A 288,358-nucleotide genomic window follows, 5' to 3' on the forward strand; every position below is an offset into this window, starting at 1 on the left:
TAAAAAATATTCTTTAAAATAATAATAATAGAACAAAATATGTATGCATTTGCACATTACAAACTACCACTGAAAGAGGAGGCTTTTGGTTGATGTTAATATAATGCCATTCAGTTGAGTCATGGGAACAAATGTCTCACTAGTTATCTTCTTATGAAACAGAAATTATTTGATTTATCTCTGTACAAGGATTTTCCATTTTGCCTGCTCATAAACTTTCAAACGTTTTCTCTTCAACCAAGATAGTAAAAAAAATACGTTAGATTTTCAGCCAGTTTTTACCTATCAGGATATGTGCTTTTATATAATGTGAATATCTTTCAACACTTGTTGGATGATGGTTGCTGCTCAGGTAGCTCCCTCTTGTTCATGTCCTCAGCTCCTCCAGTTTTCCTCTTTCCCTCACCCCTGCTTCACTGTAAAACTCCCACAAAACTATCAATAAGATAAGTAATTTCTGGGATATAGAATATTTCTCAAAACTTTACTCTCTAATTATACCTGGCTAATTGGACACCTGTATTGAGTACTGTTATGGTCTGAAAGTTTGTGCCTCCTCACCAAATTCATACGATGAAGGCTTAACCCCCAATGTGATGGTATTGGAGGTAGGTGCCTTGGAAGGTATTTAGGTTTAGATCATGAGAATGAGACCCTTATAGTGGGATTACTCCCCTTATTAGGAGAGAGAGAGAGACAGAGACAGACAGACAGAAAGAGAGAGAGAGATCTCCAGGTGTGTGCACTGAGAAAAGGCCATGTGAGGATGTATCAAAAAGATGGCCATCTGCATACCAAGAAGAGACCCCTCAACAAGCACCAAACTTTCTGTTGCCTTGATCGTAAACTTTCCAGCCTCACAAACTGTGAGAAATACTCAATTTGTAAACCATTTAGTGTCTGGTATGTTGTTATAGCAGCCTGAGCTAACTAAGTATAATCCATAGTATTAATCTATTAGAGAGAAAATATTCTGTAGACCAGCATTTCCCCAATTGTGTGAGACAGATCTGGGAAATAGTAATATGTGTAAAAACAGAAAGCATAGAGAGTTCTTGTAGAAATACATGTGTTAATAACTTTTTTCTTGTTTGGAAGATTCACATACACATAAACTTTTAAGCCTCAGAGATACATTTTGGTAAAGAGAATCTGTTTTGCTTTGAATAACCTGGTGATTCAATGATGTATTTGAACAGGTAACATTTTGTTAAGGGTCATCTATTTATTAGTCAAAGAGCATTATCATGTAATGCTGTATATAACACAAAATAAAACTTCTGCTATGAACAGCATTTTAAAATTCCATTTATTCATTGATGTCAAATACACTTGAACAATATTTAGATAAATTAAATTTATAAGATGAAGAGATATTTCATTATTCTTAGCACTGTTTAGGTGAGAGCTGCATGTTGACCATCAAGATAGAAACTAGGTATTATATTACATAACCTATCTTACTGTCTTGAGGAATCTCCTTTATTCTTGAAAAATTTTATAAATACATTATTAAGAAAAATTATATTTAAAATAAAATAATCAAACTCACAATACTAATTCCTTTCTTTTCTTTTCTTTTTTCTTTCTCTTTTTGACGGAGTCTTGCTCTGTCACCAGGCTGGAGTGCAGTGGCCTGATCTCGGCTCACTGCAACCTCTGTCTCCTGGGTTCAAGAGATTCCCCCTGCCTCAGCCTCTGAGTAGCTGGGACTACAGGCATGCGCCATCATGCCCGGCTAATTTTTTTTTTTGTATTTATTATTATTATTATTATTATTATCATCTTTTTTTGGATTTTAACTTAATGTAGACACGGGGTTTCACCATGTTGGCCAGGATGATCTTGATCTCCTGGCCTGGTGATCCATCCGCCTCAGCCTCCCAAAATGAAGGGATTACAGGCGTAAGCCACCGTGCCCAGCCTTACTTCATGAATTTTAATGGCTTATTAGATTATAGAATCAAGGACCTGTTGCAGCATATTTTTCTTGAATATGTGACTTGCATATTTGAAAATGAGCAATATTTCGAGTTTAGGCTAATACTAGGATTCTTCATTGGAATACGGATAAAAGAAAGGTTAATCAGATTGGATTTACACATCCTTTAATAAGGATAGGGATGAGTACTGGCCTGTAAGTCTCCAAATCAGAGGTCCTGAGAGAATGAATTTGCTGATAGACAAAGCAGAGAATCCCAAGTGTTAAGATAATTGAATTTTAGATTTTAATAATTCATAGCAGAAATCTCAGAAACTGTGGGTAAATCAAATTGGTTATACTCTTGAATACTCATAATTATATAATGGGGATCTTATCATCAGGAGTGAGTTTTACAAGAAAAAGCGTATTAGGTCTTAAGATGCTGATTAATCAATTAGGAATTGTGAACAAAAAATATACAGCATTCCAGTTATCTTTATTATCAAAGAAAACCTAAAAAAAAATTATAGTAGCAAGAAATAGCAGGAGTAGATTTGCCTAATTATTTATGCCCTGGGTTACTCTGAGGACAGACTTGCTATGTAAAATATCCACCACAGTGTCTTCCCATAATACATTATAGTATTTTCCCTTTTAATAGAGCTGGGGCCAGGGAACAATGTTTCCATTCATTCCGGCTGTGAAGGCTGGAAACCTATGCGATCTGAAGTGTAGGCAAGAGATGACTGCCTGTGAACATGGAATTGCATGCTGGTGATGCGGTAGATAACACAAGGTTTAAACACAAACATATATTTTGATAAATACTTTGTAAGGAGTTTCAATTAGTTTGGCAAAATATGTTGCACATCTCAGAAAATAATTTATCAAAATATACGTTTCAACAAAAGTTTCTGTTAAAATTACATGAAACATCAAATTATAAAATTTTTCAGCAAATTACCGGCTAAGAGCCTTAGGTTTTAGAATAAGTGTTTAGTAATTTTGGAGAGGCCTTTTTGTATAGTAGATTAGAAAAACTATCAGGCAACTATATTATTTTTTAAATTATGAAGCAGGAATGATAGTACTCATTATGAGATGTCAAAGTATGAGCCATGGTTTAGTTTGGACTTAAAAGATAATGAAGTATTGCCACGGACAGTTGTACATTATCTGTTCTATTATGTAACATTTGAATTGAAAATCATTAAACATTATAAATAAAAACATAAATGCAATGCATTGCCTAGAATTATATTACTTAATGATATCATGTGATTTAGCTGTGAGATAAAAATGAAAAGAAACAAATATACTGTAAATTTTTTATGTGTACACCTACAGTGTTCTTAGATGCAGTCTTGATTTGAGTTGTAGTATAGTTTTTGTAAATTATTAACATATTTATTTTATTATTAAGGATTTGTTAACAGAAGATGAAGTGGGAAAATTGAGTGAAATTATATTTGTTAAGTGTGTCTCAGCTCATTCTTTTCTAGGCTAAGTAGCATGATTGCCAATTATTTTTACGTTTGTTATATTCAGAGCTAAATCATGAAATAAATGTTTCATTTTCATTTTTTCAGCAAACTTGATAAATTTTATGTGTTTTTTAAAATTTTCTTTATTTTTATTTTTTGTGGGTACAGAGTTGGTGTATTTATTATGGGGTACTTGAGATGTTTTGATACAGGCATGTAGTGTGAAATAAACATATCATGGACAATGGGGTATCCATCTCCTCAAACATTTAACCTTTGAGTTATAAACAATCCAATTACACTCTATTTTTAAATGTACAATTATTATTGACTATAGTCACCCTATTGTGCTATCAAGTAGTTGATCTTATTCATTATTTCTGTTTTTTGTACCCATTAACCATCTCCAACTCCTCCCCAGCCCACAACCCTTCTGTGCTTCTAAAAACTGTCCTTCTACTCTCTATATCCGTGAGTTTGTTTTGATTATTAGATTCTACAAATGAGAGAGAACCTGTGATATTTGTCTTCCTGTGGCTGGCTTATTTCACTTGACATGATGATCTCCAGTTCTATCCATGTTTCTCTAATGACTGCATTTCATTCCTTTTTATGGCTGAATAGCACTACATAGTGAATATGTACCACATTTTCTCTACACATTCATCTGTTGATGGACATGTAAGTTTCTTCCAAATCTTAGCTATTGTGAACAGTGCGGCAACTAACATAGGAGTGCAGATATCTCTTTGATATAATGATTTCCTTTCTTTGAGGTATATACCTAGCATTGTGATGTTGGATCATGTGGTAGCTCAATTTTTAGTTTTTTGAGGAACCTGCAAACTGTTCTCCATAGTGATTGTACTGATTTACATTCCCACTAACAGTATGTAAGGGTTCCTTTTTTCCACATCCTTGATTGCATTTGTTACTGCCTGTATTTTGGATAGAAGCCATTTTAACTGGAGTGGGATGATAATAATCTCATTATAGTTTTGATTTACATTGCCCAATAATATTGAGTATGTTTTTATATGTCTGCCATTTTTATGTATTCTTTTGAAAAAATGTCGATTAAAATCATTTGCCCATATTTTGACTGGATTATTAGATTTTTTTCCTATAGAATTATTTGAGCTCCTTACATATTCTGGTTATTATTCCCTTGCCAGATGAGGAGTTTGCAGATAAATTCTCCCATTCTGTGGTTTGTCTTTTTACTGAATTGATTGTATTGTTTTCTGTGCAGAAGCTTTTTAACTTAATGTGGTCCCATCTATCCATTTTTGTTTTGGGTCCCTGTATTTGTAGAGATCTTTGCCCAGAACAATGTAATGCAGATTGTCCTCAAAGTTTTTTTGAAGTAATTTTATAGTTTGAGGTTTTTGATTTAAGTCTTTAATTCAATTTGATTTGATCTTTCTATATATAGAGAGATGGGGATCTAGTTTTATTCTTCTGCGTATGGATATCCTGTTTTCCTAGCATAATTTATATAAGAGACTGTCCTTTCCACAGTATATGTTCTTGGCAATTTTTTCAAAAATGGATTTACTGTCAGTGTGTGAATGTGTTTCTTGGTTCTCTATTCTGTTCTGTCCCATTGGTCTATGTGTTGTCTATTCTATTCTGTTCCATTGGTCTATGTGTCTTTTTTTTTTTTTTTATCCCAGTACCATGCTGTTTTGTTTACTAGCTCTGTAGTACAATTTGAAGTCAGGTAATGTGATCCCTCCAGTTTTGTTCTTATTGCTCAGAATAGCTTTGGCTATTCTGGGTCTTTTTTAGTGCTATATAAATTTTAGGATTGTTTTTTCCGTTTCTGTAAAGAATGTTGGTATTTTAACAGGGATTGTATGGAATCTGTAGATTGCTTTGGGTATGTATGGACATTTCACAATATTGATAATTCCAATACATTAAAATGAAATATCTTTTAATTTTTTGGTGTCCTTTTCAAATTTTTTGATCAATGATTCATAGTTTTTATTATAGAGATCTTTTCTTTGGTTATTTTCTAGGAATTTAATTTTATATATGGCTGTTGTAAATTGGATTTTTTTTTATTTCTTGTTTGCCTTGTTTACTGTTGGAATACAGAAATACTACTGATTTTTATATGCTGATTTTATATCCTGAAACTTTACTAAATTTGTTTATCAATGCTCATAGTTTCATTCACAGTATCTTTAGATTTGTCCAAATATCATGCTATCTGCAAACAAGGATAAATTGACTACTTTCATTCCAATTTAGTTGTCTTTTATATCTTTCTCTTGTGTGATTGCTCTAGCTAGGACTTCCAGTACTATGTTGAATGATAGTGGTGACAGTGGGCATCCTTGTCATGTTCCAGATCTTAGATAAAATGCTTTCGCTTTTTTCCCTATTCAGTATGATATTATCTGTGGGTCAAATGTCTTTTCAGCATCAATTGAAATGATCAAATGGTTATCATTTTTCATTCTGTTGATATGATGTATCACATTGATTGATTTGCATATGTGGAACCATCCTTGCATCCCAGGGATAAATTCCGCTTGGTCATGGTGGAGTGATCTTTTTTAATGTACTGTTCAATTCAGATTGCTAGTATTTCAATGAGAATTTTTACATCAGTATTCATCAGATATATTAGCCTATAGTTTTCTGTTTTGTATGTATCTTTGTCTGGTTTGCGTATCATGGTTATACTGACCTGGTAGAATGACTATTTCCTCTCCCCTATTTTTCAGAATAGATTGAGTAGGATTGGTACTAATTTTTCTTTGAATGTTTGGTAGAATTCAGCCATGAATCCATTGGGCCCTGGAGTGTTGTTGTCGTTGTAGTTTTTGCCTGAAGATTTTTTTATTACAAATTCAATCTTGTTAATTGTTATTTAATTTTGTTAGGTTGTATGTTTCCAGGAATTTGCTCATTTCTTCTAGATTGGTTTTTGGTTTGAGGTTCCCATGATGCTTGCAAATACTCTTATAACCCATTATTTTAGGCTAATATCAACTGAGTTCTGTTTATATAGACAAACAAGAAAAAAAAAAACTAGTAAAAAATCATCACCTTAACTTTATACCTGCCCCACCTCCCACTTTTAATATTTTTGTTGTTTCTTTTTATATCTTATCGTATTATCTATGTCTTGAAAAGTTGTAGTTATTTTTTGATTGGATCATCAATTAGAGTTTCTACTTAGAGTAAGAATAGTTTAAACACCACAGTTACAGTGTTATAAGATTCTGTATTTTTCTGTGTACTTACTATCACCAGTGAATTTTGAACCTTCAGGTGATTACTTTTTGCTGATTAATGACCATTTCTTTTTAATTGAAGTATTCGAAATACTCTCTTTTGCATTTCTTGTAGGACAGACCTGGTGTTAATGAATTCCCTCAGCTTTTGTTTGTCTGTGAATTTCTTTATTTCTTCTTCATGTTTGAAGGATATTTTCACCAGATATACTATTCTATGATAAAAGTATTTGCCTTTAACACTTTAAATATGTCATGCCACTCTCTACTGATCTGTAAGATTTGCATGGAAAAGTCTGCTGCCAGAGTCATTGGAGCTCTAATGTACTTTATTTATTTATTTATTTATTTATTTATTTATTTATTTATTTATTTATTTTTGGTCTTGCTGATTTTAGAATCCCTTCTTTATCCTTCACCTTTCGGAGTTTGATTATTAAATGCCTTGAAGTAGTGTTCTTCCAGTTAAATCTGCTTGGTATTCTATTACCTTCTATTTGACTATTGATATCTTTCTCTAAGTTTCTGAAATTTTCTGTTATTATGCCTTTGAAAAAACTTTCTACCCTTAACTCTTTCTCCACCTCCCTTTAAGGCCAATAACTCCTAATTTGTTTGTTTGTTTGTCTTTGAGGCCATCTTCTAGATGTTGTAGGTGTTCTTACCTCTTTTTCTTCTTTTTTCTTTTGTCTCCTTCAACTATGTATTTTCTAATATCCTGTCTTCAGGCTCCCCAATTCTTTTTTCCACTTAATCAATTCTGCTATTAAAGGACTTTTACGGATTCTTCAGTATGCCAATTACATTTTTTAGCTCCAATATTTCTGCTTAATTCTTTTTAATTTCTTCAATCTCTTTGTCAAATTTATCTGATGGAATTCTGAATTCATTTTCTGTGTTATCTTGAATTTCTTTGAGTTTCCTCAACACAGCTCTTTTGAATTCTCTGTCTTAAAGGTCACATATCTCTGTTTCTCCAGGATTGGTCCCTGATCTGTTACCTAGTTTATTTGGTGTAGTCATGTTTTCCTGAATGGTGTTGATGCTAGTAGATGTTCTTCAGTGTCTGGGCATTGAAGAATTAGGTATTTATTGTAGTCTTGACTGTAGAACTTATTTTGCAGCCATCTTTCTTGGGAAGAGTTTCTAGATATGTGAAAAGGCTTGGGTGCTATGATCTAAGCTATATCTCCTTTATGGTGCATGCCAAGGGCAGTAATGTAGTTCTTGCGGACTTACAGAGATACTGCTTTGATGGTCTTGGACAAGTTCTGGGAAAATTATCTGTATTTCCAGGCAGAGATTCTTGTTCTCTTCCCTTACTTTCTACTAAATGAACGGAGTTTCTCTCTCTGTTCTGACCCACCTAAAGCTGGGGGTGGAGTGGCATACACATCCTTGTGGCCACCACCACTTTGGGTGCACTGGGTCAGACCTGAAGCCAGCACAGCACTTGATCTCACCCAAGGCCTGTTATAACCACTACCTGGCTACTGCCTATGTTTGCTCAAGGCCCTGGGGCTCTATAATTAGTCAGTGCCAAAGAAAAGTCAGATCTTTGTTATTCCTGTCAGGGTGCCAGGTCCCCTAGGCCCCAGAGGGGTCCAGAGTTGCTGCCTATCAGTCAAGGACTACAGATAAAAACCTTAGAAGTCTACCCGGTGTTCTGTTGTACTGCTGGAGGGCTGGCACTCTAACCACAACATGCAATCCTTCCCAGTCTTTCCTTTTCTTTCTAAAGGCAGAAGAGCCTTACCCCTTAGCCACTGCCACCCCAGGCCAAAAGGAATACTGCCAAACTATAGGTGATGCTCCCTTAAGGCCAAAGGTCTCTTAAGTCAGCTTCTGTTGAATGCTGCCTGTCCTGGCACTCATCTTTCAGGGCAGTGAGCTTCCCTCTGGCCCAGCACCAGTCAAGGTATGCCATCCAAGAGTCAAGTACTGGAATTAAGAACACCAAGAGCCTGCTGTAAACCCCTGTGGCTGTGATGGTACCTAAGGTTCAAGACCAAGTCCCCTTTACTTTTCCTCTGCTTTTCTCAAATAGAAGGGGTTTTGCTCATTACTACTGCAGTTGGTAATGTGCTGAGTCTCCCCTGAAGCCAGCAAGTCTCAGAAGCTCACCCAAGGCACTCAACATAATACCTTGATATTGCTGCTGGTTATTCAAAGCCCAAAGAATCTTCAGTTAGCAAATGATGAATGCTGTCAGAAACAGGTTTTTTTCTTTAAAGCAATGAGTTCTCCTCTTGCCCATGGTTTGTCTAAAAACGTCATCTGGCTGCTAAGGTCTGCAAGGCAGGGGCTTCAAACTCTGACCAGTGCCCTATCTTCCCATGGTTGAGCTGGTATCCAAGGTGCAAGACAAAGTCCTTCTCAATCTTCTCTCTCGTCTCCTCAAGTAGAAGGAAAAGGTCTCCTTTGCAGGCATGAGCTGTTCAATCTGGGGTTAGGAAATGTGGGGATGCCAACCCTTCCTTAGCTGCCCTGGCTGGTGTCTCAGTATGCCATGTGTCCTCACAATGCACTGTCTCTTGGCCTAGTTCAGCACCAAGACTCGCCTACAAGTTGCAGACCTTACGGTCTAGACTGCCTTTTGTGCTTACTTAGAGACAAATATCTGCCTTTCATGTTTACTTAGAGACAAAGAGCACTGTAGCCCTCAGGGCTACTTGAGTGGAACTCAAGTTCCACTCGCTGTGATCCAAAATTCCACTCTGGGTAGGCCTAGTTTAAATGCTCCTTCTGTGGGTGAGCATCAGCCATCAGTCTGTTTTTCCTTTCTGATCTAACAGAAAAGAACTGAGTTTAGGGCCTGACAATTTCTGTGTTCTCTCCCTTACAGCATTCAGAGATGACCGCCACAGCACTTTGCTGCTGCTGGGGGTGGGGGAGGAATAACATCTCATTTCATGACTGTGTTTTCTTTCTCTTCAATGCCTCTTTCAGTGATATGAAGTTAAAACCGGGTACTATGAGTCCTTACCAGATTATAGGTTATTATATAGGTTTTTTCTTCTCTGTAGATAGTGGTTATTTTGATGTCCTTTGTTGGGGGACAATCCATGAAGACTTCCATTCTGCCATCTTGTTCCAACTCTCTGAACTGTTCATTAAAACTTTCTAATGTGTCATTTGAGGTCTAAGACTACTTAAACATGAAGAAAGACAACCTGGATTGTTGCACCTGGAACCAGAATCTTATAGCATCTACGATCTTTACATGAGGTGCATTTCTCAGTATAAAATTTAAAAGAAAACAGGTTTTTGAGAATCATCCTAAGCCATGTGTGTAATTTAAACCTGCTCTTTTTGGAAAATATCTGTACCTTTAGATAATTAGAGGTGGTTATAGGTTGTATCTTTCTTCTATTGTATTCCTGTTAGGTAGTTTGTAACAGAGCAAGTTTCATCGTTCATGTAGAAATTATTTCACATAAGCAACCTTTTTTATTTTTCATTTTTAACAAGCAGGCAGAGTCTTTCCTGTAACTTTAGTGAATTGTATCCCTGCTTACACAAAAGATGTTTGAAGTAAATGAAATTTCATAATAAGAAGATAAGCCAATTTCTCAGTCATGTTGGGAAACAGAATAGGAAGACATAAAGTGATATTCTTAATCTCCAGTCACTTTCTTAGGTTCAAATCCAGCTATAGTCCCCTGATGCACCTTGACCATGGGTGCATCATCAAATTGCAAAAATTTTCTCCCATTCTGTAGGTTGCCTGTTGACTCTGAAGATAGTTTCTTTTGCTGTGCAGAAGCTCTTTAGTTTAATTAGATCCCATTTGTCAATTTTGGCTCTTGTTGCCATTGCTTTGGTGTTTTAGTCATGAAGTCTTTGCCCATGCCTATGTTCTCAATGGTATTACCTAGGTTTTCTTCTAGGGTTTTTATGGTTTTATGTTGTATGTTTAAGTCTTTAATCCATCTTGAGTTAATTTTTGTATAAGGTGCAAGGAAGTGGTCCAGTTTCAGTTGCAGTTTTCTGCATATGGCCAGCCACTTTTCCCAACACCATTTATTAAATAGGGAATCCTTTCCCCAGTTCTTGTTTTTGTCAGGTTTGTCAAAGATCAGATGGTTGTAGATGTGTGGTGTTATTTCTGAGGTTTCTGTTTTGCTCCATTGGTCTATATATCTGTTTTGGTACCACTACTATGCTGTTTTGGTTACTGTAGCCTTGTAATATAGTTTGAAGTCAGGTAGGGTGATGCCTACAGCTTTGTTCTTTTTGCTTCAGATTGTCTTGGCAATATGTGCTCTTTTTTGGATCCATATGAAATTAAAAGTAGTTTTTTCTAATTCTGTGAAAAAAGTCAATGGTAGGTTGATGGGGAAAGTATTGAATCTATAAATCACTTTGGGCAGTATGGTCATTTTCACGATATTAATTCTTCCTATCCATGAGCATGGAATATTTTTCCATTTGTTTGTGTCCTCGCTTATTTCCTTGAGCAGTGGTTTGTAGTTCTCCTTGAAGAGGTCCTTCACATTTCTTGTAGGTTGTATTCCTAGGTATATTATTCTCTGTGTAGCAATTGTGAGTGGGAGTTCATTCATGATTGGGATCTCTGTTTTGTCTATTATTGGTGTATAGGAATGCTGGTGATTTTTGCACATTGATTTTGTATCCTGAAACTTTGCTGAAGTTGCTTATCATCTTAAGGAGATTTTGGGCTGAGACGATGGGGTTTTCTCAATATACAATCATGACATCTGCAAACAGAGAGAATTTGACTTCTTCTCTTCTTATTTGAATACACTTTATTTTTTTCTCTTGCCTGGTTGCCCTGGCCAGAACTTCCAATACTATGTCTAATAGGAGTGGTGAGAGAGGACATCCTTGTCTGTTTTGGTTTTCAAAGGGAATGCTTCCAGCTTTTGCCATATCAGTATGATATTGGCTGTGGGTTTGTCATAAATAGCTCTTATTATTTCCAGGTACGTTCCATCACTACCTAGCTGATTGAGAGATTTTAGCATGAAGGGGTGTTGAATTTTATTGAAGGCCTTTTCTGCATCTATTGAGATAATATGTGGTTTTGTCATTGGTTCTGTTTATGTGATAAATTATGTTTATGGATTTGCATATGCTGAACCAGTCTTGCATCCCACGTATAAAACCGATTTGATCATGGTGTATAAGCTTTTGGATGTGCTGCTGGATTTGGTTTGCCTGTATTTTATTGAGGATTTTCGCATCTATGTTCATCAGGGATATTGGTCTGAAATTTTCTTTTTTTGTTGTGTCTCTGCCAGGTTTGAGTATCACGATGATGCTGGCCTTACAAAATGAGATAGGGAGGAGTCCCTCTTTTTCTATTGTTGGGATAGTTTCAGAAGTAATAGTGTCAGCTCCTTTTTGTACCTCTGGTAGAATTTGGGTGTGAATCCTCTTGGTTCTGGGCTTTTTTTGGTTTGTAGGCTATTAATTACTGCCTCAATTTCAGAACTTGTTATTGTTCTATTCAGGGATTCGACTTCTTCCTCGTTTAGTCTTGGAGGGTGTTTGTGTCCAGGAATTTATTGATTTGTTCTAGATGTTCTAGTTTATTTGTGTAGAGGTGTTTATAGTATTCTCTGGTGGTAGTTTGTATTTCTGTGGAATCAATTGTGACATCCCCTTTATCATTTTATATTTCATCTATTTTATTCTTTTCTATTTTCTTTATTAGTCTCGCTAGCAGTTTATCTATTTTGTTAATGTTTTCAAAAAAACACCTCCTGGATTCATTGATTTTTGAAGGGGCTTTGTGTCTCTATCTCTTTCAGTTCTGCTCTGATCTTATTTATTTCTTGTCTTCTGCTAGCTTTTGAATTTGCTCTTGCTTCTCTAGTTCTTTTAATTGTGATGTTAAGGTGAAGCTTTTAGATCTTTCCCTCTTTATCCTGTGGGTATTTAGTGGCATAAATTTTTCTGTACACACTGCTTTAGCTGTGTCCCAGAGATTCTGGTATGTTGTATCTTTGTTCTCATTGGTTTAAAAAAACTCCTTTATTTCTGCCTTAATTTTGTTATTTACCAGTAGTCATTTAGGAGCAGGTTGTTCAGTTTCCATGTAGTTGTGTGGTTTTGAGTGAGTTTTTTAAACCTGAGTTCTAATTTGATTGTACTGTGGTCTGAGAAACTGTTTGTTATGATTTTGTCCAGAGCTGAGTTCAAATCCTGAATATGCTTGTTAATTTTCTGTCTCATTGATCTAATATTGACAGTGGGGTATTAACGTCTTCCATTATTATTGTGTGGGAGTCTAAGTCTATTTGCAGTCCTTTAAGAACTTGCTTTATGAATCTGGGTGCTACAGTATTGAGTGCATTTATATTTAGGATAGTTAGCTCTTCTTGTTGCATTGATCCCTTTACCATTATGTAATGCCCTTGTCTTTTTTTATCTTTGTTAGTTTAAAGTCTGTTTTATCAGAGACTAGGATTGCAACCCCTGCTTTTTTTGTGTGCTTTGCATTTGCTTGGTAAATATTTCTCCATCCCTTTATTTCGAGCCTATGTATGTCTTTGCACATGACATGGGTCTCCTGAATACAGCACACCAATGGGTCTTGACTCTTTATCCAATTTGCTAGTCTGTGTCTTTTAATTGGGGCATTTAACCCATTTACATTTAAGGTTAATATCATTATGTGTGAATTTGATCCTGTCCTTATGATGCTAGCTAGTTATTTTGTGCATTAGTTGATGCAGTTTCTTGATAGTGTCGATGGTCTTTACAATTTGGTATGTTTTTGCAGTGGATGATACTGATTTTTCCTTTCCATATTTAGTGCTTCCTTCGGGAGCTCTTGTAAGGCATGCCTGGTGGTGACAAAATCTCTCAGCATTTGCTTTTCTATAAAGAATTTTATTTCTCCTTCACTTATGAAGCTTAGTTTGGCTGGATATGAGATTCTGGGTTGAAAGTTCTTTTCTTTAAGAAGGTTGAATATTGACCCCTCACTCACTTCTGGTTTGTAGGGTTTCTGCAGAAACATCCACTTTTAGTCTGATGGGCTTTCCTTTGTGAGTAACCTGACCTTTCTCTCCGGCTGCCCTTAACATTTTTTCTTTCATTTAAACCTTGGTGAATATGATGATTATGTGTCTTGAGGTTGCTCTTATCAAGGAGTATCTTTGTGGTGTTCTCTGTATTACCTGAATTTGAATGTTGGCCTGTCTTGCTAAGCTGGGATGTTCTCCTGGATAATATCCTGAAGAGTGTTTTCCAACTCGCTTCTATTCTCCCTTTCACTTTCAGGTACACCAATTAAATGTAGGTTTGATCTTTTCGCATAGTCCCATATTTCTTAGAGGCTTTGTTCATTCCTTTTCAATCTAATCTTGTCTTCATGCTTTATTTTATTAAGTCGATCTTCAATCTCTGATATCCTTTCTTTCACTTGATCAATTTGGCTATTGATACTTGTGTATGCTTCACAAAGTTCTTGTGCTGTGTTTTTCAGCTCCATCACATCATTTATGTTCCTCTCTAAACTGGTTATTCTAGATGGCAATTCCTCTAACCATTTTTCAGCATTCTTAGCTTCCTTGTGTTGGGTTAGAACATGCTTCATTAGCTTGGAGGAGTTTGTTATTACCCACCTTTTGAAGCCTACTCTGTCAATTTGTCAAACTCATTCTCTGTCCAGTTTTGTTCCCTTGCTGGCGAGGAGTTGTGATCCTTTGGAGGAGAAGAGGCATTCTGGTTTTTGGAGTTTTAGGCCTTTTTGAGCTTTTTTTGGTCATCTTTGTGGATTTATCTACCTTTGGTCTTTGATGCTGGTGACTTTTGAGTGGGGTTTTTGTGTGGACATCCTTTTGTTGATGTTGATGCTATTGCTTTCTATTTGTTAGTTTTCCTTCTAACAGTCAGGCCCCTTCTGCTGCATGTCTGCAGGAGTTTGCCAGAGATCCACTCCAGATCCTGTTTGTCTGGGTATCACCAGTGGAGGCTGCAGAACAGTAATGATTGCTGCCTGTCTCTTCCTCTGGAAGCTTCATCCCAGGAGGGAAGCTGCCAGATGCCAGCTGGATCTTTCCTGTATGAGAAGTCTGTCAATTCCTGCTGGGAGTTGTCCGCCCAATCAGGAGGCACACGGGTCAGTGACCCACTTGAGGAGGCAGACTCTCCATTAGCAGAGCTCGAGTGCTGTGTTGGGAGATCTGCTGCTCACTTCAGAGCTGGCAGGCAGAAATGTTTAAGTCTGCTGAAGCTGCACCCACAGCCACCCCTTCCCCCAGGTGCTCTGTCCCAGGGAGATGAGTTTTATCTGTAAGCCACTGACTGGGGCTGCTGCCTTTCTTTCAGACATTCCCTACCCTGAGAGGAGGAATCTAGAGAGGCTGTTTGGCTACAGCAGCTGGCTGGCAAGATGGCCGAATAGGAAGAGCTCTGGTCTGCAGCTCCCAGTAAGATCAATGCAGAAGGGTTGGGTGATTTTTGCATTTCCAACTGAGGTACCCAGCTCATCTTATTGTGACTGGCTAGGCAGTGGGTGCAGCCCAGGCAAGGCGAACTGAAGCAGGGTAGGGTGTCATCTCATCCCAGAAGCATAAAGCGTCAGGGAACTCCCTCTCCTAGCCAAGGGAAGCTCTGACGGACTGTGCCATGAGGATTATGCATTCTGTCTCAGATACTACTCTTTTCCCACAATCTTTGCAACTTGCAGATGAGGAGATTCTCTTGGGTGCCTACACCACCAGGGCTCTGGGTTTCAAGCACAAAACTGGGCAGCCATTTGGCAGACACTGATATAGCTGCAGGAATTTGTTTGTTTGTTTGTTTGTTGTTTTATCCATACTCCAGTGGCACCTGGAGCGCCAGTGAGACAGAATCATTCACTCCCCTGGAAAGGGGCTGAAGTCAGGGAGCCAAGTGGTCTAGCTCAATGGATCTCACCCCTATGTAGCCCAGCAAGCTAAGATCCACTGGCTTGAAATTCTTGCTGCTAGCACAGTAGTGTGAAGTCTACCTGGGACGCTGGAGCTTGGTGGAGGGAGGGGCATCCACCATTCCTTGGCTTGGGGCGGTTTTCCCCTCACAGTGTAAACAAAGCTGCAGGAAGTTCAGACTGGGTTGAACCCACTGCAGTGCAGCAAAAATAAATTTTTTACAATTAAAAAACACTGGTAGTAAGTGTAATTTTGGAAGAAATATGACTATCTAATATGTAATAATAAAACAGGAGAAGGAATAGAGGTTGAGGATGATTACTTGGTAGTCACAATAATTTTTGTTACTATTTTATTATTATTATTAAAATAATAAAATACAGTGTAGCTGTTTAATACTACAAAAAATTTCCAAAAACTATACTGATTTCAAAGGAAAATTGCCCACGGAATTACAGATGAATTAGAAGGATTCAATGGAGAGAAAACTGTTCATGGTAGAGAGTAACTATTAGATAACTTTTCCTGAGAATACAAAACAAATAGCACTGTGAGTATATAAGGGGTGTTGTGTTAGCCGTGGAAGGGAAGAAAGTATTGTTCTTTATCTGATAACGTGTCAGGAAACAGGCAATAATACATATTATTTTAGGAGCATTTTTAGATATAGGGTTGGGAAATTGGCCAGTTTAATGCCATGCAGTCACTGTTTAACTTAGGATGACATGATAATGTCATCACTTGAAATCATAGAAGATTCATATTGGGAAAATATGTTAAAATTTAGAATAATTTTTGTAGAAATGGAACATGTAGCTAACTCTGAGTGAGTATAGGAATTCGTAGCTAGCTTCAGTGTTTTGGCTTAAGATTTTTAAAAATATTAAATGTGTTACAGAGAGAAGCCAAAAAATACGTTATATATAATCTTGCTGACACTATTCAGCAGACTGATAAAGTGCAACTACAGATTACCTTTTATGTGTAGGAAATGCACACAATAGGTGAGAAAATTATGCTATTTTTAAAACAAGGAAATCTTACAGCCAAAGTTGACACCTTTACATAATGAGTGGAAATTTTATGCACAATCATTTGGAGCTAATCGAGCCCATGAAGTCACATAGTCACATGAGATATGCTATGTCACAGTTTCAGTGCCTGGCAGACAGTTATGGAAACACACGGATAGTGAATTTATGTTGACAGTAGCACTTGGGAATTAAGTACTGAAATTCTACCACTTCATAATTGGATTTTGGCACCTCCTCTTAATCTCCTCTGGATAAAACATAGCACTACTAGCAAGTGGCATACTACAGTGTTACTTGGAGCTTTGTTAAGTAGCAAATTGCTGCTGACACTACTGGTATTTTTAGTACTTAGGGAAATGCACAATAAAATTGAGATTAAAACAAATAGAGTTAACCTAAAATGTGGCAAAAAGAAAAAAATGTCATTCTAGTAGGAAACTATTAATAACTAGACTTTGCTATTTTGTAGTAAATAATCTATTATGTTGAAAGCTATTTAATAATGGATTTTATATTGGAACTTTGTTGTTTTTATTGCTTCTGTAGTTTCAAATGAAACGTGACTAATGATAACTTTAGTTCTTTCAAATATTAGTAAAACAACCAAGAAGTACATATTAGTAACATATTTTAGAAATACCTTGCAAAAAGTCAAGATGTTAAAAAAAGATCAGGCTGCTTGCAGCTATGTCTTTCTAGTCATGGTCAGAACTACTTAAGGCTATAGAGCAAAAAGGAGCTAGCCTGTCTCTGTTTATTCATGATGCTTAAGGCTATTTGTTAAGCATAGAAGAGTGGCTCCAAACCTTTATTTTAGGTGGATGTTAGATGGGTTCACTAAGGATTATGGCCCTGAAGTCAAGTGTTGAGTGGCAGTACATACAGGGTGATAAAGAATTTAAACTCAGAGGGTATGATTATTTATTATTATTTGTAACATATTTAAACCATCTTGCCTCATGATTTTGTGTCACTGATATACTCAACATTAAATTCTTAATGAGTTTTAGATGATGTTCTTTTGCTGAGTTATGATATTTACAATTTATTTTATAATATGTTGACATACAACAGGATTTGGGGGACAAATTTTAAAGTTCTACATAAAGTCCTTAACTTCATTTTTAATAGGATGCTTTACCCTAAATTTTAGTCAACCATTTATAATAACAGATGCTCAGAGATTCCCTAAGTGGCATTTATCAGCAACTCTTCTTCCAAAATATTCTTATAGCTATGAAGAGAGGAAAGATGGCAGGTGTCATGGAAAGACACATCAACTGTGCTGTTGGTTCTTAGTTTATTGAATGTCTTGAAATTAAAAAAGGTACAGCTGCTAGGTCATAACATCTATAAGGAAATTAAACAAATTTACGAGAGAAAAGCAAACAACCCCATTGAAAAGTGGATAAAGGACACGAACAAACACTTTTCAAAACAAAACATACATGTGGGCAACAAGCACATGAAAAGAAAAGCTGAACATCATTGACCATTACAGAAATGCAAGTCAGAACCACAATGAGATACCATCTCATACCAGTCAGAATGGATATTACTAAAAATTAAAAAAAAAAACAGATGCTGGAGAGGGAAACAAAAATGGAGCTGGAGGCCATTATCCTTAGCCAACTAACACAGGAACAGAAAAACACATAGCACATGTTCTCACTTATAAGTGGGAGCTAAATGATGAGAACTCATTAACAGAAAGAAGGAAACAACAGACACTGGGGTCGACCTCAGGGTGGAGAGTGGGATGAGGGAGAGGAGCAGAAAATATAACTATTGGGTACTGAGCTTCCTTAATACCTGGTTGATAAAATAATCTGTGCAACAATCCCACATGACACTAGTTTACCTATACAAGAAACCTTCACATGTACCTAAAATAAAACCTAAAATAAAAAAAAGAAAAAGAAAATAGCTATTGCCGTACCTGTAAATAGATGACTAAAAGTGAAACTCTTCTTTGTGATAACCCACAATGGAAAAGGAGCAAAGTATTATCCATATTTTGGCAAGTTTCAGAATCAATTCTCCATCAAATATCCTCCACTCCAACCCAACACAATAAACAACAGAAGGAAAAAGACTTTGAAATGTAAAACTGGGACTCTTTCAGAGGTTCTTTATACATCTGGAGAGAAAGGAAAACATTTACAGAAGTCAGTTATAGTTAATTTATTTTACAATAGGACGTCTTCATAAAAGTATGTATTTTTATTTAAATATATGGTAACTAAATACATGAGAATCTAAAAAAAATTTAAATGAACTTTTAAATAGATTATGTATATAATGTACAGCAAGACAGAAACAAATATTTATAGTCCAAGAGAATGAATGTTGCTGAATTTCAGCTTGTTTTGGTAGTTCATCACATTATTGCAAAAATAGCAGCAATTATGTTAATAGCCCTCTTCATAACAACTGTAGTTGATAAATGACATCAATTTCATGGTGTCCAGACAAGAATTTAAATTTCTTTTTTGGGGCTCCATAATTCAGACCACAGTGAAATTCTGAAATTTTTGCCTATCTTCATATTGTTTTCTGACTCTTCCTGGGCATCTAGCTAGCTGTATCTGTGAAATATTGTGGAAAGCACTTTGTTCATGGCTTTTTATAATTGTTCAGTTCTCAGTTGAATTATCTTCTCCTCAGGGATGTCTTCCTATAATCACATGTCCAAAAATATCCCAGTTATTCTTTCTATATCTCTATAAGGATGAAGAGAAGTCCATCTATAAATTTTATGTTTATTCTCCTATAAATTACTTATTTTGCTCACTGAAGAATCCATTGATTTTTAAAATGTCTTTAAAGTCTGCATATTATGTATTTGCTATCGACCTGTTTATAAAAGTTGTTTTTTACATTTATATATTTTGGTTTTGTTTCTTTGTTTTTTTCGTATTAGGCAATGTGCTGAAGTCCTAAGCTTTGAGGGAGGCACATCTCATACATGAGCATGAAAACTCATATATCACACTTATGAACCACAAAAGTACCTCATTTTTTAATTGTCTATTCATGTCAATGAGTTTATCTTTTGAAATTGATTTGATTATCAGGATCTATGAATGAAACTACCGATTTTTTTTGTTTCACTTGCCCCATCAAAATGCATTTTATCCACAATAGCAACAATCTCCTTTGAAAAAATAAGCAAATACCACCTAGTAGCGCTCTCATTCTCTTAGACTAAACTCCAACTCCACAGCATTTACTACAGAGCACTGTGTGATATGGCCCCCACCAACTTGTTGACAATATACTTTATTGCAATCAAGACACATGAACCTACTTTCTGATTATAAAAAATAGTAAGTTCATTTTTATGTTGGGAGATTTCCAATTGCACATTCCTTTGTCTAAAATTATTTTCTTCTACATATTTACATGACAAGCTGCCTCTCATAATTTAGTTTTAGCTGAAATAATTATATCTTCTTTTACGTCCTACCTGAAATCCTTTCCAAAGTAAAATGTGCCCCGTTTTGGGGAATGCTCTCTGTCAAAATCCTCTTTGTGTTTCACCATTACACAATCATATTTACCTGAATTCACCATTGCCTATTTAGAAGGTGCACCTTGCTCTCCTTATTCCCTATTATATTCCCAGTAAAGAGAATATTGTATTAGAGGTCTCATTAAATATTTGGTGAATGCTGTTTCTTTCTTCTTGGATAACATGAATAAAAACACTAACTTTATTCTTAAATACAGATTTATGTAAGCTCACTTTATTTCACTAGAAATAATGTCAAGAAGGAGTAAAGTGTCATCATCATTCATGGAAGACCCAGGAGTGACAAGCTAAAAATTTAATGTTTTGTGTGTAATTTTCAAAACAGCCCTATGATAAAGGCATTGCTATTTCATTTTAACAAAATTGGGTACATGATGCTGTGAGAAATTAAGTAAGTCTAAATTCAGAAATTGCCTCAAGCTCTATTTGAAAAATTGATGTTTGTTACACAATTCTAATTCTGTCTATGAAAAAGTCTGCATCATGCTTATTTTTAGTATTCTGTAACATATATAGCAAAATAAAGATTATAATAGTCATTGTTCATATATAATTTTGTGACAGCAGAAAGCAGTATAATCAAATGTAAGAATATCAGTTCATAAGGGATATTTGTGTTTATCAGTTTTAGAAGTAATATGATCTGCTTAGTCACAAGGTCATTATTAGAAAGTTAAATATTTTAAAGTGAAATCGTTGGTTGGCTAGAGCTACACAAAGCATGCTAATGACCTCTACTTATTTGAGAAGTTCAGTGACATAATACATAATACCCATTTATATTCTGCTAAAACCTTCTAGTTATTTAGTTGTACGAATACTGACATACTCTTAGTGGAGTAAAATTTTATAGTAAAAACAGCCACCACAATTAGTTTTCCAAAAAACTAGTTTACAAAAACTATTATATTTTATATAATGATCATGTTGATGATTTAACTTACAAGAACAATGCAAGAGTCTCACATATTTTTCAAACTCAAAAAGTACAAAAATGCACCTGTGAATAACAAGTGATGAATCAAAGACAAGTGGGGAAATAAAACAAACACACAAGAACAACAGCAAAGGGAAAAATAATTTGTTGTGGTTTTTGGGCTGATTTATTGGATACATTTCTGAAGTACCATAAAATTATTGGACATATATAAAGTGTATTGTGGGTGATCAGATTTAAATGTATCTGCTGATGTATTAGTTGAGTAATGCATTGTGCTTCAGAGATGTTTCTCCTAATTCTCTGTGGCATAGAGTCTGCTATTCCATTTATTGGAATAGAAAACTGACTTCTTGCAGCAAAAGACTTTAGTTGAGAAACGTAATTGCTTCAGTATCAGTCAATAACATTTAATCTTACTAGGTTCCTTGAATTTCTAGGTTTGCTCCTTCATTTTTGGATACTAGTCAGAACATCTTCCTGGAAGATTTTGTCCTGGAAGATTTTGTCCTGAAAGATAATTGTCATATCTCTTTTAAGAGCTCTCCTTTAGACTTTCTTCTGAAGAAAATTTCACGTTCTCTGTGCCAATGGGTTATTTTTTTTCTTTTTATCAGAACTTCCCCATTGTATGTTACACCTTATGTGGATATTTTTCTCTCCCTAAATTTTTGCAAAGCTCTAATTCAGACAGAAGTTCAATTCTGAAATGTGCATGTCTGGAGATAACTTCTAATATTAACTGTAGAATTATGTACAATGAATGACTCTAATTCATTTAGTCACTCCATAAAAAATGATCGAGCATCTAATGTATGGCAAACACAGTGTGAAGGACTATGAATTCGAAAGTCACTTTTATTTGGGCCTGACTATCTTGGAGCTTCAGCTGGGAGGGGAAAGAAACTCTTGCAAGATAGTGTTTTATGTACTATGAGAGAAGTGTTTGGCATGTTCTGTTTAAATAACTCAAAGAGGACAACAAAATGTAAACAATGACTAAAAATTTAATTAACTTTATTTTTTCCTGGCTGATTACCAAATTATAAAGAAATACATCATAGCTAAACCAATTAATTTATAATTTCAATATATTTGAAATGTCCTACAATGGTTTGTTATTCAGTAAAAGCTCATTAAATATTTCTTCAAGTAAAGTATAATTATAAAGAAGATGACACTCATTTATTGATGCTGTAAATGTGAATGTTAGTTAATACAGCTAATTATGACTGAAGGTGAGTTATTGCTGCACCATCTGTTCTTAGCACCTCACCTCTCACTTACTGGAGTCTCAGAACTCAGAACAAAATTTGGGAAATTCTGACCCAGGAGATTTTTTCCGGAATTTCCCTCAGACAAAATAATATAACACAATAAAACACACTATAACAAGCCTATTTAGTTTTTTGCTCTTTTTTTTTTAATTAGGAGTCAAAGTTGACAATTATATGATATTTCCATGTCTTATATGTAGGCAAAACAGATTAAGTTATTGATTAATAATCTGTAAGGTCTGGTTTTCTTTTAGCTCACCAATCTGATAGTTCAATCTGAGATCTGATTTTAGCTACTGCCTCCTTTTGAAATGGTCAATTTTATTCTTTTAGGATCGGACTCAAACTGGGTATATGTATTAGGAACCCACAGAATGCTTCAGTGTTTTTTTTGTTCCTGTCTGGGAGAAGAGGGAGAAGAGAATAAGTAGTTGTGTTTGTTAGCATGTGGGTATAGTAAAAATAGCTTCCTTAAACTGGGAAGTAGAGAGGAATGGTGAGAGACCTCAGAAAGAGAGAATTGAGTCCAGGATAAAAGATTTGAAATGCTAGCTTTCCTGAGACTTTGAATTTAATTTGTGGCTACTGTACCTGATGGTAAACACAGCCATATGGTAGAGGGTGACTGAAGAGAATGACCTGGGTTTGGACTGGGAAGCAGGAAGGCTGTTTTAGAAATAATCTTTATATATCTGCTACATTACCAAGAAGAAAATGGTAGATTATATTTACGAGAACATGTCTGTAGGTATTAAAGAAAAAAACAGCTTCAAAGCATCTGAATATCAAGTTATGTAAAGGGAGGCATTACTATTCTATTATATAATCGATCTCAGTGAAGAAACACTTATTTTTAACAAACTGTATTCTTCAATAATGGGAATATATTAATTACAGTGTTTCAACATCTGCAGATCTCATATTTGAATATTTTGAAAGTACACATTCTTTATTAGCTAGGTGATTTATTTGGTTGCCTTAGTAAACAACAAACAACAGTGCCTTAATTAAGAGAAAACCCTCATTTTCTCAATTATACAAAAGTTTAAGCTAACAGGTGGCCCGCAGGATAGGGCACCTGAACTACCAGAGGTCACACAGGTACACAGTTTCCTTTTACCTTCTTCCTTCATCATCTTCATCTGCAAGGCCAAGGCTGGTCCATTAGCACCCCTTCTCATACTAGTGATCAGGATGGGGAGGAGAAAAAAGCTTCCCCTGAAGGATGTAATTGAAAAATTTTACATATCATTTTTCCCTCATATCTCATTGAGTAGCGCTAAATTACACATTAAGTCTTTCCTGCAAGAGGGGCTGTTTTTGCTAGCTAGGTAGCACTAAACACAGCATAATTTGTTCTTACCTTACTAAGTGAAAGGAAGAAAAATGAATATTGAGATAAAACTACACATCTCTATGCTACTTCCATGAAATTAGAAAAAAAAATGAGGCCTATGATATTATTTGGTATATTTTACCTCGTTAAACAAGACACAAAAATACATACTACTCTTCTAAGGAATGCAGTTTTAAAATTACTAAAAATTCCTTGTTTAAAAAAATCTGATGTTTGTCAATGAATTTATTACTAAAGAATTATTAAACATATTATAATATTCCCATACTGCTATTAAAGTTATTTGTAGTTCAATTTTAAATATAATAAAAATAAATGGCAAAAATGTAGTTAGCTTGCCAAAAAGCATTTAAGATTCTGAGACAGAATGATACCTAGGATACCGATATGTAATCTCTTTATTTTTAGGTTATTTCAGAACACAAAACTCCCAACTATCTATGTAGCAAGTTATATGCATGAACTTATAAGGATTCAGACATTTTAAAAATATTATTTTTATAAAACTGACACAAATCTAAAGAAAACCTAGTAACATACACTAAAAAATTAAAAGTAGCATGTTTATATCTTTTCTTTTATCTTTTACACAGGAAGATATACAAATGTCACTTCCTTTTCACATTCAATAGAAAAGTGGCTAAAGGTAGTAAAAAATGTACCACCAAAGCATGAGAAAAACATACAATAAAAACAACTGTATTATTAGAAATAAATTATTATAATATGATTATATATAAAAAAATTCTGGAATTTCTTATTGATCAGTTATGCTCCTAACCTGTACTTGATAGAGTAAATATAATTGCTTTGTATTAGAAATATTTTTCAGTCTATCAGCTAACACACTTGAAACATAAGCATTTTTCTCTGACATGTATATTTTAAAAACTGTTGTGGTACTTTTCTTATACATACAGCTTAACATACACACATATATGCCACATGTATGGTTTGTATTATATAAAACATAATAAAATTAAATATATTACTTAACTGAAATTTCAATAGTATATCTGTAAATTATTTCATTCTTGCTTTCCAGATATATGGAGCACAGTTCTTTCTTATCAGAGCGATTGAAACGGAAGAAATGAGGACAAATAAATTTTTGATTGATGTTGCTTTAAATTCAGGTTCTCCAACATAAATATTAATTGGCCTTGTTTAATTATTTCCAGACTGTTCTAGTTATCTTTAATATTATCCATGGGACTAATATGTCCAGATGATTTACCGTCCTAATCTCACTACCTCTTTCATTAGTTCCAGCATTAGTTCCTCTTACTTCACAATCAGAAAATAAAATAAAAATGGATAAATTTATCTGTACATTCATCCACATTTTACTCCAACTATAACAGATATTATTTCTCATGTGTTAAAAAGTTAATGTTGTTGATTAATCTTATTTCCCTTGCATTTTCAAAATTCCGTCTCAAATATCTGCATGACATCAGCATTAAAAAAAGATTCTTCAAAGCTTCAAAACAAAGTTAAGAATTTTGTTTTTAAGAAAGCATGCTCAGTTTTGCCTTTTATTACTTGCTGTCTTAACTTGTCCTAATTTTGCAAATTGTCCTAATATGTACCAATGAATAAAGAAACATGTTCTAATAACATATTCTCAAAGTTCACAGTTAAAAATTTAAAATAATAACTATTGCCAGTCATAGAAGAGCCAATTATTTCAAATGCACACCCACAAGACAACTTTAAACATGTGTTTTCTCCACTTCAACTCACTTTTGCTCTTGAACACACTTTCTTTTGCCCCGTATAAAAATAGAACCATTCTCCAATGCTCTCTAGTACATTGCATTACTTTTTAAAAACACATTAATACTTACACCTTTCTTTATTTTCTGCCTTTCCATCCACAATCAAATGTAAGTACCATGAGAAAAAGAACTTGATGCATTTATTCCCTCAGCACACTCATCTCAAAAAGTTTGTTTTGCATGTAACTGCTTGATATTTATTTGCCAAATAAATGAATAAAAATAAATGAAGTTTATTCTTTTCCTCTGGTGAGGTAAATGATAGAGTTAAGTAATATTAAAATGAAAAAGGTTCTCAGCAATCATTTAGTCATATTGCCAATGCCATACAAGTAAATGCGTGATCAGGGAAATCAAGGCAATTGCTAATATTTAAGTTTTAGTGGATTTCAATGATAAACAGTTTAATAATTTTAGTATATTTTCTGAATGACCTTGAAGTTAAATTCTCAGTTCCTTCTAATTGAATGTGATTATCTCCAATTCTATATATAAATCACATTTCCAATCCTGAATATACATGTTAATAGTAAGAATATATTTGTGTAATATGTAAGGATCCTGACTATCATCAAGATTTTATTTCAATTTGATCTAGCTGTTGATTATCTCTTCCAGTTCATATTTGCTTCATCTATTTGTATTTATATTTCTATTTTTGTAAACTATTGAGTAAATTTCTATTACATTATCCAATCCATAAACAAGGAAATGGGAAGTAATTTGTATGTTTTATCTCAGTAAAAGTCTGGAATATAGGAGTTACATTTTTTATTTCACTGAATTTCAATCAGCTTGGATGTAGCAACTGTTGATTGACCTGAATAAAGTGTACCTCTCAACAAGTTGATTTAAGTCTACTTTGCTGCTACAAAAGATTCTAAAATATGTGCTATTTTAGACAACCATCTGGTCCCCTAAATTCAAAACTTTACTTGACTGCAGTCTTAGGAAACAAACTTTTTGTTTCTAATTAAATCATGTTTTACTCTGTTGTACATAAAACTTGAAATGTGGCAAGTATTTTTTGGTTTCAACTTATGTGAATAATTTTTTGTCATGAATCTTGCCTGAGGTAAGCACACAGAACAGTTAGTAGGAAATCAATCATAATGAATAACGGGGCTTAGATTTCTCAAAGTGTTACAAAAAGTAGGAAGGAAGGAAGGAAGGAAGGAAGGAAGGAAGGAAAAGGAAGGAAGGAAGGAAGGATTTATTGTAGTGTATTGTAACCATTTTTTTATTAGTCAGTGGCAAATTTTCTACTAAAATGTGAAAAATGACTAATTCAAGATTTCTGTAAATTACTAATGCTGTCATACCACCTTTTTGGGCCTCTAATCTCATGAAGTTTCTTTCAATGAAGTTTAGTGAAAATACTGATATTTTTGTTATTCTTTCAATGACAAGGACAATTCTTTTCAGCATTGAAGAGATAACTAGAGGCTGCTGAACAATCATGGCTCTGCAATATGAGACATACCATATTATGTTTCCAATGGTGTTGTTCGGTGGTGACTTCTATTAATGCTTTCAGTAAAACACTTGGAATGTTCTTTGAAGGGTTTATGTATTACAGAAGTATTTATAAAGTGCATATTGTGGCATGCCATGTATCAGAAGTTAGAGGTATAGAGTTAAATAAGATTGACGTAGTATTTGTTCTCAGGAAAGAGTCTATTTGATGAAAGAGCAGTTTCTGACTCAACTCTTAAATTTAGTGTATTATTCCATTTTCACACTGCTATAAAGAACTGCCCAAGACTGAGTAATTGATAAATGCAAAAGGTTTAATTGACTCACAGTTCCACATGGCTAGGGATGCCTCAGGAAACTTACAATCATGGTGGAAGTCAAAGGGGAAGCAAGGAGTTTCTTCACATGGTGGCAGGAGAGAGAAGAGTGAAGGGGGAAGAGACCTTTATAAAACCATCAGCTGTCATGAGATCTCACTGACTATCACAAGAACATTATGGGGAAAACCACCTCTTTGATCCAATCACCTTCCTCCCTTGAGATGTGGAGATTATAACTCAAGATGAGATTTGGGTGGGGACACAAAGCCTAAGTTGTCATTCTGCCCCTGGCCCCTCCCAAATCACATGCCACTTTCACTTGTGCCAATCACCAACTTTTGGCCAATCAAATGTAGCCAACTGTTTGAAACCTGTTCAAATAAGGAAAACATCAAACTGTAACCAATCTACCTGTTTCTGTACCTCATTTCCATTTTCTATATGTTACTTTTCTTCTTTTGTCCATAAATCTTCCACCACGTGGCTGTGCTGGAGTATTTGAGCCTACTCTGGCTTGGAAGACTGCTTGATTCATGAATAATTCTTTGCTCAATTAAACTCCTTTAAATTTAATTTGGCTGATGTTTTTGTTTTATCAAGGTGGTGTCTTCAACAGCATTCTGTCAGTAATGGACAGTTCCAGCAGTTAGAAAATCAATAAGGACATGGTTGAACTGAATGGCACCATCAATCAAATATCTCTAATTGACATATATACAATACTTTATACAACAGTGTCAGAACACACATTCTTCTCAATCTCACATGGAATATTCACCAAGACGGATCACATTTGGGACCATAAAATGCAACATAACAAATTTAAAAGAACAGAAATCACACAAAATATTATCTCAGACATAATGAAAATAAACAAACATCAATAACAGAGAGATAGCTTAAAAAATTCCAAATACTTAGAAATTAAACAAAATACTTCTAAGCAACACATGGATCAAAATAAGTCTCAAGAGAAATGTTAAAATATTTTGAACTAAATGAAATTAAATGTATAACTTAAAATTTGTGGGATGCAGTTATCTTTGGAATCTAGAAAAATAAAAGCAAATTAAGCACAAAGTTAGGAGAAGAATAGGAATAAAACTCAGAGCAAAATCTAATGAAATTAAAAACAGTAAACTAATAAAATGTCAACAAAATCAACAGCTCAAAATATCAATAAACTAGAGAATAAGCTAGTTACGCTACATACTAGAGGAGTAGTATTCTAAACAGAGGGAACCGTGTTAAGGTAGTATACTAAAAAGGATGACCAATTTTTAAATAAAAGTAAAGAAGTTACTGTGTTTAGAAGTTTAGTGTGGATAATGAAAGTGTAGATCAGGAGCCAAGTCATGTACTGCCTTGTAGGAAATGGTAAGGAGTTAGCATTCTGTAAGTGAATTCAAAAGAACTTTGAAAATTTTAAGTGATCACATCACTTGCTTTACATATTTTTACAATCTTTCTGACTATACGGTTAAAAATGATTAAAGACGGACATGTTTAGGAGCAAAAGAGAAGTAATTTGACTTTTGAGAAGGTTGGTTGAAAATGACAGGGACGTATATGTTGGGGTGGTAGTCAAGGTGAAAAACAAGCTAATGTCTTAGAGATAAAATATTATGGAGAATACATTTCTACGAGCATACTGCTTAATTCTAAACTCTTAATTTAAAGAGGAACCATCAAATTATACTTCAAAAAGAATTACAAAATTATATTTCAACCAATAATGTGTTAATAACGGTTATCAGTATTATTTATCATTATTTATGTCTCTAATTTTACCTTCAAAATTTAATGGCTCTATCTTCCACAGCAAGCAGTTAAAGTTGAACTTATTTAATTTGAGTGAAATCCTCCTATAGCCATCATGCCCATCTTTTAGGTATTTGTTCACATACCCCATGATTTCCGTGGTCAACTTCTGTAATAATGTGCAGTGTCCTAAATTTATATCCTACAGATGCTCCCATGAGAGCTTGGAAAATTTAAATTATCTGAGCTTAATTCATCATCTGTAAAACTGTAACAAAGAAGTTATATCTTCCCTATTTATAATGTGGTTTTAAGATATTGAAAGTAGTTTCTAATAGTAAGAGAAAAAAATGATAGAAAGTAATTATTTATAAAATAATTTTAGAATAAGACCTTAGTTTTTAAATAATAACTTTATTGATGTATAATCATCTACCATACAAGTCACTCATTTAAAATTTACAGTTTAATGGTTTTTAATATGTTCAGATTTGTACAATACTTTTACCTCAATTAACTTTAAAATATTTTCACTATGCCTCCCAAAAAAAAAAAAAAAAAACCATTGCCATTAGCAGTCAATCTCCTTCCATTTCCCTCAGCATCATCAGTCCTAGGAAATAATTAATCTGCTTTATGCTTCTACTGATTTGCCTATTCTTTATAGATAGATAGATACATAGATAGATAGACAGATAGATGATAGACTCTTGTAATATGTAGTCTTTTGTGACTAAATTATTTCACATAAAATAATGTTTTTAAAATTTATACATATATGTAGCATGTATCAGTGCTTAATTTTTTATAGAGTCAAATCATATTTTATTATATAAATATATCACATTTTATTTATTCATCAATTGATGAATATTCAGTTTGATGACATTTTGGGCTTATATGAATAATGCTGCTATAAACATTTTGTGCACACGTTTTTGTGTGGATTTTTGTTTTCAATTTTCTTGTGTATATACTAGAGTGGAAATTGTTGGGTTGTATGATAACTCCATGTATAAACTTTGGGGAACTGACAATTGTTTTCCAAAGCAGTTGCAAAATTTTACATATCTGCTGGAAGTATATGAGGGTTTTGATTTCTCTGCATCCCCCTCAACACTTGGTATTATTTGATTTTCAATTCTAGTAGGTGTGAGTTGGTATCTTGTTGTGGTTTTTGATTTGCATTTCTCTGGTGGCAATTGCTTACCACCAAACTTGAATTGTTTTAGAGTATCCTGATCTCTTTAACTTAACTCAGAGTGAACTTACCCAAGTTTTATCTGTTCCAAATAAAATCATTTTCCTTAGGAAAAGCTTTATAGTGCTGTGTTTACATGACATGGCTGAGGTCCCAGCCATGGGAGACCTTTTCTCTCTGTCTGAGAAAGAGAGTCCCAGAAATAATGATTATTCATTCTTGGGAGAGAACTTCTGCAACACAGAGCTGGGGTAGATGAGAAATGCTGGTGGTCTGCCCCTCTGGTGAGATACTGTAGCCCTTGACAGGAAAGTTGGGGAAAAGGAACACTATCTCCTTGCTTTTATACACCCAGTGTAAAGCTTTGGCCATGCTGACTTAGGGAGGTAATAAAGGAAGCTGGTCATATCTCAAGTATTATGGACTACTGCTGTTCTTATGGAGATTTAAATTTTCTAGTTTCTTTTTACCTTGTATCGCTTCAGGACAATTTTCAGAGACTTTACATGTTTTCTTTGTTTTTCTACTTTTTACGAGTTTTGGTTGTTTAAATGGAAAGCATATGCACAACGAAACAAACTTGAACAGCTACTCCAGAAGTCACCTTCCAAATTTGGATTTCTTTCCTCCACAAAAGAATAAATGATTAAGATGCTTAAAAATACTTAAGCAGCTAAATTCTATCTCAGATGTATCTGTTAACTGTATGTGATTTTATGTTTTATTTTTAAATAACATTTTATAAACTGTAAGAAATATTTTAAAAGTTTATAAATGTTGTATGGATTAATAATTTATGAAAAAAACCACAAAAACTTAGTAGCCACTTCCTAGGATAAACATAGAAACATATATTTGTTTTGGATTTGAAAATTTCAATGGCCTGGACATATACAATTTTCATAAAGTGGAAGTATGTAGAAAGCGTTTTCCTTCATTTTATTGTGTCAGGTTTAAATAGACTTTTAAAGAATAACAGAAACTATGGTTGAAAATATAAATATCTACTTTCATGTTCAGCACTAACAGACACAGTTTGAAAGTTATGACTCCTGTATTATATCAAAAAATTAGAAAAAAATCAATGTCTTGAACATGTCAGAAAAAATGAGATCACAGGGCAAATTGCTAGCCTTGAAATGTAGAGAGATAGGTATATGCAAAAAGATGTGGCAATTGATATCTGTTTATTTGCAGCAAAAACTTCTGGAACAATAAGCTAATAGGAACTCTGTTGGTTTGTTCTTTTTTTCTCTTTGTATTTAAGTTTTAAACCTCTTTTCTTCTATATTCAAGCTCATGATTATTTTCATAATTTTTTCAGTCTACGGAGGAGCTCATCAAAGACATTCTTGATTTCTGTATTTTTTTTGTAATTTCTAGCATTTCCTTTGACTTTTTTTCTGAACACGTCCATCTCCCTTCTCATACTACACATCTGTTCTTACATGTTGTTAACATTTTTCATTAGAGCCCTTAATATATTAGCTGTAGTTATTTTTAATTACTTGTCTCATAAATTCAAAGTCAATGTCATATGTGAATCTGGTTCTTTTTTTTTTCCATTTTAATTTGTAGATATTTTCTTTTTTATTTATTTATTTATTTATTTTTATTATTATACTTTAAGTTTTAGGGTACATGTGCACATTGTGCAGGTTAGTTACATATGTATACATGTGCCATGCTGGTGCGCTGCACCCACTAACTCGTCATCTAGCATTAGGTATATCTCCCAATGCTATCCCTCCCCCACTCCCCCCCACCCCACAACAGTCCCCAGAGTGTGATATTCCCCTTCCTGTGTCCATGTGATCTCATTGTTCAATTCCCACCTATGAGTGAGAATATGCGGTGTTTGATTTTTTGTTCTTGCGATAGTTTACTGAGAATGATGATTTCCAATTTCATCCATGTCCCTACAAAGGACATGAACTCATCATTTTTTATGGCTGCATAGTATTCCATGGTGTATATGTGCCATATTTTCTTAATCCAATCTATCATTGTTGGACATTTGGGTTGGTTCCCAGTCTTTGCTATTGTGATAATGCCGCAATAAACATATGTGTGCATGTGTCTTTATAGCAGCATGATTTATAGTCCTTTGGGTATATACCCAGTAATGGGATGGCTGGGTCAAATGGTATTTCTAGTTCTAGATCCCTGAGGAATCGCCACACTGACTTCCACAATGGTTGAACTAGTTTACAGTCCCACCAACAGTGTAAAAGTGTTCCTATTTCTCCACACCCTCTCCAGCACCTGTTGTTTCCTGACTTTTTAATGACTGCCATTCTAACTGGTGTGAGATGGTATCTCATTGTGGTTTTGATTTGCATTTCTCTGATGGCCAGTGATGGTGAGCATTTTTTCATGTGTTTTTTGTCTGCATAAATGTCTTCTTTTGAGAAGTGTCTGTTCATGTCCTTCACCCACTTTTTGATGGGGTTGTTTGTTTTTTTCTTGTAAATTTGTTTGAGTTCATTGTAGATTCTGGATATTAGCCCTTTGTCAGATGAGTAGGTTGTGAAAATTTTCTCCCATTTTGTAGGTTGCCTGTTCACTCTGATGGTAGTTTCTTTTGCTGTGCAGAAGCTCTTTAGTTTAATTAGATCCCATTTGTCAATTTTGTCTTTTGTTGCCATTGCTTTTGGTGTTTTAGACATGAAGTCCTGGCCCATGCCTATGTCCTGAATGGTAATGCCTAGGTTTTCTTCTAGGGTTTTTATGGTTTTAGGTCTAACGTTTAAGTCTTTAATCCATCTTGAATTGATTTCTGTATAAGGTGTAAGGAAGCGATTGGTTCTGATGCGTCCTATGCATCTTCAGACTGTACTTGGCTTTTAGAATGACTAGTAATTTTACTGTTGAAAGCTGTTCATTTTGTATCAGGTAACAAGAACTGAGAAAATAAGCTTTTTTGTAAGGATCGATGTTACTGTGGCTAGGAGTTGACCTGTTTTCTGTAGCCATAGATGCCAGCAATTTCAACTATATGTATTTGTCTATCTTGTTGTCTTTGGGATTCACTAAGTACTTCCCTTAAGGGAGAGTATTTTTCCTGAAGCTCTTTTCTCTGTAATCCACTGTTATTGTATTGGAGGCATCATAATTAATGGTAAAGGGATGACTAAAGGGAAGCATTCTATAATCTTATGACTAGATCCATCATTTAATGGCCTATTATTTGAGGCACAGTCCTCTACAGTGTTTCTTAGCTCATTTTACCCTTTTATGTAAAACAGAAAGGTTAAAAGGGGCTGCAGTCAGAGCAATGTTTCTCCTTCATGTCAGATCAGACTTTGTTAAAATCTTTTTCCTTAGAAAGTAGGCCTTTCTTAGGAAGAACACAATGAGCATATTTCACAATGGTTGATGTTTCTCTTTTTCTTCCAGTACAGTGAGGATATCTTTCCTGATTCTTCACTTAGTGGAGTTTCTCATGATAACATTCACTAAAGAGTTGTGGGCATCCTAAGGGGGCAAGTTTCTCACTCTCACATTAGTTCACACTCAGCCTCCAGTAATTCTTTAAAATGTCATTTAAAGGTTTCTACCAGTTCTTGGATTAGCGAGATCTATTTCAGATATGCAGATCTTGGCTAGGACTAAAGAATTTCTCTCTCTCCAAATACTAGGATGGTAGATTGCTCTGCAACCTTACTTATGTGATGGGTTCAAAAAATGTAAATAATTTTCTATTTGCTCAGCTTTAAAATAATTAAGTGAAGTAACAACTTCAGAAGCTCTTTACATGTTGGTGTTGAAATTGAAATTCTTAATAATCACTTTAGATATAGTTGTGTAAGCATCCAAATAAAAGATAAGGATTATCAGAGTGCATAAGTGAAAATAATTCTGTTCTTTATTTAAAAGCTCATTTTAAATGTAAATACTCAGACAGATTAAAAGTAGAAGAACAATAAAAAATATACCATGCTAACAGTAATCAAAGAAAGCTAGAATAGCTATATAAATTTCGGAACAGAGTTCAAATGAAGTTAATCAAGAATAAAGAGCATGATGTTAACGGGGTCAGTTGTCCAAGAAAGCATAATGATTCAAGGCATCTCTGCTTTTAAAACAGTACTTCAAAATATATATGTTTAAAAAAATCCCGATAGAGTTTAATGGAAAAATATAGAAATCCCTGTGATAGTTGGTGACTTCCCTACCTTTTGTCAATAATTGATATAAAAAAGGGCAGAACATTTATAATTATACAGAAGACACAAATAGCACTTTAAGTCAACATGATATAATTGACATTTATAGACATTCAATCCAAAGCAGCAGAATATACATTTTTTTCAAGCTCACATTGAACAATTACAAAGGTATAACAACTGAGATATTGAACACATCTTAAGAAATTTAAAAGAATAAAAATAATATAATGTATTTTTTAAAACAGAAGTTTATTAGAAAGGAACCAAGAAGAGGTAGTTGGAAAAGTCCCCAACATTAAGAAATAAACACATTTCTAAATAATTCAAGGGTTAAAAAGAAGTCTTAAGAGAAATACATACACACATACACATATAAATGAAGAACAAAATCAAATGTATTAAAATTAGTTGGATGCTATGAAAGCAGTACTGAAATGAAAATTATTAAATGCATATATTAGGAAGAAGCATCTAAAATTAATAATCAAAGCTTCTATTTCGGGATTCTAGGACCCAAATATGTTGGTAAACTATTATATCCTCTAGCCTAGCTTGGAAGAAAGAGCAGTTTGAAGCAGCCAGAAAGTACTTTATAGCTTTATCTGCTACATTTAAACCTCAGACAGATGCAGAGATGAAGGCGAAAGACAAAAATCTCTGTCTTCAAATATATTACTAAGTAGGTGAGGGTTAGTATGCTATTATCTTCATGCCACATTCAGCCTTTAAAATATTTTTGTTGTTATTGTTGTTGTTATTTGTTCGTTTGTTATTTTAGCCCTATTTCAAACTTTTAAAACCCGGTAAGTCACAAATCCTGTCACATACATTTGTTTCAGTGAATTTCACATTAAACTGTTATTTGTTGCTAGTTTCTATACAATGGTTTAAAATGAAGCTGCCCGCCTGTGCTCTGAGATGGGGAGCAGCAATTGAATGATTATCCACAGGAGGGTTATCGTGAAAAAGCAGCAGCAATCACTGAAAAAGTGCTCCCAACTTTATAAAAATAACTATAACTGTTAAAGGTCATCTTTTGTAATAAAGCTTTACAAATATATTACAAGTTCATTATTTACAATATAAATTATCTCCCTTAAAGATCTCTGTTAAGGGTTTCAAAATAGGTCAAGCCATTTTTCCTAACACAAACTGTACAAAAAATTAATAATTATGCTCATTTACACACTTAGCCTATGATTTGAAAGTCAAGTTATTTTATTTTTATTGAATACGACAGTTTTTTGAACTTAAAGTTAATTGTTAAATAGTGTAGAATAATAACATATGTCTGATTTAGAATTTGTATATAAAACTTAAGAAATGTTTGAAATAGAAGAGCAACATTTTTCATAGAGGTAAGATTTGAAATAAGAAAGTTCCAACTTTGAAAGTATTATCAAGTTATACTGCTGGGACTGAAGATACAAATATTTTAATGTTTAGAATGACAATAGGATTAAAGTGGTATCAAACTTCAAAAATAATCAGGAAGTTTAAATATGTTAATTTTGGAAGAAAATGAGTAAGATGGTAATTGTTGCTCATATAAATGTCTAGCACGACTGCTTTTGGGGGTTAATCCTTTAAAAAGCCCTATGTGAAACAAACAATTTCAGAAAATGAATAAGATAAGAAATAATTTATTATTCAGTCTAGCTTGTCAAATACAATCTAAAAATAAATAAAATACTTACGAAAATAAGCTAAGTACCACAAAAAATTATCAAATTGAAATTATCAAATTGAAACAAAATTATAACGGAAATATTAGCAATTTACAACAGTGCTGGCAAACATTAAGAAACAATCAGTATATATACATTATACCTATTAAGCTTTAGATAATATTTTATGTTACATAGATGTTGATTAACATGATGAAACAATAACCAGATAATCCTTAATTGGGAAAAAAATTATAGAGGGGCTGTGGGTAAGAGCTTTGGCACATTTGTGTTGATGATACTTACAAGTTTTTGTTGCATCTCTTTATTTCCAATTCTGATTTGTAATTTTTTACATGGACATGCTATTTATAGGTACACAAAATAGAAATCTCCTGATTTTTTGTCACTGAAATTTATCATTAAATACATTTAATTCAGTAATAACTTATAAAAGCTAGATCTATATCTTGAAACTTTTGAGGAAAATATGGCAATGGATTGTTAACAGGTGTGTTACCAAGATCTTGCACATTATGCAAAAGGCCATAGACATTAATATTGTATATTTTTAGTAAATGATTAGTGATAGTATATTTAGTAATTTTCCCTGTGCATAAGAAATAATTTCTGATTATTTTCAAATAATTAAATTATATATTTTACTTATTAACAGCCAAGTTGTCTAAAAGAAGGTAAGTTTCAGGAATGTGTAAAAAATTAGTTTTGTCAAGGAGCTACCTCCATTATAGAGGATAAGACTTTGCATTATTTTATTGGAATATTTAAGGACAAGAATAATTGTTAAGTATTTAAAAATTGACTCCCAGACACCAGATATTTGGAACACACAGACACTAACATTTTACTGTTAACTAAGTTCTTTTGGAGAACTTTAGTTCTGATTTATGCTTATGTTATTTTTGTCTTTTTGGCAAGACAGATTTTAAACACTCTTAATAAAGAAATCTCACTGCCAGAAACAGCGTTCTAAGTAGATTACATGTTCTGACTTCCTTGCTTTCTTTGGTTCCAGATAATGTTCCAAGCTCAGTTCTTTGACATCTCTATTTACTCTCATAAGCTACAAAAATATCTCTCTGTTGAAGTCTTCCGTGTTTAAGTTAGGAATACATAGTTTCTTTTATGTGTAACCAATAAACTGGACTCATATAGAAATTGGTACCAGTAGGGAATTATAGATAAAAAAATATACTAACAAACATTACCTGGTCTTTTAGGAACTGAATGTGATGAAAGTACTAAGGGAAAATACAGAAAATAATCAGGAATGAGACCCGGGCAACCCAAGTCATTCCATGTCAAAATAGCTAATTAAATAATTGGCTGTTGTCATCTTAAATGAAATCACATTGAAAGCAAGGCTTTCAAGGACTCATCCAGCATTGCCATAAATGTTATGTAATGCAAGGATTGTGAATTGAAGTGTTCACATCAAATTTTGATAGGCAGTCTGAAAAAAGAGAATCACAAGACTGAATCTATAAATTGTCTAGTTCAAAGCAGAAACTGAGAAGCTGGACTTCCTGTGAACATGCTAAAAGCTTTTCTTTTGAGCTGCAGGGCTGTGGTAGCCAAAAGCAAATGCAAGGTCTGATCTTTCAGAATGCCAATTTATAATCTCAGTAGACTTTAGAGTTTCACTAAGCACAAGATAAGGAATTTCTTAAGAAACTTTCAGACCCTGAGAATTCAAAAAATTTTATATGAGAGAATTGTAAGGACATTGACTATTCCAAACCACAGTCCCCTGTGAGTCTCACTTGTCTTCTAAACCTGATTTATTCTCTTGCTAAAAGATGTTCTAATTTTCTAAAATGAGAAAAATACCGTCCAGAAAGAATAAAAGCAAATTATCCTTATGGCACACGTTTCCTATTCTTTGACTTTGTCTTTTTTTCCCCTAGAAATATAATTAAAGTTATATTTCAGCATGCGCTGTGTTCATTTACAAAGTCAAACCTAAGATATATGACACATAATTAAATACTTTTAATTAATATCAGCCAAAATTTGGATAATACATGGTAGAAATCAATTCTTAGAAAAAGCCAAATACACAAAAATATAGTTTTAGTTGCAGCTATGAAGATAAATATATGGGTACACTGATATTTATTGAATTGAATGTAGTAGTTTATACAGCTGACACTGTTCCTATAATTTCCCCAGATGGGCACTAAAGTGATGCAAACTAAGTGATTTTTAGATTATATATATTCCTGAAATAATGTATAGATAAGTATGAAATCTTACCTCCTAACTCTGCAAATATGTTATCTCAAATTATTCTAGAAGCTATATCCTTCATCAAGGCTTGAGAAAAATACTGACTTTGAGTCAACCTACATCTTTGAAAAGTATTTAATGTATGTTTTCTGAAGACTAGGGTTGCTTGAGTGAGATGTAATAGTTGAAATGGTCACTAGTTTTTTTTTTGTTTGTTTTTGTTTTGGTAAGGGCAAGATCTCATAACACATACACTCAAGTATTAGAGTTAGCAATATCGAGGCAAAGTAGGAATAATTAGCAGAATAGGCAGCAAATCTAGCATGGCTACCGGAAAAGTCTAACATCAAAATATGTTTTGAATCAACTAATTTATCATAAGATGTCCAAGACCTGAAAAGATGAGCAGCTGACAAATGTCCATCTTAATTTCTATAAATGAAAAATTCTAGTTCCAATGAATACAGTCACTATTATAAAGTCACTAACTTTTAAGAGCTCTGTCATAAATCTCCCCATGCTGAACAACTTGAATGAAGAAGAGTTGTTGAAATAACACCACAGTTACATTCAGTGAATATTTTCTCCAAGTCTCCCTGACAGTGGCCAGTGGATATTAAATAAGGTAATCATAGTAGAAAAGTAAATACCCAATATTTAAATGACTGGACAGTAAAAACTGACAGAAAGTAATTTTTGACAACCCATAAAACAATTTTGGTTTATTACTCAGAATGGAAGCTTATGGATAGTCACTAATTTTAACCAATATGCACCTTTCAATAGACTCAATATGGTCTAGATCTAAACAAATTATCTATGGTGGCTCCCAGATCCACAGGGTTAAAAATATGATGGCAAATTTAGCAAGCCAGGATCATTGGAACTTCTTTCCTACCAGAAGAAAGCAAGCCCATGATCCTGAGGGCTGCAAAACCATTACAGTTTTGAAAAATGCTTCAGTGTCATAATGAGTTATAACACCTCCCTGAATAGATTTTATAATTTGACTATAGGTGTATCTTGGGGATGGAAGATAAATTATTATAAAAAGTTTGATATAATGGCAACTCTTAATTGCAGCTGCTGTTCCAGATCTTTATTGAAATTCTTCAGCATATACAAATCCTATATTTAGAGTGCAGTTATGATGTGTCAAAGGTTTATTTTCTCTGTGATAGCAATTCTCAAAGAATGGTCTGTGGGACCATGATGGTCCCCAGAAGCTACCTGAGGGTCTGTGAGGACAAAACTACAGTAACATAATATTAATAGATTATTTGTCTTTTTTATTTTGATGACACTTACACTAATGGTGTCTAAAAATTAGTGGGTGAGGCCAGGCACTGTGGCTCATGCCTGTAATTCTAGCACTTTGGGAGGCCGAGGTGAGCGAATCATCTGAGGTCAGGAGTTGGAGATCAGTCTGGCCAACATGGCGAAACCCTGTCTCTACTAAAAATACAAAAATTAGCCAGGCATGGTGGTGGGCGCCCATAATTCCAGCTACTCGGGAGGGCTGAGGCTGGAGAATCACTTGAACACAGCAGGCAGAGGTGACAGTGAGCCAAGATCATGCCATTGAACTCCAGCCTGGGTGACCAGAGCAAAACTCCATCTCAAATAAATAAATAAATAAATAAAATAAAATAGTGGATGAAACTGTTGGCACATTAGCATGCATCAATATGGTGGCCCTTAAGTTGGGAATACTAGCATGGTATTTGAAGCTGGATATAAATGGATCAATGCTTTTTGGGTTCTAAAGAATATGATGTTTAACCCTGGGTGATTTTTTTTCCAAACAAGTTGTCCCTGAAGCAAACAGGTAAGAAATATAATTCTCAAACTCTGCAGAAGGAAGATAATATGACACACATAATTGATCTAACAGTTTATCTTAATATAGAATTGCAGAAGTTTGCCACATACCCACTGTCTTCAGAAACCTTTAGCGAAACAGAGATGGCTGGGAGAAATTGAAAATCCACCAAGAGCTGAGGCAGCTTTTGCACCGCTTCTGACTTGGAGAACTATTTTTGGTGACTTTCCAACATTTCTGAAACATCAAGTAATGCAAGGGAGCACAGGAATTAATATTGAATTAATCATTCATTTCTGACATAATATTTTTAATTTAAATTAGTATTTGAAGTTTATTATTAGGAAAACATTTACATTTAGGTGGATTCCTTCTGCCTTCTTGAGTTAAAAATTTGATTCTAACTGCCATTAAATGTTGAATCCTTCTCCATCCTGAATCAGAAAACAGGCCAAGTTCAAGACATTTTTACAGACTTTCCAACTGATAGTAAAGTATAAATGTTTTCTAAGTAATATTGTTGGCAGCAATGCAAGTCTTATGGATATTCATTAGCATTTAAATTTTTTATTGCTATTATATCAGAATACTTATTGTTAGATAATAAAATGAATTAATTTATTATTGTTAACTATTTTGAGCATTTAGGAAACTAAAAATTTGTTTTCCTTCTCCATTCTAGGTTTTATAATGTAATATAATTAATACTTTGTAGAATACTTAACATAAATGTGTTTGGAAATCATTATATCATGTGATTTATGATTTAATAACTGCAAGTGATTCATCATTTTCTCTACTAAAAATGAGAATTATTTTCCCATAAACATGTTTGATAAACATTAAATTTAACCTCTTTTATACAAAATGTATATTTCCTGAAGAAAAGGCTTTTCTATTTTTTCATTATAACTTCACTGATATCTGATCTTATCCTTATTTTTTTTCCTTCTTCTTGCTTTAGGTTTATTTCGCTTTCCTTTTGCTAGGTTCCTGAAGTAGGACTTTAGAGTATTGATTTGAGACTTCAAATTTTCCAATATATGCATAGAGTGCTAAAACTTATTTCTTTAAGCATTTACTTAGTGTGTCTCCCAAATTCAGATAGGTGTATTTTTACTTTTATTTACAGCAGTCTATTTTTTCCCTGTGATGTATTTGTCTAGTTTTGGCTTCATACTAATAATGTCCTCATAGAAAGAACTGAGCACATATGTGGTAGAGTTATTCATTATTTTTTGCTCCATTTATACGACCATTGCATTATAAAATAAACATCTTTTTCTTTATTTGACAGAATGACAGAAACAGCAGTTCTCATCAATATTTTAACTGTCTCCCTATATTTTCAAACATCCATTCATCTAATTTGTGCTATGAACATAGCCAATGCAATGTAAACAGGAGTGAAGTTCTTAGGCATTACAAGGTCCTACACAACCCCTTGGCTCTATGTTCCTCTGTTGTGATGCCCGAAAAGACTTTGTGCTCCAGTTGGTACAGTCCCAAGTTAGTGGAACCTCAGTTAGGGTGGGTTTCTGATGAATTTTGTGGAGCAGATCCCTCTGGCATCCCACATTGCACATATGCATTTATTTATTTTATTCATTGCTTGTGGGTTTTCTGTTTTTTCTGTCTTCTCAAGTAGAATATATGCTCTTTAAAAGTATAAGCCTTTTTTTGTATATCTCAGCAAACATTAACCACCTAGTAATAAAGGTTTGTAGATATTTGTAGTATGTAAAAAATTAGATATTTGATTTGAATTTAAGCATCTTAAAAATTTTAAAAAGTATTAAAATTCAAATTATATGCCAAATTTTATCATATGAATACTACCAAAACTGTTCCTTATATAAGCAGGATAACATACTAACTTGTGGCTTTGAAATAAAATGTGTTTTCCATCATATCCTATCTTTCAAATTCTTACTAATTCTTCCTTACAGCGTTGTGCTTTATGATTTAAATATATATTAATATTCACTTACAAAAATCATATAATAATTATATAACTTACCCACGCATGCAGCCAACTCCTTTAAGCACCAGACAAATGTTAGGCACATCCAGTCAGGGCATGGCTTTATTGTAGTTTGTCTATAGTGTTAAGTAAACATATTAAGTATCAAATCCACAATGATGCATACTACATGTTATAGAAATAAATCTATTTGATTAGTATTTTAATACTATAATATTAACAATATATCCTATGAAAATAAATAATGATTCATAAAAATTTGGTGTAAGGTGATTTAGAATGAGGTTTTCTGCACATTGCATCCCTTTACTTCATTGTCTGCTACTCTTATACCACATTATTGAAACTTTCCATTTGATATCAGACACATCTGCACAAGCTCTATTTACAAGGGTGGCTACTGGCTTTCTTCTAGACAACAATGACTTGTTCATGAAATAGAAACTTAGTCTAAACTGGATCAAGCATTGCTTTTCCTAATATTTATATATTCTGAAACTGCAATATGTTCACCCTTTTTCTTTTTTTTTTTAAGTTGGATTGACAAAGAATTGAATTAGTTTGTGGCTCTCGAACCTACCCCAATGCACAGCCTATGGAGAAAAACCATGCATGTTGGCAAAGAATCAAATTACAAGGCCAAGATATGACATAAAGAGTCAGCTCCTCTTGCTCCTCTTTTTGTGACCTGATGAATACTTTACTGCTTAAACATGTATTGGGTTTTTGTCTGTTCCAATTAGAATTCCTGGAAAAAAGTAGTTCAATAGTAGTGAATTATGAAAGAGAAAAGGTGAGAAAAACATCCCAAATGTCTAAGAATAAGAGATTGAGTGAGCATATTTTTTATGTAAAACTAAGAATAAGTTATCATGTCTATGGAAATGTCATATTTAATGTTATGAATAAGTATTTACAAAGCATTGTTAAAATTCCATGCACACACACACACGCATATTTATAACTAGATTTAAGCATACATGTACATTTGTAATCAGTTTTATGATTGGCTCACAGGTGGGCCGCACCAATGATAGCTGACACTTAGTATCATTTAAACTTATGGTCATATAACTATTCTCTATTCTTCCCAGAATTAAAAATGTAAAACGTCTATTTACCTTGGGCCTTTCGTGAAATACTGTAACATCAATGCCAAAGGATGCAGTACATAACTTAAATACTGTTTATTGGTTCTTCCTTATAGCTCTTCACAATAGCGATTGGGAGAATAAAAGAATGATGGGATCACTTTTGCTGATCCCTGGACTATTAAGCCTTTCTTAACTGACTCATCAATTCATTCAAATAAATATGTATTCAACACTGCATATCCATCAGATGCTCTTCTAGGCTACAGCAGCAAACAAGACAGAAAATGTCCCTGTGGATATTCCTTAGGATGTAGATAGGAAACACACACACACACACATATACACACAAACATACACATTCACACATATAAAAATAAGGTGACTCTATGGTCTTTTATAAAGGTTGAAAATATGCTAGGGAACTATGAATGCAAATACCACTATTTTTACAGAATAATTAGCAATATTATTTCTGAGGGTTTGTCATAAACATAGTGACCTGAATAAAGTGAAAGAGACTGGCAGATGGGCATATGGAGGGTTGGGGGAGCACTCAAGGCAACGTCAAGGGCAAGTGCACGTCCCCTGAGGCAAGATCAAACATGGAGTGCTCAAAGAACAGGAGGACAAAAATTGTGGCTGTATCCCAGTGAAAAATAATAAATTTCCAGACACAGTTGCTCTATCCTGTAGTTACAACAATTTGGGAGGCTGAGGCGGGAGGATCAGTTGAGCTCAGGACTTCAAAACTAGCTTGGGCAACATGGCAAAACCCCATATCTACCAAAAATACAAAAATTAGATGGACGTGGAGGTGCGCACCTGTGGTTCCAGCTACTCAGGAGTATAAGGTGGGAGGATCGCTTGAATGTGGGAAGCAGAAGTTGTTGTGAGCCAAGATCACGCCACTACACTCCATTCTGGCTGACAGAGAGAGACCCCATCAAAAAACAAACAAACAAACAAAAAACCAAACAAACAAAAAAACAAGTAAATAAGTATATAGATAATAAATAAATATAAAAATAATGAATGGCAAAGAGATCAGAGAGTTTCCAAGGGTCTGGATCTTAGAAGTCCTTGTAAGCCATGCTAAGAACTTACATTAATTTATATTTGTTTTTGATTTTAGATAATAATGTATATTTACTTTGTTTTAGAAAAGAAAGACAAAGGTGCAAATTTTACAACTTAAAAAGTAAGAGGAGAGACTTTAGGGACAATTTGCCTTCTGAGTACATTATATTTACCTGAAAAAATATGCAATCCCTAACAAATTAAACTGTCATGCATAAAAAAACTCTTGAACTGTAATTGTCCTATTTCCAGTCAGCAAGTATGAAATAATTAGTATAACTTAATTATCCAAGATTGTCCCTCAAATTATCCTTATACTTTAATTTCTATGAGTATTATATGTTATAAATTATTGGCCTCTTAGTACCTTCAAAAGATTACTGAAGTTTATTTACCAAAATAAATTTACTTCATCAAAATTATTGTAGTAATAACCCAAAAGAAATAAATTTCTTATTATAAATTTTAAATTGTTGTTTTCTTTTAAATGTTTCTCTCCAAGCCTGGTGTCTATGCATATGTATACACAGATTTTATTAATTATAATTATAAAATCCAATTTATATTTTTTCACTTAACATTTATTTGTATCCCTCATTTTCATAATCATGCTGATTATATCTAATCTAAACTGAAATCTACAACTACATTATAGAGCAACTGCCTATTAATCAACTCAATAATGCAACTTACATTTCCAAACTCAACACAGGACATCTTACAGTGATTTATAATTTATGTTTCTTATGCAGGAAAATTAATTCATGATTAATTTATTCTTATGAAACAATCTTTTACTCTGGTAGTCTTGCTTCACAATACTTCATTATAGATTTTAACTTGGAACTAGTTGACGTTTTCTAAGATTTTCACTCTGATCATGTAATAAATTTGACATAAATGAAAATATATATTTTCTTACCAGTTTAAATTTCAAAATTCAAATGTGGTATTATATACAACTTCATTGGTTAGAAATTTTTAATCTTCTCTACAGGCAGTAGCAATACATATTCAAACTGTCTCAAATGCTGTGCTATATTTTTACATTTGCTAGTTCTCTTATGATTGCAGAATAAATATACTTTCATTTCAGTTTGTTATTTTAAAGCTATGTCTTGTGGGTAAGAAAGAAAGTAATAATTTCTTGTCACAAGAAAGCTATAATTATGTGCATTTATATTTAACCTTTGTAGATATTACTCATTAGCATCTAGTAGCACTCGCATAGTTTACATTTTGATACACAACTTTTGTATAATGCCTGTAATGACTATGGTAATCTTTGACTTCAGACTGTTTTTTTCTTTGAAAATATTTCATCAATGTCAGAGTGCAAACGTCTAACAACAAGGCATTGGGTGACATCTATAATGTTTTCTACTATTATAAAAATTCAATCATGTGAATACCACTTTTAGAAAACATCTACTTTTTTATAAGTGTGAAAGATGAGAGTGAAAGGCCTAATCCATAAAAGCAAATGCTAAACAGGAAGATTGTAGAATAGCACTGACTCAAAGGAAATCAAATTGACAAAATAATCAGGGGTGGAAGGATAGGTTAGGGAGACCTAGCTACCCTGTTATATCTTAAAGTAACACAAAATTAAAGTTCTCATTAATGGGCTTTACTGTCTTGACATCAGAAGCAAGTAGAACACATCATCAAGAGGAAATCGGCATTTCTTTCTAAGTAGCTGTTCCTTTCCTTTCATCACTTGTCATCACCTTTATATAGATCATATATTATTAACAATAACACTGTGGAGGTTTTAAAAGACTGAAAGAAATTTCACTGCCTGACATGTTTCTCAATAGATCATAGGCACAAGAGTGTGTTGGATTCAGGCATTCACAAACACTTTTATCCCTTTACAAAATTGTTTTTAGATTTTGTTCTGACTTTCCAAGTGCTTTTAATGGAATAAATAATAAATAGAAAATGTTGGAATTTAATAAAAGCGATCGAAATTTATTTTTTGCCAATGAATGGATATTTTGTTGTATGTTAATGGCTGCAGACATGTCCTTTTTATCTTTTTGAAGGGTAAAGTAGATGATCTGTTGTTTTATTCTAAACTTAAATTCTGTCATCTGATTTATTTCTAGTTACTCCAATTCCTTTGCATTTTTAATAAAAGTAAAATGAGGAAAAATAGAGCATTTTCATATTTTGTTTTAGATTACTACTGAATATCATAATACACATGTATATTAAATATATATTTTTATATAAACATGTATGCCCACTTGGTGTTCATATTATAATCAATGATTGCCTTTATTATTTATAGTGAAATTCCTATTTTCTGATAAACATAGACTGATTTTGTTTTCCATCAGCCCAGTTGAGCATTATTTTATCATTTTATGTGATTTAAAGTGAACTTACTTAAATATGACTGTGATCCACAGTTCCACTAGAGTGTACTATAAAGATCTGGTTGAAGCGGCCAGCCTTAATAGATACATCTTGGCAGAGAAGATTCTTAGAGAAGAATGGATTTTCCATCTTTCTGCAACTAATCAGTCCCTTGCCAAAAGCAGATCTTACTTTTATTATCTAATGGTAAACTGGAAACTGCTAGCCTAATATATATCACCCAATTTTTAAATTTCTCCTGCATGCATTTACCTTAAAGGAGCATATAAACTTAGACTTTTAAAATTAATCCTGCTTTCTTCTAATTTGTTCACTCTTTTTCTTTGTTCCAAAGGTATTATAACACAATTAATGTAAAAAATACATCATTAACATTTATCCAATAAGGTTAGGTACTTTCTAATGAAATTCTCCACTTAGTTTTCAAGAAAGTTTTAAATAAGAAAAAAGTCAAATTAGTTATTCCTACTTAAAAATATATGAGGGATTTCAATACCCATTAAGTATAAGCCCTTAAGAAATATAAAACTATAAATAGTTGAAAATGCATTTTGCTATGATTAATAGTTTAAGTCAATGGCGATTCAACAGATTTGCAGAGTAAGTGATGTTGAGTGCAATTTCTTTTTCTTAACATTTAATTTTGAATATGAGATCTCTGTTCCAAGTTATTTACTGAAGCTAATTTTGAATAAACAACCTTGTTGATCTATAGATAATCCTTCTCAAATAGTGTCATATTGCCACTATTTCCCATTAGGCAACAAGCACAAGGTTAAAACAAAAACAAAACAAAAAGAAACAAAAAAAAACAGGTAAAGTAGCTTGAAAAGACCTATGACTATGATTATTGGTAACAAGAAACTTATATCAAAAGATTTGAAAATCACAAACTCAAATCAAAACAAAACAAAAAATACCAACACCACCAACAACAAAATTTCTTACCTGACCACCCTTTCCACTCAAAGTAAATAAAGTCAAATGACAGTACTAAAAAACTATATGACTATTTGGGTATAAAAATTAATCTTACCCTTACCTTTCATGGTAGAGAATAGGACACAAAAACTCTGCTGATCCCAGGAACATATTCCCCAATGCCCATTTGGGATGTTGCTACATTAGAATTACTGAGGGATAATTTCCCAGTAAAAGAAAAGTTCCAAAGATAAAGTCCCTTCATAAAGTGGGATCTGATCACAGTAAGAAACATTCTGTAGTCTTAAATATGTAAGAGACAACACATCAAACCTGAAGAACCACATTCAGAACACAGAAAAAGAAGAAACTTTCTCCACTGTTGTATTGTGTCAGCATAATTCTAATGTCAAAACCTTACTAAGACATTATAAGGAAATAAGGAAATAAATTATAGACCTAGATTTGTCATGAACAAAAGCACACACCCATAGCTAAAATACAGGCAAATAAATCCATCAACATTTTTTAAAGTTAAAACATTATAGCCATGTAGGTTTCTCTGAATACTGAAAAGTTAATTAACATTTTAAAACCTAGCGGTATAATTCTGCAAAGTAACATAAAATAAGAAACATAAGATCATTTTAGCTGACAGAAATACCTTTTGACAATATTTGGAATTTATTCATGGTGCAAACTCTCAGCAAATTTGTAGTGTAAGATTTCTCTCAACTTGATATTAGGCACCTATGTGATCATGGGTCAGGCAAAAGTTTCTTGGAGAAAACACAAAAATCATAAGAATAAAAGAAAAAGTATACATAAATTAACATTGTCTTTTATTGAGCCGATTTCGATTTTATTAAAGTCTAATTTATCATGTAATGGTTATTTGTTTCTGTTCTTGTGTTAAAAAATTGTCTTCCCAGACTTCAGTCATGAATGTTTTCCTATGCTGTCCACCCTAAGGATATTATTGTTTTCCTTTTTTAGGTTTAAGTCTACTACCCATCTGATATGGTTAGGCTTTGTGTTGCTGTCCAAATCTTATCTTGAATTGTAATTCTCATAATCCTCGTAATCTCCACGTATCAAGGGAGTGACCACGTGGAGGTAAGTAAATCATGGGGGGGCAGTTTCACCTATACTGTTCTTGTGATCATGAGTGAATCTCATGAGATCTGACGGTTTTGTAAGGGACTCTTCCTTCTTTGCTCAGCATTTCTCTTTCCTGGCACCTTGTGAAGAATGTGCCTTGCATCCCCTTAGCCTTCTGCAATGACTGTAAGTTTCCTGAGGCTGCCCCAGCCATGCTGAACTGTGAGTCAATTAACCTTTTCCCTTTATAAATTACCCAGTCTCTGGCAGTTCTATATAGCAGCGTGAAAATGGACGAATACACAATCTGAAATTAGTTTTTAATTTGAGGTGTGGTAAGGGTTGTTTCATTTTTTTCTCCTGTTTATTCCAAATTAAATGTGTATCTACATTGAACTGTTTTGATAATTTGGTTGAAAATAAGATAACTACATATGTGTATACCCGTTTCTATCAGCTTTCCCATTTTAACAGAAAATCTACTGTAATTCTGAAATTAAACCTGCATTTAAATTAAAATCAATAGACAGATGTGGTGAGGATTACCATATTAACAATATTGAGTCTTTTAATACACATGATATTACTTTATTTATGTAAGTATTTAAAAGTTTCTTTTGATAATGCATTGAAGCACTTAGTGTAGATATCATACACATATTCTAAAAATAATATGTGAAATAATGTGCACCATATTTTTAGAAAGTTTATCTGTAAGCATTTTATGTTTTGGATGCTATTGTAAATAGAATTTTAAAACTCATTGACAATTGTTCATCACTGGAATTGAAATGTATTGTCAGGTGTTGTATACTAACATTGTATTCTGAGACCATGATAACTTATCTTAATCTATGAGTTGCCTTGTAGAATTTTTATGATTTATTACATTAATCATCATGCCATCGAATTAAAGACATGTTTTCATTTCTGAGCTTTATTCTATTTCATTTTTTTGGCTGTATTACAATGGCTAGTATCTCAAGTTCTATGCTGATTGTAAGTAGAATATATGAGGATATTCACCTTGTTCACAGTCTTACGGGGAAAAGGTTCAATATTTTGACATTAACTAAGAGGGTAGTTACTGATTTTTTTAAGTTTCTCTGAGAGAAAGAAATAGAGAGCTGTTTACAGCATTCCTAGGTAATGTAGTTAAAATAAACAAAAACTATTTTGTAACAAAATAATTAAAATTTAGTAAAATATAATTAGCCTTCACAAGAGAAAAGTTATGTCTGTTTAAAACAACAACTTTAGAATGTTCACTGTTTCACAAAATCCAACTTTGTAACATTAAATATTAACATTTTATAAAAAATTAGGTATTTGTACTAACTTGGGGTGAGTCCAGTCCTCACTGTCTCACAGAGACCATCTTAGACATGAATGTGCCTTTTTCCCTGGATAAAATTAGTAAATTTAAAATAAAATTTAAATGTTCCGTAAATGAATTGAAAAATCTTGGAAAGTAAGTCATAAGTAATTGATTTAATACATCTTTTGAAGGTAAGGATTGATTAATTTATGGAAAAGTAGAGAATTTGTTTTCCAGTATTAAAATTTAAATATTATGCTAATTATCCAGAATAAGCAACAATGAGATGACATAAATAATTAGAACTAGAAATTTTAGAATGGAAGATAGTTCATGCATTAAATTTTTTTATTCAAAAGTATAATTTAGGCTGGGCATGGTGGCTCACACCTGTAATCCTGACATTTTGTGAGGCCAAGACAGGAGAATTGCCTGAGCCCAAAGGTTCAAGACCAGCCTGGACAATATGGCAAGACCCTGTCTCTACAAAAAATAAATATATAAATAAACTAGCCAAACATGGTGGCACACACTGGTAGTTCTAGCTACTTGGGATGCTGAGGCAGGAAGATCACTTAAGGTAAAGGTAGAGGCTGCAGTGAGCCATATTCATGCCCCTACACTTCAGCCCAGATGACAGACTGAGATCTTATCTCAAAAAAAAAAAAAAAAGGATGATTTGGAGCTGTGCCAGAGACATATTGTCCCTCTATAGTAACATATTTTGCTAATATATATGGGATAAATGGCAATGTGCAAGTCATATAAGCATACTGAGATTATAAGTTTTGTTTGTTTTTCTCTATTACATTTAGTTAAAGCTTTAATTAATGTGATTGTGCCACCTATGATTGTTGTACATATTCTTATCCACAAACAGAAGTGGTTATAGCCCTAGTTCTGGACTTGAGATTGTATTTGACTTTGATAAGCTAAGCAATTGTATCAATGCTGTTTAGGATAATTAGATGGTTCCCTAAACAAATATCTAGTTGCACATGCATCTTTCCATTTTCCCTCATAGTAACATTCCTGGATTTGATTACATATTTTCCCTCAAAACAGCCTTCTTCTGTCCTGAAAATCTTGAAATATGTAGATTTTCTACAGTAACAATAAGTAAGTATAAATCAAAGAAAAATAAAGGCAGATCTCTAGATTTCTGGATTTCAGGATTCAGTTCACTGTTATTTAGAATTAGTGTAGTTGAAGCAAGGGATCATAATGTGGTGTCCCAATTAAGACTTTGTTGGTAACATAGTACAGGTTTAATACGCTTAATAATAGAACATATCTGTTAAATTTGCAACTTTCCTGTTAAATTTGCAAACACAAAAATACTAAAGTTAAATCCAACAGCTATTATTCAGTTCTCTATATTTTCTATGGTCAAATACTTATTTCTACAACTGTGTTCTTTTCGAGCCCAGAATTTTTTTCAACTTTTAATTACTTTTAATAATAATACACAAATATAGCCATATTTGATATTGATTAAAATTTTAGTTTTAGTTTGCTGTTCATTTATTGGGAGGGAGACTACATTTAAAAACATATAATATTACAAACTATAAAAATAAAGATAATATAAACATAATTTTACTACTTAGGAAGAAAACAGCAAATATAAAATATTTTGTAGCTTATTTCTGCAACATATTATAGATAATATGCAGCATTAATGTTTGGTTCTAAAAGTCAAGTAGTTCATGTATGTTTGATTATGAATATTTTACCATTTTTATTTACTGTTTTGATATTTTAACTGAGATGTTTTCTTTATTTTCCCCCTCTGTCACTACTCCAGAATAGTGAAATAAATACCACTGGGGTATCAAGAACAGTTTTGAGTGCCTCACATAAATAACAACGTAATTCTAGTTGTCAAAGGTGCTTTGATTAATGTACTGAACAAAATCAGTTAGGCTCCACACTCTGGAGTTTTAGATGCTTTTAAGCTGGTGCACAGTATGTCATAACTCTTATTCTTACGATTCTAAGGCTTAAGTGGAAGCTTTATGTATCTCTTGGTAATTCTGTGCAGAGCCAAGTGACAAAACAGATGCAACTGACCTTCTTGCCTAACTCTCCATCTTACATTTAAAAGAAAATTAACAGACATAAAGATGTTAGTATTATCTATGTCTGCAAGATAACAACTCACAAAAATTTGCATAAGTATAAAGTGTGTCTATGAACAATGATTATCAAATAAAGAAAATTATCCATAAAAAGAATGTTAATCAAAAGCTATTAAAATTATTTTAAATTAAGGAACCATCATGTTGAAAAAAAATTCTGACTATTTAAAAGAAGAATATTAACTGAGCGCTGATTTTAGTGCTGGACAACACAATGAAATCCCTGTATTTTTTTATTGCATCATTTCATTTTACCATACAAAAGTGATGCAAGAGACATGCAGATAACAAAGTCTTAAAATTATTTTGGGAAATTATCTTAACAGTATTCAACTTCTTTCAAATATTGATTGATAACGAAGGAGAAAACTAGAATACCTGCATGCAGTGATAATTCTTTTTAATACACCATCTTAAAGGAAAGTTAAGCTGTTGACATTTCCCAAAAATGACAAACAGCAATTACAAAATAGTTTATAGTTACTTGTTTACTGACTTTCTAAATCATTTTCCTACATAGAACCCAATGAGAATGTTCATGGCCATAAAATGTTTTCTTTTTTGAATTTTCTTGAAAACTTAGTTAAAAGATTTTTCACTTGGTTTTTCCTCAGTCTATAATTGTAGGCACATTGAGAGGATTTGTAAACATAAGGAATGCAGAGTTAAGTCTTCAATCAAGGAATTTCTTATGTAACAATAATAAAAATAGTATATCTAGAAATGATTTAGCACCACTATATTTTTGTTATTGATATAATCATATCAACTATATGCTTATAATAGTTAATTTCTTATTTATTTATTTATTTATTTATTTTGAGACAGAGTCTCGCTCTTATCATCCAGGCTGGAGTGTAGTGGAGCGATCTTGGCTCACTGCAACCTCTGCCTCCCCACTTCAAGTGATTCTCCTGCCTCAGCCTCCCGAATAGCTGGGATTACAGGCACCCACCACCATGCCTGACTAATTTTTTGTATTTTTGGTAGAGATGGGGTTTCACCATGTTGGCCAGACTCGTCTCAAACTCTTGACCTTAAATGATTCTCCCACTTCGGCCTCCCAATGTGGTGCTTAGATTACATGCGTGAGCCATCACGCCCAGCCAATAGTTAATTTTTAATATGTAAAATAATGATTCATTTTTAACACAAATGTAGATAAAAGTAAATTTTATTTTATTTTATTTTATTTTTTTGAGACGGAGTCTCGCTCTGTCGCCCAGGCTGGAGTGCAGTGGCGCGATCTCGGCTCACTGCAAGCTCCGCCTCCCGGGTTCACGCCATTCTCCTGCCTCAGCCTCCCGAGTAGCTGGGACTACAGGCGCCCGCTACCACGCCCGGCTAACTTTTTGTATTTTTTTTTTAGTAGAGACGGGGTTTCACCGTGTTAGCCAGGATGGTCTCGATCTCCTGACCTCGTGATCCGCCCGCCTCGGCCTCCCAAAGTGCTGGGATTACAGGCGTGAGCCACCGCGCCCGGCCAAAAGTAAATTTTAAATAATAGATATAGAGTGAACTTAAATGTTCAGAAAAGGCTACAGGATAAAATGAAGCCAAGTTGGATTTCATTAGGGGATAAAATTTCTCCTTTTGGAGACAATATATGCAAAGATAAGATAAGACTACTCAGTTGATAGGAACAACATTCATTCTGGTGAGTACCGTGTGATAGGAAGAAATAGTGTTGCAAAAACCGAATTTGGAGCATAAGAGCCAGCATAAAGAGAATGGATCTTATTCTTTAAAAAGCCTTTAGAAAAACTCGTAAAATACGCACACACACACACACACACACACACACACACACACACAAAAGATACGCTGCAGTCATTGACACAGACTCCTTATTTTTATTAAAAGTAATGTCCAGCCCGGGCACGGTGGCTCATGCCTGTAATCCCAGCAGTTTGGGAGGCCGAGGCTGGCAGATCACTTGAGGTCAGGAGTTTGAGACCAGCCTGGTCAACATGGTGAAACCCTGTCTCTACTAAAAATACAAAAATTAGCTGGGTGTCATGGCACATGCCTGCAATCCCAGCTACTCGGGAGGCTGAGACAGGACAATCGCTTGAACCCAGGAGGCGGAAGTTTCAGTGAACCAAGATTGTGCTGCTGCACTCCAGCCTGGGCGACAATGCAAGACTCTGTCCAAAAAAAAACAAAACAGAAAAGAAGAGAAGAGAAGAGAAGAAAAAGAAAGAAAGAGAAAAAGAAAAAAAAGTAATGTTCAGAAACACATAGCTGAAAAATTAAATAAAACATTCTTACTAACTAAATTCAGCCAAAGAAAAATGCAAAAATCTTCTAAACAGAAATGCCAATATTCAGGATATATGTAAAGCTACACATATACACACATACAAACCTTCTTTGAGGAAGAGACATAAAAATAACCAAAGAAGAAAGATAATCAGCAAATTAAATACACGGGCAAATTTATACTTCCAAAACAGCATGTGACAGTGCAGCCAGAAATGCATTTCTACATAAGCATATTTAAAGCATTCAGTAAAATGGTTTATGACTCATTACACAGTATAGTACTAAACATGTTATAAACAAGCAAACAGAAAATGTAGAAATGAAAAAAGTAGGCATGAATTTTAAGTAGAGAAACTAATTTTAAGTAAACTAAAATTAATATGTTAACACATATTAATTATATTAAATTAAAGATTTTAAATATATTAAGTAATCACAAATTACATAGAATACAGTACATAAAATGGAGATAGAGAAAGCACACAAAAGAGGTTAATGGAAGTAAGATAAAATGGAAAACTTCAACCAGGTCTAGTAGGAGTTCCTGAAAGAGGAATAGCAGATGAGCACAGTTAGCAGAGACAGTAGTCAAGAAAACAGGGAGCCGGGCACATTGGCTCATGCCTGTAATCCCAGCACTTTCGGAGGCCGATGCAGGCGGGTCATGAGGTCGGGAGTTCAAGACCAGCCTGGCCAACATAGTGAAACCCTGTGTCTACTAAAAATACAAAAAAATTAGTCAGGACGTGGTGGCGGGCACCTGTAATCCCAGCCACTTAATCGCTTGAACCTGGGAGGCGGAGGTGCAGTGAGTCAAGATTGCACCACCCTACTCCACACTCCAGCCCAGAAGACAGTGCGAGACTCCGTCTAAACAAAAAAAAAGAAAAAATAAAAGAAAGAAAGAAAAAAATAGGGAGGGAGAAATTCTTTCACATGCTTTGGCAATCTAACATTTAATATTTCTGCACTATTGGTTGCCTTGGTTACATAATTGGCAGCTCAATGGGATAGAGCTACCTAGATTAAGGAAGTCTTCAACATAAGTATAGGGTGAAAGATTATTTTTAATGAAAACTTCACCTTTAAATTTTAAATGTTTAGCTTTCAATTTTCTCTAAATATTAATTTTAAATGTTATTCTCCTGTGCTTAGGAACCAATCTGATAGTGACTCTTTGAGAAGAACCTGTCCTGGGTTTTTTGTTTCTTTTCTTAAATTAATTGTTTTTTATTTTTTGTGGTTATATAGTAGGCATATATATATTTATGGGACATGTGATATTTTGATACAGGCATATACTGAATAAGAACCACATTAGGGTAAATGGTTAATCACCTGAAGCATTTATCATTTATTTGCATTCTAAACATTTCAATTATTCTCTTTTAGTTATTTTTAACTTTACAATAACTTATTATCAACTGCAATTACTCTGTTGTGCTATCAATAAATAGATCTTATTTATTCTATTTAACTATAATTTCGTACTCATTAACCATCCTCACTTCTGCCCAGCCTGCACTACACTCCCCAGCCTCTGGTAACTATCATTGTATTATCTGTCTTTATGAGTTAAATTATTTTAACTTTTAGCTCTCTCAAATAAGTGAAAATATAGGAAGCTTGTCTGTATGTGCCTGGCTTATTTCACTTAATTTAAGGCCCTTCAGTTCCTTCCACGTTGTTGCAAATGACAGGATCTCATTATTTTTATGACTGAATAAGTACTCCATTACATATATGTGCCGTATTTTCTTTATTCGTTCATCAGTTGATGGAAACTTAAGTTGATTCCAAATCTTGGTTATTGTAAACAGTGCTGCAATAAACATGGGAGTGCTGATACCTCTTCGATATACTGATTTTATTCCTTTGGGGTAAATATCTACCAGTGAGGTTGTTGGATCATATGTTCGTTATTTTTTTTAGTTTTCTAAGGAACTTTCATACAGTTCTTCATAGTGGCTGTACTAATTTACATTTCCACCAATGGTGTACACAGGTTCCCTTTTCTCCACATTCTTGCCAGCATTTGTTATTGCCTGTCTTTTGGATGAAAGCCATTTTAAATGGGGTGAGATGATACATCATTATTGTTTTGATTTGCATTTTCCTGATGATCAATAATATTGAACACTTTTTCATATTTGGTGGTCTTTTTTATGTCTTCTATTGAGAAATGTCTATTCAGATACTTTGCCCGTTTTTTAATCAGATCATCAGATGTTTCTCCTATAGAATTGTTTGACCTCCTTATGTATTCTGGTTATTAATTCTTTGTCAGATGGATTTTGAGTTGTCTCTTCATCTTGTTGATTGTTTTCTTTCCTGTGCAGAAGCTTTTGAACTTGACATGATCTCAAATGTTCATTTTTGCTTTGATTGCCTCTGCTTCTGAGGTAATAAGAAATATTTTGCTCAAACCAATATCCTAGAGAGTTTCCCTACTTTTCCACTTCAGTAGTTTCACAGTTTGAGGTCTGACAGTTAAAACTTTAATCCTTTTTTGTTTCATTTTTATATGTGGTGAGAGACAGGCACCTAGTTTTATTCTTCTGCATATGAATATTCAGTTTTCCCGGTACCATTTATTGAAGAGACTTGCTTTCCTTAATGTATGTTCTTGACACCTTTGACAAAAATAAGTTCACTCTAGATGTATGGATTCACTTCTAGATTCTCTACTCAGTGTCATTGTTCTATTTGTTTTTATGCCAGTATCACACTGTTTTGAATACTATGGCTATGTCATAAAATTTGAAGTCAGGTTATGTGATTTCTCCAGTTTTACACTTTATCGCTCAGAATGGTTTTAGCTATTCTGAATCTTTTGTGGTTCTGTATAAATTTTAGGATTTCTTTCACTACTGCTGTGAAGAATGTCATTGGCATTTTGATAGGAATTTCACCGAGTCTGTAGATTGCTTAAGGTAATATGGACATTTTAACAATATTAATTTTTCCAATCTATGATCATTGAATATATTTCCTTTTTTCTGTCCTTTTCATTTTCTTGCATCAATATTTTATAGTTTTCATGATAGATATCTTTTAATTCTTTGGTAAAGTTTATTCCTAGACATTTTATTTTCTTGGTAGCTATTGTGAATATAATTACTTTCTTGATTTATTTTGTAGATTGCTCACTTTTTCAAAACAGCTATTTTGAATTCTCTGCCAAAAGGTTCACATGTCTCTGTCACTCCAGGATTGGTCCTCTGGTGCCTTATTTAGTCTGTTTGGTAAGGCCATGGTTTCCAGGATAATCTTAATGCTTGTGGATGTTTGTCTATGTCTGGGCATTGAAGAGTTAGGTATATATTGTAGACCTCACAGTCTAGGCTCCTTTGAACCCATCCTTCCTGGGAAGGCTTTCCAAATATTCAAAGAGAATTCAGTGTAGTGATATAACTCTTTGATCACTTGAGCCATATTTGCATAACGGGTCACCCCAAATCCAGTAACATGTTAGTCTTGCAGAGTGATAGATGTACCATCAACATGGCCTTCGGTAATATCAAAGATATTTATCTGGATTACCAGACAGAGACTCTTCTCTTCCCTTACTTTTCCCCAAACAAATGAAGATTCTCTGTCCCTGCTGAACTGCCTGGAACTGTGGGAGAGTTGATATAAGCAATCCTATGGTCATAACCACTGCGACTGCAATAAGTTAGAGCCAAAGCCAACACAGCACTGGGTCTCACCCAAGACATGGCAACCACTTTCTGGCTACTGCTTATGTTCACTCAAGGCTCAAGTGTTCTTCCATGAGCAGATGGCTAATTCAGCCAAGCCTTATGTCCTCCCTTTCAGTACAGTGAGCTTCTACTTGGGCCAGGGTATGTCCAGAAATGGCATCCAGGAGCCAGCGCCTGAAATTAGGAGCCTTTAGTATTCTCTTGGTGCTCTATTCTATTGCAGCTGAGCTGGTGCCCGAGCCACAAGACAAAGTCATCCTCACTCTTTTCTATCCTTTACTCAAGCAGGAGGAGTCTCTCCCCATTGCCACTACTGCCTCAGACCCACAGCAAGTACTGCCTGGCTACCATTGATGTTCATTTAAGGGCCAAGCCATTTTCAGTCAGTTTGTTGTAGATGCTGCCACACCTGGATATCTCCCTTAAGTGTAGTGGGTTCCCCACTTGCCCACAGCTAAGTCTAGAGATGCTGTCCAGGAGCCACAAATTGGTGGTGATCTCAGGAGCACACTTTGTTCTCCAACTCACTGTGGCTGAGCTGGTTCTCAAGCTGCAAGACAAAGTCCCCTTACTCTTCCCTTTCTTTTTCTCGGGCAGAAAGCATCTCTCCTTGTGTCCACCACAGTTTGTAATATTCTGGATAACACCTAAAGCCAGCATCACACTGGATTGGATCCAAGGGTCATGGCTACTAATACCTGGCTACTATTGGTATTCAAGGCTCAAGGGTTATTTAGGCAGCAGGTGATGTATCCTGCCAGACCTGGGTCCTTCTCTTCAAGGCAGCAAGTTCTCTTCTGGCCCAGGGTAGGTTTACGAATGTCAGCCAGGAGCTAGGGGTGGAAGGAGTCTCAGGACCCTACCTAGTGCCTTATTCTACTGTGGCTGAGCTGGTTTCCAAGTTGCAAAATAAAGCCCTTTTTATTCTCTCCTTTTCTCTACTCAAGAGAAAGTGAAAGAGAAAGGAAGAAGTCTTTCCCAGAACTGTGAGCTGTACTACCCTAGGGTTCAGGGAGGGGTGATGCAGGCACTCCTTTGGTCGCTCCAGCTGGTGTCTCACTATGTTGTGTGTAACCCAAGTCCACCGGTTCCAAGCACAGCACAGCACAAGGATTTGTCAAGGAATTGTAGTACTTTTGGCTTAGACTGACTTTCAAATTTAAGACCCCAGTGCACTTTAGCTCATGGTCATGTGGCCAGCTGGAACTTGGGTTTTGACCACTAGAATGGATGGTTCCCCTGGGGCTAGGGCTGGTATAAATGCTCCCTCCATGGGTGCCAGATAAATTCTGCCCTATGATGCTTTCTGCTGTGACAAGCAGCACTGATTTCCTATGCAAAGTTCCACAATAACTGCAATCTCCCTCCCTCAAGCACACAGATTCTCTCTCTGCACCTCTGCTGGGGCATGGGAAGTGGTGGTGAAGGCAATTCAAGCTTGTCTTGTCTATCCCCTTCAGTGTCTCTTTCCTTGATATGATGTTAAATCCAGGTACTGTGAGTGCTTCCCTGATTTTTGGTTGTTGTGGAGATGTTTTCTTATGTGGATAGTTACTCATTTTGGTGTTCTTGCAGGGAGAATGATTACTGGAAGATTCTATTTGGCCATCTTGTTCTGCTTTCCCCCATTCTGTTTTATAAATACACAATTACCTTAATGTCATTCTGTCCTAATGGGAAATAACAATAGACATCTGGTAAGACACCATAAATTATTGTAATTTAAATAAATAGCAAAGCACAGAGGTTAAATTTGCCAAAATTGTGAGACGAAGATACTTCTTAGATTATTTAGCTCCTCTAAAATCAGCTTGCTGGTATATTCAACATATTTCATTTTAACAGAATTTCTGAAACTTAGATACATAGATAAGTAAAAATATAAATATATAAAAAATCATTTCATTGAAATATAATAGCCTTGAAAAGGGGTTCCACACTTTCTTTATCAAGACTTGATGTGGCTTGTTTTATAATTTCAGTAAGTGTCAGGTGAAGTATCAAGGGATTACAGATATGAGGGGCTGAAACCAGTCAATGTCTTATTTTGGGGACTGGCTTTGTCCAGGCCTCAGAAAATATGGATGGCTGGGTCATGTTGTACTCAACTCTACTTGTTCATTAATTTAACAGCTGGATATGATTGTATTGTTTTGTTGCATTTCAAGTATACACACACACACACACACACACACACACACACACCCATACACAAAGAGATAATAAAAATAAACAAATGAAATAAATTGTGTTTAGTGATAAATGTTATGAATAAAATCACATAGGGTTACACAGTGAATGGTAGGGTGATTTTCGATATATTAAGTTCTATGTTCATGGAAAATCTTTCTAACAAAGGGATAAGAAAAAAATGAATAGAAAGTAAAAAAAAAAGGGGGAGCATAATGTCACACATATCTGGACTTTATTTCCCAGCATACCTTGTAGTTAGTGAAGTTATCTACCTAAATATTGGCCAATGGAATATGAGCAGTAGTGCTGTACACAGTTATCAGGATGAGCACTTCTGGGAAAATACGTCTTTCATATGCTCTTTTTCTGTCTTTTAGCTGAACAGAGAAGTTCTGATTACCTATTGGCCACTGGAATCATGGAAGGGGGAAGAATCATGTGCTTCTGAATGTGTAGATCTCTTTCATCTAATGGAATTGCACCACACCTAAAGCAAGAAACAAACTTTTTGTTACTCTCAGCAACTGATATTTTGGAGTTATTTTATATACCATTTTGCCACGTCAGATAAATACAGATATTAGTGTGTGAACATAGGAAAGTTACTTTATTGTATGTCTCAGTTTTCCCATTTGGAAAGTAGGTGAATGATAGTATATTTCCACAAGATTGTTATGAGGCCTAAATGAATTAATGCCTGTAAAACATATAGATTAGTGTCTGCTACTAAATACATATTACATAACTTTTACTATTTTTGTAGTTTTATTAGAGAAGAGAATTTCTGGATGAGAATGCAGGAAAGACAGAAAGTTTAAGCCTCTATCAAACTTGCTGTGGAATGATGGGTATAATAAGGGAAATAAAGCAAATGAGAGGAGATGAGTTTAATTGTTAAGATTGAAGCCAGGTCTAGGGGAGTCTCATTGACTTAAAATAATTTAAATTTAGTGACAGATTTGAGTATGAACACTTATAGTTTAAAATTACCCATTTCACTTTGGGTGGAGAATGGACTCTTTGGAGGCAAGATTGGGAGCAATAAATCTGATTATGAGATTATTGCAACAATGCAGAAGAAGACAGGAGTGCCTTACCAAATACTTAACACATGTTTTATTTTTCAAATGTTTTGATTAACACAAATTTTATTTGTGATATGTATTATATACTCTATTCTTACAATAAAGTTAGAGATAAGAAAATGTTATTACAAATAATAAGAGAAAATATATTTATATTTATGACAAAGTGAATCATCATGAAGATCCTCATCCTTGTCATCTTCATGTTAAGTAGACTGAGGAGGAGGAGGAAGAAGAGGAGTTGGTATTGTTTTCTCAGAGGTGGCAGAGGAGGAAGAGATGGAGGAGCTGAAAGAGGAGGCAGGAATATGAGGTGTAACGTCACAGAAATACATTGTAATACTCGTCTGACATGTTTGTCTTTATTTTTCCAGAAATATTTCTATATGAACCAATCCTTCTTCTATTGTGTACTTTAGCTTTAGTGCCCATATGATAGAAGGGTCCATGTTATAAAATAAGTCAAAAGCAGTCTTGAATAATCAAAACTCTTCTGTCAGATTGTCTAATGTCCATTTGTTTTCTGGCACTGCCTCTTCCATGTATTCTTCCTCATCATCTGGCACTGTTCTAAAATTCTGTTAGCTCTTGAACTTCTTCAAAATCCATAGTTGAAACACTTCATGACTTCCCACCTTTTTTTCCATACCCACAATTTCATCCATGATTTCCTTGATTGGTTCTCTTGTGAATTCTGTGAAGTCATGCACAATATTTCGACACAATTTTCCCCAGCAGGAATTTATTGATTCGAGCTTGGTGGCTTTAATGGATATTTTTATAACAATGATGGCATTTTCAATGGTGTAATTTGTCCAAACTTTGAGTTTTCATGATGTCCTCTCTTTCAGAGTTCTCTTTATAGCATTGACAATCCTTTCCTTAGAGTCACCTGTGTAAGGAGGTTTTTTTTTTTTTTTTTTTTTTTTTTTTTTGAGACAGAGTTTCACTCTTGTTGCCCAGGCTGCTGCTGTGCAATGGCACGATCTCGGCTCACTGCGACCTCCACCTCCTGGGTTCAAGCAATTCTCCTGCCTCAGCCTCCTGAGCAGCTGGGATTATAGGTATGCGCCACCACGCCTGGCTAATTTTGTATTTTTAGTAGAGACAGGGTTTCTCCATTTTGGTCAGGCTGGTCTCAAACTCCTGACCTCAGGTGATCCGCCTCCTCAGCCTCCCAAAGTGATGGGATTACAGGCGTGAGCCACTGTGCCTGGCCCACATGTGTAATGAGCTTTAAAGGTCTTTATGACCACCTGATCTAGAGCTCTAATTACAGACATTGTGTATGGAAGCAAGTAGACCACATTGACACTTGTGTTGAACTCATGTCATTCTGGGTGACCAGGAGCATTATCCAATATCAAAAGAAATTTAAAAGGTGGTTTATTACTGGCAAGAGGCTCCCTGACTTCAGGGACAAAGCATCAACACAATTAATCCAGAAGAAGTGTTCTCATTGTCCAGGCCTTCTTGTTCTACAGTGAGAAGTCTGGCAGCTAGATCTCTCTCTTTCAAGGCTTGAGGGCTGACTACGTTATGGATAAGGGTGGTACTGATCATAAATCCTACTGCATTTGCACAAAACAGTAAAGTTAACCTTTACATTTTTGCCTTAAATTCTGATGCTTACTTTCAATACCAGTAAATGTTTTTTTGTGGTACTTTTTTTTTTTCCAGAATAGATGACTTTCTTCTGCATTACAAACTTGTCCAGGCAGATATCCTTTCTCTTCAGTGATTTTCTTAATGGTTTCTGTTGCTTTTGGGTCAGCAAAAGCTGCTTATCCTGTTTTCCTGACTTTTATAAAAGCTAAACTTCTTCCTAAAATTATCAAACTGTCTTTTGATGGTGTTAAATTCTCCAGCTTTAGATCCTTGACCTTATTTTTTTGCCTTAAGTTATCATATAATGACTTTGTTTCTTTTCAAAACATATTATAGTCCACAGGTATGCCTTTCTTACAACAATTCCTTACCTGCCTAAAAGCTGAATTTTCAATACCAGACAAAAATGTATTGCATAAAAAAGTACAAGGTTTTGTGCTCGTACTTGCTGTAATGAAGACGTCACAAACTTATTTATTTATTTATTTATTTATTCATTTATTGCAATGGTCCTTACACTGGATTCATTTATCTTAAAATGGTGAACAGCTATAGATGCAGAATTCAATCAATGGTGCATATCAAGCAATTCAACTTTCTCTTGCAGTGTCATTACTTTACTTTTCTCTGCTTCTTCAGAGCACTTACAGCATCACTAGTGGCACTTTCTATGAATCCAATGATTTTAGTCAAAGTTCATGGTATTGCACTAAACACATTGATAAATACATGATACTCATGAGATATTACTTTTTACTACAGCACACAATTTACAGGAGAGACAAATTTTATGTTAAGGGATTAATGTCACACAAGTTTAAACAGATACAACATTTATTACCAATTATTACAGTAGGACAGTATGTACTTCAGTTAATTTTATGCAATTATGATTTCATACTGCATTTTTAAATTTGTTAACATTTCTCTCCACTTCAAAAGGCAATACGTGTCATCTGTGTTTGTAAGTTTTGATGAATTTTAACTTTTTATAGTAGATTTGTGTAAATGATCAAATAGATACATATGACTAGTATCTATGTACATTTTATGCATTCATGACATACTTAACTTTCACATTCCTTTTCAATATTTCTAGGCCACACAGTTTACCTGTGAGATTTTTCAAATTGTTGCAAATACCCAAAAATTCTCCAATAAATTTATTTTAAAAAATCATATATAAGTGTACCTACACAATTTAAACTCACACTTTTCAAGGTCAACTGTAGTTGCCACTGCTCTAGGCTTCATTTTTTCCATCCCTTCTACATTTAACGAGAAAGGCTGGTAAATAATATTAGTCACATAAAAAACATCAACATTTCACAATTTGAAATTGTTGCCAGAGAAAAAAACAACAAAGAACCTGACAGGCAATATTTAACACTTCTTAGATCATATACTTTTGTTACTGAAAATTGACAATCATCTTTGTGGCAAAACTTAGCTAGAGGATCAATCCTGCTTCATTCATTTTTATATAATTTTGATTCCAGTTATTTTATTTTGAAATTATTTACTGATTCAGTGACACTTGGAATTGTTAACCACTGCTAGAAAAATGGCACAAGAAAAAAGTAAAAACAATTTAAAGTTGTATGATTTATCTTATTAATTCCCTGATTCTGTGTCATAATAAGCAGCTCAGATTGATGTCACTTGTGAGAAGACAATAAAAGATTGAGAAGTGGATAAATGGAGAGAGAGAACCAAGCATGTAAGTACACAGGGACAAAAGAAAAGAATACATACGCATCACTGCACAATGCTTACTACGCTAGAACTTAATGTAAGATAAAGGAATTAACTGGAGACACAGCTAAACAGGTTGACAAGCAACAGTTCTAGTAGACCATCTACAATCTTTCTATACATCTGTACACATAAAGATGTCCATCGTACAAAAACTTTAGGTTTGATTTTAGTAGTATGTAACACTTACTAAATACATAGATTTCAGTATATATGTGGATTATGTACTACAAATAAAGAATTCATAATGTTAAAATGTATGAAAAGTAAATGCTTCCAAAACTAGATATATCTCTAATTACATTCAGTTGTAATTATTTACCAATAAATATTGTATCAGAACCATTGCCCATTAACTACATTCCATAAATATAAAACTTTACTCGTTGATTACTCAGCAACTACCTACTCCATACCTGTTACATGGCAGTCCTTCTTTTTATATTGAAGATACTATACTACATAAGGCAGGTATTTTATAGTCATGTATCACTTACAGTCCAATAAAAAATATTAAAAATATTGACATTTTGTAATATATGGGGTACATATGTTGGCATAAAATATTATGTGCCCATAAACTAAATGAGTTGAATAAGCATATACTTTTCCTTTCCCTGAGAATTCTTTAAAGAACAATGATTTTAACTTTCTTCTGAGAAAAATTAAATTTTCTCTTTTTCTATCCTCAATGCCTATATTCACTTTTTCTCTGGCACTAACCTAAAGCCAAGTGCAGGTTCTTTGCTTCACTGACATTTAAGCTCCCATCTTAGATTATATACCTAGAAGACTTAAATAATTTTTTATTTTTAAAAATTGTCAAAACATGAGATTTAATGTATTTAAATATACTAATACAATAACATAAAAATACAATACAATAATATAAATATAATATAAAAATAATATAAATATAATATAAAAAAGGAACTGTATTTTTGCACATACTTTATGGCCTCTATCAGCCAACAAATATTAATTACATAACTATTATGTGCCAGGCACTGCTTTTATATGCAGGTATAACAACATATTTATCAGCTAAAAGAAGGAATATTATTCTAGGAATAAAGAAAGTATAGAAGGTCTGCTCAAATTAAAGCAGAAGAGAAATAAGACCCATAATAGTCAAGCCACAAATATCAGACACATTTAGTAGATGAATGCCCAACAATAAAATTATAGAATTTTTAATCTCAAAGTATGTTCACTGTAGATACTGGCAAAAATTGACCAAATAATTACAAAACTGAGCAGTAAATAATGTGCTCACAGCTGAAATGGGTTGCCGAGGGAAAATCTAAGATCATGCCAGTACAGCCTATGATTAACCAACATTTCCCAGAGACGTTTATGCATAAGATTAAAAAGAGTCTGTAAAATATTATTTTCTTTAAAGTTAATAATCAAAATTTGATTAAATGATATTTAGAAATGTAAGCACCATTAAGAATTGTACATTACTGTTTTTTAAGTTGAGGGAAGTTCCATACTTTTTAAAAAATTCTCACCCAATGGTGGTAAGCAGAGTGCTTGCTTTATTACATAAATTGATGTATTTTTCTCTCTATGCAGTCCATATTCCTGTGCATACTTTTCCCCTCTGAGAAGAACTTTATACAGCACTTTATACAATATAACATAGGGAAGAAATTGAGAAGTACTCATGAATTTTCAGAATCATTATTTTGGATTGCTAGAACTGTCACAAGAGAATGCCTTTCTAGAGAATGTGGAGGTCTTCCATAGAACTTAGCATATGAGTAATTGGGAAGGCGTTAGTATATTAAAACATTTTAGGTATATAACCAATTCTCAAAGTTACTAAAATTTTTTCATTACATCTAGATATTAAAATTAACTGAAAATATTTGAAAGAAAATGAAATATTTAACAAACTAGAAATATCCAAAAGTTTATATTTTGATTGATATTACATTATACTTAATACAGTATGTCTTTAGAATAATCATAAGGGTAATTTTCCAGTAAACATCCAAGGACATTTCCATATACATGGCTGACTTAGCAGTATGATTTATTTCCCTTGTTTCCACATCTATATTAAACTTTGCCTTCTAGTATTTAAGAACACTGCATAGTTTCCTATACTGGGTTCATTCCGTATGATCTTTGTGATCTTGGGGAAGCTACATAAACTCCTTCATGAAATAAAAGTAATCATTATACTAACCTCATCAAGTTTTAATGGGAATTTTTAAGTCATGTGGATAAAAGCATTTACCACTTTACAGCTCTGCTTGACTCATAGTAAAGTCTTAATTTTTATTTATTTATTATATATTATTATTTTTAATTTATTTCATTTTATTATTATTATTTTTTGAGACAGAGTCTAGCTCTGTCGCCAGGCTGGAGTGCAATGGTGCAGTCTTGGCTCACTGCAACCTCTGCCTCCTGGGTTCAAGCAATTCTCCTGCCTCAGCCTCCCGAGTAGCTGGGACTACAGGCACCTGCCACCGCACCTGGCTAATTATTTTTGTATTTTTAGTAGAGACAGGGTTTCACCAACCTGGCCAGGCTGGTCTTGAACTCCTGACCTCGTGATCCACCCGCCTCGGCCTCCCATAGTGCTGGGATTACAGGCGTGAGCCACCGCGCCCGGCCAGGTCTTAATTTTTATAGATGTATTGGTTAAAAATAAACCTATTCACTTTCTCTCAGACAAAACAGTAGCTTAAGCATTTAAGATAAATTAGACCAATAGTTTTCAATTAAATACGTGAATTTGATACACATAGATAATTTTATTTTAATGTAGACAAACTGGGCCTGCCTCGGACAAACTGTTTTTAATTGCAGCCCCAAAGTTAACGACTATTAACCTAGATAATTTCTTGACCCTCAGGCTTATCTTTAATGTCCATGATCATGGAAATAGAAATGGAGAGACAATAACTATAGTCAAATACATGGTTTTTTTTCCTGAATCTCCTTCTTTATTCTTTCTTCTTAGAAATTACTTTCTAAAGTAATATTTTTACATGTAAATTGAGCAATTACAAATATGCATGTATTTTCCTGATATCTACAGTTAGTGTGCTATAGTGAAAAGATTGACTTTAAATAGACTGATCTAATTCCAGCTTCACCAGGTATTAACAATATTCTATCTTCTTCTTGGACTTCAGGATTCTCAAGATTAAAATTTGAAAATCTATGGATTTGAAGAATTGTATTCAATGACAAATGTAACATACCATGTTTAGAACCATTCTTGTCTATAGTAGCAGTTTAAAGGCACTAGTAGTAGCATTTCCCCTTCTCATTTTATCTTTAAATCCAAGCCTATCTCTTCTGTATATAATTGGTAAATGCTTTCTTGAGTTTGAAGTTATGAAGACCTCACAGGGTTATTGTAGCAAATTAAACAATATATAAAAATGTTATTTTTAAAAGCAGTAAACCATTTTAAAAACAAAGGTTGCTACTGTAACCTTTCTGCGATTCAGTCCTATATATATATTTGCATTTGGAAAAATAAGATTCCATAAACAATTACAAAGCACCAGTCACATTTAAAACTAAATTTATATCTATATCTATATCTATATCTGCAAAATGCAATAGTCTCTATCTTCCCTTACCTTCTTGACTGATATTTTTAGGATCCCAGTAGTAAATATTTTTTTCTGAGTCTTTCAACAAAAGAAACAGATGAGATTCAATATCTCATCACTTTCAAAAAGTACTGGATAGATAAGCATGCGTTAGTTTCTTTAACATGTATTACATACTTCTTATTTTTAAACTAGCGTTCTAAATAAAAATAAGTTTGTACAACCTATTAGGCTTATTTCTCCAAGGGCATAAAAAATTAGAGTTATAATTTGTAATAGTCCCTCATGGAAAGTTGCTGAGAGTGGTATCCAACAGGCAATGTACTGTAGTTAATGAAAGGTCTATGCTAATTTTGTTTCCAATTCAGCTTATTCTTTACAGAAGAAAAATAAAATAATATATAAAATACAGATGTCTTCACATAGTCCCAGCTCTTTTAAAAACCAACAAAGCATCAATCTAAAAACTAAAAAAAGAAAAAAATGATTACAATTCTGTGGACATAATGGGGAGCTTATAATGTTTGTATTTAAAAATGAATATAATAAGAGTAAAATTATTCTGTCTTTCATGGGAAATGAATAGGTGACTATTTACAAGAAATATTTGTACATTTGGGGAATAATTTATCTTCTGAAAATAAAGGCAATAAAAGAAAAGAATGACAAAGCATTAGATTTACTCCATGGCACATTCTAATTATTTAGTTAATAGTAGTACCTGAAAAGAAACATATGATCATCCAAAAAATCCAAATAGAGATACTTTTCTGGTTACTGAAGAAAATTTTATTGATTAGATTTTAAATACACTTTATATTAACTGCATGATATAATGATGTATAATTATATAAGGCATTTCAAAAAATAAAAAGACTTTATCATAGGTGATTACAATAAAGACAAGGAAAGAATCTTCATCAGTCGTTTATTTATCAATTTCAAATTCTTTGGTATTTTGACAGGATATATTAACCAGACAACTTCTGTTTAGGAGGAAAATCAAGGGCAATGAATGAGGTAAGGACCATTCTTTGACATACTTTCTCTAGCCTTGGTTCCTACTGTACTATTTTTTGGCTTGTCTTTAATTCTATTTGAGATCTTGAAATATTTTCTCCACAACGAAGATATTTATCATATCATCTCCACCTTCCATGTGAATAACTGAATTTTCTTTATTGTCCCCTCCCTCATTGGCTGTTAGCTACCAGATAGAGATCTGAACTTTCTATTTAATTTTACATATGGTCCATTTGCCATTGCTAAGACCCTGTCTATCCATATATGAGTAACTTTTACATTTCTACTGTCTTCACCATCTGTTCATCCATTCCTTTAATCATTCACTGTCTTAGTTTGAGCTATTATAGCAAAGTATCACAGAATGGACAGTTAATAAACAACAACAAATAAATATCTTTCACAGTTCCGAAAGCTAGAAGTCCAAAATGCTAAGACCAGTGTGGCTGGGTCATGGCCTTCTTCCTGTTTGCAGACTGCCAGCTATTCATTGTGTCCTCATATATATTTTCTATTTTCTTGCAAAAAGAGAGCAAGCTGGATCTCTTGCCTCTTCTTGCAAGACTAATCCCGTTCATGAGTTTTCCACACTCATGACCTAATTATCTCCTAAAGGCTCTACCTCCTAATACCACATATTGGGGGTTAAAATTTCAACATATGAATTTGTATGGGACACAACATTTAGTTCATAATATTCACCCAATAAATATTAATTTAATTCTTAAATGTTGTATGCAGATCAACGGAGTCTATCTCAATTTCTCTCCGTCATGGATAGAAAAATCTTTCTCTTCTCTACAGATATTTTAAAATATTTCACGTGTTAAGGTTCTTTTCCATGAGTCTAGTACCAAGCTGTTTTGGTTACTGTAGAGTTGTAGTATAGTTTGAAGTCAGGTAGCATGATGCCTCCAGCTTTGTTCTTTTTGCTTAGGATTGTCTTGGTTCTTTTTTGGTTCCAAATGAAGTTTAAAGTAGTTTTTTTTTTCTAATTCTTTGAAGAAAGTCAACGGTATCTTGATGGGAATAGTATTGAATCTATAAATCACTTTGGGCAGTATGATATTTTTCACGATACTGATTCTTCCTATCCATGAGCATGGAATGCTTTTCCATTTGTTTGTGTCCTCCCTTATTTCCTTGAGCAATGGTTTGTAGTTCTCTTTGAAGAGGTTCTTCACATCCCTTGTAAGTTGTATTCCCAGGTATTTTGTTTTCTGCGCAGCAATTGTGAATGGGGATTCACTCATGATTTGGCTCTCTGTTTTTCTATTATTGGTGTATAGGAATGCTTGTGATTTTTACACATTGATTTTGTATCCTGAGACTTTGCTGAATTTGCTTATCAGCTTAAGGAGTTTTTCGTCTGATATGATGGGGATTTCTAAATATACAATCATATCATCTACAAACAGAGATAATTTGACTTATTCTCTACCTATGTGAATACACTTTATTTCTTTCTCTTGCCTGATTGCCCTGGCCAGAACTTCCAATACTGTGTTGAATAGGAGTGGAGAGAGAGGGTATCCTTGTCTTCTGCCAGTTTTCCAAGGGAATGCTTCCAGCTTTTGCCATTTCAGTATGATACTGGCTGTGAGTTTGTCATAAATAACTCTTATTTTGAGATACGTTCCATCAATACCTGGTTTATTGATAGTTTTTTAGCATGAAGCGGTGTTAAATTTTATTGAAGGCCTTTTCTGCATCTATTGAGATAATCATGTTTTTTTTTGTCATCAGTTCTGTTTATGTGATGGATTACATTTATTATTTTGCGTATGTTGAACCAGCCTTCTATCCCAGGAATGTAGCCGTCTTGACTGTGGTGGATAAGCTTTTTAATGTGCTGCTGGATTCAGTTTGCCAATATTTTATTGAAGATTTTTGCATTGATGTTCATCACGGACATGGGACTAAAACTTTCTTTTTTTGTTGTGTCTCTGCCAGGTTTTGGTATCAGGATGATGCTGGCTTCAGAAAATGAGATAGGAAGAAGTCCTTAGGGACCAATGGAACAGAACAGAACACTCAGAAAAATAACACCACACATCTACAACCATCTGATCCTTGACAAACCTGACAAAAACAAGCAATGGGGAAATAATTCCCTATTTAATAAATGGTGTTGGGAAAACTGGCTAGCCATATGCAGAAAACTGAAACTGGGACACTTCCTTAACACCTTATATGAAAATTAACTCAAGATGCATTAAAGACTTACATGTATGACATAAAACCATAAAAACCTTACAAGAAAACCTAGGCAATATCATTCAGGACATAGGCATGGGCAAAGATTTCATGACTAAAACACCAAAAGCAATTGCAGCAAAAGCCAAAATTGACAAAGGGGATGTAATTAAACTAAACAGCTTCTACACGGCAAAAGAAACTATCATCAGCGTGAACAGGCAACATACAGAATGGGAGAAAATTTTTGAAATCTATCAATCTGACAAAGGGCTCATATGCAGAATCTACTGTGAACTTAAATTTACAAGAAAAAAGCAAACAACCCCATCAAAAACTGGGCAAAGGATATCTACAGACACTTCTCAAAGAAGACATTTATGCAGCCAACAAACATAAAAAAAAGCTCATCATCATTGGTCATTAGAGAAATGCAAATCAAAACCACAATCAGATACCATCTCACGCCAGTTAGAATGGTGATCATTAAAAAGTCAGGAAACAACAGATGCTGGAGAGGATGTGGAGAAATAGGAATGCTTTTATACTGTTGGTGGGAGTGTAAATTAGTTCAACCATTGTGGAAGACAGTGTGGAGATTCATCAAGGATCTAGAATCAGAAATACCATTTGACCCAGCAATCCCAATACTGGATATATACCCAAAGGAGTATAAATCATTCTACTATAAAGACACATGCATACAAACGTTTACTGCAACACTGTTCACAATACCAAAGACTTGGAACAAACCCAAATGCTCATCAATGATAGACTGGATAAAGAAAATGTGGCACATATACACCATGGAATATTATGCAGCCATAAAAAAGGAGGAGTTCATGTTCTTTGCGGGAACATGGATGAAGCTGGAAACCATCATTCTCAGAAAACTAACACAGAAACAGAACAGCAAACACCACATGTTCTCACTCATACACGGGACTTGAACAATGAGAACACATGGACACTGGGAGTGGAACATCACACATCAAGGCCTCTTGAGGGGTTGGAAGCAAGGAGAGGGAGAACATTAGGCCAAATACCTAATGCATGCTAGGCTTAAAACCTAGATAATGGGTTGATGGCTGCAGCAAACTACGATGGCACATGTATACCTACATAAAAAACCTGCACGTTCTGTACATGTATCCCAGAACTTAAAGTATAATAATAAAAAAAAAGTTTCACGTGTAAAGGTTCTTGTGATTAATACTGCTTTTATTTTAATTTTCTATTGTCACTTAATATTTTTCCACTGTAAGCTGATTTTTTTACTATATGCTGAAAATTACACTATGCAAATACATGATAACATATTCTGAAATATGATCAAGAGAGTATTAAAATAGCATTTAAATAGTATCCTAGGACAACTCAGACAGATATTGAAAGAAAATGTACCTGTATTAGAAAGAGCATCTTTCTGAATGGTGGGGCAATAATGAGGATAAGTGGAAGTTTATTCCTGATGCTGATATTGAGTAAAGACTAAAATAATAAAAATAAGGAATTTATACTCAATTCACAGAATTTCTAATTGTTATATGCACTGGTAATGTTAGTGTATCTTTGCTTACAACAAGTTAATAAAAATGTATTGAAAATATAAAAGAAAATCCTATGAAATTAAAGAAATATGAAATAATCAGATATTTAGGAGGCTAGAAATAAAAATAATTCTGGATTTAGACACATAGACAGTAATAGATTGCTTCTTTAGGTTTCTGATTACCTAGCTCCATATTTTCTGTGTCAATACATAGATGATTTGAATTTCTGGGAGTAAAACCCTGGCTCAGTTTGTTCTGGGTTGTTTGCAGTTTGCATTTTTAGTCATAACACATTTTGAGCAAAGGGAGTTATTTCAAGCATTTGGAAGGGCTAAATGATTTGTATCCACACATTGTGGTATTGTTTGAGAAATACTTAATTTTGGGATTTAAAAATTAAGAGTTCTGAGGTTAACTACGCAATCCTATTCAATTTAAATATGCTAATACTGTTTGAAAACAATTAAATCACTTGCCCACAGCCACACAAGTGTTTAAAAAAAAGGCAGAAATAGATTTTACATTTTGGAAATTTTAATTTTTATTGGCTTTTCTCTCTCCTCCCCCAACTCTCTTCCTCCTCCTTCTGCTCCTCCTCCTCCTCTTCCTCCTTTTTTCTCCTCCTCTTCCTCTTCGTCATCTAGATTTAATTATTTCAACTTTCACTTCTGACTAATACAGAGTCCTGAAATATTAGAATTGCTAAAGATATTTCTTTCCCCAACTGCTAGATAGAGGTAGAATGTAAATGTGGATGTGCAGGGAGTTATTTGAAAGAAAGACATGATATAGAACCTATATACCTTGTTCGGGAAAACTCATAAGCTTGATGATAGAAGCACCTCATCTTAGGAAATGGGGGCAGCCTAATGAAATTGAGCTTTGGAATCAAATAAAGCTGCCTAAAATGAAATGTCTGCCATCTAGTTCATCAAGTTGTTTAAACTGTGTGAGACTCAAAAAATCATTTTAAAAATGATTCATCTTCTATTTATTGGACAGATTATTGGGAACAATGCATGCAAAGCATTTTGCATATTATTTGGAGTATAGACAAATAAAAATAATTCTAGCAATGTTACAATAATTATTATTTTCTATTGTTAAAACAACATTTGCATTAGCTTATCTTCTTATATACAGAATTAGCAGCTACTACTTTTATGTGCATTTCTGATTAATGAAACAGTAATACAAGAATGGAATGGTGATTTAGCTGGCACTTATAGTAAAGGTTATGCTTATATCTGGTACCTTTTAGGTTCATATAGGTAAATTTTGTTGTTCCATGTATATATAACGCAACTCTTAAACACGTATAGCATATGTGCAGATATGCACATACATATATAACCATCTCATACATTATGCATAGATCATATTAATGACAAATTCAGCCTTTAGAAATGCACTCTTTCCTAAGTATTAGAAAATTCTAATATAATAGCAAACCATAGGCGAGTATCAGACTGATGAAATAAACTGTCTACAGGGAACATTCAAAGCTGAGACTGCTGCTGAAAAACCTAGACCAAAAGTCTTTTAGAGGTCCAATTCTTCATTAATGTATTGTTTTTCTGATTCATATCACATCCTGTTTATGAGATAGCTGTTATAACATGAGCTAAATTTTCTGTGTCAATACACAGAGGATTTGAATTTCTGGGAGTAAAACCCTGGCTCAGTTTGTTCTGGGTTTCTGAAGTTCACATTTTTAGTCATAATACATTTTGAGCAAAGGGAGTGATTTCAAGTATTTGGAAAGGCAAAATGATTTGTATCCACACATGTCATATCTTCATGTTAGAAGGACAGAAACAAAATGTTACACGAAGCAATACCAGCAGGTTTGTTTTCTTCTCATTGGTCTGAACTGTGTTATGCCTACATTTATCTACAGGGGAGCTTGGGAAATCCAGTGTAGTATACATAGGAAAGCAGACAAAATTTTAAAAGGACAATGAGTTAATGTACAAAATGAGCCACAGCAGCAAATCAATATTAAAATTTATTATAATTGAATAAACTAGTGTTGAAATTTATTAAAATTAAAATAATACTAAAATATTAATTTATATTGAAATAATTGGAAGCTTCTAATGTCATACTTGTTTTAGATTGTAAACACTTAGAAGTGAAAGACAAACACGTTTCCCTTGATGAATTTTATTTGGACTTATACGTATATTAAATTCTCTTTGAAGATAAAAAATTAAAAAGACACTTCTCAAAAAAAGACACTTATGTGGCCAACAAACACATGAAAAAAAGCTCATCATCAATGGTCATTAGAGAAATGCAAATCAATACTACAATGAGATACTATCTCACACTAGTTAGAATGACGATCATTAAAAAGTCAGGAAACAGTTGCTGGAGAGGATGGTGGAGAAATAGGGATGCTTTTACACTGTTGGTGGGAGTGTAATTTAGTTAAACCATTGTGGAAGACAGTGTGGCGATTTCCCAAGGATCTAGAACCAGAAATGCCATTTGAACCAGCAATCCCATTACTGGGTATATACCCAAAGTTTGTAAATCATTCTACTATAAAGACACATGCACACGTGTGTTTATTGCAGAACTATTCACAATAGCAAAGACTTGGAACCAACCCAAATGCCCAACAATGATAGACTGGATAATGAAAATGTGGCACATATACACCATGGAATACTATGCAACCATAAAAAAGGATGAGTTCATGTCCTTTCCAGGGACATGGATGAAGCTGGAAACCTTCATTCTCAACAAACTAACACAGGAACAGGAAACCAAACTGCAAGTTCACACTCATAAGTGGAAGTGAACAATGAGAACACATGGACACAGAGAAGGGAACATCACACACTGGGGCCTGTCAGGGGCTAGGGGGCTAGCAGAGGGCTAGCATTAGGAGAAATACCTAATGTAGATGACGAGTAGGTGGGTGCAGCAAACCACCAAGGCACATGTATACAGACATAACAAACCAACATGTTGGGTACATGTATCCCTGAAATTAAAGTATAATTTCAGAAAAAGTTAATAGATTGATTGTATTCCATTACATTTTGAAGAAGGTACACATTCTTAACAGATAATAAAAATGACAGCTTTTTCTCTGTATTATTATTATTATGTTTTAATTTATACGTGCTTAAGGAAAAAAGACAAATTAATGTAGCAGAATTTGAGCAAAGAATGGTTCATGAACTAGGCATCAATCAGAACCAGAAAAGGGTCAACAAACTCTATTCAACAGTGGGAACAGAGATGTTTCATAAACCCAACACAAAAGCAAAATAAATAAATCACCTGATTGGCTACGCTAGGAATCTGCGTTACTTGGTCATGGTGGGATGAGGCATTTGCCTTAATGGGCATTGCATGATGAATTGGCTGCCTATAATTGACTGAAGCTCACCTGCTTGTGACTAGGTGAAACTCAGTTGTTGGTTATACTCCTAAGTTAGGTGTCAGTTTGTTTACATACTCAGTTATCTTTTATTTCACTGTATAGGGATTTATGTACGAAGGCAGCCTCAGGCCAAATTTAAGTTAATTTGACAATTTGTTCCTTTTGGTCAGTCTTTCAGTTTTGAGAGATTGACCAAAAATTTGGGCATTGATGCCAGTCTCTGTCATCATCATAATGGGCTTGCTTGGTCTCAGTGTGGAATTCACAGTTCATGATGTTAGGTCAATATGACCACTTTACAGTATCTTGCTCTAACGACAGAGAGACCATGTGACACACTGTGGATGGCTGCACGCAAACATCTATGACATTTGAGAGAATATAGCACAATAGTGAGACTACTGTAATGACTTTCGGCAGGATAATACCAAGAGACTAAAATGTGCTTCTTAATAGGAGCCTATATGAACAAAATTAATTAAAATAATATAGATACAAAATGAGCCAGAAGACAAATCTAGTTATGATCAAATAGTTTGTTTGTAATTTCTTGCAACTGAGTCTCCAGCATATCAGACATATTTATCAAACTGCAGCAAGAAGTGTAGGCTATCACATACACCCACCAAAAGGTAGTCCAAAGCAATCTTCTTATCTAAAACAACGTTAGCAAAAGAATTTAAAGAAGCGTTCTGGATAGCTATAGCCTTTGCAGTAGAATCAGCTATACAGTTGCTAATGTTTGAGACAGTTCTGTAATAATAACTTCATTTGCATTTATGCTGATCCAGAGAAACAACATTCTACCAAAAGGTGGTCATTTAGAGGACTTTATTCTTGCTGGCAAATTCCTCTTTATTCCACAGTGCAAAATAGGAGGTAAATTTCAATGTTCAGTTCCAACTGGTAGTTGAGTGACAGTGGTACCCTTAGAATCCATAATCTACATTTGCCCCTTATTTTTCACTTAAGAAGACATGAAGTTGCCCATACATGTGGTTAATTGTTAAATCCACCACAAATAAAAATATACCCTCGGAGCCAAGATGGCCGAATAGGAACAGCTCCGGTCTACAGCTCCCAGCGTGAGCGACGCAGAAGACGGGTGATTTCTGCATTTCCATCTGAGGTACCGGGTTCATCTCACTAGGGAGTGCCAGACAGTGGGCGCAGGCCAGTGTGTGTGCGCACCGTGCGCGAGCCGAAGCAGGGCGAGGCATTGCCTCACCTGGGAAGCGCAAGGGGTCAGGGAGTTCCCTTTCCGAGTCAAAGAAAGGGGTGACGGACGCACCTGGAAAATCGGGTCACTCCCACCCGAATATTGCGCTTTTCAGACCGGCTTAAGAAACGGCGCACCACGAGACTATATCCCACACCTGGCTCAGAGGGTCCTACGCCCACGGAATCTCGCTGATTGCTAGCACAGCAGTCTGAGATCAAACTGCAAGGCGGCAACGAGGCTGGGGGAGGGGTGCCCACCATTGCCCAGGCTTGCTTAGGTAAACAAAGCAGCAGGGAAGCTCCAACTGGGTGGAGCCCACCACAGCTCAAGGAGGCCTGCCTGCCTCTGTAGGCTCCACCTCTGGGGGCAGGGCACAGACAAACAAAAAGACAGCAGTAACCTCTACAGACTTAAGTGTCCCTGTCTGACAGCTTTGAAGAGAGCAGTGGTTCTCCCAGCACGCAGCTGGAGATCTGAGAACGGGCAGACTGCCTCCTCAAGTGGGTCCCTGACACCTGACCCCCGAGCAGCCTAACTGGGAGGCACCCCCCAGCAGGGGCACACTGACACCTCACATAGCAGGGTATTCCAACAGACCTGCAGCTGAGGGTCCTGTCTGTTAGAAGGAAAACTAACAACCAGAAAGGACATCTACACCGAAAACCCATCTGTACATCACCATCATCAAAGACCAAAAGTAGATAAAACCACAAAGATGGGGAAAAAACAGAACAGAAAAACTGGAAACTCTAAAACGCAGAGCGCCTCTCCTCCTCCAAAGGAACGCAGTTCCTCACCAGCAACAGAACAAAGCTGGATGGAGAATGATTTTGACGAGCTGAGAGAAGAAGGCTTCAGACGATCAAATTACTCTGAGCTACGGGAGGACATTCAAACCAAAGGCAAAGAAGTTGAAAACTTTGAAAAAAATTTAGAAGAATGTATAACTAGAATAACCAATACAGAGAAGTGCTTAAAGGAGCTGATGGAGCTGAAAACCAAGGCTCGAGAACTACGTGAAGAATGCAGAAGCCTCAGGAGCCGATGCGATCAACTGGAAGAAAGGGTATCAGCAATGGAAGATGAAATGAATGAAATGAAGCGAGAAGGGAAGTTTAGAGAAAAAAGAATAAAAAGAAATGAGCAAAGCCTCCAAGAAATATGGGACTATGTGAAAAGACCAAATCTACGTCTGATTGGTGTACCTGAAAGTGATGTGGAGAATGGAACCAAGTTGGAAAACACTCTGCAGGATATTATCCAGGAGAACTTCCCCAATCTAGCAAGGCAGGCCAACATTCAGATTCAGGAAATACAGAGAACGCCACAAAGATACTCCTCGAGAAGAGCAACTCCAAGACACATAATTGTCAGATTCACCAAAGTTGAAATGAAGGAAAAAATGTTAAGGGCAGCCAGAGAGAAAGGTCGGGTTACCCTCAAAGGAAAGCCCATCAGACTAACAGCGGATCTCTCGGCAGAAACCCTACAAGCCAGAAGAGAGTGGGGGCCAATATTCAACATTCTTAAAGAAAAGAATTTTCAACCCAGAATTTCATATCCAGCCAAGCTAAGCTTCATAAGTGAAGGAGAAATAAAATACTTTATAGACAAGCAAATGCTGAGAGATTTTGTCACCACCAGGCCTGCCCTAACAGAGCTCCTGAAGGAAGCGCTAAACATGGAAAGGAACAACCGGTACCAGCCGCTGCAAAATCATGCCAAAATGTAAAGACCATCGAGACTAGGAAGAAACTGCATCAACTAATGAGCAAAATCACCAGCTACCATCATAATGACAGGATCAAATTCACACATAACAATATTAACTTTAAATATAAATGGACTAAATTCTGCAATTAAAAGACACGGACTGGCAAGTTGGATAAAGAGTCAAGACCCATCAGTGTGCTGTATTCAGGAAACCCATCTCACGTGCAGAGACACACATAGGCTCAAAATAAAAGGATGGAGGAAGATCTACCAAGCCAATGGAAAACAAAAAAAGGCAGGAGTTGCAATCCTAGTCTCTGATAAAACAGACTTTAAACCAACAAAGATCAAAAGAGACAAAGAAGGTCATTACATAATGGTAAAGGGATCAATTCAACAAGAGGAGCTAACTATCCTCAATATTTATGCACCCAATACAGGAGCACCCAGATTCATAAAGCAAGTCCTGAGTGACCTACAAAGAGACTTAGACTCCCACACATTAATAATGGGAGACTTTAACACCCCACTGTCAACATTAGACAGATCAACGAGACAGAAAGTCAACAAGGATACCCAGGAATTGAACTCAGCTCTGCACCAAGCAGACCTAATAGACATCTACAGAACTCTCCACCCCAAATCAACAGAATATACATTTTTTTCAGCACCACACCACACCTATTCCAAAATTGACCACATAGTTGGAAGTAAAGCTCTCCTCAGCAAATGTAAAAGAACAGAAATTATAACAAACTATCTCTCAGACCACAGTGCAATCAAACTAGAACTCAGGATTGAGAATCTCACTCAAAGCCACTCAACTACATGGAAACTGAACAACCTGCTCCTGAATGACTACTGGGTACATAACGAAATGAAGGCAGAAATAAAGATGTTCTTTGAAACCAACGAGAACAAAGACACCACATACCAGAATCTCTGGGACGCATTCAAAGCAGTGTGTAGAGGGAAATTTATAGCACTAAATGCCTACAAGAGAAAGCAGGAAAGATCCAAAATTGACACCCTAACATCACAATTAAAAGAACTAGAAAAGCAAGAGCAAACACATTCAAAAGCTAGCAGAAGGCAAGAAATAACTAAAATCAGAGCAGAACTGAAGGAAATAGAGACACAAAAAACCCTTCAAAAAATCAATGAATCCAGGAGCTGGTTTTTTGAAAGGATCAACAAAATTGATAGACCGCTAGCAAGACTAATAAAGAAAAAAAGAGAGAAGAATCAAATGGACACAATAAAAAATGATAAAGGGGATATCACCACTGATCCCACAGAAATACAAACTACCATCAGAGAATACTACAAACACCTCTACGCAAATAAACTAGAAAATCTAGAAGAAATGGATACATTCCTCGACACATACACTCTCCCAAGACTAAACCAGGAAGAAGTTGAATCTCTGAATAGACCAATAACAGGCTCTGAAATTGTGGCAATAATCAATAGTTTACCAACCAAAAAGAGTCCAGGACCAGATGGATTCACAGCCGAATTCTACCAGAGGTACAAGGAGGAACTGGTACCATTCCTTCTGAAACTATTCCAATCAATAGAAAAAGAGGGAATCCTCCCTAACTCATTTTATGAGGCCAGCATCATTCTGATACCAAAGCCGGGCAGAGACACAACCAAAAAAGAGAATTTTAGACCAATATCCTTGATGAACATTGATGCAAAAATCCTCAATAAAATACTGGCAAACCGAATCCAGCAGCACATCAAAAAGCTTATCCACCATGATCAAGTGGGCTTCATCCCTGGGATGCAAGGCTGGTTCAATATACGCAAATCAATAAATGTAATCCAGCATATAAACAGAGCCAAAGACAAAAACCACATGATTATCTCAATAGATGCAGAAAAAGCCTTTGACAAAATTCAACAACCCTTCATGCTAAAAACTCTCAATAAATTAGGTATTGATGGGACGTATTTCAAAATAATAAGAGCTATCTATGACAAACCCACAGCCAATATCATTCTGAATGGGCAAAAACTGGAAACATTCCCTTTGAAAACTGGCACAAGACAGGGATGCCCTCTCTCACCACTCCTATTCAACATAGTGTTGGAAGTTCTGGCCAGGGCAATCAGGCAGGAGAAGGAAATAAAGGGTATTCAATTAGGAAAAGAGGAAGTCAAATTGTCCCTGTTTGCAGATGACATGATTGTTTATCTAGAAAACCCCAACGTCTCAGCCCAAAATCTCCTTAAGCTGATAAGCAACTTCAGCAAAGTCTCAGGATACAAAATCAATGTACAAAAATCACAAGCATTCTTATACACCAACAACAGACAAACAGAGAGCCAAATCATGAGTGAACTCCCATTCACAATTGCTTCAAAGAGAATAAAATACCTAGGAATCCAACTTACAAGGGATGTGAAGGACCTCTTCAAGGAGAACTACAAACCACTGCTCAAGGAAATAAAAGAGGACACAAACAAATGGAAGAACATTCCATGCTCATGGGTAGGAAGAATCAATATCGTGAAAAAGGCCATACTGCCCAAGGTAATTTACAGATTCAATGCCATCCCCATCAAGCTACCAATGACTTTCTTCACAGAATTGGAAAAAACTACTTTAAAGTTCATATGGAACCAAAAAAGAGCCCACATCGCCAAGTCAATCCTAAGCCAAAAGAACAAAGCTGGAGGCATCACACTACCTGACTTCAAACTATACTACAAGGCTACAGTAACCAAAACAGCATGGTACTGGTACCACAACAGAGATATAGATCAATGGAACAGAACAGAGCCCTCAGAAATAATGCCACATATCTACAACTATCTGATCTTTGACAAACCTGAGAAAAACAAGCAATGGGGAAAGGATTCCCTATTTAATAAATGGTGCTGGGAAAACTGGCTAGCCATATGTAGAAAGCTGAAACTGGATCCCTTCCTTACACCTTATACAAAAATCAATTCAAGATGGATTAAAGATTTAAACGTTAGACCTAAAACCATAAAAACCCTAGAAGAAAACCTAGGCATTACCATTCAGGACATAGGCGTGGGCAAGGACTTCATGTCCAAAACACCAAAAGCAATGGCAACAAAAGCCAAAATTGACAAATGGGATCTAATTAAACTAAAGAGCTTCTGCACAGCAAAAGAAACTACCATCAGAGTGAACAGGCAACCTACAACATGGGAGAAAATTTTCGCAACCTACTCATCTGACAAAGGGCTAATATCCAGAATCTACAATGAACTCAAACAAATTTACAAGAAAAAAACAAACAACCCCATCAAAAAGTGGGCGAAGGACATGAACAGACATTTCTCAAAAGAAGACATTTATGCAGCCAAAAAACACATGAAGAAATGCTCATCATCACTGGCCATCAGAGAAATGCAAATCAAAACCACTATGAGATATCATCTCACACCAGTTAGAATGGCAATCATTAAAAGTCAGGAAACAACAGGTGCTGGAGAGGATGTGGAGAAATAGGAACACTTTTACACTGTTGGTGGGACTGTAAACTACTTCAACCATTGTGGAAGTCAGTGTGGTGATTCCTCAGGGATCTAGAACTAGAAATACCATTTGACCCAGCCATCCCATTACTGGGTATATACCCAAAGGACTATAAATCATGCTGCTATAAAGACACATGCACACGTATGTTTATTGTGGCACTATTCACAATAGCAAAGACTTGGAACCAACCCAAATGTCCAACAATGATAGACTGGATTAAGAAAATGTGGCACATATACACCATGGAATACTATGCAGCCATAAAAAATGATGAGTTCATGTCCTTTGTAGGGACATGGATGAAATTGGAAACCATCATTCTCAGTAAACTATCGCAAGAACAAAAAACCAAACACCGCATATTCTCACTCATAGGTGGGAACTGAACAATGAGATCACTTGGACACAGGAAGGGTAATATCACACTCTGGGGACTGTGGTGGGGTCGGGGGAGGGGGGAGGGATAGCATTGGGAGATATACCTAATGCTAGATGACACGTTAGTGGGTGCAGCGCACCAGCATGGCACATGTATACATATGTAACTAACCTGCACAATGTGCACATGTACCCTAAAACTTAGAGTATAATAAAAAAAAATATATATATATACCCTCTAGGTGCACAACAGACAGTCCCCTGTGGGATGCCTTTTGCATTAGGGGATCATCAGTAGGGAAGCACTGGTAATTTTTTTATTTTTTTACCAAGCCTCCACTATTAAATCATGGTGTAGTTGAAGTCTATGAACAATTTAAGGATTAGGGTTATTAATTCGTCTACAGGCTGTTTAATTATCTTTCTTTTGGTTTCTTATTCAATTTTTAACATAATTTAACTGAAAAACACTCACTACAGATTTTGTCAACTGTTCAATTTAAACAAGAAATCTGAATATGTTAATCTAAAAACCTAACTCTATAGAAAGTACTAGATGTTCAATTTGAACAAATATTAGGTTGGTGCAAAAGAAATTGCAGTTTTTGCAATTAAAATAATGGCAAAAATCGCAATTACTTTTGCGCCAACCTATAATTACACTGGAAGTGAAATAAATCTGTTAAACGATGAACTAGTGGATCTCTAAGATTATGTAGACATTTAGGTTTAACATGACATATCTAATATTTAATTAAGGTTCCTGAGCATGCTATTACTTATGAAATATTAAGTATTTCATTATGTTGCGACAAATAAAAAAATAAAGAAAAGAGGAAAAAGGGAAAAGGTTTCATGGTGACAGAGGAAACCTGTGATCTTGGAAAATCATTCTATCTCTAGAACGCCATCTGCTTGTGTGGAAAAAACAACCCTGGTCAACTGTATCTTGAGGCCTCAGTGGTTGCTCAGCCCCAAAAGTTTGGAGGGGCCCCCTTGAGTTGAGAAATGTGGATCTAATTCTCAACGCCCTGAAGTTTTTATATGTGTAGAACACCTTTTGGTTAGAACTTATTGTCTGTTACGGCTTTGGTAAAATAGGAAACAGTAAAGCAACTAAATAAAAATGGCTTTACAACAAACCTTTGACAGAGGAAAGACAATAAATAGTTTCTAGCATAATAGTAATATTGAATTAAAGCTATACTATGAAAACTGTATGAAATAATGTATTAGTGGCTGTCTTTCTTTGTTGAACTTTTTCCAAAAAGGTGATATATATGATATATATGAAAGGTGATATATATGATATATATGAAAAGGTGATATATAAATTCAAAATGCAGAACACATTTTATTTGGCAGTGATAGCATTTACTTTGAGGAATACAAAGGATTATTGATAAATGAGAGCTATAAATAAAAACTGTCAAAAATCTCAGATATAGTTTTGGATATGATATCCAGGAATTAAGTCATGATGATATATATTCAGGTGGATAGTAACATCAGCATTATAAAAATATATCTGAAATATATAAGTAGTAGTAATTTAAATATTAACCCAGTAAATTAAGAAATGAATGCTGAATAATTTTATTACTTATTATTTATTATTTATTCATATTTAATACAATAAATTTTTATATGTTGTAGTACAATGGATCATAAATGGTGAAGTAAAGTGGACAAAATATGTGTTTTTCTTTGCCAGCATTTATCATAACACAGGTTTGAGAGTAATAATCATTGAGAGAAATAAGCTTGAGCTGTTGAATATTGACTAATAAATTCAGGAATGATGAATAAGATCTAGAAAGGTTTAAAGTACAATGTTATAAAGGCTTTAGAACAACTTTTAAAAAACATATTTCAATGTGTAAAGAAGGTATCTCAGCCATCAGCTAAGTAAGAATATTGGGCTAGTCTGTCAAATTGAATCACTTCCCTTCATTTTCTAAAAACCCAACATGTAAATGATGCTTATTTCTGCTTATTAACCCATGGCCCATGTTAATTATGCAGGCTTTACAAATACTCCTTATTTGTAAGTTGGTTCATTTGATTATTTCATAAGTGACTAGAGAGGGAGATAATGAAAAGGTGATGTGAAGTCAAACACAGTTTCCACCTTAAGAAGTCACCTCCATTAAAGAGCCTTGTTCATCCCAGCAGGTTTATCTCAGAATGCTATTAATTCAATCTTTCTTCAAAATATGGAAGCTATGATTTTCTGTCTTTTAAAGTCAGAAAGTGAGAGAAAAACAGATTAAGCAGCTATTACTAATATTAAATGCTTTTTTCAAATGTGTTTTTCATTAATCTTTTACTAGTATTGTCTCAAAACATTAAATTAACTTTTAATTTTACTTTATTAATGAGCAGAAACTGTTTGATGCTGAGAATAACTATTAAAAGCTTTATATCATATATCATATACTAAGGGATTACTGAAACTTGTGCCTCTGCTTTCAAAGAGAATATTCTTCAATTGCAATACCTCTTAAAAATTTTTATTTTGTAAAATTAAATTATAAGAAACAAACCAAACAAGTCCTAAAGTTTTATTAAAATAGATACATTAAATAATATATAGAAGATTGGGTGGTCAGTTTTCTGCATCTGATTATGCATATTCAGATGCAGAATGTGTTGGAAGTTATGTTTTCAAAAACAAATTTTTATCACTATCAAAAGTAGATGTTTACTCTAGAAAATATAGAAAATACAAAGAAAAAAGAAGCAAAACTCTATATATAATGGGATATTTATTTCTTAATTGTTAATTCTATAAAAATGAAATATTACATAATGTTGTGTATCTAGCTTTTCTCTTTCAGTAGTACTTGATGGAGTTCCTTAAGCATTATATGGTGTAGTTCTAAATTATTATTTTAAATATTTAAAACACAATAATTCTTTTTATTCTTTATTGATTGGTGGTCATCTTGATTCTAGTTTATGGTTACTATGAAAAATATTTCAAGAACAATAATTGTTTTTTTGCTTATATTTTGTTATTTTATTTGCCAGGGATCAAGTCTCAGAAGAACTGCTCAAATTAAAAATGTATAATTGTTTCATTCCCATAGAAGCTGCTCTTCTATTTTTATTGATTACATTATCCATATTTAATTCTTTTATTCAAGTTTCCTAAATTTTTTATATTTGATCATATTTTCATTTAATTATTTCCGTTCTCTCTTTCAAAGATATTAATAATGTGCATACTAAGGTCCCTTTGCTGGTTTATCATTCTTTCCAATTATATGTAAAATTCAGTTCATTTCAACTTAATTAGGTTTGCGTTTTTGGCTCTGCTCTACAAGCTCTTGTTATGTTTTTAGAAGTGTTTATTCTTTTTTTATGCTCTGCATTAGGTTTTATATTTCTAATGGCTTATTTTTTTCTAAATATATTTTAAAATTCTTCAATATCATTTTGTTATTTTTGTTATTGCTTCTCTAGATTTTTACTGTCTCATTTGTTCACTTATATAAATATAATTCCTTCACTTTAAAAAAATTAACAATAATATGTAATTTTTATATCCTTTGTGGCAACCCCTTGGAAGTAAGTGACCTCTTTGACATATACTCATGATTTTCTCATTCTTTTCTTACATATTTAGTATATTATTAGCTTGTTTTCTTTTTCATGGTTATTTATCCTCATATTCTTTTTGCTTTTTCTGGAATTTTCAGAAGTTTTATTTAGGAAGTGGCAAGGAATATATTCCTGAAAAATGTCAGTTATCATCATGGCTCATGATTATCTTTGTGAGACAAATTCTGTTTAGCATATTTCTTCTGGAAGAAATAAGAAAGATATCACTGCAGGATGTCTCCCAAAAGAAATGACCATTCCAATAACTTTTGAAATTTCTTCCGCTACATGTTTTTATTTTTTGCATGTTTAAATAAGCCTGGATTTTTTTAACCCTAGCATAATTACAGTGGTTACAATTCCTAAATTTTTCATAATTTTGTCTATCAGTTTGCAACAAAATTGTTGCCTTCAACATTTTCTCATGATAATGTGGGATAATCAATGATAGGTTAATAATTTTCAAAATAATACTGTGCACCAAATATAAGTATTTATATGTTTGTATTCATATATACACATAAGTATGTATATGATATATATGTATATTCACAATATTCACACAGACACAGTGTGTATACATATATGTGTGTGTGTATTTGTGTGTGTGTTCATACTCCATAATTTCTGGTACATATTTAATATTAGTATTTTTTAATAGGCAGATTATAAGTACTACAGTATAAAGATACATCCCATTATTTATTTACCTGAATATAATGTTTATTCGTATTGGTGTTGAAAGCTAAAATTCTTTTAATATTTTTATTTCATTGATAATAGTTCTGTGCTTGTCTAGTTCAAGTATGTTTACCTAACCATTTGATAAAACAATTATATAGTTACAACACCATCAGGCTAATCATATTGATTTGTTCTGATTTGTTTATAATTGTTAAGTAATTATAATAAGCATTTAATAGAGTATCACAAGTTATTTTAATAGAAAATGTCAATATTCCTATGAATAAATATCAGAACTATTGTGTTTGCTTAGGGGAGTAACTTACTCCTTCAATAAACTTTTCATTCATATCCAGTGTTGCCATGCATTTTTTCCTGGGTTTGGCCAGCAAAATCACTGCCTGTGACTATTGCACTGTTACTTTGCAAATAGCTGAGGTTTTGTGATTATTCACTGTACCTCAGTGTTTATCATATATACTCATAGAAGTAAATAGTAAAATACATTATAAATGTGTATAAATTGTTTTCTCTTTCTGTATAAAGAAAGTCTATGGAAATATTTATTTTTCATAATTGAAAGAGTAAATAGAAACATAAGTAAGCATTGGGAGAGTATACATTCACTATCTCAAAGGAGAAGCTAATGAGAAAAAACATATCCATTATTGAAATAACCTAGAAATAAGTCACCATTGAGTGATGAGGTCAAAATAAAATATACTTCAAGTAAAACAATTATGCAACTAGAATATAATTTGGATGTAGAATTGAGGAGGTTTTGTGTTTAAATGCAGTTTCACAGCACTGTTCATTATAAAAGCCAACTACCATAAATGTTTATACTGAAAAAATATACTACATGGGTTGGTGAAAGGAATAAATCTATATAAATTATGTATCTATTATATATCCGGATCAATCTGTATATCTTTGTATATTTGTCTCATGTCTGTAAATTTGAGGAAAAAATAGGGTTGCATTTGAATAAGCACATGCTATTTGCTACACTTATTTGCTAGTCTTTTTCTATGCTGAATTCCTTCAAGCTGTGTTAAAACAAAACTGGTTACTTGAATAAAATAAATGATTACCTTAATTTTTTTACTCAAACTGCATGTACTACTGAACATTCCTCTCTATTACCTCTAACATTCCTTCATCGAAACACGTTTTACAAAGATAAAAAGTTGTTGGTGCCTAGTTTATCTGATTCTAACTAAAACCCAAGTAGGTCAGTTTCTTTCACCATGGAAACATTTCATCAGTGAGATAATGAGCTGATAATGAAGATACCAGTTAAATTATGGACCCAATATTAACAAAGAGAGATGCACTCAAGAGGTGATTTGAGAGAAGCAATAAACACCAAAACAGCAACAACAACAACAAAACATTATCATTCATGTGAAGTAGTGGAACAAATTACACACATTTCAAAGATCAAAATATTATATTTGAATATTGCTAGCCTTGGTACTGATTTGTGTTTTCATTGCATGATATAAAATAAATTGAATTTTTATTAACCCTTCATACATCTGACTTGAACTTTCAGATTTTATCAGTCAGGTAAAGCTAAGGAATTCCGTTGTGTGACATAACATTTCTGAAACATCCCAAGACACTTCTCTTTTCATCTATAGAGTATATAACTTTGAAATGGCTGAACCATATTCAGGAAAACAGCGACAACTTTTGAGATTAACAATACTTCATGGTAATTCTTTAGTGTGTATCAGAGTAGTTATATTGAAATAGAGTGACATAATACCCAAATGAACCTTGCCAAAATCTAATAAAATACATTGGCTAGTTAAAATAGGAGATAAGAAAGAGTGGAGACTGTTTTGTTTCCTCAGCTAAAGCATAGTATCACTGTCTTCTTCCCTCCAATCTTTCTCTTTTGCCATCTGCCACTTCTGAAAACTGACTTTTTATTGTGATTACAAAATGCCTGCTAAGAGCTCCCAGATCTGCATTATTCTGTCATGAAACAAGGGTAAGATTCCAGATGAAATATAGGACATCCTGTTAAAATTGAATTTCTGATAAACAGCAAATAGTTTTTAGTATAAGTATATCCTATGCAGAATTATTGACTGTTTATCTGAAATTCAAATTTAAGTGGTTAACCTGTATTTTAGTTGCTACATAGTAAGATTGCCAGCAATCTTACTAATGGGAGCAATATAATTTTGTATCTGGATATCCATAAAATGCCGTCTACGTACTCCTGGCTGCCGTGCTCAAGATGGATTTGTTGAATTCCATTGTTGGCCATTCAGCTAGTAAATGCATCTGTTTATGGCTTGATTATCATGGGTCTTATCTCTCTCTGCTTCTGGAAACTCAAAAAAAAAAAAATAAATAAATAAGAAAGCTTGTTTTCAGAAGTTCCTGCAAAATATTTTCTCATGCCTCATTTTCCAAATACAGGTCATGTTTCTAAACATGAACAAATAATGGTTGTCAAGGAATGTTATTATGTGGGTTCTGTTAAGCATGAGCTGTATGGTACACTAAGTTGCATTCTACTAAATTTCTGAATATGCATAACTAGAATACACTAAAATTTAGATAGTTATGATGTGAAGGGGACTAAATACTGGGGAAGCAGTAACAAGATTTATATTACAAAGTATAACAAGGGGCAATATAGTATAGTTTTAAGTAACATGGATTTTGAAGCTAGACCCTTTGGATCTTCCATTTATTAGCTATGTAACCTTGGGTAAATTACTTAACCTCTCTGTTTTTCAGGTACCATATTTCTGAAGTCGGCATTATAATACAATTTACTTTCTCATAGGTTTTATTTAATATATGTATATATATCAATGTAGGCACTTAAACAAAAATTGCCATGTAGAAAACTCTTTAAAGTAGCAAATCTAAAATAATATATTGGAACATTTAAAAATAAACTATTATTAACTCATAAATGTCTTAATTAGGCAATTGTCAAAGTGTGATTACCTTTAAAATATTTTGTAAGGCTACATCTTGAGTATGTTATTGGTAAAACATTTACTGGCAATAAGGACATTAATTTAGATGCTTACTGCAATTTAGCTAGTACTCACTCATGTCATTTGTTTTATATCAATTTCTGTAGATAATGTGACAATTACTAATAGTTATATATCTCAATTTTATTGTATTAAGTAGTTGCTTACAATAATTATTTGGTGGCCACTTATATTTTCATAACCTTATAGAACAAGGGCCAGTTGAAAAATCAGAGATGAATCAGAGTATCCGAATGGGAATATACTAATCAAACAAAATGAATGATATAATTTCTAATACTCTATAATAATATAATTTCTAATATACTATAATAATATATTGATAGGAGAGAGAGTTTTATCTATATTCTCATTGAGCTTTTCCCTGAAAGAGCTACATAACATAGTGTTTAGGCATATAGTAGAGTCAGTAAACTTATTCCATATTCAGATATTAAGAGAAATTCAATTTTTTCATTTATTTTTATTTGATATGTTATTTCCTATGAGTTCTCTACCCTCAAGTTGTTTTTAGTAGCAGACAAAACATAGGTGTTTTTAGGGACATAAAAGAGTAAGAACAAAGGTAGCTTGATGGGAATAGCATTGAACCTAAAAATTATTTTGGGCAGTACGGCCATTTTAACAATATTGATACTTCCTATCCATGAGCATAGGATGTTTTTCCATTTGTTTGTGTCCTCTCATTTCTTTGAGCAGTGGTTTATAGTTGTCCTTGAAGAGGTCCTTCACATCCCTTGTAAGTTGTATTCCTAGGTGTATTTTATTCTCTTTGTAGCAATTGTGAATGAAAGTTCACTCATGATTTGGCTCTCTATCATTAATGTATTGGAATCCTTGTGATTTTTGCACATTAATTTCATATCCTGAGATTTTGCTGAAGTTGCTTATCAGCTTAAAGGCTGAGATGATGGGGTTTTCTAAATATACAATCATGTCATTTGCAAAAAAAGATAATTTGACTTCCTCTCTTCCTATTTTAATACTCTTTATTTATTTCTCTTGCCTGATTGCCCTGGCCAGAACTTCCAATACTATGTTGAATAGGAGTGGTGATAGAGGGCATCCTTGTCTTGTGCCGATTTTCCAAGGGAATGCTTCCAGCTTTTGTCCATTCGGTATGATATTGGCTGTGGGTTTGTCACTAATAGCTCTTATTATTTTGAGATATGTTCCATCAATACATAGTTTTTTGAGAGTTTTTAGCATGAAGGGGTGTTGAATTATATCGAAGGCATTTTCTGAGTCTATTGAGAAAATCATTTGGTTTTTGTCATTGGTTCTGTTTATGTGTTGGATTACATTTATTGATTTTCCTATGTTGAACCAGCCTTGCATCCCAGGTATGAAGCTGACTTGATAGTGGTGGATAAGGTTTTGATGTGCTGCTGGATTTGGTGTTCCAGTATTTTATTGAGGATATTTGCATCGATGTTCATCAGGCATTTTGGTCTGAAATTTTCTTTTTTTATTGTGTCTCTGCCAGGTTTTGGTATCAGGATGATGCTAGTCTCACAAAATGAGTTAGGGAGGAGTCCCTTTTTTTTATTGTTTGGAATAGTTTCAGAAGAAATGGTACCAACTCCTCTTTTTTACCTCTAGTAGAATTCGTCTGTGAGTCCGTCTAGTCCTGGGACATTTTTGTTTGGTAGGTTATTAATTATTGCCTCAATTCCAGAACTTGTTATTGATCTCTTTGGGGATTCGACTTCTACCTGGTTTAGTCCTGGGAAGGTGTGGGTGTCCAGGAATTTATCCATTTCTTCTAGGTTTTCTAGTTCATTTGCGTAGAGTTGTTTATAGTATTCTCTGATGTTAGTTTGTATTTCTGGGGCATCAGTGGTGATATCTCCTCTATCATTTTTTATTGTGTCTATTTAATTCTTCTCTCTTTTCTTCTTTATTAGTCTGACTAGTGGTCTATCTACTTTGTTAATCTTTTCAAATAACCAGCTCCTGTCTTCACAGAATAAAAAAAAAACTAAATTTCTTATGGAAACAAAAAAAAGCCTGTTTAGCCGAGACAATCTTAAGCAAAAACAACAAACCTGGAAGCGTCATGCTACCTCTCTTCAAACTACACTAAAAGGCTACAGTAACCAAAACAGCATGGTAGTGGTACCAAAACAGATATAGAGACGAATGGAACAGAACAGAAGCCTCAGAAATAACACTACACATCTACAACTATCTGATCTTTGACAAACCTGACAAAAACAAGCAGTGGGGAAAGGATTTCCTGTTTAATACATGGCGTTGGGAAAACTGGTTAGCCATGTGCAGAAAACTGAAACTGGACCGCTTCCTTACACCTTATACAAAAATTAACTCAAGATGGATTAAAGACTTAAACATAAGACCTAAAACCATATAAACCTTAAAAGAAAACCTAGGCAATACCATTCAGGACATAGGCATGGGCAAAGACTTCATGACTAAAACACCAAAAGCAATGGCAACAGAAGCCGAAATTGACAAATGGGATCTAATTAAACTAAAGAGCTTCTGCACAGCAAAAGAAACTATCATAGAGTGAATAGGCAACCTACAGAATCAGAGAAAATTTTTGCAATCTATCGATCTGACAAAGGTCTAATATCCAGAATCTATGAGGAACTTTAACAAATTTGCATGGAAAAAGCAAACAACCTCATCAAAAAGTGGGTGAAGGATATGAACAGACACTTCTCAAAAGAAGACATTTATGCAGCCAACAAAGGTATGAAAAAAAAAGCTCATCATCACTGGTCATTAGAGAAATGCAAATCAAAACCACAATGAGATACTGTCTCACACCAGTTAGAATGGTGACCATTAAAAATTTAGGAAAAAAACAGATGCTGGAGAGAATGTGGAGAAATAGGAATGCTTTTATACTGTTTGTGGGAGTGTAAATTAGTTCAACCATTGTGCAAGACAGTCTGGTGATTCCTCAAGGATCTAGAATCAGAAACACCATTTGACCCAGTAATCCCATTACTGGGTATATACCCAAAGATTACAAATCATTCTCCTATAAAGACACATGCACATGTGTGTTTATTGCAGCACTATTCACAATAGCAAAGACTTGGACCAACCCAAATGCTTGTCAATAGACTGGATAATGAAAATGTGGCACATATACACCATGGAATACCATGCATCCATTAAAAAACGATGAGTTCATGTCCTCCGCAGGGGCATGGATGAATCTGGAAACCATCATTCTCAGTAAACTAACACAGGAATAGAAAACCAAACACTGGAGTTTGAAAGAAGAACATCACACACTGGGGCCTGTCGGGTAGTGGGGGGTTAAGGGAGGGATAGCATTACAAGAAATACCTAATGTAGATGACGAGTTGTTGAGTGCCGCAAACCACCATGGCATGTGTATACCTATGTAACAAACCTGCATGCTCTGCACGTGTATCCCAGATCTTAAAGTATAAGAATAATAAAAAAAGAGTAAGAATAAAATCCAATAACTTATTTTAAAGTTTTATAAGCAACCACTGCTTGGTAAACACTTTTCATGCTTTCACTATTTTGTTCCCTCAAAAATGTTCATGCATTCAACATTCTGTTCCCTCAACCTACTGTGTATAGAGTGGAATAGTATAAAAAGACTGTTATGATAGAAAGGAAATGTGAAGTGGAAAGAATACAGAATCTTTCCCTATATACATGTCCTCTAGGTTCTCCTGGCTGATGTATTCAAGAGAGAATTGTTGAATTTTATTCTTAGGCATTCATCTACTAAATGTGTCTGATATTCGTGGCTTGATTATTGTGGGTCTTCTCTCTCTGCTTCTTTAATTTGAGCAGACCTTATTAGTAAACTATTTTGCTGCCTGATCATCCTTTGTCCATTATCTCTAATGGTCTACTGTATTCCACCTTTGGATTCTTGTTTAAGCAGTTTCCAATCTCTTTATCGAGGTGACATTATCCCTTGCTAGCTGTAGAACATGAATGGAGGTCATCTTGGCTTCAGTTTGGTTACACTTACCAATCCTAAAAGGCATGTGGAGATTTCTGGGTCTCACTAGGCTAAACGGAAACTGAAGGATATTCAAGACCGCCAGCTAATACCTCTTGCAAAACAGCACATCTGATGTTCCTTGTTTTATTTCCTAGAGCCCACTATGTTGGAGAGCAGCATGGTACAGAGTATTTCCTTAAAAAAATCTTAGAAGCAATGTATCTAAAAATATAAAAAATACCTTTACACTCACTCAGCTTTAAAATCTATGCAAGTCAGATCAAGGCATCTGCCTGCTGATTATTTCTATCTGTGCTCTCTGCCATACAAACCCCTGGGACCAGGGCAGGTGCTCTTTCTCCCTTGCCTTTTACTATATGATTGAGAACTTTTACAGGTTAAATTCTGCAATCTAGGCTCACGATATGATAATGCAAAAAAAAAAAAAGAGAAATATAAAATGTTTTTGTTTTCATAAAGTTTTATACTCAAAATTCAAGTAACAATATTCTATTCTTTGCCATCTTGAAAATGAATCAAATGACTCAAATAATTACTTATAATATTTCAGAATAAAAAATGAGTTTAAAATTAATATGTGTATACATATATATGTATTTATTTCAAGATATTTCTTATGGTACCTAAATGTATAGATTGAGCTGAATTCTCAGCTGGTGCTTTTTTATTTTTTATTATTTTTTTTTAGGGATATCATCACATTTAAAGGGACGCTTGTTTGGAATTCTTTAAAAAGGGGGAAATCAGTGGGTTCTAGTATTCATTCAATTTTAAAGAAGCTTGATAGTGGCATGGAAATTAGCTAATCCTCAAGGTCAGTCTTCCTTAATGTAATGTCCCTAATGATATCTTAGATAGGTTTTAGAAGAGTGATTTTTAAATTTTTTTAGGGGAATGATTGCACACATTTTATTAGAACCTTAAAGAAGTCGAACAAATAATAACATAAAAACAGTTTTACAAATTTTTCTCTAAGTTGTTTAAATTTGTAAGTTCTTTGCCACATAGTAAACTAGGGGAGATTCCATGGAATACACATATTTTATCCTTCCTTAAAAGATGGTCAAGCATTTGCTTATAAAAATGTATGAGAAGCTTAAGATGATAAGGAAAAATAAGACAACAACCAACTATATGTCAAATATTGTAGTACATTTTATATTTGAAATTGTATTAGCATCGTAGAGTTTTAATTTTGATTTGTATGTGAGAAGGTCGCTTTTCAAGTACTATTTCTGCCATGTAATATCAGTGACAATCCACATTCTCTCTGAGTTTCAAAATCCACATCTATAAAATTGTCCAGAGAAAGAGCAAATATGATATATGCAAATAATGTTTTTTCTCTGGAATATATTAAACCATGTACATATTACTATTAAGGATATAGTTTACTGAAAGAAAACATTGCTGTTGTAGAGTACTCTGTAGAAACAACATATGTTAAATATTTTTGTTAACTGATAAATAAGGCAGTGAGTTCTATTTAATAAAATAAGGAAAACATCAATTATAAATAAGACTTTTAACTAAATTAGAGTACAAATCATAATTATTTGATAGAATATACTAAATACTAGGTCTTTCTCCTTACAGTTGAATTGAATTGTAACAGACATGAGGTTTATTGAATATATATAGAATGAAGTATGTTGAAGGCGATGACATTTAAAATAACTTCCCATTTAAAATAATTTTAAGAAGAATATGTATGTATATAATTTTTTTCTTCAAGATGACTTAAAAGAGTGCCTATTCTTTTTAATTTATTGTCACTAGATGGCATACTATATGTAAAAATAAATAATGTACTAAATAGACAAAATTGAATTGTTACGTAAATACAAATGTGTAAACTGTAAAATAAATCATCAACTTGAAGAACCAATAATTATAAAATAAACTAAAATTTATTATTTAAGGGTTTTCTTCAAGGTTATTTTTAATCACCATGATTAAATAACTAAGAAGAAAATAACAATTTTATTTTTAAGCACTAATTTGGATATAACTTATAGAAGTTCTGGAGTTCTAAAATAGTTAATTTAGAAGATTGTTACATTGAGATGAATACCAAATGAATGAAAGTAATTTGGCTTAACAAAAAAAATCCAAATTTACAAAAGAGGATGAAAATATATTGGCAACATTTAGCAGATACTCAAATTATTTCTGTCACTCACCTGTATTATTTATTTTTAAAAATGCTAAGAGAAAGATAGTGTTTCATCCTAATGCACCCAAACGTACATTAAATTTTCTGTCAGTGTCACAAAACAGAAAGAGGTGAGAGCTAGTATTTTGATTATTTACTGCTTTATACAATCTGTGCTAATTACTAAGTTTTAAAGCAACAATAGTTTGTTGGTTCGTGATTTTTTTTTTTTTCAATTTGATCAGTGCTCAATGGGAAGAGCACATCTCTATTCTAAGTAGAACAACTTAACTGGGGGTAAAAATATAATTGTAAAATGGTTTACTCTTGTGAATGGTTGTTGGCTGGTGGCTCATCTGGGAGTTTTAGCTAAGACTCTAAAATCTCTTCCACTCGGCTACCTGGTTTGTTGTTGTTTTTGTTGTTTTTGTCACAGTATGGCAGGCTGTTTTCAGAAAGAGGACGCAGAACTTAACAATCTTCTTAAAAGGTAGACATGAACCTGGCAGAGTCATCTCCACCGTATTCTTTTGAACAAACAGTGACAGGATCAGTCCATATCAAGGTAGAGAAATAGAAAAAACATTTATCTGAAGATAGTGGTAAAGAATGTAGAGTTCCTTTCAATATGCAAGAGTCTACTCTCAAGACACAATTATTTGCATAATTCTCAAATGGAAGATATCCATTCTTACAATAAATCCAACTAAAGATTTAACAAATTATTCGTCATGCTCAAAATCCAAAATGCGTTCATTAGTATCAGGAGGGCCAGGTGTGGAGGTTTTTTAGGTGTGGTTCCTCCTGATTAAAAAAAAAATTACAGTGGTAAAATAAAAAATTGTGTCCCCCTCATATACTCAAATAAAATGACAAAAATAGGGAGAGTTCAATGAACACTAATTCAAAAAGGAGGATATAGGAGGCATAAAGAAGTCATTGCTTCATGACAATTCTAAAATCCATCTGAGCAAATATCACCAGTTGTTTAATTAGAACTCAGTTCTGTTCCCTTAGAATGGTTTTCTGTGGCTCTTGGTTTCACCCCTTGAGCTCTTGATTCTGCCTTTTTCCATTAGAAATATGTTAAATTTGTAGTTGAATAGCTTTCTCAATTTGGTTCATGTTCATAGAATGCTAAGGGCCTAAAGATCCCTTTTCATTTTGAACTTTCTCTGTCCTTTTCAGTCCAAGTGAAATCATCTTTTGAAAACTTTGTTAGTTTCTCATACACAATTTATATTCAACTCAATTAGACAAAAGTCAAGCCCCCCATTTCCTTCGAAGGTGAGCCCTTCTCTCTCTTAGGTCATAATTGAGGGTATTATTGGATAACACTCTTACAATGCTTAGAAATTCTTTTGTCTAAGTGCATGAGTCTGTGAGACATAACCTTAAATCTTTCTGAGGTCTTAGCAAAGGGTCTTAAACAAGCACCCCATTGATATATTTGACTCAGAAACAACTTTTTATTGGAATTAAAGTAACACTGAATTTGATCTTTTTCGGAAGCCGTTAACTATTTTAGTAGCTTATTGTTTACAGACCTGGAATAGAAAAGAGTTTTATTTTCAAACGTATTCTTGGTCCTTTATATTTATTTTAAATTACAATTTAAAAATGAACAGTTAATTTTCACTTTTTTTTCAGTTTACATTTATCATAACAGTCTCAAAGACAACAGCTTGTACTTGCATAGATCTGCCTGAAAATCTCCTAGGCCATATCCACAAGTTAATTAGATATCATTGCTGTTTTTGGAATATCTCAAGTAATATTGTTGACCAATGTTACTCCATTTTCCTCCTATATCCAATAACAATATCACTGTCCTTCCGACCTTCCCAATAATCTTCTTGAGTACTCTCCTTTTCACTCAGTTCTACAGGTAATTTCATGTGTTTTAGGCTTTTGTTTCAACAGCAAAGCATTTCTAAAACCAAATTTTGTTTTAGCTACATATTTATGAATGAAAAACCACCCCAAATCCTATTGACTTAAAACAACAGCAATCACATATTTTTTTCACGATTTTGTGAGTTAATCAAAGCTCAGTGGGAATAGCTTGTCTCTGTTTTATGTGGTATTAGCTGAAGTGACTTGAATGAGGCTGGAATATTCGTATCCACATAGCTGGCAAGTTACTGCTGATTTGTCATTGAGAAACTCAGTTCTCTTGGCGGGGAACCTCAATTCTCCTTCATGTGGTTGCTTGGGCTTACTCACACATGACATTTGGGCTCAAAGATGGAAGAAGCAGGAGTTTCCAGTCTTCTTAAAGACTAGGTCCTGAACAGGCACAGTGTCATTTCCAATATATTTCTGTTCCACAAATCATTCACAAGCTTAGCTTGGTTTAGAAGAAATTTGAGAAATAGACCTTATCTCTTGGTGGGGAAATGAAGTAAAATGTTTTCATTATTATTCTACCACAGCTAGTAATATTGTTTATTATATGTATATAATGTATATTTTATTTATATGTCTATTATATATATAATGTGTGTATATATATACACATATATAATAGACATATATAATACATTATATAAAGAATATATGTGTGTATATATAATGTTCATATATTTTTAAAGAAACTTTTTATTAATATAATGTGTATTATGTATGTCTATTATATATAATGTGTGTATAATAGACATATATAATAGACATGTATAATATACATTATATAAATAAATGTGTGTCTCTCTATATAATAGACATATATATAAAATGTGTGTGTATATATAATGTTTATATATTTTTAAAGAAACCTTTTAGCAATTTTGGAATACTTTCAGAATTACAGAAAATTTTAGAACTAGTACAGAGAGTTCTCATGTAACTCAAACCCAGTTTTTCCCATTGTCTGTATAATATAGTGCCATGGAGCAAGTATAAAAATTAAGAAACTGGTACTCATATATTAATATTAACTAATTTCTGACATATTTGGACTTTACTAGTTTTTCCATTAGCATTCTCTTTCTGTCTCAGATTCAAATCTAGGGCACCACACTGTAGTCAGTTGTCATGTCTCCTCTGATCTGTGACAGTTTCTCAGTCTTTCTTGGTCTTCCATGACCTTGACTGTCTTTAGAAGCATTGGCCAGGTATTTTATGTATAATGTCCCCAACCTGGAATTGTCTGATATTAATATTTTTTTCCATAATTAAACTGAAATTATAGGTTTTTGGGAAAAAATACTATACAGTGCCCTTGTCATCACATCATATCAGGTGATACATGATATCACTGGGGATGTTAACCTTTAAAGGTTAGGGTAGCATTTTCCAGATTCATACACTGTGAAAATGACTACTTTTGCCTTTCTGTAATCTATTCTTTGGAAATTATTCAGTATGTGTAGCCCACCCTCAAGCAGGGCCTGGAATATAATGAAGTTCTACTTCCTGAAGAAGAGTACATAGACATATATTAATGAAGTCTTGTAAGGAAAATTTGTTTATTCCTCCCTATTAATTAATATTTATATGGACTCATGAATATATACTTTCTATTTTGGTTTTTAATGCAATAGTATGTTATTTATTCATTCCTTAAATTGATCCAGCTCCGTTTACTGAGGGCTCTTTCAGGTTGGCTAATGTGTCCCTTTAACATACCTATTCTTTTAATCTTTTAAAATAAACTCTAAAAAATTTTGGAATACTTTTAGATTTACAAAAATGTTATGAACATAATACAGAAAGTTCACCTGTTTCCCGCACCTGGTTTCCCTCATTATTGATAACTTCTATTAGTGTGGTACTTTTATGACAATTAATGAACCAATGATCAGACATAATTAACTTCGGTCCATACTTTATTCCCTAATATATATATTTTTTTCTGTTCCAGGACTCCTTCCTGGATGCCATTTAGTTGTCATATCACTGACGGAACATTATGTGTAGTGGAAGACTGTAATAGTTTTGTAAAATATTCTTGTTTTTATTACCTTGATAGTTTAGAGAGTTTTTGGTCAGATATTTTTCAAAATATCTACATGGGTTATTTCTGATTTAAGTCTCACGATTAGACTGGGGTTATGAGTTTTGGGGAGGATGATTACAGAACTAAGTTGCCATTCTCATGAAATTGTATCTAAGTTATGTCTTACGGCTGTTGATACTAACATTGATTACCTGACAGAGGTAGTGCTCGTCAGCTTCCACATTGTAAAGTTACTCTTTTTCCCTCTTTGTATACTTTATTCTTTGAAATAATTCACTCTGCTCAGCCCGCACTGAGGGATTTTGGATTCCTCTGCACTGGGAATCTGTCTATTCTCTCACATTTATTAATTTATCCAATTATATATTTCACTAGGTATTAAAAGATAATTACTTTATATATGAGGTTACTATTTGATAATGTACTGCTGTCCTCCTCATTCTCTTCCTCCCTCCCTGCTTCCCCCCACCAAATAATAATAAATAATAATAATAATAATAATAATAATAATAATAATAATAATGCACTGCTTATTTGATTGCTCAAAAGGTTCTGGCTTTGGCCATTGTGAGCTCTTTCAGTTAGTGCCTGTGTCCCTCTAACATACCTCTATATTGTGATTTTGGTGAATTCTTCCTTATCTAACCTTACAAGATACTCTATACTCATTGCCGGACCCACTCCTGGAATTAATTATTTAGTAAGGAACCCAGGCTCCGTTTATTAGAGAATTATATTAGAAACCAGTATCTCAGAGCTGGATGTGCTGCTACTACTGCACTGTCCTTGCCTCTAGGCCTCTCACTTAACAGAGTTAAGATGATATATCTCTGTATGATGTATATAATTTTGTAATGTTTGTATATACTCATATCTATAAATATTTCTATATTAAGCTAAACGTGTTCATACTGATGTTTTCAACTCTAATACATTACCATATGAATTATTATTTTCTTTTTGTTTGTCTAACACCTCACATTTCAACAATGAGAAGCTTTCCTTCTACCATCTGTTATCACTTTACTTTGTTGTTCAATTCCACCATATATGTACTGTGGTTTCAGAATTGTTAAGCAATACTCCCATGGGGAACAATTTCCCAACTCGAACCCAGTACTTATATAAATTTCCTTTGGCACACAGTCTTAAATTCTCAGCTTATTTACAAAGTTACTTAGAATAAAAACATTTCCTTCTCTCCCTTCAATAAATTTACTTCATGCATTTGTAATATATTTAGGTTTAATCATCACAGATTGCATGTTACCCTGGGATTCCTGGACTTCCTAATGATATTTTAAAATTTGCATTTGTTAAACTTCACTCTTTATGCTGTAATTTGTTAAGGTTCTATGCAAATATCCATTTGCATTTTGACAAATCCCAGGTGTTATGTATTCACCATTACAAGAGCATACAAAATAATTTCACCAGCTAAAAATCCCCTGTGCCACATATATTCAACCTTCACCTTTTCCATATCACTGATCTATTTAAGGTCTCTACAGTTTTGCCTTACAGAAATTCATATAAATAAAATTGTTAACTCCATAGCCTTTTCAGACTGGTCTTTTTCACTTATAAATAAGAATTTAAATTTTGTTCATGTTTTTACATGGCTTGATAGCTCATTTCTTTTTATTGCTGAATAGTATTTCATTGCATGGATGTACCATAGGTACATTACCCATTCACCAAATGAAGAATATCTTGGTTGTTTCCAGTGTTTATACATTATAATAAAGATAATGTAAATATTCACATGCAGGTTTTGTGTGGATATAAGAGTTCAAATAATTTTTATTAAATAATTAACTTATATCTGTATTTATTATTATATCATTAGAAGCACAATTGCTGCATCATATAGTAACACTATATTTAACTTTGTCAGAAACTGCGAAATTGTCTTTCAAAGTGGCTGTACCATTACTTTGCATTCCCACCAGAAATAAATGAGAGTTCATGTTGCTATGCATCCCTTCTGGTAGCAGGCATTGACAAATTTACTTTTTTTAATTTTTAGATTTTAGTCATTCTAATGGATATCTCAGTTTTGTATTCATTTACATTTCTCTAATGACAAATGCTATTGAACACATTTTCATATGCTTTTTGCCATGAGTGTATCATCTTTGGTGATGTGTCTGTTAAGACTTCGCCATTTTTTATTTTGGTTTTTGTTTATCTGTTTTGAAGTATAAGAGCAATTTTTATATGCTGGACGTAAGTCCTTTATACAAATGTGATTTGCAAATACTGTATCACTGGCGAGGAAAAATATTTTCATTCTCTTATATTTTTCATAGAGCAAATTTTTTGATTTTAATAAAGTACTACTTATTTTTGGTGTATATTTGACCTTTTGATATTGTATCTAAAACTCATCGCCAAACCCATGATTGCACAGATTTTCTTTTATAATTTGTTCTAGAAGGTTTATAGTTTTATACCTTACATTTCAATCTGTGATACTTTTAGGTAAGGTGTAAAGTCTATGTCTAGATGCATTGTTTGTATACAGAAATCCAAATTTTTCAGCCACATTGGGTGAAAAGACTATCATTTATCCATTGATTTACTATTGTACCGTTATCAAATATCAGTTGAATATGCCCCTATGGGTAAAGTCCTGGACTTTATATTCTCCATTGATCTACGTGTCTATTCTGTAATCAATTTCATGATGTCTTAATTACTATAGTATTAGACTATTTGTCAAAATTGGATCTTCTGAGTCTTCCAACTTCATTTCTCTTTTTCAGCATCTTGTTGGCTTTTCTTCGTGTTTTCTTTTTCTTATTTATTTTAGATTCAATTCTTTAATATCTTCAAAATATGTTGTTGGGATTTTAATTATAATTGTACTGAATCTATAGATCAAGTGACAAAGAATGAACAGCCAAAATACTGAGTCTTTCCATACATGAATATGTATATTTCTTTATTTAGTTCTTATTTATTACTTTCATAAATGTTTTGTTGTTTGTCATAGGCATATTCTGTACATATTTCTTAGATCTATATCTACATACCTCATTTTATTTTAATCTGTTATAAACAATACATACATATAGATAGATAGATAGATTCAATCTTTAAACTTGATTGTGCATTGCCACTATATAAGAAAGCATTTGATTTTTTTCCTGCCAAATTCAATTTTGGGATTAGGGCACATATGTGCGGGTTTGTTATATATGTAAATTGCATATGTAGAGGTTTGGTGTACAAACTGTATTGTCACCCAAGGAATGAGCATAGTTCCTGATAGGTATTAGGTTTTTGCCATTACTTTCAATGGCAAAAACTGCAATTATTTTTGCACCAACCTAAAAGATTTTAGATCTATGTACTCCTCCCTGCTTCCACTCTGAAGTAGGCCCTTGTGTGTATTTTTCTTCTTTGTGTCCATGTGTACTTAATATTTACCTCCCACTAATAAGTGATAACATGTGGTATTTGGTTTTCTGTTCCTACATTAATTCACTTAGGAGAATGGCCTCTAACAACCTTGCATCCCAGGAGTAAAGCCGACTTGAATAGCGTGGATTAGCTTTTTGATGTGCTGCAGGGTTCAATTTGTTGGTATTTTTTTTTTTTTTTTTTTTTAGTATTTTTGCTATTCTATGTTCATCAGGCATATTGGCCCACAGCTTTCCTTTGTCGCTTTGTCTCTGTCAGATTTTAGTGTCAGAACGATGCTGTCCTTATAGAATGAGCTGGGGAGGAGTTTCTCCTTTTCAATTTTTTCTGCAAAATTTCATTATAATTGATACCAGCCCTTCCTTATATGTCTGGTAGAATTCAGCTGTGAAAAATATATGATCCAAGGGTTTTTCTGGTCGGTGGTTTTCTTAGTTCATTCTCACACTGCTAATAAAGACATATCCAAGTCCTGATTATTTTTAAAGGAAAGAGCTTTAATTGACTCACAATTCAGCATGGCTGGGCATGCCTTAGGAAACTTACAATCATGGCAGAAGGGGCAGCAAACATGTCCTTCTTTACATGGCAGCAGGAAGGAGAAGAATGACAGTTGAGTGTAGAAGGAAGCCCCTCATAAAACCATCACATCTCTTGAGAACTTACTATCATGAGAACAGAATGGGGAAAAACACCTCCACGATTCAATTACCTCCTACCTGGTCTCTCCCACTACACATAGAGATTATGGAAACTACAGTTTAACATGAGATTTGGGTGTGGACACAGCCAAACCATAGCATTCTACCCCTGGCCCTTACCAAATCTCATATCCTCACATATCAAAACACAATCATGATTTTCCAATAGTTCCCAAAGTCCTGGCTCATTCAATGAGGAGATTTCTTTTTTTTTGGTTCTATTCTCTAGGAGGACCTGCCATTAGCAATGGGAAATACCTTCCCCTATTTCTTGTCTGCACATTGACAGTAGGATTATTTTTAATATGGTCCAGTAAAATACTTTTAAAAAAATCCAGGCTTATAGTATCTTTCAAAAATTATATAGGCTTCTAATCTATTTGCTCCTAGTTAGTTCCAAGAGAAAAAGAATCCAAAGTTAATTTTTGAAGATGCAATTTCAAATACACTTTATTTCTTTGTTTTATAGCCTCCGTATCTCTCTCTTGTAATTTAATGGAAGCTACCAAAAAATGATTTGAAAAACTAAGGACACACCCTTAGTTTTATTTTCACATTAAGTAATTTTGCACAAGATGAGATTTTACTGTACAATAATACTCAATGCCTCTTACAGTCTCATCTTTTACTGTTTTTATTTAGTTCGGATGAAACTATCTTTCCAATCATGCAAATCTGTAAAATATGAAATTTATGTATTCCCATCATTTCTACTTGCATGTGGGTCAATTATTCTATGATCTCATTTTGTCATAATAACTTACTGAAATCGATCAGTATTGACCAAAATATACTTGCCAGTCTGTCTACCAACTCTTCATTTTAGCTACATGGTGAATAATTTGCCAAATACTGTGGTACTACATGATAAAGATTATCATCTTTCCTCCTTCCACATCGCCATCCTGTTTGACACCTGACTATATATATAATGTCAAGTATTATGTTTCTCTTATGCTGGCACTCCATTTCTGTACCAGAAATATACTATTTTCGATCATTTCTATATGGAATAGCATTGGATAGACTGTGCTGTGGTCTCAATGAACTCCCAAATCTTAGGGGCTGAACATATAGTTTTGCAATACAGTGTGATAGCAGTCAAGAGTCCAGCCTCAGACCATTTTTGTAGCTATGATATGTGGAATATATATGTACCCTTCAGAGTAACCATAAGAAAACATAGAGGCAGAACATCATATTGTAACTATTTTGGCACTATATTTTAGAGTCTATTAGCTAACACAGTCATGGGCCCCAACTATCATGGAAGCTGAAAAAATGTAGGAGAAAATAAGTACTTGTAGTTTCTAACTCACTATCATCATTTTGTCTTGACTATTTTTTTATTTTTTTGGTAAAAGTGTATGGGGGTAAAAGCATAATTTTGTTACATGCATGGTTTGTAGAGTGGTAAAGTCAGGGCTTTTAATGTATCCATCCCCCAAATAATATACATTGTACCCATTAAGTAATTTCTCATCATCTACTCTCCTCCCACCTCTTCACCCTTCCAAGTCTCCACTATCTGTCTTTCGACACTCTATGTCCATGTTTACATATTATTTAGCTCCCACTTATAAGTGAGAACATGCAATATTTGTCTTTTTGTGTCTGACTTGTTGCCACTTAAGATAATGGTATCCAGTTCCATCCACGCTACTGCAATAGACATGACTTCATTATTTTTTATGGTTGAATAGTATTCCATTGTATTTATGTGTGCCACATTTTTTTATACATTGATCCATTGATGGAAACTGAGGTTGATTCCGTATATTTGTTATTGTGAATAGTGCTGTGATAAACATAGGAGTGTAGGTATCTTTTTGATGAATTGCTTTATTATCTTTTGGATAGAAACTCATTAGTAAGATTGCTGGAATGAATGGTAGTTCTATTTTAGGTTCCTTGATAAATCCCCATATTATTTTCCATAATGACTGTACTAATTTACATTTCCACCAAGAGTATATAAGAGTTCCCTTTTCTTTGCATCTTTGGCAACATTCATTATTTTCAATAAGAGCTATTCTAACTAGTATAAGATGATATTTCATTCTGGTTTTAATTTGCATTTCTTTTATGATTATGATGTTGAACTTTTTTATATATTTGTTGGTCATTTTTAATGACTTCTTTTGAAAAATGTCAATCTATAGTCCTTTCTCCCTTTTTAATGAGTTATTTTATTTTGTTGTTGTTGAGTTATTTGAGTTCCTTCTGTATTCTGGATATAGACCCTTGTCAGATCCATAGATTTCAGATATTTTCTCCAGATTTTCAGGTTGTCTCTTCACTCTGTTGATTATTTCTTTGGCTGTGTAGAAATATTTTAGTTTAATTATGTCCCATTTGTCTATTTTTTTGTTGTTGTTGTCTGTCCTTTTGAAGTCTTAATTGTAAATTCTTTTCTTAGACCAATGTCAAGAAGAGTTTTCCCTAGTTTTTATTTTTTCTAGTATTTTTATAGTTTAAGATCTTACATTTAAGCCTTTAATCTGTGTTGAGTTCATTTTTGTATGTGGTGAGAGTTAAGGGTTCAGGCATTTGGCAATTCAACTGTCCTTGCATCATTTATTGAAAAGAGTGTTCTTTCCCCAGTGTATGTTCTTGTCAACTTTGTCAAAGGTCAGTTTCCTGCAAGGTTACAGCTTTATTTCTTGGTTCCCTATTCTGTATCAGTATTTTCAGTAAATGGTAACTTATTAATTTTCTGTATGGAAATATAACACATCTTGAACACTTTCTTACATCTAACACTAAGTTAAATTTAGATGAGTTGAGCCTCTAATCTTGAAAGGTAAATCAGTAATACTTCTCCAGGATTACATAGGGGAATATATTCATAGTTTCTGAGAGGAAAGATATCTTAAACACAAAACATCCACACAGCACAGGCACACGCACACCCCCACACATAAATGTTAATTTGGACTCCATTAAAATCAAGAACTTATGTTTATCCTAAGACACTATTAAGAGGTTTATTTCCATATTAAGATACAGTAATCTTATTCCACCCTGTCTCTCCGGCTCAGTGCAGCTTTAAAACTCGGACACAATGAATGGGCTATTTGATATCTCTTGAAAAGTAAATTGCCAGTAGGTGAATTTAGACAAAAGACTTGAATTCAAAGTATCTGTGAGCCAGCATTGAGTTTATTTCTTTTTTCCCCTCTGTAATCACCAGTAACAGACTCATCACAGCCTAAAACCTGAAGAAGGATGTCAGTGTAGACAGAAAATGCTCCAGGAGAAGTTCTCTGCTCTGATACAAGAATCAATAAAGGAGTCTCCAAATACTCAGATAAATTGGAAGACCCATTTCTTGAGGAAAATTCTCTATTTCTAATTTTCACTCTCTTCTCTCTCTCCTTTTCTCTCTTTTTTCTTCTCTCTTCTCTCTGTCTCTTCTGTCTTCTTGCATGTTCTATATTCTTTAATGCCTCAGTCCAAGTAGGCCATAGGCATCTATTATAAAACTGCACAAGTGAAATTGTCCTCTTTGATCAGACAAACTATAGTACAAAGAGAGTGGGACAAATTTCTTGTGCCTTTTATCTTGGTATGTCCTCCCACTACTTGGTCCTGTATATGCTAAGGGAAATGCCCCCACAGTGTAGTATAAGTAAAGCTGAAGCTCTGTGGTGGGAAGGCAGGAAGGAGAGAAAACTAAGTAAATTTAATGTACTAGGGAGATCATTGAAAGGGAGGAGCTCAAGGAAGTGGCTGCATAAACTTAATACTAAACTCCTGAGCTTATGATGAAGGAGCATATGTTTAGACATGACCCTAACAACGTATCATAGATTGTGAGAACTGAACTATGGATAGTTTACTCATGACCTAAGTTAATCAGCATACAATAAATTCCCATCAATTATGATGACATATGTAAGTTAAAATTAACATGATAGAAAAAAGGATGCACCATATAAAGACTAATCAAGGGAAGGTGTAGTGGCTATATTAACATAGAGTAGACTTAAGAATAAGGAAAATTACCAACATTATAGAGTAACATTACATAATGATAAATGTATCTATTTACCTAGCAGATACAAAATTTACCTAGCAATTTAAAATGTGTATTCACCTAATGGCAGAGGTCAAAATTAATAAAGTAAAAATAGAATTGACTGGAGAAGTAGAATAATCTACAAGTTGAGATGCACGTTTCAACATTCTGCTCTAAATTCAGTCGGATTAATAACTAGAAAATCTGAAAGGATATAGAACTAAATACCACCACCAAACAGGATCTAATAAATTTTCATAGAGCACTATGCAAAAACAGCAGAAAACTTTACAAGCACCCAGAGATCACTCATCAAAGCAGACCGTACCTAGGGTCATAAAATACACTTTTAAAAATTTTAAAACATTTGAAATCATAAAGACAGGTCATTTGACCATAATGGAATTAAACTAAAAATCAATAACATAAAGATAACAGAGAAATCCTAAAAACAAGGAAAACAATAACAACAAAGCAACAACCTTCTAAATAACCCACAGATATATAAATAAGTCTTGAGACAAATTAGAAGGCATTTGAACTAAATAAAAATGAAAATATTGCATATCTACATCTGTGGGATACAGCTAAAGCAGCCTTAGAAGGAAATTTATTGCATTAAATGCTTAGATTAGAAAAATATATATATTAGAGAACTAATCTGAGCTCCCATCTCAAGAAATTATAAAGGAAAGAATAAAATAAACCCAGATGAAGCAAAGGGATATATTAAAGATCAGAAAAAATTAAATAAGAAGTAGAAAATTAAGCCAAACGCTGGCTTTATAAAAAGATGAATAAAATTGTTAAATCTCTAGCTATACCGACAAAATATAAAGAAGAGACAAATTACTGAGATATACCAAACATACCTATTGAAGTGGCGAAAAAAAAATTGCTGGTAATTCAAAGTGCTAGTGAGAGTAAAGGGCAACTGGAATTCTCCTGTATAGTGGTGATGCCACTTTAGAAAAGTATTTGGCAGTTTCTAATAAAGTTCAATAAATGCATCATATAATCTAGTGATTTGACCTAATGATCTAGGTATTTACCCGAGTAATGAAAATTTGGTTCACATAACAATCTGTTAAAGAATGTTTATAGCAGATTATATTCATAATCACACAAACTTAGAAACAATCCAAATGTTTTTCAATAGGACAATGCATCAACAAAATGTGACACTACTCAGCAATAAAAAGAAATAAACTACTGATTCAACAATGTGAATGAATCTCAAATCTCAAATTATGTTTAGTGAAGGAAGCCAATGTCAAAAGGTTACATACTGTACTGTTCTGTTCACAAGATTTTCTGAAAGAGGAAAATTGTAGTGATGCAGAAACAGTCGATGTTTTTAACAGGTTAACTACAGGAAAAATTGTGACTAGAAAAAAAGCAAGGCCAGCACGGTAGCTCACGCCTGTAATCCCAGCGCTTTGGCAGCCTGAGGCCGGCAGATCACCTGAGGTCGGGATTTTGAGATCAGCCTGACCAACATGGAGAAACCCCGTCTCTACAAAAAATACAAAAAATTAGCCAGGTGTGGTGGGCTGTAATCCCAGCTACTCAGAAGGCTGAGGCAGGAGAATCTCTTGAACCTGGGAGGTGGAGGTTGCGGTGAGCCGAGATCGCGCCATTGCCCTCCAGCCTGGCAAGGAGAAGGAAACTCCGTCTCAAAAAAAAAAAAAAAAAAAAAAAAGTAAAAAAGAAAAAGGAGTTGTTTGGGGTGATGAAACTTTTCTGTATGTTGGTTGTGCAGGCTATTACTATTACACAGATATAAACATTTGTTAAAGTTCATAAACTGTGCACCAAAAGTATGTCTATATTATTCTATGTAAATTTTAAAAATTTGATAAAGGTACTATGAAGAAAAGGAACAGGCAACCACAGCATAGTAATTTGTAACACATACAGAGAAGCACAGTTTTATATCTACAAAACAGGGAAAAAGAGTAAAGCAAATCATTGAATTAGTTAAATATGATCTTTGAAAAATAAGATACATTCATTATTTTTATTTTTATGGTTATTTCTTCTCTCCTCACAACAGAATTTTAGGCTCATGGTAATGATGTCTATGTCTAATTTATCTGTAAACCTGACCAAATTTTCTAGAAAAGTGACTAAATTACTGGTACAAACTACGAAGCATTTAAACTTTTTAAACCAATGAATGGATTTAGCGAGTTATGTGTAGCTCTATGTTCTCCCTAAGCTCTCTGTACCCCCACACACTGAAGCAATGCAGTGGAAATTGCACATTTATGAAAATATGATGCCCCTTAAAATTCATTATTTATCTTACAGCTCTGGCCTTAACCATAAGAGAGCACAGAATCATTAAATAGACATACAAACAACAAATACTCAAAATAAAAAAATACCAGTGTTAGCTTTTGTATGACTGTCATTCCCCAAGTAAAACCTTATTAGAAGCAAAGGTCTTGCACTGCATGATACGCTGTTATCCTCAAGCTCCCCATCCTGCAGATGGGCTAGTGTTACAGTAAAATCTAGAGTTGGGAAGAACAGGTTTTTTGTTTGTCTGTTTTAAGTTATACATGCTAGAAATAATTCATTTCTTGGAATTGAACTCCTATGTAAATACTTTCCAACTGTGAGTGTATATTAGAAACCCAAAGAATCTCTAAAGATTCTGATTTGAGGCTGTGAGGTGCATCCCAGGACATTTCAATCAAGTTCTCATTTTCATGCAGATGATTTCTGAAATATGCTTTCAAAACCCTCATTCTGTTTTGGTATCTATAAAATAATTTAGAAATGGTTATAAAACCTAAGTCTGGTACTCTCAGTTTTACTTCTGGAATTTCCCAGAGTTGTCCTTGCTTTGGGCTTATCTTCCTATCCCCTAGCAACCAATAGATGATAGCAAGATCTATCAAATATACCTATAAATTGTCTAGGATGTTCAATATAACAAATAACTGAAAACATTCTGACTGAGACTGGGACTACATTCAACATAAAAATGCTTCTCCTGAATTGCATGATGGAGAAATGTTTCTGAGAAGTCTTATAAAGGTCATTTTTTAAATGCCACAATACCACATATCTCTTAGATGTGGATGGTTTTTCTCACAAGCATTACGTGTAAATTAAGTCTGATACTGAAAAAGATCCTATAGGAAACGTCTATTTTATTCATGTGTTCCTTTATATTTGAATTATTTTTACTCGGTTTCTACGAAAATTCATTTTACAGATTTTCTACTTGCATAGAATGTATGGAAATTAATTATGAATACACTATGTCTTAGAATAGATTTTTAAATTTTTAATAAAAGGAATAATTTCAAAGCTTGTATTGAAACAATTGACATTAACTTTTGGGGAAAAAAGGGTAGAGGACTATGAATATCTTTCTCTCTGAGGATAAAGCTTAATATTTTCTGTAATAAATTAGTAAGTACTTAGTAATTACTTTCACTTAAAGCAATACTTATCACTTCAAGCAATACTTATCACTTCATTCTAATGATGTTGCAGCTTTATTTTAGGGATGACAGTATGTACTATCACCATTTTAGTGAGAAATCCACATATATTTACATCAAGTATTTGTTACAGAAGCCAAATAGGAGAGAAAAAAAGAAAAAGCAAGATGCATTGAATTGTTTAAATGTGCTCTTCTTAGATTTATTTCAAGTAAACCTGTTGGCTTTTTTGGCTTCCACTTTGCTAAATATTATTTAAAAATTTATTTAAACACTGGTTTAAAAATGTAGATTTACATTAAATGTTAGTTAATGTTAGTTGGCTCTGATGATTTTAGAAATCATTTTGTTCTTTGTGTATTCAAATAATGATACATTCACAAATTTGGAAACTCAGCCACTTTTCCTTTTGTCCCACATGTAAATAAAACAATATTTACAGTCAATTTGGCTCACTTATTTACCTCCTTAGTTTTGCTACATGACTGTCATGACTGTGAAATCAAGTTTCTACATTTAGTATTTTATGGTTAATTTTGCAACTTTCACTTAATTTATAATCTTTTCACTGTTTTTAAAGTTTTTTTTTCCAAATTCCAGATTCAGGTATACTCAATAAAAGTATACCTACATTATTTTAACAAAATTGGTTATTTATTGTCCCATTAATCTTTGAAGTTTTTAATAATTTTAGATTAATTACATAACAAAAGGGTGAATCCCAACAAATATTTAATATGTAATATATAACAGCTACAATATTTCCTTTTTTAAAATAAAATCTTTAGTTTATGTGAAATTAAAATTTAGAGCTTGAATGTATTGTGGTATAACATTTCAAAATGATAACATGACAAGAGAATATTTTATCTATTACTTCCTAGTACATGATTTTTAAATACCATTTATTTTGATAAACTCCAAAAACAATTAGCTGAGGTTCCTGAAGCTGAACCAGAAGCAGTCATCTTTTCATATTTTAGTGTACAAGCACAGCATAATAAGTTTTGAACACTGAATGACAACTGATATTAAAAACTTCCAAAAATGTAATGTTAGAGATAAAATAATTGTTGACTTGGTAGCTGATGTCCAAACAATTCATTTAAGGGAAAATATAAAGGAAGAGTACAAATTGATCATGAAAGGAAAGAATTTTTATTTCAAGAAGTAAAGTTTTAAAAATAATTATTCATCTTAAAATTATGAACTTTCATTTGCTGAAGTGATATATAGTTTTTTTGAATGAGGTCTGACTTGAAGAGAAATAGGAGGAAGAAGGAAATTTGTGTAGTCCATTCAGTTGCTAAATAATCATTGTGTTTCCCAGTGTAGATTCTAAAACTTGGAGAATTAACTCTCGGAAAACATGTCATGATCTCACTTAATATTCTCACAAAATTAATATAAATATTAAATTTGTTTTATCAAACCTACAAAGGATTTTTTTTTAAGAATAAAACAGGGTATCCTTGAGGTCAGATTACTAACAAAATGTTTTAACTTGTAGGTTTAAAATATATATTCCCAGTGGATCTTACAAATCACATGTAGGAAAGAGTTATGATTTATTTAGTACCCAGATGTTTTAATAAAACATGTTTGTTTAAACATTAACCCTCTCTTTCTCACCTTCTCTCCCTCATTCCTTTTGTAAGCCATATAATGTACTCTTGAATTAGGTATAATCTAGTTTATAGAGAAATCTCAAAGATAGCATATATTTAAAATGTTATTTGTATTTCCAATCTAGTTGTTCTATATCATATTCTCATTCCTTAAATTATTATCTGGACAAATTCCATAACTTTTGGGTCACTTTTGCTTATGAAAACTAAAGTCTAATACACAACTTTGTCTCAAACTCAATTTAGATTTCATATAGTCTCACTCCCTCAAAGGCAGGCTTGAACCCATGCCCTTAGTTTAATAGTAATAGTGGTTGGGGAGATAAAAGGGTAAGACTTTAGGACACTCAAACCCTTCCCTTTTGAATACCAATCTATTTTGATATTGAAGGTAAGGAGTGGAAGGCAACATACATAGTTAATAGAAAGCGTCACTAATCATGGAAACAAGGTATCTCAGTTCCAGCTCAGCTCAGATGTCCATCTGATGCCATCTGCTGCTGGTACTCTATACTGATCTGGAAAATATGTTCACTTCACAGGAGCCATAAACACTAGAAAATTCTTTTGCAGTCTCCAACTAAACTAAAATGGAGAGAGTTCTATGGTCTTCTTATTGTTTATATGATTGTAGGTATGTCTCTCATCTTCAGTAATTTTTACATCAGAATCGGCCCTCAGTCTCTATGTTCATGTATATTCCCAAACATTAAGAGAAACTCCCTGTAGATCTCTGAGAATAATCCTACCAAATTCCTTTTTCTTAGAAGTTCTAGAGTGGGTCTTCATACGTAGCATCTCATAAAGCCACAAGCTAGATTTGACACAGGGCAATTCTTTTGATACTGAGTTAGGTATTCCTTCTGTCTTCTTCATGGGGAGAAGAAAAATAATATTTGGACAGTTCATAGCACCATTACCCTCCTCTACTTTTTAAGGATTGAATTAGAAGTAAAGGGTTGATGACTAGGGATTATTTAAATGTCATAGAGATATTGTGGTAGCTCTATTTAACATGTTAAGATCTTTGAACATCATGTATTTCCTATGTTGGAACTTAACATCATAACATCATGTTATTACATAAACTATTATCTTACACAAATCAACATGTGCCTTCATAACAATATGTAACAATCAATAAAAATATCTGAACTTGTGACCAAATAAGTCAATAGAGTAAACACTGAGCAACAGTATGATTTTTTCTTCAGTAAATGTCATCATAGAAAATTTGAGACTTCTTTTAAGACTGCAACTCAAAGAAAAATTTATCGCCTGACATGAATACAAAAATAATGATGAAAAATGTTTTATGCTACTACTTTATAAAATAAGAAGTGAAGTCACAGTAATATAAAATAGTATATATGTGAATTATATATCATTATATTTAAATATAGGAAAGATTTATATGAAAGTCTTGAGTATTTTTAAAATTTTTTTCAGTTTTTAGTTTTTACTATTTTTTTTTTACAGATGGGGTCTTACTTCATTTCCCAGGCTGGAGTATAGTGGCATGATTCTGGCTCACTGCAGCCTCAAACTCCTGGGTTCAAGCAAACCTCCTACCTCTCTGCCTCCCAAAGTACTGGGACAGGCATGAGCTACCATGCCTGTTTCTATTTCAGAGATTTAATGAAATATAATTTAATTAAACTTAGTTTAAAACCAAAAATGCTAAATATATGCCAAACAGTATGTTATTAGTATAACAAGATAAACACAATATATCTTACAATCTATGAATTCCATCTAGTGAAAGGACCAAAGATGCTAATACTAATCATACCTCAGATTAATAATTTATATTAAAAATATGAAGTTGTGAGATCTGTATCTCTGGAGGTGAGCCATATTTATCATTGCTGTCATTCATTTCAAAGACGGGAATGTCAGAATGTCTTGTGCGGGGTCTAGGAACAAGGAAAAAAGGAGAGGATGGGCACTTTGTCCAAAATATATTATTGTTTGTCTTCTCCACATTTAACACTACCATTTCCTAAAAAATGAGGTTATATAAATGTTCAGTACTCATACATTGTTTATGTTGGCTAGGTGCAATTTGCATTCTAGTTTGAAAGATATTAAAGTGTGCAACCTGGAGTAAAATAAGAATTCGTGAAAAAAAGAGGGAGGTAGGTATGTTAAGCAGGTGTGCAGCAGATAAAAATACATAGAACCAGAAAAGTGTTGAACATTAGAGATACAGCTAACAAATCTGCCTCCTTATCATATTTATGTTTCTGCTTCAGCCTTACCCTAGCAGAAAGTTGTGATATAAGATATACAAAATTTCAATAAAGGTAATTCTTTATTTCATGAATGTACTATGCAGAATAATGTAAGAATATCTATGGAAGTCTCCTTCCATAGATAAGCAAAAAGTTTGTATCTTTACTTTGTGTGTTTGTTTTTGATCTCAGAGAAAGAGATGTTGGCAGAATGGGGACAGGAGGAAGAAGGAGAGAATACAAATGTGAAGAGAAAGAAGGGTCAGGACACTACCTACCAACTCCTATGTTGTTAAGTAAAAACTGAATAATAATTGAAGGAAATAGTAATAATAGTAAAAATAAGAAAAACAACTCTAATAGTGTCTGCATTTGGGAACTTACGTATTAGATGTTTTCAGTAGATGACCTCACTCTATAAAGCATAAACAACTCTTCAACACTCTATAGTAGATAATAATAGTATATGCACTTTGTAATAAATTTAGATTTAGAGAAGTTACTATCTTCTTTTAATGTTCCATACTTAACACATGGTGGAAATAGGAAAAGGACCAAGGAAGAAAATAAATACTCTGAACCATCCTCGCTGCAACTTGGTTCTTCATGGGTAAAAATAAGATTGTGCTTTGTTTTATTGGTCAGTTTTCTTTTTCTGGAAATGAAACTTGAGGTTTGTAATTTATCTCCTTTTGTTCTCTCTTAATTTTATTCACATTCATTCTCATCACTTCACTGAATCTGATTCCATCAAATGTTACCAATTATATACATCGTCCTAAATGTGATGGTCTATTTGCATGCTGGTTTTAATTGATTTATCAGAAGCATTTAATACAGATCTCTTCTCCTTGATACACTTACTTCAACTGACTTACAGCACTGAGAACACTTTTGAATTTTCTCTCATATCATGGGAGTTTCTTCTCATCTTTGATGTTACATGTTTCCCTTCTCTCTTACTTTTAAAATTGAAGGGGCCCAATGTCAAGTTCTTGAGGATCTTATCCATCCTCATGGCTTAAATACCACCCATAAATTTACAACTCTCAAATTAATATCGCCAACAAAGCCTTCTTAAATGAATTCCTGACCCTTACACACAAAACCTATATCCATCGCCATTTGGTTTTCTCTTAGATACATGCAATTTAACATGTTCAAATACGAACTCAGGATTATTAAATCTCATCTACCTGCAGCCTTCACTGTCTCAGCTGATGGCAGATTTTTTTTCTTTTTTTAGTTTTTTAGTACAAGAAAAATCTTTATTTCATCCTAGAATGTTTTAAAACAAACAAACAAAACACCAAACAGTCAGCGAAATGAGTAAAATTGCTAACCAAACCATCATAAAATCATGCTAGCTCTACATTAAAATATATCAAATTTCAAGCACTTCTCTCCGTCTCCTGAAACCACTGGTCTGAGCCATCATCTCTCACTTGGATTTCCATGATAGTCACATAAGAGTTTTCTCTGCTAATATCCAAGGACTTAGACCTCTCAAAACAAGCTGCCAAAGTAAGCCTTTTAGAAGATAAGTCAGAGCTATCTCTCTTCTAAGAACTCTGCATGGCTACTCTTTACATTCAGTATAAAAGCCAAGATACCCATAATGCTGATAAGTAGGGTGACCATATAAGTTATGATTCAATCCAGATTAGTGAGTGAAATTGTTTATAGTACTAATGACAGAACAATATACCTAAAAATAAATTGGCATGAACAAGTAGGATATTTCATCACCCTACTGTCAAGGTGCCTTATTATTTTCCCCCGTTACCTTTCTGACCACTGTTGCCATCATTATCCTCTCCTGTACTGAATCTGTTCTCATTAAAATGGCTTACTTGTTCTTCCTCAAACCCACCATGCAGCCAGGCACACACCTACACCGCAGAGCCTGCACAACCACTGTTTTCTTTATACTTAGAATCTTCTCATCCCAGGAATTCACAAGGATTACTACCTCACGTCCTTAAAGTCTTTGCCTAGACCTGGGCTCTCCTATGATTCCTACCCTGAATATCTCATTTCATACTGAAATCTATCCCTCAACATTACTATATGGCTGGGAAATTTAAACGGGATCAATTATAAACCTAACAAAATACCCAGTATATAATAAACAAACACTAGCTACCACCACAAGCAGCAATATTATAACTGGATATTCACTTACCAAATAAATGTATTTTGAAAATAATTAAAGTATGATAGATATATTTCAAGATTAACTACTATATATTTACCAAATTATTATCAGGCTATTAATGCTCAACATTCCAAGAGATGAATTTAGATACATTTTCTAACCCCTTGGATTTAGGGGTATAAGTCATTTCTACAATATGAACAGTAATAGATAAAAGTGCCTTAAATGTTAGAATGATGACAATCCTAACTCTGACATATATCTAGATACATGATTTGTAAAACATATATTCTTTTAAAAGTAAACTAAGAGGTTTAAAAATATTTTCTCAAGCAACCATATTTTTGTACTATATTCTTTTAAAATGTACATTGCATTTTCATGTCATAAAACTGACTGAATTTTATCAATCTGTATTTTTGAAACCAATCCAAATATATGCATTCAATTTGCCAAATAATACCTACCACATAAAAGACATCCTCATTATTTATAATTTAAAATTAATTCAAGTTCATAAAAATAATAACATATAAGTGAATATGTTAACAAATTCAGGATTTTTCTCTAGGGAAATATGCTAAAACTTAGAATAAGTATTTTAAAAAGTCTTTTCTTTTTAAAATAACAAATGAAATTGATTTTAAAATAGATATTTACAAAATTGATTGTATATTTAATGTATGCAGTATGTATTAGTATGAAATGACAAACCTGTAGTCTTTGAGATTTCAATGAGCAAAAGGGAATATTAACCAATGATGTATTTTCAAATAAGTAGTTCACTCAGCAGATATTTGCACAAAACCTGTAATATCAAAACAAAGTAATAGGCATTTATATTCCAAATAAAAAATAATTTATTTGCTTAAATTCTACATTTACAACAAAGTTTAGCCAACGAGTTAACTTAATATCTTCTATTCAAGTCTAATATTTCCATGCAATGTTTGCCCTATGTAAGGGGAAGCTCATATTTAGGTGTTTTGTTTCATGATATTTAAGCCTCTTTAATCTACCTGCTTTCTAACTTTCTACATAATTTTCTTTGTACCATTCTCAAGAACTTCCTTATAAACTCTTACAATTTTTCAAGAAATTAAACCATAGTTTCCTAACAAAGAAAAAAATTTGAGAACAAGCATAACACAAGCAGCCCTTTCTGTTTATCTGAACATTACTCATGACCACAGGTGCATTTAAAGTTTTCAGTAAATAATTATCTAAAATATAAAAGTAATAACGAAATATAGATTTAATATTTGTATTCCATTAGACATTAAAGAATCTTTTTTGTTTCATTCCTTCAGTAAGAGATCTTGGGAATCATTTTGGCTATAATATTCTTTTACTGTACACTCTTAGACAAGTTATCTCAGTTTCCAAATAGAAGTGCAAAGACAATGAGTCCTCACCGGAGTTTTGTTAAAAAATAATGAGGTATAATATTTAATCATCAAATTTCTGAGAAAAATAATTATCATTGTTTACCATCTAGGTCCCATAGAACATTTTTGTTTAATGTAATGCTCTCATTTTAAGTCATTTATAAGTAATTTACAAATACAAGGAAAAGACAGTAAAATAAACTAGTAAATATTAATAAATTTTAAACATAGTAAAAGTCTTTCATGCAGTAAATTTTTGTGCACAAACACCATGGATGATAAAATAGTATTGTCACACACTCTTTTAACAAAATGGGATTATCCAGGTTCTTATTCCAAACTATTGTGTGAAGTCCTTTGACTAACTGGGTGAGAATACTGTATTTACACTTTGTCTTTGGAAATAACTTGTCATTGGTTCTTAAATTTGAGAATGTTCATTTCAGTCATCATAATCTGAAGACATATAGTCAATTTAATTAATATGATAAATTTTATTATATCTTTAAAGTCTAGAATGCTGCTATCTTGTTCTTTGCATTTATCTTCTAATTAAGTTAATCTTATAACTTTCTTTGCCATCATGAAAAACAAAAACCTCTAATTTTCAACTGTGTTAACTTAAAAGCAGACCACAAAGATGGTGTCTCGAGTATTTTGAATATCTTACTGAAAGATGATGCCATATTTTGGATAACACAATAACAAAAGAAAGAACAACAATTTATTCCATGATTGCATCTTGCTCCTTAGTGATTCCATCATTCCTTTTTTTCTTATTACAGTCTTTTTTAGCATAATTGAGAATAATCAATGAACCATCATGAGTCATGATAAGATAATTCTTAGGATGATAAAATAGAAAATGTTTTCAAAATATAGATAAAAATAAGATCCTGATCTCATAATTCATTTTGGATTTATAACAATTCAATGGATCCAAATGGTAATTGTAAAATAGAATAAATTATAATCTATTAAAATCAACAAAATTTAATTTTTTGTTGCTTGTAAGAACTCTAAGAAAGAATGAAAGTTATGAAATATAGATATTAAAAAAACTGCTCCAAAGAAGCAAAAAAAAGTCTAATTAATTATATAACAAGGGTGAATCCACTTGGTATATTACATATGCACAATAAAACAAAGCCTTATTTTCTCTTTTTACTATGCTACTCCTTGATTTATTGAACCATGCAGAAAGGGGTTGGGGTATAGAAAAACAGTAGAAAGAAAAAGAAGTAACATGATATCTGTATATTTAAATAGTATAAACAGTAAAATAATATAAATATAACACATAAAATTACTCTTTACCATTTGATATATACAGTACTATTTATATTTATATATACATAGGTAAATATGTATTATTATTCACTATTTTATAGGTATACATTTGTGTATATATATTATATATTTATACACACACATACCACTTCCATTTTTTAGTTTATGCCACAAAATGTACATATTCTCAACTGTCACTTTAAGATGTTAGGTTGGTTTTGCTGTAATATCTGCTATTTTACATACTAGTTTTGATATGCATTGATCTTTGAAAATAAAACAATTTATTAAGCTGACTTCACAGGATATAAAATGGATTAATGCAAGAGGAAACCACTGCCTGTACACTAACTAAAATCTCAAAATATAAATGGTAGCTTCAGTTTTCAGTAATCACTTTATGTGTTGATATTACTGATCCCAGCTGCCTATGACTTTGATTATGTCTATAAGCTATCTTCCAAAAATCAATTTCTAATAAAGCGAATTAAGACTCATTCATATTAGCTATGGAAGAAGAAAGAAATACCTGTTTTGCCTCCAGGAGTGGAGAAAGAAGTCATTCCACATTTATTTTCAATTACACAGTGTATTTATGGCTATGATATTCATGAAAACATTTTGATTTAGATTGGCATTGCCATCTCCCTTTTCTAACTACAAGTGAACCGTTAGAAGACCAAATTGAGGCTGAATCTGGAGGGCATGGTGCTAAGTAAAATAAGCCAGGCATAGAAAGACAAGTAGTGCATAACCTAACATATATGTGGAATCTAAATAAATCAAACTCATGGAAGCAGAAAGTATAATGGTGGTTACCAGAGCCATGAGTGCGTGACAGTGAGAGAAATAGAGAAGCAACAGCAAATCAACCCCAAAGCTAGCAGAAGATGATCAATAATTGAAATCAGAGGTTAACTGAAGAAAATCAAGACAAACAAAACATTCAAAATATTAACAAATCCAGGAGTTGGTTTTTTGAAATCTTAGTAAGATAGATAGGCCACTACTTAGACTAATAAAGAAGAAAAAAGAGAGGGTCCAAATAAGCACAATGAGAAATGACAAAGGAATCGTTACCACTGACCCGACAGAAATGTAAATAAGCATCAGAAACTACTTTGAATGCCTCTATGCCAACAAACTAGAAAACCTAGAAGAAATGGATGAATTCCTGGCCATAAACAATCTCCCAAGACCGAGCCAGGAAAAAAATGATTCTCTGAGCAGACCAAAAAGGAGCTCCAAAATTGAATCAGTAATAGTCTACCAACAAAATTTTATTTCAAGGTAATTTAAGGCATGTTTCATGTTTACTTTGTTTCCCTGATTAAGTCATGTACATCATCATATGACTTATAATCATATGATGGAGGATAAGTAATACATTTTTGCTGATTGTCAATAGTGCTTTTGGATAAACATTTAAATTAGACAGTGGTAAAAGTGGACCATTAAGTCTAAAATAAAATCAGCAAAGATAAATCTAAAATTTGTAACATTTTTATTTTATTTATTAGAGACAAGGTCTTCCTGTGTCACCCAGGCTGAAATGCAGTGGCAGGATCATAGCTTATTGCAGCCTCAAACTCCTGGGTTCAAGCAATCCTCTAACCTCAGCTTTCCAAGTAACCAGGGTTACAGATGTACACTACCATGATTGCAAAATTTAATTTTGTATTTTTTGTAGAGTCAGGGTCTGGCTATATTGCTCAGGCTGTCCTTGAATTCTTGGTCTTAAGCCATTCTTTTGCCTCGGCCTCTAAAACGCCCAGATTACAGGCATGAGTCCTCATGCTTAGCCTACTAGCCTAAAAAGGGCAACCAAAAAAAAAAAAAAAAAAAAAAAAACTGCTTGAGATGGAAATTCCATGAAAATGCCAATTTTAATCTATTCCTTTCACAAGAAATCTAGAATCCCAAAGATTCTCAGTGCAAATATCTACGTTACTTAAAACATATCCTAAAATAAATGGCATATTTTAATTAAGAAATGTTTGTCATGTAAACTTATTTCCAATATGTGTATGTCAGGTATGTTAAAAATAACACTGAATATATTTTTATTTGTTTGAGCATATGTGTGTGGAGGCACATGAATTGGTGAAGTCTTAGAGAAAAGCAACCTCACATTTTAACATTGAATAAATTCCCAAAATTTATTTTAATTTGATCATTTAGAACTCTGTACATATATTCCCTCAGAGTCTTTATTATGTCTAATGATTGCATTCAAGTTAATCCTTGATTTTTTAAAAACGTAATTGTTTGAAAACTCACTATCAATATATTCATGGAAATGTAGAGTATAAGCTTGATTTATGCATTGATTAATAATTCAGCTACTTGGTTAATATTTTTGAAACCTATTTATTTCAAGCACTATCTAGACAGATACAGTCAATGTTGTTAAAATTTGCCATTTAAAAGAAACTTTAAAATATCACATTAAATATTTTGCTTTGTGCTTTGACATAGCCTCAAATGGAGAATTGTTCTATTTTTTCCAATGTCATATCACAAATATTTTTTTTTCTAATCTGCTTTCCTTCACTTCCTTTTGCTAAAATATTTTGGAAACACCAAATTCCTTTTCATATATTTTACTAAAGCTTAGACCAAGCTTTATAAACTATGAACTGCTTATTTAAGAGGGAATGTGTAATTATAAATGTATTATAATTTATTAAGTGTTTTCTATGGGATAGACAACATTTGTTGGGGAAACCAGCCCCACACCAACCAGCGGGTATCCCAAGTCCAGCAGAGACAAAGGAGTTAGAAAGAGACAGAATAAGAGTTTAAAAGGTGGGTCCAGGGGACAGGAGAGTCAGAGGCTTGCTCATGGGCCAGAGCTCTTCCACTTCACCTAATTTATTGGTTTACAAGCTCTTTGTTCTTAGGGCAGATGGGAGAGGTAAGAAGGGATGGAGGAAAAGGATTAATCAATGAAGGAGAACTGGTGAGTCATTCAATAAGATGTATAGCAGTGGCAGTTTCTGTGAATTTCCTTGAGCAAAGGCATGTGTCTAAACTACTTAAAATCTTTAACTTATCAGGGCTGAAATGGGTGGGAGTGGGTTTCAGGAGAAGCCAAGATGTTTGATTATACTCCACTGCTTCAAGGGTGTGTTATCTCCCTGAGCAACCTGTGGAACGCCGCGGAGCTGTCATGCTCTCCAGGCATAAAGACATGAAGGCAATAAAGAGACTTTTCTCCTCAGAGGCCGCTCATGGCTCCCCATGGTTGTCTCACACAGGACAGACCAACTCATCTGGCTTCCCAGAAACTCTCTTTCCCACAACCATTCTAAGTGTTACTTATTTACTGAATCCTCAATCATAACCTTATGAACTAGATAATTTTCCTTGTTCAGGTGCAGCAACCAAGGCACAGAGATTTTCTCACCTGAAATCACAGAATTACAATAAGTTAATCGCAAAATTACAATAAGTTAAGTAAATATATTCAGAATCCTAGACAGGCCCTTTTGGAATGTCTTGTGAATCTACAGACCCCTTTCTTAACCACTATAACTATACCTTACTAATTTGCATACGCATATTGTAGAAAAACATACACCCCCCCACACACACAGTAAGAAAGAGAAAAACAGACTGAAAGAAAAATTAAAATATATGTAGAAGCTCTATTTCCTTGGTTTCACGTATTTGATTATTGTGACATTTCCTATGTAAGTGCATCCCATGTTCTCTAGAAGTGGATGCTAAGTCAGAGTTTCAGCTGTAAGACTTTATTAGTGATCAGCACTTATGAGTGGGGGACAAGGCTGAACAGAGAAAGAACATTGACTGTGGTATAGTTCTGACAATGGCTTTGCAAGAAGTGTCCCATTGCAAAAGTCCATCTAATTAATTTATTTGTTTCTTTCTGATACCAACTGTCACAGGTTGGATTCTGAAGAAAGAGATTCTGAAATAGTTCGGAGTGTGTATTAATTTGCTAGAGTTGCCACAACAAAATACTACAACATAGGTGGCTACCACAGCAGGCATTTCTTTTCTCACAGTTTGGCAAGCTAGAAGTCCAAAATCAAGGTGTCTGCCTGGTTGGTTTCACTGAGGCCCTCTATTTGACTTGTAATATGGCTGGCTTCACGTGGTCTTCCCTATGTTTGTATGTGTGTTCTAATCTCCTCTCTTTAAAAACACCCCAGGAATATTGTATTAGGGCTCATCATAATGACTTCGTTTATCTTTAATTACCTCTTTAAAGACTTTCTCAGAAATGGTTACATTTGAGGTGTGGCAAGGGGGATTTGAACTTTAAAATATGAACCTTGATGGGAAAACAAACTTAAGCCCCTAATAGAGTACAAGGCATTTACTAGAAATAAACACCTTTGAAAAGAAAGAAGCAGCAGTATTGGACACAGTGAAAAGTGGAACTTTGTCGTAGGTCCAACAAAGCCTCAGCCAAGTCAGTTACGTGCCAACTTGGGAAGTGTGTGACTTCAGAAGAGGAACATCGTTCTAGAGTCAGCCCAGGATGACTCTAGAAAGGCTAACAGCTGGTGGGTCTCTGCTAAACACACTCCTTGTATTTGTGTATAATTTTTAAAACTTTGGTTCTCAGTGGCACTTGTCTGTGTCTACTACACTCCACTTTGTGGATGAAAATATATTCAAGTAAATAAATATGCTCTCGGTGCTTAATATGTTAAAAGTACTACATTTAGCCTTATAGAGAAATAAAATCATAGTTTTGCAATTATACTTGCCTTACATTTTCCCCCAAATCTCTAATGAATTCAGATATGTACAAATAACAGTACAAGGTAGAATGTATTAAGTGCCACAAGAGGAATATAAATAAATTTTTAAAGACTTGAGTAAATGAAAATAATTTTATTCCAATTTAGAAACTCTTTCTTAGAAACAATGAGATATGATCTAGTCTTCTGTAGTTATGACTATTTTGTATTATTTATTTTAACAAAGGTTAAAATAATTCAAATATAGAAAAGTACAAAAATGGTGTGATACATATTCATGTACACATTGACCCAGATTCAACCATTCAACCATTTTAACACACTGGCATAGTTGCTTCTAATTTCCCCCACCTCTCTATTGCTATCTCTGTGTGTGTGTGTGTGTGTGTGTGTGTGTGTGTGTGTGTGTGTGTGTGTGTGTGAGAGAGAGAGAGACTTTCATTCTTGCCTCGTTATTTAAAGTTTAACATGAGTCTCTACCATTTCAGGAATATCTCAATACATTTCTAACTTACCTACCTCAGTGTTACACTTTATTCCTAACAGAAAATTATGCTACAATGTATGCTCCATGATGAAAATAATATAATGTGATAAAGAGAAAATTAGATTGTCAAAATATATGGTAAAAGAATAAGTTGAAAACTACTGGCTTGGTGCAGCAGTGCATGCCTGTAATCCGAGCACTTGGAAGTCAAGGCAGGTTAATCGCTTGAGCTCAGGAGTTTGAGACCAGCCTGGGCAACATGGTGAAACCCTGTCTCGAGACAAAAAACACAAAAAAAATAGACAGGCATGGTGGCTTGCACCTGTTTCCCAGCTACTCTGGAGGCTGAGGGGCAAGGATTTCCTAAGCCCCAGAAGTCAAGGCCGGAATGAGCTTGGATCACAACACTGCACTGCAGTCTGGGCAACAAAGTGAGACACTGTCTCAAAAAAATAAAAAGAAAAAAAAGAAGAATAGAAAAGAAAAAAAAAGTGAGAAGGAAGGAAGGCATTGAGAAATTTCTGTGCCAAAATCTGAGAAAGGTGAAAAGCCTAGAAAAATGAAATCAGGTAGCAGCTTCTTTGACCTCCTAAGAACATTATTTTACTCTAAATACTAAGTAGAACTTACAACACAGTCACTGGTCTGGCAGAAGAAAAATCAGAGTTGAGTTCAACACAAGATGGAGGTGACCTGGCAAAAATCCAAGGTTTTGGGAAGGAGTCTCAAAATCTAAATCTCAGTGGTATAAATGAAATGAAAATAGAAAAAAGTCTCACAAGAATAAAGCCCAGATTTCATTGCTCTCAGATTGACTAAAGGTGATCTGAGATTGCTAGTGTCACCAGAATAGCAGCTGCCTGCCATGAGAGAAAAATGTACTAATTGAGAGGAAGATGTAAACTAGAGCCTCAAATCTTTTATCCAAACTTTTTTCTAAATACAGTCCGGCATACTCACAAAATAAATAGACATATAAGATAAGACAACATGTCAGAATGAGAAAAAATATTTTGGTGAAAAGAAACTCAATTGACTACCCATAAATCCATATTTTCAGTACACAAAATAATAGATTTTGAAAAAATTATGATAAATATCTTCAAAACTAACAAATAAAAAACAGAAAAATTTGTAAAAAAATATAAAGATGAAGCTATCAGTGCAAAACAATTAAAAATAAAACCTTAAGGGATTCCTTGAAGCATATTAATTACATATTTAAAATTAATAAGAGGAAATAAAAATTCATAAGGCAGAGAAGCAAATTTGAGACTAAAGGCATAGCACAAATACCATTAAAATACTAGAAATAAAAGAGAGAAAGAATAGAGCCCAGGCATTATTTTACTATATATTGCACAATAAATATAACATGCATATCTATGTATCCACAAACACACACACACATATATACATACCTGTATGTGTGTGTGTGTGTGTGTGTGTGTGTGTGTGTGTGTATATATATATATATATATATATATATATATACAGGTTTATACATCTGTATACATATGTATGTATACACACACACATATACATGTATGTATATTTATATACACATACAACTGTATGTTAAATCATGACATAGATATTATAGTGGATTATTTATTTTTACTTTCTTGATACATTATTTGATATAATAAAGTGAAAAATCACATAAAAAGAATATGATAGAGAAAATAAACAGTGAAAAGAAAATTTAAATATATAGTTACATCACAGACAGTTCAGAGAATACCAGAATAACTTATATCAATAGGGCCACCTGAAAAGTACAACTATAAAACTGTAGAAAAGGTAAGAAGTAATGTTTTCAGGAACTAAAAGTATCAAGCCATAAGATAATGCCAGTCTTCCTGGCTGCTCCCAGTTTGTCCTTTAGCTATTTACTGTACCAGCCCTAGCTCATGATTTTGCGGGGGAGGTATGAATATGGACATCTTGCAAAATACTATAGATAAGTTAATTTTGAAAGCCTTGGATGTATAATGTGCACAGTGGTGGTAAAATTATTTGCTAATGTATAATTGTGTTATCCTAAAATTTTGTTTGAAAAATCCTAATTTCTTGAACCATGAGACAATCTTTCTTCTGATGAAAGTTAACGTGGTACCTCTTTTTTAGTTGGTGCCTTATCAAGAATGGTAATATTTTTGTTTGATTTTAGGCTTTTCAATGAACAGCTGAAATTATGTTTTAATATAAATATAGGTATTAGACCATGTTTTCAGCAGTATAGTGAGGCCAAGTTTTGTCAAATAGTTAACATTGAACTGAATGTATGGATAAAAATTTAGCTTTCTAGTTTATGAAAATGACTAAGAGTTAAAATATTTTTAAGAAGAAATGGATTACATATTTAAATAACTATTAAGAAATTATTCATGTAGCATAGTTTAAGAAACAAAATAACAAACAAAAATGTGCAAGATCTGGCAGCATAATATGGTGTTCTATGTATATATGAAATCAATGTATGTAAGGTGAAATTGAATGCAATGAATGGACACAGCTACCCCAAATAATGGAAGCCCAGGAGTTTCCATTAAGGATATATTCAGAAGTATTTTAAATGAAAAGTATTTATTTAAAGAGACATATAGCTATTTATATTTGTTAGAATTCTATGTCAGTGGGTAGTAGGAATCAACTCAGAATTTTGCATTCAAGCATAAGAAACTTAGGGAATAAATACTTTCTCTTGATCCATGAAGAGTAGATTTCTCTCAAATTTACCTTCTAAAATAGAAATAATGCTAAGAAAAGCAAGGAATAAAGAACAATTTGGTTTAACTCCTTACCCATTATAAGTATAAACAGTTCCAACAGCACTTGAAAAGTGGCTAAAATATTTTCCTTCTATGTCTAATTGTTTTAGTTTAGCTTAGCTTTCTTGTTTGAAAAATTTTAAATTAATTTCCAACACACACCTGAAGGAATTTCCAGGTTCCACAGAATCAGTTAAAATACTTTTTCCTTTTAAAAAGAAATGAAACAAAAGGAAAACATTTTTTGTGATATCTATTCCCACAAAATAATCCAAACAATTTACTATCTTGATGTATGAGATGTGACTATAATAAAGAGCAATTTTCATACCACTATGGACAACAACCCCATCACAGTCAAAGGGATGTTTTACAATGACACTACTGTTAACATTTCAAAAGAGATTAAAGAGCATTGATAAATAATAACTGCTCCTTTGAATATACCAACCATATTCCATCTGAGAGTTACCAACTAGCAAACAGTAATCTTCACACAAATGTTTATATAGCAAAGATTAAACACGATATTCTCTGGGCTCACTGACATGCATATCTCAGTGTGATATAAAGCCTCAACAAAGATTTTTCTGTATAAAATGAATAGACAGTTTTTCTTAGAAGTTTTAGATTACATGAAAGCAGAATAACACAATGGTGCTTACAGCAGGACTCAACAAAGTGATAGTCCCTGCTCAGGATTGGACAGAGATAAATGATCTTCAACTGTAAGAGTAAAATATTCCATTTTTCTCATGGATGTGCTGTATGTATTTACAATTAAAATCACAATAATAGAAACACTGAAATTTTACAAAAGTAAATATATATATATAGCTTACACAAATTATAAGCACTATCATTATTTAAGAATTAAAAAAATACTAAGTGCAGTCTAAGTTTCATGTGTGTTTTAGTTTTTCTTAACGATTCCAGTGGTATGAATGAATATATATATATATATATATATATATATATATATATATATGCTTTGAAAATTGATTTTCAAATACAAAATGGTTTGTTAAGATCCTATCCCTTGATCACATAAATATAAACAAAAATAGGTTCATTTACAATATTCATATGTTAAATTACACATCTTAATTGGTAGGAAATAGTCTTTCCTTAGGGAATTATTCTACATAATATTCCTAATTTTTCCAGAATGACTAAACTCAGAAGTTCAAGACATTTACTAAGCATGAGAATAAACAATATGATGAGGTTGTCTGACTACTTTCCAATTTACTTAGATTTTGAATGTATTTTATATATTTTATCTTTAGCAATATTTATATCATGTGTTATACTTCTCCCTCTACCAAGTAATCAATAACGAATTTCACTGGCTAATATTTTGTTATCTATAAAATATTCTGCAGAAATATGGTTCACCAAGAAAATTGTCAAAGGACTTCATTCAGTTCCCTCATTTTGAAAACACAATAATTTGTTAACAAACATGGCAAAGAATGTATAAATGTAAAATGTCATGTAAAGACCAAAGCAGTGACTGCAATATCTAATTGTCTCCAATGTTATATTTTCTAATTTTTTCAAGTATTTGCTTGTTAATAACACTTTCATCGAATGACTGTTATGAGTAAGAAAGACTGTTAAGGGTAGAGGACATCCTACTACATCTTGTGGGCTTAGCATATTGTGATTTATAAATGAAAGTAAATTTTGAGTTAAATGCAGTGCATACATTCCTCTAGTTCAATCTGTTAAGTAAAAGTTAACACTGACATATTTGCATACACTTTTGAATATGTATTTTTGAGTCACTAATATAAATAGGTACATGACCATATTGAACTCTTAATCAATGCAATATTTTGACTTAGATGAATGCAGAACTGTATGCATTTCATTCATAACTATTCCCAGTGCATTAACTCAAATTAGAACTCTATAATTATGTTAATAAAATTAGTACAGATTTAGTGTTAAAATATAATGAAAATAATAAAGAATCATAAGAAAATTATAAAAAAATTCTTTGTAACAGCACTACCTGAAGAAGAATAATAAGAAAAATTAGAAAATATCTTGAGACAAATGAAAACCAAAACACTGCAAACCCAAGTATGTGGGATGTAGCATAAACAATACTACAAGGGATGTATATAGTAATAAATGCCTACATGAAAAAAAAAAAGATCTCAAGTCAACAACCTACACTTACACCATAGGAAATAGAAAAAGAAGAATGAATTAGTCCATTTTCATACAGCTATAAAAAATACCCAAGACTGGGTAATTTTTAAAGAAAAAGAGGTTTAATGGACTCACGGTTCCACATGGCTGGGGAGTCTTCACAATCATGGTGGAAGGCAAAAGAGGAGCATGTCTTACATGGTGGCAGGTAAGACTGTGTGCAGGGGAACTGTCCCTTTATAAAACCATCAGATCTCCTGAAACTAATTCACAATCACAAGAACGGCACAGGAAAAACCCAGCCTCATGATTCAATTACCTCCAACTGGGTCCCTCTCATGACACACGGGGATTATGGGAGCTACAATTCAAGATGAAATTTGGGTTGGCACACAACCACACCATATCATTCCACTCCTGACCCCCTCAAAATCTCATGTCTTTATATTTTGAAACCATTTATGCCTTCCCAACAGTCCCCTAAAGTCTTATTTCAGCATTAACTCAAAAGTCCGCAGTCCAAAGTCACATCTGAGACAAGGCAAGTACCTTCCACCTAGAAGCCTGTAAAATCAAAAGCAAGTTAGTTACTTCCTAAATACAATGGGGGTACAGGCATTAGGTAAATACACCAATTCCAAATGGGAAAAATTGGCCAAAACAAAGGGGTTACAGGACCCATGGGAGTCAGAAATTCAATGGGGCAGTCAAGTCTTAAAGCTCTAAAATGATCTCCTTTGACTCCATGTCTCATTTCTAGGCCAGGTCAATGCAAGAGTTGGGCTCCCATGGCCTTGGGCAGGTCTACTGCTGTGGCATTGCAGGCTACAGCCCCCCTCCCAAATGCTTTCATGGGCTGTCAATAAGTGTCTGTGGCTTTTCCAGGCACATAGTGCAAGCTGTCAGTGGATCTACCATTTTGGGGCCTGGAGGACACTGGCTCTCGTCTCACAGCTCCACTAGGCAGCACCCTAGTTAGGACTCTGTGTGGAGGCTCAAACCCCACATTTCCATTCCACACTTCTCTAGCAGAGGTTCTCCATGAGGGCCCTACCCCTGCAGCAAACTTCTGCATAGACATCTAGGTGTTTTCATACATCCTCTGAAATCTAGGCTGAGGTTCCCAAATCTCAATTATTGACTTCTGTGAACCCACAGGCTCAACACCACATGGAAGCTGCCAAGGCATGGGGCTTGCACCCTCTGAAGCCATAGCTCAAGCTATACTTTGGACTCTTTTAGCCATATCTGTAACAGCTGGGATGCAGGTCACCAAGTCCCTAGGCTGCACACAGAAGGTAGGCCATGGGCCCATCCATGAAGACTTATTTCTCCTAGGCATTGGGCCTGTGACTGCAGGGGCTGCTGCTAAGGTGTCTGACATACCCTGAAGACATTTTCCTCATTGTCTCGACAATTAACATTTGGCTTTTTGTTACTTATTCATTTCTGCAGCTGGCTTCAATTTCTCCCCAGAAAATAGATTTTTCTTTTCTACTGCATCATCAGGCTGTAAATTTTTCAAACTTTTATGCTGTACTTGGTCTTGAACACTTTGTCAGTTAGAAATTTTTTCCACCAGATAACCTGAATCATCTTTCTCAAGTTCAAAGTCCCACAAATCTCTAGGACAGGGGAAAAATGCTACAAGTCTCTATATAGTATGAGTGACTTTTATTCCAGCCTCCAGTAAGTTCCTCATCTCCATCTGAGACCACTTAGCCTGGACATCATTGTCCATATCACCGTCAGAAATTTGGTCAAAGCCATTCAACAAGCCTCTAGGAAGTTCCAAACTTTCATACATCTTCCTGTCTTCTGAGCACTCCAAGTATCTAGGAAGTTCCAAACTTTTCCACACTCTTCTGTCTTCTTTGGAGCCCTCCAAACTGTTCCAACCTCTGCCTGCTACCCAGTTCCAAAGTCACTTCCACATTTTCTGGTATCTTCAGAGCAGTGTCCTACTCTATTTGATACCAATTTTCTTTGTTAGACCATTTCCATATGGCTTTAAAGAAATACCTGACTGGGTAATTTATAAAGAAAAAGATCTTTAATGAACTCACAGTTCCACATGGCTAGAGAGGCCTCAGACTCATGGTGGAAGGTGAAAGAGCAAAGACAAATCTTACACGGCAGCAGGCAAGAGTGCGTGTTCAGGGGAACTGACCTTTATAAAACCGTATCTCCTGAGATTTATTCACTATCACAAGAACAGCATGGGGAAAACCTGCCCCCATGATTCAATTATCTCCCACCAGGTCCCTCCTACAACATGTGGGGAATATGGGAGCTACAATTGAAGATGAGATTCGGGGTTGTGGGGGAACACAGCCAAATCATATTAAAGAACAAACTAAGCCCAAATTTAGTTGAATAATAGAAATATAATAATTAGGGTTGAAATAAATTTTTAAAATAGACAAACAATAGAAAAAATTGGTGACACTAAGATATGTTTTTTTGAAAAATTAATGAAAATGGCAAACATTAAGTTAATGAGAGGAGAGTTAAATAAAGAAAACAGAAATAAAAAGGGATCCAACTACTAAGAGCAACCATATGCCAACAAATTGGACAACGTAGGAGACAGTAATAAGTTCCTAGAAACATACAATCAACAAAAACTGAATCATGAAGAATTAGAAAATCTGAAGAAACCAATAACTATTAAGTAGATTGAATCAGTAAGCCAAACTTCCCAACAAAGGACCCAGGACCAGATGTCCTCATAGCTGAATGCTACCACATTTTAAGAAGAATCAAAAGTAATCATTCTCAAATTTTTCCAATATCAAAGAGGAGGACACACTTCCAAACTTATTTTATAATGTTCATATAACACTGGTAGTAAAGCCAGTGACACTACAAGAATGAAAACTGTAGGCCAACATTTCAGATAAACACAAATGCAAAAATCCTGATCAAAATACTAGCCAACCAAATTCAATAGAGATGAAAAGGAACATGCACCATGACCAAGCAGGATTTATCCCTAGGATGCAAGGATTGTTCAACATACAGAAATCAATCAATATGTTAGACCACATTAACAGAGTGAAGGATAAAAATCACATGATCCTCTCAATAGATGCAGAAAATATATTTAACAAAATGTTAACACTCTTTCATAACAGAAATATGAGGCAAAGTAGAAATATAAGGAATATATTTCAACATAATAAAAGTCATATATGACAAACCCACAAATAATATTACTTGGAATATTAAAAAACAAAGTTTTTCCCTAAGATCAAGAAGAAAACTAGGATGCCCACTCTCACCACTCTATTCAACATAGTACTTGAAGTCCTAGCCAGAGAAATTAAATACGGGAAAAAAAAATACATCTAAATCAAAAAGGAAAAAATTATCTCCTTTGTTTGCAGATAACATAGATTTGTATGTAAGAAACCCTAAAGACACTGCCAATAAACTGTTGGAACTAATAAACAAATAAAATAAAGTTGTACTATACAAAATCAAATACAGAAATCAGTTTCATTTTAATACACTAACACTGAACTATCCAAAAACAGAATTAAGAAAAAAAATCGCATTTATAATAGCATGGAAAAGAATAAAATACTTAGAAATAAACTCGAGAAAGACAGTGAAAGACTTGTACTCTGAAAGCTACAAAACACTGTTGAATAAAAAAAAAAAACACAAATGAATAAAAGACATCCTGGCATTATGAACTGTATTACTTAATATTGTTAAAAAGTTAAAACGTTGTCTACAATGTTAGTGCTATCTCTATCAAAATACAATTATATTATATATATATAATATGTGTGTGTGTATATATATATATATATATATATATATATATATACATAATTCTAAATTTCAAATGGAAACAAAAGCAAAACTCCAAAATAGCCCAAGCAATATTAAGAAATAAAAACAAAGCTGGAGGTTCACGTTTTCTGATTTCAAAATAGAATACAAAGCTATAGTACATAAAACAATATGGTACTGGCATAAAGATAAGACTAATAAGAAAGAATAGACAGCCCACAAATAAACCTACTTATATACGGTAAATTAATTTTTGACAAGGGTGCCAATAACACACCGTGGGGAAAGAATAATCTCTTAAACAAGCCCAGTTGGGAAAACTGGCTACCACCTGCAAAAGAATAAAATTGGACCTTATCTCACACCATTTACAGAAATCAACTCAATTTATCAAAGACTTAAATGAAAGATTTTTGAAACAGTAAAACTCCTAGAAGAATACTTAGAGGGAAAAACTTCATGACATTTTTCTTGGCAATCAACAGCACCGGCTGCATAAGCAGAAATAGGCAAGAAAGACTACATCAAACTAAAAAGCTTCTACACAGCAAAGAAGAAAATCAGAGTAAAAAGGCAAGCTACTGAACTAGAAAAATATATTTACATACCATATACCTGATAAGAGATTAATAGCCAAAATATATAAGGAACACCTATGATTCAAAAGCAGAAAAAAATAAAAATAGGCAAAGGACTCGAGTAGACATTTCTCCAAAGAAGACATACAAATAGCCAACAGGTATGTAAAATAATGCTCAACATCACTGATAATCAGGGAAATACAATCAAAATCACAATGAAATATTACCTCACACTCGTTAAGATGGCTATGACAAAAAAACATGAAAGTAATCAAGTTTTGGCAAGGACTTGCAGAAATTGGAAGCATTTTACATTGTTGATGAGAATGTAAAGTGGTGTGACTGCTATGAGAAAGAGTTTCTAAAAAGATTAAAATAGGACTATCATACGATAAAGCAATCTCAATTATAAGTTTTTATCCAAATAAATTGAAATCAGAATATCATATTAATATCTGTACTTCCATGATCATGCAGCACTATTCACACTAGCCAAGATATGGAAAAACACCTAAGTGTCCATTGACAGATAAATGGATAAAAGAAAATTATATATATATATACACACACACAATATTCCATATATATATATACATATATAATATTCAGAACTAAAAAAGAAGAAAATCCTACTACAGGGATGAACTTTGAGTTCGTTATCCTAAGTGAAATAAGCCAATCACAGCAAGAAAAATAGGCATTATTCCACCCATATAATGTATCTAAAATAGTCCAATGCATAGAAACAATTGGTCATCAGGAGCTAAGGGGATAGAGAAATAAGGAGTTGTAGTTCAATCTTTGCTGTACATTATTCTTCTTATAGTTAACAATGCTGTGCTGTATGCTTAAACATTTGTTAAGACAGTATATCTCATGTCCAGTAATCTTACCACAATTAAAAAAAATAATTTCAGTGGAAAATAATAGAATCTTAAGAAAGAATGTATTAATTGTACTTTTTGGGGTTACAATCATTGAGCTCAACTTGTGTTGTGAGTACCTGAAGCTAATATATATTGAGATTTTTATTTATTTATTTTGAAAAGTTTGCAGACTTTTTCTGAAACTGCTCTGCTTCAGAAAACAATGATGCTGGATGTGACATAATTAAATGATAAATCGTCTAAATACCTATGACTGTAGTGCACAAACATGTGAGTATTTGTGAAAGAATTTAGAGAATAATAGCTAAAATCATAAAGAAATGGCAATACATAAAATATTTTTAAAGAACACCTCATGTAGTGGTAAAAATTAATAATTATAATTGTGCTTAAGTTGAAATTCTATAGTAATTGAGAATGTATGCCATGAGTGGTGGAACAAAAAAACTATACAAAAGTGATACAATTCATGTTCTAGGATAGATATTTTCAGTAATCAGATATAATGTTTGTACAAATTTGTTTTGAGTTCTAGTTAACATATCTTTGAAGATGGCCAAATAGAGCTCTGGTCTGCTGCTCCCAGCAAGATCAACACAGAAGATAGGTGATTTCTACTTTTCCAGCTGAGGTACTCAACTCATCTTATTGGGACTGGTTAGACAGTGGGTGCACCCCATGGGGACAAGCCAAAGCAAGGTGGGACATCACCTCACCTGAGAAGTGCAAGGGGTTGAGGAACTCCCTTCCCTAGCCAAGAGAAGCCATGAGGGACTATGCTGTGAGGCATGGTACATTCCAGCCCAGATACTACACTTTTCCCATGGTCTTCACAACCTGCAGACCATGAGATTCCCTCAGGTGCCTACACCATCAGGGCCCTGGGTTTCAAGCACAAAACTGGGCAGCTGATAAGGCAGACACCGAGCTAGCTGCAGGTTTCTTTTTTTGTTTTTTTTTTGTTTTTTTTTTTTTCATACCACAGTGGTACCTGGAATGCCAGCAAGACAGAACCATTCACTCCCCTGAAAAGGGTGTAAAGCCAGAGAGCTAAGTGGTCTAGCTCAGTGGATCCCACCCCCACGTAGCCCAGCAAGCTAAGATCTCCTGGCTAGAAATTGTCGCTGCCAGCACAGCTGTCTGAAGTAGACCTGGGATGCTTGAGCTAGGCAGGGGGAGGGATGAATGCCATTACTAAGGCTTGAGCAGGAGGTTTTTCCCTCACACTGTAAACAAAGCCACTGGGAAGTTTGAACTGTGGGGATCCCACCACAGCTCAGCAAAGACACGTAGCCAGACTGCCTCTCTAGATTCCTCCTCTCTTGGAAAGGCATCTGTGAAAGAAAAGCAGCAGCCCCAGTCATGGGTTTATAGATAAAACTCCCAACTCCCTGAGAAAGAGCTGCTGGGGGAAGGGGCGGCCATGGGTGCAACTTCAGCAGATGTAAACGTTCCTGCCTGCTGGCTCTGAAGAAAGCAGCAGATCTCCCAGCACAGTGCTTGACCTCTGCTAAGGGACAGACTTCCTCCTCAAGTGGGTCCCTGATCCCGTGCCTCCAGACTGAAAGACACCCCACAGCAGGGGTCAACAAATAACTTAGAAAGGAGAGCTCCAGCTGGCATCTGGCATGTGCCCCTCTGGGACAAAGCTTCCAGAGGAAGAAGCAGGCAGCAATCGTTGCTGTTCTGCAGCCTCCGCTGGTGATACCCACGCAAACAGGGTCTGGAGTGGACCTCAAGCAAATCCAGCAGACCTGCAGCAGACGGGCCTGGCTTTTAGAAGGAAAACTAACAAAAGGAAAGCAATATCATCGACGTCAATGAAAAGGACCTTCACACAAAAACCCCATCCTGAGGTCAGCAACATCAAAGACCAAAGGTAGATAAAACCATGAATGAAGAAAAACTACCACAAAAAGGCTGAAAATTCCAAAAACCAGAATGCCTCTTTTCCAAAGGGTCACAACTCCTTGTCAGCAAGGGAACAAAACTGGATGGAGAATGAGTTTGACGGATTGACAGAAGTAGGCTTCAGAACGTGGGTAATAACAAACTACTCCGAGCTAAAGGAGCATATACTAACCCAATGCAAGGAAACTAAGAACCTTGAAAAAAGGTTAGAGGAATTGCTAGCTAAAATAACCAGCTTTGAAAGGAACATAAATGACCTGAAGGAGCTGAAAAACTCAGCATGAGAACTTTGTGAAGCACACACAAGTATCAACGCCAAATCAATCAAGCAGAAGAAAGAATATTAGATATTAAAGATCAACTTAATGAAATAAAGCATAAAGACAAGATTAGAAAAAAAAATGAAAGGAAAGAAAAAAGCCTCCAAGAAATATGGGACTATGTGAAAAGACCAAACTTATGTTTGATTGGTGTACCTGAAAGTGACAGGGAGAACGGAATCAAGTTGGAAAACACTCTTCAGGATATTATCCAGGAGAACTTCCCCAAACTAGCAAGACAGGCCAACATTCAAATTCAGCAAATGCAGAGAACACCACAAAGGTACTCATCAAGAAGAGCAACCCCAAGACACATAATGGTCAGATTCACCAAGGTTGAAATGAAGGAAAAAATGTTAAGGGCAGTCAGAGAGAAAGGTTGGGTTACCAACAAAGGGAAGCCCGTCAGACTAACAGCAGATTTCTCTGCAGAAACCCTACCAGCTAGAAGAGAGTAGGGGTCAATATGGAACTAAATATAGAAAGAAAAAATGGGTACCAGACACTGAATAACCATACCAAATTGTAAAGACCATTGACACTATGAAGAAACTGAATCAACTAATGGGCAAAATAACCTTAAATGTAAATGATCTAAATGCCACAATTAAAAGGCACAGACTGGAAAACTGGATAGAGTCAAGACCCATCGGTGTGTTGAATTCAGAAGACTCATCTCACATGCAAAGGCACACATAGCCTCAACATAAAGTGAGGGAGGAACATTTACCAAGCAAATGGAAAGCTAAAAAAAAAAAAAAAAAGGGGGGGGGCATTGCAATCCTAAACTCTGATAAAACGGATTTTAAATCAACAAAGATCAAAAAAGAAAAGAAGGGCATTACGTAATGGTAAAGGGATCAATGCAACAAGAAGAGCTAACTATCCTAAATATATATGCACCCAACAGAGGAGCACCTAGATTCATAAAGCAAGTTCTTAGAGACCTACAAAGAGACTTAGACTCCCACACAATAATAGTAGGAGACTTTAACACCCCACTGTTAATATTAGACAGATTAACAAGACAGAAAATTAACAAGGATATTCAGGACTTGAACTCAGCTCTGGACTAAGCAGACCTAATAAACATCTACAAAATTAACCACCCCAAATCAACAGAATAGACATTCATCTCAGCACTACATCACACTAAATCTAAAATTGACTACATAGTGGGAAGTAAAACACTCCTCAGCAAATTCAAAAGAACAAAAATTATAACAAAAGTCTCTCAGACCACAGTGCAATCACAAATTAGGACTCAGGACTTAGAAACTCACTGAAAAATGAAAAGTACATGGAAACTGAACAAATTGCTTCTGAATGTCTGCTGGGTAAATAACAAAAGTAAAGCAGAAATAAGTTATGTGAAATCAATGAGAACAAAAACACAATGTACAAAATTCTCTGGGACACTGCAATTTATAGCACTAAATGCCCATAGGAGAAAGCAGGAGTGATCTAAAATCAACACCCTAATATCACAATTAAATGAACTAGAGAAGCAATAGCAAACAAATTCAAAAGCTAGCAGAAGACAAGAAATAACTAAGATCAGAGTAGAACTGAAGGAGATAGAGACACAAAAATCCCTTCAAAAAATCAATGAATCTGGAAGCTGTTTTTTTGAGAAGATTAACAAAATACATAGACTGCTAGCTAGAATAATAAAGAAGAAAAAAGAGAAGAATCAAATAGACACAATAAAAAATGATAACGGGGATATCACCACAGATCCCACAGAAATACAAACTATCATCAGAGAATACTATAAAGAGCTCTAAACAAAGAAACAAGAAAATATGGAAGAAATTGATAAATTCCTGGACACATACACCCTTCCAAGACTAAGCCAGGAAGAAGTCAAATCCCTGAAGAGACCAATATCAAGTTCTGAAACTGAGGCAGTAATTAATAGCCTACCAACCAAAAGAATCCCAGGACCAGATGTATTCACAGCTGAATGCTACCAGAGGTACAAAGAGAAGCTGGTACCATTTCTCCTGAAAATATTCCAAACAATAGATAAAGAGCAACTCCTCCCTAACTCATTTTATGAGGTCAGCATCATCCTGATACCAAAACCTGGCAGAGACACAACAACAACAAAAATTTCAGACCAATATCCCTGATAAATGTCGATGCAAAATCCTCAATAAAATACTGGCAAACTGAATTCAGCAGCACAATAAAAAGGTTATCCACCACGATCAAGAAACTTCATCCCTGGGATGCAAGGCTTGTTCAACATATGCTTATCAATAAACGTAATCCATCTCATAAAAAGAACCAATGACAAAAACCATATGATTATCTCTCAGAAGATGCAGAAAAGGCCTTCAATAAAAATTCAACACCCCTTCATGCTAAAAACACTCAATAAACTAGGTATTGATGGAACATATCTCAAAATATTAAGAGCTATTTATGACAAACCCACAGCCAATATCATACCAAATGGGTCAAAGCTGGAAGCATTCCCTTTGAAAACCAGTACAGGACAACAATGCCCTCTCTCACCACTCTTATTCAACATAGTATTAGAAGTTCTGGCCAGGGCAATTAGGCAAGAGAACGAAAGACAGCGTATTCAAATAGGAAGAGAGGAAGTCAAATTGTCTCTGTTTGCAGATGATATGATTGTATATTTTAAAAAACCCCATCGTCTCATCTCAAAATCTCCTTAAGCTGATAAGCAATTTCAGCAAAGTCTCAGGATACAAAATTAATGTGCAAAAATCACAAGCATTTCTATACACAAATGATGGGCAAACAGAGAGCCAAGTCATGAGTGAACTCCCATTCAGAATTGCTACACAGAGAATAAAATACCTAGGAATACAACTTACAAGGGATGTGAAGGATCTCTTCAAGGAGAACTACAAACCACAGCTCAAGGAAATAAAAGAGGACACAAACAAATGTAAAACATTCCATGCTCATGGATAGGAAGAATCAATATCATGAAAATGGCCACACTGCTCAAAGTAATTTATATATTCAATGCGATCCCTATTAAGCTACCATTGACTTTGTCCACAGAATTAGAAAAAAACTACTTTAAATTTTACATGGAACCAAAAAAGAGCCTGTATAACTGAGACAATCTTAATCAAAAAGAACAAAGCTGAAGTCAGCATGCTACCTGACTTCAGACTATACTATAAGGCTACAGTAACCAAAACAGCATGATACCAGTACCAAAACAGACATATAGACCAATGGTATAGAACAAAGCCTCAGAAATAACACCACACATTTACAGCCATTTGATCCTTGACAAACCTGACAAAAACAAGCAATGGGGAAAGGATTCCCTATTTAATAAACGGTGTTGAAAAAACTGGCTAGCCATATGCAGAAAACTGAAACTGGACCACTTCCTTACACCTTATACAAAAATTAACTCAAGATGGATTAAAGACTTACATCTTTGACCTAAAACCATAAAAACCCTAAAAGAAAACCTAGGCAATACTATTCAGGACACAGGCATAGGCAAAGAATTCATAACTAAAACACCAAAAGCAATGTCAACAAAAGCCAAGATTGACAAATGGGAGCTAATTAAACTAAAAGCTTCTGCACTCCAAAAGAAACTATCATCAGTGTGAGCAGGCAACCTACAGAATGGGAGAATACTTTTTCAGTCTATCCATCTGACAAAAGGCTAATATCCAGAATCTACCAGGAAGTTAAACAAATTTACAAGAAAAAAGCAAACAATCCCATCAAAAAGTGGGCAAAAGATATGAACAAACACTCCTCAAAAGAAGACATGTATGCGGCCAAAAAATATATGAAAAAAAGCTCATCATCATTGGTCATTAGAGAAATGCAAATCAAAACCACAATGAGATACCATCTCACACCAGTTAGAATGGCGATTATTCAAAAGTCAGGAAACAACAGATGCTGGAGAGAACATGAAGAAACAGGAACACTTTTACAATGTTGGTGGGAGTGTAAATTAATTCAACTATTGTGGAAAACTGTGGCAATTCCTCAAGGATCTAGAATCAGAAATACCATTTGACTCAGCAATCCCATTAATGGGTATACACCCAAAGGATTATAAACCATTCTACTATAAAGACACATGCACACGTATGTTTATTGCAGCACTGTTCACAATAGCAAAGACTTGGAACAAACCCAAATGCCCATCAATGACAGACTAGATAAAGAAAATGTGCTACATATACACCATGGAATAATAGGCGGCCATAAAAAGGAATGAGATCATGTATTTTGCAGCGACATGTCTGAAGGTAGACACCATCATCCTCAGCAAACTAACACAAGAACAGAAAACCAAACACCACGTGTTCTCAATCATAAGTGGGAGATGAACAGTGAGAACCATGGACACAGGGAGGGGAGCTTCACACAACGGAGCCTGTTGTGGGGTGGGAGGCTAGGGGAGGGATAACATTAGGAGAAATACCTAATGTAGATGACAGGTTGATGGGTGCAGCAAACCAGCATGGCACGTGTATACTTATGTAACAAACCTGCATGTTCTGAACATGTATCTCAGAACTTCAGTTATAATTTTAAAAAAAACTAAGTGAGAAGCACACTTTCATATGATATATTAAATTTGCATTATTTTATCCAGAATAAAATATCATACATATTTAAACTTTGAATGTAACACTGACTTGTACTATAAACACAGTACCTGGTTAAAGAACAGGCTTATTGAAGAACAATCAAAGGAGTATCTTTTTATTAAAGAAGTACTCCAGAATGCTTCCTAAACTTCTAATACATAATCAAATACTTACTCAACCTCTGAATTAAAGAGCAAATTTAACATGTTGAAACCTGAAACTCGTATTTCTTTCCTAACATTGTTGACATTATGTTCGTCCATCCAGTAACTCAGACAAGATCTTAGGGTCATTTAGGTATTTTTATCTCACATACCAGACATCTAATCCAAAAGTAGGGGCTGGATGCAGAGCAAGATGGCAGAATAGAAAGTTCCACTAATCAGCCTCCCATCAAGCACACCAAATTAATGACTATCTATGGAGAAAAAACAACTTACTAAAAGCCAAAAACTAGATGAGCACTCCCACTACCTCAGTACCTGGTTTGATCTTCATTGTTGAAAGAGGCACTGAAGAGATAGAAAACTCAGTCTTGAACCGCCGATGCCACCTCTTTCCCACTCCCAGCAACAGCAGCATGTTGCAGGGATCATCTCTGGTTGCTAGGCGAAGTAGAACACAGCAATTGTGAGGCTCTGAATTCAATGCTGTCCTGTTAAAGCGGAAACATAAACCAGACCAAACTCAACAGGTGCTTGCCCACAACGGGAGCATTTAAACCATCCCTAGTCAGAGAGCAATTGCTGATACAAGTGGTCCAGATTTGAGTGCTCAAACCTTGCCACGAAGGGTCAAAATAATCTCAGCCTCTAAGTAAACCTGAAATGCAGTCGAGGCCATAAGGACTGCAACATATAGTTGAATTCTAGGGCTGTACTAGGCCCATAGACAATGGACTGAGGGTCGGGGGACACGACATACTGAGACACCAGCTGTGGCAGCCAAGGGATTGCTGGCATCACCCATTCCCTAGACTCAAGCTGCACAACATAAGGCTCCAAAAGAGACCCCTGTCTTCTGCTTAGGGAGAGGAGAGGGAAAAGTGGAGAGGACTTTTTTATACATCTAGATAACAGCTCAGCCACAGCAAGACAGGGCAACAGTTGGAGTTGTGAGGCCCCCATTCCAGGCCCCATCTCCCAGATAACATTTCTAGATACACTCTGGGCCAGAAGGGATGCCATTGCCTTGAAGGAAAGGACCCAGACCTGCCAGCATTTATCACCTGCTATGTGAGGAGACCCAGGTATTCCCAGGTACTACATCAAGGGCCTTGGTGAGCCTCTGAGACTTTCTGACTTCAGGTTACCAGCTGTGGTGGTTATGGGGCAAAACTCCTTCTGATTGAGAGAAGCAGAAGGAAAAGTAAAAGGGAATTTTGCCTTGCACCTAAGTTACCAATACCACCATGGGGGGTAGAGTACAAAGGTGGCTTTGGGGTTCCTGGTTCCAGGACTTGACTCTTGGATGGCATTTCGTGACCTGCCCTGGACCAAAGAGGTGCCCACTACCCTGAAGGGTGAGTACCAGGCCAGGAAGGATTCACCACAAACTGACTTCGGAGACCTTGGGCCTTAAGAGGACATTGGTGGTAGTCTGGTACTAATCCCTGTGGCCAGAGTGGGTGTTGGCTATGAAGTGAGGTTCCTCTGTCTGTAGAAAGGGGAGAGAAGAATGGGAAGAACTGCATGTTGCAGTTTGAGTGCCAGCTCAGTCCCAACACAATAGAAAACCAGGGAGACTCTTAAGTTTTTCTATCCTAGGCCCTGAGTCCTGATGGTATTTCAGGGCCCACCCATGTCCTGCGGGACCTCATTGCCCCGAAGGGAAAAACATCAGCCTGGCTGGCTTTGGTACTTGCTGATTGTAGAGCCCCGGGACCTTGAGTGAACACAGGCAGTACCAGGGAGTGGTTACAGCAGGCCTTGGGTGAGACACAGAGCTATGTTGGCTTCATCTCTGACCCAGTGCAGTCATAGTGGTGATGGCTACAGAGGTGTTTATGTCACTCCACCTACAACTTTAAGTGACTCAGAACAAAGAGAGAGAGAGAGAGAAGGCGGGGGGGCGGGGAGCTCTTTATGGTTGAGAGAAGAAACAAGGGACTGTGCCTGGTAATCCAGAAAATGCTCCCAGACCTTATTCAAGATCATTAATATGGTACCTCTATGAGTCTGCAAAACCACAGTGTTACTGGGCTTTGGGTGCCCCCTAAAGCATAAACAGCTTAGATCACATCACGTAAAGCATTCCCAAGAAAAATAACTACAAATAAGCTTAGACAGTGAAGACTACAATAAATACCTAACTCTTCAATGGCCAGACATCAAAGAACATCTGCTACCCTCAACACCATTCAGGAAAACATGGTCTCAACATATAGGTCACTAAATAAGGTATAAGAGAACAATTCTGGAGCAACAAATATGTGACCTTTCAGACACAGAATTCAAAATAGCTGTGTTAAGGAAATAAAGAAATTCGAGATAACACAGAGAAGGAATTCAGAATTCTATCAGACAAAATTATCAAATATATTGAAATAATTAAAAGGAATCAAGCAGAAATTCTGGAGCTGAAAATGCAATTGCTATACTGAATAATCCATCAGAGTCCTGTAATAGCAGAATAGATCAAGCAGAAGAAAGAATGTGTGAACTCTAAGACAGGCTATTTGAAAATATACAGTCAGAGGAGACAAAAGAAAAAAAAACAATAAAACACACCTACAATATCTACAAAATAGACTAGAACAAGCAAATCTAAGAATTACTGGCTTTAAAGAGGAGGTAAATAAAAAGATAGGGATAGTAAGTTTATTCAAATGGATAATGACAGAGAACTTCCCAAAGCTAGAGAAATATATCAATATCCAAGTACAAGAAGATTATAAAACACCAAGCAGATTTAACCCCAACAAAAGTAACTCAAAGTATTTAATAATAAGACTCCCAAAGATCAATGATAAAAAAAAATCCTAAAAGCAGCGAAATAATACAAGCTGATAATATGAAATGGAGCTCTAATACATCTGGCAGCAGACTTTTCAGAGAAAACCTTACAGGCCAGGACAGAGTGGCATGACATATTCAAGGTGCTAAAGAAAAAATACTTTAACACCTGAATAGTATATCCAACAAAAATATCCTTCAAACATGAATAAGAAATAAAGACATTTCCAGACAAACAAAATCTGAGGGATTTCATAAATACCAGACCAAAACTCATTCTACAAAAAAAGTCCTAAAGTGAGTACTTCAATCAGAAAGAAACGAACATTAATGAAGAATAAATAATCACATAAAGGTTAAAAAACCTTATCCGTGACAGTAAGTATACATAAAAACACAGAATATTATAACATTGTAACTGTGGGGTATAAACTATGTTTATCCTAATTATAAAGAATAAACAATAAACAATGAATCAATTAAAAATAGTAACTACAATAATTTTTCAAGACATAGTATGAAAGATATAAATAGAAACAATAAAAAGTTAAAAAGTTGGAAACAGTTAAGAAGACTCTTCATAAGTTTCCTTTTTGATTCTTGCTTGTTTATGCAAATAGTGAAAAGTTTTTATCTGGTTAAAATAATGGGTTATAGGATAGTATTTGTAAGCCTCATGGTAACCTCAACCCAAAAAACATACAATGGATATGTAACACATAAAAAGCAAGAAACTAAATCATCTCACCAAGAAAATCATTTTCACTAGAGAAGATAGAAATGAAAAAAAGAAAGAGACCACAAAAGAAACAGAAAATAAAATGGCAGGAGTAAGTTCTTATCGATAATAACATTAAATGTAAATGAACTAAATTTTCCAATCAAAAGACATAGACCGGCTAAATGCATGAAAAAATGAGATCCATTGATCTGTTGTCCACAAGAAACACACTTCACCCATAAAGACACACATACATTAAAAATAAACAAATGAAAAAAAGATATTCCATGCCAATGGAAACCAAAAAAGCACAGACAACACAGAATTCAAGACAAAAACTATAAGAGACAATGAAGGTCACTATATAATGATAAAGGGGTCAATTCAGGAAGAAGATATTACAATTTTAAATATATATGCACCCAACATGGGACCACACAAATACAGGAAGTAAATATTATTAGTGCTAAAGAAAGAGATAGGCCCAAATACAATAATAGCTGAAAGCTTTAACACCCCATTTTCAGCAATGGGCAATCTTCCAAACAGAAAATAAACAAAAGAACATCAGACTTAATCTGCACTATAGACCAAATGGATCTAACAAATATTTACAGGAGAGTTCATCCAAGAGATACAAATACACAGTATTTTTCTCAGTGCATGGACCATTCTCAAGGATAGACCATATGTTAGGTTACCAAACAAGTATTAAACTACTCTACAAAATTGAAATAATATGCAGCATCATCCTTGACCATGATGAAATGAAACTAAAAATTAGTAACAATAAATATTTAGGAAACTACACAAATGCAAGGAAATTAAACCATATGCTTTTAAATTAGCAGTAGGTCAATAAAGAAATTAAGAAGCCGATAAAAAATTTATTGAAATAAATGATAATGAAAAAAATATCAAAACCTATGGGATAGAGCAAAAGCAGTATTCAGAGGGAAGTTTATAGTTACAAGTACCTACATCGAAAAAACAGAAGAGCTTCAAATAAACAATCCAACAACTCATCTTTAGAAATAGAAAAGCAAGAGCAAACTTAGTAGGAAAAAAATGATAAAGATTAGAGCAGAAATAAATAAAATTGAAATAAAAAATCCATAAAATCAAAAGATGTTTTTTGAAAATTTAAACAAAATTGACAAACCTTAAGCCAGACTAAGAAAGAAAGATTGAATATCTAAATAAATAAATCCCGAAATGAAAAGGCACACATTACAACTGATAGTGCAGAAATTCAAAGGCTCATTGGTGGCTACTATGAGCAACTATATGCCAATAAATTGGAAACTCTAGAAGAAATAAACGAATTCTTAGACACACACCATCTACCAAGATTGAACCAGGAAAAAATTAAAAACCTGAAAAAGCCAGTAACCAATAACAAATTCAAAGCTGTAATAAACCATCTTTCAATAAAGAAATTTCTGAGACCTACTGGCTTCACTGACGATTTCTAAAAAACACTTAAATAAGAATTGATATAAATCTTACTCAAATTATTACAAAAAATAAAGGAGGGAATATTTCCAAACTCATTCTCTGAGGCTAGTATTACTCTGACAGCAAAATCAGACAAAAACGTGTCAAAACAACAACAGCAATAACATTCATTACAGGCCAATATCTCCGATAAATACTGATGTGAATATCCTAAAACAAAACAAACAAACAAAAAACCTAGCAAATCAAATTCAACAATACATTTCAAAGATTATTAATCATGACCAAATGGTATTTATTTCTGGGATGCAAGGATGTTTCAATATTTGCAAATTAATCAACATGATACATCATATCAACAGAATGAAGAATAAAAATCATATTATAATTTCCATTGATGCTGGAAAAGCATTTGATAAAATTCAACATCTCTTCATGATAAAAAACCCTCATCAAACTGGGTATAGAAGGACATAATTCAAAATAATAAAAGCTGTATATGGCAGACCCACAGCTAGTATCATACTAAATAAGGAAAACTTGAAAACCTTCCTTCTAAGACATGGAAGTTAATGAGGATGTCCAATGTCACCACTGTTGTTCAGCATAACTCTGGAAATTCTAGATAGAGCAACCAGACAAGATAAAGATTCAAAGGGCATCTAAATTTGACAAAAAAATGTCAAATTGTCATTGTTTGTAGATGATACGATTTTATATTTGAGAAAACGTAAAGATTTCACAAGGTAACTACTAAAAGTGGTAAACAAATTCAGTAACATTGCATAATACAAAATCAACATACAGCAATTAGTAGCATTTCTATATGCCAACAGTGAACAATGTGAAAAAGAAAGAAAAAAAGTAATGCAATTTATAATAGCCACACTTAAAATTAAATATTTAGAAAATAACCAAAGGAGTGAATAATCTCTATAATAAAAACTATATATCATTAATAAAGAAAAGTGAAGAGGTCATCAAAAATGGAAAAAATATTCCATGTTCATAAACTGGAAGAATCAATATTGTGAATTGTCCATACTACCCAAAGCGATGTATAGATTCAATGCAATCCCTATCAAAATACCAATGACATTCTTCACATAAGTAGAGAAAACAACCCTAACATTTATATGGAACCACAACGAACCCTGAATACCTATAAGCAAAACAAACAAACAAGCAAACACCGCAAAAATCAAATTACCTGACTTCAAATTATACTATAGAACTATAGTATAGTATAGTTACTATAGAACTATAGTAACCAAAACAGACATATAGACCAATGGAACAGAATGGAACAGAATAAAAACAGACATATAGACCAATGGAACAGAATAGAGAAGCCAAAAACAAATTCATACCTACAGTGAACACATTTTTGACAAAGTTGACAAGAATATGCACTGGGTAAAAACAGTTTCTTTAATAAATAGTGCTGGGAAAACTGGATAGCCATAAGCAATGGAATAAAACTGGACCACTATCTCTTGCTTTATACAAGAATAAAATCAAATTTGATTAACATCTCAAATATAAACCTCAAACTACAAAAATATTACAATAATACACTGGGGAAAATCTGCAGGACATTAATCTGGGCAAAGATTTTTTGAGCAATATCCCACAAACACAGGCAACCAAAGCAAATATGGAAAAACAAGATGCCAACAAGTTAAAAAGCTTTCACACAGCAAATGATATAATCGAAAAAGTGAAGAGACAACCCACAGAATGGGAGAAAATGTTTGCAAACTACCCCCCTGACAAGGGATTAATCACCAGAATACATAAGGAGCACTAACAACTCTATAGAAAAAAATCTAGAAGTTCAATCAAAATGGGCAAAAGATTCAAATAGACATTTTTCAAGAGAACACATACAAATGGCAAACAAGCATATGCAAAAGTGCCCAAAATCAATGATTGTAAGAGAAATGCAAATCACAACTTCAAAAAGATATGATATCACCTGAGTTAAAATGGTCTATATCCAAATGACAGGCAATAATGAATGCTGATGAGTATGTGGAGAAAAGGGAACACTTGTACACTGTTGATGGAAATGAAATTTAGCACAACTACTATGGATAATAGTTTGGAGGTTCCTCAAAATCTAAAAATTGAGCTAACATATGGTTCAGAAATACCACTGCTGGGTACATACCCCAAAGAAAGGAAATCATCATATTGAAGAGCTATCTGCAGTCATATTTGCTGCAGCACTGTTTACAATAGCTAAGATTTGGAAGCAACCTAAGTGTCCATGAACAGATGAATGTATAAAGGAAATATGGTACATATACACAGTAGAGTACTATTCACCCACAAAAGTGAATGAGATTCTGTCATTTGCAAAAGCATGGTTGGAACTGGATATCATAATGTTAAGTGAAATAAGCCAGTCATAAAAATACAAACATTACATGTTCTCACTTATTTGTGAGATCCCAAAATTAAATCAATTGAACTAATGGAAATAAAAAGTAGAAGGGTGGTTACCAGAGCCTGGAAAAGGTAGTGGGGATTTTGAGGGGAGGCATGGATGTTTAATGGGTACAAAAATAGAAAGAATGAATAAAACCTACAGTCTGAAAGCACAATATGGTGACTATAGACAATAATAACTTAATTGTATATTTCAAAATAAGTTAAAGTACGTAATAGGATTGTTTTTAACTTAAAGGATAAATGCTTGAGGAGATGGAGACCCTAGTCTCCATGATGTGCTTATTTCACATCAAATGCTTATATCAAAACATCTCAAGAACCCCATAAATATAGACACCTACTATGTACCCACCAAAACTTTTTAAAATTAATTAATAATTAAAAATTCCAAAAGCAATTTTTGACTTTTAATACATATGTATAATTTATAAATATTTATAAATGCATGACAATATACATAATATATACACAATATATATACATAGTGACTTCATTGCACTATTCCCACTGTTACAAATCTGACGAAACACAATTACCATTCACCTAATTGCCTGAAATAGCCTACTAGCAAACAGTACTTTCTTCAACCCTTGTCCGTACATAATCTTCTCCACATAGTATCAAGTTTTTAATGTGTTTAAAAAAAATAAAAACCCAAACAAACACACACCCTCAAAAAAGCACATGCTGGGCACAGTGGCTCATGCCTGTAATCCCAGCACTTTCAGAGGTCGAGGTGGGCAGATCATGAAGTGAAGAGATCAAAACTACCCTGGCCAACATGGTGAGACCCCATCTCTATTAAAAAATACAAAAAATTTCTGGGCTTGGTGGCACACACCTGTAGTCCCAGCTACTTGGGAGGCTGAGGCAGGAGAATTACTTGAACCTGGGAAGTGAAGGTTGCAAATGAACCGAGATCGCCCCACTGCACTCCAGCTTGGTGACAGAGCAAGACTGTGTCTCAAACAAACAAAAAAACAAAAACAAAACAAACAAAAAAACAGTGAGTCAGATCATGGTAGTCTCTTTTCAAAATCCTACAATAGTTTCCGGTTTAACTCAGAAAAAAAGTCATTAAAAAGACTACAATACGGCCGGGCGCGGTGGCTCACGCCTGTAATCCCAGCTCTTTGGGAGGCCGAGGCGGGTGGATCATGAGGTCGGGAGATCGAGACCATCCTGGCTAACAAGGTGAAACCCCATCTCTACTAAAAATACAGAAAATTAGCTGGGCGCGGTGGCGGGCGCCTGTAGTCCCAGCTACTCGGGAGGCTGAGGCAGGAGAATGGCGTGAACCCGGGAGGCGGAGCTTGCAGTGAGCCGAGATTGCGCCACTGCAGTCCGCAGTCCGGCCTGGGCAACAGAGCGAGACTCCGTCTCAAAAAAAAAAAAAAAAAAAAAAAGACTACAATACTTTGCCTAATTTCACCATTATTTACTTCAATAATGTTATTTCATAATACTTTTTCCCATGTATTCTTGGTTCTAACCATGATGGACCCAAGGTTTTAATACTTCATGCATACTTACATTTGTGCTCTGACTATTCCTTTACACGGAATAAACTTCTATACTTGGAATGTCTATCTCAATCATCTTTGAACCTCCTCAATGACATTATACATTGTACCAAATGAAAATGCAACAAATTGTTTCCTGCCTCACAACAAACACCCCTACTATACCGTTTTTCCATTTGCGCTATCAACTTATAACATAATACAAAGTCTTCTTGCTTGCTATATGTATTTATTTATTTATTTTCTGTATTAGACTGTTAACCCTACCTGGGGAAGCATCTTTATGCAGTGTGGTACATGTAATCTCTTATATATCTCAGTGGACTTGAACACTGCCACTATCTGGCACATAATAGGTTCTTAATAAATATTTATGGAATGATTCTAGCCAACCAAGAACATTCTACTCTGCAAAGTGGAGACATGATCAGTAAATTAGGGTGCTTTTGTTTGTTTGTTTGTTTTGTAGTGTAAGATTTACAGATTGGTTAAATTTTCCATGCAAAGATTGGAGAAAGTCAAGACCAGCACCTTGTATTTTAATTACCTATTGTATTAGAGGTAATACATGGTTTACCTCTAATGGCCATGGTTTTAAATTATTTTACACAACTACAAAATATAGCTTGAGATAAAAATACATGGAAAGAAACAGTAAAAACTGTATCACCAATTATGATAAATGGCATGTATTAATGCCCTTATTGCTAGAAAGACAAAATTAAAATATTCTGCTTCCCTCTTCCGTGTTCAGACTTCACCTGTTTATTACTTGGTGGAGTTAGCAGAAAAGTAATTTTACTACCAATCAGGTTAGTAAATTATAAGTAATAATTGAGTTTCTTCTTAATGAAAATACTCCCTGCAGTGAATAATATATATTTAAATGTATTTCACTTTGTTGACAATTACTCTCCAATTTACTAAATGTATATTTTGTATGAAAACAGGGAAACAGCATATGTTGTAGAGATTTCTGTTTTTTAGACATGAAAGACAAAGACACAATTTACTACTTCATAAATAAATGTTTACCATTACTCCCTCATTATTTGATTTTAGATATTGAATTATTGATCAGCATCTGCTCCTTAGAACCAGATTGTGTATTTAGTGAGGTTTCTGTTCATATGTTGTTTTCTCTGTGGGAAATAAATTGTTTCTCTGTAGGAAGCATTTGATGTTTACTAATAAGTTGTTTTCTCAGTAGGCTTGGACTTCTGAGTGTTGAAATTTAAATTGCTCTTTCTCTTATTACATTGAGCCCATTTCAATATTATACAAGTTCTTGGACATTGGAGACTTTTTTAGCACAGATTTATTATGTATAATGTCAAGCAATACTTAAAGATAGTTTGGAATTAATGTATTAGAAGTTACTCTATGTAATGGTATTTCTTAATCGGACAGAAGCATTTTTGGACATATTTTTCTTTTTTATAATTGATTAAATATACATTTCCAAAGCTCTTTCACTTAAATCTAGCAGATACTAATTCCATTGTTTTCAATATTTGAAAACAATGTTACATAATTAAGTTGGTTATTAGATAGAATATAATGATTTAATACAAATGTATAAGTTTGTTGTTTGGATTTCAAATAAAGCATTATTTTTACACTATTTTTCCTTCCTCTTCCTTCCTTCCTTCTTTCCCTCCCTCTTTCTCTCCCTCCCTCCCATCTTCCTTCCTTCCTTTCTTCCATGCTTCCTTCCTCCTTTCCTTCCTTCCTTCCTTCTTTCCCTCCCTCTTTCCCTCCCTCCCTCCCTCCCATCTTCCTTCCTTCCTTCCTTCCAGAATTGCAGAATGAACAAGAATTTCCCAACCAACTATCTGCTGCTTTCAAGAGTCTCACCTGCCACAAAATGACTCACATAAACTTAAGGTAAAAAGGTGGAAAAAGACATTCCATGCAAATCAACACCAAAAGCAAGAAGGAGTAGCTATTTTTATATGAGACAAAAAAAAAACTTTAAAGCAACAGCAGTTAAAAAACGAAAAAGTGACATTATATAATGATAGAAGACCTTGTCCAATAGGAAAATATCACAATCCTAAATATCTATGCATTTAACACTGGGGCTTCCAAATTCATAAAACGAGTACTAATAGACCTAAGAAATGAGATAGACAGCAACACAATAATAGTTGGGGACTTCAATACTTCACTTACAGTACTAGACAGGTTATCAAAACACAAAGAAACAATAGATTTAAACTATACCCTGGAACAAATGGACTTAACAGGTATATACAGAAAATTCTATCCAAAAAACCCAGAATATATATTCTATTCATCAGTGCATATAACTTTCTCCAAGATAGACCATATTATAGGCCACAAAACAAACCTCAGTTTTAAAAAATTGAAATTATATTAAGCACTCTCTCAGACCACGGTGGAATAAAACTAGAAATCAACTCCAAAAGTAACCTTGAAAACCATGCAAATAGATGGAAATAAAATAACCTGCTCGTGAATGATCATTCTGTCAAAAATGAAATCACACCTCAAGGAACTAGAGAAACAAGGATAACACAAAACCAAACCCAGCAGACAAAATGAAATAACCAAGATCAGAGCAGAACTAAGTGAATTTTTTTAAAAAAGTACAAAAGATAAATGAAACAATAAGCTGGTTCTTTGAAAAGATAAATAAATTGATAGACCACTAGCAAGATTATCCAAAAAAAGTAGAGAAATAATCCAAATAAACTCAATTAGAAACAAAATAGAAGATATTACAACTGACACCACAGAAATATAAAAGATCCTACAAGGATACTATGAACGCCTTTAGGCACATAAACTAGGTTAAATCAGGAATAAATAAATACCCTGCACAGACCAATAACAAGCAGTGAGATTGAAATTTTAATAAAAAATTACCAACAAAAAAAGTCGAGGAACAGATGGAGTCATGGCAGAATTCTAGCAGACTTTCAAAGAAGAAATTGTAGCAATCCTGTTGACACTATTTCTTGAGGTATTCTTAAGTAAATTTAATCTAGTTAGTGTTTTACAACCTTCTTGTTTTTGAACATTCATATCTTTCTCTAGGTTTTGAAATTATCTGTTATTACCTCTTTGCATATAGTTTCTATGCCTATGCCATTGCCACTACATTGCCTATGCCAATGCCAAACTCTTTCTCTACCTCCTCTTTGAGATTAGTTAATCTTAGATTTGTCGAGTTTAGGCTATTTTCTATATCTTGTAGCTGTGCTTCATTTTTTAATTTTTTTCTTTTGTCTCCTCTGACTCTGTATTTTCACATAGCCTGTCTGCAATCTAACTAATTCTTTCTTCTACATGTTAAGTTCTGTTATGTTTTCCTGGATGGTCTTGATGCTTATAAGACCCGGACACTGAAGAATCTGTTATGTATTCTAATATTTGAAGCCTGGGCATTTTTGTTTCTGTCCTTTTATAGAAGGCTTATCAGGTATTCAGAGATTTGAGTATTATGATCTACCTTTTTTTTTGCCACTGCAACTATATCTGCATTAGGGCCAAGCCACAAACCCAGTAATGCTGTGACTCTCGGAGACTTATTAAAGTACTGCCTTGGTGGTGTTGGGTAAGATCCAGAATTCCCTGGATTACCTGACAGATTTTTGTTGTTGTTGTTCTTTTCTCTTAGTTTTCCTCAAAAATATTTAGTCTCTCTTCTGTGCTAAGCTGCCTGAAGTTGGGTAGGAATAATGCAGGCTTTCTTGTGGCCACCACCTCTGTGATTACGTTGGGTCATACCTTAAGCCAGCAGTTTACTGAATCTTACCCAAGTCCTATGGCGATGACTGAGGAATCCTTCCAGTACTGGGCCTTTCCTTTCAGGGCAGCAGGTTTCTTTGTGGCCTAGGATAGATCTAGAAATGCCATTCAAGAGATAGCGCCTGGAATCAGGGGTTTTCACAATCTACTTATTGCATTATTTTACTGTGGTTGAGCTGGTACCCAAGTTGTAAGACAAAGTCATCTTTACTTTTCTCCCTCCTTTACATAAGCAGAAGGAGTTTCTTTCAATTTCCACAGTCTTCTCAGGCCTGTGGTGACTACTGCCTAGAAACTGCCAATGTTTATTCAAGGATGATGGGCTCCTTAGTCAGTAGATGATGTCTTCTGGGAACTAGGGCCTGGAATCAGGACTTCAGAACTCTATGTGGTGCATTATTTTAGTGTGGCTGAGCTGGTGTCCCAGTTGCAATACAAAGTCCTCATTATCTTCCCTTTTTTTCTCCCCTCAAATGGAAAGAGTTTGGCTGTGACAGGCAGCCCTGAATTCCAACCCAAGGTCCTCCAATCACTTTGCTCTCACTTTCCCAAACACACAGATTCTTTCTCCATGCCACACAGCATTGACAGGGAATAGGAGGAGGCAGTGTAGGCAATTTAAGACTGTCTTACCTACCTCTTTCAATGCTTCTGTTTGATATAATGTAAAAACCAGGCACTGTGGTTATACTCCTGAGTTCTGCAACTTATGATGGTACTTTCTTTTGTGAATAGTTGTTCAATACAGTGTTCTTGTGGGGAAAATGATCACTGAAATGTTCTATTCAGGCATCTTGCTCTATCTCCTATATTGATTTATTTTCCTTTGGGTAGATACTCACGAGTCAGACTGCTAGAACAAACTGTAGTTCTATATTTAGCTCTTCAAGAAACCTCTATATTATTTTTCACAATGGTTGTAATAATTTACCTTCCTACCAACAGTGTATAAGAGTTCCCTTACCTCTATAGCCTTGCTAACATCAGTTATATTTGACATTTTTAGTGATAGCCATTCTGACTGGGGTAAGATGATATCTTATTGTGGTTTTAATTTGCATTTCTCTGACAATTAGTTATGTGGAGTTTCTTTAATACACATGTTGGCCATTGTATGTCTTCTTTTGACAAGTGTCTATTCATATTCCTTGCCTCCTTTTTAATGGGGCTGTTTATTTTATTTTGCTGTTCCTGTTGAGTCATTTGAGTATCTCGTGTACTTTGGATATTTGACTCTTGCCATATGCATAATTTGCAAATATTTTCTCCAATTCTTCAGGTTGTCTGTTCAGTCTACATATTATTTTTCTTGCTGTGCAACATTTGAGTTTAATTTAGTTATATTTTTCTATTTTGTTTTTTATTGCTTGTGCTTGAGAACTTAGTCATCTATTATTCACCTAGATAAAAGTTCACAAGAGATTTCCCAAGGCTTTCTTCTAGTCTTTTTGAAGATCAGGTCATACATTTACATTTTTATTCCATCTTGAGTTGACTTCTGTTTTTTTATTTTTTTATTTTTTATTTTTATTATACTTTAAGTTTTAGGATACATGTGCACAACGTGCAGGTTAGTTACATATGTATACATGTGTCATGTTGGTGTACTGCACCCATTAACTCGTCATTTAACATTAGGTATATCTCCAAATGCAATCCCTCCCCACTCCCCCCACCCCACAACAGGCCCCGGTGTGTGATATTACCCTTCCTGTGTCCATGTGTTCTCATTGTTCAACTCCCACCTATGAGTGAGAACATGCAGTGTTTGGTTTTTTGTCCTTGCGATAGTTTGCTGAGAATGATGGTTTCCAGACTCATCCATGTCCCTACAAAGGACATGAACTCATCATTTTTTATGGCTGCATAGTATTCCATGGTGTATATGTGCCACATTTTCTTAATCCAGTCTATCATTGTTGGGCATTTGGGTTGGTTCCAAGTCTTTGCTATTGTGAATAGTGCCGCAATAAACATATGTGTGCATGTGTCTTTATAGCAGCATGATTTATAATCCTTTGGGTATATATCCAGTAAAGGGATTGCTGGGTCAAATGATATTTCTAGTTCCAGATCCCTGAGGAATCGCCACACTGACTTGCACAATGGTTGAACTAGTTTATAGTCCCACCAACACTGTAAATGTGTTCCTATTTCTCCACATCCTCTCCAGCACCTGTTGGTTCCTGACTTTTTAATGATTGCCATTCTAACTGGTGTGAGATGGTATCTCATTGTGGTTTTGATTTGCATTTCTCTGATGGCAAGTGATGATGAGCATTTTTCCATGTGTCTTTTGGTTGCATAAATGTCTTCTTTTGAGAAGTGTCTGTTCATGTCCTTCGTCCACTTTTTGATGGGGTTGTTTGTTTTTTTCTTGTAAATTTGTTTGAGTTCATTGTAGATTCTGGGTGTTAGCCCTTTGTCAGATGAGTAGATTGCAATAATTTTCTCCCATTTTGTAGGTTGCCTGTTCACTCTGATGGTAGTTTCTTTTGCTGTGCAGAAGCTCTTTAGTTTAATTAGATCCCATTTGTCAATTATGGCTTTTGTTGCCATTGCTTTTGGTATTTTAGACATGAAGTCCTTGCCCATGCCTATGTCCTGAATGGTATTGCCTAGGTTTTCTTCTAGGGTTTTTAAGGTTTTAGGTCTAACGTTTAAGTCTTTAATCCATCTTGAATTAATTTTTGTATAAGATGTAAGGAAGGGATCCAGTTTCAGCTTTCTACATATGGCTAGCCAGTTTTCCCAGCACCATTTATTAAATAGGGAATCCTTTCCCCATTTCTTGTTTTTGTCAGGTTTGTCAAAGATCAGATGTTTGTAGATACGTGGCATTATTTCTGAGGGCTCTGTTCTGTTCCATTGCTCTATATCTCTGTTTTGGTACCAGGACCATGCTGTTTTGGTTACTGTAGCCTTGTAGTATAGTTTGAAGTCAGGTAGTGTGATGCCTCCAGCTTTGCTCTTTTGGCTTAGGATTGACTTGGCAATGTGGGCCCTTTTTTGGTTCCATATGAACTTTAAAGTAGTTTTTTCCAATTCTGTGAAGAAAGTCATTGGTACATTGATGGGGATGGCATTGAATCTATAATTTACCTTGGGCAGTATGGCCATTTTCAGGATATTGATTCTTCCTACCCATGAGCATGGAGTGTTCTTCCATTTGTTTGTATCCTCTTTTATTTCATTGAGCAGTGGTTTGTAGTTCTCCTTGAAGAGGTCCTTCACATCCCTTGTAAGTTGGATTCCTAGGTATTTTATTCTCTTTGAAGCAATTGTGAATGGGAGTTTGTGATTTTTGCACATTGATTTTGTATCCTGAGACTTTGCTGAAGTTGCCTATCAGCTTAAGGACATTTTGAGTTGAGATGATGGGGTTTTCTAGATATACAATCATGTCATCTGCAAACAGGGACAATTTGACTTCCTCTTTTCCTAATTGAATACCCTTTATTTCCTTCTCTTGCCTGATTGTCCCGGCCAGAACTTCTAACACTATGTTGAATAGGAGTGGTGAGAGAGGGCATCCCTGTCTTGCAACAGTTTTCAAAGGGAATGCTTCCAGTTTTTGCCCATTCAGTATGATATTGGCTGTGGGTGTGTCACAGGGAGCTCTTATTATTTTGAGATACATCCCATCAATACCTAATTTATTGAGAGTTTTTAGCATGAAGTGTTGTTGAATTTTTTCAAAGGCCTTTTCTGCATCTATTGAGATAATCATATGGTTTTTGTCATTGGTTCTGTTTATATGCTGGATTATGTTTATTGATTTGCATATATTAAACCAGCCTTGCATCCCAGGGATGAAGCCCACTTGATCATGGCGGATAAGCTTTGTGATGTGCTTCTGGATTTGGTTTGCAAGTATATTATTCAGGATTTTTGCATTGATGTTCATCAGGGATATTGGTCTAAAATTCTCTTTTTTTGTTTTGTCTCTGCCTGGCTTTGGTATCAGGATGATGCTGCCCTCATAAAATGAGTTAGGGAGGATTCCTTCTTTTTCTATTGATTGGAATAGTTTCAGAAGGAATGGTACTTTAACACCCCACTGTCAACTTTAGACAGATCAACAAGACAGAAAGTTAACAAGGATATCCAGGAATTGAACTCAGCTCACCAAGTGGACCTAATAGACATCTACAGAACTCTCCACCCCAATTCAACAGAATATACATTCTTCTCAGCACCGCACCACACTTCTTCCAAAATTGATCACATAGTTGGAAGTAAAGCACTCCTCAGCAAATGTAAAAGAACAGAAATTATAACGAACTGTCTCTCAGACCACAGTGAAATCAAACTAGAACTCAGGATTAAGAAACTCACTCAAAACCGCTCAACTACATGGAAACTGAACAACCTGCTCCTGAATGACTACTGGGTACATAATGAAATGAAGGCAGAATAAAGATGTCCTTTGAAACCAATGAGAACAAAGCCACAACATACCAGAATCTCTGGGACACATTCAAAGCAGTGTGTAGAGGGAAATTTATAGCACTAAATGCCCACAGGAGAAAGCAGGAAAGATCTAAAATTGACACCCTAACATCACAATTAAAAGAACTAGAGAAGCAAGAGCAAACACATTCAAAAGCTAGCAGAAGGCAAGAAGTAACTAAGATCAGAGCAGAACTGAAGGAAATAGAGACACAAAAAACCCTTAAAAAAAATCAATGAATCCAGGAGCTGGTTTTTTGAAAAGATCAACAAAACTGATAGACCGCTAGCAAGATTAATAAAGAAGAAAAGAGAGAAGAATCAAATAGATGCAATAAAAAATGATAAAGGAGATATCACCACCGATCCCACAGAAATACAAACTACCGTCAGAGAATACTATAAACACCTCTACACAAATAAACTAGAAAACCTAGAAGAAATGGATAAATTCCTCGACACATACACCCTCCCAAGACTAAACCAGGAAGAAGTTGAATCTCTGAATAGACCAATAACAGGCTCTGAAATTGAGGCAATAATTAATAGCTTACCAACCAAAAAAACTCCAGGACCAGACGGATTCACTGCCGAATTCTACCAGAGGTACAAGGAGGAGTTGAGTTGACTTTTGTATGTGCTGAGACATAGTTACTTAGTTTCATTTTTCTCCATATGACAATTCAATTTTCCCAGCATCAGTTTTTGATATGGATGTCCTATTCTCAGTGTATGTTCTTGGTGAATTTATCAAAGATCAATTGAGTTTAAATATTTCGCTTTATTTCTGGGGTTCATATTCTGTACCGTTTTCTATATGTCTATTTTTATAGTGGTTCCATGCTATTTTGCTTATATAGCTTTGTAGTAAAATTTGAAGTCAGGTAATCTGATACCTCCACGTTTATTCATTTTGCTTGGGATACATTGACTATAAAGACTCTTTTTAGGCTTTATATAAATTTTAAAATGGTACCTTTTAATTTTCTTTAAAAAATGGTGTTTTGATGGAGATTATATTAAATTAGTAGATTTCTCTAGGCAGTGTGATTATTTTAATAGTAATTCTTCCAATGCATGAGCATGAAATATTGTTCCATTTGTTTTTGTTATCTACAATATATCTGTTTTTTATAGTTTTTATTATAGAAAGCTTTTATCTTCTTGCTTACGTATATTCCTAGGGTTATTTTTAGGCAATTGTAAATGCGATTGCCTTTTTGATTTTATCAGCTAGATCATTATTGGTGTATAGAAATGCTATTGATTTTTTGTATGCCAATTTTGTATCCTGGTGTATAGAAATGATATTGATTTTTTGTATGTTAATTTTGTATCCTGAGATGTTATTGGTTACTGAATTCATTTATAAAATATAGGCATGTTTCATTTTTCAGTTTTGTTTTTCTAGGTACAACATCACATTTTCAGCAAACAGGTATATTCGACTTCCTCTCTTTTCAATTTGGTTGTGTTTTTTGTATTTTTTTTTCTCTTGCCTGATTGCTCTGACTAGGAATTATACTACCATGTTAAATATAAATGGTAGAAGTTGATATCCTTGTTTGGTTTGAGTTATTAGAAGAAATGTTTTCAAATTTTCCCCAGTCAGTATGATGTTGAGTGTCACCTTGTCATATGCGATCTTTATTATATTGAGTCATTTTTCTTCTCTGTGTAGAATGCTGTATTTTATTAAGTGCTTTTTATATATCTATTTTGATGATTTTTTATTGTGTTTATGTGATGTATCACATGCATTGATTTACATATGTTGAACCATTCTTGCATACCTGGTTTAAGTCCATTGGATTATGGCGTACTATCTTTTTCATGTGCTGCTGGATTCAGTTTGCTACCATATTGGAGGGTTTTTGTCTCTTTCTCCTTGAAGGATGTTGATATTCTGTTTTCATTATTTTTTCTTTTTTCTGATTTTGATATCAAGCTGACATTGGCCTTGTAGAATGAGTTACCATTTACTCCTTACTTCTCAATTTTTTTGAATAATTTCTAAAGAATTGGTGCAGTTCTTCATTTATTTGGTAGAATTTGGCTGTGAATCCATCTTATCCTGAGCTTTTATTTATTCAAATACTTTTTTATTACTGATTCAATCTGTACTAAATATTAGACTTTTCAGGTTTTCTGTATCTCCTTGCTTTAATCTTGGGAGGCTGAGTGTTTCCAGAAATTTGTCTGTTTCCTGTAGATTCTCTAGTTTGTGTGCCTATAGTTGTTCTTATACTCTGATTACCTTTTGTATATCTGTAGCATCAAATGTAATATCATCTTTTTCATTTCTAATTTCATCTATTTGGAGCAACTCTCTTATTTTTTAGGTTAGTCTACCTAAGAGCTTGTCATTTATCTTTTTGAAGAAACAACTTTTTTTTTCATTGATCCCTTTAACTGTTTCTTTTTTTTTGGTCTCTATTTTATTTAGTTAATTAAGCTCTGAACTTTATTTTTTTTTTTTAATTCTGTTAATTTTGTGTTTGACCACTCTTGCTTTTCTAGTTCTTTGAGATGTGACATTAGGCTGTTAATTTGTAATCTCTGATTCTTTGATGTAGGTTTTTAATGCTATAAACTTTTCTTTTAGCACTGCTTTTGCTGTATTCCACATGTTTTGGTATGCTGTGTTTTCATTTTTATTTGTTGCATTGTATTAAATTTATGGCTTTATTTCTTCATTGAGCCAATGATTGTTCAGAAGCATGATGTTTAATTTCCATGTTTGTATATTTTCTAAAGTTCCTTTTGATATTGATTCCTAGATTTTTCCACTGTGATCTCAGAAGATAATTGATATGATTATATTCATTTAAATTTGTTGAGACTTATTTTGTTATCTAAAGTGGTCTCTCAGCTTCATATGCTGATGTGTCGAATATACATTCTACAGTTGTTGAGCATAGTGTTATGTAAATATCTGTTAGGCTCATTTTGTCTAAAGCTTAATTTGTTTAATTTTTGTTAATTTTCTTTTTCAATGTTTTCTAATGTTGTGACTGGAGTGTTGTAGTCCTCTACTTTTATTTTGTTGTCATCTATGTCCTTCTTTAGATATAATAGTGTTTATTTTATGTATCTGAGTTATCTTGTGTTGGATTCATTTATACTTAGAATTGTTATATCTCTCTGCTGAATTGGTCCCTTTATCATTATATAATAATCTTATTTATTTATTTTTATTTATTTAGTTTTTAACATTTTTTTACTTAAAGTGTAGTTTATCTGAGTATAGCTACTGCTGGTCTCTTTTGGTTTCCATTTGTGTGAAACATCTTTCCCCACCCCTTTACTTTCGGTCTACGTGCCTTTGTGGATAAGGTGAGTTTCTTGTAAGCAGCATATAGTTTGATGATTTTTAAAAATCCATTCTACCAATCTATTTTAAGGGACCACTTAATCAATTTATGTTCAAAGTTAATAATGATTTTTACATTTTGTTTCTGCATATTGTTAAGTGTTTTATACTTGTTTTATAAATTATATGTTTCTTTTTCTCTGTCTTTGAAGTTAAGTAGAATTCTATAGTGAAGGCAATTGATTCCTTTCTATTTCTCCTTTGTGTGATTCTTTTATCTACGAGTTTTATACTTTCATGTGCTTTCACAATGGTGAATATTGATTGTCTTTTATTTCTACATTTAGAATACCTTAGAGCATTTTTTGTGTAGTCGATCTTGTGATGATTAATTACTTGTGCATTTGCTTGTCTGAGAATGGCTTCATTTCTTTATTACTTATAAAGTTTAATCTTGCTTCACATAGTATTCTTGGCTGGTTGTTTTTTTCTTTCAGCACTTTGAATATGCCATCCTATTCTCTTGTGGCCTGTAAGGGCTCTGCTGAGCAGTTGTTATCAGTCTTACAGGCTTTCCTTTAGAGATGACTAGACAAGTTTCTCTTGCTGATTTCAGAACTATTTCCTTCAGTTTGTCTTTAGAAAATCTGATTATAGTATTGAGACGTCCTTGCGGGAGGGGGTCCCCAGAAATACTCCAAATGACCCATGCACTGGAGATGTGCACTGAGGTGGAGCCACAAAAATTCACACTGTTTGCAGTAAGGAGGAGCCTGGCCCCTTTTCTTTCTGTGTGGAACCTGGGATTTGAACAGCCGGATGGGAAGCACTCTACCAGGGACCCCAACTTTAGCTGAACTAAGGAAAATTCCTGCAACATTTTTTGGCACCCTACGTGGGGCTTGATAAGTGGTGAATAAAATGGGGACTCAAAACCTCTCACTGTGGCTTCTAAGCCTTTTCATCCTCAGATGTCTGAGCTTACAGGAAACTGCACCCTCACACCCGTATCACTCCAGGGGGTTGGGGGCCTTTTCACAGGCTTTTCTTTTTTGGAAAAGACTGACAAACAGCAGCTCCCCTCTACCCTCCCCTCTGTACTGGGTTGGAGTTACATGATCCAAGGTGCCTGGGGCAGCTGGCTGGTTTCCAACCACACTACCAGAACCCTCTCTTCCTCTGCCAAGGGGTTCGGCTCCACTGGACAGTAATTAAACTATTTTCCCTGTTGGAGGAACCACTTGCATAAGAACAAAAGGTTCTTTCCTAGGCATTTTTACACCTTTCTTTTCTTCCCCTTCACTACCCCACAGCAGTTAACCTTTAAAGAATTTTTTTTTCCTCTTAGAAGACATTGTTTATGACTGCATAGTATTCCATGGTGTATATGTGCCACATTTTCTTAATCCAGTCTATCACTGTTGGACATTTGGGTTGGTTCCAAGTCTTTGCTATTGTGTTAGTGGGTGCAGCGCACCAGCATGGCACATGTATACATATGTAACTAACCTGCACAATGTGCACATGTACCCTAGAACTTAAAGTATAATAAAAAAAAAAGACATTTTTACTAGGCCAGGCCTCACAACTTTTACTGTTTATATTTCCTGTGAAATTTTGGTTGTGAAATGAAGCCTCCGTTTTGTTTTACATCCTGAGGGGATAGCTTGTAACTTTGGTGGGAGACTTTGTTTACCAATCCTGCCTTAGGGAAAGTTTCTTTAAGACTTGATACCTGCTTGTTCTCCTAGCCCTGTCTCTTAACAAACCCACCTGGGGACTGGGTTTTCCCCTCCCTGTCTGTGTGTGTGATGTGTCTAATGTCTGTAAAAAGTGCTCTAATTAATTTGGCCTAAAGAAAGATAAATGCTTGGATCTAATATTTTTTAAGGGAACATAAAATCTGTGGTGCCCTTCTTTTTGGGTGACTTTAATCTTTAAGAAATAAAAACTTCCCTAAAGATTCTTGGTAAAATTCAGATCAGATGCAAGATTTGCTAAGTGTTTTAAGGTAACAAACTGCTTTTTGGGTTTTGAGAACTATTTGACTTGCCGGCTTCACAACTGGTAGGGCCTGGGGACATATGAAACTAACTACAACCCTAATTAAGAAGGCAAATGTTGACTGCACTTAGGACACAATTAAAGAAACTGAACAGGTTTTACCTTAAAGTTAAAAATCGCTAGGAGATAACTAAAACTACTAAAAATAGATTTGAACAGTGAATTTTTTTTTTTTTTGACGGAGTCTCGCTCTGTCATCCAGGCTAGAGTGCAGTGGTGCAATCTCCACTCACTGCAAGCTCCGCCTCCCAGGTTCACGCCATTCTCCTGCCTCAGCCTCCCAAGTAGCTGGGACTACAGGTGCCTGCCACCACGCCTGGCTAATTTTTTGTATTTTTAGTAGAGACGGGGTTTCACCATGTTAGCCAGGATGGTCTTGATCTCCTGACATCAGTGATCCACCCACCTTGGCCTCTCAAAGTGCTGGGATTATAGGTATGAGCCAATATGCCTGACTGAAATGTGTTTTTTAATAAAAAGTTATAAGAAGGCATGGAAATGTAAACTTTTGCCTAGGATTAAAGAATTGTTTTGAGTTAAATTAGGAAAAAGCTGAAGGTTCAAAGAAGAGATGGAAGAATTGTGGAAATTAATCTTGCAGAAGAGGTTCTCTGTGGGAACATATTGACTAAATTTTTTTAAAAAAGGTATTATATGTATTTTCTGTAAATTAAGCATTCGAATAAAAGCATAACAAGGTTTTCCTAAGGCACTAATGTGCTCTTTGGCAAAATTTGTAAAGGGTTATAAAAGGTTTATGCTTCTTTCAAATATCTGAGTCATCATTTTGGCAAAATAATTTATGGTAATCTGAAATCCTATTTTATAATATCAAGTGTTTCAAACCTCAAACATTTAGCAGCCTTCCCAAAAGCTAACTTCAGTTTCAAAATTGTCTTTCCTGGTAGCTGGCTTTTCGAATATGTCAGATGGCCCCTGAAGTGTCCATAAAAGAGAACTAAACAGGATTAGCTGACACATTTAGGTACACGGGATGGCCAAAATGATGCTCAATCTTTTTTAGGTTATATCTTGGTAAATAATGCTGATGTATGTTCCAAAATTGTATGGGATTTCTAAAATTCTAATATCTGAGTATATGCTGTCAATCATAATTAAGGTTTTATGTTACTTTAAACCACAGAGGTAACTAAACTTCTTTATCAATTGTGTTCATAACTGCAACTACCCTGGACATTTTGCTATACACAGACAATTGTTGTCTTGTTTTAATTATTTTCAAAAGATGGTTTATAATAAACTATAGAACTTTAAAAGGTGCTTTCAAATACAAACTTCCAATAACATTGGAAATTGAAACATTAGAATAAAGGAAAATATACAGGACTAATGAAGAGCTGAAATGTTAAGGAATATCAAGCAAAACAAGAGTTAACTAAGTGAACTGAACTCAGGAAGCTAAAGTAAACTTTCTGACTTTTGCTTGGAATATTGCTGATCCATGTTTTGTTTTTCACACTCAAGGAAACTTGTTTTGAACTATTTATGGCCTTTAATAAATAAGTAACATATACTCCTGTGATCAAGATTTGGAGCATGTTTGTTTCTCTCTGCCTGTTCCTCTAGAATTTGAAAACTAACTGTGAGTATCATTATGGAAATATAGTTGTTTACATCAGTGCAATAAGAATCCATTTTTTCTTTTGCTATGGAACAGAATTGGAGAAAGTGGTTATTTTACCAAAGCTTCTACTGGAAAAATATGCTTCCTTTTAAGGAGTCAATGTCAACTTGCAGACTAAATAAAAGCCCCGTGGGGAGATTGGCATCTAACCCTTGTTTACGCAGTCTCTGTACAGGGAGTCTGACCTGTGGTCAGTAAAGAATGTCACTTTCTAACAGGCCCAGGAGCTCCAAGTTTATTATGGGGCCTTAAGAGGAAAGGATCACCCAACTCACAGGTAACTAAGGATGCAAATCCACAGTTGGGCTTGGCTTTAAAAGGCCTTTTCTGAGATTACTTATGGAATGAACTTCCATCAAAGCCAATCCCAAAAGCCTATGTAGAGATAATTATTATTGCTGCACTTTCTGCAAATAATCAGACCAAGTATAAAACGAAAGCCTATTTTGCAAGCCACTCAGTCCTATGATGATTTGTGTTTTAATAAACACAACTGGAGAGAGAGAAATCATGTGTCAAAATTTATCATATATTTTTAATTAAATTCTAAACTCACTAGTTGTTTTTAAGTTTTAACCTACATTTCAGACTAACCTTGCTTGTTCCTGTGAACCTACCAGCAATCTCCAGCTGGAACTCAGAAAGTACAAGAGAAATGGGTAATATAAAAATCTGGATCAATATTCTAGTTCTGAACAATTATCCTGCAAATCCTGACAGTTGATGAGAATAAACGCGATGCCCATTACTTGGAGTTTTTCTTTTTGGGAAAGTAAGACCAAGGGAGCTAATCAGAGCTAAGCCTCATGCATCCAAATCTTAGCAGGCATAACTATAGACACCAGTTATCTGGGTGGGTCACAAGACATCTTTTCCTCTCCCTTGTTGGAGAAGGACTCAGTTCCACAGTTTCACCTTATCTTTCAGCTTATGACAGGACCATGCAAGCCCCTGAGGCACATTTTTTCCCAAACTCAATTCCAAGCTTTGGGTCAAAGCCCTAGGAAGGAAAACTGGATGTGAGGTATTCAGAGGCAAATGACAACAGAGGTTTAAAGGCACAGCACAGTTGACCATGGCTGATTCCTGCCAATAAGCCAACCCCAATCTTCCTGTTTCATGGATAAAGACCACATTAGTATCCACGGTATAAATGAGATCTAGGGAACTCTAAGGTTACTGACAGTAGGTAGGTAAGAGACATAGGTTAGAGTGGATAATTCCTATTCTCTAGGCCCTCCTTGCTTCATGGGTGCAAGCTGCTTTAACAACCATGGCAGCACCTGCCTAGGTCGCTTGAATTCGGGAATGCAAGGATGGAAGAAGGAAAAAAGAATGTTCTTCCTTCTCTCCCTCATGCTCCCTGGGTATCTGCTTGAAAGAAAAGGAAACCAGGGATGCCCACTCCCCTCTTTCTAAATGGGTAGCCATTTATCTTCAGTTTGTATACCTTTAGAATGCATCCTGAACCCGTGGGACTCCTTTGAAAAAATGCCTTCCTTTTTTTTTTTTTTTTTTTTTAAATTTTTTCTCCTCTGTCCTCTCTTCACCGATAGGTAATTGTGTCTCTGTACTACGTGACACTCCCATTGGATGCATCCTCCAATCTGGAAAGAGTTAATTTCCTAAACCTTAAACTGGTTGGCTTAGTATTGGGCTCAGGGGAAGGGAACCCAACAGTCATGAAACTGGAGCCTCTGATGATTGTCCCTTCTGCTGGGAACCCTTAGATAGGCCTCCGAGGGAGATCTGACTGCCGTTTCCCCAGGACAGCGCCACCTATCAACAGGAAACAGGTAAGATCCGTCTTTGTTCTTACACTTGATTTAATGGCAGTAAGATGTACTTCTTTAGCGGGGGAATGAGACAGCCAGGTGGGAGGGGGGTCCCCAGAAATACTCCAGCTGACCTGCACACTGGAAATGCATGCTAGGGTGGAGCCACAGAAATTCACGCTATCTGCAGCAAGGACGAGTCCTTTCTCCTCCTGTGTGAAACCTGGGATTCAAACGGCTAGGTGGGAAGCACTGTAGCAGGAACTTTGGCCTAGCAAGAGTCCCTGTTTCCCCCTTTTCTTCCTTTTCACCCAATAAAACCCTGCTTTCCTCACCCTTCAAACACCTGCAAGCATAAATTTTTGTGGCTGTGGGAGAAACAAGGACCCTTTCTTTAGCTGAACTAAGGAAAAGTCCTGCAACAATGACTTTTGGTGATGTCCTTTTTTTGCAATGTATTGTTTCTAGAAATTGCTAGGCATCTCTGTTGGAGTATCTAAAGCTCTTGATAGATTTGGGAAGTTTTTTCAATGATTTCGTTAATAGGTTTTCTAAACTTTTTTCATAATTTCTCCCCTTTGGAATACTAATAATTCTTAAGTTTTATTACTTTATGTAGTTTCAAATTTCTTGAAAGCTTTATTTAAAAATGTGTATTAAAAATATGACTGTATTATTTCAAAACACTTGTCTTCAAATTCTGCTGTTGTTTTCTTCTGCTTGGTATAGTTTATTGTCTAATCTTTCAAGTATACTTTATAATTCCTCTAAAAAATTTTTATTACCAGAATTGTTGTCTGATTTTTTAAGACTATATCTGTCTCTTTGATAAACTTGCCATTCATAGTACCTTGCTTTTTTATGTTTCCTTTATCTTTATGTGGATTTCTGCACAACTAGAGCAGCAGATTATTTTTATTTTTGAATTTACTTTTGTTGAGGGGAACTTTTTCTTGACGATATTACTATAATATTGGTTGGGTAGAGCTGTCTGACTTGGCTTTTGGGTGTGTGACACTGTATAATTCTCTGTAATTTCATTTGCTGTAAATAGCCTTAGTGGTTTCTGTGCATTCTTTGGTGTGTTAGAGTGTGGTTATTGGTAGGGGCTGTGGTAAGGTTGTGCTGGGGACTGAAATGCGTGATGGGTCCTTCCTCAGGTTCCAGTGGTAGTAGTGGTGGGATAAGTTTGTCTATCCTTGTGCCTTTGGGCAGCATATTCTGGCACCTGTGTTGACAGTTTTAAGCAGGCAGATTATTGGCCTTCTGGGTAACTTTCTTGGATGCCAATTGTACTCATTGCTAGGAGTGTACCAGTCAGGGGAGCAGGCCCTCAACCTCCTGTGGCATCTGGGTGGGCATGGGTGATGGCAGTAGCAGTAGTCATGAGAAGCTCTTCTAGTTACCATGGATTATGCTCTTGTGCTAGCAGTTGTTGCAATGGGTATGTAGGCTTGCCTCTAGGCAACTACTTGGTGCTTGCAGGTAAAATTCAGCTTAATGGTTGTGATGGGATTTATGCCTGACTTGTGTTCCCTGGTAGAAGTGGTCAGGTGTTTCAGGTGTTGGATTAGGTTGCAGAACCCCCAGAGGCCTGGATCTTATTCTCTGAATCAGAGCAGGGACAAAGTTGGGTAGATGTAAACAAGGAAAACTTGCACTTATACTCTTCATTAGAGGGTGCATGCATTAGCTTTGATGGGAGTGGTGGGACAGTCCTCAGGCAACTTGTAAACATCAAGACTAGAAATTTGAAGAGCATGTATTTGTGTGTGTATATATATGTATGTATTTCATAAATAGTTCAATTGTGTATTAAATATATGGTTAATTTCAAAGTGAGGTGGTTTTCCTTGAGAACCACTCAGACTAACTGACCATTTCTGTTAGAAAGGAAGGCTATTTCTTTCTCTGCAAGAGAAGAAGGCTGTTATCTTACTGTCTCTTGAACAGTTTGTAATGTCACAAAAAATAGTGACAAAACAAAGACAGGTTGCATTTTTGTCTTTTTATATAGTCTAAAATATCTTAGGAGTCTTTTCTGAGCCAAGAGGAGACTGTTGGTTCTTTGATAACATATCTTTTAAAAAATCCACTTAAGAGATTTTGGAGGCACCATTAATCAGAGGACATGGGGTATACCACTAGGGCTGAAAGCTAATGGACATGTCAGAAAAGTTCACCCCGGAAGAACGAAAGCCATGCCCTGCATATGTGAAAAGCATGGTTTGCCATAAGGACATTCCAAATTATCTATGTGCCTACAGTTATGTTTGGACAGCTTCCATAAACAGGACTCTGGCAGTCAGGAGAGAAATTCAAATATGATTACAATATAAGTCCTTCCTTTAATCAACTCAACACAATACTGCCTCAACCTGGAAATAACCAGAAAGGAGAGACAAAAAAATTAATTTAAAAAACAGACCATTTCCAATTATTTTACTGTCGGTGCCTGTACCAAATTGAGTTCCAATCTGGGTTGAGGAGAAGCTTTGAAAAGCATCCAGAATCAATGTTTTACATTTAACTAGAATATAACATTTTTTTCAATAAGTGAAGCATTAAAATTTTAAATTAAAAATGTAAGAAACTTAATTGAAATATAAAAACGGTTCCTATATTTGAACCCCAGAAGCCATTAAATCTGATGAGAGTTTTTCAAAGGTTAATTTAGAATGAGTCAATAAATATCATGGAAGGCAACAATGGGGAAAAAAGCCATTACTCATGTGTATCACAAATATAGAAAATTTTAAATTAAACTGATTACTAATGAGAATAATTTGTATTAGGTATGATGGATGGTTTTTACTTATATATGACCATGATGATCAGTTAAATTTATTCTAACCAACAGTACATTGAGTTGTTCTAGTTGCATATATTTTCCAACCAGAACAACTCAGTGAGGAAAATGCAAAATAAGGGTAATATTTTTTGAATACCCTTACAGTATCAGTTACTTTGCATATACTGTATCTTAGTTCATTATTTTTAATACTTACTACAGCACTTCAATATGTGGGAGTTTTGTTTTGAAAAGAAACAATGAGAAATAACAATTACACTTCCTAAAATAATGACTAATACACAATTAGATGACCATCACAATACTCCTATCATTTCAAGGCAGGTTTTAGGACAAATGACTGACTTATCTATATAAATTTAAGTTTTCAAAGAATATATTTTCTTTTAATATTAGTGGAAAAAATTAACAGGAAGCTGGCATATTCATTAGGTGAAATAAGTGAAACAAACTCCATTGATACAAAATGGGAAAGTATTCTGTTACTTGTATATTTGGAACATACAGGTTATGATAATGTAAACTGGATGATGTGAATTATCTCACAGAGGTTAAGTTTAGGTGATTATATTAAAGTCAGTAAGTAGGAAATTGCTATAATTTGCACTAACGGGAGTGTCAAGGTCATATACAAACCCTATGTAATCCAAAAAAAGAAAAAAAATAGTATTAATAACAAAAAAATCAGTTGAAAGGGCATATAATTAAGCTAAAATTAAATAAAATTCATAAAGTGAAGACACAATTTAAATATTAGTTCAGGAAACAGGATGAGAGATTCAAACTGAAAGAAATAATGACTAAGAGCAAATCAGTCAGGAAAGTAATATAGCATTACAAAGTGTCCCTAACAGCAGTAGTGCTAAATACTTGAAGACTATATGAATGTTGACTGCTTTAGAAACTTGGTCAAAGTGATCATAAGACCCTAGGCAAAATAATAATGGATATGGTATCCAAGTTGCTCAGACAGTCATAGATTTGACTGGACGTATATATCACAGTCAGTCTAAAAGGGTGAAGGGGAAAATATGCACAAGACTAAAGGGAAGGTGGGATGTGCTAAGCATAGAAATAAGCTGTGCTGCTGAAATAATGCTGAAAATAGTATATTGTATTTTCAGAAAAAAAAGTATAGTAGAATACTAAAGTAGAAAGACTCTACTATAACTAAGAGACCACTTGACATAAAATTATATATTTGTTAATATATATCCAATTTGTGAAAAACAAGGTACTGTAATAATAAAATATTGAAAATATTATCTAAGCATACTTAATATACTTTTAAAACTATTGAGAACAATTAATAACTTTGGGTTTTTAAAGAAGCAATCAACTGAATAAGACCTAAAACTAAATCTCTTTATAGTGGAAAAATAACATAAGTTCTAATGCTGCTTTCTATAAAGAGTATAGAGAGGAAACATGGTATAAGTGTATAAGTTCACTTTTAGAATACATTTAACATTTGTTACAAGACAGAAACATGATTCTAAACATTTAGCTAAAAACAACAATAAACATTAAATACATTAGAAACCAGAATATTAGTATTTTATATATGTGTATGTGTGTGTGTGTGTGTGTGTTTGTGTCTGTGTTTGTGTGTTGTGTATGTGTGTGAATGACAGAGGCTTTTTTCTAGTAGTTCCTCCCAGAAAATCTGTCTGTAAAAAATCTTGGTCAAAATATGCAGAAATGTACAATTGGAAATATGTCTCTGGCTGTGTTTAAACTTTGTAATGAAGATGCACAATTGAAAGAGATTCTTTGTCACTGGCCTGTCTGGAACAACTATGCCCAGAGAATGTAGAAATAGCTATGAGGATAATCGATCTGTATGCTAACCCTACCTCAGAAACCAATTCACACTGACCTTGTTCAAGTTACTTAACTGTTCTTAAGCTTTCCCATCTGAAGCAATAAAGACCTTATCTAGCGGTGAGTTGTGGGTATTGATTAGCAAATGTTCTGAGAGTTCTGTGCAGATGGAAGAAACAGGACATAAAGGATAAATGAAAATTTTATAGACAAGGAGGCTTCAGTTAAGGCTTTCAATGATCATATACACGTTCATCTCACTATTAAAAATAAATAAATTGGGCCGGGTGTGGTGGCTAACGTCTGTAATCCCAGCAATTTGGGGGGCCAAGGCAGGTGGATCACCTGAGATCGGGAGTTTGAGACCAGCCTGACCACCAATATGGAGAAACCCCGTCTCTACTAAAAGTACAAAAATAGCTGGGCTTGGTGGTGCATACCTGTAATCCCAGCTACTTGGGAGGCTGAGGCAGAATTGATTGAACCTGGGAGGTAGAGATTGTGGTGAGCCAAGATTGAGCCATTGCACTCCAGCCTGGGCAACAAGAGCAAAACTTTGTCTCAAAAAAATAAAAAATAAAAATAAATAAAATAAATAAGTTGGAAAGGTGACATTTTAAAAACACATGAAGATGCAAGTATTAAAGATTATAGTTATTAAAAGACAATCTATAATATATTGGTTGCCTACCTTATTTTATTACAATTACTCAAAATAAATAACTGACACACATATACCAGCAAAAATTCTCATAGGATGGAACTAAATAAAATTTTCTACATACGAATATGCATTTAAAAAGTAAAAACTGCTCAAATTGTGTTTTAAAACCATGAATTACTATGTGCAAGATAAATTCCTGAGTCTTAATAAAATTTAATATTATCTGTGTGATGATAACCATAAAAGGCAAATTTTAGTGCAATTTTGGTATAGTATAAATTATTTATCAATATCTAATTTGAAATATATAAACTACAAACTGTGAGACTCTTCAAAATAAATATTTGTTATAAAACCATATAGAATAATTTGTAGGCATATTAATTCAGCCAACTAGTTTGCTTATATGTAACAATCATTTTTACTAGCTGTATTAGTCTGTTCTCATGCTGCTAATAAAGACATACCTCAAACTGGGTAATTTATTTAAAATAAAAAAAGATGTTGAATGGACTCACAGCTCCATGTAGCTGGGAAGACCTCACAATCATGACAGAAAGCAAAGAAGGAGAAAAGTCACACCTTACATGGCAGTAGGCAAGAGAGAGAGCATGTGGAAGGGAACTCCCCTTTATAAAACCATCAGATATTGTGAGACTTATCACTATCAAGAGAACAGCACAAAAAAGACACATGCCCATGATTCAGTTTCCTCCCACTGTATCTCTCCCATGACACATGGAAATTATGGGAGCTACAGTTTGAGATTTGGGTGGAGATACAAAGCTTAACCATATCATTCCAATCCTGGCCACTCCCAAATCTCATGTCCTCACATTTCAAAACTAATCATGCCTTCCAAACAGTCCGCAAAGTCTTAACTAATTTCAGCATTAACTGAAAAGTCCACAGTACAAAGTCTCAATTGAGACAAGGCAAGTTCCTTCCCCTCTGAGCCTGTAAAATCAAAAGCAAGTTAGTTACTTCCTAGATACAATGCGGGGTACAGGCATTCCTAGATACAATAGGAGGTATATCCATTCCAGTTGAGATAAATCGTCCAAAACAAAAGGGTTACAGCCACATGCAAGTCTGAAATCTAATAGAGTAGTAATTAGGCCTTAAAGTTCCAAAGTGATATCCTTTGACTTCATGTCTTACATCTAGGTCATGCTGATGAAAAAGGTAGGTTCCCATGGCCTTGGAAAGCTGCACCCCTGAGGCACTGCAGGGTATAGCCCCCCCTCCTGGCTGCTTTCATGAGCTGGCTTTGAGTGTCTTTGGCTTTTCTAGTTTCATGGTGCAAGCTGCTATTGAATGTACCATTCTGGGGGATGGTGGACAGTAGCCCTCTTCTCACAACACCAGTAGGCAGTACCCAATGAGGACTCTGTGTAGAGGCTCCAGCTTCAGAATTCCCTACCACAATGCTCTAGCAGAGGTTCTGCATGAGGGCCCCATCCCTGAAGCAAACTTCTGCCTGGACATCCAGGCATTTCCCTACATCTACTGATATCTAGGTGGAGGTTACCAAACCTCAGTTCTTTACTTATGTGCACCAACAGGATCAACACCACGTGGAAGTTGCCAAGACTTGGGGCTTGTAACCTCTGGAGCCATGGCCATGGCTGTACCTTGGCCCCTTTTAGCCACAGCTGGAGCAGCTGGGATGCAGGGCACTAAGTCCTTAGGCTGCACACAGAACAGGGGCCCTTGGCTAGGCCCACAAAATGATTTTTTCTTCTGAGGCCCCAGGCTTGTGATGGGAGAAACTGCCATGAAGTCTTTGACATGCCCTGGAGATGTTTTCCCCATTATCTTGGTGATTAACATTGGGCTTCTTATTACTTATATAAATTTCTGCAGCAGGCTTAAATTTATTCACAGAAAATGGGTTTTTCTTTTCTACTGCATTGTCAGGCTGCAAGTTTTCCCAATTTTTATGCTCTGCTCCCTCTTGAACATCTTGCCGCTTAGAAATTTCTTCCCCGAGGTACCCTAAATTGTCTCTCTCAAGTTCAAAGTTCAACAGATCTCTAGGGCAGGGACAAAATGTCATCACTTTCTTTGTATAGTGAGTGACCTTACTCCAGTTTCTAACAAATTCCTCATCTCCATCTGAGACCACCACAGCCTGGACCTTATTGTCTATATCACTATCAACATTTTTGTCAAAGCCATTCAACAAATCTCTAGGACGTTCCAAACTTTCCTGCATTTTCCTGTCTTCCTCTGAGTCCTCCAAACTGTTACAATCTCTGGCTGTTACCCAGTTCCAAAACTGCTTCCACATTTTTGGGAATCTTTACAGCAGCACCCCACCACCTAATACTAATTTAATGTATTAGTCTGTTCACACACTGCTAATAAATTAGTCTCATGCTGCTGAGACTGGGTAATTTACAAAGAAAAAGAGGTTTCATTTTCTCACAGTTCTGCCTGCGTGGGGAGGCCTCACAATCATGGTGAAAGGCAAAGGAGGAGCAATGTCATGTTGTACATGGCCACAATCAAGAGACAGTGTGTTCAAGGGAACTCCCCTTTATAAAACCATCAGATCTTGTGAGACTTAATCACCGTCATGAGTGTAGCGTGGGAAAGACCCATCTCATTATTCAATTACTTCTCACTGGGTCTCTCTCACAACATGTGAGAATTATGAGAGCTACAATTTGAGATATGGGTGGAGACACAGCCAAACTGTACCACTAGCTCTATAAAAAGCAAGAAATGTATAAATCAAGTTATAAATGTATAAATTTTATTATAAACTTTAATGTATTGTATCCCATTAATGGTAGATGAAACAAAACTAATGAATTTTTTAGGATTAAAAAATAATCTCAGAGCCATTAGTTTGACATTTTTTCCTTTCCCCAGCCTTCTTCTGAATATCACTTTCAGCCTGAAGACCATAAAAATGGCTTTAAGCTGGGCATGGGGCACTTACCCCTATCCCAGCACTTTGGAAGGTCAAAGCAGGAGGATGTCTTGAGCTCAGAAGTTATAGATGAGCCTGGGCAAAATAGTGGGATTTCATCTCTACAAAAATAAAAAGAAAAAGAAAGAAATAAATTTAAGATTTTCCAAAGTTTATATTATTTTATTTTTAAATCATGTTTTTCTTGGTCTCCAATAAATGTGAACTATACTATTTTATTGCTCCTGAACCTTCTCTGAATTTTCAAAATAGACAGAACAAAAGACAAAATAGAAAAAGGGCAGTTCCCTAATTCCCTATGAAGAAAATGTAGTGTTAAAATAAATATTTTAATACAGGCTTATGATAAAGTATACGCTTTGTAAAAAAATTTACATCCATATGCTTCAAATATCTGCTTAATTATTCTTCTGTGGATATATTTAGAGGACTGAATATCTTCATATGTTCTTGATGTAAGAAAAAAAACTGGAAGACATTACGTTAGACATATGTGTTCAAACTCTTTTGGTATCAAATAATTAAACTTGGCATTCAATTACCAATGACTGCCTAAGCCATTTTCTACAGCTTAACTGGTTTAACGTTTTAACATTAAAACAGATCAGTAGTAGCCAAGTTAGTATTAGCTTCATCTCAGATTCTATTTTTATGCTCTAAAGGACCATGCAAACCATTAGGTTAAGTTTTACAAATAAACTATCACTGTGAAAAGATTTTTAAAACGAAATAAACCTCTAAGAAAAATGTGAAAGAATTATCTTGGTCATATATTTTGAGAATACAATCATGTATTACTTAATGACAAGGATATATTGTAGGAAATGCATGGTTAGGTTATTTTATCATTGTGCAAACATCATGACTGTACTACACAAACTGAAATGATATAACCAATAACACACCTATGCTATATGGTATAACCTATTGCTCCTAGGCTGCAAACCTGTACAGTATGTTACTGTGATGAACACTGTAAGCAACTTTAACACAATGATAAATAGTTGTATATTGAAACATACTTAACTATAGAAAAAGAACAGTAAAACAGGGTATTATAATCTTATATGACACCACTGAATTTGTAGTTCATTGTTAACTGAAATGTTGTTTTGTGGTACATGATGGTATATTAATTTTAATGAAGATAAAATGTTTCAGGTTGTTTTGTTTGAGGATTATTATCACCAAATAATAAATGATATCTCTAGAATGTGATAACAGCATGCTAGAATTTGATCATGTAAAATAGTTTCATTTTCAGGCTTGTTGTTGTTTCTGTGATACACTGTATGTTTTCAGCAGTATCTGGAACAGGTGTAACCTAGTAACTAAGATGCCTAACTTTGGAATCTGTCTTCAATTTGTCAGCTTATTTTACCTTAAACAAAGGATTTATGCTCTCTAGGCTTTTTGCTTATATGAGAAACAAATGGAGATAATAAGAATGAGTATGACATAAAATGTTTGTGAGAATAATGAAAAGCAACCCAATCTGAAGAAATATGACTGCGAAGAATATATACTAAATGCCCTGAAAAAGGGTATCTGTGGTTATAGCCATGATTGACTCTGTATTATCGCTTATTAATAAATATGAATTTCGTTTCAATTATCTTTTAATTTAGTTATGTGATTTTAAAAAGGTTGTTGTATTTTTACATAAGACTAGGAACACAGAAATTCCTAATTGTTTGCCAGTAGCATCTATTTCACATTTTATAAGAAAATTAATGGAAAAAGTGTGTTAAGACATGTTCATTTGACGTACAAACTTTGCTAAGACATATCCATCAATCATTCCATGGTAAACATTTGTAACATTTCACTCTTCTCAAGATAAACCAAAGGCTCTCCCATGTTATTATATTAGGAACATTACTGCTAATGTGATTTTATAAACATTCTCCATGTATATCACTGTCTGAATCTGCACACTGAAGCTAAATGTTATATTTAATTTTATTTGTGGCAGAATAAAAAGTTGTTAAGGAGCAAACGTTCCATTTCCGTTGGAAATAGAACCTTATGGCTGGAAATAGTGGCTTATGCTTGTAATCTTATCACTTTGTGAGGTCCAGGCAGGAAGATTTCTTGAGCCCAGGAATTCAAGACCAGCTTGGGCAACATAGTGAGATCTTGCCTCCACTAAAAATTAAAAATTCAGCAGGGCATGGTGGTGCATGCCTGTAGTCCCAGCTGCTTGGGAGGTTGAGGTGAGAGGATTGCTTAAGCCCAGGAGTTCAAGGGTGCAGTGAGCCGTGATTATGCCACTGAACTCCAGCCTGGGTGGCAAAGCAAGGCCCTCTTTGAAACAATTCACCCAAGCAACCAACCAACAAACAAAAACACCTCATTTAGATGACTGAGCTTTAATTTTTTTCTATAGATATAAATCTGAAAGTTTTATTGGAAATACCTTTAAGTATTTATTATTCATCATTATTTCTGAATGAGGCAATACTGTCTAAAACTACATAGTGAACACATTTACATAGAGTTGGTTATATGATATAAATACACTTTTGTCTTATATATGTTTTTAATTTTTTACCTTATTTTAAACTGTTTTTATTATTATTCCAGGGACAACTACCTAATTTTAAAAATCTATTGCTTGTTTCTTTCTTATAAAATCGCAATATTTTATACAGATCCAATATTTTACAAGTTTTTCTTTTCTAATTATTTATTAATACACCTGAAGAAAACTCTTAAAAACTTTTATCCTAATTTCACTTCTCACCTCCATCAATCACATAATCCTTGTAACTTTGTTCTTCTTCTTCAAACATAAAGATTTTTAAAAATTCTAATATGTTAGACTTTAAAATATTTCTTTGTAAAACAAACAGAAAAAAATAGAAAAAATACAATTTATACAATGTATGTACACCTTTGAAAGTCCATTCAAGTTGACAGACAAACTTCAGGAAAACACTTTGAAAACTATGTATTTCTATTTTACGATATCTATCTCAGGAAGTTAGAAAAAAATAACAACTATACCCAAATTAGCAGAAGAAAAGAATTTATTAAGGTAAGAGCAGAAATTATTGAAATAGAATACAAGTATATAATAGAGGCAACAGAAAGGCAAACCTGACTTATGATTTCATTTCTGATATATAAACAGATTAGAAATACTCATTTCTTTCCTACCATAAGAAAATGGTAGACAAATTTGAAATCACTGAATTTTTTTAGACCCACAGATAGAAGAATTTGCCAGGCAAACCACCATCCTGAAATCTGTAAAGACAAGATCATCCAAAGCATAGCTGTTATGGAGCAAATATTTGTGTTATCCTAACATTTATGTGTTGAAGCCTTAACCCCCATTGTGATGGTATTCAAAGATGAAGTATATTAGTTCTTTAGAGGGACAGGACTAATAGGATAAATGTATACATAAAAGGGAGTTTATTAAAAAGTATTGACTCACAGGATCACAAGGTGAAGTCCCACAATAGGCCATCTGCAAACTGAAGAGCAAGGAAGCCAGTCTGAGTCCCAAAACCTCAAAAGTAGGGAAGCCGACAGTGCAGCCTTCAGTCTGTGGCTGAAGGCCCAAAAGCCCCTGGAAAACCACTTGTGTAGGTCCAAAAGTCCAAAAGCTGAAGAGCTTGGAGTCTGATGTTCAAGGACAGGAAGCATCCAGCACGGAGAAAGATGGATGTGACAAGACTTAGGCAGTCTAGTCCTTCCACATTCTTCTGCCTGCTTTTATCCTAGCCATGTTGGCAGATGATTAGAGGGTGCCCACCCATATTGAGGGTGCATCTGCGCCTCCTAGTTCACTGACTCAAATGTTAATTTTTATTTTTGGCAACACCCTCACAGACACACCCAGCAACAATACTTTGCATCTTTCAATCCAATCGAGTTGACACTCAATATTCACCATCACTTGGGCCCTTTGGGAGTTACAGTAATTAGGAATGGATTAGCTCATGAAGGTGGGGCTTTCCTGATGGGAAAGCTTTATAGATAGCTCTCTTTCTCGCTCTCTTTCATGCCTGCATGGAGAAAAGGCCATGTGAGGACATAGCAAGAAGGGAGCCCCCTGCAAGCCAGGAAGAGAAAGCATACAATAACCTCATTATGTTGGCACCGTGGTCTTGAAATTCCAGATTCCAGCACTGTGAGGCAATAAATGTCTGTCGTTTAAGACCCAGGGTATGGCATTATATTACGACAGCCAACAGTGAGTAAGATAACAGCTAGGATCTGTTTATATGGAAGGGAAAATACTTGAGCTATAAATTGATAGCATTTAAATGACAATTTGGACAAATAGAGACTGAATGTGTACTAGTGTGTCAGTGAGAAGGTCCCAAGAAGCATGGTCTTAGGGGGCCTTACACTTTCATGGACTTTACCTATTAGAAGTTCACAAGATTTTCTGGGGAAGAATCAAGAAATACCTACTCATGTCTCTGGCAAATGGAAGAGAAGTGTAATCATTGTGAAATATGGAGAAGGCTTCATAACAATGGGCTATATTGCAAAGGGAACTAGTTAGAACCTTATCAGAGTCAAGGAAGGGCTTTTCTCTCACTCTAGCCACCTCTATACCTTTCCTATCTGAGAAAGGAGCAAAAAATTAATAGTCAGTGAAGGGAAGAACTTCAAGAAAATATGAAAAATCTCCACCCAGGGAAGCCAGTAGGGAACAATGGGTAGAATAAACAAAAATAAAATTATGTAAATGCAGAAACACTTGTAAAAGTAACAGCCAAAAGACACAGTCCGGGTAAAAGATTGACACGGAATTAGAAGAATATAGAGAGCATCCTCTCTCCCATACTGTATTGCTGCACAAACCAGTCTCTACCATAATACAGTGCCTTACAACTGAATATATTTCATGACACAGACTCTCTGTGGGCAGTAATATGTATGAGAATTCAAAGTTAAGAGGGGAGACAAAAGCAAGAACGTGAGGAACATGAAGCATCTGACTCCATTGATAAAGGAGTTTAGAAGAAATTACTTAGGTAGATTGTGAGGGTATGGAAGTCCTTGGTAAGGTTTTCCTTTTAATGAAAAGTAGCCCCAAATTATTTTTCCTTCTAACACAGAGCAGCTTGTAAATTCGAGCTGCAGACATAGATGCCTGCAGTCGTGCCAATCATACTCAAGATGGTGGCTCCTTTTTTCCTCCTCTTTGTCAGCCACCTGTAGAGTAAGGAGCAGACAAGATGGCCCATGCCAAAGGGAAAATTTATATGCATAATAAAATTAGAGTGGGGCAGCCAGTCTTCCCCATGCACTATGTAAACGTCATACCTGATGGAACCAATCTGTGAACCTTATGTAAATCAGACACTGCCTCCTCAAGCCTGACTATGAAATCTGGCACATCTGCCGTGGGCCAATCCTTTCTTTACGGAAGTACCCTCTCTCTCACTAGAGAGAGATCCTTTTTCTTTCTCTTTCTTTTGCTTATTAAACCTCCTCTCCTAATCTCCTCGTGTGTGTCCACGTCTTAAATTTTCTTGGCGCAAGATAACAAACTCCAGGTATTTAGCCCAGACAATGTAGCCCCTTCTCAACAGCTCTAAAAATGCTAAGAATACCAATTACTAGGCAAGTTAACATAAATCCTCATACTAGAGGCCTTTTTACCGTGGTTCTTAGTACAAAATACCACATGTCCAAAATTCAACAAATGCTTAAAAGCCATGCCAAAAGGTAAAATAAAAGCACAATCCAGATGACGGGTTGATGAGTGCAGCAAACCATGATGGCACATGTATACCTCTGTAACAAATCTTCACATTCTGCACATGTATCCCAGAACTTAAGTATAATAATTTAAAAACCACAATCCAAAGGCACAAAACAATCATTAAAACCAGACTTAGTCATGACAGATATTGGAATGATTAGAAAGGGAATTTTAAATAACTTTTATTAGTATGTTAAGGATTCTAATTGAAAAAGTAGACATTATGCAAGAACAGATAAGTAACAAAGCCAGAGAGATATAAACTGTAATAAAAATTAAAAAGAAAATACTAGGTATAAAGAATGTTGTAACAGAAATGAAGAATGACTTTTATGGCTCATTATACAATGGAACAGACAAGGAAAATATTAGTAAGCTTTTATATAGGTCAGTAGATACAAGCCGAATCAAAATGCAAAGAGGAAAAAATGAATATATTAACAGATCATTGAACTGAATAACAGTTTTATAAAAGTGATACTAGACACACAATTAAAAATGAGAAAGAGGAAACAATGAAATAGAGATATATTTGAAGTTATAACAAAACGTTACAAAAGGAAAACTAAAATTGGCAATATTAATTATGAATTATCTGTACTACATTTAAACTGATAAAGATTTATTTGAATATTGACTTGGGTTAGTCAAAAATATACTAAAAACAATAAAATAAGTATAATGGACATTAAGAACATTGGACATTAAGAACATAAGGACATTGAGATAAAATTTTATCATAAAAAAGTTCAAATAGAACCATACAAGCAGGAGAGAAAGAACAAAAACAAAACAAGAAAGTAGTAATACTTACAAAAATGGTAGATATTAAAACCACCTAATTAATAATTCATTTGAATGGGAATATTCAAAATATACAAATAATAGAATAAATAAACAAGACCAAATAATATGTTGTCTACAAAAAACTGACTTTAAATAGAAAGCTTAGACACTTTGAACAAAAGATACAAAAAAAGACATATGATAATAAGACCAGTTAAAAGAAAGCTATGTAGCTGTATTAATTCCAGACAAAGCAGACTTTACAAAAAGAAGGATTATCAGTAATGGAGAGGGACACTACATACTAATAATGATAAAGGAGTTAATTCACCAGAGACATAAATCTAAACACATATGCATCCAGCAACACAGTGCCAAAATACATGAGGCAAAATTGACAGAATGGAAAGGATAAATTAAGAATCCAATGCTATAGGTGAAGATTTTCACAATCCTCTGTAACTGATATATTAAACTTTCAGAAAATCAGAAAGTTTACAATTGACCTGAATAGCATTATGAATCAATTTGATTCAATTGATAATTATAGAATACTCAATACAACATCAGTGAAATATATATTTTTTCTGAGCTCATATGGAACATTCACCTTCATAGGTCATATTGTGGGTCACAAAATACACCTCATCAAATTTAAATAGAATTCACATGTTGTTTTTTTAATACCCAAATGAAGTTAAACTAGAAATCAATAAAAGAAAGAAAATTGAAAAATATCCAAATATTTGGAAATTAAGCAACACACTTTTAAATAACATGCGGGTCAAGGAATTCTCAATAAAAATTACATATAATATAATATATATTGTATATATAAGGTTATATATAATTTCTCAATACAAATTATATATTTTATACATATATATAATTGAAAATACCTCTTATTCATGGGATGCAACATAAGCACTGATAAAGAAAATCAATAATGTTAAATGTATGGGTTACAAAAATAAGAAAGAAAAAGAAAGCAACAACCTAGCTCTACATTAGGAAAAGAACAAATAAAAATTTAAACCTAAAGTATTTCACCTGGAAAAAGTAATAGAGCAGAAATCAATGAAGCTGAAAATAAGAAAACAATAGAGAAAATTAACAAAATCCAAAGCATATTCTGCAAAAATGATCAGTAAAAGTGATGAACTTCTAACCAGAATAACTAAAAATAAAAGAGAGAAGACACACATTACTAACATCAGAAATAACATGAGGGTCATTGCTAGCAATCTCATGAACTTTATAAAAATAATAATTAAAGATTACTAACAAATGTGGGCTAATTTCAACTTAGATGAAATAGATTAATTCCATCAATGACACATCCTACTCAAAGTATGATAAATGTACTTAAATAGCTATTTATCTCATAAAGAAATTAGATCAATGGTTAATAATCTTCTAAAAATAAAATAGTAGGCATAGATGGGCTCACCAGTGAATACTAACAAATATGTCAGGGTAAAAAGTGATGCCATTCTCAGCAATCTGTCAAAAAAAAATTGCAACAGTGACCACTTCCTATCTCCTTCTACAAGGTCTGCATTGCCCTAATACCAAAATATAAAAATATGTAAAAAAAAAAAAAAACAAACAGCAATGTCTCTTATGAATATGGATGCAAACAATCTTAATATAATAGCTATGTAAACCCAACAATGTATTAGAATATACACCACCACTAAATGAGATATATTTGAAAGACATCGTTTGCTGCAGTATTTGAAACCCAATCAGTGCATCCCACTATATCGACAGACTGAATAAGAAAAACTGTAGAATCCTATGCATTAATGCAGAGAAAATATTTTCTAAAGACCTAATAATGATGCATAATAGAAAAATAGAAAACTAGGAATAGGGAGGACCTTACCCAACTTATTAACAATGATCTATGTCAAACGTACAGCTCATACACTTGATAGTGAAAGCTTGGTCGTGTTCGTCCTAAGAATGGGAAAAAGACAAGGATGTCCTCTATGCTTATTAACACTGTTGTTAAACCGTACCAGCAATCTTAGGTGTCTGGGGGGAAAAAAGGCAACAAATAAAATGTACATAGATTGAAAAAAAAAAGAAATAAAACTCTCTGTTCACTCTGTTAGAGTGGCTAAAATATACAAGTTAGTACCAAACGCTGGTGAGGATGTGAAGCAAGAAATACCATCATTCATCACTGATGGGAAGGCAAAATGGTACAAATGATTTGGAAAACAGTTTGGCATTTTCTTAAAAAACTAAACATTGTCTTATAATACAATTACTAATCATGTTCCTTGGTATTTACACAAATAAGTTGAAAACTTGTTCACACAAACACCTGCACACGTATATTTATATCAGCTTTATTCATAATTGCAAAAACTTGGTAGCAAGCAAGATATCTTTCAGTAGGTGAATTATACAGAAACTGTGATACAGCCATACATTGAAATATGATTCAGTGCTAAACAGAAATGAGCTTTCAAGCTTCAAATGCACATTAGTCAGTACAAAAAGTCAATAGAAGAGGTCAAATATTGTATGGTTGCAACTGTATGACATTATGAAAAAGAAAAAAAAAAAAACTCTGGAGACAGTAAAAAGATTAGTGGTTGCCAGGGGGTGAGGTGAAGGAAGGATGAATAGGAGAAGCACAGAGGATTTTTAGGGCAGTTTAACCACTCAGCATCATGCTATAATGGTGTGTATGTGTCATTATACATTTGTAAATTACAAAAAAAAAAAATAAATAAAAATAAATAAATACAACAGCAAACTTTAATGTAAATTAGGTAATTATGTAAATTATGGACTTTAAGTAATAATGATGTCTATCAGTTACAACAAATGTACCACTCTGGTGTAGGATGTTGACAATGGGGGGGACTTCATGTGTGGAGATAAGGGATTTATGAGAATTCCACTTTTTGCTCAATTTTGCTATGAGTCTAAAACTGCTTTTTAAAAAATACAGTTTATTTAAAAATTTTTTAAGCCTCCCGGTTCACAAATGGGATGAGTGTCTATGCAGAAAATTCCAAATAATTTAGAAAAGCACCCACGTGGAAAAAAATAAGAAAGCATAGTATGACTGAGGGAAACAAGGTCAATATACAAAGTTCAATTGTTTTCCTATATACTAGCAATAAACACAAAAGAATTTGTAATTTTAAAACTACAATTTTCAATTGCATTTAACAAAAAGAAATAGGAATAAATCTACCAAAAATAAGTATAGGATCTATACAGAAACAACTATGAATGCCTATGAAAGAAATTAAAAATTATTGCAATTAGGAGAGTTATATCATGCTCATGAATTAGAAGTCTCAATATTGTAATAACATTTTTTCCCAACTTGACTTCTAATTGAATGTTTTCCAATCAAAATCCTAATAGACAAGTATAGATATTGATGAATTGATTCTAAAGTTTCTATGGATAAGCAAAAGATGTACAATAATCAACGCCATTCTTGTGAATATAAAAAGAAGACTCAAATTACCCTATTTTGATACTTAATGTAAATCTACAGTTTTCAAGACAGAAAGATATTCACAAAAAAATACACACATTAATTAGTTAAACATTACAGAGTTGAGATACCTTATACAAAAAATAACAGAAGATTGGTTCAAAGCCAAATATAAAATGCAAAACAATAATGCATTTTACAAAAAGGAGGAGAAAATCCATGTGACCAATGGTTGAGTAAATACTTTTTTAATATAATACTAACAGCATGACTTAAAAAATGATAGTTTGCACTTTAGTAAAATTTAAAAATTAAAGTATGTAAAAGATGCAGTCAACTGGGCGCAGTGGCTCATGCCTGTAACCCCAGAACTTTGGGAGGCTGAGGCGGGTGGATAACCTGAGGTCAGGAGTTCAAGTCCAGCCTGGCCAACATGGTGAAACCCCGTCTCTACTAAAAATACAAAAATTAGCCAGGCATGTTGGTGCGCGCCTGTAATCTCAGCTACTCAGGAGGCTGAGGCAGGAGAATTGCTGGAACCTGGGAGGGAGAAGTTGCAGTGAGCCAAGATTGTGCCATGGCACTCCAGCCTGGGCGACAATAACGAGACTCCATCTCAAAAAAAAAAAAAAAAAAAAAAAAAAAAAAAAAAAAAAAAAAAAAAAAGAAGTCAAGAGCATGAAAAGACAAACCACAGACTGGAAGAAAATATTTTAAAAATACTTATCTGCTAAATAACTTGAATCCAAAATCCAAAAACATTCCTAACCTAACAGTATGAAAACAAATTAATTAAAAATTTAGCGAAACATCTGAAGGGATTCCTTACAAAGGAAAATATGCAATGGCAAATAAGCATATGAAAATATTCTTTTGTCCTTAGAGAATTTGTCCTTAGAGAATTACAAATTAAAATAACAACGAGCTATTGCTTCACGCATATTAGAATAGTTAAAATCCAAAATACTGGTAATACCACAATACCAGCTCTTGGCAAGGACTCAGAGCAACAGGAACTCTCATTCGTTGCTGGTAATATTATGGTCCTTTGCAAGCCAGTTTATGACTCAGCAACTGAACTCTTGGGTATTTAATCAACTGAGTTTAAAATTTATGTTTATATAAAATCATGACACAAATATTAGACACATTTTACATAAATATCAAATTATAGAAGAAGCCAAGATATTATTCAATGAAGTTGAGTGCAAAAGCAAACGGTGGTATGTCCATGCAATGTTGTACTGTTTAGTAATCATAATTAAAAATAGCTCTCAAGCCCTGAAAAAATATAATTTTATTTGAATATCGCTAACTAAAAAAAACAGTTTGAAAAGGCTGCATACTGTAGTATTCTATTTATATCACATTCTGGAAAAGGCAAAACAATAGCGAGGATGAACAAATCAGTGATTGCCAGAGGTAAATGGTGGGGAATAGTTGAATAGGTAAAATCCAGGGTATCGTTTAGAGCAGTGTAACTATTCTGTGTGAGACTGTAATGGTGAATAGATACCACTATTCATTTGTCAAAACTCATAGAGCTTTATAACATAAAGAGTGAAATTTTTTTTATAAACACAGGAGATTGGAATATCACAGGTTGTGATTTAGAATGGTAAGCAAACAAATAAACAACAACAAAAAAAAACTAACTGTATTATAAATATATTTAAAAATCTCACTGACGTGATAGTGTGCTGGCTTAACTAACTTTGGAAATGGTGCAATGAATAAAAAGTCTGAATGAAATGTGCTTAAGCACAGTGCCCTATTTGATAATGATTATCAGCAGAATACTGGTTAAAAATATTGGAACCATTATACGTGTATGATGGAATTAAACAATTAATTGAATTGATGGTAGATGTTAGCAGACATGTTTCTCACCATTGGTGTAGAAATTTACTGCTAATTAGAAAGCTAGAATATGTGTTATATTCGATTTTGATACATCAGTAAGAACCTATGTTAAGCTTAATATAGATAAAGATGAGTGCATATAGAAATATTTACATGTATGCATATACACACAAGTTAGTGTAAACGCATTTATACTAACTTTTAAAACATATTACTTTCCTCCATTAACAAGAAGAGGGCTAGAAGAATAATATTCTTGTAGCAACGCACACACCTAACATGTAAATCGTGATTTCTAATACTGTTTTCCAATAAAATGAACTAGGGCTCTTTAGGGAGAGCTAATTCTAGGACTGGGAAACAAAATATACAAAAATAAGGTTAAAGCATCTTGTGGCTCCAGGAAATAAGAAAGTCCTCTAAAACATTAAAATAATGTGTAAAAAAGACACAAAAGCTAACTGAAAGAGCTTCAAGCAACCAAAATGGAAAATTTTGAACAACAAAATATAGTATTGAATTATAACCCAAAGCATATAATGTCCATGAGTCCATACTAAAATAAATAAATAATTAAACAACAAAAATAAATTAAGAAATAAATGGGGAAGAACAGCAAAAATTCCCTATTTAGGATTTCAATTATTTTATGTAGATACTTTACTCTCAAAGAAATAGAGCATTACTCCCCACTAATTAAGTGTGGCCTTCACTGTGTGTCTTACCTCAAATGAATGCAGTATGGAATGAGGGAAAAAGTATTTTTTACAATGAAAAACCTGACAAACTCTACCTCAGCCAGATGATCAAGGTTAAAATAAAAAGTAATGTCATGTTGACAGAAGATGCTGTTGTTATGATGTAATAGTAATGGCGCTTCTATGGTCTGTTTTCCCTAAAATTTTGTGACAGTTAATTTTATATACTCACTTGACTGGGTTGTAGAGTGTCCAGATATTTGTTCAAACATTATTCTGTGAGGGTGTTTTTGAATGAGATTAACATTTAAGTGGGTAGACTGGTTAAAACAAATAGTATCACACTTTGGAAGCCAGTTTGTCAGCTTTTCACAAAGTCCAACAGTTATACCACATGATTCAGCAGTCGTACTTTTGGGTATTTAATCATATGAGTTGAAAATTTATGTTTATATAAAAATCCATAAAATAAAAATTTCCACCCCCTTCCATAATGGCAGTGAGCTTCATCCAGTCAGTTGAAGGCCTGAATTGAACAAAAGTTTAACTCCTTCTCAAGTAAGATACTTTTTCACCCTACTGACCTTTGAACTGGAGCATAAGCTTTTCCTGTTTCTACAGCAGATTTCAGCTTTGAAATTAACTGGGGCATAAGCTCAGCAGATTTTGGATTTACCAGTCTCCATAATTGCATGAGTCAATTTTATAAAATAAATCTATACACACACACACACACACACACACACACACACACACACAGATATATACATACCATATTGGTTCTATTTCTCTGGAAAACTACACCCATAGTCTAATTAAAAAAAATAGGAAAATCCAATTTGAGAAATAGTTTACAAAACACCTAACCAGTATTTATTGCTCCAAAAATCAAAGTCATCAAAAATAAGGAAAATCTAAGAAGCCAGAACAGTGAGAAGGGCCTGAATCAGACATGACAACTAAAAAAATTTAACCAGATACCCTGAATGAGATCCTAGAAGAGAAAATGAGTATTAGGCAAAAACTGAAGAAATCTGAATAGCATACAGAATTTGCTGAATGATAATGCATAAATATTGATGTATTAATATATCCTAGAAAAATTCCATCCTAAAATAAACTGTCAACAATCATGAAAATAGAGTGTGGGTTCATATGTGAACTCTCTGTACTACATCAATTTTCCAATAAATTTAAAACGATTATAAGACGTTACTTTTTAAAGGCAAAATGTTTTCTTTGAGAAGAGCAGTAACTATGATTTTTATGTCATTTCCCTAAAACTGAATGATTTGGCCAACTGCTATTGTTACTGTATAAAGAATAGTTTTGTTTTGTTTTTTTGAGATGGAGTCTCACTCTGTTGCCCAGGCTGGAGTGCAATGGCATGATCTTGGCTCACAGAAACCTCCGCCTTCCAGGTTCAAGTGATTCTCCTGCCTCAGTGTCCCGAGGAGCTGGGACTACAGGCATGCACCACCACGCCCAGATAATTTTTGTATTTTTATTAGAGACGGGGTTTCACCCTGTTGGCCAGGATGGTCTTGATCTCTTGACCTCGTGATCTGCCTGCCTTGGCCTCCCAAAGTGCTGGGATTACAGGTATGAGCCACTGCGCCCAGCCAAGAATAGTTATTTAACTTAACATTAGTTAGATAAGATTGTTATGAAAAATATTCATCTTGTAATTCACAGAAAACTTCATTTCAATTATTTGCAACATGACTATACTAACATTAAATACATCTTTATTTTAAACTGACTAATGTTCAAACTATGTACAATTTTGTATGGTACTAATAAAGATCAGATGTGTTTTGTATTTATTTTATTTGATGATCCTTAATAGTTATTCACTAATTAACATGGAAACTCTAACTCAGTTAATTTCTAACACAGAAATATTCCAAATAATATAGAATAATAAGAAATCCCAGTGACGTTTAACTTTAATAAGCCTGCTAATCATGCTAAAACTTACTACTTGGTGATTTTTATACTTTGAACTCTTATATACTGTATCATTTATTTTCTTATGGTGAAACACATTATAGAAAAACTTTTTTTATTATTATATTTTAAGTTCTAGGGTACATGTACACAACGTGCAGGTTTGTTACATATGTATACATGTGCCATGTTGGTGTGCTGCACCCATTAACTCCTCATTTATATTAGGTATATCTCCTAATGCTATTCCTCCCCCCTGCCCCCACCCACAACAGGCCCCAGTGTGTGATGTTCCCCTTCCTATGTCCAAGTGTTCTCATTGTTCAATCCCCACCTATAAGTGAGAACATGCGGTGTTTGGTTTTTTTGTCCTCGTGATAGTTTGCTGAGAATGATGGTTTCCAGCTTCATCCATGTCCCTGCAAAGGACATGAACTCATCGTTTTTTATGGCTGCATAGTATTCCATGGTGTATATGTGCCACATTTTCTTAATCCAGTCTAGCATTGATAGGCATTTGGGTTGGTTACAAGTCTTTGCTATTGTGAATAGTGCCGCAATAAACATACGTGTGCATGTGTCTTTATAGCAGCATGATTTATAATCCTTTGGGTATATACCCAGTAATGGGATGACTGGCTCAAATGGTATTTCTAGTTCTAGATCCTTGAGGAATTGCCACACTGTCTTCCACAATGGTTGAACTACTTTACAGTCCCACCAACAGTGTAAAAGTGTTCCTATTTCTCCACATCCTCTCCAGCACCTTTTGGTTCCTGACTTTTTAATGATCGCCATTCTAACTGGTGTGAGATGGTATCTCATTGTGGTTTTGATTTACATTTCTCTGATGGCCAGTGATGATGAGCATTTTTTCATCTGTTGGCTGCATAAATGTCTTCTTTTGAGAAGTATCTGTTCATATCCTTTGTCCACTTTTTGATGAGGTTGTTTGTTATTTTCTTATAAATTTCTTTGTGTTCTTTGTAGATTCTGGATATTAGCCCTTTGTCAGATGAATAGATTGCAAAAATTTTCTCCCATTCTGTAAGTTACCTGTTCACTCTGATGGTAGTTTCTTTTGTGGTGCAGAAGCCCTTTAGTTTAATTAGATCCCATTTCTCAATTTTGGCTTGTGTTGCCATTGCTTTTGGTGTTTTAGACATGAAGTCCTTGCCCATGCCTATGTCCTGAATGGTATTGCCTAGGTTTTCTTCTAGGGATTTTACGGTTTTAGCTCTAACATTTAAGTCTTTAATCCATCTTGAATTAATTTTTGTATAAGGTGTAAGGAAGGGATCCAGTTTCAGCTTTCTACATATGACTAGCCAGTTTTCCCAACACCATTTATTAAATAGGGAATCCTTTCCCAATTTCTTGTTTTTGTCAGGTTTGTCGAAGATCAGATGGTTGTAGATGTGTGATATTATTTCTGAGGGCTCTGTTCTGTTCCATTGGTCTATATCTCTGTTTTGGTACCAGGACCATGCTGTTTTGGTTACTATAGCCTTGTAGTATAGTTTGAAGTCAGTTAGCGTGATGCCTCCAGCTATGTTCTTTTGGCTTAGGATTGTCTTGGCAATGCAGGCTCTTTTTTGGTTCCATATGAACTTTAAAGTAGTTTTTTCCAATTCTGTGAAGAAAGTCATTGGTAGCTTGATGGGGATGGCACTGAATCTATAAATTACCTTGGGCAGTATGAGCATTTTCACAATATTGATTCTTCCTATCCATGAGCATGGAATGTTCTTCCATTTGTTTGTGTCCTCTTTTATTTTGCTGTTTGTAGTTCTCCTTGAAGAGGTCCTTCACATCCCTTGTAAGTTGGATTCCTAGGTATTTTATTCTCTTTGAAGCAATTGTGAATGGGAGTTCACTCATGATTTGGTTCTCTGTTTGTCTGTTATTGGTGTATAAGAATGCTTGCGATTTTTGTACATTGATTTTGTATCCTGAGACTTTGCTGAAGTTGCTTATCAGCTTTAGGAGATTTTGGGCTGAGACGATGGGGTTTTCTAAATATACAATCATGTCACCTGCAAACAGGGACAATTTGACTTCCTCTTTTCGTAATTGAATACACTTTATTTCTTTCTCCTGCCTGATTACCTTGGCCAGAACTTCCAACACTATGTTGAATAGGAGTGGTGAGAGAGGGCATCCCTGTCTTGTGCCAGTTTTCAAAGGCAATGCTTCCAGTTTTTGCCCATTCAGTATGATATTGGCTGTGGGTTTTTCATAAATAGCTCCTATTATTTTGAGATACGTCACATCAATACCTAATTTATTGAGAGTTTTTAGCATGAAGGGCTGTTGAATTTTGTCGAAGGCCTTTTCTGCATCAACTGAGATAATCCTGTGGTTTTTGTCATTGGTTCTGTTTATATGCTGGATTATGTTTATTGATTTGAGTATGTTGAACCAGCCTTGCATCCCAGGGATGAAGCTCACTTGATCATGGTGGATAACCTTTTTGATGTGCTGCTGGATTTGGTTTGCCAGTATTTTATTGAGGATTTTTGCATCAATGTTCATCAGGGACATTGTTCTAAAATTCTCTTTTTTTGTTGTTTCTCTGCTAGGCTTTCATATCAGGATGATGCTGGCCTCATAAAATGAGTTAAGGAAGAGTCCCTCTTTTTCTATTGATTGGAATAGTTTCAGAAGGAATGTTACCAGCTCCTCCTTATACCTCTGGTCAAATTCGGCTGTGAATCTATCTGGTCCTGGACTTTTTTTGATTGGTAGGCTATTAATTATTGCCTCAATTTCAGAGCCTGTTATTGGTCTATTCAGGGATTCAACTTCTTCCTGGTTTAGTCTTGGGAGGGTGTATGTGTCCAGGAATTTATCCATTTCTTTTGGATTTTCTTATTTGTGTAGAGGTGTTTATAGTATTCTCTGATGGCAGTTTGTATTTCTATGGGATCGGTGGTGATATCCCCTTTATCATTTTTTATTGCGTCTATTTGATTCTTCTCTCTTTCTTCTTTATTAGTCTTGCTAGTGGTCTATGAGTTTTGTTGATCTTTTTAAAAAAAAAAGATTCTGGATTCATTGATTTTTTGAAGGGTTTTTGTGTGTCTATCTCCTTCAGTTCCACTCTGATCTTAGTTATTTCTTGCCTTCTGCTAGCTTTTGAATCTGTTTGCTCTTGCTCTCTAGTTATTTTAATTGTGATGTTAGGGTGTCAATTTTAGATCTTTCTTGCTTTCTCTTGTGGGCATTTAGTGATATAAATTTCCCTCTGCCCACTGCTTTAAATGTGTCCCAGAGATTCTGGTATGTTGTGTCTTTGTTCTCATTGGTTTCAAAGAACATCTTTATTTCTGCCTTCATTTCGTTATGTACCCAGTAGTCACTCAGGAGCAGGTTGTTCAGTTTCCACGTAGTTGAGCGGTTTTGAGTGAGTTTCTTAATCCTGAGTTCTAGTGTGATTGCACTGTGGTCTGAGAGACAGTTTGTTATAATTTCTGTTCTTTTACATTTGCTGAGGAGTGCTTTACTTCCAACTATGTGGTCAATTTTGGAATAAGTACAATGTGGTGCTGAGAAGTATGTATATTCTGTTGATTTGGTGGTGGAGAGTTCTGTAGATGTCTATTAGGTCTGCTTGGTGCAGAGCTGAGTTCAATTCCTGGATATCCTTGTTAACTTTCTGTCCTGTTGATCTGTCTAATGTTGACAGAGAGGTGTTAAAGTCTGCCATTATTATTGTGTGAGAGTCCAAGTCTCTTTGTAGGTCTCTAAGGACTTGATTTATGAATCTGGGTGCTCCTGTATTGGGTGCATATATTTAGGATTGTTAGCTCTTCTTGTTGAATTGATCCCTTTACCATTATGTAATGGCCTTCTTTGTCTCTTTTGATCTTTGTTGGTTTAAAGTCAGTTTTATCAGAGACTAGGATTGCAACCCCTGCCTTTATTTTGTTTTCCATTTGCTTCGTAGATCTTCCTCCATGTCTTTATTTTGAGGCTATGTGTGTCTCTGCATGTGAGATGGGTCTCCTGAATACAGCACACTGATGGGTCTTGTCCCTTTATCCAATTTGCCAGTCTGTGTCTTTTAATTGGAGCATTTAGCCCATTTACATTTAAGGTTAATATTGTTATGTGTGAATTTGATCCTGTCATTATGATGTTAGCTGGTTATTTTGCTCATTAGTTGATGCAGTTTCTTCCTATCATTGATAACCTTTACAATTTGGCATGTTTTTGCAGTGGCTGGTACCGGTTGTTCCTTTCCATGTTTAGTGCTTCCTTCAGGAGCTCTTTTAGGGCAGGCCTGATGGTGACAAAATCTCTCAGCATTTGCTTGTCTGTAAAGTATTTTATTTCTCCTTCACTTATAAAGCTTAGTTTGGCTGGATATGAAATTCTGGATTGAAAATTCTTTTCTTTAAGAATGTTGAATATTGACCCCCCACTCTCTTCTGGCTTGTAGAGTTTCTGCCGAGAGATCAGCTGTTAGTCTGATTGGCTTCCCTTTGTGGGTAACCCGACCTTTCTCTCTGGCTGCCCTTAACATTTTTTCCTTCATTTCAACTTTGGTGAATCTGTCAATTATGTGTCTTGGAGTTGCTCTTCTCAAGGAGTATCTTTGTGGTGTTCTCTACATTTCCCAAATTTGAATGTTGGCCTGCCTTGCTAGGCTGGGGAAGTTCTCCTGGATAATATCCTGTAGATTGTTTTCCAATTTGGTTCCATTCTCCCCATCACTTTCAGGTATACCAATCAGATGTAGATTTGGTCTTTTCACATACTCCCATATTTCTTCAAGGCTTTGTTCATTTCCTTTTACTCTTTTTTCTCTAAACTTCTCTTCTAGCTTCATTTCATTCATTTGATCTTCAATCACTGATACCCTTTCTTCCAGTTGATCGAATCAGCTACTGAAGCTTGTGCATTTGTCACGTAGTTCTCGTGCCATGGTTTTTAGCTCCATCAGGTCATTTAAGGACTTCTCTAAACTCGTTGTTCTAGTTAGCCATTTGTCTAATCTTTTTCAAGGTTTTTAGTTTCTTTGCAATGGGATTGAACTTCCTCCTTTAGCTCGAAGAAGTTTGATTGTCTGAAGCCTCTTCTCTCAACTCATCAAAATCATTCTCCATCCAGCTTTGTTCCATTGCTGGCAAGGAGCTGCGTTCCTTTGGAGGGGGAGAAGCGCTCAGATTTTTAGAATTTTCAGCTTTTCTGCTCTGTTTTTTCCCCATCTTTGTGGTTTTATCTACCTTTGGTCTTTGACGATGGTGATGTACAGATGGGGTTTTGGTGTGGATGTCTTTTCAGTTTATTAGTTTTCCTTCTAACAGTCAGGACCCTCAGCTGCAGGTCTGTTGGAGTTTGCTGGAGGTCCACTCCAGACCCTGTTTGCCTGGGTATCAGCAGCGGAGACTGAAGAACAGTGAATAGTGCTAAACAGCAAATGTTGCTGCCTGATCATTCCTCTGGAAGCTTCGTCTCAAAGGGGTACCCGGCCATGTGAGCTGTCAGTCTGCCCCTTCTGGGGGTTGCCTCCCATTTAGGCTACTCACGGGTCAGGGACCCACTTGAGAAGGCAGTCTGTCCATGAAATTGTTTGAAACTAATTGGCTTCTTTCTGAACTCTAAATTGTTTGGTTATGTGTTAAGCTTTATGAGCAAAGTATAGAAAGCTGCCTATTGATGATCAGCTAATTTTGCATCAAGGTTAGTTTGAGTAAGAATTCAAATATATCAGGTGGCAATTTATTGTAGAAATAAAACTGAGGTTTCTTCTAGTCCCTCATCTTTTTACTTTTTATTTAAATACTGGCTTTCACAATTGAAGTTCCAATTATCTCTTACTAATTCAAGAGAAAAATAAGCAATTTATTTATGTGTTATTTAGAAAATTTAAAATTGCATATGGGAGAAAATTAATACCATTCATAATACTATCAATCACAGATAAATATCTTTTTCCTTTTGCCATACATATCTCCATCAGTTATCTTACATAAATTTTAAAATAAACACAAATTTATTTATAAAATATTACATGAACTAAGCCTGGCGCAGTGGCTCGTGCCTGTAATCCCAGCACTTTGGGAGGCTGAGGTGGACAGATCACCTGAGGTCAGGAGTTAGAGACCAGCGTGGACAACACGGTGAAACCCCATCTCTACTAAAAATACAAAAATTAGCCAGATGTGGTTGTGGGTGCCTGTAATCCGAGCTACTCGGGAGGCTGAGGCACAAGAATCACTTGAACCCAGGAGGTGGAGGTTGCAGCCAGCCAAGAACACACTATTTTACAGAGCGAGACTACACCTCAAAAAAAAAAAAAAAAATTGCATGGACTAGATAAGCCTCTGAAAATTTGTTGATAGATAGCTTAAATATTATTTAACCTGTTTCAGAGCAAATAAAATGATAGAAAGCCCACAAATCATTCTCTTGTCCTAGTGTGGTCATAATACAAAATATGGTGGATAAACAACAAAATATGTTGTTTTTCCCTTTCTCCGAACAAACTATAAACTCTCAGCTTCAGATATACATGAAAAAATATATGATTTATCAAATACAGCAGATTTTAATAAGAAATACGCTATAAGCAAGAATGGTTTGTTTCAAATGTGGCAAGGATTTCTTAAGAATTAAACAAAGTATTCCTGTGATTTACTACACAGACTCACTTCAATAATGTTAAACAATGAGCCATCCATAAATTCATATGGCTTAAGAGGAGAAATTCTGGGCAACCATACAGTGCTTGATACAATACAATGCTTGATACAATACGATGTTTGATAAATTGGAGGATCTAATGCAAAAGGGTCCCTTGCTCCCTCTAATTCTTCAAAGTGGAACCCCTATATTCATTCACAAACTAATGTTCTTGAAACACTATTAAACAAGAGAGTGAATTTGTGAAAGAGCTTGTATTGTTTAGAGTAACATCTTTGACTACCTTACAGAATATTCAGGTACTGCATGAAGAAATGTAAAATTGCACCTATTTCCAGGACTCCTAATAAGATAATAAATCCAATGAATAGAAAACCAATGGAGGAAGAATCAGCAAGACATGTAAGACTGAAAACTAGAGAGCACTTTGAAAAGCTGCTTATCAAACGGAGTGCAATAAAGATAGGAAAGAACATAACCAACATGTGATTTTTTTGCAGATAAAAGAGTGCAGAATGTTCAATGACCAGATGCAAGATGAATTTTCTTTATTATATTGACAATTTTCAATTTCTGGGCTTAGAGTCTTAATTATGGGAGAAAGTAATGCAGAGAAAATACTACATAGACCAAGTGTCACGGCTTGAATGTCACTAAACTGAAATAGCAAGAAAATGACTAAGTAGATTTAACCTCCTTTATCTTTCAACAAGAATGACTAGTAAAATATAACATTAACAAATCAGGACCGGGCCCGGTGGCTCATGCTTGTAATCCCAGCACTTTGGGAGGCCGAGGTGGGCAAATCACAAGGTCGGGATTGAGAGCATCCTGGCTAACACGGTGAAACCCCATCTCTACTAAAAATACAAAAAAATAGCCAGGTGGTGGCACGTGCCTGTAGTCCTAGCTACTAGGGAGGCTGAGGCAAGAGAATCACCTGAACCCAGGAGGCAGAGGTTGCAGTGAGATGAGACTGTACTACTGCACTCCAGCCTGGGTGACAGAGCGAGACTCAGTCTAAAAAAATAATAATAATAATAAAAAAATAAAATCAAGCAACTGAATAATAAAGTTAAAATTGCAGAATAACCAAAAATATTAAAAACTAAAAGCCAGATTAGTACAGCTAACAGGTATGTAATAGTAACCTAAATAGGTGATGTAATAGTAACCTAAATAGGTGCCAGTACGGGACAGAGAGTCTAAAGGTTACTGACTGAAGATTTTATAACGAGGTGGAAAAAACTGTATTGAAGATTTAATATTGAAGACAAGGAGCTGGAAGTGACATCATCTGAATAAAAGTGGGACAAATAAGGGGCTACATCGTCCATGAAATAAAAGGAAAAAAAAGACTTAAAAAAAAAGGTATCAGTAGAAAATTTTACCTATGCTTCAAGCTCTGAGTAGGGAAAAAAATCTACAAAACTCCACCTAATAATCCACAATACACATTTATTAACTGAAAAGGTATTCCATTTTAGAAATAATGTTAAAAAATTAGAAGTCCAGTGAGATTTCTGAGGTAATGGAGACAGAAACATCAAAGTTATATATAAACAATATTAAACCAAGATTGCAAGGAACTTCTACAAAACAAAATGCCTCTGATCAAAGATCATGATTAAAATTACAAATATACTCACACAGACAAAAAGAGAGATCAAACGTGAAAAGGAATTAGGTGAAACATCAAAAAAGATTACGACACACCAAAATTAGGATAATATAATAATATTTTTTTTAAATGTGAAATAATTTTAAATAATTAAAAATTTTTAAACAGAGAAGAGACTTTGTAATGAAAAAGTAGAACATAATTACAAAGTCTAATTTTGGCAGATATAAAATATATTATCATTAAAATAAACTGTAGTCGTTAGGTTAAATTAGCACACTAGACAGAGTTAAAGAGAAAATTGTATGTATTGGAGAATATCGCTGAAGATATTATACAAAGGTGAAAACTACTGACTTTTGAAAAAGAGGACAATAGACATGAAGAACAGAGTATGACAATTTGAAAATAACCTACAATGAATTTCAGAATAATCATAGAATGTGGCAATGCAAGGAGAGGCAGTATTCACAAAGAGTGGAATATTTTGAGTACTGATGACAGATACATAATATTAAAGAATTAAAATTAGTTCAAGTAGCTTCATACTCTGAGACACTAATATCTGCTCATTGGCCAATTGGTATAAATAATATATTCCTTTGAATTATTATTAGTTATATAAATGGTGCTAATCAACTTTACATGAAGTAGAATCAAGTTGGGTGAGATATTTTAAAAATACAAAGCAGTCTCTAGACATTAGGCTTTGGACTTTTTACTACCTAGTGCTAGGTAGACCGTCAAAATTGCATATCTTCTTCAATCAGTGAAAGTGATTGGCACCTAAGTAAAATGCACATAGGCCCCACTGTGTCTTTTTTTCCTGATTTACCATTTTTAGATGAAGTGAACGCAAATTTATATTTTGAGAATAAAGTGTCACATATGGAAACTGTTAGTGATATTCAGTTTAAGATATATAGGCTAAATTGAAGAAAGGATCAAATTATTTAAATTCCAAATGGAATTAAATTTCATGAAAAAGAATCATGCTTTGCTTACATCTAAATATAATAACTTCTGTTTTTACATTAACCAATGAGAAATCAGCTGCTCTAATTGGAGAGAATTTGTTTAACTATTTGGTTAAATTTCTGGTTGTCAGAGATTTTTCTAAATTAAAAAAAAATCTGAAGAATTCTTATGCTAGTGGTAGCTGAAAATTCAATGTATTTTTTTTTCTTTTGTGGCCTCGTTTAAATTTTCATATTGTGATATTTTATTTTGAAAAGCAAGTTTAAAATAAAAAATATCTTCAAGAGAAAGAAAACAAAAATGATGAAAATAGAAATGAAGAAAATAGATGAAAAAGTAGGCAAGCTAGACAAAGTAGAATAGAATTTCTACAATGTTCTAGAATATAAAAATGTATAAAGTTGACATTAATAGAAGTTTAAAAATGCAAAATATGGAATTAAGAACTTCTGGCAAGGACTACTGGCAAGAGCAGATTAGATATGGGAGGGCACAACACTGGCGAACTAAAATACGTGTCAAAAGAGAACATCTGGGCCGGGTGCGGTGGCTTACGCTTGTAATCCCAGCACTTTGGAAGGCCGAGGCAGGCAGATCACGAGGTCAGGAAATCGAAACCATCCTGGCTGATACGGTGAAACCCTGTCTCTACTAAAAATACAAAAAAAAAAAAAAAAAAAAAAAATTAGCCGTGAGTGGTGGCGAGCGCCTGTAGTCCCAGCTACTCAGGAGACTGAGGCAGGAGAATGGCGGAATGGCGTGAACCCTGGAGGTGGAGCTTGCAGTCAGCCCAGATCGCGCCACTGCACTCCAGCTTGGGCGACAGACCAAGACTTCCTCTCAAAAAAAAAAAAAAGCATGTAAGCTGGATCACAAACAGAGAAAAGGAAAAAAAGAGCTTATGACACATGTGGTTCAGACCATTCAAACATTCTGACACACATTTAACTATAGTCCTAAAAGCAGACAGAAGACACAGTGAGGTAATGGAGACAGAAACATCAAAGTTATATATAAACAATATTAAACCAAGATTGCAAGGAACTTCTACAAAACAAAATGCCTCTGATGAAAGATCATGATTAAAATTACAAATATACTCACACAGACAAAAAGAGAGAGAGATAATATCAGTTTTTCTAATATTTAAGTGATGGTTTCTCTATGGCCTTCACAAGCAATTTATTTTATACATGTTATCCACTTGAATAACTTATTTTACTTCTACACCATTGACTCGGAAGCATTTTACAAACACATACATTCTCTTAATTATGCCTAAATCAATTAACTGTGTCCCTTTTAACTGTACCCATCACGTTTGAGAAAAAGTTAATTTTGTGTTATGGTGGGGTTAATAAAATTTACTACATAAATGCCTAATTTCCTCTCCCTTTGAAAGGGCTGCATATTGAATTAAGGTAATTTAATCAGTTTTATAATTCAATTCTAAACTATAAATGTTTGTGTTGTCTATTCTCAGAATAAGATAATAAGATTTCCTATGTTATCTGCCTGCTCAAATTGCCCCCAAACGCATACTCCAACTTCCATGCATAAATCTGTTTCTCTACCCACCTGAAAATCACTGGAGCAGTGAAAACCTATTCATAGACCTAGCCAATGTATCATATAGAACTTAGTTACTGTACTGAGATATACGTATATATACACACACACACACACCCATATATATTTAAATATACACACCCATATAAACATATATGTTACATATATGAGATACATTTTATTATATCTACTCTATTTTTATATTTAGTTTATTAACAAAAAAGCCATTTTAATATTGCCAGAAAATAGACCAATGAATCAAAATGGATTATTTCTTAGCCAGCTGACATGAGTTAAACAGAGTTCTGAAATATATAATTACATTGAATTTAATGGTGATATTTCAGATTAGAGAAAAAAATAAATGACTGCAAGAATGAAAAATTATTTTGAAAAACTAATAAATTTTTTTCTAAGTGATAAATCTTCCATTTGGCTTAAAAATCTAAATAATAATATTTAAAAATATATAAATTCCAGAGGAAATATAGAAGTGAATATATATCTATAGCATACAAGAGATAATACTTAAAATATAGAAAAATAACTTTAAAAGCTTTACAATAGCAAATTTAAAATATCTATAACCCAAAGATACCACAAGTAAAAATATTTGCAGTAAATAAGACATATTATTGAGTGCAAGTGCATGAGTTTTGCATGTTTTGGGGTGTGTTAGCCTAAGGAACTTTCATAATTATTTAAATGAGATAATTAGCCAATATGTGAACCAATTTCTATAAGTATACGACACATGTTGAATTTATAGAAAACAGAAAAATCATAAAAATCATATGATAAAAGGAAATATAATATTTTTGTATGCCTGGCAAAATACAATCTTTAGAAACAATCTAATATTGGCAAGGCAATGTAGAAAGAGTACTCTCATTTTTTATTGCTGAGAGTATAAATTATTAAAGTCCATTAAAAGGCATTTTTGCAGTATTTATTAAACTTTAGGATATCTACAAAATACTCTTACCCTGTGTATTAGTCCATTCTCACATTGCTATAAATAAATACCCGAAGCTGAGTAATTTGTAAAGAAACGGGGTTTAATTGATTGATGGCTCTGCAGACTGTACAGGAAACACAGAGGTTTCTGCTCCTGGGGAGGCCTCAGGAAGCTTTCAATCATAGTGGAATGCAAAGAGGGAGACAGTCATCTCCTATGTTGACAGCGGGAGCAAGAGAAATCAGGAGGGCAGGTGCTACACACTTTTAAATGACCAGATTTCAGGAGAACTCACTCACAATCATGAGCACTATATCTAGAGGGATGGTGCTAAATCATTCATGAGAAACTTCCCCCACGATACAATCTCTTCTCCCACCAGGCCCCACCTCCAATACTGGGGATTATAATTTGACATGAGATTTGGGTGGGGACATAGCTTCAAACCATATCATCCTGTGATATCGTAATTCTACTTCCTATTAGCTACCTTAAAAAAGCACTAATACATGTTTATATGAAGAAAATTATAAGAAAAATGTGTCATTATTTTCAATGTTAAAACAATGTGAAGTACCTACTTATTATAATAAGATTATTAAACAAATAAATGTTACATCTTTATTATAGGTTATTGACTAACATACAAAAATATTAATTAAAATTGATGTAATTTATATTTTTTGTTGTTCAATATTGGAATTCCACAACTGTTTATGAGAATTTTTTAGTGTATGATTTTTGGTGGATTTGGAAGCCAGATATTTGCTTTTTTCTAAGTGCCCTTGCTGCTACAGTGTGAGCATAGAAATAAGACTGGTCAATATACATCTAAAAGTAAAGCTGAAGTTATAAGCTTACTAAACAAAATAAGAATAAAATAACTGTGATGTAAAATTTGTCTTGGGTTAGAAAAAAATTGTCTTATACAGTATATAAGACAAACACACAAATGCACATACTCGGTAAAAGAAAAAAAGATAATTTGGCTTCATTAAAATTTAAAACTTTTAGTCATTAAAAGGCAGTGTCAAGAGAATGTAAAATCAAGCTACAAATTGCTAAAATATATTTGTGTATAATAAATAAATATAATACATTTGTATAGAATGAAGGTGATTATATCACATTACATGCTTGTATTAAAATACCTCATGTACCCTCTAAATATATACACCTACTATGTAGCCACAAACATTTTTAAAAATTAAAAAATATATAAACACAATGCAATAAGATGAAGAGTTAAATAAAATACTTGGGCAAGAAATTTTAAAAGACATTTCATCAAAGAAGATATATAAATGGAAATAAGCACATAAAACTATGCTCAACATCCTTAATCATTTAAAAATCTTAATTTGAGCAGCAATAAGATTCCATTGGAATGGCCAAAGTTAAAAAATCTGTTGATTTCAACAGATTTTTGTGTTCATGTGGAATGACTGGAATTCTCATAAATTGCTGGAGGAAGTTAAAATGATGTAACCACTTATAAAACGGTTTGGCAATTTCTTACAGACTAAAACTAAATTTTGTATAAACTTACCATATGATCCAGCAATCTATCTAAGTAATTAGCCCAAGAATAGCGGAAACACATGTCTATAAAAAGACTCGCATGTACATGTTCATAGGAGCATTATTCGTAATAGCTAAAAAATAGGGTCAAAAAGTAATACACATTGACTGGTAAATGTATAAGCAAACTGAATTACTTTGAGTTGAATATTACACAGCAATGAAGAAGGAGAAAATACAATACATGCACCAAGATGAATGAAACTCAAAAGCATTTTGTAAATGAAATTAATCACAATAGACTACAAAAAAAATGAGTCTGTTTATATGAAAATCTATACAGACCAAACAATGATAAGAATAAGTAGATCGAATGTTGTTGAGGGTCAGCGTCAAAGGAAGTTTATCTGTAAAGGATCACAAGGAAAATTGGTAAGGTGTTGGAAATGTTCTAAATTTAATTGGAGTTAACGTTTACATATTTTAAAATCATGAAATTGTACACTAAAATGTGGTGAATTTTGTTCTATATAAATATTACCTAAATAAAGCTGATTAAAACATTAGTTGTTAATATTGAAGCATGTCCATTTTAGCAAAGCATGATCTACAGGAGGGACCATAATCAGGTGACTAATGAAATCAATGAAAAAGGAAGGTAAATAAAAGCCTAGGTTTGAGTGGCTACTCTTTGTCAGGCGCTATGATAGATACTTTCCCACATATTTTCATGGCAAATAGTAAATGCAATATGGTAAATGCAAGGAACGACAAGCAGTACAATCTCAGCTTATTTATGAAATTTTGTTTTATTGCATTACCACAAGGAAATATATACTAAAAATGTGTTTCACCGGGCGTGATGGCTCACGCCTGTAACCCCAACACTTTGGGAGGCCAGGTGGGCGGATCACTTGAGGTCAGGAGTCCGAGACCAGCTTGGCCAACAGGGGGAAACCCCGTCTCTACTAAAAATACAAAAATTAGCCGGGCATGATGGCAGGCGCCTGTAATCCCACCTACTCGGCAGGCTGAGGCAGGAGAATTGTATGAACCTGGGAGGCAGAGGTTGCAGTGAGGCGAGATCATGCCACTGCACTCCAGACTGGGTGACAGAGCGAGACTCTGTCTCAAGAAAAAAAAAAAAAAAAAGGTGTTTCATTTCTGCAGTTACATTTTCAAACTTTAGCAGCAAAGCATTTGAAGTCCTCATGTTGACGTTTCTACTTGATTTTTCTCAAGCCTTATTGTAATTATTAGTAATGAGAAGTGAAACAGCAAGCTTTTTTAACCTGGATATAAGTTCATTTTACTGTAAAATGTGTTGAAATAATATATATTTTTGAGGAGAGTACCATTTTGTTTCACGCTTAGGAAATTACTTACCATAATAAAACATGTATATATGATTTGATTTTCTATCTAAAAATTATTTCTGGGAAATCATTTTCTCATTACTTAGTTTACTAAGATGCTTTTTAGAGGGAGGTGGTCATCTGAAATACATAGCAATTCTATAGTTTGGTAAACATGGCAGTTCTTTAGGTATTTATCATCCATTATTTTCTGAAAAGTCATAGGACTCTATACATTGGCTCGGTTTTCATATAGTAAATAAAATATTTTAAAAATGATTTCAATTTTGAAGTCATTTCAAAAATCTCTTCTCGGATTTAGATTTTATATTTTTATATGACAATATTCTGCCTGTACTAAAGTGAACATATTTTACAGCATATAAAACTGTCTGGAAATAGTAACAGCATGTAAAATAAATTGTAAGCAAATGTAAACTAGTAGATGTTTATAAGTTATAGACCCTTTCCTTGTAGGAAGCCTCTCAAATGTTGTCGTTCACTTATTGATTTTTTACTGAAATATTTTTAATGTAAATATCCATGTCATTCAACCAAGTACAAAACATAATAATATAACTGTTTTAATAGTTATTTAAATTGACATTTATTATTTTTATGACTAAATTTTATAAGTAAATAATCATTCATTTAACATTTAATAAAGATTTCGATTAGAATTATTTTTCTAGCTACTATTCTTATGTAATTCATTGAAAATTAAAAAACAGTATCAGTGTTAAAATTGTTTAGAGATTCAATCTGAACTTTCATTTATCTTTTTATAATACTGTCATATTTAAAAATGATGAAAATTCATAAAATTCATAACTATTTGTTTATTCTAACATTTACAGAGTGTTATTAAAGTGGTAACACCTTTTTAGGAGTATATTAAATTATTAAGTAAAAATGATAATTTTTCTGGTTTTACTCCAGGTTAGATTATTTTTTTCTTAATTCCAGTTGTCACCTTCATGATACTAATAATATCATGTTGATATAGTTTAGATATTTGTCCCCACCCAAATCTCATGTTGGATTGTAGTCCCCATGCCTGGAAGTGGGGCCTGGTGAGAGGTGTTTGGATCATAGAAGTGGATCCCTCATGGCTTGGTGCTGTCTTTGCGATACTGACTTATCATAAGACAAGGTTGTTTGAAAGTCTGTGACATCTCCCCCCACCCCTCTCATTTGCTGGCCTCCATTCTCCCTATGTGATGTGCCTATTCCCCTTTGACTTCCACAGTGATTGAAAGCTTCCTGAGTCCTTCCCAGAAGCAGATGGCACTATGCTTCCTGTACAGCCTGCAGAACCCTGAGCCAATTAAACCTCTATTCTTAAAAATTTCCCAGTCTGGGCATATTTCTTTATAGCAATGCAAGAATGGCTTAATACAATCTATTTCAGTTCTTATCATCAAATTCATGGGACATGGATGCTTTAAGTGTCCCTAAGCCATCATAACAGTGGATTAAGTAAAAAGTGGCTTTGAATAAATAGTAAGCTTGTCATCCAAAACTTGTGCATTAGAAACAAAAATGTGTTTGTGTGTGTGTGTGTATGTGTGTGTCCTTAGCTTCTTGGTTATCAGGATGTTGGAGATTGCATTTAAGAAACAACTCTGTTCTGTGATGTAAATTTGTAGTATATAACTTTCTCATAGGTAAGGCAGTTATAAATAGTAATGAAATATGCCATATTGTGTTTTTAATATGAACAAATGCTAACTACAAAATTGTTTCTTGTAGTTTTTTCTCATGAATTTGATCTTGTAAGAGACCTCCCTATAATATCACAAGCAGTACTGTGTAATATTTATGCCAGATTACTAGTTACTAGAAGCTAGTAAAAGTTACTCTGCTGTTACTAGTTCTTGAACTTTACATAATAATATTAACCTACCAAGGTTGTAAAACTGAATGCTGATATTAATTCTTATAGTAGGCAGTGGATAGGAGAGAGGAAATAAGAGTAGTCATCAGCTATATTGTCTTGGCAACATTCCTATATTTTCTGTAGCTTACAATATTTTCTCTTATGAATCACTGCAAATTCCACCACTTGGATGTTTGCAGTTGCACTTTTTATGTGAGTTACAGAGCTGCTAGAGCTTGCACAGAATTAAATGTCAGATAAAATCAACACAAGTGTTTAATGATATGAAATAAACCTGACCAGGGCTTAGGGGATTCTTCATATTAGCAAATGAGTTTCTATGAGTAAGCACAAGGAAAATTTAAATGCATACTTTTACTCTGTAAGAAAATTATGGAGTTTAAAAAATAATATTTTTGTTATTACTTATTGAATAATACTTGTATATATATGTGTGTGTGCTTGGTTTATTAGAACAATTTAACTCATTCTAAATATTCTTCATGTAATTTCAAGGAAGAGCATTTGATTATGAATTTCAGGTTAATTTTGTTTAGGGATTTTAAGAATATTATGATTCTATATCAATGTTCATTATTATATTATAACGATTCAGAAATAAAAAAGTATTTAATAGATAACATATAAACTTTTAAATTTTTTTCATTAAAATTTAAATGATAAAAATTCACTCTCGAAAAAAATAGACACAGATTGAGTTAGGCCACAAAACACATTAATACATAATTTCTCACATGGGCTGGCATTGATTGCAGCTTTTCCAGGCCCACAGTGCAAGCTGCCAGTGGAAATACCATGCTGGAGTCCACAGGACAGTAACCCTCTTCTCACAGCTCCATTAGGCAGTGCCCTAGTAGGGATTCTGTGTGAGGGCTTCAATTCCACATTTCCCTTTCACACTGCCTTAGCAGAGGTTCTCTGTAAGGGCTCTGTCCCTGAAGCACATTTCTGCCTGGACATCCACGCATTTCATTGCATCCTCTAAAATCGAGGCAGAGGTTTGCAAACCTCAATTCTTGACTTCTGTGCACCTACAGACTCAACACCATGTGGAAGCTACTAAAGCTTGGAGCTGGCACCCTCTGAAGCAATCACTTTAGCTGTACTTTGGCCTCTTTTAGCCATGGCTGAAATAGCTGGGACACAGGGCACCAAGTCCCAAGGCTGCACACAGCAGGGGTGCCCTGGACCTGGCCCAGGAAACCATTTTTCCCTCCTAGGCCTCTGGGTCTGTGATGGGAGAGGCTGCCATGAAGGTCTCTGACATACCCTGGAGACATTTTTCTCATTGCCTTGTCAATTAGCATTTGGCTACTTGTTACTTATGCAAATTTTTGCAGGGGACTTGAATTTCTCCCTAGAATATTGATTTTTCTTTTCTACTGCATCATCAGGTTTCAAATTTTTCAAATATTTTTGCTCTGCTTTCTCTTGAACACTTTGCCACTTAGAAATTTCTTCTGCCAGATATGCTAAATTATCTATCTCAAGTTCAAAGTTCCACAGATCTCTAGGTCAGGGGCAAAATACCGCCAGTCTCTTTGAATACCAAGAGCGACCTTTACTCCAGCTCCCAACAAGTTCCTCATTTCCATCTGAGACTACCTCAACCTGGACTTTATTGTCCATATCACTATCAGCATTTCAGCCAAAGCTATTCAACAAGTCTCTAGGAAGTTCCAAACTCTCTCACATCTTCCTATCTTCTTCTGAGCCCTCCAAACAGTTCTAATCTCTGCCTGTTACCCAGTTCCTATGTCACTTTCACAGTTTCACATAACTTTACAGCAGCATCCCATGCTCTGCAGTACCAATTTATTGTATTAGTTCTTTTTCATGCTGCTAATAAAGACATACCCAAGACTGGGTAATTTATAAAGGAAAGAGGTTTAATTGTCTCACAGTTCAGTATGGCTGGGGAGGCCTCAGGAAATTTACAATCCTGGTGGAAGGGAAAGCAAACCTATTCTTCGTCACGTGGCAGCAGCAAGAACTGCAGAATAAGTGGGAGAAAAGCCTCTTATGAAACCATATGATATTGTAAGAACTCAGTAACTATCATGAGTACAGCATGAAGGTAACCTCCGTGAGTCAATAACCTCCCACCAGGTCCTTGCCATGACACATGGTGATTACGGGACCTACAGTTCAAGATGAGATTTAGGTGAGGACACAGCCAAACCATATCAATGAGAGTGAAATATTGAGTATATATGGACACAAAGAAGGGAATAACAGACACTGGAGCATACTTGAAGGTAAGGTGGAAGATAATAGACGATGGAAAAACTACCTATCAGGTACTATGCTTATTACCTGTGTGATGAAATAATTTGTACGCCCAGCCCGCATGACATTCAATTTACCTGTTTACACTTTACAAGTTTGACATGTACTCCTGAACCTAAAAGTTTTTGTTAAAGAAAATAAATATATCAAAGAGATTTTTTTAATTAAAAAAAATAAGGAATGTGCTATATTGTAGCACATCACCAGCCCGTAAACTTGACTGTGGCTGGATCGTCTAGATGAACTTGTAAAATATATAAATAAACACAAGGTTAAAATTATTTCTTGAAAAAAATACAACTCATTGAAAATTAAAAAAAAAAACACATAATTTTATTATGCAAAACAGTAAGTAGCATATAGGAGAGAAATTCTTAGAAATAAATGAAGAAATTTAAAGATATTTATTGGACAATCTTTAACAAAATAATTTCACAATATTGAGAAATGATTAGAGAAATCTAGAAACTAATAGATGCCACACTTTTCACCACTGTAACCAAATAAGATTATATAGTTGGACAGAAAGAATATAATGGCCATCTTTTTAAGGTGAGCACACTCAAAGTTGACTGCCCATAATTGCCTCCTCCTGGTATTCACATCTGTTTAATCCCTTCCCCTTGAGTGTGGGCAGGACAAGTGATCTTACTATAACCAATAGTACATGGAAAGATGATGGAGTTTTGAAGGTGTAATTAAGGTCTCAAATCATCGGTTTTGTGTTAATCAAAAGGGAAGTGATCCTGGTAGGGTCTAACTTAAATCAAAATTATTGAAGGAGGAACTAAACACTTCTTGAGAAGACAGAGTCCCCCTTTTTGGCTTTGATGGATTAAAATGCCATGTTGATAAGAAGGTCTGTGGAAATGGCCACATGGCATGAAACGTCTAGGAGTCTCTGGAGCTCTAGGAGCTGATGGTGGCAACTGGTGATATTCAAGTAACAGTTCTCTCACTTCTTTTTTATTTCATTTTATTTTATTTTTGAGACAGAGTCTCACTCTGTCACCCAGGCTGTAGTGCAGTGGCGTGATCTCAGCTCACTGCAACCTCCACCTCCTGGGTTCGAGAAATTCTTCTGCCTCAGCTTCCCAAGTAGCTGGGATTAAAGGTACATGCCACCACGCCTGGCTAATTTTTGTATTTTTGGTAGAGATGGAGTTTCGCCATGTTAGCCAGACTGGTCTTGAACTCCTGACCTCAGGAGATCCACCCACTTCGGCTTCCCAAAGTGCTGTGATTACCGGCATGAGCCACCAATGCCAGGTCCAGTTCTCTCACTTCTATAGTAGATAAATCCTTCTAACAAGCTGAGGAAGATGGGAAGCAGATTTTCCCCCTTTGAGTTTCTGATACTACTACTTCTAACAAGCTGAGGAAGGTTGGAAGCAGATTTTCCCACTTTGAGTGATACTACTACTGATCAGACTACCCTTTATTGCAGACTTTTATGACCCTGAGGTGAGGACCCTAGACTCCTGATGCATTGAAGCTGTGAGATAATAAATTGTGTTGTTTTAAGCTGCTAAACTTGTCATAATTTGTTATGTAGCAGAGGAAAACTAATATGCTTCCCAATATACTTTTAAAGTCAGATAATGAGGAACAGCATTCTCTGACTGTGGCTTATTAAATTAAGAAAAATATGCTTTTAAAACTAGAAGATTTAAATAAAGGGCAAAATATAAGAAAGTTTTCAACACTCCTAATTTATATATGATTAAAAATCAAAAGCAAACCCAATTTATCTTCATTCAAATAAAAATAAAATTAGAAAGATGTTAACTTTTTCTGTTTGGTTAACTACCCTATACCCGGATACTAGCATAGTGTCTCTCTCATAGTAGAATTGTTACTTCTCTACAGCCTTTAACAGTATTAGTGAAATTGTGACATTTCTTTAGGTTAGTAAAATGGGAGCATAAGCAAAATGTTTGTCTCTCCTAAGCTTTGAGAGCCAATATATGTATTAGCAAATTCCCTTTTTCTTCTTTGGAAATTATAGGTACATGTGTCAAAGCAGAAGCTCTCTTGTTAACTCACTTATCAACTCAAATGAGCAGAGCCTTCATGACAGGGAGTATGACAAAGAATGAAACATTCACTACACTAAGCCATGAAGGTTTGGGTTTATTTGTTACTGCAGCAAGAATAATATAAAAAAAGGGGGTGAGATATTCTTGAAGTAGGGCAGGTGCTACTGTGGGAAAGTGAAAACACAAAAAACTTTGTGTTGTTTTAAGAGTCAATTAATTTAATGGGTTGGAAGATATTAGTACCGGAGTCTATAAGAAGAGTAATATATAGTGACAAAACATTTGGCAAAACTGTCACTATGATAAAGTAGGACGCAGAATATACAATTGAACTTTTATTTATATGGTTAGATGCTAGAAAACATCATCTTAGTATGGGTATATGGGTTATCAATGGTTTCAACAGATTAGGTACTATTTTTGAAAAGATAGTTGTGGGAAAATTAAACCTAGTAAATTTGAAGTAGAATAAAAAAGAAACAGAGAGGCTAGAAATTTAGGGACTTAGCAGGTTGGAAAACACAAATTTTTCTCAACTTCCAAAGGCAAAAAAATAAGCTGAGTTAAGACTTTGAGCTATAAAGGTCAATGATAACTTAGAAATGTGTGAAAGATCAAAACATTGGAACACATGTTTGGAATTATATGAGTAAAGTAGTACCATTCAATCTGTTCAATTAGAAGAAATAACTCAAGCCAAGAGTATAACGCTCTTGCAAAAGCCTAATAAGCCCATACTAGCCACATTAGGTAAAGAGAGAAAAAGAAAGAGATCTGGGTCTGGGGCCAAAAATAAATACAGTAAATAAGAGAATTATTGTGTCTAGAAAGGAACTGTGTGCTACAATGTGTGATTATAGCCGTTTAACACATACAGTTAACTTGATTAAAATAGATCAGAAGCTTATTGATTTAAGTCTACTTTAATCAACACATGCACCACAATCCTGTACTAAATAACAATAAAAACACCCGAGTGCTCACATATATTAACATACAGGAGGTGCACTGAAAAAGCTGCTCAGGCACAGGGCATGTTTTCAGATACCAGCTTCAAGTGTGGGCAAGGATCGGAATCAAAAGCAAGTTTCATCCAGAAAGTGAAGCCAGTAGTCATGGAGAAAAAATGGGCAAAGTTGCTCAGGAAAAGCTTTTCCATCCTCTGGTTAGGGCAGTCTATCAATAAATGCAAAAGTGGGATTTGGCAACTATTAATTAAATTATGTATAAGTTAGGCTTCATTCTTACGATTTTACTTTTTGACCATTTACATCTTTAGTTTTATTTTTAATTCATTGCAAAATGTACATAATCTTATATTGAAATTTATAAAACTTAAGATTTTTACTTTGGTTTTTGCATTAATTTTTTAAAAATATACTATTAAAAAGAAACATGCATAATCTTTGGTAGTTTCATCTTTTTTTCCTTACATACTGTGTATTCCCCTGTTCAATTCGTATTTTATATTTACTTTTTGTTGTACTATATTTATTTTTCAAATATATATTTAAACATGGCAGGAATAATTCAGTTACAATGGGTGTTGAAATTATCTAAAAGTAAGAGGTGACAAAAAACAAAATATAATAGTTGTTTTATTTTCTAAACTAGCAGAAGTAAAGCTATGAACATGAATAATTTGGAATACATATACATATTATATATTATATATTATATATATATATATATAGAGAGAGAGAGAGAGAGAGAGAGAGAGCAAATAGATATACACATATCTATCATCTATTTGGTATATATATAGATACACCAAATGATAGATATACACATAGCTATCATCTACCTATTAATAACATGTATTTATTTCTTTTCTACTTCTTGTTAGCTTTATTCTCTCAAGTTAAAACTCATCACAAATTTCTTCTTTCTTACATTCAGCTTTTTCAGTGATGGTAATTTGCCTTGAATGATCTGCTCATTTCACATCTTTTAAAAATATTTCTTCTTCTTCTTTTTCATAGGTCTGATTATTATTTTTACAAATATGTTTATTTTAGGAAAAGAAGGTCTAGATTGATGTCTACTGGTGATGACTTCTATGGCATCCTTTAAGAATCATGTCACTGTTCAGTATTCTGAGGGACAAAAATACATTTTCTATTTCAGTTAGCCCTTGTGTAAGCTGAAGAAAATAAGGAAAAATATATTTTACATATTCCAAAATCTCTTCAAGAGAAAATAAATTGAACCTGCGTAACACAGAACAATTACAAACTATGATTTAGCTTGTTAATTAGAGATGACAAAGTGAACAAAACTTTTTTGGTAAACATCTACTGTACTGATATCCCACTCTTGTTCTGAAGTCAGAATACTCTCATTTTCCTGGGATTTTTATTTCAAATGATTGAAATTATCAACAGAACGTTAAGTCCTGGACCATATTCTAACATTATTTTGTGGTCTCAGAAAGGAAAAATGACACAATAACTCTAAAGGATGTCATTAAAATGAGCCAGATGTTCAACATAGCAATTCCAGTCTTATTGGTTCTTGTCCCAACATTTTTCTTCTGAAGTTAAGTGCTTTCTTCTCACTTGTTTAAATCACTTTTAGTGCCCATCCAGTCATGAAGACCTAAATTTTTCTGTACTGGCTTTATGTTACTTAGAGAAAAGAAGTTAATACTCATTGCTGAAGTTATATACAGTTTGTAAAGTATCCTTTATTTTAGCATATTAACAACTTTTCCTATAATTAGAATGAATAAACTAGATGTTTTACCTATGTAATCATCCATCCAAGTGAGAGTTTATGAAAAAAATTCACTTTCCTATCCATCCAGTTTACTCAATACCAAACTAGTGAAGTATCAAGGTTTTTTTCCCAATGGAAATATTTAATGTGTGTATTGGTTGACTGGGATGTTTGACATGAAAATTTCAGTTTATTTGGAAGATTTCCAGCAGATGTTTGATTTCTTGAATTAGTAGCTTGCCTATGAAGTTTTTAAATGGCATAATCTCTCTTACATTGCTTTCCATATGAAGTGAAGCCTGAGTGTGTAGCCCATGGTTAGCTGTTACGTGTATTGGTCACTGAAGGAAGCCCTAAATTTCTTGTAGTTGATTCCTCTGAGTATTCACCAAGGCTGCCCAATTGTCCAAACCCTGTGAGGTGTTACAGTTGCATATGTACAGTTAGAATATTAATTTTTAGAGTCAATAGGAAAGAAAATGCCCAATGATTCAGGATTTTTACCAAATATGCTAACTCATTTTTTTCCTTCCAAGGCTCTTAAATGGCATTCAAATGTTTGCTGTGGTTAAATCCCTTCTCTTTGTCTCTGCTGCCCACATTGACAGACTTCAATGCCATATCCCTCAGTTCATTTTTAAACCGATTACCAGCTACTCTGTGTGGAAATAACTAGCATGAAATTTAAATCCCTTCAGTTTTTTCTTTATTACCCATCTTGACTTGTTTTCAGTTCTTCAGTTCTGAACTTTTATTGTTTTCAGGGCTCATTTAGAAAACCTGCTCACTTATTCCTCCAGGTTTTCCCCTTTTGCCTGCTTTAAATCACAGGCTATTCTGCATGGATTAGTTTTGTCCTCCATCTGTTCCCATCTGCTTCATGTCTTCCAGACAGTGCTCAAAATTCTGCTTCATTGAAAACACCCTATGTCCAAATAATGCTAAAATTGTTTTAAAAAATATTTTCAAGTATCCTTTGAGAGGAAGGAGAAAATACATGTGCTAAGTTATCTTCTTTTAAATAAGATAATTGAATGTACTCATAATGTCCCAGCTTCTGTCTGTATTTGGCTTATTATCTCTTCTATTTTATCTCTGTTAAGCATTCTGTCCCATAGGGTTTTGCATAAAAAATAATAGTGAGAAATATTAAATACTCCCATTCGTAATTGTCTTTGATTGAAAAGTCTCCATTATTCTCAAATACTAAAAGATATTCTGTCAAAAGATAAAATTTTTCATTTAACATTGGCCACTGTCTGTATTTTCAAAGCCTATCTTTTCTCTGTGTGTGTGTGTGTGTGTGTGTGTGTGTGTGTGTGTTTGTGTGTGTGTGTGTTTGACCAAAGAAGTTCCTGTAATCAGAGAAGCAGAAAGAGCTGGCTGGGTCCCAGGACAGGATATTCTTTCTAGCCTATTTCAGCCTAATCTAGAGTTTAACTAATCTAAACTTTCAACCTCTCAAGAGGATGTGAACTCCAACACAAAGGATGCTTACTTTGTGTCTAAGTTGATATTTTGGACACTATTATCAACTTAACCTTCTTCATCACCATTAGCAGCTGGATAATTATTAGTTACTTCTTTGTCATTTTGTTTCTCCTGTCATTGCTGTAAGCATGATTTTAGAATAAATGTTAATTTTTGCATTTGACATTATGTAGATGACAAAAATTTGATATATAGCCAATTTTTTACATTATTTATATATAATATTTCAAAAACTCTTTATGTACTTGCAGTAAAATTTGCCAAATTGTTCCCCTACTTTATTTAAAACTTTCATTAGGCTTAATAAATCTTCTATGTAGAAACACATAAGGATAACCTGTTTAAAAATTGTCTCTTATTTATCTATTTAATTCACTTGGAGATTATTCCACTGTGAGGTCTAATGTGGAGTAATGTTGCAAATGAACACAAGTAGTACAATTTCTTATAAGGTGACAGACTATAGCACCTTACTGTAAATGCTTAGATTCACATTTTCTAGGCCAAACCAAAGTTTGCTCTAATTTTAAAATAATCAGTAATTTTCAAAGTAGACAATTCTAAATATTATGCCTTTCACACAAATTTGACTTTCACTTGAATTGCATTTTGTTTGCTATTTTAGGTTTATAGATATGTCCAATATGACTAAGGCTTTGTCAACTGATATTATTTTATTATTTATTTTTTTGAGATGGAGTTGCGCTCTGTCGCCCAGGCTGGAGTGCAGTGTCGTGATCTCGGCTCACTGAAAACTCCACCTCCCGGGTTCAAGCGATTCTCCTGCTTCAGCCTCCCAACTAGCTAGGATTACAGGCACCCCCCCACCACGCCCAGATAATTTTTGTATTTTTAGTACAGACCATGCTGGCTAAGCTGGTCTTGAACTCCTGACCTCAGGTAATCCACCCACCTCAGCCTCCCAAAGTGCTGGGATTACAGGTGTGAGCCACCGTGCCAGGCTGTCAACTGCTATTATTTTAATTAATATTGAGAGATCATGTTGGAGGACAATTTGAAAATAAAGAACAACCTTCAATATATATTAAACTATTTATTTTATCAAACTGTTACTTTACTTTCATATAATTATTGTACCATCTTACACAGTAGTTTCAACATGTAATAGATGAGATATTGAAATTTGCCAAATACCTGATGACATATTAATGATTCATTATAACACTTTTGGTTAAACTCATGCTGCATTACATGTGAGAAACTGTCCCTAAATCTTTTGCTGTGCCACCCGAATAAGTTATTTGTAAATCTATTTAGAGAATATTGTCCATATTTTTATGCATCAATGGCTAAGAGCAGGAGTTATATTTTTTAAATGTGATCCTGACTTTTTTTGATCTATAAAGTTGAAAAAATTACTGATCTCACATATTTCTCAAAAATAGAAATCATAAATGTACATTTTCAAATGGATGTTGTAAATATCTATGAGTTGATTTAATTAAAACTAAGAGTGGAGTCTGGCATTATCACATGGGCTCAATAATTCATTTTCTACTGTTCTATCTGCCTATTGTATATCTTTCTAGCTTCTCATCTAGCTAACTAGATTTTTAAAAATTATCTTATGTTGTGATATCAAACAAGCCATTTTCATCAAATAACAAAATTTATTTCACATTTACATGCAGTCCATGGTGGTTGGGGTAACTCTCTATAGAAATTGTCCTCTATGTTGGTTAATTATTCCAAGCTGCTTTGATGTGGATGCTACCATATGAATACTTAATTTTAAGATTGTAGTGGCATGGCAAAAATGATCTTAACTACTTTCACATACAAGCGGTATTCATACTTGTGATCATAGTTCATTAGTTAATGAAGACATCTGGCTATGCCAAACTTCAAGGTAACTAGAAACTTTAGTTCTCTGGTATCCCCATTTGGGAAAGAAAACTAGAAGTATTGAAGAGCAGTAACAACATGTACCACCTACCTATCAATCAACTACCCTTCTACTTAGAAATTGAGAGCACCATAAATACTGAATCTTCAGTACTCATTTTGAGAGGAGGAAACTAAAATCTGGAGAGAGAAAATTATTTTCTTAGAATAGTAAGATATACGAGTGATAGAGCTAAGACTCATAAGCAAAACTTCCTAATCCTTAGTTTTCAATAAACTTTTCATTATGAAAAGGTAGAATTAAAATAATTTCAATTGAATACTGTAAAATTAAAAGTGCAGTGGGTACATAGAAATAATGGAGCTTTAAGACGATCAAAACTATACAAATGTTTTGGAAATAGGTATGGAGAAATAGAGATAGCCTCTAGAAATATGCAAATTTAATGTCTAACTGAATAAATTAAAGTTGTAGCAACCAGTATGAAACAAACACCCAGTGGTGAGTAGCTTTCCACCACATCCCCCTTAAACAGTTTTACCGACAAATGTCTCTAGTGATGCACCACTCCATGAGCATCTTTCTTAAACACTAGAGAGACCAGATTTTTTACAAATTCCAAATGGATGTTTTCCAGCAAGATTCATTGAGAGAACCACAAAAACCTCTCTGCCATTCAGTGAGTTACAAATCTCTTCAACAAGGTCTAGCTCTAAGACCAGGAAGTGTCTTTCATGAATGCTTTATCTTAGCTGTAGGGGTAATGACTGCTCTTTATGTCTGCTATACTCATCTTTTTAGAGCTCTCTTAACTTCTTACTAGGCAATTCCTTATCACTTTATTTGCTTGTTTTATATATCAATTATTTACATTAAAATTTTCCAGTTCAAATGATTGTGCAATTTCTCTCTCATGATTGGAATCTGACTGATACATATTAAAACCTAAATGAAATACACAGCTCTGTTTAGGCCAAATACTCACAAATTTCAAAAATGCTTGTTTGCTTAATAGAAACTTATAATTATTTTAACTTATTAGTAAAACCCCTGTACAGTATGATACAGTTCCAAATAAGTGCTCAGTATGTGTTACTTGAATTTGAATGAAGAACTCATCTGAATCTGAATTAAATTACAGTCGTGCTCTATAACAACATTCCAGTCAAGATGAACTTCATAAATGGTGGTCCCATAAGATTACAATAGAGATGAAAATTTTCTATCATCTAGTAATATCATAGCCATCATAACATTGTACTTTAATTCATTACCCATGTGTTCACAGTGATGCTGGTGTAAATAAATATACTGTGTTGCCAGTCATATAAAAGTATAGCACATACAATCATGTACAGTCATAATACTTGATAATGATAATAAATGACTGTTACTGGTTTATGTATTTACTATAGCATACATTTTATCTTTATTTCAGAGTGCACTCCAACATACATATAAATAAAACATATACCTCTATATGTATATATGTCTGTATGTGTATGTGTATATATATGTACACTATACATAAAAACTATATATGTATATAAACTATAAGACAGCCTCAGTCAGCTCCTTCAGAAGGTATTATGGAAGGCATTGCTCTCATAGGAGATGACAGCTCTCTCTGCGTTATTGTCAGTGGGACAAGATTTGGAGGTGAAAGACGAAAGATTTGGAGGTGAAGGATTTGGAGGTGAAAATTATAGACAAAGGATATAAAGAAAAATAAAATGTTTGTATAGCTGTAAAATATGTTTGTGTTTTAAGCCATTATTAGAAGAGTGGAAAAGTTAAAAATTTATAAAGTAAAAAGTTACAGGAAGCTAATTTATTATTGAAGACTGAACATATTTTACAAATATAGTGTAGCCTAAGTCTAGAGTGATGTACAGTAATGTCCTAGGCCTTTGCGTTCACTCACCACTGACTCCAGACTCACGCAGAGCAACTTCCGGTCCTGCAATGACAAAACTGCCAAACAGCACATTTCTTGGGAAATATCCCTGTCATTACGTGATGCATGAGTGTGTGTGTGTTCATTGAGAAAGATACTGAACCCAAGATATAAGAAGTTAGGGAAACCAGCTTCAAGAGATTTGGCAACTAAAGAATAGGAATGTTGGCCGGGTGTGGTGGCTCACGGCTGTAGTCTCAGCAGTTTGGGAGGCCAAGGTGGGAGGATCCCGAGGTCAGGAGATTGAGACCATCCTGGCCAACATGGCGAAACCCTGTCTCTACTAAAAATACAAAAAATTAGCCTGGCGTGGTGGCAGGTGCCTGTAGTCCCAGCTACTCGGGAGGCTGAGGAAGGAAAATCACTTGAACCCGGGAGGTGGAGGTTGCAGTGAGCTGAGATGGCGCCACTGCACTCCAGCCTGGGTGACAGAGTAAGACTCCATCTCAAAAAAAAAAAAAAAAAAAAAAAAGAATATAAATGATTCAGATACGAAATTATCAGTTACATTAAATGAATTTATATTTTTGTTTTATTATAGTGACAACAGTGAATAGCAGAAGGAAGAATAATACAATTTTTAAAAAGGAGACTCTAGAGATGTCACAAAAAAGGATATAAGTACAAGAGTGAGTTTTCTCTGCAAAATGTGTGTGAAACTTAACAGTCACATTAATTATGTCACATATATTATGCAAATACAATTTAAAAAAGGAAAATTGTGATTTAAAGGTAACTTAAATATTAAGCTATATATCACTATTATCTGGGCCTTTTTCAAGCAAAATCTAAAGTTTATTATTCTGATAAATTAAAGACATTATTTACTAACAATTTGCTATGAATAACCTAATGGAATTGCATCCTATAATAATGAAAACTAATGCTGTTATATGCCCACATTTTATCCTAATTTTTCAGCATTAATTTTTAAAGAATAATAACTTTAATTAAATGTTTATAACCCCAAGATAAAAAGAATATTAGACTACCTCATGGTTTTCCTGTTAGCAGTCTGCAAGTACTATGAAAATACAATTTAAAGATTAGACTGTTAGGCATACACTTGTGAAAAATCAGTGTTAAACTCAACAATGCTCTAGTTTGTTTGTTTTTAACTCTAAATTTCCACAATTTCTTGGAGAAGAATAAGTGCATGCAGTGTTTGCAATTTTAGACCTTTTGCACTCGAAGTGATTTCATGACAAAAATTTCTGTAGGAGCTTAAAGAAACATAGTTATTTTACATCTGGTTTAACTCAAAAGTGGCTGAAGAAATTTACCTCATGTTTTCTAGCAAAAATAAAAATTAATCTTTTTTGCGTTATCAGTTGTAATATATATGTCCAAGAATAGTATTGTTTGATTATTGTTGAGCACTATCCTAAATTACATATCAGGGAAATTATTCATAACTAAAAGAAGTAAACAATAGCAATTAATAATCAACACTATCTCTAAAAGTAGCACCAAATATAGGGAATTCGTATACTAATAAATATATGTTTTTTCTGCTTTATTTTGAATGATAAAATTATATTGTTTATAATTTACACTAGGATGTTAATAACTTCCTCCCTACCTATAATTCTTTCTTAACAAAAGTCTCCTGTGAGTGCCCCCATATCCTCTAGCTTTGACCATTGGAGACCAGTGTCATAGCTATCTTGAACTAATTAGATTTTCCTTCCCCAAAACGTGGATTTTGTTTGCAGAAATCCAAGCTCAAAAGGTCTTGTACATTCATAAGCTAACATCTCCATATCTGGCTGTCATGATAGGTATTTTCAAGTAGTTGAAGATGCCAAAAATAAACACTGTATTGGATGATACTGTCGTTGTTTGGATGACAGGTAGAACAAGTGTGCATGGAGATCTAGAGAAAAGTAATGAAGGAATCTTCTGCATTTATCTAGGAGTTAAGGTTTCTGTGGATATTTTTTTGAATGACATATATTCTTTGCTTCCTGAGGGTTTATTTCTAGTAGGTGTTGTTACTTTGGAGCCAAATAATCACTAAACAATGGGAATATAAGCCACATTTTAAAACTTTTAGGATGCTTACAAATTGACTTTTTCCTTAAAGAAAAAATGTAAAAAATTGTACATATATGATTTTTATATTTGTGTTATATGCATTCTAACAATGAATACTAGAGCGTTTAAGCACTCTTGATTTTTATTCATAATCTCTGTTTTCCCATTTGTTCTACTCTATGTCATAACACATAGTGCAGGACAGGGTATTAAAAAGAATTTCTAAGTAGAAATATTTCACAGAAACTAAAGACCCAAAAGGCAAATAACAATACATTAAACTATCATTAATGCTTTCTTAACATTTCCTTTATAAACTACTCTAACCACAGTGTTCCCCATCACAGTTAATGGCAACACCATCCTTTCAGATTGAGAAGACAAAAAAATCCAAAACTACAAACAAACTATAATTGTCTCATCTCCTTAAATCCTTAATTTTGCTTCACAACTCCCATCAATCAGATCAATCAATATGATAATCTTCATATTCAATGATTATTCCTCACCATTCCCACAATTATTATATAATTATTATTATATAATTGTCTCATCTCCTTAAATCCTTAATTTTGTACCACAACTCCCATCAATCAGGTCAATCAATATGATAATCTCCATATTTAATATGATTATTCTTCACCATTCTCACAATTATTATTCAGTTTTATCTTCATTATCTTTCCCTACAAAATTGCAGTAGCCTCCTAACTGGTCACTCCTCTCTCTCCCATTTTCACCTTAGTCCCTTTTCAATATAATACTTTACAGTGAAACATGTCAGATCACATTCCTGATGTGTTCAATTTTTTTCAATAGTTTTCCATCTCTTTTTGGTTTAAAACTAAAACATTTTTTTAAAAATAGCTTATAATATCTGACATTATTTAGCTTTGTTATTATAATAGTTGCATCTAGAACCCAGGACTAGATAAATTTAAATAGCTGTAATTTTTAGAAGTTATCTGTAATTTTTATATATCTAAAATACATATTTTAATATTCTACATTTGTTTTATTTACCTAGAATTCATTGAAACCTGTTATACTAATTTCTATTAATTGCTATACTTCACTATGTGTTTAAAATGATTTATAATTTAAGAGACATCAAATGGCACCTCTAAATTAAGGTTGATAAAAAACAACAACCAGCAATATAGTTGAAAAACAACTAGGCATTTTATTAAAAGGAAATGAAAATATCCATGTTAACAGGGTAGTTATATTTAAACACAATTAAAACTACGAAACTGAGAGGGTAAAATACTGATGATGGTCTTATAGGAAAGCAGCATGAATTACAACAATCATAGTCAAATTAATGGGTAGTCACTGTGGGTAATAAAGCAAAGTGAAGGAGCATTTCCTTACTTTGATGGTTCAGATATAGGGAAGCATTTCTTTACACTGTATTTAACTAACAAGGTGAGTTGTCTGTGGCTGAAATTTAAAAATCAAAATTTGCTAATAATTAATAACTTTGTAGCTCTAGAAACTAAGGTAGTGCTAATACAGTTTCATGCTTCAGAGAAGTAGCAATTCTACATTGAATCCAAATACATATTCAACTTTTCCTGGGCCCTGGACCTCTAGTTCAAATCTGCTGAGTACATTAATTTTGTTTTCATTACTACTCACCATCATTTTTCTTTTATTTCCTCTCTCACCCATACAATCATCTTTTGTTGGGTTACTTATGCTAAATCTATGGAACTACTTCCACTCTTGATACAATGATGCTATTTGAACTACACAAATCACTACTTGAGATTAAAATTACAGTGATTGTCCTAGTATGGTTTTTCTTTGTAGAGAATTATTGTTAGAATCCACTACTTTGGATAAACCATTTTTTTCATGGGTAAGATTCAATGAAAAGTCCACAGAGTATATAGCAACAGATCTCTGTCTGAAACTTAAAGCTGCCTCTTTAACTTTATACATGTTTTCCTGGAATGTCTAGACTCACAAAACTTCTGCTTACTAAGCTATAGAACAGATATTAACCACTTCCGGTTCTTGCACATGGCCTCTAGTTGACACATCTCATGTGTCATATATATTCTAGGAGTTAAATAAATGGTAGAAATCATAGAATATTTTCATTTTTTTCTTCAATAACACTTTTACATAAACATTAAAAATATTCCCTCTTGTATTTCAAGTATATCCAGATATGTCTTTATAGTAGTAAGAATAATAATTGATGTAAAATATGAAAAATGTAATACTAACATTGAAAAGGTAATAGTATTCATACTAGTTGAGAATAATTGAGAGGTACTCAATAGAGTGATCAGTTGTTTTCTTGGACTCTGCACTAATAAGCACATATTTTTACAGATGTTAGCAGTTTCTATTGATTTGGATAACATAGCAAGAACACAGATTTTAGTAGCAAATATACCTTGACTTGAACTTCTGTGTGACCTCTGAAAAATTAACTGAAAATTTTATAAGTCAAGCTTCAAAATCATGGATTTGAATTATAGCATCACTCTTACAAGCTGTTGTAAGGGTCAAAAGAGACAATGCAGTAGGTCTATTTCCAAAATAATAAAGTACCTGAATTTTTTTTAGTTAAATTTCCTTTTGAAGCAATCATCTTCAATTAGCGGTATTCCTGCCTATGTCATTTCTCTGTGAGGTTTTCATTTGGAGTCTTGATATGAAGCCACTTGATCTATATCACTTTTTAAAATTTAACCCCACTCTACATTATTTATAAGTCAAAATTAGACATAATTAAAATACATTGAACAGATTCCTACAAGTAATTACATTATGGTCCTATAACTATTGGCTTCCTTAGTTTTTGTTTTGTTTTGTTTTTGTTTTTGTTTTGTTGTTGTTGTTGTTTTGTTTTGTTTTTTTGAGACGGAGTCTCACTCTGTCGCCCAGGCTGGAGTGCAGTGGCAGTGATCTCGGCTCACTGCAAGCTCCGCCTCCTGGGTTCACGCCATTCTCCTGCCTCAGCCTCCTGAGTAGCTGGGACTACAGGCGCCCGCCACCATGCTCGGCTAATTTTTTGTATTTTTAGTTTCACCGTGTTAGCCAGGATGGTCTCGATCTCCTGACCTCATAATCCGCCCACCTCGGCCTCCCAAAGTGCTGTGATTATAGGTGTAAGCCACCGCGCCCAGCCACATTGGTTTTAAGAAATATTAAACAACTTTAGAGAAATTCTTCCTTTCTGCTTTATTTCTGGAAATGTGATCTTTTGCATTCCAATAATAGAAGCAGTTTGATTACACTTCCAGTGCATATCGTCAGGCTTTATCATATTCACTTTGTATCTTGCATTTGAAAATTTTTTTTCCCTACAAAATGACTTATTAAGTATGGAATTCCACTATACAAATATCCTTTTTTGTATGATTTTAATTACTCTTATTAACTTGATGTCAAAACCTGCCACGGGAAGTTTTCTAAATGTTAACTATTGTAATTTTCATCCACTTGTAAATATGTCTTCCAAATGATGACTATTCACTTAAATCTTTGTATGTAATATGGTAAATACATATATATATTATGTATAATATATAAAAATATATATAGATTTCATTTATATTTTAGCAGTTTTAAAACATAATAATTAAAACATAAATAACATTAATTGCATGATTACTCTTTCAGGACATGTTTTACATATATTGACATGTACAATGTTCACAACAATGTTATGAAGTATGCCCTCATGTTAACATTTTACAGGTGAGGAATCTAAAACCCAGACAAATAATTTTTCCAAATTATGAGATTATTAAGGTGGCAAAACAGGAATATGTACTTGCTCTAAGAGCTTTTTGGTGGAGTCTTTGGGGTTTTATATAATAAGATCTTGTCATCTGCAAACAGAGACAGTTTTACTTATATTTTTCATATTTGGATATCTTTTATTGCCCAATTACTCTGGCTGGTGCTTCCAGTACTACATTGAATAGAAGTGGCAAGAGTTGGCATTCTTGTCTTATTCCTGATCTTGGAGAAAAAGATTTCTATATGATGTTACCTCTGAGCTTGTCAGGAAAGCCTTTTATTATGTTAAGGTACATTTCTTCATATTTAATTAGTTTAGAATTCTAATCAGAAAGGGATGCTGAAGTTTTCCAAATGCTTTTCAATCATAAAATATCCCCAAAAGCCAAAGCGATATTGAGCAAAAAGAACAAGCCTGGAGGAATCACACTATTGATTTTAGAATATATTATAAAGATATAGTATAAAGACAGTATAGTACTTATAGTATCAAAGCAGGCTATATATATATATATATATATATATATATATATATATGCACGCGCACACACACACACATATATATTGTATATCAGATGAGAAAATCCTCAAATAAACCCACAGATATATGACTAATTTCTGGCAAGCATTCCAAGAACATACAATAGACAAAGGAAAGCCTCTTTAGTTAATGGGTTGGGAAAACTGGATATCCACATGTAGAATAACTAAACCACATTCTTGGCTTACACCATATGGAAAAATCTCTAAGTGGATTAAGGACTGAAACTGTAAAACTCCTAGAAGAAAATATAATGATAAAGTTTCTTGATTATAGTGATGGGCTGTGATTTTTTCCATACAACTCAAAAAGCATAGGAAACAAAAAGGAAAATAGACAAATGGAATTTCATCAAATTTTAAAGCTCCTGCACAGCAAAAAAAAAATCAATAGATTAAAGAGACAATTTATAGAGTGGGACAAATTATTTGGTAGTCATACATCTGATGATATGTTAATATCCAATATTTATAAGAAATATGAGCAACTCTATTGCAAGGAAACAAATAACCTGATTTAAAAAATAGTCAAAGGACCTGCATAGACATTTCTCAAAGAAGGCTTATGGCCAACAGATATATAAAAATTGCTCAACGCTAATCACCAGCAAAATGCCAGTCAAAACCATAGTACAAAATATATTTGTTGACAAGAATGTGCCGAAAAGGGAATTTTTGTGCATTTTTAGAAGGGAATACAATTGGAGCAGCCATGGTGTAAAATAGTATGGAGATTCCTCAAAAAAATAAATATAAAACTACTATGATGCAGCAATATCCCTTTGGAGAAAAAATTCAAAAGAAATACCATGAAATTGTAAAAGAGATATTTGCACATACATGTTTATTGATGCATTATTCACAATATCCAAGATATGGAATCGACCTATGTGTCCATTGATGGATACATGTATAAAGAAAATTACACACATGTTAAAGTAGTTTTCAATCTTAAAAAAGAAGGAAACACTGCCACTTATGGCAATATGAATGAACCTGGAGAATATTATGCTAAGTGAAATAAACTAGGCATAAAAAGACAAATGCTGCATGCTGTCACTTATATGTGGAAGCAAAACAAAATCAAATATATAGAAGCAAAGAGTAGAATAGTGATTGTGAGGAGTGGGGAGGTGGGGAAATGGGAAGATACTGATCAAAGGGAACAAAGTTTCAACTAGGCAAGATTAGTGAATACATATAATATACAGCATGGTGACTATAATTAATACTAAATTGTTTATTGGAAATTTGCTAAGACAGTAGATTTAAAAGTTCTCACAACACACACACAGACAAGATATGAAGTAATGGATATGTTAATTAGCTCCATTATACTAATAATTTCACAATGTATGCATATATCAAAACATTACATTATATACTGTCACTGTAAATATGTACATTTATTTTGTCAACTATACATCAATAATGCTAGAAAAATGTATTATAAATGTGATTAAGTTTCTGACTGAATTTGGAAAAAGAAAGTTAAATTTAATGAAAAACTAAAATTAATTAAAATTATCAATTACACAGCCTTCTTCCAGATATCCACGGGGGCAGCTTCCTCATTTTTTTTCAAGTTTTTACTTAAATGTCATTCATTTAGCAAAGACTTTTCTACCTCTTTATTTAAAAGTGACATCTAGGCCTCCACCTGCACCTTTCTATTTCAATACCCTGCCCTATTTTTCATATTCTTTGTTGCATTTATCACCTTTACTTATTTAGCATATTTGTTATACATATCTTTTTTCCTCAGATTTAATGGTCAGGCAAATTGACTCTCCCTTTTCATGGACAGGGACGAGATCACAGTGCAGAAAATGTGTTGAAAAATACCGTGGTAGACACAGTCAAATAGACATGGGCACAAATAAGCACAATAAAATAGTTAAAGAACCAATATTAAGGAACATTCAGGATATAGACAGACATCATGCATTATCTCACAAGCTGTTAGTCTAGTACAGATGACTTAGAGAGGAAGTCAAGGTAAGGTAAAAGGTATTCCAAGATCGCTGATCTCTCTAACAACGCCAATATTGTAGAAAAAGAGTCTGGTATAGTATCTACCCTTACTATCTATTATAACTGATATCAACATTAGATATACAATGTAATGCTTTGTAAAGGCAGGCAGAAAATAAAAATAAGTTGAAAGATCAACCTTCTCTCTGGGTAACATGGGATCAGAAGAACAGCTTAAAAGTTTAGAGATGTTTTTAGCAAAACAGGACCAGAGAACCCCCAGACAATAGTATTTCTCCTAGTAAAAAAAAATAAAGGATATCAGTAGGCTATTTCTGAAAAAGATGTCTGTTAAAAATACCTTCTATTCTCCGTTCTCCCAGTGTATAACTCATGAGTGTGTAAGAATCTGTAGTTTATATTTAATAAAACTTGTTCTATTTAAAGTCATATTGTATTCTGGAATAAAGTTATAGAGTGTAGTTCAGGGCTGTGAAGTGGAGAGGAGTTAATAGTGTTAATTGTTAGAGAAAATAATTTTCTTAATTTTAAACATATATTCTCAAATTTAGAAACAACTAAAAGATGGTTTGTATGGGTCACTTTGAACTAAAAATTAAAAATTGTATTACTAAAAAGAAATGTATAATATTCAAACCTCATTTAAATTTATATTTTAAAAGCATAGAGATTAAAGATGACCCTCCAGTTAAGGCTTTAAAGAGAATATATGAATCACTACTGTCAATGTGTAGCTCAATCACATGAGCAAATTAGATTTCTCAAAAACAAACAATATGGGAGAGTACGATCCTTAAAAATATTCAGTTAAGTTATAGTCAAGACAATGATATATAATTGAATCAAATTAAGGTGTTAAAATGTGTGTATGTCTGTGCATTTTTAATGCAGTTTTAACATGTACATGGAGAAAATTATGCCTGCCTTCAAGGAATTTAAACTTGATAACATGTTAAGCTGTTATAGGAGCTCTTATACAATAGATTTTATGTAGTAAGGGACATTGTAGCAGAAAGTAATCTTACTTTATTAGAAGAAAGATAATTAAATTTATTATTTGAGCTAGACTTTGATATACGAGATGTATTTTAATAGTTACAGAAATTATAAAAATATGTATTCCAAGAAAGAGTGACGTAAGAAATCCTGACACCAAGACCAAGCTGAGGCTAGGAAGTATGTAGATGGTAGTTGATATGTAGTTCAATTGGACTAAAGTTCTCTCTTATTTTTATTCTTTTCTTTATTACTACTATTATGATAATGATTTTGATTACCTAAAATGGGAAGACAAATCTGGGAAGGATATTTGGGTTGAATATAGTAATGGAAGGAGCTCCAGTTTTAATCTTTAGATTATGCTGAACCTCATAATTTTCAGCAGTGGCTGATAGTCACAAGTGTCTATAAATGAATCTAGTGCATCACTGAACATAAGAAACTAGAAATGTGTAAATTATTATAATATCCATATAATTATAATAGTCATATTAAAATTGAAGCTCATGTTACTTAATCAAGACATATATACCCAAAATAACTTCCTTAAATAGAATGTACTATTTTTATAGAAATTAATCTCAAAGCATAATAAAATTAGATTTAATGTGAAAATGGCAAATTCATGATACCATGGCAGATATTGTTTAAATTATTATTTAAGGCCTCATCCATTATTTATACTTTAATATAAAATATGTATAGAGCTATATATTTATATAATTTATTGATACCAGTGTATACAGATGCTTTTATTCTGTAAAGCAATAATACTCTTATTTAAAATGTTTAAGATGACTGATTAGAAGTATTACAAGTACATCTCATCCACTTAGAAAAACATAGTAATGTATAGACAGTATAATACTTTCAATACATTATGCAATAAAAAACATGGGAGTTCAACAGAAAAAGAACAGGAAACTCCAAAAACTAGGAAGAAAAGAAACAGGCAATTGGTGTGACTGGAATTGGCTGGGAATTCAAAGTGACTTCCCAGTACAGATAAGAATGTGTAAGTGTTTTTCTGCAGTCCACTTTCCACTGGGGAATAAGGCCATCCAGGCCATAGGAGAGCATCTTGACACTCCTAATTCCTGAATCTTAGGGAGCAGCCAAGAGACTGTGAGAAGAAACTTCTCCAGGGAGAGAAATCCCTCTGGATCCCATGCAATTTCTGAAACCTAACTGGTTATAGCAAGATGTGATCCTTATTCCTACCACTTAGCAGGCTGTGTGCAGTCCTTGGAACCTGTGGCACTATCCTATGCATTAGGGAAACAGGCTGCAATTGTGGAACCAAGACATGAGTTGGAGGTGGCTTTTACAACCAGAACTGAGAAGTAAATATAGTGTAGGCTATAGCCAGCAGTGCCGGAAGTGGGCATTGCCCCCAGGACATAAACCAGACAAGAGTTGCTGTGAACGTTTGGTCTTAAGCTGGATGGGGACTCACACAGCCTGGCCTGAGTTGCAGGCTAGATGTAATCTCCTGGGTCTGACAGCCTAGCCAGGTCAGCTACAATAGCCCAAATGGATTAGGATTGGAATGAGAAAATGACAGAAGTCCCCCATCTGCCAGTAAGATCTGTGGCCACTGGGATTAGTCCCACCCTTCCTGTGGCAGGACCTTAGCACAGTTGTGGTCACCCTTCACCCAAGCATTCTGCCAGACAAAGCTGGTGGAGACATTTGTATTTGGGACACCTGAGTAAAAAGTTACCTCACCTGGCTCTACCAGGCTGTGCCTCCTCCCGTGAGACAGGGTGTAAGATCCAGGGCCCTGGGGGCTCTACAACCCAATTCACCACCTGGAACACTGGAGTACTCTTCCCAGAGAACTGATGTTGACCATAAACCCTCTACCACTATCAACTCAGTTGGTTTCTACCTGCAAGCAACAGCTACTGGCCTGGAGGCTGACCCACACAGCCTATTGAACCACAGACAACACAAGGTTCAGTGCTTGGGAACCAGAAGAACATTTTACCACAGCTGCAACCACCATTGCACATGACATGCTGTCTGTCCAAGAGCTCGGATACCTGGAGTCACCAAAACAGGTGCCAGCATGTGTTGGCCCAAGGCACAAGAATAGACGTACTTAACCCAGCACCCCCACCACTGAAACCTGAAGATGGGCCCATCTGGTATTTTAGTTTTCAACACAACTTTACCACAGTCCCCACAACCAATAATCTGAATTGAGGAAACCACAGATACCACTACACTGCATATAGCCAAAAAAAATCACACAGATACTTCACTATGACATGCATCCAGAAGCAAAACCAAAGGACTCTACCCAACCAACATTATAGGCACATCTTCAAGCAAAAGTACACCTTAATAAAAGTAAATTCAAAAATAAGTAAATTCAATAAATAATAAAAAATTTCACACCACGTGCAGATAAATCAAAATAAAAACATAGGAAACATGAAAAGCAAAGTAGTATGACACCTCCAAGAAACAAAATAATTATCCACCTATATATCTTAATAAAAAAACTTCAAAATTTCAGATAAAGAATATAAAATATGTATTCAATGATGCACAATGGGAAGCAAGAGAAATTGAAACTAATACCAGAAAGTTAGAAAATTAATTGAGTTTGTGAATGAGAACTTTACCAAGGAGACAGATATTTTAAAAACAAGTAAACAAACAATAAACAAAAAATTCTGAAATTAACAAATTTATTGATAATAATACAAAATACATTTGAAAGCTTCAATCATAGACTAGACTGAGCAGAAGAATAAATTTCAGAACTAGGAGAGAAGTATTTTGAAATAATCTAGTTAGAGGAAAATAAAGAAAAAAATCATAGAAATGTCAGGAAACAACAGATGCTGGAGAGGATGTGGAGAAATAGGAACACTTTGACACTGTTGGTGGCACTGTAAACTAGTTCAACCATTGTAGAAGTCAGTGTGGCGATTCCTCAGGGATCTAGAACTAGAAATACCATTTGACCCAGCCATCCCATTACTGGGTATATTCCCAAAGGATTATAAATCATGCTGCTATAAAGACACGTACACACGTATATTTATTGTGGCACTATTCACAATAGCAAAGACTTGGAACCAACCCAAATGTCCAACAATGATAGACTGGATTAAGAAAATGTGACACATATACACCATGGAATACTATGCAGCCATAAAAAATGATTTCATAATTAAACAGAATGAAGAAAGACTTAAAAATCTTTGGAATAACATAAGGCAACCAAATTTATGAATTATTGGTATTCCTGAGCATGAAGAGAGGTCAAGAAGCTTTGAAAACCTGTATAAGAGTATAAAATATAAAAACTGCCCAAGTTCAGGAAGAGATTTACACATTTAGATATAAATGAAGATCAGCAATCCTCAAGCAGACAGAATCCAAGAAAGACTTTGCCATGGCACATTATAATAAGACTATCTAAAGTCAAACTAAAAAAGCAAATTCTGAAAACAGCAAAGGCATCTGGTAACCTAGATGGAAACTCTACCATACTAACAGTGGGCATCTCAGCAGAGACCCTACAGGACAGGGGGAAATTGACTGATATATTCAAAGTGCTCAAAGAAAATTTTTAAATCAATAATATAAATTCAGCAAGGCTGGTTTGCATAAATAAAGGATAAGTAGTCTTTTTCAGACAAACAAATTCTGAGGAAATTGATCCAACCTAGGATGAGCCTATAAGAAATGCTTAAGTGAGTCCTACACTTGGAAGCAAAAGGAATATATTCACCATCATGAAAACACAGAAATGTATAAAAGTCACTGATAAAGCAATCATACAAAGAAAAAGAATCAAATAGCAAGATTAAGGACTTAGAAAACCTAATGTATTAATAATAACCTTGAGTGTAAATTGATTACTCTACTTAATATACAAAGATTGGTGAATGGATTAAATAAAATGATCCAACTACATGCTGCTCATAAGAAACTTACCTTACCACTGAAGACATATAGATTATAAGGGTGAAAAAAGATATTCCATGCAAATGGAGATCAAAAATGAGCAGATTGAGCTGTACTTATATGAGAGAAAACATACCTTAAATCAAAACCATTAAAAAAGGCAAAGAAGGTTATTCTGTAATGATAAATGGATCAATATAGCAAGATAACGCAACAATTCTAAATAAGTATGCACCTAACACTAGAGCACTAAGAATCATAAATCAAATATTATTAGACCTAAAGTGAGAGATGGATGGCTATAAAATAATAGTTGGGGACTTAAAACCCCATTCACAGCATTAGACAGATTATCAGATATAAAATCAAACAAAGTTTAGGCTTAAATGATATTTTAGACAAATTAGACCTAGAAGAAATTTGCAAAATATTCTTCCTAACAACTTTAGTATATAATTATTTTCATCAACCCATAGAACATTCTCCAACATAAACCTTATTTTAGCTCACATGTGGTCTTAAGAAAGTCTTAACAAATTTTTAAAAATCAAAATCATATCAAGTATTTTCTCAGACTACAGTGTAATAAAATTAAAAATCAATACCAAGATGTACTACAGACACTATATGAATAAATGAAAATTAATAAATATGCTTCTGAACAAACATTGGATCAACAAAGAAATTAAGACCAAAAATTTTAAAATATTTGAAACAAACAAAAATAAAGACACAACATACCAAAACCACCACAAAGCAAAAGCAGTGCTAAGAGAAAATTTCATAGCATTAAATATCTATATCAAAAAGATAGAACTATTAAAAATTAACAATCTAACAACACAACTCAAGGAATTAGAATAGTGAGAAGAAACTAAACTCAAAATCAGCAGAAGAAAAAATAAAAAAGATCAAAGAAGATGGAAATGAAATACAGCCTAAATAGACCACAAAGATCAGTGAAATGTAAAGATGATTCTGTCAAAAGGTAATCAAAATTCATAATCTGCAAGTTAGAGTCAAAAAAATGAGAAAAAACCCGAATAAAGAAAATTAGAAATGAAAATATGTCCATCTGATAACACAGAAATACAAACCATCATAAGAGACTATTATGAACAACAATACACTCACAAACTGGAAAACCTAGAGAAAATGGATGAATTCCTGAAAACATAAAATCTCCCAAAATTGAACCAGGAAGAAATAGATAATCTGAAAATATCAGTAAGGAATATTGAGATTGAATCAGTAATAAAAAGCATCTCAATAAAAAAAGCCCAGCACCAGCCAAATTCTACAAAACATGTGACGAAGATGTCATTCCAGTACTCCAGAAACCCTTCCAAAAAAAATCAAGGAGGAGGGAATTCTCCCTCTTTTTATGAGCCAGTATTTCCTTGACACCAAAACTAGACAAGAATACAACAAAAAAGAAAATTATAGACCAAAATCTCCCATTAACATATGCACAAAAATTCTCAAACAAAATACCAACAAACAAAATGCAACAACACATGAAAAAGATACTACACCATGATCAAGTGGGTTTTATACCAGGGACGCAAGGGTGGATCAACATATATTAATCAAGAAATGTGATAAATCACATTTGATCATCTCAATAGATAAAGAAAAAAGCACTGATAAAATTTAGCATTTTCTCATAATACAAATCCCCAAAAACTACACATAGAAAGTACAAACCCCAAAATAATCAAGGCCGTTTGTGACAGTCCAACAGCCAACATCATACTAAATGGAGAAAAGTCAGTAGAAAGCACTGCCTCTAAAGTAGGAACAAGACAAGGATATCCAGTTTCATCATTTTTATTCAACATAGTACTGTAAACCCCAACCAGATAAATTAGGCCACAGAAATAAATGAAAGGTATCCAAATTGGAAAAAAGAAAGTAAAATTATCTCTGTTTGCCAGTGATATAATTTTACATCTAGAAAACCTTAATATTCTACTAAAATGAGAAAAAAGAAATGTCTATTGTTAGATATAAATTTATGTTGGGAAATACAATATGGAAGAGAATAGTCTGTTTTAAAAGAAGCCCAGGGAAACTACTCATATAGCCTTCACAAAAAAGTTAGAAAATTTATATATATTGGATTATTTTAGCATGTGTTTATGAAATGTATCCTTTATTAAAAGTAAAGTTATAGTATGCAGTGCTACACATAATTTCCTAGTGTTATAAATGCTAGTGTGAGTAGACAATTCTGAAATAATAAGAGGATTTTAGGAGCTACAGAAAGATGAGATAATTACATGTTAGATATCTTACTGTATTTTTCTTTTAGTATTATGGATTCTATTCCTCCGTATCTTTATTGGAAATGCTATGGCTTTGCTGTATGTCTTCCATTTGCCCAAAATGGACTATCATTTTCCACTTGCCTCTGTCCTTGGTGAGGCTGACCTGCATAGATTGCATCAGTGGGACTTCTGGCTTTCTGGTTTCTAGTTAAGTTTTGCCAGTGGAAATTACGTGCAGGAAGAAGAGAGAATTCAGAGTTTTATACCTGTTCCCCTCTGCTGGGGCTTTCCAGGTAGAGTGCTTCCCTATACTGAGGTTCAGAGCTTTTTTCAGTTAACTCTTGCCAGATGACTTTCTTTCTAGGTCCAGTAATTCCTCCCCCTTTGTTCTTTCAGGCCCAAAGTTGGTAATGGATCACTCCATTACTAACTTCAGGCTGCTGGATTACCCTTTGTTTGGTCATTTTACCTAAATCCTTTCCAACATTTTGTAAATCATTTTACTAAATTTTTCTTAATTTCAATTTGCGTATACCATCTTTTTTTAATGTCAGGACACTGCAAGTTACAATCTTGTATATTACATTTGCCTCCGTTTGAAAAGAGAAAGTGTGGAGAAAGGTGCAAGGAAGACACACTAAGAAAAAAAACGGGAAATTATGCACTATTTTTTACATTTTAAAAAGCTATCTTTTAATTCACATACAGTAAAATTTACTCTTTTGAGGGCTACAGCCCTGCAGCATTAAGTACAATATGTAAAATTGTGTAACTACCAGTGCACTTAAAATCAAGAACAGTCCCATGACCATCCAAAATTTATTTGCATTGCTCTTTGTGGTTAAATGCCATCCCCATCTCTAACCCTGGCAATCACTGATCTGTTTGCCATCCCTGTTGCTTTGTATTTTACATTTCCACAAAAATTGATTTGTAAAATATGCTGTCTTTGGGTCTGGCTTCTTTCACTTTGCCTGTTGCCTTTGAGATTCATCCATGCATTTGTGAATATTAACAGTTAACTCATCTATATTACTGCATAGTATCCATCATTTCTTTTTTTAAAATTTTATTATTATTATACTTTAAGTTTTAGGGTACATGTGCACAACGTGCAGGTTTGTTACATATGTATACATGTGCCACGTTGGTGTGCTGCACCCATTAACTCGTCATTTAGCATTAGATATATCTCCTAATGCTATCCCTCCCCACTCCTCCACCCCCATAACAGGCCCCAGTGTGTGATGTTCCCCTTCCCGTGTCCATGTGTTCTCATTGTTCAATTCCCACCTATGAGTGAGAACATGTGGTGTTTGGTTTTTTGTCCTTGCAATAGTTTGCTGAGAATGATGGTTTCCAGCTTCATCCATGTCCCTACAAAGGACATGAACTCATCCTTTTTATGGCTGCATAGTATTCCATGGTGTATATGTGTCACATTTTCTTAATCCAGTCTATCATTGTTGGACATTTGGGTTGGTTCCAAGTCTTTGCTATTGTGAATAGTGCCACAATAAATATACGTGTGCACGTGTCTTTATAGCAGCATGATTTATAATCCTTTGGGTATATACCCAGGAATGGGATGGCTGGGTCAAATGGTATTTCTAGTTCTAAGATCCCTGAGGAATCACCACACTGACTTCCACAATGGTTGAACTAGTTTACAGTCCCACCAACAGTGTAAAAGTGTTCCTATTTCTCCACATCCTCTCCAGCACCTGTTGTTTCCTGACCTTTTAACGATCACCATTCTAACTGGTGTGAGATGGTATCTCGTTGTGGTTTTGATTTGCATTTCTCTGATGGCCAGTGATGATGAGCATTTTTTCATGTGTTTTTTGGCTGCATAAACGTCTTGTTTTTAGAAGTGTCTGTTCATATCCTTCGCCCAGTTTTTGATGGGGTTGTTTGTTTTATTTCTTGTAAATTTGTTGGAGCTCATTGTAGATTCTGGATATTAGCCCTTTGTCAGATGAGTAGGTTGCAAAAATTTTCTCCCATTCTGTAGGTCGCCTGTTCTCTCTGATGGTAGTTTCTTTTGCTGTGCAGAAGCTCTTTAGTTTAACTAGGTCCCATATGTCAATAGTCATCATTTCTTTACCCTCTTGCCAGTTGAAGAAACTGGGTTGTTTCCAGCTTTGGCAATTGTGAGACAACACTGTTATAAACATTTGAGTACAGGTTTTTGAGGGCATAACTTTTCATTTCACTTGGATAAATACCCAAAATGGTATTGTTGGGTCACACAGTGTTTAATATTATACACACTGCCAAACACTTGATATTGTGTGTCAATTTCATTTCAGAACACATTTTATTGGATGAACAGTAATACTATATTTTGATTTTCATGTGCAATTTCTTGATGACTAGTGATGATGTGTATCTTGTCATGTTCCTTTTGGCCAGTGGTATATCACTTATAGTGAAGTATCTTGTCACACATTTTGCTCAATTTAAATTGTATTTTTAAATCATTGATTATAAGAGTTCTTTATGTATTCTGGATATAAATATGGAAAAATATTTGCATATAAATGTGCATATTTGTGCATATTATGTAACTATTTATTATATTTATACATATTGTGCATATTACATGTTTATAATAGTTTTATATAGAATCATGTATATGCATAAATATATTATGCATATTTAATTTTTTCCCAACTATGTGGTCATTTTATTTTCTCGTACGTGTCTTTTAAATAGCAAACTTTTTTTAGTTTTATTTTGATAATATTTATTTTATACATTTTATTTTATTTTACTTTATTGTTCATAACTTTGTGTCCTATTTGATAAATCTGTGCTTGACCCATAACTAAAAATACTTTTGCCTAAAAATGTATGTATTTTGCCTACAATTTTAAAGTTTTAACTTTTACTTTTAGTTCTATGATTGATTCTGAGCTGATTTATTTTAGCAATGAGATTTTACAGATTAAGGTTTTTAATACTGTGATTTTTAATATTGAAGAAGATTGAGGTTAATCTTTGTCAATGCAGATGTCATGCTTTGCTTTTCAGCACTGTTTTTTTAAAGACATCTTTTTCAAATGAATAACCTTTGGTATCTTTGTAGAATGACGATTTAACATGCAAATGTGGATGCATTTCTATACTTTCCACTTTGTTTTATTTGTATATGAATTCATATGCCAATAGCACACTATTTTCTTCCCCATAACTTTACAGTAAGTATTAAAACTAGGTAATGTAAGTCCTCCAAATATTTTTCTTTTATCAAATCATTATGTATATCTAAGGACCTCTGCCTTTCCATATATATTTTAGATTCAGCTCATATTTTTAAATAATTCTGCTAGAATTTTAATTAGGCTTACATTTAATCTATATATGAATTTGAGAAGAATTTTCATCTTTACATCACCAATATTCCAATTATTGAATATTTAATTCTTCACTCCAAATTTAATTTCTCATAGCTTTTTTCTTTTTAATTTTCAGTAAGCACATTTATAAACCCCTGGTTAAATTATTTTTAAAATTTTAATTTTATGCTTTTGTGAGTGATAGTTTAACTTTTATTTTCTAACTCACCATTCATATTGTGTAGCACCGAAACTGACTTTTGTGTATTAGATTTTGGTTGTTGTTACCCAATAAAATTAGTTTTCAGCTCTAGCTTTTTTTATTAATTGCTTCGGATTATCTATAGAGATGATTATGCCATCTATACAAAAAGAAAGTCTGAGTTCTTTCTTTGAAATTTTGTGTGTTTTGGAAAAAGTCAAAGAATAGTACAATGAAGGCCACAGCTTAAAAAAATTAATAATAAAAAGTTGGAAAAGTTGCCCAAAAACTTGAATGTAATTAATATCACTGAACTGTACACTTAAAATGGTTAAACTGTTAAATTTTATGTTGTGTATTTTTGACCAAAAATTTTAAAAATTTGGAAAAAATCTTATATAAAGAATAATCCTGTCTTAACCACAGTCAGTGTCATTCTTTTTATATTGCCTAGGATTGAACCTCTTGTACAAAACTGAAAAAAAATGGTGGCAATGAACATGCTTACCTTGTTCAAAATTTTAGGCTAAAATCATTAATTTCTTCAACACTGAGCATTTTTTTTCTATTTCTAATTTTCCAACGAGTTTTCCATAGAATTTGTTTAAAATTCAAGCACTTTATTTGCATTTACTTAAATGATCCTATGCTTGCTTCTCTTACATTCTCTTAACATGGTAAAGGGCATTAATTGTAATATCTGAAACTAACCTTGCATTCTTGATATAAACCCCATTATTTTTCAAGCTGTAGAATTTTTATTTTAATCAGGCTAATTTTAAACATTAGCCTGAATTTTTTTATTTTATTTGATAATAAAAAGGGATAGTCAAGATAATTTTTTCTTCTCTACTGATTTTTCAATTACTTTTCAAATTTAAAATAAGAGCAGGTAATACAGAGTCATTTTACACATCCTCTTTCAACCCATCCTTTCTCCTATTAGTAACATCTTGTACTGCTGTGGTACATTTTTAGACATGATGACCCAATATTGATTCGTTAATAATAACTAAATTCCATAGATTGTATTAGGATTCGAGCTTTGTGTTGTACAGTATTGGTTTCAATAAATTCATAACATTAGGTATTCACTATTACAGTACTATATAGAATGGTTTTACTTTCCTAAAAAATTATTGTGTTCTACATATTCATCCCTCCTTCACTACTCTCCCTCAAAAAACTGGCAACCACTGACCTTACTGTTTCTGAAGTTTTGCCTTTTCCAAAATGTCATAAGGCTAAACACATAAACTATGAAGCCTTTTTAGTCTGGTCTTTTGTATTTGGAAATATACATGTAAGATTCCTACATGTCATTTTCAACTTAATAGCTCATTTCTTTAAAAAATTTTTCTATGGATAATAGTTCATATGTATAAGGTATGTTTGATGTTTTGTTACAGGTATAAAATGTATAATAAATAAATCTGCCCAGTGCGGTGGCTCACGCCTGTAAACCCAGCATTTTGGGAGGCCGAAGGGCGTGGATCACGAGGTCAGGAATTCAAGACCAGCCCGGCCAAGATGGTGAAACCCTGTCTCTACTGAAAATACAAAAATTAGCCAAGCCTGATGGTGGATGCCTGTAATCCCAGCTACTCGAGAGGCTGAGCCAGAGAATAGCTTGAACCCGGGAGGCAGAGGTTGCAGTGAGCCAAGATCGTGCCACTGCACTCCAGGCTGGGTGAGAGAGTGAGGCTCCATCTCAAAATAAAATAAAATAAAATAATAAATAAATAAATCAGGGTAGAATTTCCATCACCTTAAACATTTATAATTCATTGGAATTAGGAACATGCCAATTCCATTCTTCTAGTTATTTAAAAATATACAATAAATTATTATAATTTTTATTATTGAGACAGCTACTTGGGACACTGAGGTAGGAGTATCACTTGAGCCTAGGAGATTGAGGCTAAAGTGAGCCATGATGGCACCAACTGAACTTTGGCCTGGGTGACAGAGTGGAACACTGTCTCAATAATAATAACAATAATAATTTATTGTATATTTTAAAGTAAAAAAGAATGGGGTCTCACTATGTCGCCCAGGCTGGTATCAAACTCCCGGGGTCAAGCGATGACAGATGTGACTCATCATGCCTGGCACAATAAATTATTAACTGTGATTGCCGTATTGTACCACCAAACAGTAAATCTTATTTCTCCTATCTAACCGAATGTTCCTATCCATTAAACAACACTTCTTTACCTCCCTTCCCACTCAGTCTCTAGTTGCCATCATTCTACTCTCTATCTCTATGAAATCATTTTTTTTTTTTTTAGCTCTCGCATGTGAGTAAGAACATGTGATATTTGTCTTTCTGTGTCTGGCATATTTCATCTAGAATAATATCCTCCTGTTCAATCCATGTTTTTGCAAATGACAGGATTTCATTTTTTATGACTAAATAATACTCCATTGTGTATATATACCACATTTCCTTATCCAGTCATCCATTGATGGACACAATTTTATTCTATAATTTAGCTAGTGTGAGTAGTGCTTCAATAAAAATGGGAGAGAAGCCAGGGCCAGGCATTGTGGTTCCCACCAGTAATCCCAGCACTTTGTGAGGCTTAACTGGGAGGATCACTTGAGCCCAGGAGTGCAACAGGAGCCTGGGCAACATGGTGAGATACCATGTCTACTTCTTTTTTCTTTGTTTTTTTTTTTTTTTTTTTTTTGCTTAATTGCCAGGTGTGGTGACAAGCACCTGTGCTCTCATCTTCTCAGGAGACTGAGGCAGGAGAATCACTGGAGCCCAGGAGTTTGAGGCTGCAGTGAGCCATGTTCACACCGCTGCACTCCAGCCTGGGCGACTGAGAATTTGTCTCAAAAAAATTGTACTACTAATTAAAAAATTAAATAAACATAGGAGCAAATATACTAATTATTTTTTTTCTTTTGGATATATATATAGCCATGGGATTTCTGGGTCATACGGTAGTTCAATTTTTTTGTTTATTAAGATACCTTCATACTGTTTTTCACAGTGGTTGTATTAAGTTGCCTTCCCTGCAAGAGAGTATGAGGGTTGCCCTTGCTCCACATTTCTTCACTTTCATTATCTTGTTGTCTTTTTGATAAAAGCCATGCTTCTCCAATTCTTTCGGTTGTGATGTTAGGTTGTTAATTTGAGATATTTCTAACTCTTTGATGTGAGCATTTAATGCTATAAATTTCCCACTTATCACTGCCTTAGCTGTGTCCCAGAGATTCTGATATGTTGTATCTTTGTTCTCATTTGTTTCAAAGAACTTCTTGATTTTGGCCTTAATTTCATTGTTTACCCAAAAGTCATTCAGGAGTATGCTGTTTAATTTCTGTATAGTTGGATGGTTTTATTAACCTAGATAGATGTTTAACACTAATATTTTTAAATCATAAGCTTTTTTGTTTGTTTGTTTGAAACGGATTCTTGCTCTGTCGCTCAGGCTAGAGTACAGTGGTGCGAACTTGGCTCACTGGAACCTCCACCTCCTGGGTTCAGACGATTCTCCTGGCTCAGCCTTCTGAGTAGCTGGGAGTACAGGCGCCCGCCACTGTGCCCAGCTAATATTTGTATTTTTAGTAGAGACGGGGTTTCACCATTTTGGCCAGGCTGGTCTCGAACTCCTGATCTCGCGATCCACCCGCCTCAGCCTCCCAAAGTGCTGGGATTACACGCGTGAGTCACTGTGCTGGGCCAGCTTTCGGTTTTATTATTTTTTTCCACGGTTTTCTGTTTTTTCATTATTATTATTTTGCTGATTTCTTTTTAAAAATAATTTTTATTCCTGTTTATTTTACGTAAAATTTTGTTCTCTTTTTAAATGTTTTTAAGCAGGAATTTCTGGCCACTGATTTTATGTAATTTGTTAGCTCTAATAATACTATAAAACAGTATAAATTATCTTCTAAGCAATATTATTTCTGCATTCCACCAGTTTTAAATGTTGTATTTTCACCTCATTTCAGCTTAATATTATTTTCCTTTATGACTTATTATTAGATTCATGCATTGTTTAGAAATGTGATGCTAAATTTTCAAATATTTTATGTGATTACTTTTGCAGTTGATTTCTAATTTAATTATATTTTAGTCAGAAAATATGCTCTACTCTAAACTTGCTTTACAATTTAACTAGGGTTTAGGGTATGCTTGATAAAGCTCATAGGCTACGGTTTAGAATGTAGGCTAAGGATGTCAAGAAACTGAACTCTCTAGGGTGGCATCTGAGTGCTAAAGCAGAGGGTACAATCCTGTTCCAAATGAAGATATAAACCCTGGGAAAGAGGATGATATAGAGATGCCACTTAGAAGTGAATGAGAACTTCAAACAAAAACTATAACAAATAGATACATCTTTGTACTACTAATTGTACTACTAATTTTTAGAGGCTGCATGAGGCCTGCAGACTGGATACAATGTGAATTGAATTGGAAGATAAAATAACTGTGTGTTTGAGCTTTGAGCTTGGAATAGGAAAAATGTATAGCACCAGTGGTATAAGATCAGAGGACTTTTTCTTAATATTTCTGATTTGATAAGCAAAAAGATATTGATTATCATGTGGGAGAGGAAAGGGAAAAGAAAATTACTATAAATACATTTCTTTGTAGTGTAAGGTTAGTTTGAGCAATATTACATACATTTAAAATGCAAACGTGGTGCTGTCTGCTTATGAATCTTAAGGAGAAATTTTACAAGTTAAATTTTGGAAATAAAACCAGTAGTGTTAAGAATAACCATGCAAAAAATCACTTAACAGAGGATTAATTTTACTCGATTTATAACAAATCAGTTCTAACATTTTTTTTATTATACTTTAAGTTTTAGGTACATGTGCACATTGTGCAGGTTAGTTACATATGTATACATGTGCCATGCTGGTGCGCTGCACCCACTAACTCATCATCTAGCATTAGATATATCTCCCAATGCTATTCCTCTCCCCACCCCACCACAGTCCCCAGAGTGTGATATTCCCCTTCCTGTGTCCATGTGATCTCATTGTTCAATTCCCACCTATGAGTGAGAATATGCGGTGTTTGGTTTTTTGTTCTTGCGATAGTTTACTGAGAATGACACCAGTTCTAACATTTTTAGTAAACTGACATAAAAAGATCAGCAACCCCTAATAGTCAATGTTGATTTGAAGCATGCTGCTGCCTTAAGAAGAATTAAAAATGACCCTGCAAAATGTTTTACAATACCAGGGCAGATAAAGTGCAGGCAGCCTTTGACTCAAACAAAAAGAGGGCGGGGTCAAAAATAAAGCTTTTTGGAGGTTAAATATGAGATTCATATCATTTTACAACTCCAAGGATAAGGCTAAGGAAAAGAAGTTCTAGGATAATGACATTAAAGGTCTCTATTCCAGCTTCTAGCTTCATTTTTAGTGAACAATTTGAGAGAGGATAGAAATAAGAGGCACAAAGAAATAGTTTTCACAAAATCCTGTATGTCATAATTTATCAAAATATGCTTACTATAGTATTATCCTATAGGAAGGACCTCAATATATGTGCACTTAACCAGTTTTCATTTGAACAAAACAATATGGATTGTGATTTTTTTTTCAGTTATTTTATTTTAAGTTCAGGGGTAAATATGCAGGAGGTGCAAGTGTGTTACATACGTAAACGTGTGTCATGGGCCTTTGTTGCACAGATTATTACATTAACCAGGTATTACACTTAGTATCCATTAGTTATTTTTCCTGATCCTCTCCCTCCTCCCACTTTCCACCCTCCAATAGGCCCCAGTATGTGTTGTTCCCTTCTATGTGTCCATGTGTTCTCATCATTTAGCTCCCACTTATAAGTGAGAACATGACATTTTTGGTTTTCTCTTTCTGTGTTAGTTTGTTAAGTATAATGGCCTCCAGCTCCATATCATGTCCCTGCAAAGTGCAAAGTTGTGATTATTCTTATATACGTTGGTGCAATTTGTACAATATATTAACTCTCTAATAAGAATTTGTCAGACCCAAGAGTCAGTGGTTAGTCTGCATCACTTAGGGACTAAGGGAAAACCCCTTTCACATGCCCTCTAAAACTTCACTGAAAATCAAGTGACAAATGGTGGATGAATAGGAGAAAAAGCATTTAAATTTTATTTTAATGTGCATTGCACAGGAGAATGATAACCACATAGCTCAATGGGGTACAGATGTTTATATACCTTTCTTCATAGGGGAAAGGGAGTGGGGAAAAGGTGGATATTTGAGGAATAGTAAATACTTTTTAGGGGAAAGTGAATGGACTTGGAGGACGTACAATGACCTAGGACAATGTCTGCTGGGTCTAGAAAGTAGATGATTTGTTTTATTTTATTTTAATTTTTTATTTTATTTTATTTTAAATTTTTTATTTCAATATTGTATTGTATTGCATTGTATTGTGTTGTATTTATTGTATTGTATTGTATTTTAATTTTTATTTTAATTTTTTATTTTAATATTTCATTTTATTTTGTTTTATTTTATTTTATTTTATTTTTTTAATTTTTTTGCGGAGTCTTGCTCTGTCGCCCAGGCTGGAGTGCAGTGGTGCGATCTCGGCTCACTGCAAGCTCTGCCTCCCGGGTTCACGCCATTCTCCTGCCTCAGCCTCCAGAGTAGCTGGGACTACAGGCGCCCACCACCACACCTGGCTAATTTTTTGTATTTTTAATAGAGACGGGTTTTCGCCGTGTTAGCCAGGATGATCTCAATCTCCTGACCTCGTGATCCGCCCGCCTTGGCCTCCCAAAATGCTGGGATTACAGGCGTGAGCCACCGCGCCTGGCCAGTAGATGATGTGTTGTTATAATAGTCTGTCCCGGTGTCTTGGCTGACTTTTCGGTCTTTCTTCCTGTGATATGAGTTCAGTTAATGAAAACTCAAGGAAGGGACCAGAGTTGGTTGTTTGCTTCTTTGGCAGTCCAGACTGCAGACAGTTCAGGGAACTTCAGAGAACAGCTTCATTCTGTGCTTTGGGCAAAATAGAGGGTTAAGAGACAGGAGGGAGGGGGAAAGTTTGAGAGACCTTGAAGCTCCTTTTTAAATCCAGCAGGTCAAAGTGGCATATTACATACATTCAGAATTAAATTAATGTAGCTTAATATTAAAATTAAGTACTTTCTTATATTTATTTGATTTTTAGGAAACAAAATGACCCTTATTCATAACACCTACCGAAGATTAACAGATTTTTTTCCTAAAATATTAAATTAGAAAACCACAGGCCCTTTTACCATAAGAGTTAACAGTAATTTTATCTTTACTATTATAGACAAACAATTTTGCATGTTTTCACTCTATAAATAAAAATTGATTTGGATATTCTTTCGTATAGGAAGCTTTCTGTTTGTCCAGAGACTAGAGGGTAGATACCTATGATTTTTTAAGGCATTACTTGTATAAAACTTATTTGGTAGTCTATTTTTAAGGAAATGAGAAGAATATTTTTGTTTGGAAACCACTCAGAGACAATACTGATAACTACTTCGAATACTGTACAATGTTCTCACATATACAATGAGTTACGTTTGGATATGTGCCCTGCCTTCCAGTTTACGTGGCTCAGTTTTTCAAGTTTTTTTGTGTGATTTTCACAAGTTTACAAACCTGGATATTTACAAATGGAGTTTAAAACTTAGTACGTAATATAGTAATCATATCATAGCAGCTACATTTTACTGAGTAAATAGTATGGTCAAGATACTCAAATAAATGTTAAAATGTCTCATATTTCCCTTGGGTGATATTATATATTATGCATTAATATCTTTATATACTTTTAAGAACTCAAAGGTTTAAGGGGGCCAAGTATTCCTAAGAACTGCCAGCACATTGACTAACATCTATGGAACTCAGAACCTATTCTTCAAACTCTAAATTTTGCTTTTTCCATTAGTTATATAAACCATAGATCTTAAAAAAAAATGGAGATATAAATTTTGTCTAAGGCCAAAGGCCTAGAAGACTGACCTTCAGAGTGCTTCTTCCAAGAAATGTATGTTTACCTGTAATAAACCGCACCAAGTAGGTATAACTCCTTAGTGACTGTGTCTGGATGATCGTTCATGGTGTTTTTCAGAAACATGTAAAACTATACGATAAGAGATCTATTATTCAGGTGACACTACAAGGAGAAATTTAAAACACACCTCCTCTCCCACCTACATGCAGAGCTTTGAGCAACTGATATAGACAGTGAGTTCAAACAAGCAAAAACCCAAAAAGTGCACAACTGTAACAATTATAAAATAGGCCACTTGGTTAAACAGTCAGAGAGATGAATTTTACACTTGGTGTTAAATTATACAAACAGGCTGTTTGCAATTTACAAAGCCTTCCTTAAAAATCAATGGACAATTTGGCAGCACCTAAATAACTATGCAGTGAACAAGATGATAAACAATCATGCTTTCAGTAATAAGTTCCCTGATACATCAGAATGGCATTCCTGCACAGATGTAATAAGAAAATGACACCCAAAGAAAGATAGAAAAGTAATTAGACCTTACTAGAATACAGAGTATAATAATTAATTATTTTTGTAAATCCCTTGTTGACTAGACATTAACATAGAAACCTATTGCATATTTTCTGTATTTAGAAAGATTATATAATTTACCATCTCAACCAATATATTTTTGATAATGAAATGAGGCTCTATTCACATTTCTCTAGAACAACAGGTAAGAATCAGGCCTTCCTGGGCATAGTAGGATGTATGGTTATTAATAGTTATTATATTTAAGTGTAGTAAATTCCTATAATTTTATGTTGCCTCAGCATCTGATATAATTTGCTTCTGTGTCCCCACCCAAATCTCATGTTCAATTGTAATTCCCAGTGCTGGAGGTGGGGCCTGGTGGGAGGTGATTGGATCATGGTTTCTAATGGTTTAGCACCCTCCAACTAGTGCTGCCTTGTGATAGAGTTCTCACAAGATCTGGTTGTTTGAAAGTGTGCAGCACCTCCCTCTTCACTCTCTCTTCCTCCTGCAGGCCATGTGATGATGTACTTGCTCCTCCTTTGCCTTCTGCCATGATTGTAAGTTTCCTGAGGCCTCCCCAGAAACAAAAGCATGTACAACCCACAGAACCATGAACAAATTAAACCTCTTTTCTTCATAAATTACCAAATTTCAGATATGTCTTTAAAGCAGTGTGAGAAAGGATTAAAACAACATTCATTTTGAATATAGGCTTAACTTTGTCATACCCCAATGAGAGCTTAGTCACCCTTGACACAGTTTTCAATTATCCACTTCTTCCCAGTTCTTTATTGTGGTTAATCTACATATCTATCTTGTACAATTGCCTCTTGATGACTATCTTCTTGTTGTATGTATATGTCCCATAGACATCTATGGGACATATACATACAACCTACTTAACTCAACTCACTGACCGCGAATCCTGCACAAACTGCAGAGATGTTCCTGTGGCCATTCTCAGTCACTAAATGACTCCACAGAACTGGCACCTGTTTGCTCTAAACCAACCAATTAGAACTCCCCTTAGAAATTCTGCTTGGCTAATGCTCTGGACTCCAATAAAGTCCTTGGTCCATAGGAACTTTCTTTTTTTCTGGCTCCCTACTGGCTGATTGAGCACATTGATTCTTTGATTTTCCCATCAACCCATGGGTATGTCTCATTTCTCATGGACCTATGAGTAATAAACTACTTATGTTATTTCATATGTTTTGGTTTTGTTTTCTCCTTTGTGTCTCATTCAACCAACACACCAGAACCTAACTTTCTTCCCTGTCAAAGTTCTTCTACAGAGTAGCTATCTTGCCAAGAATAAACTAAACACAGGTTTATATAATAAACTAAATAAGAGCCAAAGGAGTGTCTGTCAGTGTAAATAGTCTCCTTCCTGTGAGAGGGCGACCTGGTCATGTGTTAGACATTCAGGTGCTAGGCCTTCCTTCAGAATAAAGAAGTATCTCATGAAAGGCACACTGTAGGTATGCACGATCACTTCTCCTGGAGTCCCAGCAGGAAAGAGCTAGAGTTTATAGACACTCTCCAGAGAGAGATCTTAAGGCCAAATTAGAGAAAATTACAACTATCAATATATGTAACCTGGAATAATCATTCAACCGTTAGTTGTGCAACTTAGTTAAGTTACTTAATTACTTTGATAATGAAAAGAATAATACCTAACTGGAGGAGTTGTGAGGACTACAAATTATATTTCTAACGCAGTTAACACATTGTCTGGCATGTTGAAGATGATCAATAAACAAATACATCTATAATTCTAGTTCTCATTGTGTAGGTTACTTTTTTATCATCAATCTATTTGTAATAGTAATTAAGCTCTCTGAGTGGTTGAAATCTCAATTTTTAAAACTCGAAAGGGGCAGAAACTCTCTGATTCTAATATATCAAACTCCTATGCTTAGATTGGTCAAGAGCACATCATATAGCTTAAAAATTCTGTCTTTATAAGATTAATTGTGTGTATACTGAGTTTAAGAACAAAAGTAATGCCATTCTACTTTGGCTAGTGAAATGAAATAGAATATTTATATTAATATGTTTAAAAATATATTAGTTTAAACTCTAAAAAACCCAATTCATTCACTTATCTGAAGCAATATTATTTTTATTTAAATAAAGTAATAATATTTTATTATTTTGAGTTAAGCATAAAAGGAATGATAAACTTCAATCAATTAGTATTGATATCGTATTTTAGAAACACAAATGTAAGATGTGAAATTTACAAAAAGTAAAGTACAATCTTTTTCTAGCTTTCAGAGATTTACTTCTTTGTCCTATTATAGGCAAAAACTGTTTTCTTTTTTTGTAATAGTGATAACACTACATTTGTATTTGGGCATGTCTATATCTAAGTGATTATTAAAATACTGCTATGAACAGAATGTCTGCACCCTGCCCCCCAAAATTCATATGTTGTACCCTAAATGTGATATTATTGGATAGAGGGCCTTTTGGAGGTAATTAGGGTTAGACTAGATCATGAAGTGGAACCATCATGGTGGAATGAATGGTCTTATGAAAAGACGAAGCAACATAGGATTTCACTCTCTGGGTGCCTACACCTAGGAAGGCCATGAGAGGACATAACCAGGAAGAGGGACTTCACCAAAATCCCTCGCATACTGGCACCTTTATCTCAGACTTCCAGCCTTCAGCACTTTAAAAAATAAATATTTGTTGTTTAAATCACTCAGTATGTGACATTCTGTTATAACAGCCAAAACAGATTGAGGCATTTATTATAGTTTGCTTCTAAGCATTTAATATAATGCCAATTGTGTAATTTCAATACTAAGAAATTGAATTGGTCAAGCTCTTAATTAAAACATTCTGTATTGCTTAAGTTTGAATCAACATAATTTGAAGGACCAGTATTGTAACAGAAAATGTAACAAATAGTAAGCATTATTTTCCCAAGATATCACTATTATAATTGTGTATCTTCATATATGTAATAAAGCATGGTAAGGTACAAATAAGCTGTGATTTATTTTTTCAAGAAAGTTTTAAGTATAAGCAATTTAAGACCACGGTTTCTTCATTTTTCATGGTACAATCAATTTGCCAACCCTTTTAGCCTTTCCCTTTTCAGGACCCTGAATAACCAAGCCACATCTTACTGTGAACAAATGAGTTTTGACACCTTGAGACATTTAATTATTTGCAACACTGAGTCAGATGAAGATGAAGCTGAAACTTTTCAAGCTCTAGAAAGATATATATGCTAAAAATGTCATTGTAGGATAGTTTCACCCTAAAAATTCACTGAATAAGTATAATAGAAATGTGCAAATAAGGCTGCAAATTTCTAAGAAATAAGCATATTACAAATTAAATAGAAATATAAATTTTAGCAGTTAATATTTTTTACATCCTACTATTCAGAAGTCTTTTTCAGAGGTGTATAAAATCTCAGAGATGGCACTGAGTACAAAGTTCATTTACTACAGCCATTCATTTTACAGTTGAGGGACCTGAGGTTCAGAGAGGTTAAGTGATTTGCCAAGGTCACTCTTCAGTTGCTATTAAACTTAGAGAGTCAAAACCTAGACTTATTATTTACTCAATATTATTTTATTAATTTTATTTCTTCATTTATCAAAACAATGGCAACTTAGGAACATCCAAGCCTGTTGTTGGTGAATAATATATTTAATGGGAAAACTGTGCTAATTAAATTCATATATGTATTAAAATGGTACAGTTAATTTGCCCAAATGAATTCATAGCTATGCCAATTTACATGGCTATAATGAAAGAATCCTGAGAATATTTAATTCATGAATTCTTTCATTCATTATTTCATTAGTAATTATTTAATGTTTATTGTATGAACTATTTCAGGAATATATACATGTATGTTTGTGTGGGAGCATATGTAAGCATGTGTCTGTTTTGGTTTTCTTCACAGTTCTTATAGTCCTGATTAAAAAAAGATTTTCTGAGAGTGATAATTGGTTGATTTGAGGACATAAAATAAATATTTCAATCAATATTTATTCACATTTGTCCATGGGAGAGAAATGATTTTAAGATGTGTGTGACTTAATGCAAAATATGTCCTGAACACACACACATTTTTTTAAATTTACTTGCTTATATAAGATATAATGTGAAATAAAATTGATTAAACTTTTAAGTATTAAATTATATAGGGAATGTGAAGAGCCCATTTTTACCTTTATTAGTGTAAGTATATTCAGCTTGAAGCTGTTAAAAATAAGTGTGTGTGTATATATGTATATATTATAATATATATATGTGTATATATATGTATATATTATATTATATGTAAATATACTTCTTTATTTTCTTTATTCTGGAAGAAGGCCTAATGCCTGAATGGCCAACACAAGATCAGTATATATATATATATATATATATATATATATATATATATATATATATACACACACATATATATATAAAATAAATCTATATGTAGATTTATGAAGTATAAGTAGAAAAATATAATAGAGGTATATATAAATATATATAAATATTACATAAGAAGCCATAAGTCTAGGGAGAAATATGTGTCTTATATGCTCATTTTTTCCTTTCTACAATTTACACATGCATATTCTGCATGAATTACATTTTATAACATTGAAAATCTTTGAACTTTTTTTGTATGTCATGAAATCTAAAGTTACTCATTGATTAATGAATACATCCTCCACTATTGTTAAATGAACAAGAAAAAATGTGTTTGTAGAAGTTTGAGTTTGTATCTGTAGAAATTTGTGTTTGTAGAAATATCTATTCAGACTTTTAATTACTTTTTTGTACTAAATTGGTTACCTTAATTGTCATAGTCATTTTCATTTTCTGATTTCATTTATGTATAATGAAACTTTGATAAGTTACCTACTATTATAAAGATACATATCTAACCTCTATATGGTGCATAAAGGCATCTTTGTTTGTAGAAGATTTTTTAAATGTTCATCTTACACTGTGTGACTGAATGATGTTAAGCAAGTTCTATAATGAAAGTATTATCTAAATGCTTAATTATTCATGTTTAAATATTATATATAAAAACATGCATATGTAGTATGTATATTAAATATGCCTATATATATCTTTGTCAATTTATTGAATTACTGATATGTTTTCACAAAAGTATAATCTCAACAGTTTTATAACTAAAAATAATTTGATTCTTTGGTGATTGATGGCATTCAAATTTCTGTTTAGAGTTTTCCTAGCATTTCATTAAAATATATTGATGTTGTATAGTTATTCTGAGCATATAGAATCATGTGATTTGTTTCTTGTCAAATTATTTACTAATTTCTATTAATGCAATTTTACATTTACTTGTTTGAAAAGTTTTATGTTCACAAGTAATTTGAATAAGATATTATGTATTTATCTTGGAAGAAAAACAGGATAAATTGTCAACACGTTATTGAACTAGGGAGAATGGCCAGTGCATTATACAAGGATGGGAGTACTCATTTTTTTAAAGACAAGAATTAGAAGCAAATGCCTCAAAACAGTAATTGACATTCATAAACTACTTTCCCTTAAAACATCTAAAAGTCATTTGAATAAATTACTTAATTAGCCCATTAGCAGCTTCCAGTGGTAGACATTGAATTGTAAGTACAATGTACTTTGTATTAACAGCATTGATGAAAAGTACTAGGGCAGATAATCTATAGAGACTTTACATGAAAAAAAAAAAGCTGGTGTTTAGCCAATGGTAGTCTTGTACACAGTGTTACACATATAAATTGTTTGCTAAGGTGAGAACACAGCCAAGATTGTTTGGTTTACTCTTTTTTCTCCCTGTTAATTTAGTTTTCCTCCTGAATTGTCTTAACTCTTTTTATTATTTTTTTCCGTTCTCTTTGTCCTCTGTCTTTTAAAAGAGAGAACAAATCTAAAATTGAGATAGAATTATTTTTTCTACATATATCCAGATTATGTTGAATGTCTATGCAAACATTTATTAAAAACAGCAAAGACAATAAGAACAACAAAGTATATACTTCAGTTTTTGTTTCTTTATACTAACTACAGGTGTTTAGGGAAATAGGATTCTGTGACTAATAGACAGTCTATTCTCTTTTATTTTTAAACAGCTTCATTAAAATATAATTTAATACATTTAACACTGATCATACTTAAAGAGTACATTTTGGTAATGTTTACCATAGTTATATACCCAGGAAATCAACACCATAGTCAAGAGAGTAAATGTATTCATCACCCAAAAACTTTATATTTAGTTGTAATCCTTTCCTCCTAGTCTTCCTTCCCAGAAAAAAATGTTGTGTGTTCAACTGCTATATCGTTTTATATTAGCTTGCATTTTCTGGAGTAACATATAAAAGGAATCATACAATATGTTTTATTATCTCGCTTCTTTCACTGGCAAAGTAATTTTGAGATTCATCCATGTTATCATCTGAATCAATATTTTAAATGGTAAATAATTTTTCATTGAAGATATGCCAGATTTGATTAATCCATTTACATGTTGATGAACATTAGGATTATTTCCATTTCTGCTTACAAAAAAGCTTCTATCAATATCTGTGTACAAGTTTTTGTATGGATATATATATATGTATACATATATATGTGTATACACATATCTATACATATATACATATATATGTGTGTATTTGTGTGTGTGTGTGTTTGTGTGTATATATATATATATATATATATATATATATATATATATAAAATATTCATTTATCTTAAGTAAATGCCTAGGAGTAACATATCTGGTTCATACAATAGATGTGTATTTAACTACAGGATGATTTCCCAAAGTAGCTGTACAATTTTACGTTCCCACAAGCAGCAATTTAATGCAAAGCAAATTTGCAAATAGGAAGGAATTGCTGTAAAAATAAAGCATTTTATTAAATATAAGTTCAAATGAATTTGTAATCCAAAGTTTTCTCATAACTGGGCCTCCTAACGTGTTTGATTACCACCTTTATTGAAACTGTTAGAACATAATCTAACATTTAAAAAATTTTGAGGGGAGTTTTAAGTTTTCTAACTAAAACAACTATGGAAGCAAAAGGTGAACACTGTAATACACAGTTATAATCATTTCATATATTAGAAAACTCACAAATTGGTTTTTTCACTGTATGGAACACACCGAAACATCATCTATTCACAAATGTACATTTGTTTTTCTGGACCTGGTCTTCTAATGCAATCTAGTGAAAGGCATATTATTTTAGAGTTTGGAAGGTTCAAGTACACTAAAATATTTTTTTGACAAAGAAGACAAGATAAGACATTAAAGAGATCCTATTCTGGAGTTTTTCCTTTGTAAAACTCAGATGAAATGTTTAAGAATTGAAATAAATTAATGATTAAAAACTTTACCACAAATATAGTTTGTAAGTATTATATACTACATTTATTTTTTATAATAATGTGCAATAATAATGCTTACAAATAATAATGTTTAAAGCATTATTAGCAAGAATTTTAAGAACTTTCTCCTGAAGTTTGAAAAGTGTTTTGTATTTTCGAAGAGGCCAAGTGCTCAACCTGCCTCAAAGAGTATCAATCTATCTTCCACACCTATACATGAAGAACAAAGTGACTGATGACTTCAATCCTGTCTGACTTTTCAGTGCAAAGCAATGTTGGTGCTGAACTTAGCCCTTTACCTCTGTGCAGCAGGTCTGTGGCTGTTCTGAGGTCTGTTTCCTAGCTACCTACACAAGCTTCTATGATACATCAGTGGAGGGTAGAGTTTACACACTGAGTGCTACAGCCTTCCAAGGAAAACACACATTGCTCTTAATGTTACGGTTCAATTGTATAGTTGCATTTGGGCCTCGTCGCTGAATTCCCAGAAGGTGAAACCTCTATCTCAGAAATTTTGAGCTCTTGTGCTATTCCTTGGAAACTACATGGGTTTTGTGTGAACAAAGAGGATAAATGTGGTGTTTAGAGAGAGGAAATGGAAATGAAAATGGAAATGGAAGTGGAATGGGTGTAGTTAGGGCCTTCAATACTTTCATTGTAATTTGTAATTATATATATTATATTAAGTATACTAAAATTAGATATCTAATATATGTTAGAATTGCATGATATATTCTCTCTGAATTAGAATTCCTAATATATATTAGACTGTTAGAATTATATAATTGTAATGTATAGATATATAAATAAGTTGAATTTAATACATTTTATAATATATTGTTTCTTCACTTTCTAAATTATAGATTCCTACCTTACAATGTTATCATGGTTGTCATTCAGGTTTGGAAGCATAAAGCAAAGTATATTTATTTACACACTTTATAGAAGAAAACATAGCAATTAGAAAATAATGCTTATGTTATTAAAAATAGTCTCTTTATAAAAGTGTTTATAAAGGCTGCCAATGGAGGCCAGAAGTTCGAGACCAGCCTGGCCAATGTGGTGAAACCCTGCCTCTACTAAAAGTACAAAAATTAGCTGGGCGTGGTAGTGCACACTAGTAATCCCAACTACTCAGAAGGCTGAGGCAGGAGAATGACTTGAATCTGGAAGCAGAGGTTGCAGTGAGCCAAAATAACACCACTGCACTCCAGCCTGGGTGACAGACTGAGACCCTGTCTCAGAAAAAAAAAAAAAAAAAAAAAAAAAAAGCACTAAGAAAAAGACTCTGGTATATTTTGGTTTTATTTAATCAACCAGCATTAACTTACTGCACATTCTGTTTTCCATTTTCTGAATGGCCACAGGAAGCTAAGAAAGACCGTTGATAGAAATGAGAAGTTGTTCAAGTAAGGGAGCCAAAACACCCAAAACTACTGAATACTAAGAAAATTGGTTTTATTAATGGTGCCAGTCTCAAGACTGTATTAGGCTAATACAAGAGACATTGGCATAGGTTAAGAATTTGCCCCATCTACCTACATACCCTGTGGCAGATCTCTGAACCCTTTGAAATTCTGCATTAAACGAATGATAATCACTTCCAGAACATCTTCTTGAGAAAAATCTGAGTTCTTTCTTTGCTGCATTGACATTAGGACATTTCTCATGGTTTTAGCTAGGGCCTTTACCAAATACACTTATGTATATAGCATTTATTCTGTAAGAGATATATGTCTAAAGTTTGAATTGGCAGTTATATGTATATTAGTATTTAAAATTTAAATTGATCCCCTTGCAAATTAGTCTGTAAATAAAAAGACATGGAAAGATTTTTTTTAAGTCACTGATTTTTTTATGTGAGAATATGGGTTTGGAATTTTTGGTGTTGCTTATTACTTAATTTATTCAACATGATTAGTCTTTCAACAAAATTGTCTTCATGTGCAGGAGTCACTATAATCAGAATTAAATGGGGTAATAAAACTGAAGCATAATCAATGTTCATTATATGTTAGAGGAAAGAATATATCTGACATCGGGTGCACATGGTATGGTAATATTTACATAGAAAGTGTAATTAATTGCCTTATTAGACCTAACTCTTTAATATTTTCTGTATCCATGCCATTTTCCATGTAACCCTGTTCTATGTCTTTGGGCTAGGCCATGTGATTTCATTGGTCCAACGAATGCCTGTAGAATTTCAACAAAAGGAGGCTTAATATAAGCTAGCAGTTTGTACTTCCTTTGTGCAGTTCTGACGTAGCCACAATAAGAAAAATTATCTGCTAGGCTGCTGATACATAGAGTATGAGAAACAGATGGAGCTGGCTTGCAATCTTCTGGTCAAAATGAGCCCACTCTAAATAAACTTACCTACAAATGCACAGATAAAATGGATTATTTCCATGAAAAGGTGCACAATTTTAAAGTAGTTTGTTATTTATTATTTCCACAATGGTTGATAAATAAAGAATGATAAGGTGGAAACTGCAAGTTGCAATCAGAAAATGGAGGGGTTTTTATTTTGGATTTCATCCTTCTACAAGGAACTGTTTATATTTACATTTGTACGATGCAGTCATATGTTGGGGATAAACCACATATTAGAGTACAAATTGGTTTCAGAATCAATATTTAGAAGGTTGGATTGAATGATTACTTCAATATCATTTCTGATATTGCTGAACTTATACATTATTAATTAATGATTACGAAATCTTATTGGTTGACTTCATTTCTAATTAGAATAAAAAGATTAACACCATGATAAAAAAACTTGTCTGACAAATTATTAGCACCTGTATATTCACTTTCAGATACTGACAAAATATTTGAGTCATACACATGTCAATGATCATGAAACAGATACGGCAAAGTCCATAAGTTAGGAATCATGCAAGTTTAATATTTTGCTGCTTTTTAAATCTGTGATTACAACATAGAAGTACTTAATTTACAAAAGAGAGAGGGTCCTTTTAATTGTCTTTCTTTCATCGAAGACAAATCACTTGATGACAAATTATTTTTAAATTGCCTTTGTTACATACTTGTAAAATATGTTGAAACAAAATGAAAAACCAACTAATGTTTTTGATGTGACATATTATGAAGTAAATTTCCCAAAAAAACTTTAAATATAGTTAATCTTCTAAATCTTATTTCTAGATTGTAGAAAAAAACAAAGAATTAAAAATTAAGAAATTCTCCATGCCTCACTGTCTTATTTCTCACCTAAGTACAGCTACCTAGATTTGATAATTCTACAATGTGTATATACTTCAAAACATCATGTTGCACATAATAAAACATACAAAATTATCTGTCATTTTAAGTTTAATAACAATAAAAGAGCTATGGTTTTCTCAGAAATTTTACCTTTTTCTACACAAAATATTATTTTGAACTATAAATTACATCAGCTTTATTTTAACATTAAGCAAATTACCTACATAAAATTTCATAATAACTTTCTTCCTCAAAAATTGGGTTAGTGTGTAAGTGGTTTTAAGTGTGCCTAGTGGAAATTAGAAAGGCCCTCTCATTTAAATGATGATAACTTTGTGATCAGATACTATTTCCCATAAATGTGCTATCATAATTAAGGAACATAATTCTGCATAATATTTATTTACTTGGAAGTATTTGACCTCTGTGAGAGACATAATAAATTACGATGTAATTAATTTTTTTTTTTGACAAAGTCTTACTCTGTCACCCAGGCTGGAGTGCTGTGGCCTTACTCCAGCTCACTGCAAACTCTGCCCCCCATGTTCAATTCTTGTGCCTCAGCCTCCAGGCATGCACCACCACGCCTGGCTCTTTTTTGTATTTTTGGTAGAGACGGGGTTTTGTCATGTTAGCCAGTCTGGTCTCAAACTCCTGGCCTCAAGTGACACCCCTGCCTTTATCTCCCAAAGTGCTGGGATTACAGGCATGAGCTACCACTCCTGACCTTTGATGATATTAATATTAAGACAAAAACACAACCAGATGCTTATCTTTATAGTTTCCCTTCTCTTATCTGAGTTCCTAGGTTTATAAGTAAGCCAGGTTATAAGTGATTCACAGTATTACAGGTTTGTACATGTATAGATATAAGTATTTTTTCTTGAAAATTACCTTGGGGTAAGTTTTTCTGTGTTTGTTTACTGTAGATATATTTTATACATGAATATGAAATGTTGATTGCATTGATATTTTCAATCAATATCAGTAAGAAAAATTTTCTACTATTGATACATGACAAATTGATATGTCTTAAAAATTATCATTTTTTTAAAAAATTACCAACCTGTACTTGAAATGTAATCAGTATTAGAAAATGCATATCCAATTATATCTTTCCTTTTCCATGGCAGATGTGTGATTTGGTATTAAGTTAATTACCAAATGCCTTTGCATTCTAACAGTTGGATATTTTAGACTTCAAAGGCAAATAGATTTTGAAGCAATATAATAACAAGCTTAGAATTGTGAAGTGCAGCAGGGCAGAAAAGTGGAAAATCAACAGGCTGAGTTGTGAGTATTTTTCAGAAGAGTTAATAAATCATAGTGTGACAACAGTAAAAAATGCAAGTCATATGTAGTACAAACATAATTCACTATAAATCAAATTTTATATCTGTTTAACATTAATATAATTAAAATTCAAGATGGCACATTATTGTACACATGGATTTCTAGTTAGATTTATTATGTTTCTGAATATCATCCTAGAAGTTCATCATATTTCTGTATAATTTTTGTTGTAATTGGCAGTAAACATAAAAACTGAATATTTTGGAAGTTTAACATTTTTTAATGAAGACATTTCCAAGTACCAGTGCTTTCAAACTTTCATTATTTTACAGTTAGCTCAGGGTTAATAGAAACTCTTTAACCCTGAACTAACTTTACTTATTAATAAACTTTCCTTAGATACAAGTCATATATAGCATGACAATTATAATCTATATTAACTATTGCTTACAAATGTTAAAAAATTCATCTGCATATTATAATCTAAAGTTCTTGAATGAAGTATCATTTTGAAACTCATCTACAGTCTTATTTCAAGTAATTTGATTACCTATTACATATGAAAGTTGACAGAAAAAATTAGGAAATAAATCTCTATGTCTGTAAATACAACTTATTTTAATAGAGATACACAAATTATTTATTTTGAAAGCTGTGTGTTTGATCTTAGGGACTTAAATATTTCTCACAGAAACTCTTATTTAATTAAAACAATTTGTGTATCTTCTATCAGATAACATTTATTTTAAAAAGACTTTTAAGAAAAAAATGTTGCAACATTTTGACTAATATATTGATTATTCAATCACTATTTATGTAAATGGGTAGTTCAGCACCAAAATTGTTTATTTGCTAAATATAAATACTCTGTGGAAGAACTGGTATTAATCATTCTCTGGTGAATAAGTCTAGATATTTTAGCGGATTTTATAAATAGTTCAATTCTGCATTTGGCATGTTTTTTAATGTTTGCTTTCACATTGTCCCCTTTCCAGCCTCTCTCTCCTCCCCCTACCTCTTTACCCCTCTCTCTCTCTCAATCTCTTTTTCTCTCTACTCTTCTCTCTTTGTGTGTCTCTTAAGCGCTTTGCCCTTTTCTTTATACATGATAGATATTTAATTTATATGTTTGATAAAAATACACTACAAAATGAACAAAATATTTGGTAAATACTCTGAAAACGTTATAGGAATATTAACCTATGAGCCATAACAAATGTAACAGAAAATTGAATAAGTAAATTTTAATTCATTTATTTTTCATGCTTAAATATACTATAGATACCATACATACAAAGTTATGCACCTAACTAAACTGACAGTTCTTTTAATGCTCTCATTTTCTGGGACAAACACATAGCAGGGATCAGTTTTGGTTTTACGTTCATTAAATAATTCAAATATTATTCAAGTAAGTATGGAAGAATGTCACAAATGCCAATAAATACCTTTCTATGACAGCAAATACTTTTGATTAATCATTTAATTATTGTTTAAATTTTATATTTACTATAAATAGAATATAAGGAGTAAAGTTAGCTAAGGTCAAATATTATTATTTCATGAGATTACCCAATATTGTTTTTACTGATCATATTCTTTTTATTTTAAAAACATATGCAAAGTAAGTGTTGAAGTAAGTGAAACTCACTTAAATTCAGAAATTGTTCCAGGCAAAAAATCGTCAACATAACAAGTTTTTTTAATACTGTGCTATTTGAATGTAAATTTTGTTTTTATTTGCAAGCTAAACACATCATAATCTATGAACTATATGGCATGATCAAAAGTACTAATGAATGCTTGGAAACAAACTGTGGTAATAAAAGCTTGTGAAAAATGAATAGAAAACAACACCTGTGATTGAAATAAGTTATTTGAAATTTGTAACTCCTCAACAGAAGAAAAATAAAAATAACAGTTATAGACTTCTGGAAGAAACAAATTCGCTTTCTCCCATTCTCTCTTTCTGTGTGTGTGTATGTGTGTGTGTGTGCATGTGTGTGTGTGTGTATTTAATTCCACTTCTAGACATGTACCCAAATGAATTGAAAACAGGGATGCAAACAAATAAGTTCATGCCCATGTGTGTTGCAGCATTATTTACAGTAACCAAGAAGTGAGAACAAGCCAATTGTTCATCAGCAGATGAATGGATAAACAAAATGTAATATTATAATAATGAAGTGCCACTTGACTACACAAAAGAGTAAAGTACTAATACCTGCTACAACAATAATGACTTGAAAGCATTATGTAATGGCGAGGAGGCAGAGCAATATGGCTAAATAGAACCCTCCAGTACACATTCCTCTCTTAAGAATGTCAAATTAAACAACTATACAAAGAAGAAAACAATTCCATAGGAATCAAAAATCAGATGAGTGATTACAGTACCTGGTTTTGTTATTATGTCAATAAAAGAAGCACTGAAGTGGATAGGAAAGGCAGTCTTGAATTGCATACACAATCCCTCCTTCATTACCCCTGGCAGTGACCTCAGTAGCACAGAGAGATAATCTGTGTACTGGGGAAGGGAGAGTGCAACGATTGTAGAACTTTGCATTGGAACTCAGTGCTGCTTACCACATGGGACAGCAACACAGAGCAGAACTCAGCTGGCGTCCAGAGAAGGAGCATTTAGACCAATCTTGGCCAGAGACAAATCATCCATTTTAGTGGTTGGAACCTGTAATTCAGGCAAGCACCACCACCGCAGGTTAATGTGCTCTGGGGTTCTAAACAAATTTGAAAGGCAATCTAAGCCACAAGACTGCAATTCTAAGGAAAGTGCTGCTGCTGGGCTGGGCTTAAAGCCAGTAGACTTGAGGTGAAGGTGAGACACCAGCTGGAGTGGCCAAGGGAGTGCGTGTGTCACTCCTCACCCAATCCAAGGCAGCTCAGCTCAGCTTAGCCAAAGAGGGTTAGAGTGGCAAGTGGGAGTTTGTGGTCTCTGCTTCCAGACTTTGGCTCCCGGATGGCATTTCTGGACCTGCAGTGGGCCAAAGGGGAGACCACTGGCCTGAAGGGAGAGATCCAGGCCTGGCAGCATTTTCACAAGCTGACTGAGGAGCTCTTGGGCCTTGAGTGAGCATTGATAATATCCAGGCAGCAAACAACATGGGCTCCTTGTGGTGGTGACCATAGCGTATTAGTCAGAGTTCTCTAGTGGGACAATATTAATGGAATTATATATGGGAGTTTCTTAAGTATTAACTCACATGATCACAAGGTCCCACAATAGGCCAACTGCAGACTGAGGAGCAAGGAGAGCCAGTCCAAGTTCCAAAACTGAAGAACTTAGAGTCTGATGATTGAGGGCAGGAATCACTCAGCATGGAAGAAAGATGTACGCTAGGAGAAAAACGCTGTTTTTCACATTGTTCTGCCTACTTATATTCTAGCCATGCTGGCAGCTGATTAGATTGTGTCCACCCAGATTAAGGGTGGGTCTACCTTTCCAAGCTCACTGACTCAAATGTTAATCTCTTTTGGCAGCACCCTCACAGACAAACCCAGAATCAATACTTTGTATCTTTCAATCCAGTCAGGTTGACACTCCGTATTAACCATCACAAGTCCATTCCTTGTCAACTTGAACCCATACACACCTCCTGAGATCACATATAATCTTCAAATAAAGACAATAATAAGGTCATAATTACACCTAGCCTAATACAACTAACAAATGGAAACACACCAATCCCCCACCCAAATACTATTACATAAAGTTAACAATACTTAAATACTGATGTTAGTCAATAAATCTTATGTCACGTGAAAAAGGAGAAAGGAAATAAAATGATATTTTCTTAGTACAAGTGTATACATGCACAAACAAACAAAAAAAAAAAAACATGTTTTTAAAAAAAGAAGAAGGAAATACTCATGATAATTACAGTCCTCATTTCTGCAGCTGGTTAGTTGGTCATAGCTGGTATTGATGACTACCTTCTTCTAGTACCCATTCTGTAATCCCTTTGCCTTCTGCAAACACCTCAGCAGATCGTGGTTGTTTTCCTGGTGCAGTGACCCAAACCTTCATTCTTGAAGGGTCTGGGTCATTTGTAGTCCTGCCTGGATTGGGCTACTATAGTTTCCCATTGACCTTAATCACAGGGCATGGTAATACTAAGAGACACCCTAATGGATCTCCTGTATTTCATGCATATTCTTCCTTACCTCTGTTCTGGAGTAGTAGACTGATTTCATCTTGATAGTCCAGGTCAGACACCCCAGCCAACACAGTAACTTCCTTCTTAGCCGGTTGATCCAAAGGTAGGAGGAGCCCAAACTGTCCAGGTGGCAATCCTAACTTCCAGTTTAACAAAACTGTTGTGTCTCCTAGTTGCAGTGTACGTCCTTCTGGAACTAAGACCTCTAGCCCACCAGAATGTAATGTCGCAGGAACAGGAAGCAAAAACTTTGCTAGTGGATCACTTGGGGTGTTGGTGATTGGTGCCACTTCCACATCCACCCCTTGACTCCTGGACCTGTGAATCCTGGTTATAGGACAAACAGTACCATATATTGATCACTGATTCAGAACATACACGACCTTCTTGAGAACTTTGCCCAGCCCTGCAAAGTATTGTCACATAGTTGGCATTGTAATTATAACTTCAAAAGGCCATTCCACTGTTCTTTCAATCCAGCTGCTTCAGGAGGATTGGGAACATAATAAAACCTGTGAATTTTATGAGCATGAGTTCACTACTGCACTTCTTTAGTCGTAAAGTGAGTGCATTGGTCGGGGCAATGCTGTGTGGAATACCATGATGGTGGATAAGGCATTCCGTGAGTCCACAGATGGTAGTCTTGGCAGAAGCATTGCATGAAGAGTAGGCAAGCCCATACCTGGAGTAAGTGTCTATTTCAGTGAGGACAAACCTCTGCCTTTTCCGTGATGGAAGAGGTCTAGAAGAAAACAGGGGTATTGGGGCTGGCTCCTGAGGAGAGTCAACATTATCTTGCCTGGCAACTGCCTCAGGGGAAATCATCACTGTTGTCTCAGGCAGTTCAGGGTTTATCTTCTCAGACAAAGTTGGAAAGGCTGACGGCAGCATGGGTCAGGGAGGGGATGTTGTGACTACTGGGGATTGGGAAGCTGTTCCTTCTGGCAAAAAAGTTTCATCGGAGTTTACAAATGCAGTGTCCTCAGCTTCATCAGGGTCCTTCAACGATTTCCCATTCCAAGTTGCAGGCTCCCATTTTTTTCAAATCAATGCCCTCACTTCAGCAGTAGACACCTGGCAAGGTGCACCTTTTGTTGCAGCTCAGCCACTGTCATGATAAGAGCCTGTGTCTGATTTTCCACACTTTCAGTTGTTTCTCTACTGGAGATAAGACCCTCATTCAGGGCAAGCCTAGCAAATTTGAGGCTCAGTATCTGCTTTTGAAGCTAGGAGATAGAATCTTTGAGTTCATCATTTTATTTCAACACTTTGTTCAGTGAACTTAGGAGCAGCCAACCAGCTTCATTGTGTTCCTTGGTTCTCCACATATGGTCAAAGGTGTTATGTATAGAGTCACTAAACTCTTTGCCTCTCACAAGTGATAAATCAGGAGTTTCAAATGCATTTATTTTGGATAACTCTCTAAACAGTTCACACCAAGGACTATCAGTGTTCTCCATACTAATAGAAGTAGAGACTTTAGCATTTTTGGGTCTAATCATATTAAGCAGCCAACAATAGGAACCCTAATAAGAACATATATATATATATATGTGTGTACATATATATATGTGTGTACATATATATGTGTGTGTACATATATATGTGTGTGTACATATATATGTGTGTGTACATATATATGTACACACATATATATGTACACACACAGACACACACGTGTGTGTGTGTGTGTATATATATATATGAGCTTATTAAGTATTAACTCACAAGATTACAAGGTCTCACAATAGGCCATCTACAGATGGAGGAGCAAGGAGAGCTAGTCCAAGTTCCAAAACTGAGGAACTCAGAGTCTGATGTTCGAGAGCAGGAAGCATCCAGCACCGAAGAAACATGTAGGCTGAAAGGCTAGGCCAGAGTCTCTCTTTTTCACATTTTTCTGCCTGCTTGTATTCTAGCCATGCTGGCAGCTGATTAGATTGTGCCCACCCGGATTAAGGGTGGGTCTGCCTTTCCCAGCCCACTGCTTCATATGTTAATCTATTTTGGCTACACCCTCACAGACACACTAATGATCAATACTGCATATCTTTCAATCCAGTCAAGTTGATACCCAGTATTAACCATTACACATGGGTACAGACTCCTTCTCCATGACAAAAGGAAGAGGAACAGTGGGAAAATCTCTGTCCTGTGACTTGAGTGCCAACTCAGCCACAGTAGAATAGAAATCCAAGTGGATTCCTAAGTTTCCTGACTCTCAGATGGCATTTCTGGACCTTTCCTTGGGCAGGGGAAAGAAGACCCACCACCCTGAAAGGGAGGATGCAAGCCTGGCTGTGTTCACCACGTGCTAATTGTAGAGCCTTTGAGCCTTCAGTGACCATATCCTGTAGCCAGTCAGTAGACATTGCGTGCCTTGAGACAGTTTCAATGCTTTGCTGGCTTTAGGTCTGAACTAGCACAGTCCCAGTGGTGGTGGCTATAGGGGTGCTTGTGTCACTCCTTCATCAGCTCCGTGCAGCTCAGGGGAGAGGAGAGAGAGAGAGAGACAGAGAGAGAGAGGGAGAGACTCCATTTGTAAGGAAAAAAAGAGGAAGAGAACAGGTGTCTCTGTCTGGTAATCCAGAGAATTATCTAAAATTTTTCCCAAGACCACCAAAGAAGTACTCCTATGTGTGTGCTAGCTTCACAGCATTGCTGGGCTTGGAGTGCCCCATAATGCTGATACAATTGCATTGACCAAAGACTCAGATTACAAAACTCAATTCATCTGGAATACTTTAAAAGCCTTCCCAAGGAGGATGGGTACAAGCAAGGCCAGACTACAAAGAATACAATTAATAGCTAACTTTTCAATGCCCTGATATCAACAAATATCCATAAGCACCAAAACATGACCTCACCAAATAAAATAAATAAGGCACCAGTAACAAATCCCAGAGTGACAGAGATAATGTAACTTTAAAGTAAGATAATTCAAAATAGCTATATTGACGAAGCACATTAAAATTCAAGATAACACAGAAAAGGAATTCAGAATCCTATCCGATAAATTTATGAAAGTGATTGAAATAATTTTTCAAAAATCTGGCAGGAATTGTTTAGCTAATACATTCAATTAACATACCAAAGAATGTATCAGAGTATCTCAAGCATAACTGATCAAGTAGAAGAAAAAATTAGTGATCTTGAAACAGACTATTTGAAAATACACAGACAGAGGAGACAAAAGAAAAAAAAATAAAAAAGAGTAAAGCACATCTGTAAGATCTTGAAATGGCCTTCCAAAAGGCAAATCTAAGAGTTGTTGGCCTTAGGAGGAGGTAGAGAGAGAGAATGGGGTAGAAAGTTTTTTCAAAAGAATAGTAACACAGAATCCCAAAACCTAGAAAAATATGAACAGTATTTAAGTACAATAAGTTTATAGAGCACCAAGCAGATTTAGCCCAAATAAGACTTCTTCAAGAAATTTAATAATCAAACACCCAAAAAGCAAGGGTAAAGAAAGTCTCCTGAAAGTAGAAAAAGGAAAGAAACAAATAATACAATGGAGCGGCAAAATGGCAGCATAATTCTCAATGGAAAATTGCAGGTCAAGGGAGACATACATAAAGTGATATAAAAGAGGAACTTTTATCCTAGAATAGTATTTAGAGCAAAAATATCCTGTATTCATGAAGGAGAAATAAAGACATCCCCAGAGAGAAACAAAAGCTAAGGGATTTCATCAACCTCATAACTGTCCTACTAGTATGCTAAAGGGAATTCTTCAATCTGAAAGAAACAGACCTAAATGAGCAAGAAATCATCTGAAGGTAGAAAACTCACTAGTAATTGAAAGTACACAGAAAAGCACAGAATGTGATAACTCTTATTGTGGTGTATAAACTACTCATATGCTGAGTAGAAAGACTAAAAGAGGACCCCATCAAAAATTACTACCAAAATTTCAAACATAGTATAATAAGAAATGAATAGAAACAACAAAAAGTTTAAAAGTAGGGAAATGAAGTTAGAGTGTAGAGGTTTTTAGTTTTCTCTTTATTTGTTTGTTTCTATAATTAGTGTTAAGTTGTAATAAATTTAAAATAATGAGTTATAAGATGTTATGTGCAAGCCTATGGTAACCTAAAATTTAAAAACCTATAACAGCTACACACACACACACACACACACACACACACAAGAAATTTAAACATGCTGCCAGAGAAAATTACCTTCAGTGGGAATGATGAAGGGTAGGAATAAAAGAAGGAATGGAAAACCACAAAACAACCAGAAAATAAATAACACAATAGCAGTGGAAAGTTCTTACTTACCAGTAATAACATTGAAGGTAAATGGACTAAACGCTCATTGAATCATTTGTAACACAAAGGAAAGATAAATAAAGTGATGGATAGCCTAGTTACCCTATTGTGATTATTAAGCATTGTGTGCCTATATCAAAATATCTCATGTACCCCATGAATATATACACCTATTATGTACCCAAAAAGATTTTTTAAAAGACAAAGAGTAGCTGAATGAATAAAAAGTACCAATGATCTGTTGCATAAAATGATCACACTTTACCTATAAAGACACACATGGATTGAAAATAAAGAGATGCCAAAATATATTCTATGTCAATTGAAATAAAAAAAGATGGGGGTAACTATACTTATATCAGACAAAATAGAATGCAGAACAAAAACTATAAAGGAGACAAAGAAGATTATTACACAGTAATAAAGGGGTCAGTTTAGCAAGAGAATAAAACAATTGTAAATCTATATATACTAAACACTGGAGCACCCAGAAATATAAAAAATATATTATTAAAGACAGAGGTAGATCCGAACACAATAATAACTGGAGACTTAAATACCCTACTTTCTATATTAGATAGATCATTCAGACAGAATATTAACAAATATCACTTAATCTACCCTATAGACAAAATGGATCTAACAGATTTTTTTCAGAACACTTCATCCAATGGCTGCAGAATACATATTCTTTTCCTCAGCACATGGATCACTGTCAAGGATAGGCCAAAAAAGCAAACCTTAAAAATTCTAACAAAGTGCAATCAGATCAAGTATTTTCTCTGACCACAGTGCAATAAAACTAGAAATTAAATATATGAAGAAGTTTGGAAATGATACAAACACATGAATTTAAATAATATGCTCCTGAATAGCCAATGTATTAATGAAGAAATTTGAAATAAAACTTAAACATTTCTGAAAACAAATGAAGATAGAAATATGCATACCAAGACCTATGGAATACAGCAAAAGCAGTATTAAGAGGAAAGTTCATAATAATAAGAGCCAACATGAAAAAGTAGAAAAACTACAAATAAACAACCTAACAGTGCATCTTAAAGAAACAGAAAAGCAAGAGCAAATCAAATAAAAAATTAGTAGAAGAAAATAAATAATAAAGATCAGAGCAGAAATAAATGAAATTGAAACAAAACAATACAAAAATCAATAATGCAAAAGGGTTGTTATTTGAAAAGTAAGGAAGATTGACAAACTTTTAGACAGACTAAGAAAAAGAGAGGAAATGTCCCTGTCTGACAGCTTTGAAGAGAGCAGTGGCTCTCCCAGCATGCAGCTGGAGATCTGAGAAAGGGCAGACTGCCTCCTCAAGTGGGTCCCTGACCCCTGACCCCCGAGCAGCCTAACTGGGAAACACCCCCGAGTAGGGGCAGACTGACACCTCACACGGCCGTGTACTCCTCTGAGACAAAACTTCCAGAGGAACGATCAGACAGCAGCATTCGCGGTTCACAAAAATCTGCTGTTCTGCAGCCACTGCTGCTGGTACCCAGGTAAACAGGGTCTGGATTGGACCTCTAGCAAACTCCAACAGACCTGCAGCTGAGGGTCCTGTCTGTTAGAAGGAAAACTAACAAACAGAAAGGACATCCACATCAAAAACCCATCTGTACATCACCATCATCAAAGACCAAAAGTAGGTAAAATCACAAAGATGGGGAAAAAACAGAGCAGAAAAACTGGAAACTCTAAAAACAGAGCACCTCTCCTCCTCCAAAGGAACGCAGTTCCTCACCAGCAATGGAACAAAGCTGGACGGAGAATGACTTTGACGAGCTGAGAGAAGAAAGCTTCAGACTATCAAACTACGAGCTACAGGAGGAAATTCAAACCAAAGGCAAAGAAGTTGAAAACTTTGAAAAACATTTAGACGAATGTATAACTAGAATAACCAATACAGAGAAGTGCTTAAAGGAGCTGATGGAGCTGGAAGCCAAGGCTTGAGAACTACGTGAAGAATGCAGAAGCCTCAGGAGCCGATGCGATCAACTGGAAGAAAGGGTATCAGTGATGGAAGATGAAATGTATGAAATGAAGCGAGAAGGGAAGTTTAGAGAAAAAAGAATAAAAAGAAACGAACAAAGCCTCCAAGAAATATGGGACTATGAGAAAAGACCAAATCTCCATCTGATTGGTGTACCTGAAAGTGATGGGGAGAATGGAACCAAGATGGAAAACACTCTGCAGGACATTATCCAGGAGAACTTCCCCAATCTAGCAAGGCAGGCCATCATTCAGATTCAGGAAATACAGAGAATGCCACAAAGATACTCCTCGAGAAGAGCAACTCCAAGACACATAATTTTCAGACTCACCAAAGTTGAAAAGAAGGAAAAAATGTTAAGGGCAGCCAGAGAGAAAGGTTGGGTTACCCACAAAGGGAAGCCCATCAGACTAACAGCGGATCTCTCGACAGAAACTCTACAAGCCAGAAGAGAGTGGGGGCCAATATTCAACATTCTTAAAGAAAAGAATTTTCAATGCAGAATTTCGTATCAAGCCAAACTAAGCTTCATAAGTGAAGGAGAAATAAAATCCTTTACAGACAAGCAAATGCTGAGAGATTTTGTCACCATCAGGCCTGCCCTAAAAGAGCTCCTGAAGGAAGCACTAAACATGGAAAGGAACAACCGGTACCAGCCACTGCAAAATCATGCCAAATTGTAAAGACCATCGAGGCTAGGAAGAAACTGCATCAACTAACGAGCAAAATAACCAGCTAACTTCATAATGACAGGATCAAATTCACACATAACAATATTAACTTTAAATGTAAATGGGCTAAACGCTCCAATTAAAAGACACAGACTGGCAAACTAGATAAAGAGTCAAGACCCATTAGTGTGCTGTATTCAGGAAACCCATCTCATGTGCAGAGACACACATAGGCTCAAAATAAAAGGATGGAGGAAGATCTACCAAGCAAATAGAAAACAAAAAAAATGGAAAATAAAACAGGCTTTAAACCAACAAAGATCAAAAGAGACAAAGAAGGCCATTACATAATGGTAAAGGGATCGATTCACAAGAAGAACTAACTATCCTAAATATAGATGCACCCAATACAGGAGCACCCAGATTCATAAAGCAAGTCCTGAGTGACCTACAAAAAGACTTAGACTCCCACACAATAATAATGGGAGACTTTAACACCCCACTGTCAACATTAGACAGATCAACGAGACAGAAAGTTAACAAGGATACCCAGGAATTGAACTCAGCTCTGCACCAACCGGACTTAATAGACATCTACAGAACTCTCCACCCCAAATCAACAGAATATACATTTTTTTCAGCACCACACCACACCTATTCCAAAATTGACCACATAGTTGGAAGTAAAGCTCTCCTCAGCAAATGTAAAAGAACAGAAATTTTAACAAACTGTCTCGCAGACCACAGTGCAATCAAACTAGAACTCAGGATTAAGAAACTCACTCAAAACCCCTCAACTACATGGAAACTGAACAACCTGCTCCTGAATGACTACTGGGTACATAATGAAATGAAGGCAGAAATAAAGATGTTCTTTGAAACCAACGAGAACAAAGACACAACATACCAGAATCTCTGGGACACATTCAAAGCAGTGTGTACAGGGAAATTTATCGCACTAAATGCCCACAAGAGAAAGCAGGAAAGATCTAAAATTGACATCCTAACATCACAATTAAAAGAACTAGAAAAGGAAGAGCAAACACATTCAAAAGCTAGCAGAAGGCAAGAAATAACTAAAATCAGAGCAGAACTGAAGGAAATAGAGACACAAAAAACCCTTCAAAAAATTAATGAATCCAGGAGCTGGTTTTTTGAAAGGATCAACAAAATTGATAGACTGCTAGCAAGACTAATAAAGAAGAAAAGAGAGAAGAATCAAAGGGACGCAATAAAAAATGATAAAGGGGATATCACCACTGATCCCACAGAAATACAAACTACCATCAGAGAATACTACAAACACCTCTATGCAAATAAACTAGAAAATCTAGAAGAAATGGATAAATTCCTCGACACATACACCCTCCCAAGACTAAACCAGGAAGAAGTTGAATCTCTGAATAGACCAACAACAGGCTCTGAAATTGTGGCAATAATCAATAGCTTACCAACAAAAAAGAGTCCAGGACCAGATGGATTCACAGCCGAATTCTACCAGAGGTACAAGGAGGAACTGGTACCATTCCTTCTGAAACTATTCCAATCAATAGAAAAAGAGGGAATCCTCCCTAACTCATTTTATGAGGCCAGCATCATCCTGATACCAAAGCCCGGCAGAGACACAACCAAAAAAGAGAATGTTAGACCAATATCCTTGATGAACATTGATGTAAAAATCCTCAATAAAATACTGGCAAAACGAATCCAGCAGCACATCAAAAAGCTTATCCACCATGATCAAGTGGACTTCATCCCTGGGATGCAAGGCTGGTTCAATATATGCAAATCAATAAATGTAATCCAGCATATAAACAGAACCAAAGATAAAAACCACATGATTATCTCAAGAGATGCAGAAAAGGCCTTTGACAAAATTCAACAACCCTTCATGCTAAAAACTCTCAATAAATTAGGTACTGATGGGACGTATCTCAAAATAATAAGAGCTATCTATGACAAACCCACAGCCAATATCATACTGAATGGGCAAAAACTGGAAGCATTCCCTTTGAAAACTGGCACAAGACAGGGATGCCCTCTCTCACCACTCCTATTCAACATAGTGTTGGAAGTTCTGGCCAGGGCAAACAGGCAGGAGAAGGAAATAAAGGGTATTCAATTAGGAAAAGAGGAAGTCAAATTGTCCCTGTTTGCAGATGACATGATTGTATATCTAGAAAACCCCACTGTCTCAGCCCAAAATCTCCTTAAGCTGATAAGCAACTTCAGCAAAGTCTCAGGATACAAAATCAATGTACAAAAATCACAAGCATTTTTATACACCAATAACAGACAAACAGAGCCAAATCATGAGTGAACTCCCATTTACAATTGCTTCAAAGAGAAAAAAATACCTAGGAATCCAACTTACAATGGACGTGAAGGACCTCTTCAAGGAGAACTACAAACCACTGCTCAAGGAAATAAAAGAGGATACAAACAAATGGAAGAACATTCCATGCTCATGGGTAGGAAGAATCAATATAGTGAAAATGGCCATACTGCCCAAGGTAATTTATAGATTCAATGCCATCCCCATCAAGCTACCAATGACTTTCTTCACAGAATTGGAAAAACTACTTTAAAGTTCATATGGAACCAAAAAAGAGCCGGCATCACTGAGTCAATCCTAAGCCAAAAGAACAAAGCTGGAGGCATCACGCTACCTGACTTCAAACTACACTACAAGCCTACAGTAACCAAAACAGCATGGTACTGCTACCAAAACAGAGATATAGAACAATGGAACAGAACAGAGACCTCAGAAATAACGCTGCATATCTACAACTATCTGATCTTTGACAAACCTGAGAAAAAAAAGCAATGGAGAAAGGATTCCCTATTTAATAAATGGTGCTGGGAAAACTGGCTAGCATATGTAGAAAGCTGAAACTGGATCCCTTCCTTACACCTTATACAAAAATTAATTCAAGATGGATTAAAGACGTAAATGTTAGACCTAAAACCGTAAATACCCTAGAAGAAAACCTACGCATTACCATTCAGGACATAGCCATGGGCAAGGACTTCATGTCTAAAACACCAAAAGCAATGGCAACAAAAGACAAAATTGACAAATGGGATCTAATTAAACTAAAGAGCTTCTGCACAGCAAAAGAAACTACCATCAGAGTGAACAGGAAACCTACAAAATGGGAGAAAATTTTCACAACCTACTCATCTGACAAAGGGCTAATATCCAGAATCTACAATGAACTCAAACAAATTTACAAGAAAAAAACAAACAACCCCAACAAAAAGTGGGCGAAGGACATGAACAGACACTTCTCAAAAGAAGACATTTATGCAGACAAAAAACACATGAAAAAATGCTCATCATCACTGGCCATCAGAGAAATGCCAATCAAAAGCACAATGAGATACCATCTCACACCAGTTAGAATGGCGATCATTAAAAAGTCAGGAAACAACAGGTGCTGGAGAGGATGTGGAGAAATAGGAATACTTTTACACTGTTGGTGGGACTGTAAACTAGTTCAACCATTGTGGAAGTCAGTGTGGCGATTCCTCAGGGATCTAGAACTAGAAATACCATTTGACCCAGCCATCCCATTCCTGGGTATATACCCAAAGGACTATAAATCATGCTGCTATAAAGACACATGTGCACGTATGTTTATTGTGGGACTATTCACAATAGCAAAGACTTGGAACCAACCCAAATGTCCAACAACGATAGACTGGATTAAGAAAATGTGGCACATATACACCATGGAATACTATGCAGCCATAAAAAAGATGAGTTCATGTCCTTTGTAGGGACATGGATGAAATTGGAAATCATCATTCTCACTAAACTATCGCAAGAACAAAAAACCAAACACCACATATTCTCACTCATAGGTGGGAATTGAACAATGAGAACACATGGACACGGGAAGGGGAACATCACACTCTGGGGACTGTTGTGAGGTGGGGGTAGGGGGGAGGGATAGCATTAGGAGATATATGTAATGCTAAATGACCAGTTAATGGGTGCAGCACACCAGCATGGCACACGTATACATACGTAACTAATCTGCACATTGTGCACATGTACCCTAAAACTTAAAGTATAATAATAATAAAGAAAAAGAGAGAATATCCAGAAAATAGATATAATCAGAGATCAATAAAGAGACCCTATAACCAATATTGCAGAAATATGAACGATCATTAGAGGGTACTATGATCACCTATATGCCAATAATTGGGAAAATCTAGAAGAAATGGATTAATTCCTATGCACCTGTAACATACCAAGATAGAACCATGAAGAAATTCAAAACTGATCAGACCAATAACAGGAAATGAGATCAAGTCATAATAAAATGACTCCCAGCAAAAAAAAAAAAAAAAAAAAAAAAAGCCCCTGAAACTGATGGCCTTACTACTAAATTTTAGTAAACATTTAAAGCACTAATATCAATCCTACGCAAAGTATTGTAAAAAATCGAAGAGTGAATACTTTCACATTTATTATATGAGGCCATTATTACCCTGATACTAAAACCAAAGACACATCAAAAAATAATAATAACACATAAAAAATAAATCCCAGTATGATGAACATTGATGCAAAAATTATCACTAACTACTAGCAAACTGAATTCAGTAACACATTAAAAAGGCCATTTATTATTACCAAGTGAGATTTATCCCAGAAATTCAAAGTTGGTTCAATGTACACAAATCAATCAATGTGATATTCAATATAAACAGAATAAATAGGCCAGGGCACAATGGTGCAAGGCCATAATCCCAGAACTTTGGGGAGGCTGAGGTGGGTGGATCATCTAAGGTCAGAAGTTCGAGACCAGCCTGGCTAATATGGTGAAACCCATCTCTACTAAAAATACAAAAATTACCCAGCTACTAGGGAGGCTGAGGCAGGAGAATCACTTGAACTCAGGAAGTGGAGGTTGCAGTGAGCTGAGAAAGCACCACTGCAGTCAAGCCTGGACGACAGATTGGAACTCTGTCTCAAAAAGAAAAAAAAAAAAAAACAGAATAAATGACAAAAAATAATTATTTCAATTGATGCTGAGAAAGCATTAGATAAAAATTCAACATCTCTTCATGATAAAAAAACCCTCAAAAAATTGTATAGAAGGAACACGCCTCAACACAATAAAAGTCATATGATAGTACCACACCTAGTATTGCATTCAATGGACCACACCTAGTATTGCAGTGAATGGGGAACAACTGAAAGCCTGAAGGTGTGGTGTGTAGACCACTCCTCTCTTGAGTAGAAAGACCGACTGATGAACCTATCAAAAATAGTAACTTCAGCAAGTTCTCTTAAGGGTTTTAGATTTTAAGGTTTTTAAATTTTAGATTATCATAAGTCTTACAAATAAACTATCAGATGTAGAACAAGACAAGGTGTTCACTGTTACTCACTTTCACCACTGTTAATTCAGCATAGTTTTGAAAGTCAAGATAGAGGAATTAGACAAGGAAAAGAAAAAAAAGGTATTCAAATAGGAAAGGATGAATTCAAATTATCCTTTTTTGCAGATGATATAATCATTTTTTTGGAGAAACCTAAGATTCCACCCAAAACCTATTAGAGCTGATAATCAAATTCAGCAAATTTGTAGAATACAATATCAACCTACATGAATAGTTGCTTTTCCATATGTCAACAATGTACAATCTGAAAAAGAAATCAAGAAATTAATTTCATTTAGAATAGCTAGAAATAAAATAAGATATAGGAATAAATTCACCCAAAAGAGTGAAATATTTGTACAATAAAAACAACAAAAATTAATGCAAGCAATTAAAGAAGACACAAAAAATGAAAAGATATTCTCTTAATTGATTAGAAGAATCAATATTGTTAAAATATTTATACTACCCAAAGCAATCTGTAGAGTCAATACAATTCCTGTCACAATACCAATAACATTATTCACAGAAACAGAAAAAAAATCTAAAACATATATGGAACCATCAAAGACCCAAACAGATAAAGTTATCCTGAGGAAAAAATAAATAAATAAATAAAACTGGAGGAATCACATTACCTGACTTCAAATTATACTACAGAGCCATAGTATCTAAAACAGCATGGTACTGGCATAAAAACTGGCACAGACCAATGGAACAGAATAGAAAAACTAAAAATAAATCCATACATTCACACTCAACTCATTTTCAACAAAGGTGCCAAGAACATATGCAAGGGGAAGGACGATCACTTCATTAAATGGCACTGGGAAAACTGGATATCCATGTGCAGAAGAATGAAACTAGACCCCATATCTCACCATGTACCAAAATCAAATCTAAATAGATTAAAAAACTTAAATCTAAAACCTCAATCTATGAAACTCTAAAAGAAAATATTGGGAAAAATCTACAAGACATTGGTCTGGGCAAAGATTTATTAAGCAATATCTCACAAGCACAGGTACCCAAGTAAAAATGGACAAATGGTATCACATCAAATTAAAAAGCTTCTGCACAGCAAAGAAGGCATTCAAGAAAGTGAGAAGACCACCCACACCATGGAAGAAAATATTTGCAAACTATCCATCAGAAAAATGATTTAATGACAAGAATACATAATAATCCCAATAAAACTCTATAGGGAATAGTCTAATTTAGAAGATGCGTGAAAGATCTGAATAGATATTTCTCAAAAGAAGACAGACAAATGGCAAAAGGTATATGAAAAGATATTCAACATCATTGATCAGATAAATGTAAATCAAAACTACATAATGAGAGACAACTTCACTGCAGGTCAATTTGCCTTTAACCAAAAGACTGGAAATAAAGAATGCTGTCAAACATGTAGAGAAAAGGGAACCCTTGTACACTGTTGGCAGAAATGTAAATTAGTACAACCTCTATGGATAACTGTATGGAGGCTCCTCAGAAAACTAAAAATGGAACCATCATATTACTTAGCAATCCCACTGCTAGGTAATTAGTCAAAAGTATGAAAATTAGTATATTGAAGAAATATCTGCACTCTCGTGTTTATTGCAGTGCTTTTCACAATAGCCAAGATTTGCAAGAAACCTATGAGTCCATCAACAGGTGAATGGATAAAGAAAATGTGGTACATGTACACAATGGGGTACTATTCAGCCATAAAAATTAATAAAATCTGTCATTTGCAGCATGGATTGAGGTGGAGAACATTATGTCAAGTGAAATAAGTCAGGCACAGAAAAGCAAACTGCATTTTTTCACTGATTTATGGGACTTAAAAATTAAAACAACTGAACTCATGGAGATAGAGAGTAGAATGATGGTTATCAAAGGCTGGGAATGGTAGTGGTGCAGAGTGGGAAAGTGGGGATGATTAATGAGTACAAAAATATAGTTAGAATTAATAAGATCTAGTATCTGATAGCACAATATAGTGACTATAGTCAAAAATAATTTATTGTACATTTTTAAATAACTAAAAGAGTATAATTGGAATGTTTGTAATGCATTCACCTCAAGATAAATGATTGAAGTGATAGATATCCCATTCGCCCTGACAGCATTATTACACATTGTATGCCTGTATCAAAGTATCCCATGAACCACAAAAATACACTATGTACCCATAAATATTAAAAATTAAAAAAAACTGTGCCAAGTGAAATAATCCAGACACAAAAGAACAAATATTGAGTAGTTCCTCTTACATAAGTTATTTAGAATAGGCAAGTTGATAAAGAAAAACTATGGGATTCCAAGGGTTGGGGAGAGAAGAAAATCCACACTTCCTTAATGAGTGAACATTTTCTGTTTTAGAAATAGATAACATCGATTGTTATGTAATATTGCGAATGGAATTTAAACCAAAGTTGCTACATCTACATTTCATGGCAATGGCTTCTTGTGAAATCACAGCTGTTTCATAGAATGTGCTCTTCCCCAGTCCCCCACCCACATGCAAGCTATGCAGAAAACTACAGTTTCAATGGGTGATGTTGGCAATGGAAACCAGTAGCTTTGCTTCCAGAGACAGTAAATATGATATTTTATGTTGAGGGTTGAGAGTGGGCAAAACACAAGTCTTGGTTAAGTAAAAGTTGTAAGCCAGGCGCGGTGGCTCACGTCTGTAATCCCAGCACTTTGGGAGGCTGAGGCGGGCAGATCACATGAGGTCGGGAGTTTGAGACCAGCCTGACCAACATGGAGAAACTCCGTCTCTACTAAAAAAAAAAATACAAAAAAAAAAAAAAGTTGTAGCAAAAGACATGGGAAACTTACAGTGTATTTAGACTGAGGCTGTTTAGTTTGGGGTTAAGAAGGAAACTAACCAGTAATTTACCAGGGATATATTGGGAAAACAGCTACAGAAGAACTAGAGAGTCTTCCCCAACCTCGGCTGTCTGGGCCATAGTGTGCAAAAACAGTACAGGCCAGGGTGAATGCTGTGGCACCTAAAACCAAGAGTGCAATGAGAATCATTTTAAATTTGAATGTGCTTTCCAACACCCACAAAAATCAATCATCATATAATGGAAGCCTTAGGGGTTTGACATGTTTCAGCAAAACCTATGTTCAAATAATTGGCTAAAAACCTGACTAAACAGACACAAGTGCAACCTATAAAAAGCCAGTTTAGAAGCTGAAAATAAGATATCAGCAGTCATAGTTCTCAGGAAACATTTCTCAGTTTAAGCCCAGACAAGTTAACATAGAGGTAAAAACATAAAAATAAAAATAAAAAAAGGCCGGACATGAGAGTGCATGCCTGTAATTCCAGCACTTTGGAAGGCTCAGGAGAGTGGATCTCTTGAGCCCAGGAGTTTGAAACCAGCCTGAGCAATGTGGCAAAACCCCATCTCTACAAAAAGTACAATTAGCCAGGTGTGGTGGCACACATCTTTAGTCCCAGCTACTCTGGGGGCTTAGGTGGGAGGATTGCTTGAGCTTGAGGTTGGAATGGAAATGTAAAAGTAAATCAAATTATTTAAAGATATGATAAATAGGGTCAGGTGCAGTGGTTCAAGCTTGTAACCTCAGCACTTTGGGAGGCTGAGATGGGTGGACAGCTTGAAGCCAGGAGTTCAGGAGCAGCCTGGCCAACATGGTTAAGCTCTGTCTCTACTAAAAATACAACAAACAGACAGGCGTGGTGGTGTGCTCCTGTAGTGCCAGCTACTCAGGAGCACTACAGGCTGAGGCCTGTAGTCCCAGCTACTAGGGAGTCTGAGGCAGGAGAACCACTTGAACCTGGGATGAGGAGGTTGTAGTGAGCCGAGATTGTGCCAGTGCACTCCAGCCTGTGTGACAGAGTGAGGCTCCAAATCAAAAAAGAAAAAAAAAAAAATATATATATATATATGAGATAAATAAAATTAACAAAAGCAAACCAAATATCCACTTGAGGACATAAACCTACTAAATGTCATGAGGACATAAACCTATTAAAGAGTATCAAGCTTGGGTATTTCTATAAATAAATAATGATAGCTAAGGAGAAGAAACATAACTTTATCATAAATATGTCCTTTGGATTAAATGGCACACACCTCGAGCCTAAAACATTGTCTATAGAGTCAATAAGGGACAGTGATGGTTGTCTGACTGCTGCCCCAATATGAAATGGAAAAGCATCCTGAACACAAAGCTAAAATCAGTATGACTATTTATTTCAATTATGAAATTTTAGTGTGAAGTCATAAATCTATTAGTTATACCAAATTGGATATCAGACCATTACAAAGAGTATAATGAAAGACTTAGACTTTATTTTTCTAAATAGTCCCACCTCTCATGTAGATTGAATTTAAGATAATATTTCTGTGTTTGATATATTATTAAAAATTAAAGGTTCCAGCTTCATATTATTATTATCTTTAATATCTTCAGCATCTTACATTTACCTTATCCCTGGCCTCCATAACATACTATAAGCTGAAATAGAAAATGTAGTTATTCTCTTTTAAAATAATGTTTTATGTCAGGTCCTTCTTTCTCTATATCTCATTCTATCTCATTTTCACATATACATACACGATCATGCACAACACACAATGGCCTACATCCTGACTTCAAGTTACATAATGCTTGAGATGAATAATAGCACATTTTATTACTTGCTATAAAATTTAAATGTAAAAATTACTAATGTTTTCTTTTTATCTAAGTCATTTGTGAAATGTTAATAAATATCATAGGTCTTAGTTGGATACATCTAACAGTTAAAAGAACATTTCTACTGTGCTTGCCTTTACAGATGAAATAATTGGTAGTTCTGTTCATATTTTACTATTGAAAATTATATTTCCATTAGCTACTTCACATAGCATCTATTTTATTCATTTTCAGGTTCCTGTCTGTATAAAACCCTTAGTTGTTAGTATTTCACAGATGAATTTATTTATCGTGGTAAAACACATAAAAAATTTACCATTTCAAACATTCTTAAGTGTAAAATTCAGTGGATCTAAGTACATTCACATTCACTTCATCAACTGAGGCTTTGTATCCATGAAACAACAATTTCTCACCCCTCCTTCCCTCAGCGCCTGGCAAAGGCATTCAACTTCCTGAGTCTAAAACGTTGAGTATTTTAGGTACCTCATATTAATAGAATTATATTGTCATTTTGTAACTGGCTTTTTTCACATGGCATGTCTTCAGGATGCATCCATATTCTAGCATGTGTCAGAATCTCTTTTTCTTTAAAGGCTGAATAATAGTCCATTATTTGTATATATCACATCTTATTTATTTATCAATTGACATGGGTTGCTTCTATCTTTTGACTATTCTGAATAACGCTGATATTAACATGGGTGTAGATGAATTTCATTTTGTTTTTAAATTGAAGAAATACTTACTAAAAATAAAAATTTATTTTAGAGATGGCTTAATTCACAATCATCTTTTTCTTTTCTTGACATTTTCCCTGGCAGGTGGTTATAAAAGTTGACAAACAATTATCATAATAACTTCTTAATTAGACTCTTTTCACAAACATATTTAAGAAAAGTAACACATTTTAAGAGACTCAAAATGTATCAATGCTTTTGTATTGTGTATATGCTGAAGTTGGGATAATTTATTTTTAATACACCCTGCACAAGAAGTTTCTCTATTTAAACAGTATCACATACATTTAATAATATATTTTATGTGTGGTATCTTTATATACATGTATGCATGTTTATATATGATTATGTATGCTTGTATGTGTATAAATACACATACACACAGACATAGATACCTGTGTGTGTGTGTGTAGTGTGTTTGTGTTCAAGTATTCAGAGCCTGGTGAATTAATCATTTATAACTTGAACTTCTAATAAGGAAATGGGAAACAGAGGGTATTTGTTTATGTCATGTATTTAGAAGTGAAAATTAACTCTTGTAGGGCTTGCACATCTTAGATGGATAGCACAAGGTCCCCCAAAAATGCTATATGATACACCTAACTTTAGGGGTAGGCAGTTATAAGGAAAGCAATTTTTTTTTCAATGTATTGATGTAAAGGGATATCTTATAATTATGTACTAAAAAAGTGTGTGTGTGTGTGTGTGTGTGTGTACTCATGCATGATTATACGGACATAGAAATGACAGCTTGTTAACACAAATACAGAAAAGGGAAGGAGAAATAACAATGTCAGTAGTTTGATAGAGACAGGGATGTTAATGCAAACCCAAGAGGAATAAAAAGATAACACCAAAAATTGCAGTTTATAATATATGGCCTATTTTGTGTATTTCCAAAAAATATGAAAATTATTTTAAAAGCCAAACATAGGATTAAAGAATGATGGTGATACAATTTCTTTCATAATGACAAAATAAACAGGCAGGTAAAAAGGTTGAAAGTTGTTGCTCTTGTACTCATAACAAGAAAGAACTCAACAAACAGAAAATTGACAATTATTATTAGAGCTATCAGAAAATTGAAGTCATAGGGCAATTTTCTGCACCCCAAACTTGAGACACAGACAGACAGATACAAAGAATCACAGCTTGCTGGAACAGAAACTCAAGAGCAACAGTCCACTGCTGAACCTAGTAAGGTGGTAGAAAAACATAAACTATAATCAATGAAATGCTAGAGGCTTAATGTGGAAAAGCTTGAGAGTTAAAAACTCTGGGGAAGAAGAGTATCGGGAGGGTACACAATCATGAGTCTTACCTGCAGGAACCTTCAAGGTTCTCAAGACAAGATCAGAGAAAAATCCCCTCATGCTTTAGGCAGGATGTATTTTTAAATACACCTAGAGCATTTATTTATCCTTATGAAGGCCAGCTGTCAAGTGAAACTACTTTACTGTAGTAGAAACTGACCAACCTGGGGAAGGGAAATGCCTAACTCCAGCCCATTTTAGTCTTCCATATGTGGGGAGAGAAATGCCCAATTACACTTTCCTCTAGCCTTATCTCACCTGTGTTGGATGTCATAGTTCCAACACAGCTGTGTTGTGCAGGTTACAGCCCAGGGGTACAGGCTTACTAAAACAGTAAGACATAACCATAAGACTATAAATCACTTTCTCTACCCCCATGCCTTACTACCAAATCAGTAGGGCTACTATATAATAGCAGAGGGGTAGAAGAAAAATAATTGCACACCTCAGATCTTTTTAAAGGCTGACAGAGAAACTCAAAGACAGCAAGGGAGACAAAAACAAGGCACAGGAGGATATTTTAGCATCTGACACCTGCAGCTGGATGTAACAGAGAAGAGTTTAATCCCTAGCCCAATAAACATGAAACCTCATACTAAAGGCCAATCTACCTCAGTTTCTCCTACACAATACCTCATGTATGGCTTTGTACAAAAAATTACATCATGCTAAAATACAAAAAAAAAGTTTGAAATGAGGAAGTAATCATGAGAACCAGACCCAGATATGGCAGGAATTTTCAAATTATCAGACCAGGAATTTAGAACAGTTATGATTAATACTTTGAGGGATTTAATGGAAAAAGTAAATAACTTGCATGAACATATCAGTGATATCCACAGATAGATGGAAACATTGAAAAAGAATCAAAACGAGATGCAAGAAACCCAAAGTGCCTTTTATGGGCTCTTCAATATAATGAACACAACCAAGTTGAAGTAAACATGAAGACATGGCAATAACTAAACCGCAAAAAGAAAAAAGAATAAAGAAAAGTAAAACAGAATATACAAGAGCAATGGTACTATTATTAAAGGTGTAAAATAAACAAATATCAGAAGTATAAGACAGAGATAAAGAAACTGAAGAAATATTTAAAGCATAGTAACGAATAATTTTTTAAAATTAAGGTCACCTGCCAAACCACAGATATAGGACATTCAGAAAACACTAAGCAGAAGAAATATAAAAGTCTAAATGTAGACATATCATGTTCAAACTGCAGAAAATCAAAGACAGAATAAATCTTGAAAAAAGCCAGAGGAAGCAAAACACCTTACCTAAAAGGAGCAAAGAATAGAACTACATTGGACTTTCCTTTTGTTCAACATGTATATATGATTTCCTATCCATAAACATAAACACACAAAATATTCCAATCACAGTTATCTGCATCTATGTGTATATCTGTGTATATGAGCATAAAATAAGTTACAACAGGTTGAAATTTTAGTCTGTTAACATTGTTTACCACAAAGATTGGGAGTGAAAAACAATTTAAGAGTGGAGGATAGTGGAAACTGTGAAGACTATTACATTTTTTTCCTTCAAAACTTTTTGTTTCTAAATTCTTAAAATAAGATTTTATTTTTTAAAATTTTGAAATCAAGCAAATGAAAATGAATTACATACCAGAAAATTTGGCAATATGATCTAAACCTGTTTCCCTTGAAACACAAAGAGAACATTAGCGTTGTAGAATATATTGTTATTATTATTGTTGCTATTATCATTATTATAAGCATTTTTTGATATTTTTCCTACTAACTATTTTTATTACTTCGGGTTTTTTGTTGTTTTTTTACACTCTTCATTTGCTTTATTCTGCTTGAAGTTTTTATATTTGAAGAGGATGTTTGTCAGGTATCTTCCCCCCCGCTTTTTTTTTAGAGAATATACATTTTTTATTTCAAAAGGTTTTTGAAAAACAGGTAGTGTTTCCTTACATGCATAAGTTATTTAGTGGTGATTTCTAAGATTTTGGTTCACTCCATCCCTGAGCAGTGTACACTGAACCTAATGTGCAGACTTTTATCTCACCCACCTCCCGCTCTTCCCCTTGAGTCCCCAAAGTCCATTACATCATTTTTTGTGTCTTTGTGTCCTCATAAGCTCCCACTTACAAGTGAGAACATATAATATTTGATTTTCTATTTCTGAAAAATGTTCCAGAAACAAAGGCAGTTAACTAAACCTATATTATACCGCTTTCAAACTCCTAAAGGCATTAAAAAAAGATAAGAGCAAAAAAAACCCATTCCAAGGAAAGCAACTTCAAAGGCTAAAGAAATAGCCCACACAGATAAAAAAAGAACCAGCATAAGAGCTATGGCAACTCAAAAAATGAGAGCATCTTCTTACCTCCAAACAATTGCATTAGTTCTCCAGCAATAATTCTTAACCAGACTGAAATGGCTGAAATTACGGAAATATAATTTAGAATATGAAAATAAAGGAAGATCACCAAGATTCAGAACAAAGTTAAAACCCAATCAAAGGAATGTAAGGAATACAATAAAATGATGCAGTAGCTGAAAAATGAAATGGCAATTTTAAGAAAGAACCAAACTAATGTGATATAGCTAAAAAACTCACTTCAAGAATTTCGTAATACAATGTCAATTATTAACAGCAGACTCATTCAAGCTGAGGAACGTACATCAGAGCTCAAAGACTAGTTATCTGAAATAATAAGACAAAAAGACAAAAGAATAAAAAATAATGAACAATCTACTGAGAAATATGGGATTATGTAAAGTCACCAAAACTACAACTCATGGGTATCCCTGAAAGAGAGAGAGAGAAAGGAAGTAACTTGAAAAACATATTTGAGAATATCATAGATGAAAATTTCCCCAACCTTGCTAGAAAGGCTAACATTCAAAGTCAGGAAATGTAGAATATCCCTGCAAGACACATACAAAATGATTATTTCCAAGCACAGAGTCATCAGATTCTCTAAGGTTGAAATGAAATAAAAAGGTAAAAGACAACTAGAGAATAATGGCAGATTACCTACAGAGGCAACCCCATTAGGCTAACAGTGAACCTTTCACCAGAAACACTGTGAGCCAAAAGAGATTTAAAGGCCAATATTTAGCACTCTTGAAGAAAAGAAATTACAACCAACAATTTTGTGTCCAGTAAACTAAGCTTCATAAGTTAAGGAGAAAAAAGATCCCTTTCAGATAAACAGATGCTAAGATAATTCATTACCATCAAATCTACCTTACAGGAGTTCCTTAAGGGAGTATTAAATATGGAAATGGCCATTACTGGCCCCCACAACAGCACATTTAAACATAGATCTTTGACACTACTAAGCAACTACACAATTAAGTCTGCACAATAACCAGCTAACAATACAATGACAGGATCAAATCTCCAGATATCAACCTGAATAAAAATGTGCTAAATTCCCAATTAAAATATTTGAACAGACTATCAAGTTGGATAAAGAAGTGAGAGCCAACTATATGCAGTCTTTCAGAAACCTATTTCACATGAAATGACACCCACTAGTTCAAAGTAAAGGGATAGTGAAAAAAATCTACCAAGCAAACGGAAAACAGGGAAAAGCAGAGGTTACTCTTCTTATTTAAGACTAAACAGACTTTAAACCAAGAACAATCAAAAAAGACAAAGAAGGGTACATATTGATAAAGTGTTCAATTCAACAAGAAGGTCCAACTATTCTAAGTATATGTGCACCCAACATAGGAGCATCCATATTCATAAAACAAGGTCTTAGATATCTACAGATATACTTACACAATAATAGAAGAAGACTTCAACTTCACAGCAACAGTATTAGATTATCAAGGCAGAAAACTAACAAAGATATTTGGGTTTGAACTTCACACTTGACCAAATGGATCTAATGGACATCTATAGAACTCTCCACCCCTTGAAACAGAATATACATTCTTCCCATCTTGTCATAGCACATACTCTAAAACTGACCACACAATTGGTGATAAAACCATTATCATCAAATAGAAAAAGCAAAAACAATAAATAAATAAATCATATAATCCAAGCTCTCAAACATCAGGTCAGTAAAAATAGAAATCAGTACCTTAAAGAAATGCTGAAAACCATACAATTACATGGAAACTAAACACCCTGCTCCTTAATGGCTTTAAGTAAACAAAATAATTAAGGCAGAAATCAAGAAATTCTTTGAAACTAATGAGAACAAAGATTCAACATACAAGAATCCCTGGGATGCTGCTAAAACAGTGTTAAGAGGGAAATTCATAGCACTAAATGCTCACATAACCAAGTTAGAAAAATCTCAAATTAGCAACCTCACATCATATCAAGAAGAAACGTGAGAATAAAAGCAAACCAATACTAAAGCTATCTTAAGACTAGATAAGCAAAATAACAAAAATTTGAGCTGAACTGAAGAAAATTGAGATAAAAAAATACAAAAGATCAACTAATTCAGGAGATTGTTTATTGAAAGAATAAGATTT

The 288,358-nt window shown here is 34.2% G+C and overlaps 2 long non-coding RNA genes and 1 other non-coding gene across 4 annotated transcripts, besides 4 other annotated features; 1 reads left to right on the forward strand and 2 right to left on the reverse strand.

Annotated features, from left to right (window-relative positions):
* Positions 1 to 17,862: 17,862 nt before the first annotated feature.
* Positions 17,863 to 143,921, reverse strand: LINC01192 (long intergenic non-protein coding RNA 1192). Its single transcript, NR_033945.1, has 7 exons — positions 143,858 to 143,921; positions 119,130 to 119,223; positions 42,158 to 42,237; positions 40,248 to 40,374; positions 27,688 to 27,884; positions 23,451 to 23,548; positions 17,863 to 18,721 (listed from the first exon to the last, which is right to left on the reverse strand). It is a non-coding gene; the product is annotated as a long intergenic non-protein coding RNA 1192 (long non-coding RNA).
* On the reverse strand, positions 19,494 to 19,595 carry LOC124906371 (small nucleolar RNA U13). Its single transcript, XR_007096338.1, has one exon. It is a non-coding gene; the product is annotated as a small nucleolar RNA U13 (small nucleolar RNA).
* Positions 73,674 to 73,843: an enhancer, noted in NCBI's record as "experimental_66341 CRE fragment used in MPRA reporter constructs". NCBI's record gives its function as "activates a minimal promoter by MPRAs in K562 erythroleukemia cells, with activity observed for both the introgressed and non-introgressed 3:162950927 variant alleles {active_cell/tissue: K562}" and the evidence as "EXISTENCE:reporter gene assay evidence [ECO:0000049][PMID:34662402]".
* An 889-nt stretch (positions 143,922 to 144,810) lies between the features above and the next one.
* LOC105374188 (uncharacterized) lies at positions 144,811 to 221,782 on the forward strand. Of its 2 annotated transcripts, XR_924654.1 has the most exons (5): positions 144,811 to 144,897; positions 154,288 to 154,375; positions 167,580 to 167,697; positions 169,296 to 169,535; positions 221,714 to 221,782. It is a non-coding gene; the product is annotated as an uncharacterized LOC105374188 (long non-coding RNA). The 2 variants fall into 2 exon arrangements; XR_924655.1 differs by lacking the exon at positions 167,580 to 167,697.
* Positions 178,027 to 178,196: an enhancer, noted in NCBI's record as "experimental_66379 CRE fragment used in MPRA reporter constructs". NCBI's record gives its function as "activates a minimal promoter by MPRAs in K562 erythroleukemia cells, with activity observed for both the introgressed and non-introgressed 3:163055280 variant alleles {active_cell/tissue: K562}" and the evidence as "EXISTENCE:reporter gene assay evidence [ECO:0000049][PMID:34662402]".
* Positions 186,220 to 186,389: an enhancer, noted in NCBI's record as "experimental_66382 CRE fragment used in MPRA reporter constructs". NCBI's record gives its function as "activates a minimal promoter by MPRAs in K562 erythroleukemia cells, with activity observed for both the introgressed and non-introgressed 3:163063473 variant alleles {active_cell/tissue: K562}" and the evidence as "EXISTENCE:reporter gene assay evidence [ECO:0000049][PMID:34662402]".
* Positions 277,751 to 277,920: an enhancer, noted in NCBI's record as "experimental_66440 CRE fragment used in MPRA reporter constructs". NCBI's record gives its function as "activates a minimal promoter by MPRAs in K562 erythroleukemia cells, with activity observed for both the introgressed and non-introgressed 3:163155004 variant alleles {active_cell/tissue: K562}" and the evidence as "EXISTENCE:reporter gene assay evidence [ECO:0000049][PMID:34662402]".

The sequence above is a fragment of the Homo sapiens genome, chromosome 3 (genome assembly GCF_000001405.40).
Source record: "Homo sapiens chromosome 3, GRCh38.p14 Primary Assembly".
Lineage (NCBI taxonomy): Eukaryota > Metazoa > Chordata > Mammalia > Primates > Hominidae > Homo > Homo sapiens.